The sequence below is a fragment of the Pelodiscus sinensis genome, chromosome 8, assembly GCF_049634645.1.
Source record: "Pelodiscus sinensis isolate JC-2024 chromosome 8, ASM4963464v1, whole genome shotgun sequence".
NCBI lineage: Eukaryota > Metazoa > Chordata > Testudines > Trionychidae > Pelodiscus > Pelodiscus sinensis.
In genome coordinates this window covers 45353999-45632499 of record NC_134718.1, presented here as the reverse complement: position 1 = coordinate 45632499, position 278501 = coordinate 45353999, and the positions used below count along the sequence as shown (strand labels likewise).

Here is a 278501-nt window from a genome sequence, read left to right as displayed (position 1 = left end):
AGTAAATGTCATTTGTAAAAGTCAGCTCCTGGAGGAGATTCTGGTTAAAAAGCTCAGCTCCAACACCACTTTAGAGAGGCTCTTTGTGTCTCTATGCCCAAAATGAGTTCTTCCTCTTATTTCACATGAGTCATGATGTGTCTCTCAATGCAGCACGGTGTAGATGGTGCTTGGTCCTGCCATGAGTGCAGGAGGTTGGACTTGATGATCTCTTGAGGTTCCTTCCAGTCCTATGATTAATACTGGTGGCAATCAGCTGAGAGTTGCACCATCTTTACTAATCAGCCTCTGATCAGCTGCTAAGTCTACATCTCCTCTGACTTTGGATTCCACATCTTTTTACATCAGCATTGTGCTCGTGGGCCAAACACTTCAAACTATTACCTTATCCAAGCTTGGATGTCAGGAGCATGGAGTTCAATGTAAATACAATTTCCATAAACAATGCAAACAAAACTTGTCAGCTTTGATTCATTATGCATGTTGAATACTTTACATTATTTACCAATAATGCAGCAATAAAATCTGCTTCTCCTGAATGGTATACACTATCATCCCCTCCGATCAGGCTAGCATTTGACTGCAATATGTAATTTCATGTTTATGTACTCTTTGGTGTACATCAAATGAAATATGACTAAGGATCAGGCACAGCAGATTTGAAATCCTATAGTTGTGTTTTCATAACTGCGTGGAACTGAAAGGATGTCAAATCAAGAGACAGTGGTTGGCAGAGTCCATAGCAGTAAGGTGTTGTTAGGCAATATGTCCTTGAAGTGGAACACCATTTTTTCTTGACCCCAAGCGTTTGTAAAACACCAATAAAATATAGTAATCATGTCTATACTGAAACACTGCAGCCACATTAGCCTTATTCTGTACTAACCATAGCAATGCCAAAGTGATAACAAAACTAGTTACCAAAACCCAGAGTTTTCATTTCAATGTTGTTTTACTTCAGAGCAAAATAAGAATAAAATTCCTTTAATGTAAATATTTCAGTATTGTTTCTAGAAGCTTTTTCCTCTCCTTTTTTCTGTACAATAACAGATTATAAGGAACACAGAATGATAGAACCCTGAAAAGTGAATGGATGTGTGACCCACATCAACATGGCTGGCATGTTAGGAATTGAATTGGGGTCTTCCAGAGACAAAAGCACGAGTATCTTTAGCTTGAGCTAAAGTGCCAGCTTCTTTAAGGGTATGTCTACACTACAGCCGTTTTTGAGAAAAAACTTGAGTTACATCCACATTGCAATTGTGTTCTTTCAAAAGAAAGAAAATCGAAAGAACAGAGGGGTTTTTCAGACATTGGTAATCCTCATTCTACAAGGAAGAAGCCTTTTTGTGAAAGAGCTCTTTTTGAAAAAGGCGAGTGTGGACAGGGACAAGGGAGTTCTTTCGAAGGAAGAGGAAAGAGGAAAAAGCACAGGTGCCCTGGTGGCCACTCTGACCATAGTAATCACAGGTCACATGCAAGTTAACGTCCATTCAGTGTGGATGCTATCTTTCGAAAAAGCAGATCACTTTTTCAATGCGCTTTTGCAGTGTGGATGCTCTCTTTCGGAAGAACTCTTCTGGAAAAGCTTCTTCCGAAAGAAGCCTACAGTCTAGACATAGCCTAACAGAACTCTATCTTTGGCAAATCAGGGACTTAACTCAAAAACTTATTTACTCAAAGTTCATCTCATAGTAGTTCTAGACAAGACTCCAATTATGTGATGATCATGGTACCAGGGACTGAACCACAGAACTGAAAGGTTGACTTGCCACAGCTTGAATGAGAATCAAGGGGAGGGGACCCTTGAGGAGGGGGTGGGGACCCTTGAGGGAGGGAGCCCTGGGGGCGACAACACATACGCTAACCGGCAGGTACAAATGCATTGATTTTTCTTTTAGTTTGAACATCAACATTTTTATAGAATAAGTTTACCACCCCCAAAAGCTGCTGACTTGTATTCTACAGTGACTCCACCAAGCCAGTGTGTGTTAGCTCAGAAAGAAATACATAGCCAAAAGGCAGGCAATGCCTTATCATCTCTTACTGATCCGTCACTCTTTTCACCACCTTTTTCTTCTCTGAAACATCATGTTACTGGATTCACAATGTATACTCTCAGAATACTGGTTCCACAGAACCAATGCGATATGGTGGGTACCCTGTAGTGGTGACTATAATACAGACTCAATTCTATGGATTTTGCTGGACAACTATAGAAGCTTCTTATTTATTTTAACCTTGATGCTTTTTTTCTGAAGCGGGAAGGGGGTTAAAACTGGCATGGTTCCTGGGCCAAATTCTGCCCTGGTTGACTCTTTTGCAACCTTCAGGGATGATGAATGGATGTCTGAAGGTAGAATTAGTTATATTTCTGTGAGTTTTATTTGATAATTTAATCAGGAACTCCTTAAAACCCACACCCAAGATCATCTCACCTGAGGAAGTGGGTTCTGCCCACAAATGCTAACTATACTACAGGTTGAACCTCTAAAATCTGGGATTCTCTGGTCTGGCAACATCCGTGGTTGGGCAGGACCATGGATATTGCTAGGCCAGACAGCCCTGGCTGCCCAGTTTCAGAATGCAGCCGAACTGAGCTGCTAATGCAGAACGCATCCCCAGTGGGGCTGTCACAGTGGGGAGCGCAGGCCTGGCCAAGGCTGGCAGCAAGGAGCACAGACTCAGCTGGAGCAGCGGCCAGGAATGAAGCCCTATTGAAGCTAGTGAAGTGTGAAGCGCAGCTCCAGCTGGGGCTGGTGCAATGCGAAACCCAGCCTCGGTCAGGACTGGCAAAGATCCTGTGATGATTGGCTCATTATGCATGGAGAAGGAAAATGAATATCTCTTTTGGCAGCACTGTGCAATGTTGAGATAAACTTAAAAAAATTATCTTGCAGCACCTTAGAGACTAATAAAAATGTAGATGGTATCATGAGCTTTCGTAGGCACAAGCCACTTCTTCAGATGAATGAGTTAAGTACTCCAAGTACCCAGTGCTTGGTTTTTTAGGTCATTGGGTGTGGAATCTAGCAGGCAATCCAGTTAGGGTCTTTGTTTAAACCTCTATTGCAGGTGTGAAACTTGTAAATTAAATCAAATTCTGCAGCTTCTCTCTCCAGCTGGTTTTTGACATTGCCTTGTAATAATATTGAGTGCCCAGGCAAATTAAAATGTTCCCCAACAGTTTTCTGTGTGTTACTATTTCAAATATCTGATTTGTGTCCAGTAAGCCTTTGTCCTAGAGACTGTCCAGTTTGGCCAATATATATAGAAGAGGGGCATTGCTGGCACTTGATGGCATAGATCACATTGGTGGATGTGCAGTTATATGTGCCTCTGATGTGGTGGCTTATATGGTTAGGTCCTGTGATTATGTTGTTTGTATAGATGTGTGGACAGAGTTGGCACCGGAGTTGATTGCAGAGGTGGGTTCTTGGATGAGTATGATGGAGATGTGCTGTATGGTTGCTCGAAAAAATTTGTTTGAGGTTAGGGGATTGTCTGTAGGCTAGGATTGGCCTGTCCCCCAAGGCCTGTGAGAATGAGGGGTCATTTTCCAGGATAGGTTGTAGATTGTTAATGTTGTGCTGGAGGGGTTTAAGTGGGGGCTGTAGCTGATGAACTGTGGTATTCTGTTATTTCCTTTGTTGGGCCTGTCTTGAAGAAGCTGATGCCTGGCTACTCATCTGGCTCTGTCAATCTGTTGTTTCACTATAATCTGATTATTAAGTAACTTTTCATGTAATTGAATTTATATTTTATTTCAGAAGTTGTCATTAGAAGATATAAAGCTTTGCTAAAACTATTTTACAGCTTTAACCATGATTTGGAAAATTAGCATCCTAAAGCAACAACCTCCCTCTGTTTTTGGATCATTTATTACATTTTAATGATGCAGCCTAGAGAAACTAACTGACCTTCTTGTAAATCTTCCATGACATCAGAGGATAATTGCTTTGTGTTTCTCCTTAAAGAATGTGTCAGCAGTAATCTTTCACTTTACTTGTTTATAATAGAAATAGTATTTCTGTTTTGTAGAATGCACTACATAAATTTTCCTTCTCATGACACTTACTCTTCACTCCAAATTCTGCCAGCATTCTCTTTTGAAATTTCAATTTTTAACGCCTTATGTACCAAAGTAATGAAAATCTGTTCCTGACTGAAAACTGGCAAGTTTCTTTAGAAATTAGTTATTTCAGTAAATCTAAAAAAAGCCTTTAATTTTAATGTATAAATTAAAAATTAGCAGGTACAGGTTGAACCTCTCTAGTCCGGCACCCTGAGGACCTAACTGGTGCCAAACCAGAGAATTTGCCGAAGCATGGGAAGTCAATATTGTTTAGCAGAATGACCATCACTTCCGCTGCCTACTAGGCTCTTAGAAGACACTTGGGGTACATCTAGACTACAGGTCTCTGTCCACAAAGAGCATCTAGACTACAGCCAGTTCTGTCGACAAAGCAAGCCACTTTGTTGACATGACAGTGTAGACGCAAAGGACAGTGTAGATGCAATAACACCCTCTGTCGACAGAACTCTGTCGACAAAAGGCATTATTTCTTGTAGAATGAGGTTTACTGTCGTCAACAAAACTGTGGCGTTCTGTTGACGTTCTGTCAACAGAACTCAGCAGTAGTCTAGACATACGTATAGTTTTGACGACAAAAGTCCACTTTTGTCGAAAAAACACTGTAGTCTGGACACACCCTTAGGGATAAATGAGAGCTAAAAAGCAGCTTAGAACTGACAGCCAGGACTGGTGGAGGTAAAAAACATTTATGGGACTACAGGAAATTTATGGGACTACAGGAAATTACCCATGATAAGTGGATACTTCGCTAACTAAAAATCATGCTGGACCACAAATGTTGCCAGGCCAGAGAATGTAGGACTAGAAAGGTTCAACCTGTCATATTTTCATTCAATTAGAATGCTTGAACTCAAATACAACCTTGCATTTTCAAATCAAAATTTTCAGGTTATTTTTCTATCATCTGGACTAATACCTTGGAGTGTTTTGAGGGGGGCAAGGATAAAAAGGAACAAGGGATAAATCATCTCCTACATGGGGAAAGACTTGTAAATGAAGTTGGAATCTGAGATGGTGGATAGAAAGCTGGCTAAATTGTCAGGCTCCATGGGTAGTGATCAACATCTCAGTGTCTGGTTGGTATCAAGTGGAGTACCCAAGGGTCTGTTCTGGTGCTGGTTTTGTTCAACATCTTTATTAATGATGTGGATGAGGGGATGTATTTGATGCTCAGAAAGTTTGTGGATGACACTAAGGTAGGGGGAGAGGTAAATATTCTGGAGGGTAGGGATAGGGTCCACAGAGACCTAGACAAATTGGAGGATTGGGCCAAAAGAAATCTGACGAGGTTCAACAAGGACAAGTGCAGAGCCCTGAATTTGGGACAGAAAAATCCCAAGCATTGTTACAGGCTGAGGAATGACAGGCTAAGCAACAGTTCTGCAGAAAAGGACCTGTGGATTACACTGGATGAGAAGCTGGATATGAATCAACAGCATGCCCTTGTAGGCAAGAAGGCAAATGGCATATTGGAGTGCATTGGTAGGAGCACTGCCAGCAGATCTAGGGAAGTGGTTATTCCCCTTTATTTGGCTCTGGTGAGGCCACATCTGGAGTATTGCATGTGGGCTCCCCATTACAAAAATGATGTGGATGCATTGGAGAGAGTCCAGCAAAGGGCAGTAAAAATGATTAGGAGGCAGGAACACATAATTTATGAAGAGGAGCTTGTAGACGGAGCTTGGTCCTGCCTTGAGGGTGGGGGGCTGGACTCGATGACCTCTTGAGGTCCCTTCCAGTCCTATTATTCTATGATTCTATGATTCTATGAAGAGAGGCTGAGGGATTTGGTCTTATTGGGTATGTCTAGACTACATGGCCCCGTTGACGGAGCCATGTAGATGAGTTTACTAGACATGGGAAAATGAAGCGGTGATTTAAATAATCGTCACTTCATTTACATCAAAATGGCCGATGTGCTGTGCTGATCAGCTGTTTGGTGGCACAGCGGGGCAATCTGGACGCGCTGCAGTCAACAAGGGCTGCGCCAGTAAACCTCATTTCAGCTGATTGGCACAGTGCGGCGGCCATTTTGATGTAAGTGAAGTGGCAATTATTTAAATTGACGCTTCATTTTCCTATGTCTAGTAAACTCATCTACATGGCTCTGTCGACGTAGCCAAGTAGTCTAGACATACCCACTTAGTCTACAGAAGAGAAGAGTGAGGGGGTTTGCATAGAAGCCTTCAACTTCCTGAAAGAGAGTTCCAAAGAGAATGGAGATAGACTGTTCTCAGCGGTGACTGAAGATCAATGGTCTCAAGTTGCAGCAAGAGGGTGGTGAAGTACTGGAACGGGTTAAATACGGAGGTGGTGGAATTTCCATCCCTAGGTGTTTTTAAGTCCTGGCTTGACAAAAGCCCTGGCTGGGATAATTTAGTTGGGATTGGTCCTGCTTTTAGCAGGGGGTGGGGGAGTTGGATTTGATGACCTCCTGAGGTCTCTTCCAACCCTATGATTCTATGATTTTATGATTTGCAAAGTAATGTTTCTGTGTGCTGCTAGACAACCACTACTGCCCACCTTCATATAGAGGATTTCAAGGATACCTTTCTGAGTTGCAGAAATATTAATCACACTCACTCTATTTGTGCACCTTACATAATCATATATGCCTGTCCAGAATGGATGGATTTCAAATGTTGCTGGATCAAACTGCTAGTATTTTACATACACTGTGCTCATGTGTTAATGACTTACACAGGGTATGAGGGCTTGGTAAGACTTTGGGTAGAGCTTAAATTAAACTGTATTCAGTCCTTATTCCAGCTATAGTGGCAGGCTTAGCTGCCCTGTAAAGCACTTCACTTTGGCATATGATAAGCAGGTTGCCACTTTTGCAGTCAAACGGACATTGCTTTATGGTCAGCATGCATTTAATCATTTGCAGACTGTGACTCAACAGAAATGCTCAGCCAGCCTTCCCAAAGATGTTCTTGCTATTAACGGGCATGTTTGGCCCTTTCAGTAATTTGAACATGAACACAGTGTTCATTTTTCTATATATTGCTCACACAGAGACTTTAACTAGCTTTCAAATTCACTTTTTTCCCCACACAAACTGCACAGGCATAATACAGGAAGATGAACATTGTACTCACTGTACATTTATAGAAAAAAGCCTTGGCACAGGTGAGTGCTATAATTTTTGCACTAAACAACATTTTGCACTGTTGGCTCACATTTGTTGCCTTGATATTTCATGGCATGAAAACAATAGGTAGGTTTTATAGATGATGTGTGTGACTGCAGATAGCCTGTATTGATAAATTATGCCTTGTGCACTATCTTTGTAAAATATGTGTAACAATGCTGCATGTGAAATTATCAACTCACTAGTATTATGCTGTAAAGTCTCTGACTAAAAGATATTTAAACTGGGCACGCCTGGGTGAGTTGATAAACGGGTTATTTTTCCTTGACAAAGCACAAAGGCTGACTTAAACCATGTGTGGTCCAAATTAAAAAAATAATTCATTGTATCAGAGGTTGCAAGAATAAGAAATATTGTGCATAAAAGTAACTATCAGTGGGAGGAGTATGGAGCCTTATCTTCGAGACCTTAACTTAATCTGAGTGTGCCTGTGACATTATAATCCATATTATTTTATGTAATTATGCTTATGATATGTATATTACATAACTGACATATACTTTAGTCAATATGGCTCATTTAAGGTATCATTGGAAAGGTTATGATTTACTAATTATGGTTATCCTGTTTGTATGCATGTATCTTTACTGCATCTAAAGTTAGGAATACAGACCAATGTATCTATATTTCATATATGCTACTTCGGGTGACAGGCACTGCTAACACTTCAGGTACAACAATGGACAAACTAGACAGGACTGATGCCCCACCAGTGAGGACAATGGGACTGTAAAAATGCTTGGCCTTCCTGTGGACCCTCCATACTGCCTCTGACTCATGGACACTGTGATATTACAAAGTCAGGTGACCTGGTCACCTGATACTAACCTGCATCTTGAGCTGCTGAACGGTTTCACTGGGAAGTGGGAAAATCAAAGGATTCCTGCTTTATGGAAATGCTATATAAGGCAGGGAAGAGGAGAGGAGGAAACAGTCTTGGCCACCAGTTTGCTTCTCCTCTGCTTCCCTACCCAAGGAGATATTTGAAAACACCTGGAAACAAAAGGACTAGAACTGAGGGGGGCGAGGGGAGAATGGCTGGACCCAGGCTAGAAAGACCTCTGGCCTGTGAAGGACTCTACCTGACACAATACTTAGGTGAGGAATTATTATTTGTCACCAGTTTCTTTAGTGAGTCTAGATTTTCTATAAAGAAGATCCATCAAAGGGAAAGCACTTCTAACAGATGAAACAATAGAATGAGCTATTTTAATAGCCAACCAAAGGTACTTAACTAATAAAATAATTCTATTCATTTTGGACAGCACCATGTATTTGGAGAAGTGGGGCAAAGATGCCTAGTCTAATTTCTGCCACAAGTTAAAATGGGCCGAAGGCTGCATTCATTTATGCCTGGCAACCTATGACCCTCTGTGGCAGTTTGGTGGCTATGGATCACTGTGGCACAGGGAAGCCTTGTCCACGTCCCCTTGCTCCTACACACTTGCACCAGAAGCCAGCTGTGGTGGGGCTGGATTACTGATGGCTATGATGGACCTACCCATCATTCAGAGATTCTCCTGGAAAGGAGTTTTGTTCATTGCCTTGCTTTATAATTCATTTCCTTATTTGTACCTTTTGGGGTTCACCTTGGCCACTAAGGGGTTTAACTGACATCTGCCTTGTAGTCCTCGATGTCTTGTGGCTATGCAGCTTTGGTTGAGCACTTTAACCCCATGGCCTTCCAGGATCCCACTGGCCTCAGACTAGCTTTGGCCTTCAGAATAATAAAACAGCTCAGTCTATTGTCTCATCTGCTGGAAATGCTTTCCCTATGATGAAAAATTTCAGAGGGGTAGCTGTGTTACTCTGTAACTTTAAAGACAAGTCATCCTGTGGCACCTTAGAGACTAACAAAAGTAGTTAATAGTTTTTGTTAATCTCTTAGGCCTTGTCTACACTACTGAGAAGATGAAAGCTACCACAGTCAATCTTTTCAGTGTTGAAATTAGTGGGTCCAGTAATTTGAACTGATAGGGTGCTTCCATCAGCTCTGGTAGTCCTGCTCCTCATGAGGAGTAAGGGAAGTCAATGGGACCATGTGCTCCCATTGACCTCCCATTATGTGGACAGCGCCAAAGTGCAATTTTAGATACTTTGACTCCAGTTACATAATTAATGTAGCTGGAGTTGAGTATCTTAAGTCAGCTTTTCCCTTTAATGTAGACCTGGCCTAAGGTGCCATAAGACTACTGGTTTTCCCTTTGATAGGACTCCTTTATAGAAAAGCTTGGCTGGCCTTTTGCAGATAAGCCACCGAGAGGTTTCGTTGATCAGTAGGTGCTCTTATTGGTCTGTCTTGTGGTATGACAGAATCAATACCACTGATCATGTTATCTTCATCTTCTTCATTACTCCTTGAAGGATTTTCAGATAAGAAAGGACAAGAGAATGAATTACCTAAAAAGCTGAATTCGCTGAGTAGAAGGAGTTATGAAGAACTCCTTCCCCAACATGATTGAAAAGGGCTCCAGACAGTTCTGGCTACTGCTTCTCTTATGATATAAATCATATCATGAGACTATTTTGATTTTTCAAACGTGTTCATTTACTCTCTTGTTATCTATTACAATCATGTGAATCATTGGCTTATCAGGTAACAATGTTAGCTGCACTATAAAATATGGGCTCTTCATGAACAGCTTGAGGAAAAAACTACTAGAAGCAATTGGAGTGATGGGAAAAATGCTATTCCATAAAGATGAGACACGGTGGGGTTATGTGAAAGTGGAGAAATGAGCTAACAGATTGGGGAAAAAGCAGAGATATATGCTAGTTGAGGATGGAGTGAAGGAAAGAAGATACACTCGTGATAAGGGAAGACTTAGTTTATGTTTCCAGCATCAGCTTTGATGCATATTTCTCCTTCTGCTTTATTTTCTGCTCCTACTCCACTGTTTCTGAAAGCTCAAACATGTGCTTTGACTGGAATAATAATAAAATGACCATGCTCCTTTCACCTCAGACTCATTGTTAGCCTGGGGATTCTCAGCACCACTCTAAAGAGACCATACTCTCACAATTCATTTATTTACACATTTTCTGTTGCAGGGAATGGCTTTAAATGGAAACTTTACTGGGGTTAGATGGGAGTTGATGGTGATGATGAACTAGGATGAGGGTTTTGGTCCCCTAGATATTTCTATCTGGTGGCATTACTGTATGTCACTAGAAAGTTTGCATACAGTCTAGCTACTAGAGCAAGGGTGGGCAAAATACAGCTCACAGATTCTGGCCTGTCAAACATTCAAATCCAGACCACCACAATACTCTGGGCCACCAATATCCTGTAGCACAGCTCCCTTCTTGTTGTGCCCCCACATGCCACTCAAAGTGGCCAGCTGTTGGGGCCAGCATTCATGCCTTTGTGCGGTGCACTCTTGGGGGGAGGTCTCCACACCCTGCCTCCTCTTCCAGCATAATCCTTGCAGCTCCCATTGGCTGGAAACTGTCCAATGGGAACTGCAGGGGTTGTACTTGTGGGCATGTGCAAAACATGGAGACCTTTCCCAAGGGGCTCATCATGCAGAGAAATACAAGCTGGCGCCAGCAGATGAGTGACATGTGGGGGAGTGGCAGGCAGGGATCCCACCTGTGAGTTCTGCTGTGCTGCTGGCCAGGAACTATCTATGAAAAATCACCTTCCAGACAGAACCTGCACCTGGCACCCCAGCCCAACTCCCAGTCCCAGGTCACAACCCAAACCTTCTGCACTCCTTCCTGAACTCCTGCCCCAACTCACAACCCAAACTCTCTGCATCCCCTGTTACACCTCTGTTCCTGGTCATACCTCTCTCCCAGACCCTAACACCCTCCTGCACTCCAATCCCTGTCCAGGTCACAACACCCTTTTTTCACCCAAACTCTCCCCCAGACTCCATACCCCATCCTGCACCCAAATGCCCTACCCAGCGCTCCCTCCTATACACAACTTCTGTCCCAGACCCCATATCCTCTCCATTAGTATCATAGAAAAGTGTGGCTCTTGACCACTGGACAAATTCTTGGAGTGGGCCCTCCCATCAAAAATGATTACCCACCGCTGTACTAGAGTAAAGCACTCATATACTTGGTCAGTGAAAATGGTGGTGAAAGTATTTTCTGAATATTTTTATTTTAAGGAAAATGATTATCTAAAGAAATAATGCATTTATTCAAAGGATTTTAAATGACTCTGTCTTCCATGCTACTGTAACACCAACAGGTGGAACTGAACCTAGGCTCTCTAGAGTTTAGCATGAGTGTCTACAGCTTGAGCTATAAAAACAGCTGACTCTCAACTAAGGCTGTAGAGCTCACTCATTCTTATTTCTCTCTGTAAGCAGTCTAAGTGCCACTAACTGAGGGTATGTCTACACTACAGCGCTAATTCAAACTAACTTAGTTCGAATTAGTTAATTTGAAGTAAGCTAATTCGAACTAACGCATCTAGAACTAAAAACTAGTTCGAATTAGCGTTTTGCTAATTCGAACTAGCGCGTCCACACTGATTGGACGCAGGGGCGCATTTAAGGGCAGCTGAAACCGGTTCTGGCAGGGCATCAGGTCAGTAGTTGCTTTGTGTGGCTGCTGTCTGAGGCTATCTGAGGCTCGTGCTTAAAGGGACCCCCCCTCTCCCCCGGACAGCCGGTTCTCAGCTTTTCCTGCTTGCTTGCCAACCTCGCCGAGGGACAGCAAAGCGTCGGTCTCTGTGCCCGTCTGTGTCGGTGCTTCCCTTCGGGGACGCCGCCGCAGGTGGCAACATGGAGCCAGAGCTCGCCCTGCACCTTCTGGTGCACTTTCTGGACTTGCTGCTGCAAGCCTGCCAGCAATGGCTCGAGGCTGCCTGGCACCACCTGGTGCACATCAGCCCCCTGCCTCTCCGCCTGGCCACTCTGGGGGCCATGGAGGAGCCGCGGTGGCGCCCTGGCACCGGCATGTCCCGCCGCATCTGGCGTCTGGACACCAGCAGCGACTGGTGGGACCGCATCGTCCTGGAGCGCTGGGAAGACCGACAGTGGACCCAGAACTTCAGGATGAGGAGGGACACCTTCCTGGAGCTCTGCGAATTGCTCGCCCCTGCTCTGCGCAGAAGGGACACTCGCATGAGGCCCGCCATCACCCTCCAGAAGCGGGTGGCCATCGCCCTCTGGAAGCTCTCCAAGCCAGATAGCTACCGATCCATCAGGAACCAGTTCGGTGTGGGGAGATCCACCGTCGGAGCGGTGCTCATGCAGGTATGGCACTCGTCGACCACTGCGGCGGGGGGGAAGGGGAGCTGCAAGTAGGGGATGGGCCACCCCAGGGACAAAGGGGGGGCGGGAGGAGGCGAAAGCGCACCACACCGGAGGGGTCGGTCTGTCCCGGCCGTACTACACGCTGCCAGGGGGGTTGCTTCCGGGAGTGGGGCGCGGGGCACTGCCAGGGCACGAACGCTCCCAGCCACCTGGGTGCCCCACTGATTGGCGCTTTGCTGTGTCTCTCTCCGCAGGTGGTCAAGGCCATCAACCGGGTGCTGCTCCGCAGGGTGGTCCGCCTCACCGACCCGGACACCGTCATCCGGGGATTCGGCGCCCTCAGCTTCCCCAACTGCGGGGGAGGGGGCCATCGACGGGACGCACATCCCCATCCGTGCCCCGGAACACCAGGCGTCCCGGTACGTCAACCGCAAAGGGTACTTCTCCGTGATCCTGCAGGCCGTGTGTGACCACCGGGGACAGTACATGGACATTAATGTGGGCTGGCAAAGCAAAGCACACGACGCCCAGGTGTACCGCAACTCCTTCGTGTGTCAGCGGCTGCAGGATGGGACCTTCTTCCCCGACCGCCACATCAGGGTCGGGGACGTGGACATGCCCGTCTGCCTGGTGGGGGATGCCACCTACCCACTGCAGCTGTGGCTGATGAAGCCCTACACGGGGCACCTCAATCCCTCCCGCCAGGCCTTCAATGCCAGGCTGACCAGGGCCCGCATCATGGTGGAGGGGGCCTTCGGGCGACTGAAAGCCTGCTTTCGATGCCTCCTCACCCGTCTGGACCTGGCCGAGCACAACATCCCTCCCGTGGTGGCAGCATGTTGTGTGCTCCACAATTTATGTGAGAGAAATGGGGAGGCTTTCCTGCCAGCCTGGATGGCTGAGGCTGACCGCATGGCTGGCCACTACGGTCAGCCCCGCACCGCCGCCGTCCGGGAAGCCCAGTGGGGGGCCGTCTGGATCCGGGAAGCCCTGCAGGAGAGCTTCCTGGTGGAGGAGGAGGACTGATCTCTTCCTTGCATGCCCCACTGCGGCCTTCTTCCACCCAACCCCCCTTCCCCCTCCCTACCTACTGTCAAATAAAGACACCTGTTTTTCAAACAAAAACGTCTTTTTATTTTACATAACTGGGGTGGGGGGAGGGAGGAAGAAGGGTAGGAGAGGGGAGGGGGAAACCTGGGACGAGGGAGCAGGAAGGGGAGGGAAGGGAGGAAGGGAAAGGAAAGCTCAGGGGTGGGGGTCCGGCTGCCTCTCCCGTCTCGCATCACTGCGGGTCCGGGGGCGTTGGTGGGGAATGGTTGTGGAGGGTGGGGCAGGAGGGATGGGGGGTGTGGAGGAAGCAGGAGCGGGAGCAGGAGGGGAGCTGGGGGAGCAGGGGGAGGAGGAGGAGCAGGGGGAGCAGGAGGGGGAGCAGGGGGAGCAGGAGCAGGAGGAATTGGGAAGTGGTCCAGCAGGCTCTGGAGATGGCCTCGCAGGGCACGGCCCTGCTCCTCCAGGGCCTCCAAACTCCTCCAGCACAGCCTCAGGTCCTCCTGGACCCAGTGGTCCTGGATACGGATCTGTTGCTCCAGGAACCGGAGGTGCCGCCTTTGGTAGTTCTCTTGGTTCCTGGCTCTCCTGCTGGCCTGGGCGTGGGCGGCTGCTGCAGGCGGTGTGGTGCGCCCTGCAGTCCCAGGTGCTGCGGCTGTGGTGAAACAAGAACAGTGATCAATTACCCCAGGGGCCCAGGTGTGTGAAACCCAGCTCCCCTTTGCAAGGCCAGGGCCCCTGCAGGATCCCCAGCTGCTGCTCCGTGGTGGGCAAGGCCCAGGCGCACGGTCCCGGGGCTCCCTCTCACCCCAGCTCCCCGTACACATAAGGGGAGCACGATGGTACTCACATGTGGATGCCTCCCCGGCCTCGGACGACACAGAAGAGCGGCTCTGTGGGGTGCCTCAGGGGTCCCGGGTCCTGGGCAGGCTGCCGGCAGGCTCCTGGCTCTCAGAGCCCTCCTCCTCCTCCTCCTCCTCAGTCTCTTGCAGCGGTCCCTCTGTCCCGGGGTCTATCACGTCCCGGGGGGCAGGGATGGCATGAGCCCCCAGGAGGTGGTCCAGGGCGTGAAAGTGGAGGCACGCCTCCGGGTCGGCCCCTGGCAGGCAGGCCCAGGAGTAGGACAGCCGCAAGTCCTTAATTTTCCAGCGCACCTGCTCCCGGCTGCGCTGGTGGCCCCTGGCGGCCAGGCTGTCAGCCATGCGGCCGTAGACGCCGCGTTCCTGTGGCTAGTGCGGAGATCGTGGACATTGGAGGCTTCCCCCCAAACCTCAATGAGGTCCACGATCTCCGCACTAGACCACGCAGGCGCCCGCCTCTTGCGGCCCCGGGCAGGCTCCTGGGAGCCGCCAGGCTGGTCCCGGGAAGAGGGGGAGGGCTGGGTGTCCTCGGGTGGCTGGCTCATGGGTGTCAGGTGCAGGGTGTGCTGGCACGGGTGCTGGGAGCCTTGCAACTGGCACAAACTGTGTAGCCAGCCCGTGGCCCTTTAAGGGCTCCAGGGCCGGGAGGGGGGCAGTAGAGTTTGCCTGGTGTTGGCTAGAGTGGCAACCAGGGCAAGCTGGGAAGGGCTAGCCTCCCACTAGTTCGAATTAAGGGGCTACACAGCCCTTAATTCGAACTAGTAAGTTCGAACTAGGGTTAGTCCTCGTGGAATGAGGATTACCTAGTTCGAACTAAGCGCTCCGTTAGTTAGAATTAAATTCAAACTAACGGAGCGCTAGTGTAGCGCCTATGAAAGTTAGTTCGAACTAACATCTGTTAGTTCGAACTAACTTTGTAGTGTAGACATACCCTGAGATAGTGAACCACACACAGTAGGTGTGTGGGTTACACTACCATCTCAAGAAGATCAACAGTAATTCTCATCTGAAATGTTCAGAAACAAGGTTTTAAAATCATTAGTTAAAAAAAGATTCTTAGGGAGAATTTACAGTTATCCTCTTCATTATGTTTCATGTTATTCTTTTTCTTTATTATATTTATATAGAAATCTCTTTTCCTTTGCTCATCACAAAGAGTTAAAAGCTGTAAGAGAATTTAAGAGGTTTTCAGTAATTTGGCACATCAGCTTTATCTCGGCTATTATCCAGCTGCATCAAGATATTAATGTAGTCATCTCTCTTAAGTCTCAATGAATTGTGATAAAAATGTCAAACAATTAGATTGTATTGGCCAACATAGCCCTCTTTGATTGAGTATAGATGTAGGGCATGTCCCTTGAATCATACTGATGAAGAGGCAGAAAGGCTCCTAGAACTCCACTGTAAATTTATTTCAATATGCGATACCATTTAGGTTTCCTATTACCAGTAACTGATAACTAAAATATGCTAAACAGGTGTTTTCAGGCTGAAGAAAGGTTAATATCAGTCAAGGCAAACAAAATTGATCTCTGCAGAAGTTAAAACAAACTGCCAAAGCCACAACAGATTATTAAATAATGGGTTAAGGTAAGCAGACAGTAAATAGTTTATGACTACAAACTTATAGACAGCACATACATTGCACAAATTTGACCTCTACTACCTGAGCTAAAGCATCTTCCTTAGCCATAGAGGTATTAATGTGCTCTCAGCCAGTTACCAGAGTAAGTGATATATATATATGCATTCTAGTCATTGCAATACACAGCTTATAGATAATTGGTACAGATATCTGGTTATGAACTTTTAATGCTGGATAGTATGTATTTACTGGAAGTGCAGTAAGACATCAAGGATGGAATTTTCTGATGGCCTCCTTTTTCCCCAAGCACAAAATGTATGCCAGATAGCCTGTGAAAACTATACATCACATACAGACAACTCTCTGAGCATCCACATGGAATGCATATAACCATTCAGTCTACACATAGAACATGTTCTGATACCTCAAGGGATAATGTTTCTGTATGACTTATTTAGGAGCTTACAATATGCCCCATGTTCCAAAGAGCTCTACACAAGACCCACTCATAACAGAACCATTGTTGACCTCCATTCCTTCTGATCTATGAGCTGCCTTCTTTAATAGAAACGCAGAAGGGTATGTACATATTTTAAACCAAAGACAAAAGCTCCACCCAAATATAACACTGCATTGCACACACAATTTCCTCCTTGGTAGAGAATGAGAGAAATGATGACCCACTAACCTTGTGGATAGTCAAGAAGTGATAAATGCGGAATAGCTTGACTTTTTATAATGTTTCACATGACCTTCCCATAAACAAACTGGGAAAATACAACCTCAGTGATTGTCTAGATAGTACTTAGTCCTGCAATGCTGCAGGGGTCTGGCCTAGATGACCCCTTGAAGTCCCTTCCAGTCTATGATTCCATGATTCTGTGTGACAGAGGTTAGTCATATTGCTTAATGCACTACTAGAAGGTATTTGGATAGTGCGAAGATGAAAGCTGTATTAGAATCTCTATTAAACAGAAGAACTATGGCTATGGGGACTGAAATTTCACCCTAGAAGGAGTACATCCAAATCAGGATTATTAGGAGAAGGAGAGGGGGGAATCCTGCATTATCCATGAGCATGATTCAAAATTCAGACTTCACAGGGACTTTGGGGGATTTATCCTTGAGTTACACCAGTAGTACTGAGATCCCAGAATGCTCTTAGAGCATCTCCTAAGGCAGGAATCTCAAACTCCCAGTCTCTGGGCCAGTGCAGGCCAGAGCAATCTGGTTTGGGACTCCTGGAGGGCTATGGGGCCTGTCCACTACTGACCCCCCAAGCCTTGCCCCTTTCTGCCATTGCCCTGCCTTCTTCCCATCATAGCACCATGCCTCTGAGCACACAGTTTTGGAGGCACAAGGGGGAGGCCTGGAGCCATGTGGCCTGGAGCCATGTGCCCCCTGCACTCTCCTGCTGCCACGGGGAGTGTGGGATATGTGCAACCACTGCTGCCCAGGCCACCGTGGTGATCCCCAGAGCCGCATGTTGGGGGAAAAGGGGTGCCATGACACAGAGAGGGCAGGACAATGGCAGGAAGGATTGTGGGAATGGGTGGATTTTGGGGGCTGCTAATATACAGCTTCCCCCCCCCCCAGTCCACTGGGAAACATGGGCCAGATTGTGCAATTGCTATGGCCTAGTTTGAGACTCCTGTTCTAAGGTCTAAAAAAGATGTTCTGGGCTACAGGAGCTCTATGAAACACATCTTTGAAACATTTGCTTTAAGTCAGCGACTTATTTTGTGACCTTAAAATAATACAACTAAAGGAAAACAACCACCACAAAATAAAAATACAGACCTGTGTAGAAAGGTGTTATGGTTGCAGGTTGCTACTTAATATAATTAATAACCTCACTTTAATGGTCAATTATAGAAGTGCTTATTTACAAAAGAAAATAAACACAATGTACTACTTAGCACTGCATTACAGAAGATTTCTGAAAAGTCTTTTTGTCCTTATTGACTTCTGGCCTTTCCTGATAATTTGAAATGGCAAATACCACACTTATGAACATTAAATAAAGTGATAGAATGTGACCTTCCAATTTGAGAAAAGAATGTATTCTCGGCGTTAAGCAGTGATCTCATTTTCAGTTTCACCTTGCGATTTTCTGCCCTCTTCTGCCATCACATGTCAGGCTCACATTATGCAAGATACAGGAAAAATTATTTGTGGAAAATTCAGTGAAAAATAACTTGATTTCGGAGTGTTTGACTTATTAATGCATACTACCACCAAATTAAAAATCTAACTAAAAAGACACCATTGTATTTAAAAACATTTCAGAAAGAGAACACAAAAAGGATGTAAAATCTAATTTTCAATGATATTTTATTCTACTACGGCGGAGGTTAAGGCTTATAGCTATTTGCTGGGTTCATCTTCTTCCATTCACACTGCTGAAATTACTTCCCAAGGATTTTTGCTTCTAAAGGGAATTTTTATTTTGTTGGCTTCCAGTACAATGCTACAAGGTTTTGCAAGCCTAGCACATGTATATTCTCCCTACACTGCACACGTGCAGGGCACACACACAATGAGAGAATACATTCCAGGAGAGCTGTGTTCATGCTATCATGGTGATGTTTAAGGGATATTATTTATATAGAAAATACTGGCTTTAGCCTTGGAGACTTTGCATATTTTATGCTCCAGTTGGGTTGTGTAATGTGTTATACTGCACTTTGGATTATTAAAAAAAAAAGGAAGGGGGTCAATCAATCTGAAACCAGTCCCTATACCATAAGAGCTAAGCAGCCCTTCTATAACCTGCAATACTTAACAGAAATGTTCCCATCTTCTGCCTCATTAGGCATTCTGCCCTGCTTTCTTCTCAAGCTGGGCTTTTGAAGATATTTATCAGACTCTCTCAAGTCCTCCAGATGTGTTAATACAGAGGACGACTCTGACCGGTTAGGAGCCCAGCAGACAGCCAGCAGACAGCTTTATGTGGGCCACAGCCTAATGTTTACTGTTTGGCTCCGCCTTGACTGAACAGAATGTTCTTGACATTAGTCAGAGAGACCTCATTTATGCCAATCATTCACTCAACCTCTCTCCATACTCGTGACAGGGGGAAATGGACGGCATAAATGTCTCACTGTTTGACCTCAGGAAGGAATCTGCCATTCATAGAAGAGCAACAAAAGGGGACTTCATGGCTTTTAAAGTCTGATACCTTCAAAACATTCTGATCTCTGGTTCTGTAATCCACTGCCTCCCAAGAACTACGCGTTTGAGACTTAATGCTGGAGTGGTTACAGAGCACGTCCATTCTCCTCGCCCTTACCTACTGTTGCACTTGAGAGCTATATGCTCACGTGAGGGATGTAAAATCTATCAAAATGCAGCAATGTTAAGTCTGGCTAAAGTGTTGAATTCATTTGTATGCACTTCCCCTCCCCTCTTTTCCCCCATGAGTTCCCCCCCAGTGGTCAGTCTTCACTAGAAATTGTTATTGACAGTTTAAGGAAAGGCTTCTATGCCAGATCACCTTCTCTTCTCAGTAGGTCACTTTCATGGTACAGAAGGTTGTGAATAGTTTTAGCTTGATCACACTCTTAGAACTGATGCTGGACAAGTTTTTGCTTAGTTATGCATATTCCTTGAAACTAGTTATGGGAGACTGCTGTAAGGCAAATGCATCCCATCATGCATCCTCTCCTGCACCCCAAAGCTCTGTCCCAGCCCACAATCCGCACCCAGCACCCAAACTCTCCCAGAACCTGCATCCCTTCCCCACTCAAACTCCAGTCCAAAGCCTTAGGTGAGGGGAGGAATTTGAGTGAGGGAGGGATATGGGCTTTGGAAATTCTGGGCACCACCAACATTCTGTAAACTTATTGTCCTGCTTATGAATATGAATAACTGGAATATTTTTTATGTAAAATACTTTTTGTAAGTATAACCCAGAGGCACTGAGACCACTGACAAGGGAGAGTGAAGTCTGCTGTACAGCCTCAGTTAAGAGCTTGTTTGCTTTTAGCTCATGGAGTAGAGGCTGATGGCTTTAGTCATCAAGGTCTCAGGTTCAATTATGACCTGGGTGCATTGACTTTACATACGGTATCAGTGAAAAAGTTGTAATCTACCAAATATGATTTTCCCTTTTGTATGCATTTTTCCAATTTGTTTGTACCGATTCTGCGTCAGAAATTTGGAATATTGACTGTAGATGTACTATCAATGTGTTCACGTTGGGAAAAGCCTATTACCAGCCTATCAGGAACAACAGTGAAGAAGCCAGACACTGTCCCATTGGAGAGAGACAATTGACTGCAGGAGAATTATCTTCCTTAAGCCTTGCTACACTGCAGCTGACTCATAAACGCTGGGAGTGGAGGGCATGTCATCTGAAGTTAGAAGGTTGCCACCTTAGGGAAATTCTATAAAAGCTGGGGGAGTAAACAATGATTGTCTTCAGCTAGCTTTGCACACTGCCTCCCCACCACAAGAATATGCTTGAAAACACCTGGAAACAAAAGAACTCTCTAAGGTCAGAAGTGGGAGACAACTGCTGGGGCCAGGTCAGAAGGGACAACTGTGGCCTAAGAAAGGCTTTACCTGAAATAAGAACTAGGGTGAGAAATTCTTATTTGTAACAAGTTTCTTTAGTGTATTAAGCTTAGCTTGCATGTTTGTTTATTGTACTTAGTATCCTACTTTGTTCTGTGTGAGATCTCTTGACCACTTAAATACCACCTTTTATACTTAATAAAACCATTTTATTTATTAATAATCCCAGTGCAAATATTTTTTTGGGGGGGGGGGAGGTAGCAGAGCTGAGCCGATCTCAGTGTCTGTGTTACACTGCATAGTGCTATCACTGTGTGAGTGCTGAATCAAGCCAGAGGGCCTGGCTCACCAACACAGAGTTAAGGGAGCCCCTAGGAAGCCAGGAAAGTATGCTCGGTGGGATTTCAGTACTGTTATAAGTGACAGTTACATGAGGTCTCTGTGACCAAACCTGGAACAGATCAAACACTAACTCTAATCATTTCCCTGTCTCCATCTTGCTCTGCAATGGTTAACAAGTGGGGGAATCCCTTTGCTGACTTTGGGCAGTCTCCCCTTGCTTGATACTGTTAGCAGGTCTCAACCATTATCTGCATTCTCCCCCATGTGTCACTGGGCAAATACATCCCATTACCCTAAAGGTGAGGCAAAAGCATGGCAACCCGTATGTGGCTGCCCTCAGCCTCAGGGCTGTGTGGTCCAATGACTGGCACCACTAGAATGCCTCTTGTCTGTGGGGAAGCATGGCCTAATGGACAAAGTCAATAGGCCTCCTCATGGCTGCCAGAAAGCATGGCCCAACAGCCAAAGTCAGACCCCACCCACAAAGGGAGATCATCTGGGTATGGGAATCCAGGCTTTTTCTGCTCCCTCAACTCCCAAACCAGGACCCTGGTAGTTGTGAATGGGCTTGCTACTAAGTTTGTGGAAAATCCACTTGCAGTACACAGCACTATTGCAGTACACCACCTGCTACAGGGACACTGGCTAGTCCCTCCACAGGCTACTGCCTACTGTGACTTCTGCAGCGGAAATCAGAGTGTCAGAACTCCTTAGATGATGACCATAATCGCCTTCAGATGTTTGCAGATACCTGGGTCTTGCCATCTCCTGCTCCAGCGAGGTTCATTCTTCCTCCTCCGTGGTCAGCTGAGATTGAGCTAGGCTGCTTCCTTTTGTACTGCCGTAGCAGTCAGAGCATGCCCAGTTGGGTTGAGGGGTGTGGCTTCTGCTTCTCACAGCAGTGCTTTAACCCTTCTTATCCAGTGCATGGCAAATACACTCTCTTATAGTGATCTGTACCATACCTATTTGATTGCTATGACACAGGGATGGAGAACCTCCTTAATCCAGCTCACGAGGATCAGGGTTCCCTACCCTCACAACCAAATGGCACGGTGTTGCAGCAGTAGGGAGGGGCTGACCCCCATGTATATCTGGAGCACCAGAGCCATCTCCCTGCTGCAGGAGTGGGGGAGCACCAAGCCTGGGGGCCAGATCAAGGCGTGACTGCAGTCTCTGTCTGGGGAGAAGCAGCGACTCTGTTCCAGGTACGGTAGCGAAAGGAAGCTTTGTCCCTGAACTTGCTTGCAGGCTCCAACCCCGTCACTCCCGTTGGCTGGGAATCCCAGCTAATGGGTGTGGTAGGGGGATGATGCCTGCCAGGACAGGGTAGTGCAGAGCCACTTCCGTCCCCTTGGGAGCTGTGTCAAGTAGGCACCATCATACCCTGTCTCCCCCTACACCTCCCCTTTATTCCCAGAGCCAGCATCCCCATCCCACTCCTGCACTCCCCTTCCCACCAAGACCCTTCCACACTCCCCTTACTTCCCAGACCCCCCTCCTGCTCCCTAAATCCCGGTGACACCCTGCACCCATAGCCTGATACTGCACCCTATCCCCAGCTCAGTCCCTGCACCCTCACCTTGCTCCTGTACCCTAACTTCTGTCCAGACCCTGCACCTTCACCCCCCAACCCACTCCTGTACATTGAACCCTCATTTTGACACCAACCCAGAGTCGAGGGAGGGGGAGTCACAAAATCTACTATCCTCAGGTTCCCAGAAGAATTAATTCAACCCTGGGAGGAAACCTTCAGCCTCGGCATCCCCCCTCTCCATGGGGCTGGAATGCGAGGGGCACCCTGATACCCCAAGAGTGAGATGAGCATTTCTCTCTTTTTTTTCCTGCTTATCAATTGGGGGCCACATGTGTTAAAGTTTTGTTGTTGTTGTTTCATACTTGTATGTGGCCCCCAACTGATATTTTTCTGTGGGTCAGTGGCTCCCCAACCCAAAAAGGGTTCCACCTTTGTCATAACAAAACAGGATTAAATATACGCTGAAAAATGTGGAATGCTCAAGTTGCCTGTTTCTGTATTCATGCAGCTCTTTTGAATATGTGTCATTTCAAAGATGTCTTTGGCAGAAAATATTTTTCACTGTTTGGATACTTGCAAAAAATGTCAACAGCTTTTCACATTTTGAATGGTGAGCTGGGAGCAGATTACGTTATCAAAGCTGACACTTTTCTGTCTATAAATCATTTACCTCAAGACACGTACCATGAGCATAGTGCAAGTTTTCCAATGAATGTGCAACATGTCTTATTGGTACAATACAATTCCTGAGTGTATTTTGTAGATTTAAAGTGGCTGATTCCACTCTTCACATACAAATGATGGTAGCTACTGTTTTCTGTGCTTCTGTAATGTCTGAGGTTTACTTCTGGTGCAGCTCAGGAGAGGTGGAAAGAAAAGCTCCCCTGATCCTCAGTTGCCATAACTTAGAGCAGTCTGAAGGCTACTCCTAGGCAGTGATTCCCAACCTTTTTAATACCTGGGACCGGCAAACTCATTCACAAACTTTTGGCAAATTGGTAACATTTTATTTGCACATGTGTATATTCATTATACAAATAATGAATATGCAAATATGCAAATTAAATAATACCAGTCCGCCAAAAGCCCCGGCCTCCAGTCCCCCAGTACCAGCCCTAACCCCTAGAGTCCCCTACCCCTCCACTACCCCCCAGCATCAGCCACTGATCCCAGAGTCCCCTGCACCCAACCCTCTCCATGCCAGCCCCTCATCCCTTAGAGCCCCCATCAGACCCCCTATTGCCAGCCTCCTGTTTTCAGAGCCCCACTGCACCCAACCCTTCCAGATCCTCCCCCCAGTGCCAGCCTCCAGTCTCCAGTATTAGCCCTGTCCCCAGAGCCCTCCAGTGCCAGCCCAGCCCCCATAACCCCTCCATTACCAGTCCTGTCCCTAGAACAATCCCAGTGCTAGCTCCCTGCCTCCCCAGAGCCCCCAGCACTAGTTCCACTCTGGAGACACTAGTGCCTGCCCTGCCCCCCTCACCTAGCCCTGTGCTGCCTTCCAGCCACCAGCTGAGTGCTGCTGCCTGGGTCATGGCTTCTCTAAGGCTGCTATGCCAGGCTCCTCATGGCTCTCCCATTGTGCAGTGAACCGCTTTTCTGTAGCTGGAAAGGGACCCTGCCCCTGCCCTGCCAGGCCAGACGACAGCCCAGTCCTTGACATGCACATGAGATCAGCGGTGTCAGTGGCACAAGTAATAGGTGCGAGTGCACGTTTCTGGTTGCTCAAGAGGTTCCTCCTCAGGCTGTTAACAGTTGGGGCCTAGAGGCACAGGATTACTCAGCCCGTGAACATCTAGGGCTTGTGGCACCCACCCGACAGCCAGGCGGTACTCGTCCCCCTGATACCCACTGGTTTGAGTCAGTGAGCCCGGCTCCCCATGCACAACTCCAACCGGTGCTGCCAGCTGCAGTGCCGCAGGACATTAGGTAGTGGCCAGACACGTGGTGCAGGCCAGAGCCAGCAGGGGAGACCCTGTGGGTGAAACTAGGCCCTGCCGGAGGAGGGGAGGAAATTGCAGACACCCAGTGTGGCTCCTTAGGGCCTGGTCAGTATTGATAAAGGCCAGGATGCTCATGGCCATGAAGGCTCTGCTCCCTGGTCCTGAACATGCCACTGGCAATGGAAAGGACACAGGGTAGCTGCCCGCTAAGCAGCCCTGCCACCGGGCCATGCGGCTGCTGTGGACCAGGAATCGGGGCTGGTGAGGCTGCCCCAGTAGGGACAGCCTCACTGCTGCATGGCTCCAGCTGCAGCACACGGGGCAGCCCCCAGCACCACTCACCAAGAGAGGAGAATTTTTAGTGTGTGTGCAGGTGCGTACCTTACAGGGAACTGAGCTCCTCAGCGGGCAGAGCTCATTAGCAGCTGGGGGCATGGCCTAGCACAGTGCCGCAGCCCAGCAGGCAGGGGTTTGTGGCCCACCATCAGTTTGTGGACCGGTGGTTGGGAACAGATACTCTAAGATATACTGGGAGTAACTATTCATGGTGCCAGCTGAGGATTTGCTTGTAGACTGCCTGTACTCCACCTGCTTTGGAAAGTGGAGAGGAGTGTGCAGGAGTAGGGTGATACCTTATGTCAGGGGGAGCCTTCAGCTGCCCCATTATAGCAATTTTCTGTCAGTGTGGCAGCATAAAGCAGTCAGATCAGAAACAATTAAGCTCCTTATTTTTTATACCTCTAGTTACGTAGTTTTGTCATATTTTTCTTGGACAGTTACCTACCACTCAAATTATGTTCTTGTCCTCTAATATTATCAATAAATTCAACGTGATTTTTTTCTCCTCACATTTTTTAGCTTACATAAATTTCAGCAGAGCAATTTTTTTTGTGCTCGAATATATTATGGAATGTCATTTCTGTTATAAAAGCTAATTGATAATGTGATTTGTTATGTTGCTCGGACATAATTCAGAAAGTTATTTTAAAGCCTTTGATACATGGAATAGCACTAACTGTTTAATATTTCTTGTATGAATGGATACAGCATAAGGTAAAAAATGTGGTGGCATGTAGATGAAATATTTCCAGAAGCTTTTATTCTTGTTGTTTGGTCTTGTGCCAATATCTTTGTAGTGGAAAGCTCATATTTCTAAGAGGCTTCTCCTAGAATTTATTCGTTGGATATTAGTCAGCATTTTTTTGGCATCTGAAAAAAATAATTTGGAAAAATTAAGAGCTTGCAATCAAACATTAAAGTATATTTTCTTATCTTAAAAACAAGCCTTCAAACAAAAAACAAACAAAAGCTATCAAGAGCAAATGTTTGGGTATGTCTACACTACAAAGTTAGTTCGAACTAACGGACGTTAGTTCGAACTAACTTTAATAGGCGCTACACTAGCGCTCCGCTAGTTCGAATTTGAATCGAACTAGCGGAGCGCTTAGTTCGAACTAGGTAAACCTCATTTTACGAGGATTAAGCCTAGTTCGAACTAGCTAGTTCGAATTAAGGGGTGTGTAGCCCCTTAATTCGAACTAGTGGGAGGCTAGCCCTCCCCAGCTTTCCCTGGTGGCCACTCTGGCCAACACCAGGGAAACTCTATGCCCCCCTCCCGGCCCCGGACCCCTTAAAGGGGCACGGGCTGGCTACGGTGCCCGTGCCAGGTGCAAGCCTGCCAGCACCCAGCCAGCAGACCCTGCACCTGGCACGGTACAGAGCCACCCACCCGATGTCCCCCAGCCCACCCCCTCTTCCCGGGACCAGGCTGGCGGCTCCCGGGAGCTTGCCCTGGACCACAAGAGGCGGGCACCTTCCTGGGCTAGTGCGGACATCGTGGACCTCGTCCACGATCTCCACACTAGGCACAGGAAAGTGGCCGTCTAGGGCAGGAGAGCTGCCAGCCTGGCCACCCAGGACCAGGTGTGCATGAAAATCAAGGGGGTCCACTGAGACCCCCGACCCTGAGCCCTGAGCTTACAATGGCCGTCCTGGGTCAGACCAAAGGTCCATCTAGCCCAGTAGCCTGTCTGCCGACAGCGGCCAACCCTAGGGACCCTGGAGGGGATGGACCGAAGACAGTGACCAAGCCATTTGTCTCGTGCCATCCCTCTCCAGCCTTCCACAAACTTTGGGCAGGGACACCACTCCTACCCCCTGGCTAAGACTACTCCACGGACCCAACCTCCATGACTTGATCTCACTTCCCTTTAAACTCTGTTCTAGTTGTAGCCTTCACAGCCTCCTGCAGCAAGGAGTTCCACGGTTAACTATTTGCTTTGTCAAGAACAACTGTCTCTTACTAGTTTCAAGCCTGCTACCCATTCCTTTCCTTTGGTGTCCTCTAGTCCTTCTTTATGGGAACTCAGGAAGAACTTTTCTGAATGCACCCTCTCCACCCAACCCCTGCTTTTAGAGACCTCTATCCTGTCCCCCCTCCGTCTCCTCTTTTCTAAGCTGAAAAGTCCCAGTCTCTTCAGCCTTTCTTCATCTGGGACCTGTTCCCAACCCCTGATCATGTTAGTTGCCCTCCCCTCTCCCAGCCTTTCTCTTCCCCTCTTCCACCTCCTTTTCCCAGTCTCCCCCAGTTTTGTTCAATAAAGACAGAGTCAATGTTGGAAGAAACGTTAACTTTATTTTGTACATCAATAAGAAGGGGGGCTAGGGAAGGGTAAGTGGAAGGAGGTGAGGGAGGAATGGGGTATGAGCCCCTGATGGGGAGGACTGGGCTGGCACTGCGGGCTTCTGGGGGTGGAAGCTCTCCTGCAGCCCCCCGATTGCCCTCTCTCCCCAGATGGCAGCCTGCGGCAAGTGCAGCCGGGCTGATGGCCGAATGGTGTGATGTGCCCAGTGTGGGTAGTCCGGGCAATCCAAGCCAGGACTGCTTTGCAAGCGGGGCACCCCTTAGAACTGTCTGTCCGGGGTAGGGGTCGGGACCCTTTAAGCGCAGCCCTCAGCTAGCCTGAGACAGCATCTCCATGCTCTAAGTCCTCCTCTTATGCCCTGCCGGCACTGCTTCCGGCCGTCCTTAAGCCCTGTTCAGAGTCCACTCAATGTGGACTTGCTAGTTCGAATTAGCAAAACGCTAATTCGAACTAGTTTTTAGTTCTAGACGCGTTAGTTCGAATTAGCTTAGTTCGAATTAACTAATTCGAACTAAGTTAGTTCGAACTAGCGCTGTAGTGTAGACGTACCCTTTTTGATTAAGATTATTTATAATACTTCTGAAAAACTGACGTATTTGTGTGCACCTAATAATAGGGTTGGTGTAATCTTATCAGAATGTAACTCTCTGTGACCATTTTCAGTCTGGTTAGCTCCAAGAAGTACTTTTTTCTATACAACTTGATAATGGAACTCAAAGTTAACTCAGTTTCTATACCTGCACTTGAACAGTTTGGCTGAAGAGAGTCAATTCACTCTTCATGCTGCAGGATACAGTCGCTGAGCATGCAGTAGTGCCCTTGTAGTTCTCCTATTAACCCAGTTACCACCGGGAGTTTTAAAATATACTTACCACCCTTGGGACAGTGGAATAGCTAGGACAGGAAAAGTGGGCGGGCCCCAGCTTTCAAGTGGCAGGCAAAGATAAGGGATGGGGGAGGGGAAGGGATGGAGGGTCCTGGGGGGGGGGCAGGAGGAATCTGATGCTCTGTGGAGATGGGAGGGGTGTAGGAGGGATCCAGCACCAAGGGAAGGGGCAGGAGGGATCCGGTGCTCTGGAGGAGGGCAGGGTTGGGAGGGGGCACAGGAGAGATGCAGTGTGCTGGCAAGAGGGGAGCAGGAGGAATGGGAGACCTGCCTCTCCCCAACCCCATTTATTGCTCAGCAGACACCTGGGGTGCACAGGCTGTGGGCTGCACCCATGAGGCAGAGGGGAGCCCCATCTGGGTTTGAGTTCCACCCACCTCTCCTAACCCCAGATCTGTGTCAGCCAGCCCTACCGCATCACTCTCCTGACACTGTCTTGCACTGCTGCTCCAGATCTAGCCGAGGCAGTAGCCCCATCCAGATCTGCCCATGAGGAACACCCCCTGTGGCACTAGCACTGGGGCAGGAACCCTGGGCAGCAGCATGCAGCAGTAGCAGGAGAGAAATGTGGCCATGTTGATAGACTCCTAAATGGGGTCAGAAATCCCAGCCTGGGGATTAATAGGGGCTCCTTGATGCTAAGCGGGTGGGCCACAGCCCTCTCAGGCCCACCTATAGCTACACCCCATCTTGAGTTGTTAATGCATTAAGTCCTCTCAAACTAAATATGCAATTCTGAAGATTCAATCCTTCTTTTCTCAGAGCTTCAGGTCCCTAGTTCATTCTGTTCAGGGGGCCTATGCCAGTCCTGCTCTGGCCTCTTGCTCTTTTCTGTGCCCTCCCTTCCTTACCCTGATCCCTGGGTAAGTCAGACTCATTCTTTGTTTGAGGAAAGATCTCCCTAGCCATCCTTTCCTGGGCTGTCTTGAACTCTGAAGACTTCCCTAACCCACCATTAAACAATTGGTGACACCAGAGATCCTTCCTGAGATGTCTTCTACCTCTAGTCTTTCCTTAGTCTCATTTTTCACTCTCAGGCGACATCTACACTGCATCCCTCTTGCGCAAAAGCCTATGTAAATGAAGCACAGATTAGCATATTGCCACGCTTCATTTGCATAATTAATTGAGGTTGTTTTTGCACAAGAGACTTTTGCTCAAGAGCTGTTCTTCCTGAAAAAATGAGGAAGAACGGCTCTTGCACAAGGGGGGCGGTTCTGCACAAAAAGGAGCTGTGTAGATGGCTCCTTTTTGCACAAAAGCCTCTTGCGCAAAAACAGCCCCTAATTACTTATGCAACTTTAGAGTGTGGTCACATGATTTAGACACCAGACCCCACTAACCTTAATTCATGGGCTAAGGATTATGACTTGTCACTGGCCACATCTGACCAGAAGATAGAGAAGTTACTCACTCTGTGAACTCCTTGAAACTTTTATGTGAAGTCTGGACCACTTCCCTTGTGCGATTTGTTGTTGGAAGTGTGTCTATTAGCGAAGTGTCCATAGCAATCTGTTTGGACAGCTACTCACGATGGAAAGGCAACCCTTTGCATAGGTTCTGCACATGGGTCCACCACTGCAGGGAATGTAAGGACCCATGGAGGAGGTGAGACTTGCCTGTAGATGTGGTGGCGTGCTGATGTGTACACTGAAGAAATCCAGTGCTGGAGGCATAAAAAATGCAGTCTGGTGTGCAAAACCATGTATGTGGTGGCCACCATGAGTCCCATAAGCTTGAGGAAAGTTAGGATGTGCATGGCTGGACTGGTGGTAATGATAGTAACGCTCTTATGTTGTCAAAATGGTGACTGGGGAGATAGGCTCGTGCTGTTATAGAACCTATATGAGCCCTTATGAACTCCAGGGATTGCGTGGGGCATAGTGTGGATTTTTGTACATTGATAATGAAGCCTAGCGACTGAAGAAAGGCCTGATCAGGTCTCTCATGGCCTGTTGCGAGGTGCCCTTGATAAGGCAATCATCCAGATATGGGAATACTGTGATACCATTGTGTCTGAGATGTGCCGCTGCCATTGTGGGTTTTGGAAAAGACTCTGGGGGCAGAGGAGAGTCCTGTGCAGGTGTAGGAAGGGTAGTGGAGGTATGCCTTGTTGCTCCATAAGGACAGGGGGACCATTGGCTATGATGCCTGTCATAATACTGCCAATCAGGGTACCACGGAGGATGTTGATAATGGGGTAACCCGTATGTGTGTGCACTTTCTGGGGAGGAGTATTGGGAGGAGAAAATACTTCTTGTACCTCCATGGCAGGCACTGAATTGTGATAAGGTGGGTGAACATAGCAAGCCCCGAATTGATAGTGTGGAGCGGGAGTGGTGCCGTGCCGAAGGCCCGGGCGGGAGGGCGGTTCTACTCCTCCTGTCCTAAGTGGTGTTTGTGTTTTGCACACTGGGGAATGAATGGCTGTGGGATGATGACTTGTAATCCTCTGCCATGTGCACCAGAGCCTGTGGTGGTGGCATGGATGAAGTTGTGACAATGAGGGATATGGTGTTAGCATGAGGTACTGGAGGGCAGTTGGGGCTAGCCCTATCACCTCCCAGCACTTGGGGTGGAGATTGTACAGGGGGTTCACACTGCGTTGGGGATTCTGAGTGCACTTGTGGCACCCCAGGTGCCATTAATGCTATTGGCGCCTCTGTGACATCGGGGCCCTTAGCAGGTGCCCTTTTTGATGACCGGGCAGCTGGTTTCACCGCCTGCTTGGAGTGCACTTTTGAGCCTGTAATTGAGGAGGCTCAAGATTTCTCCATGCCTGAGGTGCCTGGTTCATCCCCTTTCCTGATTCCTGGGGGGAGAGAGAGGGCTGGGGGTCTGGATCTTGACTGTGCTTTCTGAAGTAAAGGGCTGGACGGGTTGCCCTGAGGAGATTTTGTGCCCGAGCTCTTATTGCCTTCCATAAAGAGGGGGGCCAAGGGCTTTGTCAATGGACAGCAAGCAGGCTGTGAGCTCTCTTTCCTTGCAAGCTCTCGCTGTCAAACTGTGGCAAGGGACACATTTTTTTATGTACATGTGTGTCCCCCAAACAGCGTATACATTCATTGTGATCATCAGAGGCTGGCATAGAATTCCAGCATTTTCCACATCTCTTGTCTTTAAGAGAGCCTGGCACGTCTCCCCAAGGGTGACTATGCCATGCAAATTGTGTGAATCGAGCTGCCTGGTTGTTTATTAGTTGTTTTGTTCATTTGGGGGGAAGGAGGGGTTCTGGTTTGCTGTGGCTTGCTGCTGTGCAGTGGTAAATGATGCTGGCGGCTTTTTTTCTTTTTGTTTCTGTTGAAAGAAAGAAAGAAAGAAAGAAAGAAAGAAAGAAAGAAAGAAAGAAAGAAAGAAAGAAAGAAAGAAAGAAAGAAAGAAAGAAAGAAAGAAAGAAAGAAAGAAAGAAACTCTGAGTAGTTTAGAGCTATCTAAGGCATTCAGTCTTCTTGTTTGTTATGCAGAGTGCACTGAGGAGAGGGTTGAGCTCTTTCTATAGCCAAGGGTGGAGAAGAATGAACTGAGGGGAAAGTGGGCTGTGCATACTACTTCAAAGGAGGGAATTCTGCTCTCTGCTCATGCATGTGCCTCCCACCTGATCACTGTTTCACTGGTCTCTGATCCATGGCACTGGGATAAGCCTGACACCAACAGGGGAACATCCACAGGGACATCACTTGAAGAAGAAATTTAAGTTCTTGTACCAATTCAGGATACAAAGTCAGAGAACACAGAGAGTTCTATCTTGGAAGAGAACTCTTGGGTTGTGTGGCAAGGACTCAAATCTAGAGCAATGCCAAATTCATAAAACCTTACTAAAATAAATGAAAGAATAACAAATGTTATGAAACATAGGGTTACAAGACAATAATACAATTCTATGATTCCTGGTGGTAAAAAACTACATAGCCTAACATACTCTCACTTTTTTTCCTGAAGACCTGGTGGTAAGACAGAGAGGTCCAGCCCTGCCATTCAATGGATCAGACAGGTAGTGTAGTGGGTGGCTAAGCAATACTGCAAAGCGGAGCTAATAGCTTGATAGAAGGTAGAAGAAGCTGAAGAGCAAACCAATCCATGATCCCTTGCATAGTTATTTTATAGGGCCCGGGCACTGCTTAATTCAGGCTCAGTCTATCACGCCCAAATTGTATTTCCTCACCCTAATAAATCTTTGGGTACACTTATTTCTGACACATGTTCTTACATATGAACATTGCTTATATGACTCCCCAAACAGATACCTTTGGCCTTACTGGTGACTTCCTTATTTTGTGCTATTCCCTGTGATATTGATCTGTTCCAGATATAGAAAAAAGATGAAGTTACTCACCCTGCGCAATAACAATGGTTCTTCAAGATGTGTCCCCCCATGGGTACTCCACTGTTAGTGTCAGGCTTGTCCTGGTGCTGCAGATTGGAGAACTTTTAGCAGTTGTCTGCCAGACCACGCATGCGTGTTGGTTGTCTCGTGGCTTTTCACGCCATTTCTGGTTGCATGGTCCGACTCCTGCCAGTTCCTCCTTATCGTCGAAGTCTGAAAAACATAATGAGAGACTCCAAAGAGGGTAGGACAGCGTGTTGGGGAGCACCCACAGGGACACACATCTCAAAGAACCATTGTTACTGCACAGGGTGAGTAACTTCCTCCTCTTCAAGTAGCGTCCCTGTGGGTGCTCCACTGTTGATGGCTCCACAGCAGTAGCCTGTAAAAAGGAGGAAGGGTTCGGAGTCAATGTGTTGCCACCATCAAAAGGACCGCAGAGGCAATTGCTGCGTCAGTCACAAAAATGTTAGAAAGTGTGTAGTGTTTTGCAAATGTAAAGTCCAAGGACCATGTGGCTGCACAGCAAATGTCCTTGAGGGGGACTCCCTTGAGAAAAGCAGTGGAGGATGCCATTGCCCTGGTAGAATGGGCCCTGATAGTATGTGGAAGGATTTTGTTTCATAATACATAGCACCGTGTACTGCAGGAGACTATTATCTTCGATATACGTTGTGCTGATAACGGGAGACCTTTGGAACAGTCAGCTTGGAGAGAAGCACACACTGAGACTTCCGGAAGGCCCGAGTACTTTCGATGTAAAAGGTCAGTGCTCAATGGACATCCAGGGAATGCAGTCGAGCGTGCTGTTCTGAAGAATGTGGTTTTGGGTAGAATATTGGAAGGAATATGGGCTCATTTATGTGAAATTCTGAGTTAACTTTAGGTAAAAATGCTGGTTGGGGTCATAGTATGACTCCCTGAGGCGTAAAGACAGTATAGGGAGGTGTCACCGATAGGGCTGCCAACTCTCCCACCCTGCATGCTGAGGTTATTGCCAGCAAAAATATAACATTCATGGTTAGAGTGGGTAAATCACACATGGCTAAGGGTTCAAATGGTGGTTGCATTAGGTATCTAGGGCCAATTCCAGATTCCATGGGTCTGGAGGTTACTTATGGCATGGGAAGATATTGGCCAACCCCTTCATGAATCTCCTTGTGATAGGGTGCGAGAAAACCAAATAGCCATCCACAGGTTATTGAAAAGTCATGATTGCCACTAAGTGGACCCTGAGAGAAAAAAGGTCGAGGCCCAAGTATTTGAGGTGGAGAATGTAGTCCAAGATAGCTTGCACGGGTAACATGTTAGGGTCTAGTCTCCTGTCCAAGCACCAAGAACAGAACGGGCACTATTTGTGCAGGTAAGTGGTACATGAGTTAGATCTTCTGCTATGAAGAAAAACATGCCTGACAGCCTGCAAACAAGTCATTTCTCCTCTGACAGCCTGCAAACAAGTCATTTCTCCTTGTTGGAGCCAATTAGGAACCATACTGTCAACGTGAGGCGATCTGACTGAGGATGTAGCAGGTACTCGTGGTCCTGTGTCTATAGATCGAGTTGTTTGGGAAGATGAAACAGTGGATGGAGCGACATGCGGAACAGGTAATGAAACCACATTTGACGCAGCCAGAAGGGTGCCACTAATATCACTTTTACTCCGTCCATAGCTATCTTCTCCAGAACTCTTAGAATCAAAAGAATAGGAGGAAATGCGTATAGGAGATGACAACTCCAACTGAAGAAGAAAGCATCTCCCTTGGATGCCAGACTGATGCCCGCGCTTGAACAATATTGTGGGCACTTCGCATTGTACTGAGTGGCGAAGAGATCTATGGATGGATATCCCCAGCAGTTGAATAGCATGTGCAGGATGTGTGGGTGTAGCTCCCATTCATGCTGCTGGGTAAAATGCCTGCTGAGGGTTTCCACCATGGTATTGTCCTCACCAGGGAGATACGCCGCCGTAATGGCAACTTCATGTCGATTGCACCAGTTCCATAAATGTATGGCTTCCATGCACAGGGAATGGGACTGAGCCCCTCCTTGCCTGTTTTTATATTATACTATTGTCATGTTGTCCATGAGGATACGCACCACACAGCCATGTATAAGAGGAAGGAAATGTTTGCAGATATTGAAGACAGTTCTCAACTCGAGAAGATTTATATGTTGAATGTACTCCTGTGCAGACCACCGACCTTGGGTCTGTTTGTTGTGGAAATGGGCACCCCAGCCAAGTAGCGATGCATCGGTTGTGATATGCATGTTTAGTTGGGTTCAGTGGAAAGGTATCCCAGCCAACATATTGTGGGAAATGGTCCACCATGTTAATGATTCCTTGACCATACATGACACCACCACCATCCTGTGTACATCATGTTTGTGCTGCACGTATACTGTCATCATCCAATGCTGGAGGCATCAAAAATTCAGTCTTGAATGTGCTATGACAAACGTTGTAGCTGCCATGTGTCCTATGAGCTGTAGGCAGGTAAGTATGGAAACCCTTGGACTAGTGATGAGAACTTGAACAAGGTGGTGGGCAAGTATGCACATGCTGTGGAATCTGGTGGTGAGCAAGTATGCATATGCCGTGAGTGAATCGAGTCGAGCCCCTATAAATTCTATGGACTGCTGTGGTGTCATGGATGACTTAGGAACATTTATTATAAGACTGAGTGCCTCAAATAGTGCCTTGCCATGTCCATGGCATGGAGTGCTTCGTTGAAAGAAGGTATTCTGAGGAGACAATCGTCTAGGTAAGGGAATATTATGTTTCCCAGCCATCGGAGGAATGCCGCTACTACTGCCAGCATTTTTGAGAAAACCCTGGGAGCTGAAGAGAGGCCAAAAGGTAAGACCTTGTACTGGAAGTGCTCGTGTCCTACTACGAAATATAGGAATTGCCTGTGTGCTGGATGGATAGTCAAATGGAAATAGGCATCCTGTAAATTGAGGGATGCAAACCAATCCCCTTGGTCAAGTGCTGGAATAATAGTTGATAACATCACCATCTTGAATCGTTGTTTGCGGAGGTAACAATTTAGCTGATGAAGGTCCAAAATTGGCTTCCAACCCCCTGTCTTCTTTTGAGTTAGGAAATAGTGGGAGTAAAATCCTTTCCCTTTGAATTCCTCTGGTACCCTCTCCACTGCACTGATATCCAGCAGATGAGCCACCTCTTCTCTTAGAGAGGACTCATGAGAGGGGTCCCCGAAGAGGGACGGGTAGGAGGAGGGGGCAAAGTGAATGGAATTGTGTAGCCTGATGTGATCAGCTGTAGGACCAATTGGTCTGTGGTTATAGTGGCCCAACGATGTTGAAACGGCCTTAAATTATGGTGAAAGCATCTGGTGGTGATGTCTCGGCCAGTTGAAATTGGAATGGATTGCAATCCCTCGATCAATGTGTCAAACCTGCTGCCTGGTGTTTTGCTGATTGGATGGCTTGTTGGCTTGCGGCATCTGTCTCTGTTGATGCTGCCTGAGACGCTGTTGTTTGTAGTGTCTGAACTATGGTGTCGAGTAAGGGAAAGGTCTCTGGTAAGGCGTATATCACTTGCGACTGTACGGTGGCGTGTACATGCCTAGCATCCTAAGTGTTGTATGGGAATCCTTACCCACGTGTAACACCTGGTCAGTTTCTTGGCAAACAACCTGTGCCTATCAAAAGGTAGATCCTCTACCTTCACTTGAAGCTCCTTTGGCACCACTGCCATGTGGAGCCATGAGGCCCTGCTCATGACCACTGATGTGGTATCGAGGACGATGTGCAGTGCCGATCCAGAGGCCGCGTAACTGTCTTCCACAACAGCCTTGAGTACCTGACGCTTAGTGTCCGGTAAGTGTTTGAGAAGGGGAACTAATCATATAGGGTATGTCTACGCTACCCCACTAGTTCGAACTAGCAGGGTAATGTAGGCATACTGCACTTGCAAATGAAGCCCGGGATTTGAATTTCCCAGGCTTCATTTGCATAAGTGGGGCGCCGCCATTTTTTAAACCCCGCTCGTTCGAACCCCGTGCAGCGCGGCTACACGGGGCACGAACTAGGTAGTTCGAACTAGGCTTCCTAGTTCGAACTACCGTTACTCCTCGTGGAGTACTCCTCGAGGAGTAACGGTAGTTCAAACTAGGAAGCCTAGTTCGAACTACCTAGTTCGTGCCCCGTGTAGCCACGCTGCATGGGGTTCGAACGAGAGGGGTTTTAAAAATGGCGGTGCCCCGCTTATGCAAATGAAGCCCGGGAAATTCAAATTCCGGGCTTCATTTGCAAGTGCAGTATGCCTACATTACCCTCCTAGTTCGAACTAGGAGGGTAGTGTAGACATACCCATATATAGTAGCCCAATCTCTGTGACTCTGTAATGCTGAAACGCTGGCTGTTCCCTCTGGGCGGCACTGTTGCCTCCAGCCATGGCACTCGGCTGACTTCTGCGCCGCTCAGCCAGGCTGCTGCATGGGAGAAAGCAGCGCAAGCGGCTGTTTGTGGTCCGCACTCCCCATGCAGCACAGGGCCCAAACGGCCACTTGCTCCCATGAGGCAGCCTGGCTGAGTGGCGCAGAAGTCAGCCGAGCACCATGGTGGGAGGCAATAGCGCCACCCAGAGGGAACAGCCAGGAGGCGGGGCCTGGACAAGCGTGCATCTCTGACGTCAGGAAAGGGTGCTAGAATCAAAAGGAAGAAAGCGGAACAGACCCAGAGGATGCGGAGGAGACAGAGAGGAGAATGGAGGAGGCGGAGGACAGTGAGAGAGAGAGAGAGAGAGAGAGAGAGACAGCAGGAGGAGAAGAGAAACACAGAGTGAGAGGCGGGAGGGGGAGAAGAGAAAGAGAGAGAGATGGAGAGAGAGGCAGGAGGTGGACGAGAGCTGAGAGAGAGAGAGGGCGAGGCAGTAGGAGGAGAAGAGAAAGAGAGGCAGTTTGTGATGCTTGCTCCCACATGGCGGACCGGCTGAGCGGCACAGAAGACAGCCGAGCACCACGGCAAGAGGCAAAGTGGGGGCAGGGTGGTGATGTATATGCCCAGGGGGCAGGGCCTGGACAAGCATGCATCCACAATGGAGACAGAGGAGAGCGGAGAGAGTGAGAGGCAGGAGGGAGAGAAGAGAAAGAGAGAGACGGAGCGGAGAGAGAGTGAGAGGAAGGAGGAGGAGGAGAAGAGAAAGGGAGAGTGAGAGGCAGGAGAGGCAGAAGAGAAAGAGAGAGAGATGGAGAGAGAGGCAGAAGGCGGAGGAGAGCTGAGAGAGAGAGGGGGAGGCAGTAGGAGAAGGAGAGAGAGAGAGAGAGACGGAGCGAGAGACCGGAGGCTCAGGAGAGACCGATGTGGAGGAGAGACCTGAAAATCCTGTCTTATGACGGGCTAATTGGCTAGTTTAGAATAATTATCAAAATTGTGGTTGGCCAATAATGCTGCATAATTGGCCATTCTCAGTGTTAAAGTGGCCTATAAATAGATCTTCCTCCCCAAAAAGTCGAGACGCTTGCTATCCCTGTCTCCAGAGGTGTTCTTATATTGCGGCACTTTGGCTCTTTGTTGTACTGCGTTGACAACAAGGGAGTTAGGCTGTGGATGGCTAAATAAAAACTCCATGCCTTTTGCTGGTACAAAATACTTTGTGTCGGCCTTTTTATGGAGACAGGTGTTTGCCATATATCGTTGCCTACTTCTAGGATTGCCTCGTCGAGTGATAGAGCCACCTTTGATGTTTGTGAGGGTTGTAGATTTCTTAGGAGATAGTGCTGCTTTTGCTGGACTTCTGATAACTGCGCCTTTTGGCTGTTGGCAATCCTTCTAAACAGCTCCTGAAATTGGCGTAAGTCGTCCGTGGGTGAGGAGTCTCCAGGGAAGACAGCATCATCAGGTGAAGAGGAAGAGATGTCTGCAGGAGAACGGTCTTGTGGTTCATCTTTGCCCGACTGCTGTCTCTCTTCTGGCTCAGACTGATGTGTTATGGTTGGCTGGTTCCCTGTGGGTGTGGATGGTCTCACCATGGAGGGAGAGGGAAAGAGAGTTTTGTCACGGGTCGTGTGTATCCAATGATAGGATGGTGACTTGCGTGAAGTAAGGTCCCGGTGAGTGTGAGTAATGGCTGTCATGGTGACTGTGTCTCTGCCATAGTCATAGTAATGCAGGGAGTATCTGTGGTGATGGCTGTGTCTGTAAATCTCTCAGTACCTGGAGCTGTGGAAAGTGTGGGGGACCTTGGTGATCTGGATCTACCCTGTGAGCACACCCGAGAGTGTGACAGATAATGGTTCCGATGGTAGTATCTGGGAGAAGGAGAGGCACTTAGTGAGTATCAGTGAGTTCTGGATGTAAAGTGGCCTGAACGGATTGATGGAACTGGAGAGGTGGTTCAGGAGAGAACACAGCCTGTTCTGCACTTGGTGATGAGGTCGGTAACTTGTGCGTTTTCTGACGCACTTTGGCTGGTGCCGGAGAGTGTTGTGTTGGTGATGACGGCAGTGTCGATGTGTGAGTCGGTGACACCTGTGGAGTTGCATGGGATGATGGTGCCACGGTCGGGCAGTGCACCGGTGTCGGCTGGTTCATTGGTGCCGAGGTAGCTGGTGCTGCATGAGTTGGCGCCAATGTGCCCGGTGTGCGCAGTGTCATCGGCACCATGTAAGGAATCCAGTGCCAGTGCTGGTGCTATGATGAATAATATCCAGTAGAATTCAAACACAACCCCTGGAATTGATTCAGTGACAACAGGATATAACAACAAATTTGTATAAATCAACTCAAGAAAGAAGCTTCAGCCCCCATTTCCAATTTAATCTAGTGAACCAAGAGAGTTAGCTGGCTTGAAACCCTTTTCCTGCCCCCACACACTTGAAAGGTGCATCTACACGGCAAATTGTGTATTTCGAATCTATTTTGAAATAGCACATTATTTCCATAATTGTCACTGTGTGGACATGCCAAATTCCAAAATAAGCTATTTCGAGACATCCCTTAACCCTCGTACACTGAGGGTTACTGGGACACTGAAATAGCTTGCCCATTATTTTGAAAAACATTTTGAAATAATGAGCGGCTTGTGTAGATGTGGATTAGCTATGTGCAGTGTAAACGTACCCTAAGGTGTCAGCACAGATATCTAAACATGCACGACTGCCCAAATATAGTAGTTTCAAGAGTTATTTTTCTTGTTCAGAGTTAAGATTCTCTGTGCGGTACAGAGATGTTAGATGCAGCTAAGCTTTGTCCATCTTAAACAGGTACAGCTAGCACCACTATTAGAAAGTCTCTTCTGCAGTGCTGAGAACCAGTTAATGGCACTGGACCATACCCTGCTAGAATCTTTGCACAAATTCATAAAGTGACTGGCATTCCAGTGACTGGTATATTTAGAGCAAAAGCTCATTTTTGCACAGTTGGTAATTGTAGCACTGTTTTTCTAAATTGCCCAAAGTCACTACCGTCCTTGAGCCTTTACTTGAGTTTACTAATTTGCCTTGAGTCACTACTCAGTATTTAATAAGCTGTCTTTTTTTAAAAAACAAAGTAGTTAAGATTTTCTTAACTTAGTTTATGTCATTTGTATTGTTCAAGTTGAACCTCACTAGTCCAGCACACTCTGCTCCAGCAACATCCTTGGTCTGGCATGATTTTAGTTAGTCTGTTGTCTACTTGTGGCCAAGTTTCCCATGGTCCCATAACATTTGTTCACAGCCACCAACCCTTGCTCTCAGTGCTCTGTGCTGTTACTTAGCTCCAAATTACCCCTACATGTCTTCTAAGAGCCCAGCAAGCATTGGAAATGCTGATAATATTTGTTATGTTTTATTATCTACTTATTTCCTTGTGCCAATGCAAGAAAATTGTGTAACACCAATAAGTTATGAAGAGCACTGATAAGCCTTGGCAAAACATAGGTTTAATATAGGGTGTATTGGTACAGTCATACGTTATCAAGCAGCATTGCAAGCGCTGTTCCGTTTATTCATCTAGGTGAAATAAAAAGAAACTCTCACTACAATATTGACCGCCTGTGGTTTGGCAAATTATCTGATTCGGCACTGGTCAAGCCCCAAGAACTAGGGAGGTTCAACTTGTATTAAATAGTAGCTATATTAGTAGCTCTTCAGTTTTATTATTCTTTCAGGAAAGTGTAATAATGAGGCTCATCTGTGTTGCAAATAATGTATTTCTAGTTTCCTTAACCTTTTTGGGGAAGAACACTCCCAAATTCCCATTATCATGCAGAGTGAGCTCTGTTATATTAAACACCCCTTTTATTCTTTTAACTCCCCATTTTATTAACTGTCACCATAAGTGTGTATTATACACTTAAGATCTAATTTGCATTTACATTAAACGCCCATTACATCACTCTGTCTGTTTCTGGAAAACTTACACTGGATTAAATAATATTTTCACACTTTAAGATATCTTTATATTGCAAGAGTGTGTAAAGAAGTGTTAATCTGAATGAGAATCAGCCCATATTTATGTAGACTGTAACCTCATGAATTGCTTAAATATATTCTCACTTCTTCAAACAGATAGGGATGGCAAAAATGATTTGGACAAAATGAGAATCATTTCAACCCCAGTTCAAAGAAAGTTTGTGGAAAAGTCAGAAAAGCATTCAGGGTTTCAGATGCTTAACCAAATGAAGTCTTTCAACCTAAGCTTTCCTCCATCACTTTTTTCAACTGTTTGCCCACCCCTACTTTGCCTATCTTTTATTTACATGATTTATTACTTAAGCACTCAATTGTCTAGAATTTTATCTTCAGTACTGTTGATTATTTTCTAATAAAATGGACACTGCATCTCTTTGCAGTGAAATATAGAAGTTATTCATTTGCCTATGCTATTTGGGTCTCCAAATAATTATGACTTCTACCAGCTTGTGCCTTTGTACTGAGTGACTTTCTGGTTTTGTGCTATCAGGAAATTTAATCACATTATTGCACATTGCTTCAACCTGATAAAAGAGAAACAACGTGTAGTCCTGTGGCACCTTAGTCCTGGTCTACACCCTTATTTTGAAATAACAAGCTGAGTGTCCACACTCCATTATTCTGAAATAAGGTGTTGGTTATTTTGAGGTAACTTCTGCTTTTCTTGGGGAATAAGCTTATTTTGAAATAATTATTTTGCGAGTTATTATTTCAAATTTAGTGATTTAAAAGTAATTGCCTAGTGTAGAAATGCCCTTTAAGACTAACAAAAATAAATATTTGTTAGTCTCTAAAGAGCCACAGGACTACTCATTGTATTTGAAGTTACAGACTAATACAGCTACCTCTCTGAAACTGATAATAGAGAGGACATCTCCCACACCTGACTAATCATTGTGGCACTGACTAGTAACCATCCTGTACCACTGCATGAGTACCCACTTTCACTGATATTCAAGGTAGTTCATTATCCACTCAAGCAGCTACATCATATTTACTGATCTTACAGAATAGTTTTTAGTGCCATATTGTATAAAAAGGTTTTTTAAAGTTCCAGCAATCCATGTTTATGGCTGCATACCATTACCCTGCATCAACTACTTAGGTTACTTTCTCAAGAAATTTGATCAATGTTATGCATGCCCTCTGCTCTGACTATCCTTAATTAGTATAAATCACATTTCTAGGTGTTCCCTGTTGTATCCCTAATTATCGTTTCCAGTATTCTCCTCCCAACAAGACAAGCTTACAGATCTGTAGTTTCCTGGATCCAGACATTATTCTTTATCAAAGCTTTATGATATAGTATTGCTGTCAGATGGCAGAGAATTTTCAAACATACTCATTCATCTTTTTGACAGAGGTTGTTGTATGGTACTTAGGGCCAAAACATCCAATTTTGGGGAAAAATCACTTTGGAAGATTAAATATTTGCATTAGTTTAATAAATAAAAAGTATGAAATCATAAACTACTGAATAAGTTCATTACACCTTGACATTAGAAGCAGCTTAACATTCTTTCTAAACCTTTCCAACCTTGTAGCTTTTATCTTGGGTTATTATTAAAAAATATCTTTGCAATTTTCTAAATAGGTGAAGACACTTTTCTGGTCAATCATAAGTCTAGAAGCTGGTATTTCAAGAATACTTAAGTTAATGATGTAAGCTCATAAAGACACAAATAGTAAAGCGGGAAAGGATTGGTGATTTACAATTGAAAAAGATCACCTCTTTTTCAAGGCTCTTTATTATCTGTTATTGAGATAAAGGAAAATGAAATGAGTGGATGGAACCATATCTAAAAAATATCTAAAATGCCAATGAACTACAATTTGACAATAAAGAATGCAATGAAGAAAGATGTGGGTAAATTCTCTAGGTAAGGATTCAAGAGAGAAATACCTTTGTATATCTGCTATAGATCACTTGGTACTTTAGTATCAGAGGGGTAGCCGTGTTAGTCTGAATCTGCAAAAGCGACGAGGAGTCCTGTGGCACCTTATAGACTAACTGAAGTGTAGGAGCATAAGCTTTCGTGGGCAAAGACCCACTTCGTCAGATGACATGCATCTGACGAAGTGGGTCTTTGCCCACGAAAGCTTATGCTCCTACATTTCGTTTGGTACTTTAGGATACCAAACACCATACTCATGGGAAATTTAAATTCATATTAGTGCTGGTAAATGTAGCCAAACATGCACTGAAGAAACTCCTTTGTTAGGATGAAGTAAACATAAATAAAGGGAAAAAAACTTTGTTCAGAAAGTACAGACATATACAGCCGGATGACTGTGGCTCTGGCCATGAGAGGCCACCACCCCTGGACCAAGTCAGGAGCAAGGTCAAGGAGCTCCACCAGGGCTTCACAAGGGCCAGGGACCTTAGCTTTCACGCCGGGGCAGGACCCCACTGCTGCCTCTACTACCAGGAACTCCACCTAATCCTGGGGGGTGGTGCAGCACCTTCCCCATCCGTGGTGGCGGACTCGGGGCTTGAGACACCCGTCACCCTCTTGGAGCTCCCTGCTGAGGAGGAGGAGGAGAAGGAGGAGCTGCAGCAGGAGGAGGAGATGTCATTCTGAGCCTTGAGCCGGTACCTCAGGGCCTGGACGTGTCGTAAGCATCCTCTGAGGGTGGGGTTGGATCATCAGGTGAGTATTCTCAGTTTTCCACACACTCAGGGAGGAGGAGGTGGAGTAGAGGGGATGGGGTGCGATTGTTGCTCGGCCTGGACATTGTGCAGTCCATACATGTGGAAGCACATGCAGCACCAGTCTGTGCCACGCGGCCTCAGGAGGCAGCCCAGGAGTACCGCTGGGCTCCTGCTCACAGGCTCAGGGGAGGCTATGCACATGTCTAACATCTCCCATCTCCAGTTACCGCTGGAAGCAGGCTGGGCACAAGGATGCATGCACAACCCCACACAGACTGATGAGTGCTGCACACAGCACTCGGGCATGCCTGTCTGTGTGAGGCACCACTAGCTCCTGCAGACAGCACTGCCAAGTGCAGGTGTATGTGTGTGGCCCCCATTGAAGGCCAGGCTATTCTAGGCCCCTCGGATCCCAGAGTGGCAGGACACTTCCCTTGCCTACTTGTCCATGGGATGGAGCGCTCTAGATTTTAAAAATACAGAAGACTAAAGAGAAAACTTTTTGCTGAATCAGTCCTACATTTTAGCACTGATAACTTAATATAAATATTATATGCCAGGACTGCCTGGTTTAATTTTGGCATGTTTCCAAAAACCTAGTTGAAAGCAAGACAATCCATTTACAAAATGTGACTGAGTCAAATGTTTGACTAGAGAAGAAAATTTAATTTAAATGGAATAATTTTTTTTCAAAAAAGCATTTTTTTAAAAATTGATGTAGAAGTTACAAGTCATATAAAGATATCTAAGTGATAAACTTCTGGTAATTGAGAAAAATTTGCTTATATTCTTGTGTGAAAAGAAAAGATGTTTTGCATGTCATGATTTTATAATAATGTGCTACAAATCTTTAAACCTCTATCAGGGTCTAATTAACTTGGGCACAGCATGGTAGCCAGGAACAGTATCTTTTTCGTGACATTTTAATGCCTCAAAGTGAGTACAAACAATTTATCAGAGGGAACAGGCATGGCTGCCTTTCTGGGAAAAAACATTATAAAACTTTTTTGTCTGAAATTATGATCAAAGCTTTATAATTTTACTAAGGTCTAAATAATTTTGCATTCATTACTATTGGTACAAAAAGTTATAAAATTGTTTACAACTTCCATCAGTGACTGTTTAAGCATAAGGCAAATGACATCTGTCTATTTACAATTATTTCAGAATATGGTTAATTTAGTAGTTCTTCATAAAAGATGGTTTTGTATTACTAATGAAACTTATGGAAAATGAAAGCAGAACCATTTAACTATTGTGCCCCTATTTTAGATAGTGGAGGACACACAATTTATACTCTCTTGTTAGTTTAGTTATTTTATTTATTTGGAAGGCCAACACATGTTATTTCTGTTTGCTAGGGAAAATTGATTGATAATCTCAGCATATAATATCCTGGTAAAGTTTTCAGTAAGGTTCCATGGAGATAACATGGTCTCTCTGGGAGTAAAGCTTTTTTTGATGTTCAATGTTAAATTAGGAGAAAAAAGGTTAAGTAATATATGTCTGTGTCTAGACTGGCAAGTTTTTCCGCAAAATCATCTGCTTTTGCGGAAAAACTTGCCAGCTGTCTACACTGGCCGCTTGAATTTCCGGAAAAGCACTGACGATCTCATGTAAAATCATCAGTGGTTTTCTGGAAAAACTATGCTGCTCCTATTCGGGCAAAAGTCTTTTTCCGAAAGACTTCTGCGCAAAAGGGCCAGTGTAAACAACATAGTACTGTTTTCCGCAAAAAAGCCCCGAACGTGAAAAAGGCGATCAGGGCTTTTTTGCGGAAAACCGCGTCTAGATTGGCAACGGACGCTTTTCCACAAAAAGTGCTTTTGCGGAAAAGCATCCTGCCAATCTAGATGTGCTTTTCCAAAAATGCTTTTAACGGAAAACTTTTCTATTAAAAGAATTTTCGGAAAATCATGCCAGTGTAAACGTAGCCTATATGGGTATGTCTACACTACCACCCTAGTTCGAACTAGGGTGGTTAATGTAGTCAATCGAAGTTGCAAATGAAGCCCGGGATTTAAATATCCCGGGCTTTATTTGCATCTTGCTGGGCGCCACCATTTTTAAATCCCCGGTAGTTCGGACTCCGTGCCCACGGCTACACACGGCACGGAGTAGGTAATTCGAATTAGGCTTTCTAATTCGAACTATCGTTACTCCTCGTAAATTGGATTCCGTAAAATGGAGCACAATCTACAAAGTAGGATAAGATAAATGAATTATAGTGACTTGTACTTCTAAAAAATTCCAGTGTACAATAGAATACTTCTAAAGCTACTGATGTGGTAGCAATTATAGAATGTGACCAAGTCTTCTATTCTCTCCATTATCACTGTAGGACAAAGTATTTTCAGCAATATAATAAAGGCGTGACAATATCAGGAATGCTGGTAAGAGGCCTTCTCCATTTTTGGGGAGCAGTGGATCATAGGTAGAGTTCATATAGACATTTGCTATATCAATATTATTCTTTATTCTCCATGGAACTTGTGGGGAGACCCTGCAAATACTTTCTGACCATACTGCTCGTGTCCATGTACTCCTTCTTTAGCCTGGAGACCCCTGGAAATGTAAAGAACCCTCTATGAAGAAAAGAATGCTGCTGTGGAGGAACCTGTGGGTGGCCCAAGAAAAGCCAATCACTATTTATGCTATTGTAGGTGAATGCAGAAAAAGCAATGCAAAAAAAATCTTGTTTTTGTTTAACACAAAACAGTTAATTGTGAATGAGTTTTCTGGAACTTTGTGAAGGAGAGATTTGAGAACAGTGTCAATGCTATTTATAAATTATCCAAAGGACAGTTAGTCAATTAAAAAGTGCTTTTGAGTCTCATCACACAAATTTGTAATATGAAATATAGTATGTTTGCTCTTTCTAAGTAGAAGGTAAATGACAGTCATCATAAGCAGATATCTAAGATTTGTTTTTAAATACTTTAATCAGTAACAGAACAGCAAAGAGAAATAGATATTTTCAATAACACAAAGCTCTGATGAAAACTCTTGATATTTTCATGACACTTCTATAATATCAGTACATAAATATAAAATAGCTAATTATTTTAACATAGGTTGCATGCCAATTCTTATACAAAAAATACCTAACATGACTGGCTAAATGCTAGCCTTCAAGACAAGGCCAATACCACGTATACTTGTTGTGGTTCTATTTTCATAAAGAAGCCTGACATGTATTCGTTCACATAAAAATTATGTTGGGTAGCCCATATAATATACAATTGAAAGATGATGGCTGAATTGCAGGAAGATTTGACTGATTGGAAGTGAATTGGTTTTCGATTTCTTCAGTAGAAGAATTCTTAGGGTTCTCTTCCACTAGAAAACATTCAAAAATTGTTATTTACAATTATACTATTTTATAATACAGTATTTTTGTCTTCTTTGCTTACACATTCAAATCCTTTGCATTCCTGTTTTACATTGAAATGGCTGCAGCTACACACAAGGGGACAGATAGAACAGAGAGAACTCAGGCAGTACTTACAATTTTAGTCTTCTCACTCCCCCAAAACCATTACTACAATCAGAAAGCGAAGTGAGGATTTTATTGGCTTTTCACCAAGAGCAACAGAGTTATTTTATTTTACTTTTCTTTACAGCCAGAGGCTTAACCCTGACAACTTCTAACCAACATTGCAAATGGAATACAATTTATATGTCAGTAATTTATATTTATTTAAATATTTTTACCCCGCCTTTCTATTTAAAATATTCAAGCACAAAAAATACAAATATATTTACAAATTTAAAATATGAGAATTTAAAATATGAGACCTCAGAGGGACATAACCAGCTAAAAACATAGAGAGGAGGAACACACACATACAGACTCAAACATTAATAAAAACACGAGTAAAAAGGGTGGCTTTAGCCTGACGCCGGAACAACGCTAGCATTGGCGCCATGCGAATATCCCGAGGAAGAGAATTCTACAGCCTGGGAGCAAAAGCTGAGAATACCCTGTTTCGCGTAGATGTTAATCTTATCTCCACAAGTGGGGGAACACGAAGCAAAACCTCCCCAGCTGACCTCAATCCCCACGCAGGTTCATATGGGAAAAGATGCTGGATGGCTTCAGATACTCTAGAGCCAACTCATTAAGGCTTTATAGGTCATAACTAAAACTTTAAATTGTGCCTGGAAACATACGGGAAGCCAGCACAGCTGCCGAAGCACTGGCATAATGTGCTCCGTATAACTAGTGTTGGTTAAAACTCGAGCAGCCACATTCTGGACCAGTTGAAGTTTCCAAAGGCTCTTTAGAGGCAGCCCTACATAAAGTGCATTACAGTAATCCAGTCAGGATGTAACAAAAGCATGGATCACTGTGGCCAAGTCATGTTTGTTCAATAAAGGTTGCAGCTGGCAGATTAAACGAAGTTGCCCAAAGGCACTCCTGGCCACCGAAGAAATCTGATTTTCAAATGTTAAAAAAAAAAAAAAAAGGGTCCAGTAGGACTCCCAAGCTGCGTACCTGTTCTTTCAGGGGAAGAGTAACCCCGTCTAGAACAGGTGCCATGCCACATTCACGCACAGATGGCCTCCTGATCCATAGGACCTCAGTCTTATCTGGGTTCAATGTCAGCTTATTTAACTTCATCCAAACCATCACTGCTTCTAGACACCAATTTAGATCAGTCATTGCCACACCTGGTTCTAATGTCACAGGGAAATAGAGTTGGGTGTCATCTGCATATTGATGGCACCATCTTCCAAAACTCCTTATGACCTCTCTCAGCGGCTTCGTGTAGATATTAAACAGCATAGGGGACAAGATGAAACCTTGCGGGATCCCATAGCACAATTGCCACGGGGTCAAATAGCAGCCCCGAGCTCTACCTTCTGAAAATGTCCTGACAGATAGGACTGGAACCATTGCAAAACAGTGCATCCAATACCCAACTCCGCCAGGCGTCCCAGAAGGATATCATGGTCAATGGCATCAAAAGCCACTGAGAGGTCTAGGAGAATCAACAGGGATGCACTCCCCTTGTCTATCTCCCAACATAAATCGTCTACCAGGGCGACCAAGGCTGTTTCAGTTCCAAAACCAGGCCTAAAGCCAGACTGAAATGGATCTAAATAGTCTGTTTCTTCCTAGAAAGCTTGGAGTTGCAATGCCACCACCCTCTCGAGTGCCTTGCCCAAGCAGGGAATATTAGCAATTGGGCAATAGTTATTTAAGTCATGTGGGTCCAGGGAAGTCTTCTTGAGTAATGGTTTTATAACTGCCTCTTTCAAGGCAGCAGGAACCATATCAGATCTAAAAGACGCATTAATAATCCCCTGGACCCAGCCAGTTATCCCTTCCCGCCTAGATTTAATAAGCCATGAAGGGCAGGGGTCAAGTGAGCACGTGTTCAGTCGCACTCCTCCAAGCACCCTGTCCACATCCTCAGTCTGCAATAGCTGAAACTGATCCCAGAGAAAAATGACTGGATGGTGCACTCAACACATTCTGTGCACCACTTACACAGCAACCAGAGTCTAAATCCAACCGGATGTGGGTGATCTTATTAGCAAAATGCTTTGCAAACAGATAGCATTCGGGGGGCCAAAGGCTCCTCTATTTCGTCATGAGTGCCAGACTGCAACAGGCCCTGCACTAATCAAAACAATTCCACTGGACGGCATTGTGCAGACGTGATACGGGTGGAGAAGTAGCTTTGCTTTGCTGTCAGCGCTGCCACAAAGTACGCTCACAGTTCAGCTCTAACCGGCAGCCAATCAGACTCAGCTCTAGTTCTCCTCCAGCAGCATTCTAGCCGTCGCACAGACTATTTTGCTGCCATCATCTCCCTAGAAAACCAGGGAGCAAACTTGGCTCGACTGGTCCGAAGAGGTGTTCCATGTATCAACTAGGGTATCTACAGGATTATTTGCCATAATGGCTGAACATTCTCTCAGGGACCCCAGAAAACACTCCGGATCCATCAGCCTCCGAGGGCAGATCATCTTAATTGGTCCTCTGCCTCTGTGAAGGGGAAGGCCAGCAGATAGTCTAAACTTGACCAAGTAGTGATCAGTCCATGACAAAGGGAGTGTAGCCACATCCCTTATCCCAAGAACTCTATCACCCTTAGTCCAAAAAAACAAATCGAGTGTATGATCTGCAACATGTGTTGGATCAGTTATTTCTTGGGATAATCTTTGGGTGGTCATGGTATCCATAAAATCTTGGGCTGGACCAGACAGAATAGCCTTGGCATGGATATTAAAGTCCCCCAAGACCAAAAGCCTCGGCGTCCTCAATGCCACGTCCGAGACCACATTGGCCAGTTCGAGCAGAGCATCTGCCGTAGAGCGAGGTGGGCGGTACACAAGCAGCATACTCAACCTATCCTGGCCACCTAACGTCAAGTACAGACACTTGAATTTGATACTTTATTGGACCATAACCCTAGCCAGTGAGGGTATGTCTACACTACCACCCTAGTTCGAACTAGGGTGGTTAAAGTAGGCAACCAGAGTTGCAAATGAAGCCCGGGATTTGAATTTGAATTTGAAGCCCGAGGTGTACCGGTAGTTCGGAATAGGAAGCCTAATCCGAACTACCTAGTTTGTGCCGTGTGTAGCCGCGGGCACGGAGTTCAAACTAGCGGACATTTAAAAATGGTGGCGCCTGGCAATATGCAAATGAAGCCCGGGAAATTCAAATCCCGGGCTTCATTTGCAACTCCGGTTGCCTACATTAACCACCCTAGTTCGAACTAGGGTGGTAGTGTAGACATACCCTGAGATAGTATCTCGATAGACAATTGCCACTCGACCTCCCCGACCATTAAGCCGCGGTTGATGCTGTACCGAGAACCCAGCCGGGCACAATTGGGAAAGGTCGATGTCTCCTTCCACTCTCAGACAGGTCTCATTGATACAAGCCAGGTCACCCCTTCATTCAGAATTAAATCATGGATTACAGCGGTATTCTGGGATACCGACCTGGCATTCAGCAACAGCACCCTCAGGGCTGATGGCCAGGTATTAAAGGTACCAAAATGTTTAAGGCTGGGAATAGGACCGGAAAAAGGAACAGCACATAACTGTCTAAACCTCATTCCCCTTGGCTGGCTGGTCCGGATCTTACTTTCATATCTTCCCCTACCTGTCACAACTGCCACGATGCCATCTGAGCCCTCCTCCTTAGGCACCCCATCTGTTCCAAACCACGTATTGGCAGTGGGGGTGGGAAGCAGAACAAACACACACCTTCAGTTTGAGTAGCTAAAGGGAACTTCCTCTCACCAAGAACCCTCACCAGGGACTGAATAGGCCACCACACAACCAAGTGTGCTGCTCTCACCAGCACACACAAACACACACTCAATTACAATCTACCATCACAGCACACACCCTTGCCCTTGGTCTGCCCCCAAAGGGCTCCCCCAAAAGAGCAGCCCCCTTTGGATCACCCCTTCGGGGAAGCCCGGCCTCCTGGCTTTAAGGCCACCCCTGGTAATAGCTGCAGGCAACACCTGCAGCTGAAAGGTCTGAACCCTAACGGGCAGGCCTCTTACCTAGGAGCTAGGGGGTAACAGCTGTGCAGCAAGAGCTCTGCCTTCTGAGGTCTGGAGAAGCTCAGCTAACTTCTGGCTTTAAGGCCACCCCTGGTAATGCACAATTGTTACCACTTAGCTTCTTGAGAGGCCTGCCCATTAGGGCTCAGACCTTTCAGCTGCAGGTGTTGCCTGCAGAAGTTAGCTGAGCTTCTTCAGACCTCAGAAAGCAGAGCTCTTGCTGAACAGCTGTTACCATCTAGCTCCTGAGTAAGAGGCCTGCCTGTTAATAACAGACAGATAAGTCAAATACTGCCCACATGGGGCTCTCCTTCCAAACAAGAAGGTAGAAAGTTCTCTATAAATTACCCTCCACAGAGAAGAATTTTTAGTGCCTTCCACCAAGCAGGGTGAACTTATTTTTGTGTTTGTAGAGATTTTACCATGATTTATAGCCACATCATTGAAATGTATCATGTAATGTAAAATTAACGAGATCTTGTATATTTCATGTTTGTGAAGCTCTTAGTCCTACTTGTCAATCATAAATATTAAATTTTATACCAGTCAGATTTCACGGGAAATATTTCCACAATGTTGGCGAGGATTTCAGCTGATTCTGATAAAACTACCAAACAGGGAATTTTACAGAGGCAAATTATGAGTACCCAAATTAGATTTTGGTCATATTACTGTCTTGATACCTCTAACTTTTGCAAAAATTGACCCTAAACGCCAGCAAACATAGTCAGGCCTTAGCTTTAGTTCTCAGCTGTTAGACTGCATTTTTTTCCAGTAAAACATCTACTTTTAATACAATATTAATTCAATACTAAGGCCTTCTACCTGCAAACACTGATGTACGTGTTTAATTTAAAATTCATATTTAGTCTCAGTGACCATAAAGACATGGATAATGTGTTTAATTATAATGATAAACACCTACAAAATTGTTTGAAGGATTGGGGCCTTAGAGGGAAGAGTACCACCAACTTAATCATCAACCATATTGTGTTTTCCAACTCAACTTACGTACTGATTTGCTCTGACTTTAGTTTGTGTATGACTGCACACTCAAAGCAATATGACTCCACATAGTACACTATTGATAAATACAGATTGAAAATGCAAAGAACTCTATAAAGTGTGAGTCACATTCATTACTTCCAACTGAGAATTTGCATTTTTATGGATGTAATTTTATATAATAATATATTTACTTCATGCAGAGATAGTTCAGTTTACTTTATCACAAATACATATTGCATTTGTCAAATTAAACAAAATTCAGAAGTTACTGGAATCAAGTGAAGAAGTTTTCAACAAACTGCCTTCATGAAACTAAACTTCAAAAGTACCTTACTAAATTATAGGAATTTTCCAAATATCCATTCTCTACCACATATGCACTAATTAATTCTCTTGATTTTCAGAGGCTTCAGGCACCAACAGCTCTGATTGCAGTCTGTGGAAACTGCAGGTACTCAGCACCTCTGAAATTCAGGCCATTAAGTATAAACAATATAAAATGTACATTATTAGCTTAAAGAGAATGGATTTTTATCTACATAAAATTAGCATAATAGAGCAATTTATAAGGACACAGACTGTGAAGCAGAATCAACATCTTGTCCTGGATAGTCCAGAAAAGTGAAATTAAGACTTGTCTTAACATATGTTGAATTAATATGTTCCCAAAGTATATTATGGCTATCTGGCAATGAAAGCACTTTATGATTTGGTACATATTAGACGCTGTAAGGGTATGTCTACACTTGCACTCTTTTTCGAGAGAGGGATGCAAATGAAGACATTAAAAATCGCAAATGAAGCCGGGATTTAAATATCCCGTGTTTCATTTGCATATTCGTGTTATGGCGCTCTTTCAAAATAGTGCTATTTTGAAATAACAGAGGGTGTAGTGTAGACATACCCTAAGATATTAGGTTGATTTAGTTGAGATTGGTCCTGCTTTGGGCAGGGGGCTGCACTCGATGACCTCCTGAGGTCTCTTCCAGCTCTATGATTCTATGATTAGTTCATCTTCACTTGTTTGTGTTTGTATCTTTCTACAAGCTGTGACTTTTGAAGCTTTTCCCTTACCCCTACTCCATCCAAGAACTATGGATATATGTATCAACTGGAAAACGTTTTAAAAATTGTTGTAATTATATATACCTATCTCCATGGATATGTCTACACTACAAAGTTAATTTGAACTCACGGACGTTAGTTCGAATTAACTTTGATAGGCGCTACACTAGCGCTCAGCTACTTCGAACTTAATTCGAACTAGCGGAGCGCTTAGTTCGAACTAGGTAAACCTCATTCTACGAGGACTAAGCCTAGTTCGAACTTACTAGTTCGAATTAAGGGGTGTGTGTAGCCCCTTAATTCGAACTAGTGGGAGGCTAGCCCTCCCCAGCTTTCCCTGGTGGCCACTCTGGCCAACACCAGGGAAACTCTACTGCCCCCTCCCAGCCCCGGACCCCTTAAAGGGGCTCGGGCTGGCTACGATGCCCGTGCCAGGTGCAAGCCTGCCAGCACCCAGCCAGCAGACCCTACTCCTGGCACAGCTTGAGCCAGCCACCTGATGCCTCCCAGCCCCCCCCCCCCCGTTCCCGGGACCAGGCTGGCAGCTCCCGGGAGCTTGCCCGGGACCGCAAGAGGCGGGCACCCGCCTGGTCTAGTGCGGACATCGTGGACCTCGTCCATGACCTCCGCACTAGGCACACAGGAAAGCAGCCATCTAGGGCAGGAGAGCTGCCAGCCTGGCCACCCAGGAGCAGGTGTGCATGAAAATCAAGGTGGTCCACTGAGACCCCCGACCCTGAGCTTACAATGGCCGTACTGGGTCAGACCAAAGGTCCATCTAGCCCAGTAGCCTGTCTGCCGACAGCGGCCAACCCTAGGGACCCTGGAGGGCATGGACCGAAGACAGTGACCAAGCCATTTGTCTCGTGCCATCCCTCTCCAGCCTTCCACAAACTTTGGGCAGGGACACCACTCCTACCCCCTGGCTAATACCACTCCATGAACCCAACCTCCATGACTTTATCTCACTTCTCTTTAAACTCTGTTTTAGTTCTAGCTTTCACAGCCTCCTGCAGCAAGGAGTTCCACAGGCTGACTCTTTGCTTTGTGAAGAACAACTTTCTGTTACTAGTTTGAAGCCTGCTACCCATTCCTTTCCTTTGGTGTCCTCTAGTCCTTCTATTATGGGAACTAATGAAGAACTTTTCTGTATGCACCCTCTCCACCCCACTCATGCTTTTATAGACCTCTATCCTATCCCGCCTCAGTCTCCTCTTTTCTAAGCTGAAAAGTCCCAGTCTGTTTAGCCTCTCTTCATATGGGACCTGTTCCAAACCCCTCATCATTGTAGTTGCCCTCTCCTCTCTTCCCCTCTCCCACCTCCTTTTCCCAGTCTCCCCCAGTTTTGTTCAATAAAGAGAGATTCTATTTTTGAACACAATTGTCCTTTATTTTGTACATCAGGAAGGGAGGCTAGGGAAGGGTAAGTGGAAGGAGGTGAGGGAGGAATGGGGTACGAGCCCCCGATGGGGAGGACTGGGCTGGCTCTGCGGGCTTCTGGGGGTGGAAGCTCTCCTGCAACACCCCAATTGCCCCCTCTCCCCAGATGGCAGCCTGCGGCAAGTGCAGCCGGTCTGATGGCCGAGTGCTGTGATGTGCCCAGTGTGGGTACTCCGGGCAATCCAAGCCAGGACTGCTTTGCAAGCGGGGCACCCCTGAGAATTGTCTGTCCAGGGTGGGGGTCGGGTCCCTTTAAGCACAGCCCTCAGATAGCCTGAGGCAGCAGCTCCACGCTCTAAGTCCTCATCTGATGCCCTGCCGGCACTGCTTCCGGCCATTCTTAACCCCGGTTCAGGGTCCACTCTGTGTGGACATGCTAGTTCGAATTAGCAAAATGCTAATTCAAACTAGTTTTTTAGTCTGGATCCGTTAGTTCGAATTAGCTTAGTTCGAATTAACTAATTCGAACTAAGTTAGTTCGAATTAGCGCTGTAGTGTAGACATACCCCATGAGACAATTAGTGGAGGCCAAGTAAGTATATTTTTTTCAAAACCACAGTATTTATAGAATGATAGAACTGGAAGGAACCTTGAGAGTTCATCCTGTACAGTCCTTGAACTCCCAGCAGGACTAAATTCTATTGAAGTTCCTTTGTTTTAAACATTTTGCAATCTTACCTCTGGCTGTGCAATAAAAATCAGTAGAGGGAAATGTGCTATTGAATTGAGGAGCCACTTCAAGTGGCAACATTTTTCCTCTCTTGCATTGCACCAAAGAATTGTAATAGTGATTAAACTACACACACCTAATTTGTTAATATCAGAGACCAGTTTCTGTACATTATAAAAATGTGTCTATTTCTTACCTGTAGTTGGTGACTTTTCCACTTCAGTCTTATACTTTTGAAGACTACGAATGGCCTGGCCAGTTGTTTTTCCACTTTGTAACAAATCTAAAAAGATCTATTGTCATTTTTATGAACTTTTAATGAGAATTTTGAAAAACAAGAAGATACAAACTATGTTTTTTTTTTTTAAACCTGGTCTAAGTTTTTAAAAACTGACCAATGATACAGATTGCTAGGAGTTAGTTACAGTTCTGTGACTTTGCTAGTAATATTCAGGTAGTTTTCCTTTCTGTGCCTTAGCTGAACCTACAGATTGTTCTGTGGCTCTCATGATTCAAGCCCCTACTCTTAACTATAAAACTCTGATTCTTAATTTACAACCAGCAGTTTTTCTTTCCCTCACATTCACTTTACATACTTAAAAAGCAAAAAGACAAGGTTAACATTCTCCTTGAAGGCATCACAGAACATTTTCTCAAAATAATAAACTGCTCCAGGCCACTTTTCTCTCTGTTAATGGGGGACAGGTAGGGTTCTGAGCAGGGTTTTTAGAAGGAGGGATCGGAAAGTCCATATAGTCAACCAATCCCTGCTACTCGTTAGCATACAGGTCTTCATAGACACTCTCTCAGCCCTCGCTCTACAGAAGGGATAGCATAAGAATTGTGCTATTCTAAGTAAAAATTTCAAGAAGAAATATATTAATGGAAGATATGCTACAAGTACATACTTTCAGACAAGATTTCCAGCCTTTTTGCATTCTTTTGTAGGGTCGTATACCACTGGTTGGCCATAATGGATCGAACACCAGTAAGGCTTAGAAGGACTGCTGTTTCTGTTGGTCTCTCAATAGACATATGTAGATGACTAAAGAAAGTTAATAGTATAAGACAATAGAATCAATAAATATAATGTATAAAAATAACAACAACATTTCCTGAATCATTATATCTGTTATGCATCTAAACAGCACAAAAATTACTTTCATTCAATGTTCACCATACAAAACATATCAATAAATGGTGGATTGCATTTTTCTCATAAATCTTTAATTCTCAGTGTGTTGTCCTAATTTGCATTAAGTATAGGATGCTATATAAACAACTATGCTAAATTCTACTTCATCTTTGCAGGGAGTGAACACCCACCTAGCAAACTGTGCACGGGCATGTGAGTTGCAGCTCATGAAAGTTTATGCGCTAATACTCTCATAGATTTATTAGTCTTAAAAGTGCCACCAGACATCTTGTTGTTTTTGATGAAACAGATTAACATGGATACCTGTTGACTGCTTGCATTTTCCCTTCCCCTTTGCTGCCTCAACTAATTAACTAGTCACTTAGGGTATGTCTACACTACAGCACTAATTCGAACTAATTTAATTAGAATTAGTTAATTCAAAATAAGCTAATTCGAATTAGTGCATTTAGACCTAAAAACTAATTCAAATTAGCGTTTTGCTAATAAGAAGTAGCATGTCCACATTGAGTGGACCCTGAACTGAAGTTAAGGCTAGCCGGAACCAGTGCCGGCAGGGCATCAGGTTAGGACTTAAGACTGTGGAGCTGCTGTCTCAGGCTAGCGGAGGACTGTGCTTAAACGGACCCAACCCCCACCCCGGACAGACAGTTCTCAGGGTTCCCCGCTTGCTTGTCTACCTCGATGAGAGACAGCAAAGCAGTCCTGTCTTGGCGTGCCCTGAGGGCCCACACTCGGCACATCACAGCACTCGGCCATCAGTCCGGCTGCACTTGCCGCAGACTGCCATCCGGGGGGGGGGGGGGGGGGTTAATCAGGGGCTGTCAGGATCCAGGAGTCCCTGCAGGAGAGCTTCCACCCCGAGGAGCCCGCAGAGCCACCCCAGTCCTCCCCATCAGGGGCTCGTGCCCCATTCCTCCCTCACCTCCTTGCACTTACTCCTCCCTAGCCCCCCTTCCTGATGTAAAAAATAAAGGACACGTGTGTTCAAAAATAGAAACTCTCTGTATTTAACAAAACTGGGGGAGGGGAGGATTAACCTCTGGGGAGACTGGGAAAAGGAGGTGGAGAGGGGAAGAGAGGGGAGGGGGAACCTGGGAGGAGGGAGCTGGAAGGGGGAACCCAGGGGAAGAAGGAGGAGGGGAAGTATCAAACTATGGTACGCCATATCTTCAGTACGGTGTACAGATGTGATCTCCTCACCTCAAAAACGATATTTTGGCCTTGGAAAGGGTTCAGAAAAGGGCAACTAAAATGATTAGGGGTTTGGAACAGGTCCCATATAAAGAGGGGCTAAAGAGACTGGGACTTTTCAGCTTAGAAAAGAGGAGACTGAGGGGGGATATGATAGAGGTATATAAAATCATGAGTGGTGTGGAGAGGGTGAATAAAGAAAAGTTCTTTGTTAGTTCCCATAATATAAGGACTAGGGGACACCAGATGAAATTAATGGGTAGCAGGCTTAAAACTAATAAAAGAAAGTTCTTCTTCACACAGCGCATAGTTAACCTGTGGAACTCCTTGCCACAGGAGGCTGTGAAGGCTAGAACTAGAACAGAGTTTAAAGAGAAGTTAGATAAATTCAGGAGGTTGGGTCCATGGAGTGCTATTAGCCAGGGGGTAGGAATGGTGTCCCTGGCCTCTGTTTGTAGAAGGCTGGAGATGGATGGCACAAGACAAATCACTTGGTCATTGTCTTCGGTCCATCCCCTCTGGGGTATCTGGTGTTGGTTGCTGTCGGCAGACAGGCTACTGGGCTAGATGGATCTTTAGTCTGACCCAGTATGGCCGTTCTTATGTTCTTATGTTTTAAGCTCAGGGTCGGAGGTCTCACTGGACCAACTTGATTTTCATGCAAACCTGCTCCTGGGTTCGCATGTGGCCTTTGGTGGCCAGGCTGGCAGCTATCCTGCCGTAGACGGCTGCTTTCCTGTGCCTAGTGTGGAGATTGTGGACATTAGAGGCCTTCCCCCAAACCTTTATGAGGTCCATGATCTCCGCACTACACCAGGTGGGCGCCTGCCTCTTATGGCCCCGGGCAGGCTCCTGTGAGCTTCCAGCCTGGTCCTGAGAAGAAGTGGAGGGATGGGTGGCAGCGGGTGGCTGGCTCATGCTGTGCCAGGTGCAGGGTCTGCTGGCTGGGTGCTGGCAGGCTTGCAACTGGCACAAGAATTGTAGCCAGACCATGCCCCTTTAAGGGCTCTGGGGCTGGGAGGGGAGCAGAAGAGTTTCCCTGGTTTGTCCCAGAGTGGCCACCAGGGCAACCTGGGAAGGGCTAGCCTCCAACTAGTTTGAATTAAGTGGCTACACAGCCCTTAATTCGAACTAGGCGTTACTCCTCGTAGAATGAGGTTTACCTAGTTTGAATTAAGCGCTCCGCTAGTTCGATTTAAATTCAAACTAGCGGTTTGTATGTGTAGCCCATATTAAAGTTAATTCGAACTAATGGCTGCTAGTTCGAATTAACTTTGTAATGTAGACATACCCTTACATCCCTAGCTCACACATTTTAGTTACCACAAGGGAAACAAAACACAACTTTTTAACAGGAAAGACCTCCCCTATCTCCAGATATAACAAAGTGCAGACATGCATCTCATGTGAACAGAAATCACCTCGCTTCTTTTTTCCTCCTCCTGAAGGTAAGCACTACCAACAATTCAGTATGCCTGTCTTCACACAACTCAGCTGAGTCCTAAAGTCTATTCCATAGCCCCTTATGGCCTTGTCTACTTTATCTTTCCTTTAATTTACTCCATTATCTTTCCCTAAACAGTAACATGACAGGTTTCAAAGAGGTAGCCGTGTTAGTCTGTTTCATCAAAAACAAGAAGTCTGGTGGCACTTTTAAGACTAACAAATCTATGAGAGCATTAGAGCATAAACTTTCGTGAGCCAGTGCTAGGGGGAACTGGCTTAAAAGCTAGTGTCATAATCAGGAGTGCTGACCAGCACCTGGAGACTAAGGGGTTAATTATGTCTCCTGTCGCTAGCCAGGTATCTGGTCAGCCAATAGCAATGCAGGTAGGGATTTCAAACTAGGACAAAGGAATTTTTATCTTTTCCCTCCTTTGAGTCAGAGCAGTTTCTTCCAAGACTGAAGGAGATGGGAGGCCTATCTCTTTCCGAGAAAAGAATTCTTACAAGGTATAAACAGGGCAAACTTTTGACAGTCCATCAGATTTTATTGTTTTCTTGGTTTGGGAATTTGGAACTGGTGTCTGAGCATGTTAAATGTGTTTTTTTTTCTTCTCTTTTGTAACTAAAATCTTGAACCTGGGAATTCCCCTGAGTATATCAGTTAGTGTCCCTTTCCATCTAGCCACTTTATTTCGCTTGCAACTGTAGTTCTGTTTTGATAATAAAAGTTTGTTTTCTTTTTCTAAGTCACCGTTATTGGTTGATTGTTGTGTCCTGTGACTCAGTGCCTAGTTATAAGGGCAGAGTCCATTACTGTCTGTGAATCCCCTCTGGTTTTTCCCAATTCCAAGTAAAGTGGAGGTTGGGGCAGGAGGAGAGTTTTACCTTAGGGAGGAGGTTTCCCAAGTGATCTCTTCCCTGGTTTTCGTAGAAATTACTTGGGTGGTGGCAGCAGATTTCTCCAAAGTCCGGGTATTAGGATTTTGGGGGGAGGTTTTCGTATGAAATCCTGTAGAGACCAGATTTTGGGGTGCTTTTGCGGGCCCCCACTTCTGTATTTGTTGTACCAGAGTGGGGAACAGCCTTAACAGCTAGTTAACCCCAGTGCTGTCTCCGTGCTGCTGCCTGCCCCCCCTCATGCTACTGCTTCTATCAGAGGCACCAACAGGGGCTGGAGGTGGCCAAGGGAAGCTGCTCTGAAGCAGCCTCTGTTCATGACAGACCCAAGCTGGCCGTGGACAGGTGCTGCTTTGCAGCAGAAGCTCCTATCTGTGAGGATCCCAGTGGGGAGCTGGGACCACCCCCAGACACGGGCTGCTGTCAGCGGGGCAGGCAGTCCAGTTCAGTCCTGGCTCGTGCCAGGTCTCAGACCAAGCCCCGCTGCAGCTCTTCAATTTAAAAGGCAGTAGGAGCTGGGGGTTGGGGGAGGCTGCCCTGTTCCTACTGTCTTTTAAATTGCAGGGTGACAGCGTGGTTTGGTCCCAGACCTGGTACTGAGCTGGCTGCCTATTGACTAATCAAATATTCAATAAAAATTCTATTGACTACATGATTAGTAAATTAACCTCATTTTAGCATCCCTAGCGTGAGCTAACCTGAGATGCATCAAAATTAAAGACAAGGCACTTCAGGCTGCCCTGGCTGGTAAACTGGAGTGCCTGGTCTTTCTTTTACCTCCGCATGGCTCTCTTGCATTGATCACCCATCGTAAAAATGCAGATACTTTAGCAGTGTAAACAAGCCATTAGAATGGGTGCTGCAAAAGTTTGGAGACTCAGAAACCATATATATGTTCTCCTCCCTGGAGCTGGAATATATGAAATATATATGAAATATATATGAAATCACCAAACACTTGGAGATCTGGAATTTTGAATTTCTACAGTATTGGAATTGTAGTAATTCAAAAAGGGAATTTGGCTTTATATGCCAGTCTGCATTTCATGGTATAAAACAATAGTTAATGTTTTCTATGATCTATTTGGAAGATGCTGTTTATTTTTTGGGGGAACACAAAGGGTATGTCTACACTACAGCGTTATTTCAAAATATCTTATTTCGAAATAGTTAATTTGAAATAAGATATTTTGAAATAATGCGTCTACACACAAAATGCATTTCGAAATAGCATTTTGCCATTTTGAAATAGAATGTCCACACTGATTGGATGCTGAATTGCATTTAAGGCGAGATGAAACCGGTTCCGGCAGGGCCTCAGGTCAGTAGTTACTTTGTGTGGCTGCTGCCTGAGGCTATCTGAGGCTTGTGCTTAATGGGACATCCCTGGACAGCTGGATCTCAGCTTTCCCTGCTTGCTTGCCTACCTCACAGAGGGACAGCAAAGCATTTTTCTCTCTGTCTGCTTTGATTGCCCTGACTCGGTACACCACAGCACTCAGCGCCATGGAGCCAGAGCTGCCCCTGGGCACTCTGGTGCTCATTTTGGATGTCTTGCTGCAAGCCTGGCAGCAATTACTGGAGTCTGCCTTGCAGCATCTGCTGCAGCCCAACCCCCAGGCCCTCTTCCAGACCTTCCTGGGGGACGAGAAGGAGGAGGAGCATCCGCGCCCGGATGCCAGCGTGCCCCACCGCATCTGGCATCTGGACACCAGCAGCGACTGGTGGGACCACATTGTCTTGGAGCACTGGGGAGACCAACAATGGACCCAGAACTTCAGAATGAAGAAGGATACCTTCCTCGAGCTCTGTGAGTAGCTCGCCCCTGCTCTGCAGCGACAGGACATGCACATGAGGCCCGCCATTCCTCTCCAGAAGCATGTGGCCATCACCCTCTGGAAGTTCTCCATGTCAGATAGCTACTGATCTGTGGCAAACCAGTTCAGCGTGGGGAGATCCACCATTGGAGCAGTGCTCATGCAGGTATGGCAATCTCCACCCACTGTTCCTGGGGGGGAGTGGGGGTAAGGAGGTGATGGGCTGCTCCAGGGAAAAGGGGGGAGAGGTGGTGCAAGTCCCCTCCCCAGGAGGGTTTGTTCTGTCCCAGCCGCACTACAGACTCCCTGCTGTGGCCAGGATTGCAGGGGGGGTTGCTCCTGGGGAGAGGGTGTGGGGCAGTGGCAGAGAAGAAGCACTGTCAGCCACCCTGGCACCCCAGTGAGTCTCGGTTTTGTGTGTCCCTCTGCAGGTGGTCAATGAATCAATAGAGTGCTGCTCCACAGAGTCATCTGCCACACTGATGTGGACGCAGTCATCGAGGGCTTTGGCACCCTGGGATTTCCCAACTGTGGGGGGCAATCGATGGGATGTACATCCCCAGACCAGCATGCCTCCTTGTACATATACTGGAAGGGATACTTCTCGGTCATCCTGCAGGCTGTGTCTGATCACCGGGGCCACTTTGTGGACACCAATGTGGGCTGGTTCAGCAGAGCACACAACGCACGGGTCTACCACAACTCCTCTGTGTGCCAGAGGCTGCATGCCGGGACTTTCTTCCCTGACCGCCACATCAGGGTCAGGGATGTGGACATGCCTGTCTGCCTTGTGGCGGATATGGCCTACCCATTACAGCCCAGGCTCATGAAGCCCTACATGGGACACCTCAACCCCTCCTGGCAGGCCTTTAATGCCAGGCTCAGCAGGGCCCGCATCGTGTTGGAGTGTGCCTTTGGCCAGCTGAAGGCACGATTTAGATGCCCCCTCACCCGCCTGGACCTCTCTGAGTGGAATATTCCGCACATGGTGGCTGTGTGCTGCATATTCGTGCGAAAGGAAGGCGGAGGCTTTCCTGACAGCCTGGATGGCAGAGGCCGACCACTTGGCTGGCCTGTATACTCAGAACCGCACAGCTGCCAGCCGGGAGGCCCATAGGGGGGCTGTTGGTATCCCGGAGGCCCTGCGGGAGAGCTTCCAGACAGAGGAGGAGTGAAGTCTCCCTGGCGTGCCTCATTCCACCCTCATGTCATTCCACTTTCCCCTCCCTAACCCCCCTTCCTGATGTAAAATAAACACACATGTGTTGCCAAAAACAAACTCTGTTTATTGAACATAACTGGGGAGGGGGGAGGGTGGGAGAGGGAAGGAGTAAACCTGGGAGGAGGAAGCTGGAAGGGGAAGGAACGGGACAGAGAAGCTCAGGGTTGGAGGTCTTGCTGCTCCACCTGGCTCCCAGCACTGCAGGTGCGGGGGCCTTGGCGTCCCTGGGGGGAGCGGGTATGGAGGGTGGGAAGGAGGGAAGGAAGAGGCGGGAGGGGGAGCAGGAGTGGGAGGAGGAGTGATAGATGGGGTGACAGCTGGGTCTGGAGTGGCAGGAGGCACCAATTTCTGCACCAGGGTCTGCAGGTGGTCGCAGATGGCACGGCCCTGGGCAAGCAGCTCCCACCAGCTCTCCTGTCACAGCTACAGGTCTTCATGGACTCAGTGCTCCAGGATGAGGACCTGCCTTCGCAGGAGCCACAGGTGTTGATGCTGGTGGTCCTCCTGGTTCCAGGTCAGCCTGCTGAGTGCCCAGGTGCGGGAGGATGTCCTAGGCAGGGTGGTGCGCCCTGCACTCGCAGCTGCTGTGGCTGTGGAGAAACAAGAGAAGGGGTCAGTTATCCCTGGGGATACAGTGGGTGAATCCCAGCCCCCCTCTGCAAGGTGAAGATGGCAGGTCTCCGCACCATCAGAGCTGATGTACTTACACACAGGCCATGTTTGGCATGTCCTGCTATCCCCGGGAATGTGAGCTGGCCCGGGACTGCACCCATACCCCTCTGCTATATATAGTGTGGGAGTGGGGGGAGGGGAGATGTTCCCTGCCTCTGCGTAGAGGGGGCTTGTTGAGGGAGGGCATCGTGCAGTGTCCCTCCTGGGGATCAGGAGCATGTCATGTGCCTTCATACATACACACACGTGGGTAACAGGCCAGGGCCCCTGTGTGGCAGCCAACTGGGGCCATGTGCCCAGGGTGGCAGGGCACATGCACAGGCTGCTGCGTGCTTTATGGTCAGCAAGGCCCACACGCATGGTCCCTGGTCTCCCTCTCCCTCCTCCTCTCCCCATCCCGCATAAGGGAACAGTGATGGAACTCACATGTCAAGGCCTCCCTGGCCTGGGACACCGGTGACATGGCTGCTGTGATGTCTCAGGGGTCTTGGGTGAGTGCCACGCTCCCTCCCGGCTCCTGCCACTCCTGGCCATCATCCTCCTCCTCTTCCATGCCCTGCTCAGGGCCCTCTGCCTAGGGCCAGACGGAGGCATGGACGAGCTGGGCAGCTGCCCAGGGTGCCAACTGATGGGGGGAGGCGTTGCCTGGTGGCAGCTGTAAAAGGCGCGCCGCATCCCTTATAGCTGCCATCAGGTGCCGTGTGCCCAGCACCCGTAGCTCCGGCCCACCCACAGCCCCGCAGTGCCGGCCAGCAACGCCTTTCCCCCCACAGCCACGGCGCCCTACACAGCCCGGCACGTGCGCCAGCAGGGACAGCCAGGCTGGACTGGGCAGCGCTTGTGCCGTGTGCCCCAGGGGTGGGTCCCGGGCTGCGCGCCAGAGGCTGTAGCTGGGCCACGCATGCACAGTGTGCCCCAGGGGCGGGTTCCGGGCTGCGCACCAGCGGCCATAGCCAAGCTGCGCATGTGCCATGCATTCCGTAGGGGGGTAGGCCTGCGCTCCTTAAGGGGGTGGGCCCGCGCTCCCTAGGGGGGGCGGGCCCACTCCCCACCAGCAGGCCCACGCATGTGCCATGCCCCCGAGGGTGGCGTCGCACGCCCGTGCCTGGGGCGCGAGAATGCCTCGGGCCGGCCCTGCCTCAATAACCACCTGGGGGGCACGGACTGTCTGACCCCCCAGGATGCGGTCGAGGGCATCATAATAGGGGCAGGGATCTGGGTCAGCCCCTGGTTGGGAACTGCCCCTGTGGCCCTGGCATAGGCCTGCCGCAGCCCTTTGATTTTCATGCGCACCTGCTCCTGGGTGCACATGTGGCCTTTGGTGGCCAGGTTGTCAGCCACCTGCCTGTAGACGGCCGCATTCCTGCCTCTAGTGCTGAGATCATGGACACTGGAGGCCTCTCCCCAAACCTCAATCTGGTCCATGATCTCCGCAACAGACCAGGAAGGCACCCACCTTTTGAGGTCCCTGGCAGGCTCCTGGGAGCTGCCAGCCTGCTCCTGGGGAGCGGTGGAGGGCTGGGTGCCAGTGGATTGCTGGCTCATGCTAGGCCCGGGGCAGCAACTACTGGCTCTGTGCTGGCAGGCTTGCAGCTGGTACAGGCACTGTGGCCAGAATCTATCCCTTTAAGGGCTCTGGGGCTGAGGGGGGGAACAGAAGAGGTTTCCTGGATTGACCCAGAGTGGCAACCAGGGCACCCTGGGAAAGGCTGGAGGCCCCCTATTTTGAAATAAGCATCTATATAGCACTTATTTCGATTTAGCTATTTCGAATTTGGCATTATTCCTCGTGGAATGAGGTTTACCAAATTCGAAATAAGTGATCCGCTATTTCAATTTAATTTTGAAATAGCAGTTTGGCTGCGTAGACGCTAGTAAAGTTATTTCGAAATAACGGCTGTTATTTCAAAATAACTTTGCTGTGTAGACATACCCAAAATTATGTGATTTAGCCTTTAACTGAAGTTATTCTAAACTTTCAGGAAACTGTTACAGTCAGAGTGCAGCTACGCTGCAGGGCTTTACTCGAAATAAGCTATGCAAATTGAGCTAAGTCAATTGTATATCTTATTTTGAAATAGGGAGCGTCTATACAGCACTTATTTTGAAATAGAGCACTCTTCCTCCAACTTCACTTATTCCTCATATAATTAGGGTTATAGGAGTCATAAGAACATAAGAATAGCCATACTGGGTCCATCTAGCCCAAAGGTCCATCTAGCCCAGTATCCTATCTGCTGACAGTTGGCAATATCAGATGCTCCAGAGGGAGGGATCACAACAGGCAATCCCCAAGTGATCCTTCTCCTGTCACCCACCTCCAGGGAAACAGAGGCTAAGGACACCATTCCTACCCATGCTGGCTAATAGCCATTGATGAACCTAACCTCCATGAATCTATCTAGCTCTTTTTTGAACCCTGTTAAAGTTCTAGCCTTCTCCTCATACTCTGGCAAGGAGTTCCACAGGTTGACTGTACGCTGAGTGAAGAAAAACTTCCTTTTGTTTGTTTTAAACCTGCTGCCTATTAATTTCATTTGGTGACCCCTCGTTCTTTTATTGTGGGAATAAGTACATAATTTTTCCTTATTCACTTTTTCCACATCAGTCATGATTTTATAGACCTTTATCATATCTCCCCTTAGTCTTCTCTTTTCTAAGCTGAAAAGTCCAAGTCTTTTTAATCTCTCTTTATACATGGTTTTATATAGAGGCAATAAGATATTTTCTGTCTTATTCTCTATCCCTTTTTAAATGACTCCTAACATTCTATTTGCTTTTTCGACTGCAGCTGCAGACCAAGTTGATGTTTTCAGAGAACTATCCACAATGACTCCAAGATCTTTCTCTTGAGTAGTGGTAGCCAAATTAGTCCCCATCATATTGTATGTATAGTTGGGATTATGTTTTCCAATATGCATTACTTTATATTTATCAACATTAAATTTCATTTGTCATTTTGTTGCCCAATCACTTAGTTCGGAGAGATCTTTTTGAAGCTCTTCACAGTCTGGTTTGGTCTTAATTATCTTGAACAGTTTGGTATCATCTGCAACTTTTCCCACCTCACTGTTTACTCCTTTCTCTAGATCATTTATAAATAAGTTGAATATTATGGGTCACAGGACAGACTCTTGGGGGACCCCACTAGTTACCTCTCTCGCCACTCAGCAAACTTACCATTTATTCCTACCCTTCGTTTCCTGTCTTTTAACCAGTTATCAATCCAAGAAAGGACTTTCCCTCTTATACCATGACAATTTACTTTACTTAAGAGCCTTTGGTGAGTAACGTTGTCAAAGGCTTTCTGGAAATTTAAGTATACTATGTTTACTGGATCCATCTTGTCCACATGTTTGGTGACCCCCTCAAAGAACTCTAGCACATTGTTTCGCAACTTTTTTTTAAATAAAGTACCCCTTTAAAAATAAATAAATAAATAAATAAATAAATATATATATATATATGTACCCCAAGTATCCTTTTTATCTACCATTGCAACACATTTGTTTAAACAACTTAATTGTAGCTGGGCTGGCGATGAAATTTTTGGGTGTAAAAAGTACAAAAATATTAAAGCGCTGTAAAACTTTAAACTAAAAATTCAGTTTCCTCCAAATTTTAGTTGTGTTGATGTACCCTAAGGGTACTCGTATCACTGGTGGAGAAACTCTGCTCTAGCAGATTAGTAAGGCATGATTTCCCTTTACAGAAACCATGCTGAATTTCCCCCAACAAATTATATTCATCCACGTGTCCAACAATTTTATTCTTTACTATAGTTTCAACTAATTTGCCTGGCACTGACGTTAGACTTACCAGTCTGTAATTGCCAGGAGCCTTTTTTAAATACTAGCATCACATTAGCTATCTTCCAATCATTAGGTATGGAAGCCGATTTAAAGGATAGTTTACATACCACAGTTAATCGTTCCACAATTTCCCATTTGAGTTCTTTCAGAACTCTTGGGTGGATGCTATCTGGTCCCAGTGACTTGTTACTGTTAAGTTTATCAATTTGTTCCAAAACCTCCTCTAATGACACATCAATCTGGGACAGTACCTCAGATGTGTCACCTAAAAATAACAGCTCAGGTTTGGGAATCTCCCCAATATCCTCAGCTGTGAAGACTGAAGCAGAGAATTCATTTAGCTTTTCCACTATGACTTTATCATCTTTGAGTGCTCCTTTAGCATCTCAATCCAAGGGCCCCCACTGGTTGTTTAGCCAGCTTCCTGCTTCTAATGTACTTAAAAAAACATTTTACTATTATTTTTTGAGTTTTTGGCTAGCTGGAGTAAGAAGTCCTCCAGTTTGACAGTACTTTGACACTATTTTGAAATAACTGCCTGCTGTGTAGATGTGGAATAAGTCATTTCGGAATAGCACTAGTAATTTTGAAATCGTGTTGCAGTGTAGACATACACTCAGAGCCACGTTTAAGAGATGCTGGGTGACAGCAATTGGCTGGTTAATACAATAACCTATTAGGATGAGACTGCAAGGCTACGTCTACACTGGCATCCCTTCCGGAAAAGGTATGCTAATGTAGCACGTTGGAATAGGCAAATCCACGGGGGATTTAAATATCCCCCGCGGCATTTGCATTAACATGGCTTCCGCTTTTTTCCGGCTTGGGGAAAAGCCGGAGAAAAGCGCCAGTCTAGACGTTATTCTCCGGAATATAAAGCCTTTTCCGGAGGATTTCTTATTCCTACTTATTCAAGTAGGAATAAGAAATCCTCCGGAAAAGGCTTTATTCAAGTAGGAATTTAAATCAGGGAATGACTGTGTTTGGGGAATTTTTTTTTTTTTTTTGGGAAAATAAAAGCATGTTTAATTGTTTTAATGTTAAAAAAAGGAGGTTCAGGCTTAGTTATTGGATTTAAATATTTAGAGCTGTGTATGTATGTATTAGATATCTTATATTCAGGACATTTTAATTTGCAAGGTGTACAGATACTTTCAGTGAAAGTGGTGATAGTAATTGATGACTCTTTATATTGTTAGGGGGCTTTTCAATTTGTTCTCTATTAGTGGGACCTTTATCAGCTGAAGTCAAAGAGGTAGAAAACATTTTAGTCTTTCAAGAATTTGTATTAGAGATATAAAATAACTGTTTAAGCTCTGTTTAAATGTAGATGAAAGGCAGATACTGAGCAGTCCTCAAGGTTAATACCTTTAATCAGCAATAGTCAACATCTGGAAGGAAGTTAATTAGCATGCCAAAGAAATTCATTTCCAGCAAAACACCAACACAGGACTCAGTGGTAAATTATTAACTGTATAAACTTTCAGACGATTTTAAAGTGTCTTCGTATGCTAGAAAGGATGCATCTATTTAACTAGATTGATTTAAAAATCCTGATTTCATAAGACCATGGAGAAAGGTTTCTGTCCGCTGACTCAGTCTCTCCATAGCCTTTGTTTTTTGCTCAACTGTGGAGCTCTACTACAATGCAGCACCAGTGAAAGACTTGTGAAGGATCATGAAGGAAAACGGCCAAATTTCCCATTCCAAATTCAGATCTGAGTCCATTGCACTTGCTGAAGCAGAGGATACAATTTTAAATTTGCTTTCAAAGACAAAACATATGGCATTGTAACTATCTGCAGGACAAAATAAAATGTATTCTACCTTTTTAATGTATCAAGCTTTGCCAGTCGTTGTAAACTCTGATTTGACTGCATCAGATCTAAAAGTATCATCACCTGGCATTCTAGAAAAATAAAATTAGTTGTTTTAACAGCATTTACAGAATGAATATAGAAAACACGTGCCTTTCTGATGTTATTGCTTTTCTGAAAGCAGTGGTGCTGAAAGAGTTTTTGGAGTGGGGGTACTAAGATGCATTCCCCCCTTGCCCGTGTCTGCATCTCTCACCACCCTAGGGCTGGCAGCCAAGTAGGACTCTGGGTCAGCAGCATAACCCTGAGGTGCAGTGATGGTAGCCAAGCAGGACCTCGGGCTGGCAGCAGAGACTCTGGGAAGCAGTGGGTTGAGTGGCATACTCCAGGATCTCAACTGGCAGAGATGTGGGACTAATGGCCAGTACCCTTGGCGGCAAGGTTGCTAGGCTAAGGTGCCCAAAATCTGGGGGTGCAGTAGCACCTGCCCCACCCTACTTCCCATGACTATGTGCAAAAGTATTGAGTAAACCAGTTTCAATATAAACATTTATTTTTCTTCTTCCATAACTGTATATTCAACTGTTTGATAAAGAGAAGCATTTGTATAATCTCAATGTCTTTTTGTTCTGTGTTTGTACAGCACCTAGCATAATCAAGTCTGAGTTCATGAATAGGCCTCTTACATTCTATGGTTATATAAATAGTAAAAAAGTAATAATAATAAATAAATTTAGAGGACTCAGTTTTGCAACCGATTCAAATTTGGGAGAACTGATTTCAGTTGGATTTACTTGCATGAGTAAATACTACTTGAGTTACTGTTGCAAAATTTAGGCCAAGATGATTTTTATCCAGAAGGTTCCCATATAATCTTACAAAGAAATGACATGGATTTCTGCTTCATTTGTCAGTTGTCTGTCTGGAAGTAAATTAAATTTAAGTGAGAATTAAGAATATTAAAAGTATTCTGATAGACAACCAAAATGTTTTGAAAATCAAATGTGATTTTTCCAAACGTGGTCAGTTCATTTATGTTGTCAGTGAGACCAAATCAAGGAATACATAGCAGACTAATTTACTACCAATGCCTCTTCTGTACTATTTTTGAATACACGCTGAACCTAAATCAGGACTCTTTGGGTATGTCTAGACTATATGGCTCTGTTGCCAGAGCCATATAGATTAGTTTACTAGACATACTCAAATGAAGCTGTGATTTAAATAATCGCAGCTTCATTTAAATTAAAATGGCTACTGCACTGAGCCGATCAGCTGTTTGTTGGCTCAGCGTGCTAGTCTGGACGCTCTGTAGTCGACATCAAAGGGATTTGTCGACCGCCCCGGTAAACCTCATCCCACGAGGCATAACGGGGCAGTCGACATATGCCTTTGATGTTGACCGCGGAGCGTCCAGACTAGCGCGCTGAGCTGACAAACAGCTGATCGGCTCAGTGCGGCAGCCATTTTAATTTAAATGAAGTGGCGATTATTTAAATCACCGCTTCATTTGGGTATGTCTAGTAAACTAAGCTACATGGCTCTGATGACAGAGCCATGTAGTCTAGACATACCCTTTGGTCCTGCAACATCTGTCAAGAAACAATCTCCACTTACAGAAAATTTAGTGAAAGAGAATTATAATACTATGTTTGCAGAAATAGGTCAGTGGAGGCTTACAAGCACTGATATTTATCAGCTTCCATGAAAATTAGCTCTGTATCTGATTCGGCCTATGGGTAATGTTAAATTAATCAACTGTCAACCTGTGGAAAGTTGAGCATCATGTGGAAAGATTGTGCTACCTCCAATAGATCCACTGTGTATAGGGGATATTTAAGGACTTGAGGCCAGAGTTGTAAAGATACTTGAAATTAATGGGTGTTTGGTGCCTAAGTGCGTTTAAAAAGCCCACTAAGAGCCTGTCTCTATAGATGTCTAAATACCTTTAAAAATTGGGTTCAATTCTTTAAAAAGATCCCAGAGCCCTAATGGATCTGTCAGGCCTAATTCCCTATAAAATGTATACTGTACAACCTCTATCAGGAATAACTATATTTTAAAAGGAAGTGATAGCACCACATGAAAAGTGACTTAAGCACTTGGTAGCCTACGTGTTTAATTCACTTTTGAAAATGGGAGTTGGGTGCTTCTGCAAATAAAAGATTTCAGTTTTTCAACAGGCTCAGAGAAATTTAACAGATGCAGGAATAGTATTGTTTTCTTTTCCACTGAGGGTGAAAACCATCTCCACACTGGTAAAAACATATCTGAATAACTGATAAACCTATGAAAGCTTTCTAAGAAAATATTAGATATTATATCATTAGCCTCTGTTTTCTCTGCACTATGATCTATGTCCCTGGAGAAGTGCTGGAAATCACACAGTATCTCTCTCATATTATTTCTGATTCAGTTGTGCTTTCGTTAATATGTTTAGAATTACTTGTTGATAAAATAGCAGGACTATACTTTTCCTTCCACTTGAAATTTGATTCAGAATTCAAGAAGCACCATCAGTCTAAATCGGGGTGGGCAGTAATTTTTGAGGGGGGCCGCTCCAAGAATTTGGAAAGTGGTCAAGGTCTGCACTTTTGCATGATATTCATGGAGAATGTGTGGGGTTTGAGATAGAGGTTGGGTACAGAAGGGAGATTGTGGTAAGGGATTGGAGTACAGGAAGCGGTGTGGGTCTGGGAGGGAGTTTGGGTGAAGGAAGTGATTGTGATCTAGCACAGGGACTGGGTTGTGACCTTGGGCAGAAGGGGGTTGTGACCTGGGGAAGGGGACTAAGGTGCAGGGGCTTAGGTTGTGGCCTGGGGCAGGAGATTGGGGTGCAGGATCTGGGAGGAGATATGGGTGCAGGAAACAAGCCAATAGGATTGTGCTGGGGGCAGGGGCAGGGTGTGAAACCTCTGTCCTCTCCCCTGGGCTTGCAGCTGTTCAAACAAAGCCCCGCAGCAACTGCTTTTCTCAGCAACGTTGGGGGGTGGGGGTGGAGGGGCGGGCAGGCAAGCAGGGAGTCTGCCTGAGATTCCCTGCTCTGTCCACAGGCCAGATCCAGCAGCGTAGTGAGCTGGACCTGGCCTGTGGGCCATATTTTGCCCAGCACTGATCTAGATACATGAAAGGCATTTCCTTGATTTTTCAGGGGACTATATATAAGGCTACTGGAAACATACCATTTAGGCCAACATTTTCAAAAGTGACCTCTAATTTTTTATGCCCAGCTCTGAACATGTAGGCTGTATCTACACTGGCCAGTTTTTCCAGAAAATCAGCCGCTTTTCCGGAAAAACTTGCCTGCTGTCTACACTGGCCGCTTGAATTTCCGCAAAAGCACTGACTTCCTACTGTAAGAAATCAGTGCTTTTTGCGGAAATACTATGCTGCTCCCGTTTGGGCAAAAGTCCCTTTTGCGCAAAAGTTATGCGCAAAAGGGCCAATGTAGACAGCTCAGATTTGTTTTGCACAAAAAAGCCCCGATCACGAAAATTTTTTGCACAAAAGCGCATCTAGATTGGCCATGGACGCTTTTCTGCAAAAAGTGCTTTTGCGGAAAAGTGTCCGTGCCAATCTAGACGCTCTTTTCCGCAAATGCTTTTAACGGAAAAGTTTTCCGTTAAAAGCATTTGTGGAAAATCATGCCAGTCTAGAAGTTGCCGTAAGGTATTATAAACAAATAACATCTCCATCTCTAACTTAACTCAGTGCTGAGTGAGCACTCAGCAACTCTAAATATCAGATATTGGGATCCCAAAGTCCGAGGCAACTTTTGAAAATTTGACTCATAAGCTTTTAATATATGACTTTGAGAAATATGGACCCAATGTGAAGAACACAAATTTCAAGAGAAAGAAAAATATGTCTAACAATAAAAACAGTTGCGTTTCACAGTAACCTGCCCCTCATGCGAAAAATAGTGTTAGACTCTTACTGCTTAAAATCTATGAATATTCTAACAGATAGTAAACAACGGGAATCTAAACTGCTATATGTTCCATGTTCTGAATGTAGAACTTCTTGAATGAAGAGCATGACTCTTTAACTCTGTGTTAAACTGTATCCTTCAATGCATAACCCTAATATTCTCATAATTGTTTGGTGTGGAATAGAATTTTAGGATGATTTGCAAGGAACGAACACAATATTTAGTTTTTTCAGCTTTGTTATCTCACCTGGGATGTTCATGGCAATGAATCTGTTAAGTAAAATATGACACAAGAATCTTTCCATTCCATAGAACAGAAATGCACTGCAGTTACTCAGTAGCTGCTCCCACTCAGCTTGACTGTAAAAGAAAGGTATTGGACTAGGCAGTTATTTTACAGTATTTTTTTCTGGATCCATCTATATAAAATGTTTCAATGTTAATTACTCAACAAAAATTGTTTGAAAAGTAAAACAAACAGACAAACAAAGGAAGATGCAGTTATGATACAGCATTTCAAGAGAAGTGTTTGTGAACTTTAGACAATAATTTACTTTGCTAAATTGAATACTTTACCATAGCAACACAGCACCTCACAGTAAAAAAGACATCGTCTGTGCTTTTAAGATTTAAGGGACTTTTCTACAAGGGAACAAGCAGTTTATGCTATGCAATGCCCATATCTTTAGGATAAAGTATTTATTTTAATTTTCAAAAAGAATGCTCATGAACTAGCACAGATAAACTCATTAGGGAGCTATGGGGTATAGAAAGAGTTAATCATAAATTAGAAGAACTTGTAAATAAAGCTATATAACAATAATTCCATCATTAGATCTTCTTGAAATTCTAAACTACAGTGGATTCATCCTTTATTCCTGAAGCCTGTGCTACAATATTACAGAATATTACAAAAGTGAGTGTGAAAATGCTGTAGTTTTCAAATATTTGGTTTAAAAATGTTGATTTATAAACACAGTGAAGGTGAGAGTACTTCTACAATGCACAAAGAAGTGATGAGTTATCTGAATTTGTAACTTCCTATTACAGTATTTTGTCAGTGATATTGCTAATGTCAATGTTATCAATTTGTCTATGTATATGCTTTATGACTTTCTCTCAAACTCTTTGAATGTGTTCTCCAGATTTCCATTATTTTGGATTAGTAATTTTTTTCTAAAGTTCAATTTATGATAGATTTATTACAATCAAGAAGGATAGTGCTGTTTTGCTAGCAACAGAATGCCCCTATTTACTATAGCCTTGTATGTGACCAATGTGGTAACACCTATTACAGGTTTGACTTCTTCATTCTTTCATTAAATTCTTCCATCTATAAATCTATAGATATGCTTAACGTATGGGTGAGATCCTCCTATGTATTTGCGTAGCTGTAGCATAATGGGGTTCTGGTCATGACTGGAGCTTCTGGGGCTATGTTTAGACTACGGAGTTTTTCTGGGATTCCGGATATATCCCAGAAAAAACTCTGCCGCCCCCCCAGGGAATGTGTTTGCTCTTCCGACATTTTTTGTGGAAGAGCAGATGTGCTCTTTTGGAAGCCCTGTCTTCCTTGTTTCACGAGGAAGAAGGGCTCTTCTGAAAGAGGAGGTTTTTCCAAAATTAGGCCCAGTGTAGATGGGCCAAATTTCAGAAAAGCCTTCTTCCAAAAAAACAATCGGAAAAAGGTAGCCTGTGAAATACTTCTTTTAAAAAAGAGAGAAATATAGAAAAGCCATTACAAACCTTGGAACATGCATAGTGCCAGTAATTCCTTCCCACCGTGGTGTAAATTGGTCTTGGTATTTTTCTATGATTTCCTTTATTTTTTGGGAAGGACTTACTGCTTCTGTAAAATAAGGATTTCATCATTTAACATAATATCAAGTATGTAATATTGGTCTACATTTCTAATGTACAGAGGCTGGCAATATATGTTTTTTATTTCCATCAGCATTCACTCTAAAGTCTTGCATGACAGAAATCCAGTTTCCATGGCCTGTCAATTATAGGTCTTAATCCTGGCTAAAGCTAACGGTGCCAACTAAGCCAAGTGTGATGAGATATATTGTGTCTGAAAGGGATGAAAAGATAACTGAGGAGAGAAGTTAAGAATAGACTAGGTATAAAAATGAACGCTAAAGATAGTTCTTCTGTGTTAAGAGTTAATAGAATATTGCATTGCTTACACTATTTCTGCTTTAGGGGCTCAGATACTATGATGATGGAAACTGTGTAGCACCTATATAGATAAAGAAATTCAATTTCCAGAGCTCTCAGTTTAACACATTTCACAAAACTAAATCCTAAAACAAACAACCCTTCAGATTTAGTTACAGTTTAATTAGTCTTTTCCATCTTGATTATATTTTCTATGCTTATGTAATTATAATTTCCACCTATGCTGAGCTCCTCCAAAACTTCAGAATCAGTTATTTCTGCTCGGCTGTCAGAAAGAAATTAGGTACAGCAACATGGCCTAAAATCATGCTATGCTAAAGCAAAATTTTACCCATTTGTTAAAGATTAATTTTTATAATTGTATTTGGTTCAAATTTCAAATTTAAGTATATTTGCAGCATGCTGAATACATTAGTAGTGTGAATTTACTATTTAATTTTATATATAATTCTTATGGCAAAAAGCCCAACCAAGTGTTCTACAATTGGTTAATAACATAATAAAAGCATCCTGATTGGTGATCTAATTTAGATTAGTTAATAATTAAATCGTATAGTGGCTTAATATCATGTGTATCAAAGAGCTGCAAGAGACATTAAAGAGTCACTTGCAGCTTGAGAATCTCAGTCTGTTCTAGCCTATACAGCACCTGCATGGAGCTCTTCTGTAACACACAGGAATATCATACAGCACTCATGGCAGTGGCTCTCCATGAACCTCCAATGAATGCTTTAGTAGTGCTGAGGGCCTTAAGGTGACCGTTTTAATAAAAAAAATGGCAAAACAAATTTTTGTTATACGTTTTGTAGAAAAAATATGAGAAAGATTATTTCAGTAACTATTACATAAGAACATAAGAATGGCCATAACTAAATCAGATCAAAGGACCATCTAGCCCAGTAACCTGTCTGCCAACAGTGGCCAATACCCAGAAGCCCCAGAGAGGGGGATCACAACGGGTAATCCTCATGTGATCCCTCCCTGTGTAGCACTTCTGAGGGTGCATCTACACAGCCTCCTAAACTTGAAATAAGATACACAATTTGTGCTACACAAATTTCATATCTTATTTTGATTGTATTTCAAAATAACGCACTATTTTGAGACATCCCTTAACTCTCATGGAACAAGGATTACAACAATGCTGAAATAGCATGCCTGTTACTTAAAAATCTATTTTGAAATGATGTGCATGTTTAAAAGATGCAGGGTAGCTATTTCGGGATATAGCCCGAAATAGCCATGCTGTCCAGATGTACCCACAGAGTTCCATATTTTATTACTTGTATGAAGGAGGAAGAATGTAGCCTAATTTGAATTTGAATTTGAAACAGGCTTTTATTTTTATCAAAAGTTCATAAAAATAATTACAACTCTGGCAATTAAGCAACATTATAATGATGAGCTGTTGTGTCACCTCATGTCTTAAATTCATCACTTACTATAAAAATGTTCCAAATCCACAAAACTTTACTTTGTAAAATAATTTTCTAAATATATTACCTGCATCTTTTGCTTCATTATATGGATCCACAACATCTGACCTATAGCTAAGGAGGTGTAAACAATGAAATCCATCATCTTAACTGAGGCATTCTAGTTAATAGTTCCTTTTGAAAGGATACATTTCAAATTGTGTGTATCAACAGACAGGCAGTTAGGAGGTAGAACACGATTAATAGGTACCTACAATTAAATAGCAAAGATTTTTTTTTGCAATTAAAAATATTCAATAATTATATTTACATTGCACAACTTTGTGTCTGACAAAATATCCTACACTAAAATGCTGTGCTGAAGTCTGTGAATTAAGACCAAAAACCAAAACTATAAACGTATTTTGTAGAGGAGAAGTAATTCAAGTATGTTTGAAGCATCTTGCCTTGATCTAATGCTTGATAGCTTGTGTAACGACCTAGAGTCATTCACTGTCCTATGTAGTGGCACTTAGACCACTTATAGCGAGAGATAAGAAAAAGGGAGCTCTACAGCCTAATCTGAGAGGCAGTTGGCTTTATAGTTCAAGCTGTAGAAGTCCCAAGTTCAAATCCCTCCTTGTGGTGGTTACAGGGCGTGTCTACACAGCAGGGCTAAAGTTAACATAAGCTATGCAACTTGAGCTACATCAATTGTGTAGTGTAAATTGAAATAATGTATTTTGTTTTTTGGCGGTCTATGCTGCAGGAAATCCGAGGAAAAACTCTCTTCCTCCGATTTCCCTTACTCCTTATAAAATGAGGGTTATAGGAGACGAAGTAAGAAGTCCTCCAGCTAAACATTATTTTGACATTATGTTGAAATAACTGCTTGTAGTGTAGACATGGACAATGTTCTTTTGCAATAATGTCAGTTATTCCAAAATAATACTGCTGTGTAGACATACCCACACAGAACATTAATTTAAAAGAAATGGGGGTTAGTTACCTGTAACTGGACATTCTTCAACATGCATGGTCCCTATCAGTACTCCATATGTGGGTAACACATACGTACTATGAACCAGATATCAGACATTCTAAGCAACAATATCCATTGGACTGCAAATGTGCAGTAGCTCTCTCCATACTGAACCGACGCATAAAAAGCAGAGTTGACCAATATCTCTGCAGTTCCTCTTTTGACTGCAAATCTGAATCTAGAGCAGAGGCCTGAACTAACTCATAATAGCGCACTTTGCAGAGATACATGTCTTACTCAAGTAGCAAAAGTCATTGTCACTCATGGACAAGGAACAAGAGCAGGAGTCACAGTTCTTCAACCTTGGAATTCAGGGCATAGTTCCAGGCTTTACGGATGGAGTTTCTGGTACAGGGAAAAACAGATCTCCTGGTGGAGGGGAAGGGGCAACTGCCCTGCAGCTCTGTGATTCAAAAGGGCCTGGGACTCCCAGCCACCACTGCTGCTACTATGGCAGTGTCCAGAACCTGGGCCCCTTTAAATCACCACTGGAGCCCAATTCAATGCACTCGGGAAACACTGAGGCTTCCAGCCCTGCACCTTCCAGGGTACATGGAGCCAAATCCCCTCCCTGCCTTGCCCAGGGGCTCAGTGAATTTGTTGGGCTCCCTGGAGCAATAGTAATCATGCTATAAAACTCTAATTAGACTAATATAAAAGTTATGAAATATAGAACTATTAATTATTTATTTACAGGCTCTAATGAGAAAAACTGCAAATTTCAGTGGACACAGGCATTCTAAATCATGCCATGAGGCAGTAAGACAGAACTGGTGAGCCATCGGCCCACAGTGCCTCTTATACCCGCATTTGGGAGCACAAGATCTACTGCACACATATGGCCCAATGGATACTGCATGTTAGAATTTCTGCACTATGGCACACAGAATACATGTATATTCAGGTGTGAAATACACCCAGGGAAAAGCACTCAAAGAAGAACTATTAGCTCAGCAATTATTGGACAAAGATTAATAAAAAGTTCCTTATTTCAAATACTGTGGTTTTCACTCCATCTAACACTTACAGTGTGTGTAACAAAGATCCTGACAAGAACAACAAATTGCTCTATTGCTTCTCTTAACTCATGTGTCTTAGGAAAAATCCAAGGAAATAAAAAAAAATTAAAATACAACTACTCTCCAACTGTTTGTAAGAACTCTTGAGATTATGGATTTAATAGCGATGAACATCTCATTATACTTTCATGTAAAGCAATACAAATATGTCTTGCTTACCATTTTGACGTTCTTTTTCTGATCCGCTTTTGGTTTTGATTCCTTTGGAATTTTAGGATCCTTTTTTACGTCATTCTCTGTGAAAGTTCAAAAAATAAAAACTTTAAAATATAAGTGGCATTTGCTAAACTGCTGTGCAAATGCTCCTTCACTGAATTTTTGTTTAAATAGAGAATATGTGGAATGTTTTGAATGTGAATAGAAATTTAGGAATTTTGTGTCTTGTACATCAAAACTTAATGTGAAAAAATAATTAAATGTTGAGTGAATGGGCACTCTCTCTGTTCTGCTCTCTCTTCTGTTAGGGCTATTTTGTGGTGGAATTGCAGCTTCTGAAGGTGGCAGAGGGACAAAGTGCCTGTCCAACTCAAAATTTCATGCCCTGGTAGTGGTAGGATCAGCTGACTGAAAGAGGCAGTGCATAAATCACCCTCTGCGGTGCTTATTAGCCTGCCACAGCAGAATGGTATTGATTGCTTTGGCAATTTGTATAACAACAGCCCCACCATAGATTTTCCCACTCCAAATTGATTCTCAACTGACTGGAAGCTGTCTGGCATTGCCAGCTTCCACAGGGCAATTGCCATGCACTTCTCTATGGTCAGAGTGGGTCTCATTTGGGACCTTCAGGGAGTGTGAAAGCCATTCACAAACTTCAATGAAAGTGGCCTTGTACATGTGGAAGTTTTGCAACCCTGATTATCTCATACCTGCAGCACTACGTGGTCCCACCAGTCTGTGCTTGTCTCATGGCACCAAAACTGATGTTCCACTGTTTCCAGAGGATCGATTGCTGGCGGCATTTTCAATTAGCTCAACCCAAGAGCTTGCCTGTAAAGCATGCCCATGGCACCCCGAGATTGAGATTTCTTCTTTTCCTCTTCCTGCTGGAGTTTCATACTAACACTCTCAACATTCTGTACCATTAGGCACACCAAGGTAGACATCAACATCACAATACTTTGACGCACAATGGGATTCATGCTCACTTTCCTATGGTCTCTATGTGGGTAATCAGGGCCAAAAAGGGCATGAAAAGACTGTTTCCCATTGATTTCAAGCAAGAGGTGTGAGAGTAGATGAGCACATAAAAGGATGCTGACAACATGAACCCAGTACCAGGTGTTGCACAGTTTTGATCCCAACATACATCAGAAGCATAACCTAGAATGCAAAGTGGCACAGGCACTATGGGATAGCTACTCACAGTGCATCACTCTCAAAGTAAATGGCAGTGACCCTAATGAGGATGTGCTACTTCAAACTACAATGAATTCTTGTGCATAGTGGAGACATGGGTCTTAAACTTTTTGAAAATGGGTGGCAAGAAATCATCCTTAATAAGTTTAACCTTATCTCATAGTGTAGACATGGCATAAGAAACTTTTGGGAATGAAAATCTGTATCCTAGTCAAATGTATTCAAGTAAAAGAAATGAACAACATAATAAATAATTTATTTTATGATATCATTTCTGAAAACAAGGAATATAATGTAATTGTACCTGGTTCTTCTACATGTATTCGATTGTAGAGAATTTGGAGAGAAAAGTCTCTGGATACAGAACTTATTACCTCCTCTTGAAAGATACTCAGAGCTTCCAGAGGTAGTTCCATAAGTAGACTGTCTGCCAGTAATATCACACAATCACCTGAATCCACAGGTCCACCTGATATAATATAAATTAGATATTTAGTAATTCATCATAAATACATTAATTAAAATTATCTGGGAATATGGAGTTTCCTTTTCATCTCACTGCATCAAATGCTTTTAAAATCATATTCTATATATTTTAATAACATAAATAATAATATTCTGATATTTCCCTGCATCCAAAGAGAGGCTCTGCAAACTTTCTAGGATATGCATTTGTGGAGCCTAATCCTCTTTCAGAGGTGAAGGTACTCTCTTATTAACAACCATACTGTCCACTGAGCAGCGTCACATGTATTTACCATATATGCAATTTCCACCATGGGAATAATATTAGGCAGTGAACAGACTTGCTCATTCTGACATTCAAAAAGGCAAATATATTTCAGTCAGAGTACCTTTTTAAAGGAGCTGTTATCCAAAGACAACAGTATCTTTCTATATGAAAAAAATAGTTACTTATGTTATGTAACTTTTTCAAGATGCACCTTTATATCCATTGCACTTTAAGTATGTGTGCATCCAGGCTAGATTAACTTTTTGTGGGACCAGCATCAAATATATTTGTGGGCCTCCTGGCGAATGATTGTAAAAATCAAGAGATCAGCACAGAAGTAGTCTTTGACACAGCACATAACTGCACAGGTTTTATTAACAATAGCTACACAAAGTGGTTTGATCGAATAAATTATTCACATCAATACATATATATTTATATATATATATATATATATATATATATATATATATATATATATATATAATATACAAACAACTTATTTGAAACAAGATTGATATGAAGAATGATGCTATAAATAAAATGTAGGAAAGTTTTTATTAAAAAACAAAGTTTTAACTGTTTTATATCCATCCCAATTTCATACACAATTTTAATTCAACCATTGGTAGTTCATATGAGAAATGTTAAGCGTGAGGTAGTGTGAAGATTCCCTTTTAGTCAGAGTAGCACATGGCTGGTGTTTTCCTTGCTTTGGCTTTTGTTAGCTGTTTTTACTCTCTTTTAATTTATATTTTTTCTTTTATTAATTTTCATGGACACTTGTGTATTCTTCTTATTGTCAGGCTACCTCCCTGGTACCGTCGTGATAGCCAGCTCCATCTGCAACTAAAACATGTAGATATTGTTCTATTTACAGAGATGAAAAAATTCTTCAAATTTTTGGTGTGTTTGCTGCAGCAAATATTTCAGTAAACATTTCTATAAACTATAGGCTCTAGAGTTATCTGAATCCATCTCAGAGTCAGTGGATAACAGAGTAAGACTGTTAAGTTTCTCTTGAACTCTTGCAGTATCACCGCTGCAGTTTGATACTGGTAAATGCTTAGTGCAACAAAGACATTTGGAAAGGCTTTTGTAAATTATGTATCTTCATTATGGTCAGCATTTGCAGTGGTGTACGCAGAGCTTCTGATAATGTCTTGGAGGCAAGCAGCTTTAAGTGATGGTGCACCTATTCTTCACAGATCTCTTCACTGAGGTCAGCTGAACAGAATTTAATTAATCTTCTCAGAGACTTTTTACCAGCATTACTGTCAAGGTTAAAAAATGAAAATGGTTGTTTATTTCTGAATATGCACAAAATCTTCTGTTGAGATGGCAGATAAGTGAGTAAATTATAGCATAGAATGATTCAACTTTGAACTTTTCTTCCCTGGTCGCACAAAAGCTGGTCCTTCACTATCACCAGCCATACACTTTGGATGACGTTGCTGCTTTACCTGAAAGTCGGCTGTGGAACTTAAAGACATCACAGATTTATGATATTCCTCAAAATTACTGTGTTGTTCTTCCACAAACTCAGACAGTGACTTCAGCAGTGTCACAGCTATGCCTAAGTCCATTGCTTCAGACAGCAAAAGTTGACTTGTTTTGTTTACTCTTAAGAATAATACTCTAAAATGTTGTCATAAATGCAGCCTACAACTGATCCATAGTTTCAACTAATCAATTTGCCTGTGCTTGTTTTGTTCTGTTTTGTACAGTGTCTACATCAAAAGCCTGAAGCATGGATATATAACTTTTGTAGTTGCATGATAAACAGTGAAGTATATCTGCTCTAGCTGACCAACCCTGTGTCACTAAAGTGCTTTGGGAAAAGTTTTCTCTTACTTGTGTGTAGTGATGCTGTAGCCCACTCCAGCATGGAGAGAGTTACACACAAGCCAGAGAAAGCTTGTGCAACTCTGGGAAATCAGAGCACGGAGAAGCCAGCCAGCCAGTAAGGGACAGGCTGGTCCCTATAAAAGGCTGCAGGGCTGAGAGGAGCTCACTCTTGTTCTGGCCAGAAAAGGAGTAGGAGCACCTGGGCAGGGAGCTAGAGACAGAGGCTCTAGCCTTTTACTTCCCAGGCTATAGGGGCAAGTGTCCAGTGAACAGGAGCAGTACAGTAATTCCTCTTTTAACACTATAGATATGTTTCAGAAAATGATCGTGTTAAGTGAAAACGTGTTATACGGGGTCAATTTTCCCATTGAAAATCATGGAAAAGGTGGGGGTTGTGTTTCAAGCGGTGGTGTCTGTTGGGACCGGGACATAAGGTTGGGGGGAGAAAGAGGACTGGGTAATAGCGGGGGAGGGAGGAGGAGGTGTTTGGCTCTGGGGAAGGGAAGGGAAGGGAAGGGAAGGGAGGAGAGGGGAGGGGGCTTGGCTTGGGAGTATGCCCCTGTGACGGGTCTGCCAGGACCCGCACTGCATCCAGCGAAGGGGGGGGGGGTTGTCGCTGGGGAACGGTGCGGTGACCGGCGAACCCTCCGCCGCTTTGCAGGGAGGCGGGGGAAGCCCTGCGCAGCCGCCAGCCTGCAAGAAGGGGCAGAGGAGAGGGGGTAAAGTGTCTGGCGAGCGGGAGTCAGCGGGGAACAGCGCAGTGAGCAGCGAACCCTCCGCAGCTTTGCAGGGAGGCAGGGGAAGCCCCGCGCAGCTGCTGACAATGGGCCAGCTGGGGAAATCGTGTTATTCTGGGGACAGTTGTGTAATTCAAAAAACGTTCCCTAAAAAAAAAAAAACCCTGCTATTGCGAAAATGTGTTAAGCGGGCATGTGTTAAATGAGAAATTATTGTACAGGGGAGAGAAGGAGGGCAGGACAAGGCTACCACTAGAGGGTAGGGACCCAGAGTACTGGGCAGGTCTGCCCCCCCCCTTTCCCTTTGCATTGCATCTAGCTTCTACGGAGCATAGCCTATACACACTGTGGTTTGCCCCTGAGGCTAGACTTTGGGGCTTCACTTGGCTGCTCAGGCAGGTGCCAGCACTGAAGATTTTTGATACCCCCCACAAAGGGATGAGAGACTGGAGTAGTGGGCACTGCTGGAGTGATGATGGGTAAGACACTGGCCAGAAGGTGACACACTCAGTGGTCAAAGCTAATTCCCACTGTGACCAGAAGGAGGTGCCATGCCGGTGAGTCACAATCCTGTCACATGGCCTCAGATGTCTCCTCTTTCAGAAAAATCTCACAATAGACCCCAGCAATAAGTTGATTCTAAGCAAAACACATAGTTTTGGAACAAATCTAAAAAATGTAATTGTATCAATGCATGAGTGCAGTAGCAACATCATACAGATCAAGTGAGTGAGTCATGCATAGGATGTACACTGCTTTCTCACTGACTGCAATTATCTAAGCTTGCACACCAGAATAAGTGCCAGACATGTTACTAGCATCGTCGTATGTTTGACCTCTTCAGTCCTTCATATTGATATTTATTTCATGCCTTAGAGTTTCATTGATAACATTAAAGAGATGAAGACTTGTATGCAGTGTAACAGGGAAAAAATTAAATAAGAGTTCCATGGGTATGCAGTTATTCAGCACATAGCACACAGTAAATGTCAGCTGATTGGTATGGATAATATCCAGCATGGAGCCAACATTGAAGGAAAAATACTTAGCTAATTCAGCTCATCCACAATGTTCTGCTTTACCTTGTAAGCCATGAGCTTGATAAACTCTTCACAGATCAGTCTCCAATTCATCTGATGAAGTGGGTTTTACCCATGAAATCTCATGATTCTATATATTTTGGTTAGTCTCTAAGGTGCCATAGGACTACTAGTTGTTCTTAAAGTTACAGACTAACATGACTACCCCTCTGAGACTTCACAGATTGTTGATGGTAGATATGATGCTGTGTCATAACCAGCATTCCCATATTTGTTGATGTAGCAAGCCAGGAAAGAATTGAACTGTGCTAAGAGCTCTAAGCAGCAAGGAAGCTGCCAGTATTAAGACTGTCAAAGGCTTCATTAGACACTCTCAGTGCCAGACCTTGTGCTGTCAGAAATTTTATTGTTGCTATGACTTGCATCAACACTTCTGACTAGTAATTTCTTTCTTTAATATATCCATCAGTTTTATGTTTATCAAGGTTAGAGTTTTCAATAAACACATTATGTAAGTGGAAAGAGCTTGTTGGTGTTCTGTAGAACTCTCACGGTCTCCAAGTATGCCAATGTAATTTCATGAATCAAATCTTCTCTTAGTTAGTTCAAATGTGCTGTTCAGAGAAAACAATTTGCACATAAATCAGAAGATACAGAGTATATGAGCCAGGGCCTTTCAATGGTTTCACCATTTTTGAACACTTGATAGAAGGTTGTATCACAGTTTCCTAAAATTAAAAAAAAACACATTTTAATATATGCATACTCTCCAACATTTGTGATGAATATAGGCACATTTGTGAGATATTAAGACAGTAAGAAGATCATAGTGTAGTAGAAAGCAACCTAGAATGAACACTTTTAGATTTAGATAGATACAAAAAAATCCTTGTTTCTTTCAATTGTCCCACAAAATTAATAGGTAAGTCAATCCCTGCTGAAAAGAATTGGTCTTAATGACTCAATGTATTTTAAAAGAAAAGCATCAGTTAGTTATAATTACCTTGTTCTGTCCTTATGTTGTCTTGATGATATTGCTTATTTATCATAGCAATTTTGTTAGAAATCAGTGCCCATGTCTAGGCAATACTGTTGGCCGAAATCATCAACAGGTCACAGGGCAGCATCGGAGGGAGGTAATCATACTGGTGTGTTTTGCAGCAGAAGATTATTACTGTGTTCTTTATTTGGTGAAAGGATTTCATCAGAAGAAACAGCATGTTCTTCAGAACAATAGTTAGTATGGCTGGACCATCACTATATTAGTATGATTAATTACACACTAATCATTTTTACTAGCAGTATTAGTATCATCAGTGTAAGTCTGTGAGGCTATTAATGAAGTAACTGCTTATGCCAGTGTTTCCCAATTTTATTTGGCCCCGGAACCCTTATAAACTCGAAATAATTTTGCGGAACCCCTAATAGTCTAATATATGGAGCTGAAAAAGTAGACCACAGATAAGTAAGGATAATAATAAATAAATGCTAAACAAAGTAATCAGATCAACATTTAGTTTAATTGCACATATTTAAAAATAAAAAGCACATAATATTAATTATTATTATTTTTTAATAATAAAATGTTATTGTAATGGAATTTTCTCGCGGAACCCTTATTTTCACTTTGTGGAACACCATTTGGGAAACGCTGACTTAAGCAATGCATTTTTGCATTCTGATGTTCAAATTCTGTTTTCCCTTTATGGGTCCCACTTAAATGTTTTTTCATCACTATTTTCTTTATCACCTGGACTTGTTTATAGAATCCAACTCTGCACTTTACTCAATGCCTGCCATAGATTACATATATATGCTGCTGACAGTGTGATACTATGTGCCTTTCTGTAAATGACGGCAGTAGAGGGAAATAAATGAAAAGGTTTGAGTGATAAGACTTAAGGCTGAGGGTCAGAAGCGAGGGGAACCAGTACAGTGTGGGGAGGAGTCCAGACATTGGAATGCAAAAGGCTGCTTGGGTTAGTTCCCACAGTCAAGCAGAGGCTGGGGAAAAGAACAGTGGGACATGGAGGAGAGAGGAGAATTGGTCTCCAGCTGGAGCAAGGAAGGGGCAAGAGCATGCAGGGGGAGGACTGATCCCCAGCTGGAGGCAGGAGTAAGGGACATCAGCACAGTGGAGTGGGGGCCAGCATCAGTCTCTGGAGTGAAGGAGGGCCTGGGGTAAGCACAGTAGGGCTAGGGAGGGGCAAATGGGATCCCCACCCTTTGTCCATACAGAGCTGACACCTACCTTTCTCACTGGTCCTAGACAGCTCTCTTTATCTCTCTCTCACTGAGCTGCCCTCCTCTAGCAGCAGCTTCCTGTCCTCAGGGGTGGGAATAGGCGATAGGAGTAGGCTAACTGCAGTTTATTTCTGTAACTAGATTTCTAATTTCCAGTCAGCACTGCCAGGTCCACTTTTCTAATGGAATTTATAATTGAAATCTGGATATGCGGCATCAGGGTGACCAAAAAAACCAGGGGCCAGGGGGATAAAGGCAGTATCATTTTTTAAAGGGAGGGATAAGCCTTAAGGAAGTTGGAGTAGTGGGAAGCAAGTGGTGGAAGGGAGATAGGGGTGGAGGAGACAAGCTAGTGTGCATGGCCATGTCTGCTGTGCTGCCTAGGTAAGGACACTGTCAGCTGATCCCATTCCTATGGTAGGTTAGAAATTGGGGAGTCCCCAATCCCCACATGGCAGCACAGGGATCCCATTTCCTGGCACGCTGCACTTAGGTGGTGACCAGTGTTCCCTCTAATTTTTCCATCCAGGTGTGGAATGAATTTTTATGTGCACCGAGGCATGTGCAAATGTGCACTGCCAGTCAAAACAAAAAACCAAGCCGTGGGCACTTTAGTTATTAGCTGAGTGGCATCAGCTAAGCAGCCACATGTGCACAACTGACAGGTGACACTGGGGAGGATCCCTGAAATCGGTGCTCCCCCTTCCTTCCTGACCCACACCTGATGCCAGCAGTGTGTCAGTGGTTCTGGGCCTCAGTGCCCCATTCCATTGCCCCTTCCTCTACTGCTGCAGCTTCAGAGCTGAGTGGCAGCAGAGACTCCGTCACCTCCACTCCCATGCTACATCTACACTACGAGCCTCTTCCGCAAGAGGAAATGCAAATGGAGTGCTCATTTGCATATGTCACACTCTCATTTGCATTTCCTCCTCGGATCCTTTTTGCACAAGAGATTTTTGTGCAAAAAAGCGCTGGTGAGCTCCCTTCGCTATCCAGATGTGAGAGGCATGCACGGAATCCAAGCATTTTCCCTTACTCCCTGATAATCCGAGGCATAGGATGAAAAGAAAGATGCATCCTGGAGCTCACAGCTGCTGCCCTCACTTGGTGATACCTGATCAATCTGACTGCCTTCTATGACTGGCTATGAGATAACTGGCTCTGCTGACATGGGAAAGGCAGTGGATGCGATATACCCTGGACTTTAGCAAAACTTTTGATAGTCTCCCACAGTATTCTTGCCAGCAAGTTAAAGAAGTGTGGATTGGATAAATGAACTGTAAGGTGGATAGAAAGCTGGCTAAACTGTCAGGCTCAGTGGGTAGCGATCAATGGCTTGATGTCTAGTTGGTGGTCAGTATCAAGTGAAGTGCCCCAGGAGTCGGTTCTGGAACCAGTTTTGTTCAACATCTTTAAAGACCTGGATGAGGGGATGGATTTCACCTTCAGGAAATTGACATTAAGCTAGCGGGGAGAGGTAGATATGTTGGAGGGTAGGGATAGGGTTCAGAGTGACAAGGACAATTGGAGGATTGGGCCAAAAGAAATCTGATGAGGTTCAACAAAGACAAGTGCAGAGTCCTGCATTTGGGGTGGAAGAATCCCAAGGACTGATATAGGCTGGGGACCAACTGACTAAACAGCAGTTTGGCAGAAAATGATCTATGGATTACAGTGGCTGAGAAACTGAATATGAGTCAATGAGTCCTTGTAGCCAAAAAGAGTAATGACATTTTGGGGTGCATTAGAAGGAGCACTCAGCTGATTTAAAAAAGTGATTACTGCCTTTTATTTGGCACTAGTGAGACCACATCTGGAGTACTGCATCCAGTTCTGCATCCCTCCCATTACAGAAAGGATGTAGACGCATTGGAGAAAGTCCAGCAGAAGGCAATAAAAATGATTAGAAGGCTGGAGCACGTGACTTATGATGCGAGGCTGAGGGATTTGGGCTTATTTAGTCTACAGAAGAGAATACTGAGGGAGGATTTGATAGCAGCCTCCAGCTACCTCATGGGGGTTCCAAAGTGGATGGAGAGAAGCTGTTTTCAGTGATGACAAGTAACAGGATGAGGAGCAATGGTCTAGCTGTAGTATGGTGGGGTCTAGGTTAGATATTAGGAAAAACTATTTCACTAGAAGTGTCCTGAAGCACTAGAATGGGATACTAGGGAGGTGGTGGAATCTCCATCCCTAGTTTTTATGTCCCAGTTTGACAAAGCCTTGGCTGTGATGGGATTGGTCCTGTTTTTAGCATGGGTTTGGACTTGATGACCGCCTGAGGTCTCTTCCAACACTATGATTCTAAGTATCTGGACATGTACAGTAAATGGCCTAAACAACTATTTATGCTTACAAACCATTTCAGAGGGAGGGACAGGAGGGGAAAGTTGATGATTCAAAATCTGACTCTAAATATTATTTTCTATATATGACATACCTTGTAATCCAGTATATTTTGTCTCCTTATCTTTGGCTTTTGTTTTTCCTGACTCTGCAGTTGACACTGATGGACTCTGCTGTCTGAAAATAAAAATTACAACTCAAAATACTACTTATATCATGGCAAACAGATTTTCAAAGGATATCTCATTGAAATGTAGTCAATGTTGAAGGTCTACTGCCCTTAGGTTCCCTGGAAAAGGACAACCTTATATAATAATGATAATGTTAGAGCTCTGATTTTAATACTACAGGCAGTCCCCGGGTTACGTACAAGATAGGGACTGTAGGTTTGTTCTTAAGTTGAATTTGTATGTAAGTTGGAACTGGCGTCCAGATTCAGCCGCTGCTGAAACTGACCAGCGGCTGACTACAGGAAGCCCGAGGTAGAGTTGCTCTGCCCTGGGCTTCCTGGAATCAGCCACTGATCAGTTTCAACAGCGGCTGAATTTGGATGCCTGGGACAGAGCAGCTGGGGCGCTGCTGGGTAGGTCCCCGCAGCGCCGCACCTCAGCGCTGCGGGGACCAACCCGGCAGCACCCGAGCTGCTCTACCCCAGGTGTCCCCAAGTCAGCCGCTGCTGAAACTGATCAGCGGCTGATTCCAGGAAGCCCGGGGCAGAGCAACTCTGCCTCGGGGTTCCTGTAGTCAGCCGCTGGTCAGTTTCAGCAGCGGTTGACTTGGGGACGCCTGGGGCAGAGCAGCTGGGGTGCTGCCGGGTTGGTCCAGTAGCGCCGAGGAGCGGCGCTGCGGGACCAACCCCACAGCGCCCCAGCTGCTCTACCCCAGGCGTCCTCGGCGAGAAAAGCCTGGTCTGCTGGGGGGGGAGCACACTAGTTACACCACCCCCCCAGCAGACCAGGGAGACGCGGGTGGCGGGACCGCCAAGACGCGCCGCAGTCCCGCCCGCATCCTCCGCGGCTTTGCTCCGCATCGCCCTGGTCTACTGGGGGGAGGGGAGGGCCAACCAATATGTCAAACATGCTGCTTGTTGGTGAGGTGCGTTTGAGCGCGGTTATTTTGATTCCAGTGTCTTATTGGTCTATGGCATTGATTTTGGCGTGGCCAGTCGAACTGCCGGTGATGTGGTTGCCAGTGTTGTCTGGGATGAAAATAATCGTAACCCCTCCTGTATGGTGGGGTGGACATTCCAAGTGACCGCAAGGTTGTTCTAGTGTCCTTGCTAGAATGTAAAACTGAGTCAGTGTTTTCCCTGAATAGTGAGTCCTTTTCAAGTGGCAAATCCTCCACTTTGGATTGCAGCTCCTTTGGCACTCCCGCTGCCTGGAGGAATGAGGCCCTGTGCATAACTACCGCTGTGGCAGTGGTGCGGGGTGCTGTGTCTGCTACATCTATGGCAATCTGGAGACCAGTTTGAGTGGCAGCATAAACCTCCTGGACCACAGATTTAAGAAGGAGCCTCTTAGATTCAGGAAGGGCCTCCATCAGGTCGGTCAACTTTGCATAATTATCAAAATTATGATTTGATAAATGCGCGAAGTACTTAGCGATTCTACGGAGCAAAGTTGAAGAGGTGTACACATTCCTCCCAAATAAATCAAGCCTTTTTGACTCCTTATCTGATGTACTTGATTTATACTGAGGATCCCTGGCTCATTGCTGGGCTGCATCGACCACCAAAGAGTTGGGGTGAGGGTGGGAGAACTGAAATTCCAATCCTTTCAGAGGTACAAAATATTTTTATCAGCCCGCTTGTTAGTGGGAAGAATGGAGGCAGGAGTCTGCCAGAGATCACTAGCAACTTTCAAGATAGCCTCCTCTAGAGGTATGGCCAATTTGGTGGTATGGGTAGTCCGCAAATTTTTCAGAAGACTATGTTGTTTGTCCTTGATTTCGGTGAGTTGGATTTCTTGAGACACTGCCACCCTCTTGAAAAGATCCTGGAACTGTCTCAAGTTGTCTGGTGGAGAGACATCTCCAGGGATGACGGCTTCATCGAGAGAGGAGGACTGATCTGTGGGGGAGCCTTCAGGAGGATGTGACTCTGTAATGGCCTGGGGCTGTTGCTCTTGAACGAGAGGTGGTGAACGGTGTGGTGATGAGTCTCGAGCAGAGGGTGGAGGAGCAGAATGTGGGGAGTGTCTAGAAGAAGAACAGGCCATCATGGAACATGGAGGGGATGTGGGTGAACAATGACAACGACGATGATGCGGTGAGTACTCCTATGATAACGGGAGTAGTCATAAATCCTGATAATAGTAAGAAGAGCATGAAGGAGAACGCTCATAACGATGGTGTGCAGTGTAATCGTAGTGTGAGGATGATCTTCTCGAGCAAAGGGATGGAGAAGAAGAGTATGATCTCTGCATAGGTGGTGAGGGAGAGGCAGAGGAGTGATGAGAAGACACTCGAACATCTCTGGGAGGTGTCAAAAATGGAGAAGGAAGTCTGTCAGGAGAGGAATATCTCCTGGAGAGCCATGGTGATCTTCTGCTTGATGGTGGGGGAAGAGATGGTGATAGAACCAGTTAAAATACAGGAGGCAGTGAGGCCAGGGGTGGGCTGCGGATATGATGGGTCTTTGCCCGCTGTGCATTCTGGTGTTGGTCGGTGCTGTGTGTTCCGGCACCGATGACAGTGCTGACCAGCAGTGTGTTGCACTGGGATTGTGGTGAGCCCGTGCCAATGTCGGTGCCAAGCGCACCTTTGGCAAGGCCAGCGCCAGCGCTGGCATCAGTGGGTCGCGAGTCAGTGTTGGCGGTGGTCTGTCCCAGGATTCGGTCGGTGCCGTACACTCATGCTCTGAGGTCGGTGCTGTCTGCTCACATGCCAGTATTGTTGGCTCCTCTGGAGAGGAGGATGAAGTAGAAGTAGAAGCGGCATGTAATGGTGCCGACTGTGCCTGCGGTGCTGTTGGCATAGACGGTGCCGGTGACTTCGGTGCCAGGGCGATTCCGACGCTGGAGAAGTTGCAGTGGCAGGGCGAGATGCACCAGGCAAACTTCTGGGCGGTTTCAAGGCTGAATAGGCGCTTGAAACCAAAGTGCCCAAGTTAGAGCCCGAGGTAGTTCTGCCATGAGAAGTCAAAGGCAGATATCTACTTGGAGAGGGCCTGGGTCTCTTAGAAGGAGCCCTGGAGGGAGAGGAGGCACTCCGTTTCTGAGGCTGCTGTGCAGGCCGAGGTGGGGAGACTGACTCAGCGGGCTGGAGCGCCTTAGCGAAAAGGATCATGTGGAGCCTCATTTCGCGGTCATGGCGGGGCCTCACTGTAAGTTTTGAGCAATGTATGCATTTTTGCGGTACATGGCTCTCGCCCAGACAGCAGATGCACGCGGCGTGACCGTCAGATGCAGGCATGGCCTCGCGGCACAGGGAGCATTTTTTAAACCCGAGAGAGCCTGGCATTATGGATGTTAATGTTGCTTCTTCCCTTTATCTGCTCCGTTTTTTTTTATACAAGAATCAAAGTTATAATGGGGGTGGGAAGGAGAATGAAAACTTAATGGACTATGTACCAACAGGAAAAAAATCTTTTTCTTTCTTTTTCTTTTTCTTTTTCTTTTTCTTTTTTTAAACGAATGTGAACAGGTATAAGAACTATTTAAGAATGATTATAAAAGTAAACTAAAGAATTATAACTGGGTTTTTCTCACAAAAGGTTGAACCAGAAGGAGATATGATTTGCTCCGTCTGCAGCCTGAGGCAGTTGAAGAGTAACTGGTTGAGATCAGATCGCGAAGCGCAGGAGAGCGCGACTGCCACGAGACGTCCCCCTCCCCCACACATGCACAGTCTGACTATGGTTTTGAACATCTCCAGGGCAAGCCCAGTACCTAATGTGGAGCACCCAAGGAGACATCACTCGAAGAATCATAGAATACTAGGACTGGAAGGGACCTCGAGAGGTCATCGAGTCCAGTCCCCTGCCCTCATGGCAGGACCAAATACTGTCTAGACCATCCCTGATAGACATTTATCTAACCTACTCGTAAATATCTCTACAGATGGAGATTCCACAACCTCCCTGGGTAATTTATTCCAGTGTTTGACTACCCTGACAGTTAGGAAATTTTTCCTAATGTCCAACATAGCCCTCCCTTACTGCAGTTTAAGCCCATTGCTTCTTGTTCTATCCCCAGAGGCCAAGATGAACAAGTTTTCTCCCACTTCCTTATGACCCTTTTAGATATCTGAAAACTGCTATCAAGTCCCCCCTCAATCTTCTCTTTTCTAAACTAAACAAACCCAATTCCTTCAGCCTTTCCTCATAGGTCATGTTCTCTAGACCTTTAATCATTCTCGTTGCTCTTCTCTAGACCCTCTCCAATTTCTCCACATCTTTCTTGAAATGCGATGCCCAGAACTGAACACAATACTCCAACTGAGGCCTAACCAGCACAGAGTAGAGTGGAAGAATGACTTCTAGTGTCTTGCTCACAACACACCTGTTAATACATCCCAGAATCATGTTTGCTTTCTTTGCAACAGCATCACACTGCTGACTCATATTCAACTTGTGAATCCTCTTATTATAATAGAAAACAACATAAGCATTTGGTTGTGCCAGGAAAATAGATGTGCTTGAAATAGGATTGTTTCCCATAAAACCAAACAGAAAGGAGACAGATTCACCAAGTTAAAGATAGTCCTCAAAATTGATATAACTGAACAAGTGTTGAAATAGGCTGAACCAAGATGTGCCAGATAAAATAGGATGAACCTGGAATAGGACTGCTTCAATAAACCAGGGATTGGGAACCCTTTTTGGGTTGGAGGCCACCGCCCCAAGTGAGAAGCAAAACTAAAACAAACGAACAAACAAAAACCAAACAAACCTCTCTCACTGATATGGCTCCCAAGTGAGGAGTAAGACCCTAGGGGTCTACTGAGAGGCAGCCTAGTAGGGGCAGCTTAGTAGATTTTGTGTGCTTCAGCCCCACAGTGTGGCAGCGGAGTGGTTGGAACACCAGTGCGGGGGGGGGGGGGGGGGGAGGGAGAGGCTCTGAGCCTTGGGGGCCATCTCCAGGCAAGTTGGAGGCTGCATCCAGCCTCCAGGCCTGAGATTCCCCATCCCTGCAATAAACCTTGCAGAAAAGAGATAAATCAGAGAAATTTGTAGTAGTGCTCTGTTTTGGCACAGCTAAATCAATGCTTAAGGTTTGAAATTTCGAAGAAAATGTTATTGGAAACAAATTGACAATAGTCCTTTTTTGTTAAAACAGCAAATGACAAGATTTATAAGATGAAGAAAATATACTTGATAGAATTCCCATTTAAAAATGTACTAAAAATTAAATGGAAAAATTTTAACAATCCTTTTTTTATGAAATCCAGAGATTAACTTCATAAAAATAACACTGTATTTCTGAAAAACAATCATTTAAATAAAGCATGTACATTTTCCTTTTATTTTCCAACTAACTCCCTCTCAAGTTTATTGAGTTAAGGAGCTGAACAAATGCTGGGTAAATCTGCTAGTTCATAAATCTTTTAATGTTAATGTTAATATGATAAAACATTTATAAAATTCTTACCTAGAATCAGTGAAATCAAATACTGACAAAACTGGTTTCAGATATTCTTCCATGGCTTTTAAAATTTCAGAGAAATTTTTCTCATTTTCACTTATGTTTTCTGTTAAATTCTGTATACAAATTAAAAAATCATTAGAATCCTCACAAAGTTGAATGAAACAAAGATGGGAAGTACAATATGTTACTTAGTGCTAAATTGAATCATGGTAGTTTGAAACATCATACAATTAAAACAATTCCTTAAATCAGTGAATTATGTTTCAAAATTGCTCTCTCTGAATGCTTTATTAATGTCAGCATTCTTTTCTAATGCAAGAATCAGTGCAATAATGCCTGGGGATATAAAATGGGATATTTTAGGCACAAATACTTTATAATGAATAATGAGTGAATTTACTGAAAAGGAGATAGCTGGAAGAAGGTGGAGGAGGAAGAAGAGTGAAGAGAGAAATAAAGCGATGGCACAAATCAAGGAAGGAAAAGTAAGAAAGGGGAAAAATGTGAATACTAGATGGAAATGGTAGAGAAAAGTTATGGTCCCAGACGGAGAGAGATTGACGAAGAACCAAAACAAATTGAACAAAACAGATGGTGGTGAGAATAGACAAGCAAAGATGAAAGGAAGTGAAGAAAGAAATGGATAGAGAGAAGGCAGAAAGTAGATTAGAAAGAAAATAAATGGAAATAAATGAATAGTATAGAAAGGAAAAAATTAAAAACACATACAATTTTTAATTTTACACCAAAAGGTCCATTTTTATAGGCATTTCACCCCAGTCTCCTTTTGTGTGAGTATAAGCATATTTGTGTGCAAACACGTAAGGTGCAATTGTGAAGTACTAAATATACAGCTGATAAACGCTATCCTATCCATATGCAGCAGATGGGTTCTGTGAAGTAAATTCTATCATTTGCAGGCACATGACAGCATTTATTAACTTAACAGGCAAGTGTTAGCCTTTCAAGTGTCATGGTAAGTATCTGAATACATACAGTTAACATGCTCACATAGAGGCCATTGTTTTAAAATTCTGATCTTGTTTATTCTAACCTATATCATTACTCCATTTCTATTCCGTATTGGTCAAAAGGAAAAGAGTGGTGAAGGAACTAAAATAACTCACATAGCTCACCATGACAACTAAAGCTGATGATGGCTACAAACAAAACCATCAGTATTTTGCCACCTAACTTTAATCAGCATTTTTGCTGACAGGATCTGATATGGACAAGATAAAGTTCTCCTTTTAATTTTAAAATTCCTTCCTGATAACTGGCAGTATTCAAAGATTTGTTTTAAAGCAACAATAAGCATTAAATTGTTTTAAGAGCAAGGGTTTCCTTCCTTCTCATGCTTGTTATTCATCACCTAGTTACATGTCTATCATCACTTAGTCTATGTCTAGACTGCAAGCGTCTTTCGAAAGAGGCTTTATCGAAAGATACTTTCGAAAAAGCCTCTTTTGAAAAAGAGCATCTAGACTACAACCAGTACTTTTGAAAAAGCAAGCTGCTTTTTTGAAAGAGAGCACCCAAGCAGTCTGGATGCTCTCTTTCGAAAAAGCCCTGTTTGCATTCATAAACGCCTTTTTTAAAAGAGCACTTTCGAAAAAAGAGGTTCTTCCTCGTAAAATGAGGTTTACCACGGTCAAAAAAACTGCTGTGTTCTTTCTATTCAATTTTGAAAGAACTCGATGGCAGTCTAGATGCAGGGGAAGTTTTTTCAAAAAAAGCCATTTTTTTCAAAAAACCCTGTACTCTAGACATACCCTTAGTAATTAGAGGCCTGCTTTTTATGAGTAGTGACTGTAGCAATCTGCATAAAACTTGGAGAAGTGCTGGTTGCAAGAAAGAAATTCGGGAAGAGACACCATGAAGTCGGTCTGAGTATAAATGACTAGAATGCTAGCTGCAACCGCATCAAATCTGTAAATAGGTGTTTTAAAATAAACCACCATTTCAACTTTACAAGCATGGAGCCTTCTTATGTTATTAGGTAGCACATGGGACACGAAACACTGACAACTCAAAGAATTACTTAACTACCCTTTTTAAAACAACAAAATAAAAATAAAGAAAATACTGTAGTTGTTTTTCAGTGCTTTTGTTAGACTTTAAATTAAGGTTGGCATTTTAACAACATGTATTTTATGCTTGTGAAAAAATTAATTACTGTGTGTAAATACATATCTAATCTAATGAAGCCAGAATTTTAGATTTAACATAAATTTCCCATGATCTTGCAAACTAAATATAGTGAATGCATACGAAGGACCCAATCCTGTAATTACTTATGCAAGAACATTAACTTTATGCACTGTGAGCAGTCCCACTTGTAAAATTAAGCAGTAAAATTAAGCACTACATAAATCTTTATAGGAGGATGGTTCAATAGAGACCTAATGGATTTTCAGGAATGTCTAAGAGACATAAAACCAATAGAGAGGTTGGTGTGTAACTCCTATAGTTTCTTTCTAAAAAATCTTTCTTCTTTTTAATATATAAGTTTAAATTAAGAGCTCTTAATATATTTGGGAAGAAATTATTATTCTTATTTTACATCAACATTCCATCAGTCTAAATTGTTAAAGTTCAAAGCTGTTGAAGAAAAATCTGCATAATAATGACAGCATTACAAACTTCTATTTAGAGCAAAGAAAATTGGTAAGTTTCAAAGTAGAGCATACACAGGAGACACAAAGCTTATAAAAAGCTGCATTTGTAATAAATGTTAGGAATTCTAGATGAGAGCTATTTTGTACAGCTTTCTGTTATGTCTTCTGTATATATTTTAATGTCTATTTTAAACATTAATAACTTGAAACAAATATATTACCATATCAATTTTGGAAGTAGTTTCTGGCCATTGTTGAAAGTCAAACTTCTCTCCATGACATTTATTTTGTAATTCCTGTCTGAGGATAGTATTCATCATTTCCTGTTTGTAAAGACGTACTTTTTCCAACAAAATCAAGATTGTATCAGGATTCACAGGAAAACGAGAAAGTTTAGCTCGCACTAATACAAGAAAAAAGTAATTGAGAACATAAGTTCCATATAGCCACATATTTTTATAATCCACTTTGCATATTCCTGTTATATAAGGAGATAAAATATAGTATTAAATAATAGCACAGCTATTTAAGTATTATTAAAATCAAGGAAGAACAGTAATATAAGTCTATTTGAACTTGGAGACAGTGAACATAAGAACATAAGAATGGCCATATTGGGTCAGACCATCTAGCCCAGTATCGTGTCTGCTGACAGTGGCCAATACCAGATGCCCCAGAGGGAGGGAACACAACAGGGAATCATTACGTGATCCCTCTTCTGTCATCCATTTCCAGAGAAACAGAGGCTAGGGACACTAGTGATGGTGTCCTAACCTCCATGAATCTATCTAGCTCTTTTCTGAACCCGGTTAAAGTCCTAGTCTTCATCACGTCCTCTGGCAAGGAGTTCCACAGGTTGACTGTGCGCTGAGTGAAGAAAATCTTCCTTTTGTTTGTTTTAAACCTGCTGCCTATTAATTTCATTTGGTGACCCCTAGTTCTTATATTGTGAGAATAAGTAAATAACTTTTCCTTCTTCACTTCTTCCACACCAGTCATGATTTTATGGACCTCCATCATATCCCCCTTTAGTCTCCTCTTTTTTAAGCTGAAAAGTCCAAGTCTTTTTAATCTTTCTTCATATGGGACGTGTTCCAAACCCCTCATCATTTCTGTTGCCTTTTTCTGAACCTTTTCCAATGCCAATATATCTTTTTTGAGATAAGGTGACCACATCTGTACCCAGTATACAAGATGTGGGTGTACCATGGTTTTATATAGACACAATAAGATATTCTTTGTCTTAGTCTCTAACCCTTTTTTAATGATTCCTAACATTCTATTTGCTTCAGAGGGGTAGCTGAGTTAGTTTGTAACTGGAAAAACGTACACAACAAATAATCTAGTAGCACCTTAAACACTAACAAAACACAAACAAGCTTTCGTGGGTACAATCCACTTCTTCAGATGTTTGGTGTATTAAAAGTCCAGTTCCAAAATAAATAGGTGGTGGGGAGGAGGGGAAGGAAGGGAAAAATAGTGAAATAGCGTGTTCACCTTACAAGAAGCTGATAGAGAAGGTGCAAATTGTTCTTAAGTACCCATTGTTTGGCTTTAACCTGCCCAAGCACTCATTAATGGATCTCAAAGTCACCTTATTGTTTCAGGCCAATTCCACAAGCCAAATCACAGGGAAGGGTTGGAACTTAACTTCATTTACAAGTTTGGGACCTATCACAAAGTTATGAATAAGGACATTACCTGGCTAGCATGCTTCCTTCCACATCTTAATGACTTAACCAATCAAACAATGGGTACTTAAGAACAATTTGAACATTCTCTAACAGCTTCATGTAACATGAACATTCCAATTCACTATTTCCCCCCCTTCCTTCTTCCTCCTCCACCCCATTCCCTATTTATTTTGAAACTGGACTTTTAATACTCCATTCATCTGAAGAGTGGGTTGCACCCACGAAAGCTCATGATACCATCTACATGTTTTGTTAGTCTTTAAGGCTAGACTATTAGTTGTTTTAAAGTTTATTCTATTTCCCTTTTTGACTGCCTCTGTACACTGAGTAGATGTTTTCAGAAAACTATCCACAATGACTCCAAGATCTCTCTCTTGAGAAGTTGTAGCTAAATTAGTCCCCATCATATTGTATGTATAGTTGGGATTATTTTTTCCAATGTGCATTACTTTACATCAATCAACATTACATTTCATTTGCCATTTTGTTGCCCAATCACTTAGTTTGGTGAGATCTTTTTGAAGCTCTTCACAGTCTGAGCAACAGAAGGAGTATCAAGTATCTAAGCACATTCCCTGGTACTTTAAGAAAAATTATTTCCTCCCATGCTATTAAAAATGCATTTCCAATTTTTTCTTATGACATATTATACTTTAAAACACAAAAATCATGCCTGGCCTATAAAGAAGGCATAACAACAAAAAGTGTGCAATAATGATTTTTCTGATTATGATCATTTTTGTCCCTTAAAAAGAGCACAATTAGCTTAATGAAATTTGGACTAGTGATAACCATAGAAACAACATATCTGTCATGCATACAACAGCCACTGGACTTAATGGAATTTATGTGCATAAATTACCAGGTATCAAGATAAGACTATACCTCTTAGCACACACTGTCTTAAAATTATATCAGTTGCTTGACCACATGAGTTTGGTTTTCTTGTACTGAATGCAACAGTAAGACCTAACATCACCTTATTTTTAAACGGAGACACTCACATGTCGGTTGAACTGGTTTTCCTTTCTGTTGTCCGCTACTGAGTTTTTGCTTAACAATCATTGCACTATACAACATTGATCTATGGAAAGCAATAAAGATAGAATAAAATATTTGATTATTCACATATTCAGACCTTCCAGCCTTTCAAAAATAATAATTTCCCTCTAATATTACATGTTCACAGATGCCCAGATATGTATTAAGCACTTCTGAACACAGACAAGTGCCCAAATCTTACAGACGAAGTCCAAAGCTGGCAAAACAGAGACTGCCAAACACGCAGATTCACTCCAGATTGCTTTTGAGGTATGTAATCCCCAAGCATAAAGAAGCTAACAGACATTGGAAAAAAAATGGGATTGAACTGAACCGTGGAGTATCTTGTGAATTGTTCTCTCAAGGGGTATATCTACATTGTGGCACTAGCTTGAAATAAGCTACACAATTTGATCTACACAAATTGCGTAGCTTATTTCGAGATAGTATATTTTGAAATGTGGGGCTCTCTACACGGTGCCAAATTTTGAAATAGACTGCTATTCCGACAACTACCTTAAAACTCTTCGAACGAGGTTTACTGGGACATCGGAATAGCACATCCGTTACTTCAGTTGCATTTCGAAATAACAGGCATGCTGTAAAGACAGAAAATGCTATTTTGGGATATCAGACGTAACCCAAAATAGTTCCGCAATCTAGATGTACCCAAGTAGACTACAGGAGTGGCTGGCTACTATTGCTTCTCCCTTTATATTTGCAAAGATCCACATACAAGTGGCTGACCAACACCTAGCACCTAGCTCATATGATTTTGTCAGAATAGGTAAACTGATCAAAGGACAATGAGCAACACTTACTCAAAATTGTTAAAGATGTAGAGTCAGATCAATGAGCACTGCTTATCCATCCTTAAACTGGAGGTCATTTAAATTGTTGCACTAATTTGCTTGACTCGCTCCACTTTCTCAGGGTATGTTTACATAACATCTGGCAGGATGCTTCCCAGAGTGGCTAGACAGATGCTCTAGCTCAACTTGAGGTAGCATGCTAAAAATAGCACTGTGGCAACTGACAATAACTTGAACTAGCTGACTGGATATGTACCCAGAGGGGTGGAGGAGATTTTACTGGGCTGGCTAATCGAATCCATCATGGACACATTTTTGTTTATAATGTGATAATTCAACTCCATCTATCGGAATTGGAAAGCATTCTCCCAGATGCTGTATACACACATCCTTAGGGATCTGGGGATGGAGAGGGGGAAAAAATCTCCATTAGGGAGCAGAAGAAAGGTAAAAACAATCTGCTGAGCTGTAAGCAAAACCATCCAAGTGTATCTATAGAAGCTTGGGGAAAAGGTTCTTTTGTTGCTAAACCTGTTAAAAGACTTTTGCTAATCAACACATCTGGTCCTTCAATCAGAGAGTCTTATTCTTCCAACCATCTCTAGAGGGATGCAGAGTGAAACATGGAGGCTGCCAAATGGAATTTTGTGGACCACTCGAAAGATTTTGGCTCTCTTCTGTCCACCATGAGGAACAGAAAGATAGAGAATTGTGGAAAATTGACTTCAGGTTCATGTTTGAGTTTTGGTCAGTTATTTTTTCACTTACTCTAAGTGATAAAACCAAAATAATGATAAGTAAAACGTAAAAAGCAGCTGAAATAACTTGGAAAAGGAAAATAAAATTAAAAAAAAACTAATAAAATTTTATACCTGTCACTTGAATGTTGGAGAATGATTATACGGAAGATTGATGGCAATTCATTTATGATGTTAAAATGTTGAGCAAGAACACAGAGATTTCCCCATGCCTGTAATATAATTTAAAATTGACATTACTTTTCATATCTTTTTATGAACAACACTTTCAGTGCATTCATCAAGTGACTGATCTATAATACTGTAATTCAAAAACCCAAGGCACTACTGTTTGCAAAATGCACTTAGAGAAAAGAATATTTTAGCTCAGCACACAATAAATGAAGTTAAAGCAATACTTTCTGGTTAACATTAATATGACTTACTTGCCTACTATACTGCATATCAACCTAAAAACTATCAAATGTTGAAACCAATTTTTATTATGAGTAGCAAAGAAAGCGAACTACTTCAATTCAACATTTTTATTTTCTAAAAGCAATTCAAGCATTTCCATAGGAATATATACCTGGACAATTTGTATTCTTCTGTAAAAAGAACTGTATAGGTTATGATACATACATACAAATATTATACATAATAATATATTATTTGGTAGAAAGAATAACATCTTCCAGGGCAAACATTATGCCTACTAAACAAAAGAGAAGACCACAGCTCTAATCTTGTAAACACATATTATTAACATTTACTTATGTCAAAGGAAGTATTCACATGCCTAGAAAAGAACATGTATGAAAGTGTTTATAGGACCAGGGTCAAAGAAATTAAAAGAAGGAATCATAATTTTGCTTCAGAACAACTGTGTTCTACTCCATAGTACTCTTGAAAAAGTTACCTTTGAGGTAGCAGTTAGCCTCTGCTCCACATTTTTGAGAAGATTACTGGTTATGTCTCCCTTTTGTTTTAAATGATGCTGAAGATGCAACAGTGCTGCCAGCTGAGAGCTGCTAGTATCAGAAGTGGCTGCTAGCAGAATATCCTTCATCATCATAGACGATGAACAGCTCTGTAATATTTTAATATTACAGTAGTTTGTTTTCCCAAAAGTTACACACAGATAGTTATTGAAAAAGCTTGGTATATGAAAGTGAAATGACATGGCAAATACATTAACATTATTTACAATTACAATACATTGTAAAAGCTTTGGTGATAAATTATGAGGACTGGAAGATTCTTAGCTATTTATTTCCTTTCTGAAATTGATCTCTCCATCAGTTCTGATTGTTAGAATGTTCCTCTCTGCATTAAGTTGGGGATAGTTCTAATGAGTTTAAGGGAGCCTGAGCCTCCAGAACAATCTCAATTCACTTGGATTGTGTCAGAAGAGTACTTCCAAAGGGGTGCATAAATTTATTTCAGAAATTCAGTATCTAGTAACTATAAAAAGAAAGTAACTAGAAGAAGACAATTATAAGCCACCTTTCAGAAGCCCAAAAATTAGTTACTGGAAAATGGTCAAAAATGCATAGGGTATCACATATTGATGTAGATATCAATCTAACAAACCAAATGTACAGGCAAAAATTTCCAATCTGCTTTAACACGATGAATGCAGGAACTCAGGGCATCACTTGCACAATTCCAGAAATCCAGACATTTTTACGTTAGAACAGGGGTGTGCAATAATTTTTGCAGGGGTCCACTTCACAATTTTGGGAAGTGATAGCAGGCTGCCCCCAAAGGGATGGGGTCTTGAGTGGAAGGGGCAGGGCCTTGGGCAGAAGGGGGCTGTTCCCTCTAGGTCCGGCCCGCCCCTGGTGAGGGGAGGAGACTTCATATGCTCCTCCCCCCCCAGGCCCTAATTGACCTGGAGGCTGGGGAGCATGCAAAGTCTTTGCCTCCCTCTCCTGCCTTGCCAGGGGTGTGCAACACCTAGAGAGAACTGCCAGCTGGTGCACTCCCCCCGCCTCCAGGACATCAGGGCCTGGGAGCGGGGGAGACCTCAAAGTCTCTTGCCCCCGGCCCTACCCTGCCAGGGGTTCAGAGTGCCTAGAGGGAACTGCCAGCCATTTTGAAAAACTGGTGGTTACTTCTGGTGCTGCGTGCCCCTGGTTGGGGGAGGAGACTTTAGGCACTCTCCAAGCCCCCCAGGTCTCGATTGGTCTGGGGTGGGGGAATGTTAAGGTGGCTCTTGGCTGGATCAAACGGCTTGGTGGGACAGATCTGGCCTGTGGTCTCTATCTTGCCCTCCTCTGCTTTAGAGGGTAGAATTGCTCTTTTAATTGCAGCACCGCTTTCTTTCATTTTGTTTTATCATGGTATTTTATACACTGTAAAATGATAAAATAATGGCATCTTCTAGTGAAAACTTGAAGTCCATACCAGGAAAATGATCAAGGTTTTACAATAGTCATATGTCAATAATACAGTGATCACTAAAAGCAGCAAATGTATATTTAATTATTATTATTAATACCACTACCTAGCTCTTACATAGTGGGTTAGTGTCACTTGTCAAATTTACTTATGCTACTCAAAGCTCTTTTTTAATATTGTACTGGGACATAAGAAGCAGTGGTGTTACCTGATGAAGGGCCAAAAACTGGCTACTTGAAACCTGATCAAATCGTCCAATGCATTCAATAATTTCAAGGCTAGCAGCAGCCAGGCAATCGATTATGTTGTTACTGAATGCAACATTCATGCACTGAAGCAAAACTTCATTGGATTGAGAGAAGTATCTTTGGGCCAAAATCTGTTTTCTCTAAATAATAAAAATAAAAATATACTACATTAAAATATTTGTTAAATTACATAAATACATTATTGATGCATTTTTGATCAATACAATCTTGGCAGAAATGCTTGGTTTTATTTATTTTAGGGATGTAAAGTCCTGTTTACCTGGTTAACCAGTTAAACTTCAAGTGTGTGTGTGTCTCTCTTTGTGTGTGTACATATCTATCTATCTAGCTGGACATACACACACAGACTGAACCTCTCTAGTCCAGCATCCTCGGTACCTGACTGATAACAAACCAGAAAATTTGCTGAACCACCAGAGGTCTATATTTTCTAGTAACATTACCAATACTTCCATTGCTTACTAGGTTCTTACAAGACATTTAGGGATAAATTAGTGCTAAATAATAATGCAGAACACTGAGCGTCAGGGCTGTTGGCTGTAAACAAACTTTATGGGAACAAAGGAAAGTTGGTTGAACTCACGATAAGGAGACATCTGGCTAACTAAAATCATGCTGAATCACGGATGTTGCCAGATCAGACAGTGCTGGACTAGAGAGGTACAACCTGTATAGCTGGTTCTCGCTTATCATTTATGAATGAGAATAACTTCCTACTCTGACTGGCCTGTGTAATTTTTAAGTTATTTGCCAGCAACAACACCAGCTCAGCTTCTTGATCCAGTCACCTTAGGGGTATGTCTAGACTACATGGCTCTGTAACAAAAGGAAGTTACTAACCCTGTGCAGTAATAACTGTTCTTAGAGGTTTGTGTCCTCGTGGGTACTCCACTATTGGTGATGGGTGGTCCCCGGAGCCACAGTTTGGAGCTTTTCTTAGCAGCTGACAGTTGGGCTGTGCACACGCAGGAGGTGCTTTGTGCCACTGACAGTATGTTGCCTTGTGCAGCAGCCCGACCTCCCTTCAGTTCCTTATCTAAGCCTGAGTTAATAAAAAAAATTCCGAGGGGAGAAAGGGAGGGTTGTGGAGCACCCATGGGGACACATACCTGGAAGAACAGTCGTTACTGCACAGGATGAGTAACTTCCTTTTCTTCTTTGGGTGATGTCCCAGTAGTGCTCCACTGTTGGTGACTACAGAGCAGTATCCCATGAGGATGGTGAGACTGGGAGTTACTGCTTAGTGGCAGAAGATAGTACCACTGTAGACACTACTGTATCAGCCATTATTTGAGGCATGATAGTGTAATGCCGGGCAAAGGAACGGTTGGATGACCATGTGGCCACTCGGTATGTGTCCTTCAGGGAAACACTGTTCAAGAAGGCAGTTGATGTAGCAGTGGCACGAGTGGAATGTGCTCTAGATGGTGCTGGTAGATGTTTATTCCGAAGAGAGTAACAATGGAGTATACAGGCTACTATCAACTTGGAAAAGCGCTGCGTTGAAATCGGAGTGCCCTTGGAGTGGTTTGCCAGGGACAAGAAAAGACGTGGAGATTTATGGAACTGTTGTGTTCTGTTGATGTAGAAAGCTACAGCCCACCGAATGTCTAAGTCAGGGGTGGCCAACCCGCGGCTCGCGAGCTGCATGTGGCTCTTCACCGCAGAAAGTGCGGCTTGCGGTGCATACCCCGCGGCTCGTGAAGCTGCCCTTGCACCCCTACAAAGGGCTCCCAGCCCCTGGTGCTCAGATGGTAGCCTGATGTGGCCAAAAAGCTAAACCAGAGTTTTCTTTTTTTTTTTTTGCTTGACCAAACACGGTGGTTGGGGCTTTTTTTTTTTTGCTCAACTCTTTGTGTTATGTCCACCACTATTTTGGCCCTTTGCCTGTAATGGGTTGGCCACCCTAGTCTAAGTTGTAAAGGATAGCATCTCTGTGGGATGCATGAGGCTTTGGGTAGAATTTAGGAAGGACTATGGGCTCATTGATATGGAAGGAGGTGCTGACCTTGGGCACAAATGATGGGTGTGGCCTTAGAGTAACTTTGTCCTTAGCAAATATAGTATATGGTGGGCCTGCCATAAGGGCCCCTATTTCACTAACCCTCATTGCAGAGGTGATGGCCACTAAGAACAGCACCTTCCTAGTCAGGAGTGGAAGTGGACAGGTGGCCATAGGTTCAAAGGGGGGCCTTATGAGGCAGTCTAGGACTAGACTGAGCTCCTAGGAAGGTGCTTGGGTTCTGTGAGGGGGATAGAGTTTGTGGAGGCCTTTGAGAAATCTCCTCGTGATTGGGTGGGTAAACACGGATGCCCTGTAAATATGGTCATGAAATGCTGTGATTGTTTCTAAGTGTACCTTGATAGATGAAATGGAAAGGCCTTTGTTTTTCAGACAGTGTAGATAATCTAGGATCAGATGGAGAGGGGCCACACAGGGATCGACTTGTATCTATTGGCATCAGGATGTGAACCGTTTCCATTTCTACAGGTAAGTCTTTTGTGTGGATGGCCTCCTACTATAAAGGAGAACAGTTCTTGCTTGTTCTGAACATGGGAATTTGTCACTCTGAAACCATAGAGAAGCCAGGTGTGAACGTGTAGTATTTTGCCCCCATTTTGAGACAGAAGGTCACGTTGAGATGGCAGTGGGAGAGGTGACTCAACTTGCATGCGCTGAAGGTATGGGAACCAAGTCTGTCTAGAGCATGACAGGGGCTGTTAAGATGACTTGAGCCATGTCAGATCGAATTTTGCACAGGATCTTGGGGATCAGTGGAACTGGGGAAAACGTGTAGTGCAGAGGTTTGTTCCAGATGATTAGGAACACATCACCCATGGATTTCTCGCCCAATCCTGCCCGAGAACAAAATCGGTGACACATTTGGAATTATCCCTGGTTGCAAAAAGAACTATTACAGGGTAGCCACACCAACCGAAGATAGATTGTGTAACCTTGGGTGTAGTTCCCACTTGTGGTCTATGGTAAAACTGCAACTCAAAGTATCTGCCATGACATTGTTGACTCCTGTTAGGTAAGATGCTTTGAGGACAATGCCACGCTGGATACACTAGTTCCATAGGCGAATGGCCTCCGCACAAAGGGATCGAGAGCATGTGCCACCCTGCCTGTTTATGTAGAACATGGTCATTGTGTTGTCTGTTAGGATCTGTATAGTGCGGTTTGTAATGGTGGGAGCCAAGTGTCTGCATGCGTTCCTGACCGCTCGAAGTTTGAGAAGGTTGATGTGTAACATAGCTTTGTGAAGTGACCACCTTCCCTTCACTGTGTGTTGTTGCATGTGTGCTCCCATCCTATTAGTGAGGCATCTGTGGTAATTTGTACCGATGGCTCAGGCTGCAGGAAGGGAACTCCTGCGAAGAGGTTGTGGTATGAAGTCCACCACTTGAGAGAGTCTAGTACCCATGCCAGGATGGTGACTCTCTTCCCGAGAGAATGTTGGGAAGGCCTGTTGATGGAAGTGAGCCAGTGCTGCATAGTGATGGACAACATACATAGTAGCTGCCATGTGGCCCAGCAACTGGAGTCAGGTATCCACAGTAGATGACGGATTCATGGCTAGTGTAGTCACTAAATCACAGAGTACATTGAATAGTTGGTTTGGTAAGTATGCCCGTGCTGATATAGAACTGAGGTGAGCTCCAATGAATTTGATGTCTTGAGTTGGTTCACATGTTGACTTCTGTTCGTTTATGATGAGTACGAGGTAGTCAAACAGGTGTCTGGTTTTGGAGACCATCTCGTATGTCTCTGCTTGTGATCGACTCCTGATGAGGCAATCATTGAGATATGGAAAGATGATGACCCCCTGTTGCCGAAAATAGGCTGCCGCAACCACGAGTACCTTCAAGAGAATGTGGGGGGCCGAAGAAAGTCCAAAGGGGAGAACTGTATACTAACAACGGTCATCCCCAATCATGAACTGGAGGTAATGTCTATGTGAGGGACGTACCGTGACGTGGAAGTATGTGTCTTGTAGGTCAAGGGCTGCGAACCAGTCCCCTTTGTCCAGTGCTGGAATTATTGAAGCTACTGTGCCCATCTTGAAAAGCTGTTTGTGCAGGAATTTGTTTAGTTTGAGAAGATCCAAAATCGTCCTCCAAACCCATGTAGCCTTTTGGGTGAGAAGTAGGTCGAATAGAACCCTCTTCCTTTGTAGGGTTTGGGTACCCTCTCTACTGCGCCTATCCGGAGTAGGCAGTCGATTTCTTGCCTGAGAAGAGTCTTGTGAGAGGGGTCCCTGAAGAGGAATGGGGGAAGGAGAGTTGTGAGGGGAACCGAGCAAAGTATGGAGACTGTAGGGGCTGAGTGGCTTCTGCCTGCCTTGATAAGAAGTGTGCCACCTATGAGGGGGCAATGGTTGGCGACTGACCCCCTGCAATGGAGAGCACTGCCTTGGAGAGGACCAAGGCCGTCCTATTCAGGGCTTATCCGAAGATCTGGGGCCTGCAGCGTTGGGAGCATCAACATATCTTGAGCCATCTACAAGGCCTCTGGTGTAGATGGCACCTGGAGTTGGTGAGAATCTACAGCCCTGTTTGGGGTACCAGCAGAGTAGGCCGGGCAACTCCACTTGGCTTGAGCTGAGGCCCAGGAGCTTGGTTGGGGTGGAAAGTTATCTGGGGTAAGGTCTTTATTTTCCTCAGACTTGTCTTTCCCGTTACAGGACAACGGAGATCCTCCTTTCCCCATTTTCTTAGGCTTCTTCGTTGGAGCCACTGAAGGGTACCAATGCTGACTTATGTATAGTATCAGGGAAGTGCTATGCACTGAGGTTAGGGTGTTTGGCATTGAGTTGGAGCACTGCTCTGTCATTCGTGTGAGGGCAAACTCCGTAAGGAGCACTTTTAAGCAAATTTCTTGCTCTTATTTTGTCCTGGGGCTTAAGGACCTGCAAGACTTGCACTTTTCACTGATGTGATCTTCACCCAAGTACAGTAAATAACTAATGTGTGGATCACTAATGGGCAAGGTCTCTTACAATGATCACATGGCTTGAAGCCTGCCCTGTCTCAAGGCAAAGTTTCAAATGGAACTTAACAAGTCTCTATACTAACTGGGATAATTACAACTAAAGGAAAATTATGCCCAAAAGAATGTATGAAGAGTCCAACTGTAGTAGTATTGTTACTGATGGCAAGAAAAAACAGAGGGTAGGGAGAGCCAGTTTTGACTCTTATACAATGCCATGAGGCACCACTCCAGAGGGTGCCAGCACCAGTCCCCTAAGAAAGTGACAAGGAGTCCTGTGGCACCTTATAGACTAATAGATTTATTGGAGCATAAGCTTTCGTGGGCAAAAACCCACTTCGTCAGATGCATGTAGTGGAAATTCCAGGGGCAGGTATAAATATACAGGAATAAGAAAAGAGTACCAATCAAGAGTAAGGCTGGAGATAATGAGGTCAATTCAGTCAGGGAGGATGAGGCCCACTTCTAGCAGCTAATGTGGAGGTGTGAACTCCAAGAGAGGAGAAACTGCTTTTGTATTTGGCTAGCCATTCACAGTCTTTGTTTAATCCTAAATTGATGGTGTCAAATTTGCAGATGAACTGTAGCTTATCAGTTTCTCTTTTGAGCAGACCCAGAGTACTTATGAGGGAAACACTTCAGGCTCCAGTGCATGTGGCAAGCACATACATCTAAGTTGAATGGACATGAGCAATCACTCAAAGAAGAACTTCAGAATGTTTAAGAACAAGAATGTACCAAAAATGTGCCAAAGTAAAGAATATGGGATTGTACATACATAAACAAGCTAACCATTTTTTAGTCTCATTTCTCCCTTGTCCTCAAAAGGCTTTCTTCTCCTAGAATTCAAAGTTTTTACAAGATCAGGCACATTTATATTTAACTTTTTTATTTATTGTACGTTGTGTAAATTCCAGACTGTTCCAACTCATTTTTTAATACAAATTAAACCAAATGACAGCTATTTAGAGAAGAAGAGGCTAAGTAACCTGCAGCAACCAAGGAGAAGGGGAAAGCAGGTAAGAGGAAAATGTGAAGAGAGAGAAGGGGAGATGAGAAAGAAAAGGCCAATAGGTGTTGTAATTTGTATTGAAACATTATTCCTTTGGCAGCTTGTCAACCTTACTTTCTATATGCATCTATATATTTGTTATTTAAGTTAAAGCTTCAGTATTAAAATACTAATTGTCTGTAAGAGTGAATTATGTTACATTTGCTAAAAATACCTTACCCTTGAGGCTAATCAGCTCCTGGCATAGCAATCACTTCATAAAAAGGAAGCTCTCAAGTTATTTATCTAAATATCAACATAAAATACCTTTAATTCATTTGCTTTCTTCCTATGCTCATCATGTTGTTTTTTATTAATTGGAGAACTTCTACTTGTCATTTCACATTCATTGTATTCTGCTTTGGTTGTGGGAGGCTTCATGGTTTTCAATATAATTTCCTCCTACACAACAATAACAGAGAGGATTCATTAATATATCTATCCCACTAAAATGTAAGTGGATTAATTATTGTTCTGAATGTTAGGAAGAGTAAAATTCAGCTGGACAAAAGTCAGCTAATTTCAACTTTAAAAATGGAGAGAGGTTATATCTCACCACAATAATGCCTTTATAATAATAAATGAACTAGCACATTTTTTTCTGTTCTCAAGCATTCAAAAATCCTGAGTTAGGATCCCAGGTATCACAAGACTGTCTTAAATGTCACAAGATAAAAAATATATATATTTGCCTTTTAGGTTTTGAGAACTAGGGTATACATTTTCAAGTTTCTTTCTACAACTATGAGAGCTAAAACCTTACTTTTATATTTTTAAATGAAAACTGAGATTCTTGCATATTCCCTTGACTCCAGGAGCTGGGGCTTTAAGGAAGGTACCAAATATCATAAAAGATATGATAAAAATTACAAGGTAGGAATTACTGTGCTACATAGTAATGTAGTGGGCAACTAATGGTGAAAGAGTTTAAGAAAGCCTTCTCCTTCAGTCCCTGACACCAATATTTTGACAATCTGGTAAATGTTCTGCCCAATTCAGTTCTCATTAACATTTTTATTCAGGATTAGATGAGGCTCAACTCTTTTCTACCAGTGGTCGAAACACTAAAAAGATGTAAACTTGAATTTATAAAATAACATTAATTGCATTTTATATATGTTCATTCAGAATCACATTCTGCCTGGCCCATACAGACATGCATAGAAGTCTCCTTCTCAGTGCACACTGTATTTAAAAGGTAAACAAAAGTTTATACTCCTGAAGAATTTGCATATCCTCTTTTGACTGTTCCCTGTAGTCGAGATGAGCCCCTAGTGTGTGGTAGAGAGGGTTCACAAGGTCAGTTAGTGCATGGCATGCTACCGTGTTACAGATTTACGTCTCAGCCTGTCCTGCACTAACCACTTGTTTAGACAACCCATCAGGAACATACCACAAAGGAAGTGAGGAAGCCGGTCTAAGCAGAGGTGGCCAGTGACATGGGGCTATGGAACACAGGAAAGGTGTGCATCTGGGAGCTCTAGGGAAGGCAAAGCACCTTTTACTATAGGCTTTGAGCAATTTGCACTATCTATCCTTCCATTAAAAACATTAACGTAAAGACCAACATTGTAGTAAACATTTACTATCAATATATATTTAATCATATTAATTTAGAACCAAATTCATACCGTAACATTTTCATTCCAGTAAATATCTGAATTTAAGGGGTCTACTTTAACTGCAAGTAAACGCAGAGCTTTTCCAGTGAGATACAGGAACTTGGATTTGACATCAGGACATCCTACATAAAGACTCTGTAGACTTGCTAACTGAGCCAACGCAATGTGACCCACAGTACGTGCTATGTTTATCCATTCCTGGTAAAATAAAAAATATGTTAAATCAGGTCACATTTTCATACATAAAATAAATGTTCTCTAAGAGGTTATGAGCAAATCAATAATTCATAGATTTATATTGGCCTTTAGTTTGAAATATTTGGTTTTGGGGTTGCATGTGAAGCCTAATAACTAATTCTTCAACCTAATTTAACTTCCTTTTCTCTGAAAAAATAGATAGTTGGAGCTCTATTCTACCCTTTTTTGATCCTTGAAACAATAACAGAAAATGAAATAAATCTGTGTTATTGCGAATGTTGAAATACTACACATGAACCTTTTTAATCTTGCAACCTTGTGAAATAGGCTATGCTGGATTATGGAATTTTCCAGACCATGGATGTTCACCATAATGAAAGGCACTAGGGAGTAGGGATCTGGGAGGGAAGGAGGTTATAGGAACGCACATGGGGTGAGGGTGGGCCTCCAGGCCAGCGCTTTACTGCACTGCTGTTCCCCCAACTAGGGAGAGATGGAAAATGGCAGCACTTAAGGAAGAACTACAAATCTGCAATCATCGTATGGATGGTGAAAAGAGTGTATTTTAATGGGGAAAATGTTGTTCAGTGATGATACAGCTCAATTTCACTCAACATTTGCTCCTCACAATCATCCTGAAGCATTTGCCTTGGAGAGACAAAACCCTTTTGGCACAAAGAATGGCCAAGGTCAGAACAACCTAGTGAAAGTCCATACTTCAATGATGTGTGCCCCAGTATTCAAATTAACAGTATTTCTCCTGTCTAGTAGTTATTAATCACAAGAAAATGATTCCTCTAGGCTAACACAAGGATTTTTAAAAAATTTTAAATACAACATTTATAGCCGAAACATAGGAAGGATCATATGTAATTACCTGTTCCACAGAAGCACTATCAGGTGTTAACCTGACAAAGTCTTCAACAATTTGATTAAGTGATCCTTTTCTCAGTTCTTTCTTTTTTTTTTCAGCATTCACAAGATCAAGAATCTCCAAATTAATTTCCACTAAACTTAGCTTCATATTAGCAAGACGTCTCATTAATGGAATACTAGTATTTCGAATCTGAAATATAAGAAAATTGAGAGGAAGTCTATCTTTACATCACTTTGATCAATCAGTCCATCAGCACTCACAGAGAGAGCATCCGTCCTAATACAGCAGTTGCAAAGCCTGGACAATCAGGGCATTCAGGACAATCAGGTCATTCAGGGCTGCATCACTGAACAAGTAGGGGGAATGAGTCCTTCAGACACATGCTAGCCAGGCTGTCAGTGGCTCTGGATATCTAATCAGTGTAGCGCATTGTAGTCCAGAACCCCTGAACAATCTGCAAACTTCAGCCTCCCAACCACTGCAATTATAAGTGCATGTCACTATACCCAATCTACCTTTAAATTTGCAATATTAATATTTTTATTAATTTACTGGATTAAAGTTAGAATTTTAGAACTTTATAAACAACAATGTGATTGCTACTCAGATATTTTATGAAAACAATAAAGCAAGTAATGAGTGTATAACAGACAAGTAAAGCAGACAGGTGGCAAGTGGACAGGTGACAGACAATATACATACTTTATTTTAATACACAAAAATATACAGGCTATCCTGGAATTCAACACTCATGCCAAAATCATTTGCCTCACAGTAGAAGTAGGCCTTCAGGCAAGATCAGAGAACAGTGGAATTTCAGATCTGCTCATAAAAGTTTTCCCACATGTAAGAAGTCACAAGGGAAAAACCGTGATGAAACCTGAAGGAGAACTGGACAATCACTGTATCTAGGGAACTGACTGAGACACATGCATATTTTTTCAACTCAGATTTTTGTTTTATTCATGTGTCCCGCTCTATTCTGTATAAATATTTACACGATACTTATCAATTACAGAAGCTGAGCACATTCTACAAGTGCATTAAGAAATAGGACTACATATTTGTCACGTGTTTTGGAGTGAAGTATTAACACATACACACTGTGAGCACGTCTAAACTACATCCCTCTTTCGAAAGAGGGAGGTAAATTAGATATATCGAAATTGCAAATGAAGCCGGGATTTGAATTTTCCGTGCTTCATTTGCATAATCGTGTCACGGCTTTTTTGAAAAACACTATTTTGAAAGTGAAACCTCAGTCTAGATGTGGTTCTTTAAAAAAGAAAAGCCTTTTTCAACAGATCCTATACTCCTCAAAAAATGAAGTTTAAGATCTTTAGAAAAATGATCTTTAGAAAAAGGCTTTTCTTTTCGAAAGAACCATTTCTAGATTGCAGTTTTCAAAAGAGGGATGTAGTCTAGACATAGCCTATCTCACTCACTCTCAGTTGCTTTGTATTCATTAGAGAAGATAAGGTCAATGGACCTTGCACTTGGAGTAGAAAGTGCTGAGGTTTGTAATGCTTTCTAGTTCATATCCGTGTCTTACTAAGGGGTTTATCCCACTGCGCATTCATAGTATTAGGATGTGACTCACTTTTGATTAGTTAGATAACTGTACAATGGTTATGGGCTATCGGAGAAGGTAGAGCTGGGGGAGGCAAGCCTCTGGCCTAACCCCTAGACATGACCCTTTTGCTGAGGCCCTGTCTGCATGGGAACCAAGCCCTCCCCATTCCACCACCATGGGGAGGTTGGGCAACACGCTGCGCGTGCCCCACCACCACTCCAGAGACTACATGCCCCAGTCTCTCCGGCCTCAGGAAGGGCAGCATGCATCCTGAGCCTCCTCAGCCCCAAAGCACAGGGAGTGGGGAGGTTGTGCAACCCCAGCCGCCCAAATCCCGGAGTACAGGGAGGGGAAGCGGTGAGGATCTCCAGCTTCCCTGGCCTTGGAGCATGGAGAGGGCAGGTGGCATGAATGCCTACAGTAGGTGCCTACAGAATGCCTACAGTAGGTGCCTAGGATACCAGATGCCCATGACAATGGTCTTTCCTTATCCTGTATATTTCTGATTCAGCTAGACATCATCTCTATATCGTGACAGACTACAGAAGGATATATTTCTCACCTCATAACTTATTGTATGCTAGGGATATATTTCCTAATACCCAACACAATGAGGTATTCCCTATCTTGCTATTTCACAGCTAGATGATCTAGACAATTCAAGCAGAGTAAGCTTCCACAGCAGGGAAGCACATTTCTTCTTGGCACTGTCTTTAGCCAGGCAAGTGCTTTAACCAAGTAACTGCTAGCTGTGGTGTCTGTTATAGTTCATCATTTAGGCAGACTACAGGTTGAACCTCTCTAGTCTGGAACTGTCTGGTCTGGCAACATCTGTGATCCAGCATGATTTTAGTTAGCAGGATGCCCACTTACCATGGGTATGGCTAAGTTTGCCATGGTCCCATAAAGTCTGTGTACAGTCATCAGTCCTGGCTTCTTGGTATTCTGTGCTGTTATTTAGCTCTATTTAAATGTCTGATAAGAACCCAGTAAAAAGTGGATGTGTTGGTAATGCTGCTAGATATTACTGACCACCTGTGGTTTGGCAAATTCTCTAGTTTGGCACTGATCAAGTCCCAAGGATGCTGGACTAGAGAGGTTCAACCTGTAGTAAGCAGCAGAAATGTGTCTATGGGCTAAAAACAACTTGGACAAGTGAAAATAACCATTCTTCAAAAATATGGCATCTGTTCCATTTTTAGAAGTGCCAGCAAAAAAGTGCACAACTGATTTTAGGAATATGCCAGACTTCTGAGCTAAATATTTACTCTGAGCGAAAGATCAATTCTGCTCTCAGTTATACATGTGCAATGCTATACTCTGTATAAACAAACTATGTGGCACAAAGAAGTGTCAATGTGCCTCACAGCTAGAGTGCCATGCAATAACTTGCTGTGAACTCTTCATTAGAGTTGCGCAGAAGTAAACTTAGTATTTTGTGTCTCATTTCACAATGAAAAGGAAGTGACAAACTGAAGATTTGGTATTTAATAGGAAAACTTGGTTTCGTGTATTCTTCTGGTAAAAGGCTTTTAAATATCAATCAAAATCAGGCATACTATTTGGATAGGGTAAATATTATAATCCTTTTGAACTACCTGAATTCATTTTTACCTAACAAATTAGAAAGGGTGTGTGTATGTGGGGAGGAGATTATCTATAGTGGAGGAAGCTGAAGGAAGTTTGGTTTGGGCTTTTTGCCCCTGCCTGGAGTCTACTGTAACTTTTGGCAGCTATACGTAGTTCCCAGAGATCTGCTAGCTAGGATCCCTGGCTTGCACTGGGGCCTGCAGGGAGGGAGGTGCAGGAGCTACCTATGACTGCTTTATGGCCATTACATTGTGTTTCTAACTGGTAGTTATGACCACCCCTACTCACATTGTGAGTACTCAGGTGGCACAAAGGAAGCAGAGTGGGCTGAAGAATCTGGCCCATGATATTTAGAGTATTTGAAATAAATGGAAAATTCAGTTTCATATATAAAATGTTTTCTGCCTTATATAAAGTATAAAATAAAGTATTTTAATTTTGTGACAAATTTATCCTGTGCTTCTTCAAAATTTTCAATGCAACTTTTTTATTTTCATTATCTAACATCATTTACTGAACTCTGGTGAACTGATTTACAGTCTGATCAAAAAATGTCTGTACAAATTCCTTATAGTTTTCTTTGTCCAAGTTATGATTTTTCATTGTAATGTCACATTTTTTCTTTTGAAAGGTGTGACTGAAACCATGGTTAATCTTTTAGAATTCCTATTAGTTGACATTCCTAATTTGCCTTTGCTTCTTCACATTTACTATATTTTATTATGCAGGGTTTCAAATTTCTGATTGATTTATAATCAAGGTTTGTGAGAATTATGTCAAATTTAGATAGTTCTGTTTCTCATTTATTTCTTTAGTATCTGAAAAAATACTGGAATTAAATGCGGAAAAAATAAGTAGGAAATTAGCTTTCTTCTAAAGAAATAATATATTTGCAATGCTAATATTTAATTTCTTAATTTTTACAAAGAATTCTTATTGATGTAAAATATTTACAACAGGATTCCCAGGAAACAGGACTGGCAGTGGTCCTTAGTGAACAGGGAAGTGGAATGGGAGTTGGGAGAGCTAGATTCAATTCTCAGCTTTGCCTGGAATCATATCTGTTGTATGATCTTGGACAAGTCATCTCATCTCTCTGTCTCCTTTTCCCTTTCTTTCTCTTTTATGTCTTGGTTATTTAGAATCTAAACTCCTTTGGGTAGAGATTGTCTCTGACATTGACCCTAACCGCCACAATGGAGCACCATCTCAGTTGGGGAATATAGGAACTGCTTTAATACAATTAATAATACAAGTTGCACCTCTCAAATCTGGGATTCTCTCGTCTATCTGTAGCCTGGTATAACAACGGATGTTCCTGGATGAGAGAGCTCTGGGACAGGAGGGCCAGTAGCTGGGAGCCCAGTGCAACCCTGCCAGTCTACTAGCAGCTGGGCTGCAACCGGCTGGGAGGAGAGTGACTGGGGCTGTCTGCTGCTCAGCAGTGTGGCCCGGACCACAGCAGCCCAAAAGGGGAAGTCTGGCTGGGCTGTGTCAGCCTGGGAGGCTGCGGGGTTACAGCAGCCTGGGCAGCAGCAGCAACAGAATGATTGGGGCTGCCTGCCATCCAGCATTGGGGCCGGGGCTGTGGCCGCGGCATCCCAGGAGGGGAAGCCAGACACGGCAGCCCAGCAGAATCAGTGCCGCTCGGGCCACATGTTTCATGGAAGTGGGGCTGGGGCTACGGCAACCTGATGGGACAACCTGCCATTTGGCAGTGGGCCTGGAGCTGCCTGGCTGGCCAGCAACAGAGCTGAGTCTGGGGCTGGCCTGCAGACAGCCCAGCCATGCTGAAGGAGCTGACAGTGGGGAGGGTCAGCAGGCTGAAGGGCTGGTATCAGGGGACCGCTCCTTGTCCAGCAAATTCCCTCATCCAGGACTGGTCAAGTCCTGAGGGTGCTGGACAAGAGAGGTCCAACCTGTAATCCTAATTGAACAGATTTTGCATACAATAAAAGTATCCCATTTACCTCGTGACCTGGAAGCAAGCTCCAGATATTGTTAAACACTTCTTCTCCTTCATATACCGCTCTCTGAGCTAACTTGAATGCATCTAGATAGTTACTATGCTTTTCTTCTTCATCTTCCATATGTGTTGCAATTGTTCTATAAAAAGCAACATGGAGTTATACAACAGTATTAGTAGAAAAGATTATTTTTTGTAAAATGCTATACATATTCAAAATGCTCAATGAACAACTAACTTTCATTGTTTGTGTATGTGAGACTCAGATACAAAATGTAAATATTTAAACATTTATTTTTTAAAGGCTTGTTTCTTGGACCTGTCCAGCAACATAAAGGGGACATAAAGCTGCCCTAAATGGACAGCTGGAGAGCCTTCTGCCAGAAGGTATACCCCAGTGGCATAAGGCTGACATAGCTGGCTTTATGCTACCCGTTTTTCCACTCTCTGAATATGGGGTGTCCTGGTGAAAGCTAGAAGTTGGAGCACACTGTGCTCTGGAATCTCTGGCCATAACAAAAGTCACTTGGGAACTGTTCACGAGACATAAAATAATAGAATCCCGTGGCTACTTTAACTTATGATAAGGGCTGGATCTGCAATCAAATTGACCCTAGAACAGAAAGGGAGATAGAAGGCGGCTTAGAATCCTTGTTTCTTTATTCTGACCTCAAAGGTAATGCAGATAATCATAAATCATGTGAGAATAGCTATTACATGCATAGGAACAATAATTCCTGATTTTACAGATAACTTGTTGATATATTCCATCAAGGATGATTATGTGAATCCAAAATCGATATGAACATAAGTAGTATTATGAACTCTCGTGTAAATTTCTCCAGACAACTGAACTCTAATTCTAAATCAGACACCTGATTAATTTTTTAACTATGGTATAATAAACATTTCCAGCAAATTTGTAAGTTTACCTGTGAATATTTGCACGTTCGAGCAGGATTTCAGCACTGTGATCTTTATAGCCATAGAGAAGGAAGTTCTCCTCAATTTGAATTAATTCGTCATATGATTCCTGTAGCATACTTGATAACTGAGAGGACACAGTACTAACCTTCATGAAATCTTGGACATATTTTATTTGAATAAGCGTTTTCCTATGGAGAATAATAGAGTGCACACTATAGCATGCGGTAAAAACTCTGAGAAACTGCCCAAGTACTAATTTTTGTCCAAAAACTGCTGTATTTTTTTTTCTTTCTATTTCCTTTTCCATTGTAATGTTTGTGATGGATCTGGAGGATGAACCTTTCTATAAACTTACTATACTCTAACAATTAGATATGGTTTTAAATAGAATACACAAAGCCTTGTTTTTCAGAAATAATATTTCAACACCATCTGAGTAATGCCATGGTGCCAGTTATTAGATGCATATTTATTTCAGACCTTTACCCAAGTTTAAGTATCCATTTAAAAGGGAGCTAAACTGAGAAGTCCATAATCAGCTAAACTAAAAACTAATGTACTGATACTGTAATCATAAGAAAAATGAGACAACTACACACAAATAGTAAAATGAAAACACACAGCCCTTAGTCTGATGTATGTATGTATAGTTCTAGTTAGGAACTATATAAAAATAATGCATTGTTGAGAAGAGGTGGGAATGCAAATTTTGTTAGAACCATGTTAGTGTTATAAACAAAGCAGTAATATGCCCAATCATATGCAGCCATAATTAACACATGTGAACAGGGGGAAAAAAAGTTTATCTGGGTTAGTAGAACAGCAGATCTCTCTGTGTAAGCCAAGTTTTTCAGTGTAAGCAGTGAGGCTATATTACCGTATTTTCGGGCGTATAAGGCGACTGGGCGTATAAGACGACCCCCTAATTTTCTAGTTAAAAGATACGGCGAGTATAAGACGAAAACCTATAAGACTACCCCCCCTTAAGAGGCCAACCGGCAGTGCCCCAGCGCCCCTCCGCCTCCCCGGCTTTGCTCCCGGTGTCCCTGGTCTGCTGGAGACGGTCCCCAGCAGACCAGGGGCACCGGGAGCAAAGCCGAAGCGGCGGCGGGGTGCCGCGCTTCTGAGGCTTTGCTCTGGCAAAGCCTCAGAGGCGCGGGACCCCGCCACGGCTGCGGCTTTGCTCCCAGTGTCCCTGGTCTGCTGGAGATGGTCCCCAGCAGACCAGAGGCACCGGGAGCAAAGCCGCAGCAGCGGTGGGGTCCCGCACCTCTGAGCCTTTGCCAGAGCAAAGCCTCAGAAGCGCGGCACCCCGCCGCTGCTTCGGCTTTGCTCCCGGTGCCTCTGGTCTGCTGGGGACCGTCTCCAGCAGACCAGGGACACCGGGAGCAAAGCCTCTGAGGACGCCGGCAGCGGGTCAGCCGCGGCGCGTCTGGGCTGCCCCGCTGCCGGCTTCCCCCGCGGCTTCACAAAGCCGCGGGAGGGGCTCGGGCAGTGGGACAGCCCAGGCGCGCCTGGGCTGCCCGAGCCCCTCCGCGGCTTTGCAAAGCCTCGGGGGAAGCTGGCAGAGGAGCATCACAGGCGCGCCTGGGCTGCCCCGCTGCCGGAGCCCCTCCGCGTCTTTGCTCCGCGTCTTCCTGGTCTGCAGACCAGGGAGACGCGGAGCAGCTTTTCTCGCCCCGGAGTACACAGGCGGCGGGACCACGAGGTCCCGCAGTCTGTGTCCTCCGGGGCGAGAAAAGCCCCGTTCGTACCTACAAGTCGGGGACTGCCTGTATACCTGGCGTATAAGACAACCCCCGATTTTGGGGGGATGTTTTTTAGCATAAAAAGTCGTCTTATACGCCGGAAAATACGGTAATACAAAATCCAATTTCATCTTGGCCATATCAGTACAGCATAGCTAAGAAAAAGGAAATCCAGTGTACGAATGATACATTAGTACATTTAAAGTGCAATTTTTCCAGTTTGATAGAACTGGGATTATAGGCATGCAGGATCATTGCCCCAGCTGTTAAAAAATCTCAGACTTTGGAAGGGGAAGGGATAGTTAGCAATAGTATATGTGGAGGAGTCTGCATGGCTTTCTCTGGCTTGACATGAGTCCTGCTAAGAAGCTGGGCCATTAAGTCTGATTCTAGCAAGCATGCAGGCGAGCCTCAGGCTGAAGCAAATATGTGGAAATACAGCCTTTTCTCCTCAGTCATTGGGTAAAGACTTGACTATAAACTGCCAAGCATGATCAAAATTTCCAGAATTATTATGATGTGGCTTATAGAAATAGGGAGGGACACAATGGGCACACCCTGTATTTTATGAAAGTGCTAACTGCAAAAGGGGTAAACAATCTAAGATAATGGGGTAAATTAAAGATTGAACAAATAATGTTAAGTAAAGTGAGTAGCGTATCTAAGGGTGTTGGAATAAAGAAGTGTGTATGGCTGGAACACCACATGGCAACAAAGTGTGAAGTGAGTCTTGCTTGTATAAAGGATGCTTTAGCACACATGTGCTTTGGGAGGGAGGAACAGAATGGACCCACAAATTCTATTCACATAACCATAAGTTTTGGGGCCTGTTCATCCACATCACACAGTCTAGGATGTCTCATCGCAAGGGAAGGAACGAGATCATGACCTCCTGTCCGGGGATTGTTGGGGATCGAGGATGAACTATAAGTGAATTTGCACTGCCACTTTTCACAAAGCAATTGTGATAGTCTTACCATGAAATACAATTCATTACTCAAGAAAAAAAAAATTGCCATCTGGCATCTGAGCCTTTTAGGTGCATATGTTTCACATTTTCTAGCTTTCCTCTGCAACTGTGAGGACTACAAATACAATTTTTAGAAAAGGTGAAAGCAGACATTGTGATGCAGACTCTTGTTTCTAGAGAGGCTTTAAGAAAAATAATGCAAATCTTATAATAAAAATCACTAAAGGTGGCAAGACTGGAGTAAGGGAAATGGACAATAGAACCTGGGTCTCACCATACAATATTCTTTCTTTACCACAACTGGTTATAATTTCGGCAGCCATGGGGAGGGGTTAGGAGGGGAAGCTGGAGGGGGAGCAGCTGGCGTGGGAGCAGCCACCAGGCAGTCAACGACTGTGAGGAAGGCTGTGCAGATGAATCAGCCCTGCTTCAGCAGCTCTCACCAGGTGCTGCAACGCAGCTGGGGGTTTTGCAGCCTCCAGGGGCTGTGCGCCCTGGATTGGCGCTCTACGTGCACCCATGTGCACAAGCTGCTGCGCGATCCCCAGACTGAAAAGGTTGAGTGAGGAGCATGCAGCAGCCCCTGGCTACTCGCTGCCTCCACCCATATGTGTCTAGGGAAAGAAATGGCACTCTCCTAAGGGGCCTTTCCTGGCTTTGGATAATGCCCAGGAGACATCCTGGGAGGGGGATACCAGCTGCAGGGCGAGCATGGCCTTCTGGTTAGCAGGCATGGAGTTGGTGCTGGCCTTGTCCGTCTCCTTCTCCTTCTCCTCCTCCACACTGGTTTTACCCCCTGGGAAGGTGATAACGGGCATCTCCAGCTCAGAGTCCACAATGAAGAAGCAGGGATGGGACTGCCCCCCCGCCCCAGGATGCGATGGAGCTGCCCATAGTAGGGGCAGGACCTGAGCTCCCAGGCCTTCCTGTAGGCCTGGTTCAGTTCTTTGACTTCTATGTGTACCTGCTCCTGGGTATGCATGTGGCCCAGGCTTTTGGCCGTTCAGACATAAATGTCTGCATTCCTGTGTCTGCTGCGGAGATCCCACTGGTTTTCTTCCTCACCCCAGATCTCAAGAAGACCCAGGATCTCTACACCAAATGAGGATGGTGTTCCCCTCTTTTGGCCCCGGGCAGGGTCCTGGCAGCTTCCTGAGGCAGTGCTGGCAGCTGTGGGAGGCTTGGCTGGAGCAGTGGGCTTGGCCAGAGCAGCAGGGAAGGCTCTGCAGAGTCCTGCTGTGTGGCATGATGCAAGCAGGGCCTGCTTCGTGCCACAAGCTCTTTCTCTTTTGCCTGCAGCTTTAAAGGCTATAGAGTTCTGATGAGTGTGGACGGAGTGGCCAGGAGGACACCTGTGGGATTTTCCAGAGGCCACTAATTTCGAAATAACTCTAGCTGCCTTGTCTGCACATGCCCTATTCTGAAATAGCTATTTTGGAATAGGTGTTAATTCCTTGTAGAATGAGGGTTATAGAATCCAGAATAAGATGCCTGTTATTTCAAAATTATTTTGAAATAGTGGGCTTGCTGTGTAGAGCTTGCATATTTATTTTGGAATAGCATTCATTATTCTGGAATAACGCTGCTGTGTAGACATGCCCTTAGAGTCTAACAAATACACACACACACGTGCACACACACTCACGCACATGCACACATATAGTATTATGAGCTTTTGTGGGCAAAACCCACAGTGGGTTTTGCCCACGAAGGCTCGTGATATAAATATATATAGTGTATTTATTTGTTAGTCTCTAAGGTGCAACAGAACTACTCATTTTTAAAGTTACAAACTAACATGTCTACCCCTCTAAGACATATATAGCTAATATTATACTCCCCCCCCCAAAAGCAAATACTACAAACACACGCATTACTATATCTTTATCAAATATTACCTGGCTTCAAGGGATGTAATTATAAAACCCAATTCAGACTTTCTGTTAGGTCTTTCTTCTAATGTAGATCTGAACACCTTCACAGTTTTTTGCAAAATGTTACGTGCCTGCAAATAACAGTATAATTTATGTAACTGTCTTTTTATATGTCTATATATGTTAACCATTATTTTAGAACACACAATTGTAAAGAAAATCTTTTGTTATATTTTCCTCATATTCTCCAAGATGATCAAGCTTAACATGATTAGAGGTGCCAAAATGTAGCACTTCACAACTTGAGAAAAACTATTATGGAACAATTTGAAGAACTGCTCAATTTTTAAGCAGTTAGCATGTAACTGAGCATGTAGAGGTATCAGGGCGACTTGTAAAAGAAAATATTTTTTCCTGTTTCCCATGAATAACAAAAAAACAAAACCAATAATAGTATTTAAAACACTATCTCCTAAATGTTAATGTCTGGAAGCTGTTGACTCAAAGGTCAAATTATTTCTGCTTAGCATTTAACTTCATGAAATACATGGTAAATAGTAAATGGATTTTAAAAAGTACTTAAGTACTGTATGAATTGCAATACATGTCTTCCTGAATTTTTAAAAAAAAGCAACACAAGAGAAAGCACCTTTTGAGATTTAGGAGTATAGCTTCCATTTCGCTAGATGAACTTCTATTTTTGGTAATGTAAACAGACATATGCATCATAGGCTACGTCTACACTACAAGTTTTGCTGGAAGAGGCAATGCAAATGAAGCGCGGATTAGCGTTTTCTCACGCTTCATTTGCATACTCTCTTCCGACCTGTTTTTGTGCTAGGGGTTTTTGTACAAAAATAAGCAGTGTGAACATTTCCTTTTTGCGCAAAAAGGAAACTTCTACACTGCTTGTTTTTGTGCAAAAACGCCTAGCACAAAAACAGGTCGGAAGAGAGTATGCAAATGAAGTGCGAGAAAACGCTAATCCGCGCTTCATTTGCATTGCCTCTTCCAGCAAAACTTGTAGTGTAGATGTAGCCATATAGAAAAGAATATAGCCAGCTGAAATTGCAATTGCAACTTACAATATAGATGCATACAAATCATTTTGTCAAACTGTAACTCACTGGTGTTGTTTATAATTCTGACATAAATGTAAAACACCTTTCTTCAATATAACCTTCTCCTCCTTATATGATTTCTATCCCACTGCAAAGGCTTTCTAAGTATGAAAACTAAATAATCGGGAATAAGTTATATACACTAATTTAGTTGGAAAGATAGACTATTTCCAGTGCACAAACAGTGAGCTTATCTTCTGCTAAAACCACTAAACATTGCTTGTCTGCTTCTGCCAGGAAATTAGTAAAAAGAGACAAACTGGAAGTGTGAAATGTGTATCAGTGTATATATACAAAGCAGTTGAATACCCCGCTGGCTTTTATCAGCTGAGCTGGGCTCAACAAGCTTGAGCTATGGGGCTAGTTAAATGCAGTGCAGATATTCAGGCTCAGGCTGTAGCCAAGCCTGAACACATACACTGAAATGAAACAGTGCCATAGCCCAACCCCTGTAAGCCTGAGTCTGATGGGGCCAGCCAAAAGTGTTAAAAGGTACTTTAAACATACCCTCAGGGAACAGCAACTATATATGCACTAAATTTTATTATATTAATTAAATAAGTCATAAGGCTACATAATACAATTTAAAAATATAAATTATAGCTGCATATTGTACTGGGAAAGGGAACAATATTTATTTTATTTTCTTACCTCTCTCTCTTTCCCTTCCTTATCTTCATCTAGAATTGCCTGTGTGAGACTCAGAGTACTATTGTACCAAAACTGTTCATTTCCTCCTATTAATTGTGCCTTCTCTAGAAGTGCCTTAGCTTGCCCATGATTCTTTTCCAGATTAGCCAATACAGCAAGAAGGTACAAACATCTTGAGGCAGCATGTGTGTCATTCATTTCCTAGGGGGAAAAAAAGATATTTCAGGTATATTTTAAAGCAGAGATTTCACCCTCTCCCATTAACTGAGATAGGTACTGAAGCACAAAATCAGTGACAATTCTGTGCATGTGTCTGGCAGAATTTGCTCTTTAGCATTCATAGAATCATAGAACTGGAAGAGACCTCAGAAGGTCATCAAGTCCAGCCCCCTGTTCTAGGCAGGACCAATTCCAACTAAATCAACCCGGCCAGGGCTTTGTCAAGCCGAGACTTAAACACCTCTAGGGATGGAGAGTCCACTACTTCCCTAGGTAACCCATTCCAGTGCTTCACCACCATCCTAGTGAAATAGTTTTTCCTAATATCCAGCCTGGACCTCTCCCACCACAACTTGAGACCATTGCTCCTTGTTCTGCCATCTGTCACTACTGAGAACAGCCTCTCTCCATCCTCTTTGGAACCTCCCTTCAGGAAGTTGAAGGCTGCTATCAAATCCCCCCTCACTCTTCGCTTCTGCAGACTAAACAGACCCAAGTCCCTCAGCCTCTCCTCATAAGTCATATGCTCCAGCCCCCTAATCATTTTGGTTGCCCTCCGCTGGACCCTCTCCAATGCGTCCACATCCTTTTTGTAGTGGGGGGCCCAGAACTGGACACAATACTCCAGATGCGGCCTCACCAAAGCCGAATAAAGGGGAATCATGACATCTCTGGATCTGCTGGCAATGCTCCTCTTAATTCAACCTAATATGCCATTAGCCTTCTTGGCTACAAGAGCACACTGTTGACTCATATCTAGCTTCTCATCCACTGTAACCCCCAGGTCCTTTTCTGCAGAACTACTACTTAACCGGTTGGTCCCCAGCTTGTAACTATGCTTGGGATTCTTCCATCCCAAGTGCAGGACTCTACACTTGTCCTTGTTGAACCTCATCAGATTTCTTGTGGCCAAATCCTCCAATTTCTCTAAGTCATTCTGTACCCTATCTCTGCCCTTAAGCGTATCTACCTCTCCCCCCAGCTTAGTGTCATCCGCAAACTTGCTGAGGGTGCAATCCATCCCCTCATCCAGATCATTAATAAAGATATTGAACAAAACCGGTCCTAGAACCGAACCTTGGGGCACTCTGCTAGAAACCAACCGCCATCCTGACATCGAGCCATTGATCACAACCCGCTGGGCCCGGCCTTCTAGCCATCTTTCTAGCCATCTTACCGTCCATTTATCCAATCCACAATCCCTTAACTTGCTGGCAAGACTATTGTGGGAGACCATATCAAAAGCCTTGCTAAAGTCAAGGTATATAACATCCACTGACTTCCCCATGTCCACCGAGCCAGTTACCTCATCATAGAAGCTAATCAGATTGGTCAGGCACGACTTGCCCTTTGTGAATCCATGCTGACTATTCCTAATCACTTTCCTCTCATCCAAGTGCCTCAATATGGATTCCTTAAGAATCCCTTCCATGATTTTTCCAGGAACCGAGGTAAGACTGACCGGCCTATAGTTCCCTGGATCATCCTTCTTCCCTTTTTTGAAGATGGGCAATACATTTGCCTTTTTCCAGTCATCTTGTTCCACGAGAAGTAACGGTAGTTCGAATTAGAAATCCTAATTCGAACTACCTACTCCGTGCCGCGTGTAGCCGCGGGCACAGAGTCCGCACTAACGGGGATTTAAAAACGGCAGCGCCCGGCAAGATGCAAATGAAGCCCGGGATATTTAAATCCCGGGCTTCATTTGCAACTTCGATTGCCTACATTAGCCACTCTAGTTCGAACTAGGGTGGCAGTGTAGACATACCCTGAGGTAGTATGTGAGGCAGGAGAAATGTGATCACAGAGAAACATTTCAGTGGGCCAGATTTTCAGCTGGTCTTGGTCAGCTCAATAAAGCCCAACTGACTTAGATGAGTTATGAAATGGATACTTCACAGTATAAAATTTGTTATATCATTTTTTTTCCATTTAGTGAATTTTGTTCCATGCCTAATACTAATTCATGCTGTGGCAGAGCTCTGACATTGCCTCAGGGGTCCTGTGCTTCTAGGCAGTTAGTCTTTGCCTTAGAGGTTTGCTGTGATCCTCAACACAGCCTCTCTCCCTTTTCAAAGGGTCACAGTCTATTGAGCCACCTACACCATAGGTCAGTCAACGGATTTGGGGTGAAACCTCAAAGTGAAACCCCTCCTTAGTTCCAATCTTCCCTCTTGTCTCAATAGTGGTGTGGAGCGGGTTGGGGGGAATTCGGGCTCACCCTCTGCTCCAAGTTCTGGCTCAGGTACACTAATGGCAGTGGCAACTGGTAGTGTTTCCTCCACCATCAGGGCTGCAGTCCTTCCATGAGCCACTTCCCCAAACAACCCCTCTCATCACCTTCCTCCTGGTACCTGAAAAAAGCACCTTCCTCCTGGTACCTGTGAAAGAGCACATTATTCTGCTCTTCCAGAGCATGCTTCCTCACTCCCAGTCCTTGGCTTCCTTTCTGAAGGGAAGCCTTAAAAACTAGCCCCAAAAGGTGGGTGCAGATGTTCTGATTAGACAGTCTCTGTCCAACTTCTGGCAAGCTGTTAATTGTCTCTAGGATCCTCCTGATTGCTCTGCACCAGCCCCTACCTTTGTCATTCAAGGAATAGAAAACTATTTATCCAGTGACCACTATATTTACCTTCTATCAAACTACTGTAGCCAAATGGCCTGGGTCTGTCACATATCCCTCCCTCCTGCTCAACAACAAGGGTTTGGCACCTTGGGATGTCAGATTGCATACATGATAAATCATCAGCATTGCCATGGTGGCTCCCCACTCTGTTGCACACAGAACTGGAAAGGCTGGAGGAATAAAAACCATCTGGTCATCTTTGAGTTCTTCTCCTTGGTCCACTGCATCATTGGAGAGGGACATGGTCCATCATGAGGACAAATCTGTGCTGAGCAAATAGTACTGCACTGCTTCCATGGCCCATTTAATGGCAAGACACTCTCTCATCCACTGTGTATATTTGTTCCCGAATGCCCTTTGCCATGTCAGACCATCTAACCGGATCAGGATCATGGGCCTTCACTAAATACATTAGGGGACTTGCCTGTGTGGCAAAATGGGGGATGAATTGCAGATAATACTCCCTTAGTCCTAGGAATGCCAAAACTTGCTTCTTGTGTCTCGATTGGGGGTAATGTTGTGGTTTCAGCAGACCTTTTCCCACCATGTAATGAAGATATCTAGCCTCCATGTACCCTATGGTGCATTTGGCAGAGTTCGCCATTAGGCCAACTCGTTTGAAAATATAGATATTTTCTTCAGGTAGCTTTCCAAGTCTGGGGAATGGATAATCACATCATCCAGGTAGGCACCAGCATAACTGGCATGGGGACATAAGAGCATGTCCATGAGGCACTGAAAAATATCTGGGGCCCCAAAGAGTCCAAAAGGAAGGACCGTATATTGGAAAAGATCCTCTGATGAAGAGAATGCCATTTCCTTCTTCATGTCTTTGGCCACGGGGATCTGCCAGTACCCTGTTGTCAGGTCTAGGGTTGTCAAGTACCACTCATTGCCTAGACGGTCCACTAGTTTGTCTATGCAGAGGATGGGACTGAACTGAACTGGGATATTTCGTTTAGTTGACAGAAATCATTGAAGAACTGTGTGATACCATCAGTTTTGGGCACCAACAATATCAGGATGGACCACTGACTTTGGGAATCTTCAATTATTCCTATCACCAGCCTTTTTTCCACTTCTGCTTTTATTTCTTCCCTTTTGGCTGCTGGTACTTGGTAGGGCTTCATTGTTACTCCTGCCCCAGGGTTTGTGATGATGTGATGATATGCCTCAGACGTCCAACCCACTTTGGTTCTGGACGATCATCTAGGATATCTCCTTCTTCTAGTTAAATCAGGAAATAACTTCACCTCACCTGTACAGCGGGTTTGTTCACTGGGGGCAGGTTTCCTCGGACAGTGGTACAGGCCTCCCAAGATTTCCCAGGGTTTCAGAAGGTTGTTATGGTATATTTGCTCTTGTTTCCAGCATCCTGGTTGCTGCACTTTGTAATTTACCTCCCCTATGGGTTCAATTATTTTGTAGGGTCCTTGCAATTTACTATTTACTGTGGACACTGGTACCATTACTTAATCTCCGGGTTGGAACCACCGAACACCAAACTTTGGCTTGATGATTGTAGTAAGCTTGCTGGGCTTCTTGGGAATCCTCTAGATGTTCCCTCACTTGGGAGTGATCCAGAGCATTCGGTTCTTCATTTGTAACACATGCTCGATTACGTTCTTCTCCTCACTAGGTTCCTCCTCCCAAATTTCCTTCTGTATGTCCAAGAAACCCCAGGGGTGATGTTCATGAAATAGTTTGAAGGGGGAGAATCCAGTGGATGTCTGGAGAACCTCAAGAAAAGTGAACATGAAGCAAGGTAACAGAGCGTCCCAATCTTTCCCATTTTTGCTTAACATATCTCTTTACCATGGCCTTGAGGGTCTGGTGAATCTTTCTACCAGGACAACAATCTGTAGATGGTAAAGCTAGATATACAGGGCCTGAACATGGAACAGGGAATACAGGTTCATTAGCTTGGACATGAACGGGATCCCCGAGTCTGTTGGGGATTTCTTTTGGTAGCCTTACCCATGCAAGATTGTCATTAATTCTTTGGCAATAGTCTTGAACACTGTTTCATAGAGGGATAACTTCTAGATACCTGGTTGCATAATCTAGGATAATGACCACATACTGGTGGCCTCAGGCCATCTTCTCTAATGATCCCACCAGGTCCATGGACATACATTGAAACAGAACCTCAAAGATCCGCAGGAGTACCAAAGGGGCTCTTAGATGGGGATGAAGGATGTGCAATTGACTTGGAGTACAGGAGGCGGAGTACTGCTGGACATCTTCATGTACCCCCTGGCAGAAGAATCGGCACAAGATTCATATCTGGGTTTTCTTCACCCCCAGATGTCCTCCAAAAAGGTTTAAGATTGCCCTCCAGTGTTTTTGGGGTACTAGGAACTGGTGTACTTCTCGCTTCTGCATGTATATGACCCGGTATAGGAGGTCCTTCTTGATTATAAAGTACAACCCTGGACCTCGAGCTTTTCCCACTATGGTTACCCCATCAAGGCCACTTCCTTCCTTACATTCTCATACCTGGGGTCTTTTACTTAGTCTTAACCAAAAGTCATCCCCCAGGACTTACCAGCCCTAACTCTAAGGGCTCTACTTCTGCCGTCCTGGCTGGCTCTATGGGGTTGGAGTTGGAACTGATTTCTGAACCCTCTGGCGCCTCAGGGTCCTCCCCTTCCATAGCCTGTATCGGTCCACCTTTATATGCGGCCCTCTGTGCCTGCAGCAAGATTCAGGCATCCAGAGCCTTGGCCTTAACTTCTTTCCTCTTGGTCTTCCTGCCTCTCCCAGGGGCAGGGAATAGCTCCTGGGATACTTCTGCAAACAATGGAGGAGACCATTTTTCTGTGGGGCCTCCCTCAGTTCAGGGAGCTCTCTCCTTCCACCCCTCCAGTGGGGGTAAGCTTCCAAACTCAGGGAAATCTCTTCTGATGAGCATAAGATATGGGAGGTATGGGACCTCTCCTGCTTTCACCCTAGTGATGTTTCCCAGAATTTCTATTTTCACTGATATGATGGGGTAATAGTTAACAGTCCTACAGACACAGATAACCCCATGTACATTTAGCCTGCATTACCTGGCTGGACTTTACTATTTACTTGAGATCAGAATGATAATGCTCCTGGAATCCACAAGCATCATAATTTCTACCCCATCTACTTTTACTGGCCTTGTATAATTACTTGGGATGACTGTAACCCTTGCCAGGTTGAGTAGGAAGCATAGGTCACACCAATCCCCAATATTACACTGTATGGGCTCTTCGAGGTTCTTGGCATTGAGCCACTACGTGGCACAACTTCCCACACTCATAACACCTATAGTTGCTTCTCCTGTTCTGTGGATTAGGAGGTTTAGCTTTGGGGTCCCCTTAACTACTACCGTTCTTGGGTTCCCAGCTGGTTTTTGGCCCCCATCTTCTTCTGCTTAGTGCTCTTCAAGTGTTTGGATACCTGAACTCCTGGAGTTGGTGTAGGTTGCCTGCCCCCCCTACAGGGCCTTCCTTGGGCAGGCGGATCAACTTACTGACCACCAATTGTCTCTCCATCAATGCAATTATTTCATCGTAGGAGTTGCAGAGGCAGCACCTGTGAGTGCAAGCAGCACACGCTGTGCAGAGCTGCCTGGTCCTTGTGCCTAGAGGTCAGACATGGTGGCTGTTTCACGAAGCCAGAGTGGGCAGGCAGTGAGCTTGCCTCAGCCCCTCTGTGCCACTGATTGGGAGCCACCTGAAGTAAACACCACCCAGCTAGAGCCCATACCCCAAGCCCCCTCTGACACCTCAACCCCCCCACTCTAGGTCAGAACCCCCTCTGACATCCTAAATCCCTTTCATATCCCATAGGATATGTCTACACTACAAAGTTAATTCGAACTAACAGACGTTAGTTCGAATTAACTTTGATAGGCGCTACACATACAAACCGCTAGTTCAAACTTAATTCGAACTAGCGGAGTGCTTAATTAGAACTAGGTAAACCTCATTCTACAAGGACTAATGCCTAGTTCGAATTAACTAGTTCGAATTAAGGGCTGTGTAGCCACTTAATTCGAACTAGTGGGAGGCTAGCCTTCCCCAGCTTGCCCTGGTGGCCACTCTGGGCACCACCAGGGAAACTCGTCTGCCCCCCTCCTGGCCCCGGACCTCTTAAAGGGGCACGGGCTGGCTACGGTGCTCGTGCCAGATGCAAGCATGCCAGCACCCAGCCAGCAGACCCTGCACCTGGCACAGCACGAACCAGCCACCCGCTGCCACCCAGCCCCACCTCTTCCCGGGGCCAGGCTGGCGGCTCCCAGGAGCCTGCTCGGGGCCGCAAGAGGCGGGCGCCCGCCTGGTCTAGTGCAGAGATCATGGACCTCATCCATGACCGCCACACTAGGCACAGGAAAGTGGCCATCGAGGGCAGGATAGCTGCCAGCCTGGCCACCCAGGAGCAGGTTTGCATGAAAATCAAGGTGGTCCAGTGAGACCCCCGACCCTGAGCCCTGAGCTTACAATGGCCGTTCTGGGTCAGACCAAAGGTCCATCTAGCCCAGTAGCCTGTCTGCCGACAGCAGCCAACACCTGCTACCCCAGAGGGAATGGACCGAAGACAATGACCAAGCCATTTGACTTGTGCCATCCATCTCTAGCCTTCCAAAACAGAGGCCAGGGACACCATTTCTATCCCCTGGCTAATATCACTCCATGGACCCAGCCTCCATGACTTTATCTAACTTCTCTTTAAACTCTGTTCTAGTTCTAGTCTTCACAGCCTCCTGCAGCAAGGAGTTCCACAGGTTGACTCTTTGCTTTGTGAAGAAGAACTTTCTGTTATTAGTTTGAAGCCTGCTACCCATTCATTTCATTTGGTGTCCTCTAGTCCTTCTATTATGGGAACTAATGAAGAACATTTCTTTATGCACCCTCTCCACACCACTCGTGCTTTTATAGACCTCTATCATATCCCCCCTCAGTCTCCTCTTTTCTAAGCTGAGAAGTCCCAGTCTCTTTAGCCTCTCTTGATATGGGACCTGTTCCAAACCCCTGATCATTTTAATTGCCCTCCCCTCTCCCACCCTCTCTCTTCCCCACACCCACCTCCTTTTCCCAGTCCCACCGAGTTTTGTTCAATAAAGAGAGTTTCTATTTTTGAACACACGTGTCCTTTATTTTGTACATCAGGAAGGGGGGCTAGGGAGGGGTAAGTGGAAGGAGATAAGGGAGGAATGGGGTACGAGCCCCCGATGGGGAGGACTGGGGTGGCTCTGTGGGCTCCTCAGGGTGGAAGCTCTCCTGCACCCCCCCGATTGAACCCCCCCCGGATGGCAGCCTGCAGCAAGTAATGTGCCGAGTGTGGGCATTCAGGGCACTCCAAGCCAGGACTGCTTTGCTGTCCCTCATCAAGTTAGACAAGCGAGCGGGGAACCCCTGAGAACTGTCTGTCCGGGGTGGGGGTCGGGTCCCTTTAAGCACAGCCCTCAGCTAGCGTGAGACAGAAACTCTATGCTCTAAATCCTAATCTGATGCCCTGCCGGCACTGCTTCTGGCCATCCTTAACCTTGGTTCAGGATCCACTCAATGTAGAAATGCTAGTTTGAATTAGCAAAATGCTAATTCGAACTAGTTTTTAGGTCTAGATGCACTAGTTCGAATTAGCTTAGTTCGAATTAACTAATTCGAATTAAGTTAGTTCGAATTAATGCTGTAGTGTAGACATACCCATATCCAAACCCTGAGCCCCTTCCCATATCCTCTCCTGGAGCCTGCACCTCAAACCTCTCCTAAACACTAGCCCCCTGTCCCATCCCTGTCCCCAACCCAGACCCATGCTCGCAGCCAGAGCCCTTACCTCCACCCCCACCTCAGCTTCTTGCCCCAGGCAGGAGCCCCTGCCTGTACTCCAAACCTGTCATTCCAAGCCCCACCACAGAACCTACATCTCCTCTTGCATCCTGAAACCCTCATTTCTGGCCCTTTCTGGGAATCTAGGGGAGACCCTGAGCCTCTACTGCCCCCCTCTACAGGGCTGAGTATGGCCCTCGACTGATTTTTTTCTGTGGGTCAATGGCCTATGATAAAAAAAAGTTCCCCACCCTTCAGAGAGTAAGAGTTAAAGTTGTTTGGGTGCCATAACACTGAATTTCCATACTTTCAAATGTTTGGTTTTCTTTTAAGTACAAGACCTAGGTTTCTAATGAACACAGAGTTTTTAAAAGTAACTTCAGAATTCTTTTAGGGATTCTGCAGCTTTAAGTATATGATATATACTCTCAGTTTCACAAGGTTTATACGTTTAAACTCAGAGATAATTTTCCAACCTTTGGACAGTGTTTTTGTATTTTGACTACCATTAACATCAGTGACATTTTAATTACACTACACATTTTGCCAAACTGTAATAATAATTTTGTTTTTACAGGTTTGAATTATTTCTTACCTACCTGTGTTGCACTATATGCCTCTGAGAGTAGTAATCTCGCTGGTTGGTACAAGTCTAACTGAATTAGTACATCAGCTTTGTCAATCCACAAGTATGGGAAAGAAAGCCCACTGAGCCCTTTTCTAGTTACTGCATCTAACGCCAAAATCTGAAAACAAATAAATGTTAAATTGCTACATTATTTCAGGAAACTATATTGAATCCAAATTAATTTTGAAAATCCTACTCAAAAGTATACCTCTTAGTTCATTTCTGACTATTTCATAACCTAGAAATTAGAAATTAAACTATAGGGCCATGTCCACACTAGAAAAGTATTTCAAAATTATTAAATTTGACTTAACTCCTGAATTAACAAAATGGAATTAGTATGTCCACACTACAGGGAAGCACTGAAATTAGTCCGAGGCAGGCTGTTAATGTGAATGTGCTACCTTGAAATTAGAGCCCCAGAAAGCACTGGGAATAATTAGTTTGAATTACTCAGGGGAGTAATTATTTCAAAGTAGCAGCACCAGAGCATCCATACTATCGTTATTTTGAAAAAACTATTTTGGAATTAGTGTTACTCCTGATGAAAAGCAGGAGTACAGATTTTGAATTCTGTAGCTTGTTATTTCAAAATAACGGGCTTAGCAGTATGGATGTTTCGCTTATATATTTGACCGTGGGAGGTTATTTTTAAAGTCTTAGGCTACGTCTACACTGGCCCCTTCTTCGGAAGGGGCATGCTAATTTTGAAAGTGGGAATAGGGAAATCCACGGGGATTTAAATATCCCCCGCGGGATTTAAATAAACATGGCCGCCGCTTTTTTCCGGCTTTGGGAAAAGCCGGAAAAAAGTGTCTAGACTGGCCCAATCCTCCGGAATAAAGCCCTGTTCTGGAGGATCTCTTATTCCTACTTTGAAGGAATAAGAGATCCTCCGGAATAGGGATTTATTCCGGAGGATCGGGCCAGTCTAGACACTTTTTTCCGGCTTTTCCCAAAGCCGGAAAAAAGCGGCGGCCATGTTTATTTAAATCCCGCGGGGAATATTTAAATCCCCCGCGGATTTTCCTATTCCCACTTTCAAAATTAGTATGCCCCTTCCGAAGAAGGGGCCAGTGTAGACGTAGCCTTAGTGTAGACCAGGACCTGGAGAAAACATGTTTAGTGGGGCATCTGGACTTCACAGAACATAACTATAATGTACATAACAAATATATAAGGTAAATGCAATATTATAAGAAGAGGTTACTCACCTTCGGTGCAGTAACGATGGTTCTTCGAGGTGTGTCCCCATGGGTGCTCCACGTCTGGTGTCGGGCTGGTCCCGGCGCCGCGAATCGGAGCTTGCCATAGCTGTAATCGACCGGGTCGCGCATGCGCGAGTAGCGTTCACGCCTTTGAACAGCCGCGCGCGACCCGGTCTCCGCCAGTTCCTCTCACCGCCATCTGAAAAAGATAATAAAGAAGATTCCGTAGCGGGGAGGAGGGCGGGTCGTGGAGCACCCACGGGGACACACCTCTAAGAACCATCGTTACTGCACCGAAGGTGAGTAACCTCTTCTTCTTCTTCGGGTAGTCCCCGTGGGTGCTCCATGTCTGGTGACTCCGGAGCAGTAATCCACTAAACGTGGGCTACGGAATCACTAGTATTGTGGCTTGGCAACACCGCTGAGGCTAGGGCCGAATCAGAAGCCAAGCGCTGCACTATTGCGTAATGCCTTGCGAACGTCGTGTTGGAAGACCATGTAGCAGCACGACATATGTCGCGTAAGGGTACTCCTCTGACAAAGGCCGTTGACGTAGCCATCGCTCGTGTCAAATGGGCTCTAGGGTGCGATAGAAGCGGTTTCTTAGCCATGCTGTAGCAGGTAGTAATACAAGAAACGATGATCTTCGAGATACGTTGGGCAGATAAGGCTTGACCTTTAGAGTGTCCCAGGGTGGAGACAATCAGACGATCCGTTTTCCTAAAACCACGGGTTCTATCTAAATAGAAGGCTAGAGCCCTGCGGACGTCTAGTGTGCAAAAGAGCGTCCCGTCTTGACGTGTGAGGTTTTGGGTAAAAGCATGTCAGAACGATCGGTTCATTGATGTGAAACTCGGTACAGACCTTCGGTAGAAAAGCTGGGTGTGATCTCAATGTTACAGCCTCCTTAGAAAAAACTGTATATGGGGGCGATGACATCAGTGCTGCGAGCTCACTCACCCTACGTGCCGACGTTATAGCGAGGAAAAAAAGTACTTTCATTGTGAGGTGAGGCAACGGAGCGGTTGCTAGAGGTTCAAACGGGGTTTTTGTTAGAACGTCGAGGACCAAGTCAAGACTCCACGCAGGTGGCGGGGGCCTAACTGGTGGATTGAGGTTAACGAGGCCTTTAAAGAATCTTGCCACTATAGGATGGGAAAAAACTGACTTCCCTTCGATGGGCATGTAGAAGGCCGCAATTGCCGCTGCATGAACTCTAAGCGATGATATGGATAGCCCATCCGTCTGCAGCTGGAGAATATAGTCCAATATGACATTAAGTGGTGAAAGAAAGGGGTCGAGGTCTTTAGGAGCGCACCAACGAGTGAATCTCGACCATTTTGAGAGATAGGTCTTTCTAGTCGATTCTTTCCTACTATAGAGCAAGATGCGCTTTACCTGGTCCGAGCAAAGCATCTCGGATGTGCTGAACCATCTATCATCCAGGCTGTTAGGTGAAGGGTGTCCAGCCTCGGATGGAGAAGAGAGCCCTTCTGTTGCGACAGTAAGTCCGGTAGATGAGGGAATCGGTACGGTATCCGAGTCGAGAGCTGCAGGAGGGTCGAATACCACGGTTGCCTGGGCCAAGCCGGGGCTATGATCAGCACTCGTGCCCTGTCCATGACAACCTTCTCTAGCACCCTGGGAATGAGCACAACAGGAGGGAATGCATATAACCGTGATGTTCCCCAGTGAAGAAGAAACGCATCTCCCAGAGAGTGCATGCCCACTCCCGCTCTGGAGCAGTAAGCTCTGCATTTCGCGTTGGTCCTTGTGGCAAAGAGGTCTATGTCCGGTTGACCCCAGCGGTGAAAAAGGGGCCTGAGGACGTCCGTATGAATTTCCCACTCGTGGTCCTGGTAAAAATGTCTGCTTAGAGCATCTGCGATAGTGTTTTCTGCACCGGGTAAGTATGCAGCGACGAGAGAAATGTCGTTTCGAGTGCACCACTTCCACATTCGAACTGCCTCTGCACAAAGGGATCTGGAGCGAGCACCGCAGCGAGATCGTGACTGACTACAGCGCGAAAATTCGTCATAGTAACGGCCATGATAATGTGAGCCATGCCGAGCAGAGTGTGCAGGTGATGAGTGCTTAGATGCTCTAGCGCTGCCATGTCTATCATGGTACAAATGCTGTGATGAGTACGTGGAGTGTCTGGAAGGAGACTGAGACCTAGAGCGCCTGTGATGCGAACAACTACGCTCCCTATGGTGGTGATGATGAGAAGACACCCTGCGATTGTAACTCTTCCTACGACCCAAAGTGTGAGGAGATGCCTCCGGAGAGGGTGAGAGAGAAAGCACCCGAGCATCTGAGTTGGATGGTGCCCTAGAAACCTGAGGTGGGAGCTGTTCCTGAGAGGAAGGCTGCAGGGTTGTAGATTCAATAGAATGTGAAGAGGCAGGCATTTGGTCTGCAGGCTGCCCTCCCGGTGCGCACGGTGCTGAGGACAGCTCCCTGCGAGGAGAACTGCGTGAGGAGGCTGGAGTGGTCGGCACCGGGAGCGTGGGTGCCAACGGAGCTGGCCCTTTAAGGGGCTCCTGCGGTGCCGGCTGCGGCCGCGGCTTTGACATGCCGGGCGGCTTTTTTCCTGCCGGTGCACAGGCTGCCCTGGAACCAGAGGCACCCGGCTTTCCTCCTGCGCTGCCCCGCGACTGTGGGGCTATTGGCAGGGACTTTGCGGGAGAGGCTCTCTTCCTGCTCGGAGAAGGTGCATTTGGGGAAGGAGCCCTCCGCTTCTCCAGAGTAGGGTCCGAGGCAGAGGATCCTGCCGTAGTAGAAGGCATCAATGCCTTATCGAATAAAATTTCTTTCAGCCGCCTTTCCCGCTCCTTACGAGCTCTGGATGTGAGTTTGGCACAGTGCCCACACTTTTGGGGAATATGTGCCTCCCCGAGGCAGTGGACACAGGCAGAGTGGCCGTCCGAGAGCGGCATAGAGTCCCTGCACACAGAACATTTCTTGAAGCCGGGAGAGCCCGGCATTTTAAAGGACTGAGAGGGCTTGTCCCGCGCTCCTCTCTGCGAGTGATATTCTGTTCCCGTTTCCTTGTTGGTTTTATTTTCTCTGTATATTTTGTATATCTCTATTTATTTATTTTATTTTATTTATTTATTATTACTTTTTTTTTTTTTTGAAGTAAGCCGGCGGGACTAAGGCTGCGGCGAAAGTGACCAGAGCCGCGGTTTGAACCGCCGGTTTTAAGATTAATTACATCCGGTTACTTAGTTTTTCCTTTTGTTTAAATGGCAGTGTTAATTAATAATATTTTTTTTTCACGTTTCTCTGAGGTAGAGAGAAGACAAGTAGAGCTCCGTCCGCGACCAGGGGCGGATGAGAGGAACTGGCGGAGACCGGGTCACGCGCGGCTGTTCAAAGGCGCGAACGCTACTCGCGCATGCGCGACCCGGTCGATTACAGCTATGGCAAGCTCCGATTCGCGGCGCCGGGACCAGCCCGACACCAAACGTGGAGCACCCACGGGGACTACCCGAAGAAGAACTGACTTTTCAGTAATGAAAAAAAATTATATTTTGTACTGTCCAGAAATAAAACTAAGACGGGAGGAACAGATTTATTTTGTCCAGAACTAACAGAAAGACAAGGGAAAAATATCAGAGTAGCATCTGTATTAGTCTGTAACTTTAAAAAAATAAGTAGTACTGTACTTGTCAGAGACTAACAAAAATATATATCTGGTATTACGAGCTTTTGTGGGCAAATCCCACTTCTTCAGATGAGAGAAAAAGAAGGGAGGGGAGAGGGAAAAAAACCCTGTCAATTGTAGAGCCAGTGCTAATGAGGCTAACTGAGTGGGCTCTCTCTCATACTTGGGTTTTGATGTCATTTGGCTGTTGAGTATAATGGTCCATCCAGTTCATGTCTTTGGGTGTGTCTAGACTACAGGGTTTTGTCAACAAAAGTGGACTTTTGTCCACAAAACCATACCTGCGTCTACACTGCCGCTGAGTTCTGTCGATATAACGTTGACAGAACTCAGCAGTTTTGTCGATGGCCGTAAACCTCATTCTACGAGGAATAACGCCTTTTGTTGACAGAGTTCTGTCAACAGCAGGCATTATTGCATTTACGCTGTCCTTTTCATCTACACTGTCATGTCGACAAAGAGGCATGCTTTGTTGACAGAACTGGATGTAGTCTAGTTGCTCTTTGTCGACAGAAGTTTTGTTGACAGTATCTGTCGACAAAAGCTCTGTCGACAAAAGCCTGTAGTCTAGACATACCCTAAGGCTACGTCTACACTGGCCCCTTTTCCGAAAGGGGCATGTTAATTTCACAGGTCGTAATAGAGAAATCCGCGGGGGATTTAAATATCCCCCGCGGCATTTAAATAAAAATGTCCACCGCTTTTTTCCGGCTTTTAGAAAAGCCGGAAAAGAGCGTCTACACTGGCCCCGATCCTCCGGAAAAAAGCCCTTTTCCAGAGGATCTTATTCCTACTTCAAAGGGATTTCCCCCGCGGATTTCCCTATTACGACCTGTGAAATTAACATGCCCCTTTCGGAAAAGGGGCCAGTGTAGACGAGCCCTAAGTGTTTTGTGTAAGTTAAATGAGCGAATTGAAGAGGAAGTCATTAGTAAGGTGGAAGAATTCGTGGGAGCACAGGAAGGGAGAGCATAGAGGAAGACAATGATGTAATACGGGGAAAAGGGGGAATAAAATGCAAATGAAAAGGAAAGTGGAGGAAAACAATAATAAAACATGGGATTATCTTGTAAAACTAAAATTAAGGGAGAGGATAATTAGATTGTAAGGGGTCTCTTCAATGCTGTTTTCACAAGAAGTGAAAACAGTATCCAGAGACATCAGTGGAGAGAAAACAAGGAAAAGAAAAGTCATACTGCTTGTCAGTCTTTGCTATTGAGCTGTGCTAGCCCTAGAGAACCAATGTCAATGCCAGATAATGGAAAGATCAGTACTGAATGGCTTTAATACAGCTCCCATTCTTCTTGCTCTGCATGAGTTCTTGATGATGAGCAACTTCAACTCATTATGCTGGTAATGTACGTCAGAGGAACCTTAGTCACATAAATTTTATAGAACATCTAAAGTTCAAGATATATAGTTCTTAGAGTTTAAAACTTTTTAAATGAAGGTAATGACAAACTGATTGAAGTAATTAATACATCATAATGTGTCTACAAAAACACAGTGAAAATACAAACTTTGTTCAATATGGTATGTATGAAACTGAACCTTTTCCTTCGCAGTAAATGAGTTCTTATATCCACTGTTACATGACTTAGTACATTTAGATAATCCACTTCTTTCCTCCTCCTTAGGTTGCATAATTTTCCCTTTTTTTAATGCAATTTCTTGTCTATACCTAATTGCAGTGAAAGAAGAGGGAAGGAAATTAAAAATACTGTTTAAAATATCTTTAATCTAAAGTATTATACTACACATTTATGACAGCAATTCTGTAAATATGTGTGAATTGCTTCATATACAATGTTGTGCTGTGACACAAATATATCAGATGTCATCCTAGGAGATAGTATTTTAAAATAAAATTATTATCATTCTAACTTTATAATGTGCTGCAAAGTTTCCAAGTTATCAATTATAAACAGTCAACTTTGGAAAAGCTACCCAAAGTGCATTGCAATAAAAACACATACTTTGCCTGTTCCACTTCATTAATATATGTTTCTCCAACTGCGTTCTCATGATATAAGGATGCCTGGTTCAATTTTATATCAGAACATACCAGGGAGATTCTGTGAAAATAAGATTAGTGTGCATAGTGATCACAAAAAAAGAAGATATTGGCTGATAAAAATAAACTTTCCAGAAGAGTGTATTTTGATGTTTTGAGAAAGCTTTTACCATCTAACACATTAGATCCCTAACAGATTTTGGGCTTTTAAACAGAAGCTCAATAATATGTGGGAAGCTGAGAATGTTGGTCATCTGAAAATGTAGCCCTTAGAAAGAGAACTGTTGTTTTAAATGTGAATAAAGCAGTTAGAGAGAGAGATACACAACTAACTCAGTGCTTTACGTGGGTGCAAGCAGGAATGCTCGGGCCTCAAACTATGTTAAACTATTTAACTGGTATATCTCTTAAAAAAAAAGTAGGTTGTTTCCTAATTCCATGGAGTTAAAAGACTTTAAAATGCTTTTCATTTGGAGATTTGCCTAACCCTGTATACCATGGATGGAGAACCTATGTGCTGTGGTCTGGATCCGGCCCCCAATTTCCTTTGATTTAGCTTGAGTCCTGAGCCTTGGCACCCTCCCCATGGGTCTAGAGAGAGGAACCCTGCACCACAAGTTGCATGAGCAGTTGGGGGCCACATCAGTGAAGGGCTTTGGGTTTTTTTCGTGTGTGGTCCCTGACTGATTTTTCTGTGGGTCACTGGTCCTCAACCCAAAAAAGTTCCTTTCCCCTGCTGTAGACACTTAGGCTAGGTCTACACTGGCGGGTTCTTGTGCAAGAATGTCAGTTTTTTCTCAGAGCGTCCACACTGCCCACCTGCTCTTGTGCAATAAGATTTACAGTAAACCATGGTAGGAGAGGGCTTCTTGCGCAAGAGCTATGCTCTTTTCTAACAGGTGTAAGCTCTCTTGCGCAAGAGCTCTTGTGCAAGAGGGCAGTGTGGACGCACCCTAGGGGTTTCTTGTGCAAGAAAGCCCAATGGCTAAAATGGCCATAAGAGCTTTCTTGCGCAAGAGAGGATCCACACTGCCATGGATGCTGTTGCGCAAAAGCACATCTCGCACATGGCAGTGTGGATGCTCTCTTGTGCAAGAGTTCTTGCACAAGAAGCCGCCAGTGTAGACATAGCCTTAGTTTGGGCCATAGTACTTAACAATATAGGTTCTGTTATAAAAAACAAACCTTAATGAATATTATTAATACACATAAAATTTATAAAAAGCACAAATCATTTTTAAAATTGTGAACAAGATAAAACAATGTCAATCATAAAAGGGATGTAAATGATAATCATTGTAAAAATGGAGAGGGCTGATATGACTTTTCATAAACATCTCCCATTTAGTGAAAACAAGTAACTTATACAAACCTAAGATGGTAGAGATCAGATAGACTTTTACTTTCCACAACATCATGAGCAATAACCTCAGCCAGTTGAAAGATGGGAAGAGTCATGTGGTTGCAAGAAATTTTCTGCAGCTCTTTAGCCAAAAGATCCATAAAATATAAAGTGTAGGTCTAAAAATAAAAATCAAAGAATAAATTATGTTCTAATTGTTGGTATTTTAAAAGAGGAGGTTACTTACCTCAATAGTCAGGGCTTGACAAACGGCGGCGAAAGCCACTTGCCAGCTCTACACTGCGCATGTGCAAGAGCCGCATTGTGCATACACATGCCGCCAGTAAACAGGGCGTGCGGCGGAAATCTACTCGCCATAGGCGAGTAGATTCTATAGTTTGTCGAGCCTTGTCAATAGTAGCTGATGTTCTTTGAGATGAGTGTCCCTGTAGGTGCTCCACATTAGGTTGGTCGGTGCACTGCTGCCAAGCCTCAGAATGGAGATTTGTGTGGCAGTGTCCCTGGGGCCACTCACGCGCACACCAGCAGCTGTGCACTGTTTGGCTGGAGGCATTGCACATTCACGAGCCCCCGCTCCCGCTCCTCAGTTCCTTCTATACCCCAAAATGATGGCTTGAGAAGGCCAGGATCCCGAAGTAGAGGGGAGGAAGGGAAGGGCGGTAGAGCGCCCACGGGGACACTCATCTTGAAGAATGTCAGTTACTATTGAGGTAAGTAACCTCCTCTTCGAGACAGAGAGATGTCCCCGTGGGTGCTCCACATTAGGTGCCTACAAAGCAATTTCCCTTTAGAGAGGTAGGGACTTCAGATCTGGCAGAAAAGTGGTGCAAAGCACCGCCTTAGCTAGTTTTAGGATGGAAAAAAGTCCCTGCGTAAGTGCAGTGTGCTTTGCAACTGTGTGGTCGGAGGACCACGTGACAACTGCATGGATGTCTCTTATAGGTACTTTATGGAAGAATTCTATCGAGGTAGCCATGACTTTGGTTGAATGTACCCGTATGGAGTACTCTCTGGAGGCAGCATGTATGACTGTGTACAGCAAAGCTTGATGCAATCTGAGATCCAATGGGAGAGTCTCTGTGATGAGACAGCCCTACCCTTATTACGCTTTGCTATAGAACAAATAGTCTGGGAGATGCTCGAAATGGTCTTGTTTCCTGCAGATAAAAAGAGAGTTCTCTGCACAGGTCAAGAGTATGCATTTTCATCTCAAAAGAGTTGGTGTTTGGGGAAGAAGGTGGGAAGGTGTATTGTCTGGTTGATGTGGAAGTATAAGTGTACTTTCAGGAGGAATTTGGGATGGTTATGTAACATGACCCTGTCTTTAAAAAAGGTCGTGTATGGGAGATCCCCCATTAGGGCTGTGATCTCTCCTAGCCATCTGGCTGAAGTAATAGCTATGAGGAAAAACAGCTATTAATAATAAGAGTAATAATGAGGTGGTCACCATTAGTTCGACAGGTGGTCTAGTTAGAGCATTCAATACTAAATGTAGGTCTCCTGGTTGCATTGGTGGACTGTATCTGAATAAAGTGCCCGCAGGACCTTTATGAAACTCTTGGTGGGTGGATGAGCAAATATGGATGAGTCGTCTACCTTAGAGTGGAATGTAGTAATAGCCTCAAGGTGAACTTTAATGGAGCTTATTGCGAGGACCACTTGTTTAAAGTGCAGAAAATAGTGGAGCATCTTCTCAACTTGTAAGCTGGTAAGGAAACAGCTGGTGAGGAAGTACACCACATTGAGAATCTTTTCCATTTCTGAAGGGAAGTCTTATGGGTGCTCTGCACCCTACTGTGTAGAAGGACAGTTCGTACTTGCTATGAGCAGGTGAACTCTAGGTCACAGAACCATCGAGAAGCCATGACCTCAGATGTAGTGAGAGGAGGTTCAGATGGCCATCACTGGAGCCTGGGTGAAGAAGGAGAGCCCTCACACAAGGTAAGTGGATCAGTGGGGCACAGGATATCACCACTAGGCAGGAAAAAAACATGGTTGTCATAGTCATGCCAGTGCTATAAGTATGAGATGAGCCCCGTCCTTCCTTGTCCAGTGAACTACTCTGTTCAATAGGAGTATAGAAGGAAACGCGTAGACTAGGTGAGATGTCCATGAGATGAGAAAGGCATCTCCCATTGATTTCTTTCCTAATTTTGCCCTGGAGTAGAATAGGGGGCAATGGCTGTTAGACTGCATGGAAAACAGGTCTATGGTGGGGTGACCCCATAGGCGGAAGATGTCCATCAATACATGCAGGTTCATTTGACACTCGTGTTGGACCAGGAGGGGTCTTCTGGGTGCATCTGCGTGAAAGATACACTGTGATGATAATTGTATTGTGTTTCAGGCACCAATTCCAAAGTGCTATGGCCTCTGTGAAAAGTGTTCAAGATCGGGCTCTGCGGTGACTATTTATGTAAAACATTGCTGCGACATTGTCTATGTACAATCTGACATATCTGTTGATGACAAATGGGAGGAATTTGATGCATGCATTCCTGACTGCTCGCAGTTCTACGACATTTATTTGCAAGTCCTTGTCGGTGCTGGACTGCGAGCCCTGGCAGGTATTATATTGTAAGTGGGTGTCCCATCCTCTATGAAATGCATCTGTCATCATGGAGACAGATGGCTCTGGTGGGTGAAATGGGACTCCGGAACCAAGGTTCCATGGACTCAGTCACCAGCATAAGGAGTCCTTTGCTATCTCTGGAAAGGGTAGGGATTTGGATAGCAGATGGACATTGAGTTTGTTCACCTGTCCCTGCCAGCTCTGTAAACATCTCATGTGCTGATGCACATGCTTACTATGAAGTTGCACGTTGCCATGTGCCCCACTAGCTGAAGGCGTTCGAGTGCTGTTGTGTGGCAGCTAGATTGTAAGGTATTTTCAGGGGTTACAATTTTTTAGAAATGGTCTGTAAGCAGGGATGTGGTGGCCATTGTCAAATGGAGGCATGCTCCTATAATCTGTATTTTTGTGTAGGAGAGAGCATCAATTTGGTTTCATTCACCTGAAGGCCCAGGTGTCGGAATAGGTGACTGACAGAGAACGGCAGGAATCATTAGGTGAGCGTGATTTGAGGAGGCAGTCATCTAGGTAAGGAAATATGATAACTCTTTGTTTCTTCAGATACACTGTGACAACCACCAGTGCCTTCAAGAAGATCCTCAGGGCCATAGAGAGTCTGAATGGAAGCACTTTGGATTGGTAGTATTGGGAATCTAGAATTAAATGAAGAAAACAAATTGCCTGCAAGTTGGGTGTATGGCAACATGAATGTATGCATCTTGCAAGTCGAGGGAGGAGAACCAATCATCCTGTTTCAATGCCAGTAATATGGTAGCACGCTTTATGATCTTGAATTTTGTTTCTGAACAAATTTATTGAGGGCTCAAAGGTCTAGAATGGGCCTCCAGCCCTCTGACCTTTTTTCAGTCAAGAAGTAATGGGAGTACAACTACAGGCAGTCCCCGGGTTACGTACAAGATAGGGACCATAGGTTTGTTCTTAAGTTGAATTTGTATGTAAGTCGGAACTGGTACATATTGTAGGGGAAACTCTAGCCAAACATTTCTCCAGAGCTCAGTTTTACTCTCCCACACCTCACTTCCCTCAGTCCTTTATTCTCAAGCTGAGGTGTCTGCTGAGAAAAGCCGCTCCGCGTCTCCCTGGTCTGCTGGGTGGGGTGCTAGCTTCGTGTCTCCCTGGTCTGCTAGGGGGAAAAGCAGCTAGTGCGGGGTTGCCTCACCCCGTTTGTAAGTAGGGATCCGATGTAAGTCGGATCCAGGTAACCCGGGGACTGCCTGTACTTCTAAATCCTGCTGGAAAGGGATAACAAGTGGAGTTCCGCAAGGGTCTGTTTTGGGACCCGTACTGTTCAATATCTTCATCAATGATGTAGATATTGGCATAGAGAGTACGCTTATTAAGTTTGCAGATGATACCAAACTGGGTGGGGTTGCAACTTCTTTGGAGGATAGGGACATAATTCAAAATGACCTTAGCAAGTTAGAGAAATGGTCAGAGGTAAACAGGATGAAGTTTAATAAAGAGAAATGCAAAGTGCTCCACTTAGTCAGGAACAATCAGTTCCATACATACAAGATGGGAAGTGACTGTCTAGGAAGGAGCATGGCGGAAAGGGATCTAGGGGTCATAGTGGACCACAAGTTGAATATGAGTCAACAGTGTGATGCTGTTGCAAAAAAAGCAAATATGATTCTAGGTTGTATCAACAGGTGTGTTGTAAGCAAAACTTGTGAAGTCATTCTGCCACTCTACTCTGCACTAGTTAGGCCTCAGCTGGAGTACTGTGTCCAGTTTTGGGCACCACATTTCAAGAAAGATGTGGAGAAATTGGAAAGGGTACAGAGAAGAGCGACAAGAATGATTAAAGTTCTAGAGAACATGACCTATGAAGCCAGGCTTCATGAACTGGGCTTGTTTAGTTTGGAAAAAAGAAGATTAAGGGGGGACATGATAACGGTTTTCAAATATCTAAAAGGGTGTCACAAGGAGGAAGGAGAAAATTTGTTCCTCTTGGTTTCTGAGGACAGGACAAGGAGTAATGGGCTTAAAGTGCAGCAAGGGAGGTTTAGATTGGACATTAGGAAAAAATTCCTAACTGTCAGGGTGGTCAAATATTGGAATAAATTGCCAAGGGAGGTGGTGGAATCTCCCTCTCTGGAGATATTTAAGAACAGGTTAGATAGACATCTGTCAGGGATGGTGTAGACGGAGCTTGGTCCTGCCTTGAGGGCGGGGGGCTGGACTCGATGACCTCTCGAGGTCCCTTCCAGTCCTATAATTCTATGATTCTACTTGCCCCTAAACTGTGTGGGGACTGGTTCAATCGCCCCTATGTGTAAGAGGTGCTCTACTTATTGCTGAAGAAGGATCTTGTGATAGTTGCCCCTAAAAAGGGACAGAGAAGGGGAGAGGGTGCAAACTAGGCATGGACACAAAGGGAATAAGGTAATGTTTTCCAATTATCTGCAGGAGCCATCTATCAGAGGTTATACATTGCCAGTTGTTGAAGAAGGGCAACAATCGATGCTGGAAGAGATTTGCTTTAATCGATGATGTTGGAATATGCGAGAGGCTCTCCAGACCCTCCATCTGATGATCAAGTTTGCTTCCTGGACTGCTGTGACTGTTGGGAATTGGTAGAGGAAGGGTTGGTTTCTCCCTCTGCCTTTGTTCTGTTGCTGTTGGTCTTGTCTATTGTAGTGTTGTGTAGATGGGGGGTATCGAGGTCTTGGTAGGGCTGATACCTATATTGCCTTCTTCTAGGTACTTGGTTGTGGATCCCCAAAGACTGAAGTGTCACTCTGGAATCTTTCATGGAGTGGAGAATTTTGTTGGTGTTAGCTGCAAACAACTTCTGGCCATCGAAAGACAGATCTTCTACTGTAGATTCATCTCCCTGGGGAATGAAGTGGAGCTAAACCATGATGCCCTCTTCATTACTACCACCGTGCTATAGATTGTACAGTTGTGTCAGCAGCGTCTAAGGTGGCCTGTAATGTTCATTTTGCAATCGTGTGATTTCTGTGATCATATTTGCTCAATAAAACTGTGTAATTCGAAATGCAAAATTGTAAAGAAGGCGGCGTATATATCTCACACCAGAATGCATAGAGCCTTTTGCTATCATGGTGCAATGGGGTAGACCGGTATTGTTGCTGCTTCCACTATGAGAGAATTTGTTGCTGGGTGAGAAAAAAATTCAGAATCCTTGGGTGGGACACAGTATTTTTTAGTGGTTGTCTTCGCCAAAATTAAAGAAATTGATGCCGGAGTTTGCCATACCATCTTTTCCGGTTGCATTATTGCTGGATTAATTGGCAATGGTGTTTATAATGGTATTACTGACTAATAAGTCTCTGTGTTGAGTGTAATGCCCAACAGGTGCCGTTGGTGCCATAGTGGGAGGCACAGAGGCTATCTGAGGCACTGAATCGTGCCGAGGGCAGTTTTGCCACATCAAGCGCCTCTGTGGTGGCAGCTGAAGCGCCTGTTAAGGTGATCGGTGCTGCACTCTCATGCTGCGTTGGCAAGATTGTATCATTGCCGGATGGTGCTGCAGCTAATGAGGCAGGCAACTTGAAGCCTGTCACTTCAGAGTGCGATTTAGCACATGTGCACTGTTCGTCTCCATTGGGGGCTCCAAAGACACCAACAGCATCATAAGTGCTGCGGCATGGTGCCGGCACTTCTCTTAGCACCACTGTGAGGGAGACGGCTGCTTCGGTGCCGTAGCCCCTTGAAGTGCTGAGGAGGCTCGCTTCTTTTTTTCCTGCAGGCTTTATGGATCCCGGCTGCTTAAGTTCCTTGGGGTGTTGACCCAGACCAGAGGTTGGTCTAAGTGAGTTTTCCAGTAAAAATAACTGAAGCTGGAAGTCTCTGTCTTTCTGTGCCCACGATTTTAGCTTTGCACAATGAGGGCATTTCTGAATATTTTGCTGCTCTCCTAGGCAGTGGACACATTGTGAGACCATCCGATAGCAGGAGAGGCTCTATACATGAAGTGCAGTGCTTAAACCACGGTGAGCCAGGCATACCTGTAGAAGCAGTCAGAGACTGCAGGAAGGGATTAACTGGGAGAAAAAGAAAAAAAACCCTTTATACTAATCTAGATTTTTTAAAACTAACGAAGTAATTGACTAATTAAGTATTTAATCTCACTAACTGATTAACTACTATGATTAATTTTACTGGTTTTAAGAAGAATAGTCATCTAGACGTGAAGAAGCTAGAGAGCATTGCTGAGTCTGTCTGTAGTTGGAGGCAGTAGAGAAGGAACTGAGGAGTGGTGGGGGGGCTCACACAGGCGCAATGCCTGCAGCCTAACAGCGCGTGACTGCTGGTGTGCATGTGCATGGCCCCAGGGACAGTGTTCCAAAATCTCTGCTCTGAGGCTGTGTGGTGGCGCACCCACGAAGACATCTCTCAAAGAATTATTAGTTTTTTCTTCAACTGGAGAAGCTAAAACAAAAAATCCTTCCATAAATATTATCCTCCATACATTCCCTGTGCAGCTCTCTGGTTAGTGCTTTAAAAGACAAAAGGAAAATTAAAGAAAATAGTCAGAACTTAGCAGACAATCACTAACTTGCCTTTCTTTCTCCACAAAAAGCCGATGTCAGAAAGATCCATAGGAAGCAGTACCTGAATGAAACTTTAAACCCATCTGTGGGCAAAGAAGGACTGAGGAATGAGAGTTATGTGGTGATGAGTTGCACAAGAAAGCAAACTTATGCTTCCTCCTGGTACTGAAGATGATTTTTTTAAGTTGTGACCTGTAATGAACCAGAGCTAAAAGATGCAGGGAGTAGGTCACTGGTTACCACTAGTATGATGGAGAGATTACTTCTGCTCTGCAGTAACTACAGTTCTTCACTGTATCACTGTGAGAACTCCACTTCAGGTAAGCCCAGTGCCTATTTGACTCATGCAAGCACCCGATACATCATTGTGACCCACACTGAGGCTACAAGGGGTTGTGTAGGTGGGCTATTCTCAGTTCCTCCTCTATAGCAAAGTCTCATAACAGCAGTGGGGAGGGAAGGAAGCGAAGTGCTCAAAGGGACATGCATCTTGAAGAATTTTAGTTACTGCACAAGATGAATAATATTCTAAGTTCCCTGTAAGCTGTGTGGCCACAAAGCTTCCCATTAAGCCCTTTCAGGGGCTCAGGGTTACCTCTTCCTAAAACCTGAAGCTACCATGGCCAGAGGGAAGGTGTCCCTTTCCAGTGGCCACAGCAGGGAGCTGCTGCAGCAGGGGCAGTTCTGTATTGGGGACGGTAGGGAAGTGGCTAGCATAGTAGGTCTAGGTCTTAGTTGGGGGGCCACAGGACTCTGTGCATTGCCTTCACCCTGCAGTTGAGATCAGCACACATCGTGCGCTGCAGAGCCTCATGTCCCTCCACCCCCGGAACCAGACATGTTGGCTGCTTCTGGGGTGCAGCATGATGCCCAAGGGCAGGCAGGAAACAGGCAGACTGCTTTAGTGCTGATGAGCCTGAGACCCATCTCTGTACCCCACACAGAGCTCCCCATCTCAGAGCCATCTCTTGCACCCCAATCTCTTCATCCCTAACCCCACCGCATAGTCCACACCCTCTGTCCAGAGCCTGCACTCTCTCCTGCACCAAAATCCCCATGTCTGAGCCCCTCTTGCTTCCCAAACTCCTTATTCCTAGTCCCACTCCAAAGTCCACATTCCCAGTCTAGAGTATGTACCCCCTCCTGCACCCTAACCCCCAGCCCATAGCCTGTACTTTCTCCTGGACTGAAACCTCCAGGCCTGAGCCCCTTTCCAAACCTTGCATCTCAAACCCCTCATTTCTGGGTCCATCCCAGAGCTCTCACCCCATCCTGCACCCTATATCCCTGCCTCAATCCACACCTCCCTCATGTATTCCAAGTCCTTTGCCTCCAGCCTGGCATCCCCTCCTGCACCCTGAATGCCTCATCCCTAAACCTGTCCAGAGCTCACACCCCCTGATGGGGCCCTCACATTTCTGCACTCCAACTTTTATCTCAGGCCTGATCCCCACGATACTCAGAATCCTTTGACCACACCCATGCCACATGAATTTTGCGCTTTGCACCAATATAAAGGTGATGCATTGCACATCACCTCCACACAGGTGGACATAAAACAGTTATTCTGCTCAGGGGTGGGAAAAATGAGAGGGAACACTAGTTACTTCTGCTTCTTTAAGAAATCTCCCTGTGAATGCACCACTGCAGGTGATTCCCAAGCAATACCCCCAAAAGGAAGTGCAAGGTTCAGAGCAGAGTCCAAAGGAGAGAACTGCAGTGCTGACAGCAGGCACCAATGACTAGAAAAGATAAGCAAGAGGACCAAGTTGCTGCTCTAGAGTTGTCAGCAATCAATACATACTTATGTCAGGCTATAAAAGCAGAAAGTTCTCTAGTGGAATGTGCTATCATTCTTGTAGGGGACTGAAGCTGAGCTTGGCCATAACAGATCTTAATACATCCAGGTATCCACTTTAATAACCTCGATTTTAAAATAACCAAGCTCTTATTTCTGTCCACAATGGAGACAAATGGTCAAAGAGATCTTCTAAAGATAATGGTCCTATCTAAGTAAAAAGCTAAAGCTCTTCTACCATCTAGGGCAGAGGTGAGTAGTGGAGAGGAACATAAAGGGGGGCACCAGCTAACGGGGGAATCTAACCTCCACATGACCCAACATATGACTCATTTCTGCCCCGCTCTCCACTTTGGGACCCCTGTGCTCTCCCCGTCCTTTCCCTATCCCACAATACCTGGCATGGAGGGGGAGGGGGGAACATGCTCTGTCTTCCTGCTGTGCCACCATTTCTACTCCCTCTGAGGATCCCTTAGTGAACTCTCCCAGGCAGCCTCTGATATGCTTCCTGCCTGGAGTCCAAGACAGACAATAAAGCTGGAGGCTGCTGAGATCAGGAAAGTGAAGCAGCTGGAAGGGGAGAGGGTTTGGCCTGGTCTCTTCCTTTTTGTCTCTAGCTACTGGCCCTTTGCCCCCAACCCCAGTGTTTGAGGAGGGGCATGTGACCCTTTCTGACTCTGCAAGTTGTTGCCATGATTCATGGAATGGAACATGGTTTCTTGACAAGTCTGATGTGGTTTTGGAGAAAAAATGGGAAAATAATACGTGATAATACAAGATTCCCAGGACATCTTACCAGTGGTGCTGAAACCATTTTTGGGCTGGATGTGCAGAGCTGCACTCCCTGTCATCCCATCCCCCCTGCTTCTGGAGCTGTTGAGATGAGTTGCCAACTCTTTTGGAATGGATGGATCAGACTATTGCTACAAATGGTGTCTGATCTGTCCAATCTAGGAGGTTGGCAACCCTCACCACCCCAAGCTGGCACCACAAATGGAAGCAGCTACAGAGCCCTGGTCTGGCGGTGGGATCCTAGGGCTGGTGGGCCAGTGGGACCCGAGGCCTGGTGGAGCCCAGAGGTGTGGGACCTCACTCACCTTGCCCAACTGACAAGCCTAGCAGGCAACAGGACCCCAAGGGCTGGTGGAGTCCATAGGAAGTAGGACCTTACCCACTTGTCCAAAGGACATGAAGGAATTTTAACTACAGATCGTTTACTTAATATTTGATTAAAAGAAACACAGAACTAAACAAAAAAATCAAATGGCACAAAATCTAACACCATGTAAAGTTTAACATAATGTTAGAACACCAACAAAGTAAAAAGAATTGTGTTAGCCCTTTTGAGCCTTTTCAGAATATGGTAATTATGGAATTGGAAATTGTATTTTCATAATATAAAAGGAGACAAGAGAAAGAGAAAAATCTTTTTAAAAACTGTCTGCAAAGAGCACTGACTATATACATACAAAAACTAATGTCTGGGACTGGTCTCAGTGTTTATTTTCCTAAAGTAGAACAATGATTTTCAAAGTTTACTTACAGGTACCAGAATATTATCCCGGTTAATAACATAACAGCTTGTTTCTTGTTTAAAAGCATCTCTAACTTCATCAGGACAGTCATAGGTAGCCCATTCCTCCACACTCACTGGTAATGCTTCAACTGGTCCTTTTCGTTTAGGCTTCTCCTAAAAGAGAAATGTATTTTTCTATAGGCAGTACAAATTTACTTAAACATAACTTTCAAAGAGAGAAAAAGATAGATACCAGTTTGGCCTCCTTTTGGGCTTGGTCTTTTTTATGGGTGCTTGACTGTGGATTTTGGAAAGCAGCACGTGGTGGATTTTGCCCAAAGAAATGTAAATAAGAGGATAAAAAGAGAAGAAAAATTATCAGTAAACTGAAATCTTCTGCAGATCCCACATTCTTAACTTTGCATATCTAGTACATGGACTCAGAAGTTCTCTCTCACAGACATGAATGACCCTCAGACAGGGGCACTGTAATACCAATTTCTATAATGTTACACTTGAAAAACTAATCTCAGAAACATCATTTAGTGAAGTAAAGCTATATAAAAATTTTCCATAAAGAGGAGTGCTTTACTTGTTTTGCATCCTTTTTGCCTTTATCTTTCTTAGGTGTGGCTGACTGTGCATTCTGGGAAGCAGTAGATGGTGAGGATTTTGGTAATGTTTTTATAATAGATCCTGCTGCAGACAATGAAACCTAGACAAAAAAGAATTACAATTATTTTATTTTAAAGTACTGTCCTTAGCTACTCAAAACAGAATCACACTCCATTATGGTGATTTAAGCCCACTCTCCCGGAGACAGAAAATTTCAAGGGCTCCTAGAATCTTCACATTATATTTCTATAAGTGTTTATGGAGGCATTAGTCACCATAGCAACTTAAACAGCTCAAGTATTATTGTTGAACACAGTTATTCAGTTGGGGTATGGAAAGTGACAGTCTTTGACATAAATATCTAGATAATTTAGGACTTTACAACCACCATGAACTGGGAACCTGTGTTCATGTGAAAGACAGGTATAATATGTTTCTCCAGGTCTACCCTATTGCAAAAGTGTAGTGTAGCATATGATATACTACATTAACTCTTGTATGAAGTATAATTAGGATAGTAATTTGGTACAGGTTGAAACTCCATAGTCTGGACTTCCCTATTCTGGCAACACCCATGATCCAGCAACACCTCTGGTCTGATATCATCAAGATGTCAAGTATTGCCAGACAAGGGAGTCAAGAGGAGCAGCGGCACTGCCAGGCAGAACATGGAGATCTGGGAGCTGTTGGGGGAGCGCAAAGCATACCGTCACCCCCTGTGGCAGCAGAACCTTGGGGCAAAAGCAGGCCCCCAGATGGCAGCAGAGGCCCTGCCATGGGGCAGCAGAGCCCAGTGTGGCCATGGAAAAAGTGGAGCTCTTAGTCCACTTACCTCCCCTGGTCTGGCAAATTCCCTGATCTGGGATCAGTCAGGTCCTAAGGGTGCCAGACCAGGGAGGTTCAACTTGTAGGATGTTTGAGCAATAATTTCGGTTAGAGGTGATCAATATCCCATATGAATATGTGGACTAAAATGAGCACACTGGCTATACGTTCCTATCAAGATCTCACACTGGGTCTTTACCATGTGTTTTTTTAAAGGCATCTGTTTCATGGTTTTATTTAAGCTTTCAGAAATTACTCCATTGCCTAACAGATAGATATTAAAGAGTCTTAAGATAGTGACTAAAGAGCCTTAAGATTCTACAGTTTCACCTGGAAATGAGAATAAGCATCCCAAAACAGTTCAAAAGACTTCAAAATACTTCAACATGCGCTTATCACTCATCTTCAATCAAATCTGCTCTATTTTTAATCCCAAACAGGCCTCACATCACACATGCTAACAAGCTTTCCTGCATCTCCTTATAAACTACTTACTTTTAATCATAATATGCCTTATATAGAAAGTTTGAAGCTCACAATAATGCCAATCTATAACAAAAATAGTCAGAATGAAGTTCACAAGCCACAAATGGACTCTTTAATTTGTCTCAGGCAGTTCTTTTTCTGAGCAATTACCAGCATTTGTAATCACCGGAAAAACAATATTATAACCTGGAACATAATGATTTGGATACCAGCTTCACTTTGCAGATCTCTTACACTACTCAGGTGGCACTTACGGTGGCATATGGCATATACTGAGATCAAAGTACATTTCAAAGATTTAAATACATTTTAACAAAATTAACATGCACTAATAGTCCTTATGTTTGCTCTAAATGTCCCTAGAAATTAGGCAATCACATCAATGAGAAAACACAACATTTAATGAGGTTCATTTAATTTGCTCTGAAATGCTGCAGAACAGCCGGATGTGATTAATTTCAAGAATTAACAATTCTCAGTGAATGTTAGTGTTATGGTTTCATTACAAAATTTAATTGATAGTTAAATAAACCATATGAATTGAGTTAAGTCAAACAATTCCTTTAAGTTAAAAGACATACGCCTTGAAACAATATAAGCCAGTGTTTCTGAAAGAGTTCCGTGAAATCGCTTTCAGAAACACATTAACTGGTCGCCCCAGTTTGTTTATTTACTGGCGCCACGGCCACGGAGCCTCACGGCCCCCTTTGGCTCCGTTTCATCTTTTGCAGCCAAGGGGAGCTGCGGGAAGCAGCATCCGCTTCCCACATCTCACCTTGGCTGCAAAGGATGAAATGGAGCCAAAGGGAGCCGTCAGGCTCCGTGGCCGTGGCGCCAGTAAACAAACAAACTGGGGCGACCAGTTAATGTGTTTCTGAAAGCGATTTTGTGGAACACTGTCAGCAACACTGATCTAAGCCACTACCTATCTGTAATTACTGTTCTACAGCAATAGTATTGTGAATACTGTAAATCACCAATTGTAATTCTTATTTTACCTTAACAATTTAAACGGTAAAGTTTAGAAACCATTGGGAAAAAGTGGATCTCTAAACTCCAAAGAATATATATAACAATAGAAAATAATGGTTTTAACTGAGCACTGCCTCTCTCTCATATAGTTGTTGGAAGAACTTGAACTACACAGAGGTCCTCTCTTGTTTCTTGTGAAAATATTTTAGTTTAAAGCTTAGAAATTGTAAAACTATATCTTCATAATACTGTAAAATTGGATAAATTATAGTAAAACAGTTACAATAACAAAATACTGTCTTACTATATATTCATACATTTATATATTAGATATATTAAATGTGATTGGTATATGTGACCTCACCTGCCAGATACGAATGATGTAAGCATAAGCCATCAAACAGTTTTGCTGATGAAAAGGTGAACTATGGCCAGAAATTATAGCCATTAAAGTATGCGCTCTAAACAACATTTCCAACTGCCTTATGTTTCTTAAATCTTCATTAGCAGTTTGGGTAACTGTAACATTTACTCCAAAGTCTACCTTTAGCTTTGCTGGAGATGGTATTTCTTGTTTAATGTTTTTCTCTGTTAAAAACACAACAAAAGCAATGTCAATGGTCTGACATTGAATATTTCAAGTCTTATTTAAAGTTGAATTTCTGAGGTGGAAATGAAAAGGAATCTACCGAAAGCAAGATGACATTATTTTAAAAAAAATAGAAATCCTACTTCCCAAAAATGACCTGATAATGGTAGACTAATATTACTGCCAGCATAGTTTCAATTATGATTAAAGACATAACAATGTACTTAAATGAACTCTAAGCAATGACAAAGCAAAGAAGATCATCCTCATCTATGTGTGTGTTGTTAAAGCAGTCCATAGGGTGGATATTTTAATCTTTTGTTCTAATCTTCTGGCTCTTTAAAAAATGTTGCTCTATTGTTGGATCTGAGATTTTAACAAAAATATCTATATTCCCCTGCAGTGGTGGGGACAATTTTAGTAATTTCATAATTTGATCATCTTCTCCTTGTTCTATATTTTCAAAATTTAAAATGGATACAACCTGTTACATGGTTTTTGAGAATATTTTGCATCTATTTTTGTTAGCCTATTTCATTTCTTCTTTGATTTGTTTAAAGGCCTGATACACAGGTCTCTAAAATTACTGACTTCACTAAGTTTTGAAGCAGGCCTTAAGTCAGGGATGGGGAACCTTTTTTGGGTCAGGGGCTGCCGACCCATAAAAAAATCAGTTGGGGTCCTCACACAAGTGAGAAGCAAAGTGAGAAGCCTATGACTGAGAAGGAAACAGACACTCCTCACATTCCCCTCACACACCAGAGTCTAGGGGTCCCAGGCTAGTAGATTTTGTATGATCCAGCCCCGTGGGTGAGTGTCAGGGGAGCTGGAGTGCCAGTGCAGCCTCCCAAGTGTGGGGATCCCTAAGCCTCAGGGGCCACATCCGCCCCCTGGGCATGAGGTTCCCCACCTCTGCCTTAAGTGAAGGAACTCAGGCTTTTATTTTGACTTCCTTTTAAGCCTTTTTCCAGATGAAGAAACATGCACTACATAAGGGTATGTCTACACTCCCACCCTAGTTCGAATGAGGGTGGCTAATGTAGGTATTCAAACTTGCAAATGAAGCCCAGGATTTAAATATCCTGGGCTTTATTTGCATGTTCCCGGGTGCCGCCATTTTTAAATGCCTCGTAGTTCGAACTACCTGCCCGCGGCTATCGGCAGCACGGACTAGGTAGTTCGAATTAAAGCTCCTAATTCGAACTACCGTTATTCCTCCTGCAAGGATCGGGGTCCAGGGGGGCTGGATAGGAGGAGGGGGGCTGGAGGAAGGGGGCAGAAAGCAAAGCTAGTGGGGGGGGGCGGTGCAGTCACTGGCCGCAGCTGGAGTTCAACAGGCCGCGCACCCGGCAGGCACTTCCTTTAGTTGCTAGTAGAAGCCGGGTGGGGGGAGTGGCTGGGAGCTGCTCCCCCCGCCTGTCTTCTGCACGCAACCAGAGGCTCCCTGCTGGGAGGCGGGGCCCTGATTGGCGCTGGGAGCCTCTGGTTGGGTGCAGAAGCTGGGTGGGAGGAGTGGCCGGGAGTCCCAGCCACTCCCCCTCCCCCACCCCACCCCGTCCAGCTTTTGCATGCAACCACAGAGCTCCCAGCATCAATCGCAGCCCCACCTCCCAATCGCTCCCCCGGCCCTGCCACACTTCCGTCCGGCACCCAGCCGGAAATTCAGAAAATACCGGACATTGCACATGTCCGGTATTTTCTGAATTTTGCTATTGGACAAAGGGTGCAAATACTGGACTGGCCAATAGAAAACCGGACACTTGGCAACCCTACAGATGAGCCACCCCAATCTACAGAGCAGCCCCAGCCCCAGCCCCACCCCCTCTTGGAGCAGGAGGCAGAGCCTATAGTAGGGAAAGGAGGGTGTTAACCCCTTAGCTTCCGGGAGCTGCATGACTAGGCCAGGCAGGGGAAGTCCCAAGGATGCGGTGCACAGCACAAGGCCAAGCCGCCTGCTCTGCTTGCCCAGCCCCTATGCCATGCTGCACGGTGACCACAGGGTTTGAGCTGCAGCGCAGACTCCCCGCTGGGTGTGTGGGTGCTTCACTTGAGCCACAGACCACCTAGGAGACAGCCATACACCACCCAGAATCATCCTGCGTACCACTTATGGTGTGTGTGACGTACATTGCTGACCCTTGATCTCAAAGGTAGAAAAATTCATGTACTAAAATTATTTTGAAGGATAAGTACATCAATTACATACCTTCTTCCTCAAAAGGTCCTATGTCAAGTTTCATATGTAGCAAGATATCTATTGCCCAGTCCAGATGTTTAATAACACCATTAAGAGGAAACTGATTGCAGTATAGCCATTCTGCAAATTCCATTAGATAGTCAACTTTCTGCCACTCACTTTCTTGTTTCTATAGAAAAGACAGTATGATTTAGGTCATATATTTTAGTCAGGCCTGCTGATGGTGGGGAGCAAGGGGACAAATGGGCAATTGCCCTGGGGCCTGGATAAAGAGGGCAAAGGGTGGCTGGAGCACTGGGATCCTTTCAACTGCCATGGAAGTACTGCTCTGCATGGCTCTAATGGCCCGGGGGGGGGGGGGGGAGGGGTTTACCCGCGGTCTGGACGGTGCTAAATGTTGACTGCTTTCATCTTTTACCCCTGCCAGTTCCAGGGTTGCGGAGCCGACTCCTCCTTGCCCTGGGGCCCACAGAGGCTGTCAGCCCTGCTCATTGTAGTTTGTAACATCAAATTACTGATATTAAGATCTATATAGATTTATCATTAGTTTTCTGAAAGCAAAACATTAATTTTAAATACGTAGCAAAAAATTAATTTACACTACCTAATCAGTGAAAATGTCTAACAGAGATGGTAAAAAACCCAGTGTTAGTTAAATTTCTTTTCTTTTATTAAAGTTTCCATCAGTTAGGGTATGTCTACACTAGAAAGTTAGTTCGAACTAACGGACGTTAGTTCGAACTAACTTTCCTATGCGCTACACTAGCGCTTCGCTAGTTCGAATTTGAATCGAACTAGCGGAGCGCTTAGTTCGAACTAGGTAAACCTCATTTTACGAGGACTAACGCCTAGTTCGAACTAGCTAGTTCGAACTAAGGGCTGTGTAGCCCTTTAGTTCGAACTAGTGGGAGGCTAGCCCTCCCCAGGTTTCCCTGGTGGCCACTCTGGCCAACACCAGGGAAACTCTATGCCCCCCTCCCGGCCCCGGACCCCTTAAAGGGGCACGGGCTGGCTACGGTGCCCGTGCCAGGTGCAAGCCTGCCAGCACCCAGCCAGCAGACCCTGCACCTGGCACGGCACAGAGCCACCCACCCGATGCCCCCCAGCCCACCCCCTCTTGCCGGGACCAGGCTGGCGGCTCCCGGGAGCTTGCCCTGGACCGCAAGAGGCGGGCACCTTCCTGGGCTAGTGCGGACATCGTGGACCTCGTCCACGACCTCCGCACTAGGCACAGGAAAGTGGCCGGCTAGGGCAGGAGAGCTGCCAGCCTGGCCACCCAGGACCAGGTGTGCATGAAAATCAAGGGGGTCCACTGAGACCCCCGACCCTGAGCCCTGAGCTTACAATGGCCGTCCTGGGTCAGACCAAAGGTCCATCTAGCCCAGTAGCCTGTCTGCCGACAGCGGCCAACCCTAGGGACCCTGGAGGGGATGGACCGAAGACAATGACCAAGCCATTTGTCTCGTGCCATCCCTCTCCAGCCTTCCACAAACTTTGGGCAGGGACACCACTCCTACCCTCTGGCTAATAGGACTCCATGGACCCAACCTCCATGACTTGATCTCACTTCCCTTTCAACTCTGTTCTAGTTGTAGCCTTCACAGCCTCCTGCAGCAAGGAGTTCCACAGGTTAACTATTTGCTTTGGGAAGAAGAACAACTTTCTCTTACTAGTTTCAAGCCTGCTACCCAGTCCTTTCCTTTGGTGTCCTCTAGTCCTTCTTTATGGGAACTCATGAAGAACTTTTCTGAATGCACCCTCTCCACCCAACCCCTGCTTTTAGAGACCTCTATCCTGTCCCCCCTCCGTCTCCTCTTTTCTAAGCTGAACAGTCCCAGTCTCTGTAGCCTCTCTTCATCTGGGACCTGTTCCCAACCCCTGATCATGTTAGTTGCCCTCCCCTCTCCCAGCCTTTCTCTTCCCCTCTCCCACCTCCTTTTCCCAGTCTCCCCCAGTTTTTTTCAATAAAGACAGAGTCAATGTTGGAAGAAACGTTATCTTTATTTTGTACATCAATAAGAAGGGGGGCTAGGGAAGGGCAAGTGGAAGGAGGTGAGGGAGGAATGGGGTACGAGCCCCCGATGGGGAGGACTGGGCTGGCTCTGCGGGCTTCTGGGGGTGGAAGCTCTCCTGCAGCCCCCCAATTACTCCCTCTCCCCAGATGGCAGCCTGCGGCAAGTGCAGCCGGGCTGATGGCCGAGTGGTGTGATGTGCCCAGTGTGGGCACTCAGGGCACTCCAAGCCAGAACTTCTTTGCAAGCGGGGCACCCCTTAGAACTGTGTGTCCGGGGTGGGGGTTGGGACCCTTTAAGCGCAGCCCTCGGCTAGCCTGAGACAGTATCTCCATGCTCTAAGTCCTCCTTTTATGCCCTGCCGGCACTGCTTCCGGCCATCATTAAGCCCTGTTCAGAGTCCACTCAATGTGGACTTACTAGTTCGAACTAGCAAAACGCTAGTTCGAACTAGTTTTTAGTTCTAGATGCGTTAGTTCGAACTAGCTTAGTTCGAATTAACTAATTCGAACTAAGTTAGTTCGAACTAGTGCTGTAGTGTAGACGTACCCTTAGTTACTGTTCAGCTTTTTCCTCTTTGAAAGAGATCAGGCAGCAGTTCAAATGTGTTGACACAGATTTCCAAGACTTAAGCTACATCCACTTGATTTTCCACCAGAAAAGTAATTTAAAAGTTGTGAAAAATAACCTGCACTAAATTAACAAATTTACAAAATAATTTGAAAACATTTATTCTTTCTATTAAATTGAACTATTTTAAACTATGATGAAAAACAATGCTAAATGAACATGCAGGTAATGACAAAGAGTAATCCTGTGGCACCTTACAGACTGGGGATGTTAAGAAGTGTGTAATTCATTAAACATGTAGTTGACAAAAATGTTGTTGATTACATGATTAATCAATAAGGGTTAGCAGTGAAAGCACTCAGTCCCTGCTCACACCGGGTCCCAGGCCCAACCCTGCTGTGGCTCTGCATTATTAAGGGACTGGGGAGCCAGCTCGCAGGCATGCTGCCTCAGTTCCGGCTCACGCCGGGTCCCAGCATAACCTCCCGATGCAGTTCTGCACTGTTAGTGGAGTGGGTAGCTGGTGCACAGAGAAGCTGGCTCAGTCCCAGCTTGCGTCATGTCCCAGCACCAACCCCACTGTGGCTCTGCATTATTAGGGGACTAGGGAGCCCGTGCGCAGGCAGGCTGGCTCAGTGCCAGCTTGTGCCGCGTCTCAGCATAACCCCTGCTGTGGCTCTGCATTGCTAGTGGACTGAGCTCACCAGAGCTGCAGCAGGGGTTTGTGCTAGTACCTGGTGCTAGCTGGGACTGAGCCAGCCTGCCTATGCATCAGCTCCTCAGTCTAGGGATATAAGTGAGTAGTCAGCTAGTTGACTAACCGATAAGCCTAGGCTTACTTGCTTCCTGACCCCTGCCTTGCTACCTCTGTACCAGAGGCAGTGGGGTTCAGGGGGAGGAAAGCAGGAGCTGGGGATGTGGGGAGACAGGTTAAAATACATTCCCCCCAGCACCATCTCCACACTGCTGCCTTACCCACACCATGCTGCTGCCTCTATGGGTATGTCTACACTACCACCCTAGTTCGAACTAGGGTGGTAATGTAGGCAACCGGAGTTGCAAATGAAGCCCGGGATTTGAATTTCCCGGGCTTCATTTGCATATTGCCGGGCGCCGCCATTTTTAAATGTCCGCTAGTGCAGACTCCGTGCCCCGCGGCTACACGCGGCACGGACTAGGTAGTTCGGATTAGGCTTCCTATTCCGAACTACCGTTACTCGTTCCGAGGAGTAACGGTAGTTCGGAATAGGAAGCCTAATCCGAACTACCTAGTCCATGCCGCGTGTAGCCGCGGGGCACGGAGTCTGCACTAGTGGACATTTAAAAATGGCGGCGCCCGGCAATATGCAAATGAAGCCCGGGAAATTCAAATCCCGGGCTTCATTTGCAACTCCGGTTGCCTACATTACCACCCTAGTTCGAACTAGGGTGGTAGTGTAGACATACCCTATGAGAGGTAGCAGTGTGGGGAGAGGGACCAGGGGAGGCTGCCATGAAGCAGCCTTATCTGCAACCAGCCCAGCTAGGCAGGCAGCCCGGCTCAGTCCCAGCTCATGCTGGGTCCAGGTCCAAACCCTGCTGAGGCTTAGCAGTAGGCGGTAGGACCTGGGTGGCCTGCACCCTCCCTCCCCCCGACTCCTACTGCCTTTTAAATTACAGAGCCACAGTGAGGTTTTCATCCCAGAACTGGCATGAGCCGGGACTGAACCGGACTGACTAATCAAGGAGTTGATAAAAATTCTATTAACTACTCGATTAATAAATTAGCCTCATTTTAACATCCCTATACCAGTCCACTAATAATGCAGAGATGCAGTGGGGGGGACGTAATGCTGGGATTTGGCACAAGCTAGGACTGAAGCAGCCTGCCTGTCTGCTGGCTACCCAGTCCACTAATAATTCAGAGTTGCAGTGAGAAGCCCAGGATTGAACAGTCTGTCGCCCCATCCCATTAAAAATATATACTTGTAGTGCTGAGGGGGAAAGGGGGATCCGTGTAGCCAGTAATGATAATTGATAAGCACCTGCTTATTGGTAAATCGTTTAGTTGACTACACTATTACATCCCTATTACAGACTAACAAAAATATATAGTATCATGAACTTTCTTGGGCAAAACCCACTTCATCAGCTGAGCACCATCAGATGTTGCTAATGGTTTACACTTATATGTAATTCTAGAACATGGGTGGGCAAAATCAGACCCAAGGGCCAGATCCGGGTCACCAAGCATTTCTCTCAGGCCCGCGCAGCTGTTTAGCAGAGCATGCATACTTATAGCTGGCAGCAAGTGTTCAGCTGTCCCTCCCCCACCTTACTCCATCCTGCAGCTGAGCTGCTCCCAGAATTCTCCTGCTAGCTGTGCAGAGTGGGGAGAGGGTGTGGAAGGGGGAGAGGAGTGCTGAAGTCAGGATGTTCCCTTGCCCTTGCCCCCTCCCCCCCCCCATCTCTGCAGAGCAGTGGTCAGGGAAAGGGAAACACACAGCCGAGCTGCTCCAATCTGAAGCATGAATGGTAAGTGACTCAGATGAGTAAAGAGTGGGGGAGAGCAAAGACAACAGAGCAGGACAAATTTCCATTAAAGAGACAGCACATCTCTCAGAAACTTATCCAGCAGCAGCCAGTACTCACACACTCTGTCACTTTCACACACTCCCAGTCTGTGCCTTACACACACAATCACTGTTAAAGACACACTCACTCAAGTCTGTCTCTCACACACAAAGGATCTCTTGCACTCACTCTCTGTAGCCCTCAGACTCACCCCTTCTGCCAGTGCCCCCTCCCCTTCTGGGAAGCCTGGAGCCGATCCACGACCCGTACTAAAATTCATGAAGTTGCCCCCCTGGAATATTATTGCCCACCCCTGTTCTAGAATGATGGAGACATTCAAAGAAACAAAGTTACGTAAAAAAAAAATCTTCTGGATTGGTATTAAGTCTGGTTCTGACCAGGATATTGCCAGTGGTAGTGTCACAATGCCTTTGGCCACAGTTTTGGCAACATCTATGCATACTTTTCCAATGAATGTTTGATCCACTTTGCTACAAATGATTTAGCTCTGGAGGGTGGGCAATACAGGTATTCCTGAATAGGTTTTTACTTCTACTAAGGTTACGTGGCTTGTGAGCTTCGCATACTCTCTCATCAACAGCCTCATCCAAATCTATGGAAGTCAAGTGGAATCTTCCTAATAACTTCAAAAGATTTTGGATTAGTCCTTAAATGATGATCTGCAGAAGCAGGTTGATGCAGAATTATCTTTTAGGATATGTATTTGATTATCTTTACATGGTATGCATTTTATTCATGTAAGATGCTCACTTTTTCCATTTATACACACAATTCAAGTGGTGTTTTTTGAGAACTGTCCTTTCAAAGTTTAAATTAACTAAAGACAAACTTTGTATTACTTGCTTTATGCAAGGATGTCTGAATACCTCTTAGATTACTGCTTCACAAACTACCTTTAAAAATATAGGCACATACCTGCATACTTTCAAACTATGCACTTAAAATATATTCTCTTAAGAATCTATTAAAATTAACAACATAGAAACCTGTAAAGCTTCAATAGCATTGTGATAACAGGTTAACTGCCCAACAATGCCTTTGGAGATTGGTGCCAGACGATGCCACATATGGGATAAATAGTTCTCACTTTCATCCTTGAATTTCTGAATGTCCATTGTAAAGTTACGTCCAAGTCTTGCCTTCACTATTACCATATGTTTGAAAATTAGACTAAAAAAAAAGGTTTAGAAATTAATCAGTTTCTTGCCTGTAAAATTATGCACTGAATCCAATGATGCATTACAGTTGTGAAGGTAACTGCATTTCATTACTCATCTTTCTTTTATAGTTAAATCAAATTACCTGCTCCTCTGGATATTTGAAAAATTTAATGTTAGAAAATAAGTTAGACCCTAATCCTGCAAAGATGCACATAAGTAAGCTTTTGCACTGTAACAAGATCCTTAGATAATAGTGGGATTATACACAGGGGAGCGCCTTAACTTTTATTATTAAGCTCAGGGCTTAAGTCTTTACACATTTCTAAGCGTTTGCAGGATCAGAGCTTTAGCTTGCTTATATTCTAATTTTAGAGTTTTAGCCCAAATAGATTTAGATCTTGGGAAAGTTCAAATTCCTCCACTCTTCTCTCATTCATCTAACATGAAATAGACATTCAGACACGTGAAACTGTAGCTTTGTCCCAAACAACACATATAGACATAAATGTTGCCATGGATTTTAATGCAAAACAAACTGAATAATAACTAATAACTCAAATATAATTTTACTAATGTATTAGCCAAACAATGTTCTTCAACCAGACAGCATATGTGCTGATATTCAACAAGCTTGGTCATTAAATAAAATAAAGGATAAATATAATGTTTTAATATAGATTTGACTTAAATAATTAAATAAGCTATATGAGGAGTCAACCCCTTACAAAACAGGTTTAGCTGACTCCACTGTAACCAATAAAGAGACCTGACCCCAAAGTCAGATACAAAAGACATAAGAACTTAACAGAGGAATATGAAATGTACCTCTGATAGGACACTATCTTCACTGGTTAAGTTACAGTGGTTTTTTGTCAACACTATCTTCAGGGTTTTACTTAGAGAAGTAACATATCAATGATATAAAATACACAGGTGTCATGAATATGAGTCAGGTCAAAGAAATAATAAAAAGGGGAGCTGAAGAGGTTAAAACATGCATGGAGCTCTCATTGAAAAATGCAAGGATAACAGCCTCTGGGGAAAATTTCATTTTTATATTATTGTTTTATTACAGAGATCAAAAAGAGCACAAAATCTAAATTAGAGGTATACATTCAGATAGAGGGAAGAATGAGCTGCCTGAGACCTTATTATCTTTAGCTCAACTTCATTTCAATGGGTAATTTGAACTGTAACTCATCAAATCTAAAAAGCTTTTCTCACAACTTCTTGCTTTTAACGTCTGGTCTTCAGATAGTAATTAGAAGAGAAGGAAACAGACCAAAGTAAGATCCATAATCGAATAATTACAAAAGGTTATAGAGTACCTACTAGGAGGTATTTTTTAGTGATGAGCTACACAAACATTATAAGCATTTTAATGATAAGAAGCAGTCAAAGATCAATTATTTCTTTGATACTCAAAAGCCATGTCAAGAAGCAGAAAAAAGTTACAATGTTCTCTTCTGTTATAAAAATTATCAACAAAAAGGCAAGTTCTTTATTAATGTAAATATATATTCAAATAGCATCCATATTTTATTTCTCAAGAGTGAGGACGCTTAAAATGTCTCAATAAAAAAAGAGATCAATGAACTTACAGTCTATGTTTAGTCCGAGGCAGAACTTGAATAGCTTCATCTAACACTTTTAGCCCTGTCTCCCAATCACTTTTATCAGCATACATGTGAAATAATAACCCATACAGGGATGTTCTTAATGTAAGATCCTCTTCAGTACCTTTGAAATACATTCAAATTATATTTTTAAATTGTGAGAATAGTGCAACAATCTCGCAGAAATACGAGAGCTATTCATTTTTGCAAGGTAAAAATTAAATACATACCTGGGAGAAAATGACCTTCTAATGATTCACTACTTTGAAAATCCTTTGTAGGCCACTGATGAAGCTGCAACATATTTTTTGTTCCCTAAAAAGACAAAGAAAACAATTAGTGCTCATGTTTTTGTTCATACACCTCTTCAAGCTCTGATACTGTTTTCTATGCATAGCTAAGATAAATTCTATTATAATAGCTAAAATATTAATATGCTAGCAGTAATAATTATTAATTGGGAGTGTGATTATGTCAGTTAATAAGCAATGGAAGTTGAAAACTACAACTATTCTCCTCCAAAACAATGTTTCTAATGGCATGGTGTATTACACATTTGCACTGATTAATACAATGAGCTACATCATACATTCCCACATAATAATGTTGCTTGAGGTAACTAGATGTTGCCAGTCCTGTCTTGGTTTACTTGGCTTGGGTTATGTAACTGGATCACCAAAAATATCATACAATTAAGGGATTTTGGGATGGAATTTTTTAAATCTTGTTTCTAATGTGGCCAACCCCAAAGATAAAATTACATAAGCACCTGGCTCTTTCCACATGCAAATCCTCAGTTATGGTTTTGCTGGTGTACAGACCTCAAATTACATAGGGGCTATATTAGTAAATTCTCTAGTTATTATTTGATTATTATCCTCAAGGACATCTGATCAGGTATGGATAGACCAACATGCCTTCCTAGAAGTGATGGAATCTCCAGATTTCATATTGAGAGTTAAGGAGAACTCCAACATAGCCTATAGTAAATAGGATACTGGTTTTAAAAATGTCCTTAGCATTATTGGCCCTTATATCATCCTCAAATTTTGTTTTGATTCTGATACCACTCACCTTTTCAGAGTGGTACACATCTTAACTCATTTGTCAACAGTGCCTTTGCAATGTTGGATCACCCTCCACCTGACATATGTCTTAGGAACACAGGATTTACTACACTGAATTGGTACACACAAGTCATTAGTATACACCATTTTCTGTCTCTGATAGTAGCCAGTACACTGTGCTTCAAAGAAATCCTGAACATCTATAGACTGACCTGCCTAAAGAATCACAGAATATTAGGGTTGGAAGAGACTTCAGGAGGTCACCTAATCCAATCCCTTACTACAAGCATGACCAAACCTAACTAAATCATTGCAGCCAGGGCTTTGTCAAGCCTGACCTTAAAAATTTCTATGACTGGAGATTCTGGAACCTCTAGATAAACTATGCCGGTGCTGCATTAACAGATGTGTTGTGAGCAAGACACGAGAAGTCATTCTTCCGCTCTACTCTGCGCTGGTTAGGCCTCAGTTGGAGTATTCTGTCCAGTTCTGGGCACCGCATTTCAAGAAAGATGTAGAGAAATTGGAGAGGGTCCAGAGAAGAGCAACGAGAATGATTAAAGGTCTAGAGAACATGACCTATGAGGGAAGGCTGAAGGAATTGGGTTTGTTTAGTTTAGAAAAGAGAAGATTGAGGGGGGACATGATAGCAGTTTTCAGATATCTAAAAGGGTGTCATAAAGAGGAGGGAGAAAACTTGTTCATCTTGGCCTCTGGGGATAGAACAAGAAGCAATAGGCTTAAACTGCAGCAAGGGAGGTTTAGGTTGGGCATTAGGAAAAAGTTCCTAACTGTCAAGGTGGTCAAACACTGGAATAAATTGCCCAGGGAGGTTGTGGAATCTCCATCTGTGGAGATATTTAAGAGTAGGTTAGATAAATGTCTATCAGGGATGGTCTAGACAGTATTTGGTCCTGCCATGAGGGAAGGGGACTGGACTCGATGACCTTTCGAGGTCCCTTCCATTCCTAGTATTCTATGATTCACCACCACCCTCTTAGTGAAATAGAAATAGATATAGATAGTCCTAATATCTAACGAAGACCTCCCTCAAGGCAATAATAGCCTAGCTCCATAAACTCCTTTTCAGGTAGTTGAAGGCTGCTATTAAATCCCCCCTAATTCTTCTCTTCTGCAGACTAAATAAACCCAGGTCTCTCAACATCACTACTAATGAAGTCCAATTTGGTGTTAGCCTTCTTGGCAACTAGGGCACACTGATGACTTGTATCCAGCTTCTTACCTATGACAATCCCTGCATCTTTTGCTACAGAACTGCCACCTAGCCAGTTAGTCCCCATTCTAAGTGCAGGGCATAGTTTATCTAGGGTTTCCATTCTAAGTGCAGGACTCTTCACTTGTCCTTGTTGAAACTCATCAGATTTCTTTTGGCTCAGTCCTCCAATTTGTCCAATCCTCCACCCTCCAGCATATTTACATCTCCCCACCCAGCCTTGTGATATCCAGAAACTTACTGAGGCTGCAACCTATCTCATTATCCTTCTCATTAATGAAGAGGTAGAAAAAAACCAGCACCAGGACTAACCCCTGGGGAACTCCACTTGATACCGGCTACCAACTAGACATCGAGCCGTTGATCACTATCTGTTGAGCCTAACGATATAGCCAGTTTTCTATCCACCTTATAGTCCACTCATCCAAGCCAGACTTCTTTAACTTGCTGACAAGAATATTATGGAAGACCATATCAAAAGTTTTGCTAAAATCAAGGTATATCACATACACTACTATTAGAGCAATTAACCACTATCACTCAGTGCTGGTATAAACTCTGAAGCATGAGGATTATAACCTTTCTAAAAATCAGATTTTGTTCTGTCTAATGCAAGAGTATGAATGTGCTTATGATCCACATGTCTAAATGTTTTTTATGACTCTTGTTAAGGTTTTAGCCCAAATTATATCCTTTTGCAATGAGTTCCATAAGTTAATTATGCATCATATAAAACAGCATTTTCACTTATCTCTTTCAAATATGTTGTTCAGTAAGGAAATAACCAGACCTTAGCAGTAAGTGTCTAGTGGCAGTAACTACCTAATCCATAAGCCATCAAAATTCTTTTAACTTTACAACATTTCACAGTATGATACTTTCAAGTACAGAGTAACACTCATCATTTTGTCTTCTAATCTCTATGAATCAGCAGACCAGCCATTGTTTTTAATTACTAATAATTTATATGCTACTTGGAGGAGGAAATAAAATTCATCTTTCTATTCTTTATTGTGCACTCTGTAGCTACGGGTACACCTACACTGCACAGTTATTCCGGGATACCGGAGTCATCCCAAAATAGCTACTCCGTGTCTACACAAGCTCCCCATTATTTCAAAATATTTTTTTTAAATTACGGGCACACTATTTCACCATCCCGGTAAAACTCAATGCACAAGAGTTAAAAGATAGCTTGAAATGGTGCGAAATAAGCTATTTCAAAAAATAAGCTATTTCAAAAAAGATTTGCGTAGCACAAATTGCATACCTTATTTCGAGTTTAGGATGCTGTTTTTACATGATCTAAGATACAGACTGAGACTGAAATGGTACATTCTTGTATTACTGAGCCTGAATGCAAAAAGATATGAACAAGATCATAAGGGCCTGATGTAAAACCCATTGAAGTGAATGAAAAGACATCAATGGGAGATGTATTAGTTTTCTAAAGAGAGAATTCTAAAAACTCCAGGTGCTTTTGAAGTACAAAAAGAATAGAAAAATGTCCAATAAATAAATGAAAAAAACTTAGAAAAACAAAGAATAGTCTTGCAGCACCTTAGAGACTAAGACGACTAATAAGTCTCTAAGGTGTTACAAGACCATTTGTTGTTTTTTAAGTTTTTCCAGTTAGACTAACTTGGCTACCCTTCTGAAGCAGTAAATAAATGGTTATGTTTCAACATGACAGTGTACACATATCAGGAGATGATCAGTGGTCCCTTCTGGCCTTAAACTTCATGACTATCAGATTTGAAGAAAATTCATGTGATACCATCTATTACAGTGGTCCCCAACCTTTAGATGCTCTCGGGCGCCCGGGGCTGGGACCACTCATGCGCCGGGTGCCTGGGGGGTGGGGCCGCGTGTCCGGGGGCACGCCAGGGGATGGGGATGCCCTTGCATCCGGCGCCGCCGCCGGCATGTGCCCCAGGGCCGGGGCTGGGGCTGCCCGAGAGCCTTGTGCCGTAGGCCTGGGGCCGGCGCCGCTGCCCGAGCCGTGCGCCTGGGGCCGGCACCGGTGCCACTTGAGCGCCGCGCATCTGAGCGCCCGCATATGCCCCGGGAGGTTCACGGGGGGCAGGGCCGGCCTAGGTTGTCGGCGGGCGCACACAAATGCCCCGGCGGGTGCCATGGCACCCGCGGGCACCACGTTAGGGACCACTGATCTATTATGCGGTAAGTATTTTGTATCTGCCTACCTCTTAGATAGTATTTACAAAAGTGCCTATTTCTACAAAGTGTAAGGAGTTTTACTGAAAAGATTTAAAATTATTTTATTTTATTTTTGACTCAACAACCCTTCATTTATAGTTTTCCCCTAAAAACTGTTTAACAATTTACTGTTTCACCTGCATATCTGAGGGAGAAAAGTATGACTGAATTGAGAAAAGACTGTCATTCAAGGTGTGAAGAAAGCATGTGAAAAAAACCCACCTTTCAGGCAAGTGGAAGATAAATCAGATATTTTGTAATTACAAGGAACCTCCATTTGAATATGTCCTGTGGAACAAGAGCAATAACACCTACTATCATCACCAATCTGTAAATGACTGACTGATTTTTCCCATATTTTCTTATACTAATATTTTTTCTTAATACTATTTTGAAAGCTTCAGAGTGGGACAGCTCAAAGTTTTAAGTTGTAGCAAATCTTTCTGAAGACAACAATTCCAGCTGAGAAGTTATTGATGAAGTGAGTTAGTTGAAAATGTAAGTGCTCATAAAAGGTGCTACACTGATAGACTTGGAGTCTTCTCCCTTTGCTCAGGAATGAAAATCCTGAAATAAATATCCACAGTTTGAAAGTAAAACTAAATTATGCTTCAAAATCACAACCGATCAGTAAATACTAATAAAATATTGCCATTTAAAGACAGTCTTACCTGCTTATTTTTATCTGCTTTAATGATGTTTTTGAGAATGGTTTCTGTGGGCTCTTTAAGCTGTTCTCTGTCTGATGGAGAACCTATAAAAGGTAAACATGCATTCCAGAAGTATCTAGCTGCCAGCATTACAAGGGCACAGTTTCCTGTTTCACCTGCATATCTGAGAGAGAAAAGCATGACTGAACTGAGAAAAGACTGTCATTCAAGCTAAATTGCATCTTGTAGTCTATGTCTGCTGAGAATAAACATGAGACCACACAACTCAATTTTCTTTGTGTCCTAATCAGAATATATATATGTCCCCCTGAGGTGAGAGACTTTTGAATTTTCCCACTATAGAAAGCTCTTTCATTTTGAACATATTCATTGCCCATACTCACTAGGGTGACCAGACCTTGTTTTTAAAAGGTAGTCCTGTATCTTAGCCCAACTGCAGGTGTCTGCCCATTTTTAAGAAAAAGTCAAAACTGTCCTGTATTTTCTCTCATCCCCATCAGTACTGGTGGGTCCAGCTGCTGGCTGGATTCCTGTTAGCCAGCTGCCTGCCCATCAGTAGGCATGGAGGGTGGGGCAGTGGCCAACAATGGGGATAGGCATGCAAGGCTGGTAGTGAGGCAGTGCTGCAGCCACTCCCCTCGCTTGTATGTAAGCACAGCCCCTGCTGCGTGTCAGCTCTTGGCCAGAAAAGCCTCACACCTTGTCCCATTTTTGGCCAATACTTGACGCATTTTATGTTGGCCTCTCTTACTGCCCTCTCCCTGCTTTGTCCCTTCACACCCCAAACCCTGTTTTCTCCTCCATATTCCCCCTAGTGAGGCACATCCTGCTCCCAGCACTGTGCAAGGATCCAGCCTCTGGTCAGAGTGTTCAGTTCAGCAACAGCCTGGCCAGCAGATTCCTTCCTTCTCCCACTGCTTCTGGCTGGACCAGTGCCCTGGGAAAGCCCAAGACCCTCTGGCCTAGTGCGCTGGACAGGAGGCACCAAGCCTTACATGTGTCAAAGCTTCACACAGCATTGGCATGGGGAAGCCTCTCCCTACCTAGGCTAAGCTCTAGAGTCAGGGGGAAGGTAGTGGGGAACGAGATTTTAGCCTGTTCATGCTCTGACCCTGCAGGCTCTATAGCAGCCCCCCAGACAGAGCTTAGCACCATCTTCACCTGTCCATTGGCCTGGGTCCTGCCCTCAAGGAGCACAGGGCTGCTCTGTTCCCTAGGCACTCTCACTTGCTGAGACCTCTCTCTAGCTGGGTTGATGCTCCTGTAGTCAAATTCCTGGGCCCTGATACGCAATGTAGCTTTAGGACTTAATCCCTTCTTGCCTGCACTATAGCCAGAGAATGGAAGGCAGCTGGGTCATGTCAATGGCTAGCAGCAGCTTGAAGGGTTAGCTGACTTTCCACACTGTGTGGGCAGGAAGAGACAAGCTGCTTCCAGCCACTGGTGCTAGGGATAGGGGAAAAGAGCCCTGCAAAGACAAAGGTCAGGTCATCCCAGCTCCTTCCTTGACTCCCTGGAGGCCAGAAACAGTTTCCATCCCTTCTCTCCCACACCACACTGAAAAGCTGCTCCTGGCCACATTCTGGTATGAACCCTGGCAAAAATCTGGCTCTGCATGCCCCTGTACCACAATGTGTTGCCTTGGAAAAATGTGGCACCAGGAGAAGTGGGTCTGTTCTGTGTGTCCAACCAGGCACGGTGTGAGGAGAGAGCCCTGTAAAGAAGGTCAGTGAGTCATCCTCCCATGTGAGAGAGGTATACAAGACTGTGTTATATTTAATTGTTCTGGTTGGGCCTCCCTGGTGCGGAACCATCAGGACCTGAGTGATCCTGAACCAGGGAGTTTTTGGATCAGGGGAGGTCAAGGTTCCTCTCTAAGCCAACAGCCCCACTCCTGGGTGCCAGCCCCAGCCACTGCGCTCTGTTCCCAACCCTGGCCAAGATTGCACTCCTTGCCACCAGCCCCACTGCTGCCAGGTATGGATGGGGCTGTGCTCCCAGCTGCATTGGCCCTGCTGCTGCCAGCCCCAGACTTGACTGCACTCTCAGCCATGCTGGCCCCAATGCTGCCAAACCTAACCAGGGCTACTCCTGGTCTCTGGCCCTCTGCCACTGGCTGGGGCTGCATTTCTGACCCTGGCTGCCCCTACTCCCAGCCAGGATCGCTGATCCAGCAATACCCGTGGTCCTGCCCAGGGCTGACTCAGAGGGCCACAGACCCACCAGCACTCCCCAGGGCCAGCCTGGGGGTGGAGGGATGAGCCATACAGGCTGCCTGCCAGTGCTCCCCAGGATTGGCCCAGAGATAGTGAGGGCCACACAGTGACTAGCAGCTGCTCCTCTGGCACCATGTCTTTCAAGGCAACACATGGGGGGTGGCGGGTGGGCATGCAGTCACATGTCTCTCTTTCCCACCTGCAGATTTCTGCTAGGGTTAACACCAGAAGGCCAGAGTGTCGGCTGTTGTCAGCTAGTATTTTTCCACTAAGGTACTTACGGTCCCCCACGTGGTCATTTCACAGTATAACTTCCTTCTTCTAGACATCTCCCTTTCCATTTTATGAGAAACTATCAAATTCCAGGCATATCCCATTGTCCTGGCACAAACAACCCCTGACCTTGCTTTAAGTTAGGATAAGAAGAAGTTGCATACCAAAGTTGGTGGTCCTATGTGTTACTGTTTAGGAGGAGTTTTTGAATAAATGGACCCACATACAGAAAGATACACATTTCTAAAATAGATAGATACCAGAAATTAAAGCTGCATTAAATTATTCTGCTGCACCTCATCAAATACAACGTACCTAGCACTTTGAACAAAAGCTTTTGATGCTGCTAAGCGCAAATGCTTTTTTCCAGCCAAATTTTCCATTATACTCCTCCCTTGTATACAAGCAGCGGTGCTTAACATTTCTTGTCTTGCTGTGTAATCATCCCTGCATAAAAACAAATCATTCAAGATGTGTTATCATATATACAGTAGCCCAATGTCAGTGACTCTGTAACGGGGTAACATCGTCTGTTGCCTCTGGGTGGCACTGTTGCCTCTGTAACGTCCTTCACCTCCGCAGTGGCGCTTAGCTGACTTCTGCGTCGCTCATCCGGGCCGCTGCATGGGAGCAAGTGGTGCAAATGGTCGTTTGGGCTCCTCGGTCTCCATGCAGCATGGGGGTGCTCCATGGGGACCGCGGAGCTCAAACAGCCGCTTGCACCGCTTGCTACCGCACGGCAGCCCAGCTGAGTGGCACAGAACTCAGCCAAACACCACGGCAGGAGGCAAAGGGGGGCGAGACGGTGATGTACATAGCCAAGAAGTGGGTCCTGGATGAGCGTGCATCCTCGATGGAGAACAGCGAGGAGGTGGAGGAGAGCGGAGGACACAGAGAGGAGGGCGGAATAGAGCAGAGAGAGAGAGTGAGAGGCAGGAGGAGGAGGAGAGGAGTAAGAGAGAGTGAGAGGCAGGAGAGGGAGAAGAGAAAGAGAGAGCCGGAGACAGAGGCAGCAGGTGGAGGAGAGCTGAGAGAGAGGGCGGTGGGAGGCAGTAGGAGGAGGAGAGACAGAGAGAGATGGAGCAAGAGACCAGCAGAGGCTAAGGAGAGAAGACCAAGATAGAAAGGGAATAGGATGTGAAGGAAAGACCCAAAAATCCCGTTTTATGACAGGCTATTGGCTAGTAATCTTATAGTCTGAGAATGCTATAAGACTGGCTGCTATGTGTACAATCCATTGGTTGCTATGTGTACAATCTTTGTCTTTTACAAAATGGCGGTGTTACAGACTTTGTACTTAAAAGTGTACAGGCAGTCCCCGAGTTACGCGGATCCGACTTATGTCGGATCCGCAGTTACGAACGGGGCTCTTCCTCTCCCTGGTCTCCAGCAGACCAGGGAGAGGAAGCAAAGCGGCGGAACACGTGGACAGCGGACAGGGTTGTCCACTGCCCACGTGCTCCGCGGCTTGGCTCTGCTTTGCTCTGTTTTGCCCCCCGTCCCCCTGGTCTGCAGACCGGGGGGGGGGGGGCGCAAAGCAGAGCCAAGCCGCGGAGCAGCGGCCAGCCCAGAGGACGGGGGGGGGGGGCAAAGGAGAGACCAGGGGGGACCTGCAGACCAGGAGGACGGGGGGGGGGGGCAAAGGAGAGCCAAGCCGTGGAGCAGCAGCCAGCTGACAGCCCAGACGCGTCTGGGCTGTCCGCTGCCCGCGTGTTCCGCCGCTTTGCTCCCCATCCCCCTGGTCTGCAGACCAGGGGGATGGGGAGCAAAGCAGAGCAAAGCCACGGAGCCCGAGGGCAGCAGGACAGCCAAGGCGTGTCTAGGCTGTCCCGCTGCCCCCGTGCTCCGCGGCTTTGCTCCGGACACCTGTGGTACAGCAGCTGGGGCGCCGCCAGTTGGTCCCGTAGCGCCGCTCTGGGCGCTACTGGACCAACCGGGCAGCACCCCAGCTGCTCTGCCCCAGGCGTCCTGATTCAGCCACTGCTGGTCAGTTTCAGCAGCGGCTGAATCAGGACGCCTGGGGCAGAGCAGCTTAGGTGCTGCTGGGTTGGTCCAGTAGCGCCGAGGAGCGGCGGCGCTACTGTACCAACCCAGCAGCACCCCAGCTGCTCTGCCCCAGGCGTCCCCAAGTCAGCCACTGCTGAAACTGACCAGTGGCTGACTACAGGAAGCCCCTGCCCCGGGCTTCCTGGAATCAGCCGCTGATCAGTTTCAGCAGCAGCTGACTTGGGGATGCCTGGGGTTCTTAAGTTGAATCTGTATGTAAGTCGGAACTGGCGTCCAGATTCAGCCGCTGTTGAAACTGATCCGTTTCAGCAGCGGCTGAATCTGGACGCCAGTTCCGACTTACATACAGATTCAACTTAAGAACAAACCTACAGTCCCTATCTTGTACGTAACCCGGGGACTGCCTGTATATTCAGGTTCTAGAAAATCCAAAAATGAAATATGATTTTTATAATCAGATACCAAATTACTAAACTAATATGCTGTGTAGCTTCACTTACTCTATACTTTTTATACTCTACCTTTCTGGTTCTTAAGGGTACATCTACACAGAAAGGCAAAAGTCAAATTAAGATACACAACTTCAACTATGTCAATTGCATAGCTGAAGTTGAAATAGCTTAATTCAGCTATAAGGTTTACAGGAGTTGTGAAGCCATGGAACGTGGGGTCCATCAGCTGCAGAGCTCCAGTCCCGGTGCTCAGGGTCTGGCAGTGGTCACAGAGCTGTAGCCCTGGCCGTAGCTGTGGAGCTCCAACCCCCATGGCAGCCAGGGAGCTCCAGCCTAGGGAGCCATGACTAGGCAGGTAGCAGAGACGTCAGGCTGGAGCCAGGAGCAGCAGTTCAGCATGGGTGATGTTGGGAGTGACCTCCCTGGTACAGCAAATCCCCTTTTTGGGAGTGGACAGGTCCCAAGGGTGCTAGATGAGGGAAGTCCAACATGTATTTAATGTTGAGGAGACTGAACTCTCTTGGAAAAAGATACCTGAGAGAACATACATCTCCAAAGAAGAGAAAACAATGACCGGCTTTAAAGCTGCAAAAGACTTCTTAAATCTTTTGCTTGGAGGAAATGCTGCTAAGGATTTTAAGTTTAAGTCACTCCTGTTTTACCATTCTGAAAACCAAGAGTCTTTAAGAGTATAATGAAAGCTTTTCTACCTGTTGTGTGGAAGTTGAAATACAAGGTTTGGGTATCTTCGGCAATTTTTAAAGACTGGGTCTTTCTCCATTTTGTGCATGAAGTTAAACTTCATTGTGCCAAAAATGATGTTCCCTTCAAATGTTGCTTGTGTTAGACAACAGACCAAGGCACCTCATTTCCCTAGATGATTTTTATCCTGACATCAAGGTGGTATTTCCACCTCCTAACACAACCTCCTTGTTGCAGCCAATGGACCAAAGATTTATAAGTCATTTGAGGCTTACTACAGCTATAGAACCTTTGTCCAGGCAATTAAGTTGCATACAGGAAAGATGCTTCTACCCTTAAAGATTTCAGGCGTAGTTACAACCTTTATGTTGCAGAAAGAACTCGGGGAAGTATTGGCATGAAGTCACAGAGACCAATACGAATGGTGTTTGGCAAAAACTTTGTCCTCAGTTTGTTAATGATTTTAAGGGGTTTGAGGAGACTCTGAAGAATGTCACTGAAAATATAACTGAGAAAGGAACTTGACCTTGAACTGAAGGTGGATGATATAGAAGAATTGTTGGACTCACTGCAGAAGTTCTCTCCAAAAATGACCTTGTGTAATTGGAAGCAGGAGGTCTGCAGAAGCAGAGGTTGCAAAGATGTTGGCTGAGATACTCACACCCAAAAGTTTCATAACTAAAAAAAATTTCTGAGGCCTTCAGGATGATTGAGGGGGCAATGGCAGTGCTTGAGCAGCAAGACCCCAACTCCTCAAGATTTACCTCAGTTTCCTTTAGTAAGGCATTTGATATGGTCTTACATGGCCTTCTTATCAATCAACTGAGCAAATACAACTTCAATGGGGATACTATGAGGTAGGTGCAAAACTGGCTGCATAGCCATTCTCAGAGAGTAGTTATTAGTTCACAGTCATGCTGGAAGGGCATAACAAGTAGGGTTCTGCAGGAGTCTCTTTAGGGACCGGTTCTGTTCAATATCTTCATCAACAATTTAGATAAGCGTTTCCCAAACTATGGGCCGCGGCCCATTACCGGTCCGCGGGAAAAAAATACCAGGCCTCAGCGTGGCTGCCAGGGTGTTCTGGGCTCTCAGAGTGCCCGTGCAGCATCGGGTACCCCAAGCCCTATCCCGGGCTGGGTGGAGGATGCAGCCAGGTGAAACAGTGAAAATGTATTCATTTTTTTTATATGCGTTTATATTTTTGGGCTGCAAAAAACTACTGAAAAAAAATTGGTTCCAATTAAAGTAAAAAGTTTAGGAAACCCTGGTCTAGCCAGCTTTCTATCCTTCGTACAGTCCATTTATCCAATCCATATTCCCTTAACTTGTTGGCATGAATATTGTGGGTGACCGTATCAAAAGCTTTGCTAAAGCTGGCGCTGGGGGCTTTGGGAGGACCAGAAACAACTTATTTGCATATTCATCATTTGCTTAATAAATATGCAAATATGCACATGAACGTTACCGGTCCTCCAAAAGCTCATGAATGGATTTACTGGTCCCAGTGTCAAAAAGTTTGGGAACCCCTGATTTATATTAATGGCCTTTTATGATGGGACAAGCAGCAATGGGCTTAAGCTGCAGCAGGAGGTTTAGATTGGACATAGGAAAAATATCCTAACTATCATGGTGGTTAAACACTGGAATAAATTGCTTAGGGAAGTTGTGGAATCTCCACACTGGAGATATTTAAGAGCAGTTTAGACAGACATCTATCACGCATCATCTAGACGGTGCTTGGTCCTGCCACAAGGGCAGGAGACTGGATTTGATGATCTCTCGAGGTCCCCTCCAGTTCTAGTGTTCTATGATTCTAGACCTGTCAGAAATGCCCTCGTATGTTACAAGGAAATTTACCTTGAGAAAAAGAAGGTAACTATCCAGACTTCTTTTCAAACATTTTTTTGGAAAAGTGCCCCAAAGGAACCAGTGCCATCAGTGGGGCCAACAGCCATCATGGGCCCTGGGACAAGGTGTAGGGGAACCCTGAATCTGTGCCCCCCAGGAGGAATGAAGCCTTGGCTGGAAGGGATGAGGCCTTAGGCAGTCAGCCCTTAACGTAGCCTAGACCATGGTGTGCTCCCATAGCCTTCAGAGCCATGAGGAATGGTACTCTAGTGGCAATCCAAAGGGACCTGTGGCTCCAGCTGATGCTGCTACCGTTGAAGCAGCACCAGCAGCTCGGAGCTCAAGGCCCCTTTGAATCTCCAGGTCTCGCGGCAATTGCCACTTTTGTTGTCTCCCCACCCCCGTCAGTGGGTCTGAGTGCCATCAACCTCCTCATCCGCTTCTAATTAAACCTGCCTTTCATCAAGCACCAACATTCAGATTAGACAATTTTACTGTTTTTCTATTTTGTTTAATTACTGGTATTGTAACAATACTGTTTTCTATTTTTCCATTGCAAATATATAACATTCTTTCTATGGGAAAATGTGTTCTAAGTTCCTACATATGAACTTTTGAAACACAAACCATTTGTAATCTGAGGACTTCCTGTATATGTTTCTTGAGGTCCCTTCTAGTCCTAGGAGTCTATAAAACACTGAAATTGGTTAGTGATAAAGTTAGCTACCAACTGTAAACAGAATTATGTACAAGGCTTCAGAGAAGTCCACTTCTGATCTTCTCCCTCCCTATGAATTTATTCAGGATGGAGTGGAATGAAGGAGAGGTCAGTTTCAGGAAAGAATGAAATCAGGTAAAAATGCTCCATTCTGAGATGTTTGGCTATCAAAGCTTTGAGAGAAAAATGGTAATATATGCATTTTTTGCAGGAAAAAAAATCTGTTGTATCTATATTATTCAAACTTTTAAAAAGCAAACAGTATGAACAGGTGAGAATAAAAATAAAACATTTTGAAGTAAACTTATTTTTATTGCATTGCCTAATCCACCTGGCCTAGTACCTAAAGTTTAGATAAAAAACTATCATGTAATAATGATTATAACCACTAGATGTCACAAGTGTTCTACAGTTTACTTTTATACTTTAAAAAAAGCAAATTTAAAGCCCTATTTTACTCTAATGTTCTTTACCTTGCACAAAATGAAAAATGAGTATTGCATTCATTTATAAAGGAAAAAGCATGATAAACCTGGACTAAAGTTATGTGTCAAAGATGAAAATATTTTATCCATTAATTGTTTTATGAACTAAAAGGCTTTCAGAGAGCTGGGTCTTTCTTTATGATATTCAAGCACCTTACATATTTAAATATCTCATTTAGCTGAAAGTTTTGAAAAAAATGTAGAAAGTCTATTTCCTAGTAAATGGATGCAGAGCAGAAATAGCACATGTTTTTCCAGTTAAGGTCAGATTTAATCTTTCTATCCAGAATTACTTTTTTACTTGACAGGATAAAAACGATGTTATTAAATGGGTTATTTTCATCAATTTTTGGTCAAATCACATTTCCCTTTTTGGGCTGCACATACAGATCTGAAGATCTGCCATTGTGGAGAATAGGACTTGATCAGCAGATCCTCAATTTAGTGTGTGGAAGTTGTCATAATTCCAGATATAAAGCCAGTTTTTAGACAACTCTTTTTTAACACTCTCATCATACCTAGGAACTGCAAAATAAATGACAAATAAAAGAATCAAGGTTTAAGTCATGGGCCTGATGCATGACTGCAGAGGAGAATAAAGGAACATAAAGAGCCCATCTCCAGAACCCATGTCTAGAAAGCATAGTTGCCACTGGGCTACTCCTCCTCCTTTTCTCCTCATAGAAGCAGGCAGGGAATGGATGAGCAGAGAGGGGCAGTTTGGGCACTACTCTCAAACTGCATCATCCATATATCAAACCCAGTGCAGTCAAAGACACCATCCTGCATCACTAGAAGAATTTAGCACTGATTATCTTCTTCCTGGAATGAAGAGAAAGCAGGCACAAGACTCTGAATGTTAGAGGCCCCAGTTTAGGTAAGCACTTAAGCACATGTAAAACTTTAAGCAAGTGATTCACTTCAATAGGCCTTTAACATGTATTTACATGTTTTCCTGAACTGAGTCAAGGACTCAATCTGCTTCCTGCATTGAACCTTCCTCAGGCTGCATCCAGCCCTCAATGCTCAGTGCTGGGGGTGCTAATCACAACAGAATGAGTACAGGAGGGAAGAATCAGCTTTTACTCTCAAATATATTTTTTCCTCTTTAAACAAGTTTCTTTCTTTATGTCACAAAAATGTACCTATCTTACTGAATGCTTTGAAGTTATTTTATGTTATAAAGGAAAATCCTATTCACTTACATTTCATGTTTCTTCGTATCTGTACCATACAGAACTGCATCATCTAATTGCAAGGCTCTTTGGGAACAAGTCATCACTATTTCATGGTCATGTGATGCATATGCAAAATGTGTAAGTCTTGTCAATGTCTGCAGTTCTACTAATGGATCTGGCCAGTTGCATTCTAATGTCATTTTCACCAACTGCAAATAATAGCAAAAGAAATATGTTTGCTAATGTTGTCATTTTGATTGTCAATTGCTTTTCATACACAGCATGCAAGGATACTAAATATTTTATATGGGCCACCTACCAATTTTGAAAAGACACAAAGAAAACAACATATATAAAGGTATGATTGCATAATTCTTTTCCTGTTAACACTGCCCCACATATAATAAGACTCTCATGATCAGTATATATGACAAGCCCTGATTCACAGAGCCACCATCCTTTTTCATTCAAATTCTCTCTATGCCCATGAACAGAACTTTCTAAAAATGTATATATAGTATTCTAAAGTTAAAAAAGAGGTTACTTACTGTGTGCAGTAACTGGTGTTCTTCAAGATGGATGTCCCTGTGAGCACTCCACTGTAGGTGTCTCAGCACCCCAGCGCCTATAAATTGGAACTTTTTAGCCTGTGCACATGCCCTGGGTGCCTGTGCCCTGGGTGACTATGCACATGCATGGTGCTGTCTCACAGCATAGCGAGTATGCCAACGTGCATGCATCATCAAACATCCCCACTTCCTTCTTTACCGCAGAGAGATGTTAAGATTCCAGAGCAGAAGGAAGGAGGGAGGGCAGCGGAACGCCCACAGTGACACCCATCTCAAAGAACACCAGTTACTGCACAGGGTGAGTGACCTCTTTTTTCTTCTTTGAGGTGTGTCCCTGTGGGTGCTCACTGTAAGAAACTATGGAGCAGTACCCTGAGAATTTGAAAGAAGGGGCTTCGTATATATATTGTGAGGAGCAGATAGAACTGCCACTCCAAATGTAGTGTGTAGTTAGGTATACTTATCTAAGGCATAATGTTTTGTGAAGATATGCATTGAAGATCATGTTGCAGTCATACAAATATCAGTGATAGGGACATTCTGAAGGAAAACTGTAGAGGCAGTGACTGTTCTGGTGGAGTGAGCTCGTATTTGATCTGGGAGTGGTACTTTGTTGATCGAGTAGCACATCTTGGATGCAGCAGACAACCCATTTAGAAAGTCTTTGTTTGGAAATGGTTTGACCCTTGGAGTGATTTGCTAAGGATAGGAACAGTTTAGGAGAACTGTTTAGTCTAAATTGCTTTCTTCTTTCTACGTAGAAGGCAATCGTGTGACTGGCATCTAAGAAATGGAGAAGAGTGGCATTGGCATCTGGATGAGGCTTCTGGTAGAAAACAGGTAAGTATATTGGAATTGAGAAACCACTTTGGGTAGAAATTTCAGGTGAAGTCTGAGCACCTCCTTGCCCTTATAAAATACTGTAAAAAGAGGGTAGGTCATAAGCATGGTGAGCTTGCTAACTCTTCTCACCATGGTGAGGGCAATGAAGAAAACCACTTTCATTGAGAGATGAAAGCGAACAAGTCACCATTGGTTCAAAGGGGTGACCTGTCAAGGTTGTAAGACGAGGTTCATTTCCCAAGAAGGTGGTGTTTGCCTAATCAGAGGGAACACATTGTTGAGTCCTTTCAAGAACCTTTTCATAGTCAGATGAGCAAAGACTCTGTGTCCCTCTATCTGTGAATGCTTGCTTAAAACTGCAGCCAAGTGAACTTTAACTGAGGAGTTTGAGGCACCCTGCTTCTTCAAGGAAAGCAGGTAATCTAGCATCTTTGGTAGAGGTGTTGAGAGCGGTGATAATGAATTATATGTGGTCCATAGAATGAAAGGTTGCCACTTTTGAGCATAATTTTTTCTTGTGCTCAACTTGTGACTATTCATGATTAACTGCTAGACCTTCTGAGAAGGTGGAATTGGACGCGATTAGCTCTGAAGAAGCCAGGCTTTGAGATATAACCTCTGAATGTTTGGATGTAAGATTCAGCCCTTGTCCTGTGACAGAAGGTCTGGGTCTTGTGGGAGATGAAGTGGAGGAGCTATGACCACCTGTGATAGGAAAGGGAACCAGATTTGTATGGGCCATATGGATGCGCTAATATCACTTGGGTCCTGTCTTGCTTTATTTGCTGAATGACTTTGTTGAACAGTGGTACTGATGGAAAAGCATACATGAGTTTGCCCACCCAGTTGAATAACAGGGTGTCACATAGGGCATTCTTGCCCAGGCCTGCCCTGGAACAGTAATTGGAGCATTTCACATTGTGAAATGGGGCAAACAAGTCTATTTCTAGAAAGTCCCACTTCTAGAATATGGTAAGTAAGTTTTGTGGTGAATCCCACACTCGCACTTCTGAAGAAAGTTTCTGCTCAGGTGGTCTGCCATCACATTTTGCTTTCCTGGGAGATACAGTGCCGAAATAAATGTTCATGTGATGTTTGATGCATTAGTGTCACAGAGCTGTGACCTCTCTGCAAAGATGATAAGACCTGGCCCTTCCTTCCCAGTTTATATAAAACATGCAAGCCATGTTGTCCCTAAGGAGCCTTACTGATTCATTGCAAATCAGAGAGAGGAAATATTTGCATTCCTGTCTGGCTGCTGAGAGCTCCAGAATGTTGATGTGGAGTGCTGCCTCCAGTGGAGACCATCTTCCCTGAATGTTATAGTCCTCAAGGTGGGCTTCCCATACTTCCAGAGAAGTGTCTGTTATTGTGATGGAAGGGAGGGATCCATTGGAATGGTACTTCCATGCAAAAGCTGTGGGGCTACAACCTCCAATGTAGAAACTCTTTTACCTTTTTTGGAGGTCCCAGGATCTTGTGCAGACAGGGCCGTCCTGAGTCATTCATGCACCCTGGGCCTCAGGAGTGTGGAGCATGCACGGCTCTGCCCCCGGGCACGCGGCGCATGCATGGTCCCACCCCCACCCAGCCCCTCAGCCCAGTGTGGCACCTCTTACAATGGGGCGCCCCGGGCGGTAGCCGGGTCAGCCCGTAGCTTGGGCCGGCTCTGTGTGCAGATGATGCAAGTGTTCAGCCATGCTTAAAGGCAACACATATGCAACATCATTGGAGGCTAGGGCAAATGTTACCATATAGGCTGTAGCCAAAATGTAGCGGAGCAGTTCTAGGCATTGCCTGGACAACATTGTAGGGCTATACGGTTTGAGCTAACACAGCTAATGACGGGAAGCATTGATGCAGAAGCCTGGCGTGTACATGGATGCAATCCAACATTACACCTACGAATTCCAGTTCCTAAGTAGAAGTCAGATGGGACTTTTGTACCTTTATTTACACAGGCCCAGAGTGCTGAATAAGTTAATAGCCCTTGCTGTGAATTCTGTTGTTAGTTGAGCTGTGGGAGCTACTATGAGGCAGTTATCCAGGTATGGGAAGATTATCATTCCTAATCTTCGGAAGTGAGCTATTGATACTGCCATGAAAATATCCTTGGGACTGAGGTGAGCCCGAAAAGGACACAATATTAGTAGTGACAGTCTTTTAAGCTGAATCTGAGAAACTTCCTGGGTGACAGATGGATTGTAATGTGAAAGTAAGTATCTTGTAGGTCAAAGGATGATATCCAGTTTCCTTTTTCTAAAGATGGAATTATCTTTGCCAGCATTACCATGGTAAAGCGTTGCTTCTTTAGGTATCTGTTCAGTCTGCGTAGGTCCAAGATGGGTCTCCAAACTCCTGATTTTTTCAGTTAAGAAGTATCAGGAATAAAACCGCTTTCTCCTTTGGGGAGCTGGCACTGGTTCTGTTGCTCCCATTACAAGAAGCCTGTCTGTCTCCCTGTCTCCTGTTGCAGGAGAGTCCTGTGAGAGGGTTCCCTGAAGAGGTACAGTGTGTGTGTGTGTGGGGGAGGGGGGTTGTGTTGAACTGAAGGAGATTAAAGGAATGATATAATCTTTGGAGATTAGCCCATTTGTTGGATGTTATGTGCAAACAGACTTGATGGAATGGATGCAGACTGTAATGATGCTGGCCATGTAGCAAAATAGATGTCGAACCTTTGACCAATGCCTAAAAATGCCTCTCTCATGGTTAGAGGCTGGGATGCAGTGGACTGATCTTGAGGATGTCTTCTCTTCTGCTGCCTCTGGTGGCACCTCTCTGTTGGGAGGTATAAGCGGATGTTCTAGCCTGAGGAGTATAAAAGCAGCTCTGCTTCTTCTTGGGCTTTGGGACATACATGCCTAAAGTCTTCAATGTAGCCCTAGAAACTTTCAGAATGTGTAGGCATGTGTCTGTAGAGATGGAGAATAGGGTTTTCCCTTCAAAAGGAGGATCCTCAACTGTATTTTGCACTTTCTTAGGAAACCCGGAAAAGTGTAACTCAGAGGCCCTGCACATCACAATACCATCGCCAAAGAATGAGATGCTGTGTCAGCCAAATCTAGGAAGGCCTGCAATGCCATCTTGGCTATGAGTGACCTCTCCAAGATTAGATTTGAAAGGGATCTTGTACTTCTCTGAGACGTGCTCAATAAAAGTTTTCATTCTGTCAAAAAGGTTGTATCTGTATCTTTATAGAAGGGCCAAATAATTAGCAACCTTAAATTTGAAGGATGTGGTTGAGTAAGCTTTGCATCCCAATATATCCAGCCTCTTCCAGTCCTTGTCATAGGGTGTTGACTTAAAGTCGATCTGTTTGCCCCTTGTGTGCACTTCTTCCACCATGAGGGAGTTGGGTGTTAGATGTGTAAATAGGAACTCGGCACATATTTCTTACTAGCTGAAGTTACCCGGTGTTGCTCGGGAAACCAGAGGAACAAAATGTAGAAAAACATTATCTTTTTTTGAATGGTAGAAAAGTTGCACTGATTTCTATAGGGATTAAAATATAAGTCCGTGTCATTCCCCCGAGGGGAGGAGGGTGCAACCCCGGGTGGAGACCACCCTTGCCCCCCGCCATGGGCTTCATTTCTCACTCATTCCCTGCAGGATTGTCCAGCCCCAATTCCTTCATCCCCCTTCAATCCTGCCCTCCCTCCACTCATCCCCAATGGTCCAGCCCCCCTGGACCAGCCCACCTCCCAACAATCCAGCCCCCCAATCCTTCCCTACCCCCCACTCACTCCCAACGGTCCAGCCCCTCCCCCCCATTAATTTCCTCCCCCACTAGATCTCACCTCCGGGTCCCCGAAGTGCCTCCTTCCAGACATTTTTTCAAAGTAGCAGTTGAGCAGTAACACCAGCCCAGCCCCCTCCACCTAGAGGGAGCCCCGGCAGCAATCCGCCCCACCCACTGGTCAGCCCCTGGTTCCCAAGCCAATCGCAATATTGAAGAGGGGCCTCCATATGCTTCCAGCAATGGTGGGGAAGCCGCTTCTCCCCGCACTGCCAAGCTCCGTTCAGCCCCGGGGAGAGGCGCCGGTTTCTCATCTCTTCCCTCCCACAGTACCTTACAACCTTCTCCTGGAGGAAAGGTTATCCCATGGAAAGTTTGTGGTAGGTCTTATAGTGTCCAAGTTATTAGACCACAAACATACAAACATTCTCCTTTATATATTAGATCCGCCCTTTTGGATAATGGAGATATAGAGGCTGGAATCTGCCTTTATATCTAGCTGATGATCCTAGCTGGGTCCAAGATGACCTCGTTTATGGGGAGGGCTATCTTGGATGAGGCACAGATGTGAAAGCTATCTGTGTTTATTCTGGACTTCAGGAACTTCCAGCGAATCCACATCCCTGTTGAATAAGTCCTGGAAGGACTTGAAGTCATCCCCAGTTGTTGGTGGAGGCATGATTCATTCATTGGGAGAGGATGAAGACAAGTGAGTTGGTGGGAGAGGGAGATCCTCCTGGATCTCCTCCAGGTCCTCTATATCCTCCTGGGTGATATCAGACTTCACTGATACGTAGGTTTTGGAATAATCTATCGTTGCATCGTGTATAATATTAAACACACAGTGTTCAATACACAAACAAAACTTTAATAACTATAGCCAAAGAAAAAATGTGGAATGTAATCTACAGAATTAGAATTGGGAAAGAAAGGTTATTTATGATTATAGCTCTTGAAGAACACTGTTGGCATACTCCTGTACTCCCTTTATTGACTCAGAACTTTCTAAAAAGGAAGGCATCTACTGGGAGTTGGTGCTGAAGGCCAAGCACAAGAACTGAGGTTTCCAACTGTATTTTTAGTTCTTTCACTTACTGAAACATGTATTACTGTAGTGCCAAATAAGAGGAATCAGATTTTTTAAATGGTGCATTTAACATTATATTCTCTTTCTTAAACTAATGGAATTAACATTTGAACTTTTAGCTGGGCCTGAGAATCTGTGGTACAATTTGCTCAAATTATTTTTATTGGTATGCAACATTTCTGCAAATAGCAAGGATATTTATATATAGACTAAATTATCTCTCTAGATAGTAGGATCTTCTTAACATATAGATCAGGTAACCTAAATGTCCTGGTATTTGAGTAAAGTTTAGTGAAAATTACTGAATTGGGTGCTGGATTGGTACATGGAAAATTTAGAAATTTAGTCAGGATTGGGGGGGCGGGGGGAAGAGAGCACTGCGGAATCATTTTAGTTTGTGAAACTGCATTTGGGAATTCATCCATCAATACCAAGATCTCATGTACTCTGCAGGGACTTATGCTTACTGAGAATCCTATCTTTAGAGACAGTTGATACAACAAGCTGCTAAAGATTTAAATAATTTCAACAGATTCATAAATAGTAAATTTCAACTTCCCCAAAAAGATTACAAATATATGGGAAAATATACACCACTCCTTTCAAAAACCTCAAAACAGTAGGATATAAAAATATTAAACACACCTGTGTAACAGATATGGCAGCAGCTGTTCAGTAACAACAACCATAATGTAATTACATTTAACATCTTTGTAGGTGAAAAAATGCAAAAGAAACCCACCAGAACAATATTTATTTTAAAAAAATGAGGGAGCTAGCAAAACATAAATTAAAAGAAGAAGTCACAAGAGTTAAATGCCTGCAAACTTCAGGGACATTATTTTAAAAACACCATAATACAGATTCAAAACAACTGTTTATCCCCAAACAAAAAGCAAAACAATAAGTACCAAAAAAATTGCAACTATAGTTAAAAAAACACATTAATACTCCAGGTAGCTAGAGGCATAAAAGCTTCCTTTAAAAATATGAACTCAAATTGGGAAAATGTCCCATGGGGAAAATAAATACAAGTATAACCTCTGAACGTCAAGTGTAACAGTATATAAGGCAAGTGAAGGAAAAAACTGTGAGTAACTAGCTATTAGCAATAAAAAATAATAGCAATTATTATTTTAAGTACAACTCTTGGTGGGTGATTGAGCACTCAAAAAAGATAAGGCCACTGGAGAGAAGACAAAATAATTTTTACATCAGTATTCCCTGCAGAATATATTCTATATCTACACCATTCTTTCTAGGTAACAAATCCAAAGAACTGAGATGTCAATAGAGGAGTTTTTGGAACAAAGTGATAAATTAAAGAGCAGTAAGTCCCCAGGACAAGATGATATTTACCCCAGAGTTCTGAATTCTACTAACATAACTACTTACTATGGTACATAACTATCACTTAAATCAGCCACTGTACCAAATGATAGGAGATAGCTAATGTAATTCCAATTTTTTAAATAAAGTCCCACAATTACAGGCTGGTAAGCCTAACTTCAGTACCCCACAAACCGAATAAAACTATAACAAAGAACAAAATTAATTGACACCAATAAACATGTAATGTTGGGATAGAGTCAACATGGCTTTTGTAAAGGAAAATCATGCCTCACCAGCCTAGTAGAATGTTTTAAGGGAGGCATGTGGACAAGGGTGATCCAGTGGATATAGTGTACTTGAAATTTCAGAAAACCATTGACCTCTGCACCAAAAGCTCTTAAACAAACTAAATAGTCTTGGGTTAAGAGGGAAGATCCTCTGATGGATCATTACTGGTCATGACAGGAAACAAAGGGTAGGAATAAATGGATAGTTTTCCCAATGGAGAGTGGTAAACATAAGAGTCTCTCAAGATTCTATACTGGTACCTGTGCTGTTCAACATATTCATAAAATGATTTTAAAAAAGGGATGAATGGTAAGGCGAAAAAATTTGTAAATGATGAAAAACTTCTCAAGATAGTTAAGTCCAAAGATGACTGTAATTACTCACAAAGGAATCTGAAAAATTAAAAACGTAATCCAGTGATAAGTTAAAAAGTAATACCCAATGAAAAAGTAATCCCAACTACACCTAGGTTAAAAACTAGGTAAATTCATGCAGGATATCTCCATAAACAGGCATTAGCCAAAATGGTCAGTCCACAACCCCATGTTTCAGGTTTCAATTGCCAAAAGCTAGGATTAGACAACAGGTGGTAGATTATTCAAAATTGCCCTGTTCCATTCATTACCTCTGAAGCATCTGGCAATGGCCACAGTCAGAAGACAGGATACCGGGCTAAATGGACCATAGGTCTGACACAATAGGGCCATGCTTATGTTCTTAATTTCTTACAGTATTCCTGAAAGACTTTATTATTGTACTAAGTTTATATATTATTATAGACTGTGATTATGTGTAACCTCTCTGGGGGAAGATGTGAGATTGGGAGTTCAAGTAACTATACTGAAAATGTGCCAGACCGTATGGCCTTTTGCGACAATAAGTGTTAAGTGGATTTCCTAGGCAATCCCTATGGCAAGGATAATGCAAATTCACTAACACTCATTATGCAGAAACCCAGCCTTTTGAAACTATGCCCTGAGAAGAGGTATTGTCTGTCAATTATGTATTACAGAAAGCCATGATTAAAGGTCTAAGCTGTATAAAAAATGGCTGATGTGCCCAGTTTTGATTCTGGTTCTAAAACTTATAACCACAAGAAAACCCACCTGTGCCTTTTGAAGGCCTGAAACCTACGAGAATATGAGGTTCGAACTGAGGGCAATATCTTGTAAACTTTTTAGCAGTATTTTCGTATTAAACATCTGTTAAATTGTTAAGCTGAGTTGAAGTGCCAGAAGTGTGGTCCAATGTTGAATGCACCTTTAAAAGAATCTGACAGCTCCCAGAACAATTTAGTAAAATAGAAGGGGGAATCTTGCATTCCCACTGTTCTTACTATACCCATTTTGTGGTTGAATATTGAAATTTAATTTTCAGGGATGTCAATTTACTAATTGTTATTATCATTATGTCGACTTTAAAAAAAATAAAAACGGTATAGTTCCCCAACAGAAATAATTTTGTATCCAACTAAACAAAACTCAGATTACAGAAACATACCAGCAATATTTACAGTATGTAGATCTGCATATTATCAAAAGTAAAAACTTAGTAAAATAAAGCTAAATACCTGAGACAAACTGAGAACAGTAAAGTCCATGAGACCCAAGCCATTACATGAGTACATTTCCAAAGCCACAAGAACTTTTGTGATTGGGTTTTGTCCATCATCATTCTGAGAAGCAAGAAATGTCACATTTATTCCAAACTTCAAAGATGTATAAACATTATAAAATAAAAAATTCAGTAAAGCATATATTTTATCTATTTTTGGTTACATATATGTAGAACTCTGATTTGCATTCAAGGGTCATTTAACTACTGCAAAAACTGCTCACCTACTGTTTTTATTGTGTTACTAAAAATGTCAATTTTGAAAATTTTAACTAATTTCATTTCATTCATATCATCTATCAGATCAAAACTCCAACAGTTTCAGTAAAGAGATTAGCAACTATACAATGAATATGTTATAAAATTCTAATTAAGAGAGTAATTTCTTCATCCCATGCAAAAAAAAAATAGATGTGTTTGTAATGTGATAATGTAGCAACCAAATTTTATTTTCCATGTTGTCTTCCAAAAATGTACATATTCTCATGTTTTCTATATTAATGTACTCATTTTTCGCATAAGACTTCACAGAATCTATACCTCATCATCTGTTCCAAGTTTATGCCCAATTTGCTGCTGTAGTAACTGTTTTGCTTTCACCCAGGTAGCAATGATATGTTGTCGAACAACTATAGGTACCAGTTCACTAGGTATGTTTCCATTTGTCAAATTCAGGGCAAATTCACAAACCTAAAATCCAAGTAAAAAAAACAAAAAAATTAGGACATGAATCTATGGATACCTCATGCTCCAGCAGTTCTTATGAATACAATGCATTCCGCAGAGTGTGTGGTCAATCTGTCTAACATTTCTGATAAAACTGAGTTAAAGGATAAATGTCTCAATTCTCCAGCTGAATTATGCTCAGTAAAGAACTTGAGTGCATGACACAACTTGACACAAGTGCTGAAGGATCCGACCAGGGGCCATGCACAGCTTGACCTGCTCACAAACAGGGAGGAACTAATAGAGGAAGTAGAGGTGGGTGACAACCTGGGAAGTAGTGATCATTGGATGGTAGATTTCAGATCCTGACCAAAGGAAGAAAAGAGTGTAGTAAAATACACATCCTGGACTTCAGAAAAGCAGATTTTGACTCCCTCAGAGATCTGATGGGCAGAATAGCATGGGATGCTAACATGAAGGGGAAAGGAGTCCAGGACAGCTGGCAGTATTTTAAAGAAGCCTTATTGAAGGCACAGAAAGAAACCATCCTGACGCGTAGCAAGAGAGGCAAACATGGTAGGAGACCGGATTGGCTTACAGGGGAAATCCTTGGTGAATTTAAGCACAAAAAGGAAGCTTACAAAAAGTGGAAACTTGGACAAATAGCCAGGGAGGAGTTTAAATGTATAGCTCGAGAATGCCGGGGGGTTATCAGGAAGGCGAAAGTGCAAATGGAATTGCGACTGGCTAAGGATGTAAAGGATAACAAGAAAGGTTTCTACAGGCATGTTAACAAGAAGAAGGCGATCAGAGAGGGTGTGCAGCCCCTAATAGATGAAGGAGATAACCTAGGGTGTGTCTAGACTACAGAGTTGTGTCGACAAAAGTGGACTTTTGTCAACAAAACTATACCTGCATCTACACTACTGCTGAGTTCTGTCGACATAACGTCGACAGAACTCAGCAGTTTTGTCGATGCTGGTAAACCTCATTTTACGAGGCATAACGCCTTCTGTCGACAGAGTTTCTGTCGACAGAAGGTGTTATTGCATGTAAACTGTCCTTTGCGTATACGCTACCATGTCGACAAAGCAGCTTGCTTTGTCGACAGAACTGAATGTAGTGTAGACGCTCTTTGTCGACAGAAGTTTTGTTGACAGTATCTGTCGACAAAACTTCTGTCGACAAAAGACTGTAGTCTAGACATACCCCTAGTGACAGATGATGTAGGGAAAGCTGAAGTACTCAATGCGTTCTGTATTCATGGACAAGGTCGGCTCCTGGACTTCTGCGCTAAGTGATGCAAGATGGGATGAAGAAGGACAGCCCGGGGTGAAAAAGAACAGATTAGGAACTACTTAGAAAAGCTAAACGTACACAAATCCATGGGTCCGGACTTAATGCATCCGAGGGTACTGAGGGAGTTGGCAACTGTCATTGAGGAGCCTTTGGCCATTATCTTTGAAAAGTCGTGGAGATCGGGAGAAATCCCGGATGATTGGAAAAAGGCAAATGTAGTGTCCATCTTCAAAAAAGGGAAGAAGGACGATCCAGGGAACTATAGGCCGGTCAGTCTTACCTCGGTTCCTGGAAAAATCATGGAAGGGATCCTTAGGGAATCCATATTGAGGCACTTGGATGAGAGGGAAGTGATTAGGAATAGTCAGCATGGATTCACAAAGGGCAAGTCATGCCTGACCAATCTGATTAGCTTCTATGATGAGGTAACTGGCTCGGTGGACATGGGCAAGTCAGTGGATGTTATATACCTTAACTTTAGCAAGGCTTTTGATATGGTCTCCCACAATATTCTTGCCAGCAAGTTAAGGGAATGTGGATTGGATAAATGGACAGTAAGATGGCTAGAAAGATGGCTAGAAGGCCAGGCCCAGCGGGTAGTGATCAATGGCTCGATGTCAGGATGGTGGTCGGTTTCTAGCAGAGTGCCCCAAGGTTCGGTTCTAGGACCGGTTTTGTTCAATATCTTTATTAATGACCTGGATGAGGGGATGGATTGCACCCTCAGCAAGTTTGCAGATGACACTAAGCTAGGAGGAGAGGTAGATACGCTGGAGGGCAGAGATAGGGTCCCGAGTAACTTAGACAAATTGGAGGATTGGGCCACAAGCAATCTGATGAGGTTCAACAAGGACAAGTGTACAGTCCTGCACTTGGGATGGAAGAATCCCAAGCATAGTTACAAGCTGGGGACCAACCGGCTAAGTAGTAGTTCTGCAGAAAAGGACCTGGGGGTTACAGTGAATGAGAAGCTGGATATGAGTCAACAGTGTGCCCTTGTAGCCAAGAAGGCTAATGGCATATTAGGTTGCATTAAGAGGAGCATTGCCAGCAGATCCTGAGATGTCATCATTCCCCTTTATTCGGCTTTGGTGAGGCCACGTCTGGAGTATTGTGTCCAGTTCTGGGCCCCCACTACAAAAGGATGTGGACGCATTGGAGAGAGTCTAGTGGAGGGCAACCAAAATGATTAGGAGGCTGGAGCATATGACCTATGAGGAGAGGCTGAGGGAGTTGGGTCTGTTTAGTCTGGAGAAGTGAAGAGTGAGGGGGGATATGATAGCAGCCTTCAACTTCCTGAAGGGAGGTTCCAAAGAGGATGGAGAAAGGCTGTTCTCAGTAGTGACAGATGGCAGAACAAGGAGCAATGGTCTCAAGTTGTGGTGGGAGAGGTCCAGGTTGGATATTAGGAAAAACTATTTCACTAGGAGGGTAGTGAAGCACTGGAATGGGTTACCTAGGGAAGTAGTGGAGTCTCCATCCCTAGAGGTGTTTAAGTCCCGGCTTGACAAAGCCCTGGCCGGGTTGATTTAGATGGGATTGGTCCTGCCTAGAGCAGGGGGCTGGACTTGATGACCTTCTGATGTCTCTTCCAGTTCTATGATTCCATGATAAGGGGATGGTTTGAGAACATGATCTTGGTAACTAATTGACCATTCATTATCAGTGGGAAATAGGTCAATGCAGGGATGACAGGAGTTACTATAGAGAACTTTCTTGGTGTCTGGCTGGTGAGTCTTGCCCACATGCTCAGGGTTTAGCTGATCGCCATATTTGGGGTCGGGAAGGAATTTTCCTCCAGGGTAGATTGGCAGAGACCCTGGAGATTTTTTGCCTTCCTCTGTAGCATGGGGCACAGATCACAGCTGGAGGATTCTCTGCATCTTGGGGCCTTCAAAGTATTTGAAGGCTTCAATATCTGAGACATAGGTGAGAGGATTATTCTAAGAGGGGTGAGTGAGATTCTGTGGCCTGCACTGTGCAGGGGGTCAGACTAGATGATCATAATGGTCCCTTCTGACCTTAAAGTCTATGAGTCTATGTCTGTGTGTGCATATGGTGGGGAGAATTAACCCCACCCCCAATAATGAGGTTTGATAGGAAACAGAGTAATTAGAACTTTGTACCTCTAAGGCTGCTTTAATATCAGGGAATCCATTTGGATCCACTGAAAAAGGTTGGACAATGTTTGTTTTTTCAATCCCCCTTATTGAAGCCCTTTTACTTTTGTCTGTTGCTGCATCTATCTTTTTCTTCTCATCAATCTTCAAAACCGGAATCCAACAAAGAATTAGGCCTCGAGCCAAAGCATTACATAACATCACCAAAACAACAGTATTTCTGAAAAAAAAAGAAAAATAAAAAGACTAAATGTAAGACACATGGCTTGGGCCTAGGGCAAAATAAAGCTGGCACAAAAAGATGATTAACATGTCTCTAAATTCTAAGTTTCCCTAGGAAAACAAATTTATGATACCCTCTACATGTTTTGTTAGTCTTTAAGGTGTTACTAGACTATTTGTTGTTCTTTAAGTTTTTTCTTGTTACAGACTAACTCCGCTACCACTCTGAAGCCTAAGATAAATTTAGCTTTCATGTTTTTCATAATATTTTTTCTTACGTGTTCTATATTAAGATCTGCCATTGCCTTCAGTAAAATACTCTATTCATATTGATACATAAAATACTCTATTCAAATTGATACATAAAAACTATGTATCAATTTGAGATATTTATTATTCCTCTACCCTCACTTGTTTCAATAAGGGTACATCTACACAGCAACATTATTTCAAAATAACTAACATTAATTCGAAATAACTTAATCCACGTCTTCATAGCAGGCAGTTATTTTGAAATAATGTTGAAATACTGTCAAGCTGGAGGACTTCCTATTCAGGTTATGTCTAGACTGCAAGCCTCTTTTGAAAGAGCCTTTTTCAAAAAAGAGCATCTAGACTACAACCAGTACTTTCGAAAAAGCAAGCCACTTTTTTGAAAGAGAGCACCCAGGCGGTCTGGACGCTCTCGTTTGAAAAAACACAGCTTGCATTACATAGCACCTTTTTTCGAAAGAGCACTTTCAAAAAAAGGCATTCTTCTTCGTAAAACGAGGTTTTTCAGCAATCGAAAAAACTGCCACTTTTTTCTATTTACTTTCGAAAGAACACAGCAGCAGTCTAGACGCAGGGGACATTTTTTCAAAAAAGGCCACTTTTTTCGAAATAATTCTGTAGTCTAGACACACCCTCTGACTCCTGTAACCCTCATTGTACAAAGAGTAAGAGAAGTCGGAAGAAGAGTGCTGCTATTTTGAAATAAGTCTGTAGACATTCACTATTTCGATATAAGCTATGCAGTTGACATGGTTCAATTTGCGTTGCTTATTTCGAGTTAAGCCCTGCTGTGTAGATGCACCCTAAGGATATGTTTACACTACAGTGTTAATTTGAGTTAACTTAATTCAAAATGGTTAATTCAAATTAAGCTAATTTGAATTAACACATCTACACACAAAATCTATTTCGAAATAGCGTTTTGCTATTTTGAAATAGCGTGTCCACACTGAGTGGACCCTGAACCGAAGTTAAGGCTGGCTGGAACCAGTGTCAGCAGGGCATCATGTTAAGACTTGGTGTGTGGGGCTGCTGCCTGAGGCTAACTGAGCTTCGTGCTTAAAAGGACCCTACCCCCACCCTGGACAGACAGTTCTCAGGGTTCCCCGCTTGCTTGTCTACCTCCAGGAGGGACAGCAAAGTAGTCCTGTCTTGGAGTGCCCGCACTTGGGACACCACAGCACGTGGCCACATGGAGCCAGAGCTGACCCTGGACATGCCAGTGTGTCTCGTGGGGTCGTTGCCATCAGCCTGGCTGCACTTGCTGCAGGCTGCCAACGGGGGCGGGTCTATTGGGGGGGCTGTCAGGAGCCAGGAGGCCCTGCGGGAGAGCGTCCACCCCGAGGAGCCCTCAGAGCCACCCCAGTCCTCCTTACCAGGGGCTCATGCCCCATTCCTCTCTCACGTCCTTCCACTTATTCCTCCCTAGTCCCCCTTCCTGATGTCAAATAAAAGACACATATGTTCAAAAATAGAAACTGGGTTTATTGAACAAAACTGGAGGAGGGATGAACCTCTGGGGAGACTGAGAAAAGGAGGTGGGAGAGGTGAAGAGAGAGGGTGGGAGAGGGGAGGGGGAAACCTGGGAGGAGGGATCTGGAAGGGGGAAGCAAGGGGAAGAAGGGGGAGGGGAAGCTCAGGGCCCAGGGTTGGGGGGTCTTGCTAGACCAACTTGATTTTCATGCAAACCTGCTCCTGGGTTTGCATGTGGCCTTCGGTGGCCAGGCTGGCATCTATCCTGCCATAGACGACTGCATTCCTCCATCTAGTGCGAAGCTCATGGAAGTTGGGGGCATCCTCCCCAAACCTGAATAAGGTCCATGATCTCCGCCCTGGACCAGGGAGGCGCCCGCTTACTCCAGCCCCTGTCAGGCTCCTGGGAGCTGGCAGACTGCTCTTGGGGAACGGTAGAGGGCTAGCTGCCAGTGGCTTGCTGGCTTATGTTTTGGGGCCACTGGGTCAGGGGCCTCGGTGGCTACTGCTGGCTCAGGACTGGCAGGCTTGGAGTTGGCACAGGCACTGTGGCCAGGGTCTGCCCCTTTAATGGCTCCGGGTCTGGGGGAGAGGAGATTAAGTTTTCCTGGTTGTGGCCAGAGTGGCTACCAGGGCTCCCTGGGAAGGGCTGGAGGCTCCCTATTTTGAATTAAGTGTCTACACAGCACTTAATTCGAAATGGCTATTTCGAATTTGGCATTACTCCTTGTAGAATGAGGTTTACCAAATTCGAATTTGGTACCTGGAAGCATTTTTTGGGGGGGAAAACCCATTTTTGAAAAAAAAAAAAAAACGCGTAAGCCTCATTTTTTGAGGAAGAGCGGTTTTTTCGACAAAGGGTTTTCTTTCTAATACCAATGCATCCAGAGTACTTTCACTTTCAAAAGATCCTCTTTCGAAAGTGAGATTGGAAGATCCTCTTTCAAAAATACCCAAAGTTCAAACGTGCCGATATTGTATAAACCTTTAATTGCTAAATTTATCACTCCCATTCTTGAGTTTTCAGTTTCAGCAGCAAGATGCGTTTCTTTGTACCAGAACTTGTCATCCCTGAATTGGAACCAATTACTGTGTATTTTTCCTTTTACTTTCACTCCCTCCCCCCTTTAAATTTTACAAAGTTCTCATACTAGTAGAAAATAATAGATCAGATTCACTTGTATTATTAAACATTTACAATTAATAGAATTTATTACATTTGAGAGAAATGGCCATCAAGTGAATACACTTCAGAGCATTCTGCTTTGTCAAGACAGCATGTCAAGTATAGGTTTCCTTTTGATTAGTCACAGAAAATGCAGCTACTGCAGGTTCCCATGTAGCTACTCCAAACTAAAAATACCATATCAGCTTTGAATAGTCACTTTTTAATAGGGTTTAATAAGGTAGAGTGAATGATAGAATGGGGGACTTCATTTTTAAACCAACAAACCCCTATACCATCTCAAATATCCATGCATAAATCAAAGCAGCACTTAGTCCCAATCAAATAAAACACTAACAACATTTCTTGAGTGCTACTGGAATATGACACAATGAAAAAATGATTTATGATATTAGTGAAAAAAAATCAAATTTATTTTTAGCTTCACAAAAGACATAATAGGAAAGAGTGAAGTCATAATCAAACTCAACCATCATATTTACCCACTGTGTCCAGTATTCTTCATTGCAATGAGAAGACTCTGCAGGGACTCAACAATCTCTCGCTGTCTTCCTGAAGCTATAAGATGTTTATTGTGATTTAATATATACACCACTGCATTGTGAACCATCCAGGCCTCATTTAACTCTTCTCCCATTTCTGCAGCCCGCAGAAAGTTTTCCATAGCATATTGGGATAAGTGGTCTATCCAGGTACTATAAAATTAATATTAAGAAACTATTATTCCAAAACTAAAAAAATAAAATGAATATATTCTACAAGCTAGAACTTACAAGCACTCTTGCTTGATCCATTTTTTTAAACATAGCATTTGTATAGAATTTTCTAGTTGTTTGTTTTTTAAATAAGAAATAGACGGGGGGAGTAGGGAAGAAGGAAAATCAACATAAAGAACATCAGTCTCCAGAGTGCTATCCAAAATAATGCAAATACTGTGTTACATAATCTAAGTCTGAAGTTTTATCCCCAGGGCACCTTATAAATTGTACATGAGTCCACATCTCAGTCCCAGAGCTCATTACGAACTTCAGGTTAAAATTATAATTGCAAATAGATTTTTAGTGTCCATTTAATTTTCCAGCACATCCCTAGCTTATCTAACTGACTATCTGGACAGTTAGGTTAAAGTGCACGTGATGGGCTCCCAGAAGCCCGTGATGATGGGCTCCCAGAAGCCCGTGATACGGGCTCCCTGAATTCCGCACTAAGTGCGGCGGGACCCCGGCCATTCTGCCAGCAAGGGGGCAGGGCGACGTGGAGCCAGAGAGGAGCAGCCGGCACCTGCTGGGGCTGTGCTGCCAACAGACAACTGTGGCACACGAGGGCGGGGCCCCGCCACAAGCCCGCAACGCCTCTGCGCAGAGGGACGCAGAGGGGGCGGGGCAACATCCCAGTGTGTCCGGCAGTGGGTCATTTGAAAAGGCCCCCGGGGGAAGGCAGCGGGGCGGCTCAGAGGGCAGGAACTGCTGAACGCTTTGATGGGGGTGCTTTACTCCGTCCTGGTGGAGAAGTGGTCAGTGTTCCCCAGGAGTCCGGTATCGCGACGAAGGGACTGGAGGAGGCAGTGGACCGGTAAGCGTCCGGGAAGAACCCAGAGGGGTCATGGTGCAGGAGGGGGATAGGAAGCAGCCTGGGGCAGAGTGCTTTTGGCGCCCGTGGGCTGACACGCTTTGGGGTGGAACCCCGTCAGCCAGGTAGGAGTCAAACACCCTGAACCCTTAGGGCACCGGGCTGGGACCCGGTGGAGAGAGAGGGCCTGGGTCCCCCTAAATCCCCTCCTCCCACACACTGCACTCTAGTCGTATACGGAGCACTGTCGGCCAATTGGCCTCGAGGGCAGATACTATCACTATTGTGTCCCAAGAAGGGGTGGCCTTAGGGGCCAAGAGACCCCAGTGATTTCCCCCTCTTCCCCAGACTTTTAAGACAGTGGGCTCGCTGGGCCCCATCCTCCTGCAGGAGAGTGGGAGCTCGCACCTGTAAACCCGCCACAGTGCACAAAAGGGCACCCCAATACTGTGCATCTGTCAAGAATTCATAGATTTTTATGACCCAATGGACCATTATGATAATCTATTTTGATCTTCTACATAATACAAATCATAGAATCCATCCAGCAATTTTTTCATTGGGTCCATAACTACTGTTCTTTCTATAAAGCAGGCTCATAATTATTGTTCTCCATAGGTCAAGCACATGAATGGAAGCACATCCCACTCTCAGATGTCATACATAGCTAAGAAAAGCATTCTCTCACTGTTTCTAGTGTCACTAGTTCTGGGGACAGTGGGGTGAAATAGCTTATGGCAGCTTCCTATAACGTCTCTGCATGTATCTGGAACTGTTAATGACATATTTGTTCCACATGACTCACATATTTAAATTGCCTCCCCTCCTCCCTCCGCCATATAGTTGATTGAAATGAGAAGTAAAGGAACTGATGCAAAATTAGCTTGAAACCAGAGAACTGCAGAAAGGAATAGTTCAAAATGACTTGATAATATGGAGAAGACTGTCAAGAATTGTACAGCAGTGCAATTAGCAAGTAGTTTGGAACATACAACAGCATGTTTCTAAAAATTCTTTGCATAGTTGACTACAAATTACAGTATAAATACAAGTATCCTCAAAACAACAAAAGGAGAGGGATAGATGAATTTAATGTGGAGATAGCTGATGTATAAAAGCAGTTTCTGACACTTATTGCCTCTGACATAGAAAAGGACCTAAGGCTACTTTGGGACATGGTTCCCCACATCAAACACTCTAATGCACAACGGGCTCTACCTATAGTCAAATGCTCACTACTTTCCAGTTGTAATCTTGTGGCACCAAGCAGCATACACTTCTAAAAGTATGATAACTTTTTGTCCTGGCGGAAGCACTACCTAATCACAGAAGCTTTAAGTTCAAATCATGATGAAATTGAATACTGGTGGAAGTATCAGCACCTTTAATGCATATGCCTTTAATTATCTCTTTTTAGGCCCTTCTTTAATGAAAGCTTTTCTTGAGAGAATATTGAAATAAAGAAAACCAGAAGATACCCTACTGATTCTAATAAGGACCTACCTCATCCTTTAACGTCTATGCTAATTTATCTTCACCCAGAGGGTCCCAGATTGGTGAGTTAATCTGACCTTCCTCCTGCAAACCTGATACACACTGCGAAGTAGTATTTTCAATGGTAGGAGTTCACAATGTCATGTCCCATACATCAAATATATTTTTTATTTAACAAATGCATGTCCCTATGCCTTCTTAAATACCTCCAGCTGTTTTGGAAGTCTATTGCCAAGTCTACACTAGACCTGTCAGCTTGGCTTAAGGTACACAACTCCGGCTACATAGATTACATAGCTGGAGTTGGCTACTGTAAGATGAGCTTGGCAATATTCCTACAACAGGAGGCTGATGGGAGCAAACACTCCTATCAGCTTCCCTTACTTCTAGCAAGAGGGAGTATTGGAGATGGCGGGGGCATCCTCTGAATTTGATTTAGTGAGTCTTAGCTAGAATCACTAAATCAAACGCCAGAAGATTGATTGGGGCAATGTCAATCTTCCACGGAGTGAAGATGTGGCCTGGTTCATTTTTAATTAAGATAAGATTTTTCCAAGTGCTTCAAGGTAATGCAGTAATAAAACAAATCTTTTAACTATAAAATCAGTTTTAAGGATATACACTCCAACTATGAATCTAGAAGAAGCATAAGCCAGAAAGCAAAGGGATGAAGGAACTGTGGGTTAGCTACACATCATGCATTGCTCTCAAAGTCAATGGCCATTAGCCTACTGGGGATATGCTATTTGAACTGTGTGGAATGCTTGCGCAAAGTGGGGACATGCACCTTAGACTTGACAAAATCAGGTGCTAAAAAAATCAGTCTTAATAAATTCGATCTTATCTCTTTGTATAGACAAGGCCAAAGATACTCAGCAGGAATCCAAAATTTCTGCAGAAAATTATAATTTTGTACGGTCAATGTGTCAGTCCAAGTTTATTTTTAAAAGCAAACAGAAACTGAGCTATACATTTAAAAAAACAGGAAGTTTGTCTAAATGCCCTAAGACATATATCCAGCATGACCCCCAAGCATGAAGTCTCTGAAAATTAAAAAACGCATCTGGTGAAACTGATGATCAGAAGAAAACCTCTTGCCTAACCTTCAAAAAGTGCTTACTTAACAAGTTTTTGAGTGACATGTTATTGTAATACTGTGACGGGATTAACCTGTCCCGCACTGAGGAGGAGGGAGAGGAGCCCGCTTATTGGGTAGAGCACGTCCCTCCCCCACAGCCCTACAGGGCATGCTCGAGGTGCAGCCTCACTATAAAAGACTGCCGGGCTGCTCAGTTGGGGCAGACCGCCGGGGAGGAAGGAGCTCTGGCCCAAGCTGCAGGCCCGCCGCCGGACCTGCCGCCAGATTCAGAGCCGGAGGGACCGCCGCTATTACTACTACAATCTCCGGGGCGAGCACGCCCCCAACGCTGACGCCGGGGGGCTGCCCGCCCCGCTGCAGGAGACATCCCCTGCGCTGCTGCCCCAGAGACGGGACCAGCTGACGCTGACGCCGCCGCCAACCCAGCTTCGCCAGGTGGGACCTCCGTCGGCCACAAGGCTGGGATAGGAAGCAACCCAGGGCAAGGGGCAGGGAACGCCCGGTGGGCTCAGAATGTTTCGGGGAGGACCCCCCACCCCACTGAACCAGTGGTGGGAACCACCCACCACCATAAGGGCCCTGGGTTGGGGTCCGGTGGAGAGGGAGGACCCGGACCTCCCTACCCCAACCCCTCAGGGTGTGGACTAGGCCTCAGGGCCTGCTGTGACTGTGGCCTAGGCCTCTGGGCCTGTTGCGGAGGCTGGACTAGGCCTCAGGGCCTGCTGCGAGTGTTGGACTAGGCCTCAGGGCCTGCCGTGACTGTGGACTAGGCCTCCGGGCCTGCCGTGACTGTGGACTAGGCCTCAGGGCCTGTTGCGGCTACTAGACTAGGCCTCCGGGCCGGTGGCTAGCGCTTTAATCACGGGGAAAAGGGAAAGGGGCGGAGAGGACCCCGCCACAAATACTAATGGATAAATAGGGAAGGAAAGTTTGAGTTAGTGGGACAATTTTGGGGAACACTTGGAGGAACGCCTCAAGGTCTCCTTGAGGACTCTTCACATCTGGACGCATCTTCATTCCCACCGGCAGACGGAAGCCTGGCCATCGGAAGCCTGCCCGGTGTCACTCGAGAGCCACACTCAACTTCGGTAACTATCGAGGGTGGGGGTGTTTTACTAACCTGTTGTGGATATTTGTAAGTGTTTTAGACTAAGTGAAGTTTAACTTTAAGTGAAAGCTCTCTTGTGTTGTCCTGTTTGTACCATCCATTTATCGGTCAGACGACCGTGTCTCCCCTGAATTATTTCCTGACACCACCTAGCAAAGAGTAAAAGTTAACGAGAGTTTTGGGTTGAAAGAACCCTAGGTAACAGTAGGTATTCCACAAGGAAACCAACTCAGAAATGGTTTCTTAAAATCTTTCCCTTTAATACCTTACTCTTTTCCCACTAGAATCCGTGCCTTTGAACCAATGTATAACAATGCCTTGGATAACAATGGGTTTTATTTTAACAAGTAACAACTTCTGAAAATATCTTCATGGTGTGATAATCAAACAGAATTTGCCAAGCACCCCAGAGTTAGTAATAGATTAAAGAAAAACACCTGTATGTCATCCATTCTGGATCCTGTTCAGGAAGTTTGGAAATATATCCTGTGGGATGCTGGCTTGTGTCTTCAGGAAGGACAGCATGATCATTCAGCTGAATACCTTCTAGTCTTAACAAATGAATAGTCGCCTAGAAATATATATATAAAAATTTTCATATATTATCAATACACAAAACTGCAATTTCATCAAATCTTATCACATTGAAAACAGACTGGCTTCTACTCAAGTCAGTCTCCATTCTACAAAAAAGTATTAGCACCACAATTTTGTCAAATACCTTGCAGGATATAGCAATTTATCAAAAAACACATTAAATACTGTTTTTCTAATTCCTTAGATCCTACAGAATGAATTTAACATAATCCCTGTAAAAAATACTTTATCTAAGTGAAATTTTAAAGCTTTGGGCAATTGTCAAACATTTGAAATAAAATCACTAAAACACATCGGTACTGACAGAGAAAACATTAGTATACTTTGAATGTAAACTTTTTAGATAGGAGCATCACATAACTTTTTTTTTAAGTTTCTATGCAAACACATCGGTTATTGTTTACAATCTCTACTAACTGACATATCATTCCTGGAGCTGAATGTATACCGGTGCTATAAATAAAGCCAAGGATGGAAAAGACAAAGAATGAATATGACAGCTGTACAATTTACTAACCTCTGCATTAATGAATCTTATTTCTGCTAATGTTCTGAGTAAATCTCTTTCAAAAGAGAATGATTTAATGGGCCAGGATGATTCCATTTGTACGCTGCCACCTCGATTATCATCCATCACAATTGTACTAGCTTTCTTCTTTTGTACTAAGAAAAAGAAAACCTCACTTATTATTGTTGGTATGTAAATCCGAAAGATTTTTTTACTGTACTTCTAAATAAGAAAAATGCCTAATTAAAATCTATAAAAGAGATAGAAATGAATTCAGATTTAAAATTGCTGCCTTCAAAATTCATATTTATTACAGCTTACAGCAACTGAAAATACTTCTCTTCAGGCAGTGCCAGGAGACAAGTATGTAAATCAGTTACATGGACGGCAGTGTGAGCCGGACAGCATAAAGCAGTCAGGAAATGACACTATTACAGAGTCTTCACTAGTCACACCAAACACCTTTCTCGTATTTCTGGATTGTCTAATATGTAGTTATAACCACAGAAAGCACAGTGGACCAAAACAGCTTGTTTGTGTTTTCACTTCTTGCTTCAACAATTGGGTGATGTAGGTTAGACATCTTTAGGTGCTGACACATTATAGTTTATTAATTTTTCAGATTGGTTAACATTAGGGTTGCTAACTTTTTGGTTGTGGAAAACTGAACATCTTTGCTCTGCCACTGTGCTGTCCCTTCTCCGAAGCCCCACTCCCACTTACTCCATGCCCCATTCCTCTGTCACTCACTGTCCCCACCCTGCACTCATTCACACCAAACTGAGGCAGGGGTTTAGGTGTGGGAGGGGATAGGACTCCAGGTTGTGGTGAGGTTCAATTTAGGAGAATGCTCTGGGCTGGAGCAAGGGAATGGGATGCAGAAGAAGTTGAGGGCTCCATGCTTGGTCAAAGAGTTCAGAGTATGGAAAGAATGAGGGCTCCAGATGAGGGTGTAAATCTGGGGTGGATCTGGGAATGAGAAGTTTGGGGTACAGGAGGGGTGTCCCAGGATGAGGGAATCAGTGTGGGAAGGGGCTCAGGGATAGGGCATGAAATTGGAGTACAGGGGGTGAAGGCTCTGGGTAGCACTTACCTCTGGCTTTTAGCGGGCGAGGTGGCTAAGGGGCTCTGTGAGATGTCCCCGTTCACAGGCATGAATCCCACCAGAGCACCCACTGGCCACAGTTTTTGACCAATGTGAATGACAGAGACAGTATTTGTGGCAGGGGCAAAGAGCAGAGCCCCTATGGCTGTCCCTCCGAAACAACCATATCCTCCACTTCCTAGGAATCACGTGGAGTCAGGTAGGGAGCCTGCCAGCCATGCACCAACCAGACTTTACACTCCAGTTAGTGCTGCTGACTGGTGCCACCAGGATCCCTTTTCAGTCAGGTCTTCTGATTAAAAACTGGACAGTTGGCAACTCTAGTTAACATGCAATGTTATGTTTTATAAGCACTACAAATGAGATGTTGCTCAGTTTGTGCGTTGTGAACATTTCAAGATTTGCTCCAATCAGAGTGGATATATTTGAATTTTCACATTGTTTCACAGGTATCACGTCCTGGCAATGGAAGAGAAAACCTCAAATGGTATTAAAATAAAGGAGGGGAATGATGATTGGTCAACTTCATAGGAATCAAAAGAAAACAATTTCTCTTTTCCCTTGGATTAAAGTGGTCCTTCCTAGTTTTATAATCTATGCAGTATTCAGTAACCCATAAATGTCAAGGGGTGAATCAGTGAGAAGCAGGGGCAATCACTTCATACCAGGACCAGTTTAAATCAGCTTTATACTTTTAAGTGTGAGTTGGTAAAGTTGAAGAATTGTGACCAATTTCTAATGTGACAAGGTCAGTTCAGAGGGCTATTACAGAGTGGGAAAAATGCAGCCCAAAAAGGGTAAAAGGCCTGCTAGTTATGGGTGGAAGACTGCAGGACAATTAGGAGGATCTGAGAGGGACCTGGCCCAGGCAGATTGGGGCCAGCTGACTCCACTTGAGGCCTGCTGGAGGCCTTTAAAAGCCTCCCCAGGGAGAAAGTGGGGGAGAGATTGAGAGGAGAGAAGGAAAGGCAGAAAGAGAGAGAGAGAGAGAGGGTACGTCTACAATCAAAGTTAATTCAAAATAACAGCCATTATTTCGAATTAACTTTCAAAGCTTCGCCACAGGCAAACCGCTATTTTGAAATAAATTCGAAATAGTGAAGCACTTATTTCAAATTTGGTAAACCTCATTCTAAGAGGAATACTGCCAAATTCAAAATAGCTAAATCGAAATAAGCGCTGTGTAGATACTTATTTCGAAATAGGGGGCCTCCAGTGCTTCCCATGGTGCCCTTGGCTGTGTCCAGACTCAGGGGTTTTTTCGAAAAAAGTAGCCTTTTTTCGAAAAAACATCACCTGCATCTAGACTGCAGCTGCGTTCTTTCGAAATTAAATCGAAAGAACGCGGCTTTTCTTTCGACGGCAGTAAACCTCATTTCACGAGGAAGAACGCCTTTTTTCGAAAGTGCTCTTTCGAAAAAAGGCGTTCTTGAATGCCAACAGGGCTTTTTAAAAAGAGAGCATCCAGACTCACTTGCTGCTTTCTTTCGAAAAAGCGGCTTGCTTTTTCTAAAGTACTGCTTGCAGTCTAGATGCTCTTTTTCAAAAGAGGCTTTTTCGAAAGATACTTTCGAAAAAGCCTCTTTCGAAAGAGGCTTGCAGTCTAGACATAGCCCTTGTGGCTACTCTGGGCCAAACCAAGAAAACTCCTCTGCTTCCCTCACCCAACCCCGGAGCCCTTGAAAGGGTAGACTCAGTTTGGCCACAGGGCCTGTGCCAGCTCTAGGCTTGCCAGCCCAGAGCCCGCAAGCGCTGCTCCTGACCCAGTTGCCAGCATGAGCCAGCCAGCCAGTACCAGCCAGCCCTCCACCGCTCCCCAGGAGCAGTCTGGCAGCTCCCAGGAGCCTGCCGGGGTCTGCAAAAAGGCGGGTGCCTTCCTGGTCCAGTGCGGAGACCATGGACCTGATTGAGGTTTGGGGGGAGGCCTCCAATGTCCATGATCTCCGCACTAGATGGAGGAACGCGGCCATCTACAGATGGATGGCTGACAGCCTGGCCACCAAAGGCCACATGCGCAACCAGGAGCAGGTGCGCATGAAAATTAAGGAGCTGAGGCAGGCCTATGCCAAGCCACAGGGAGCAGCTCCCAACCAGGGGCTGACCCAGACTCCTTCCCCTACTTTGAGGCCCTGGACCGCATCTTGGGGGGCCGGATGGTCCATGTCCCCCAGGTGGTCATCGACCCTGGGGCAGAGGGCCCTGAGCAGGGCACGGAGGAGGAGGATAACGGCCAGGAGTCACAGGAGCCTGGAGGGAGCAGGGCACCCACCCTGAACCCCCGAGGCATCACAGCAGCAATATCACTGCTGTCTCCCGAGGTCGGTGAGGGCTCAACATGTGAGTGCCATCACTGTCCCCTTATGTGAGGAAGAGGGAGCCCAGGGACCGTGCGTGTGGGCCTTGCTGAGCAGGGATCACGCAGCAACCTGTGCGTGTACTGTGCCAGCTGGGGCATGTGGCCCCGGCTAACTGCCACACAGGGGCCCTGGCCTGTTACCCACACACTTGTATGTATGTATGAAGGCACATGACATGCTCCGTACCCCGGGGAGGGACACTATACAATGCCTTCCCTCTATCAGCCCCCTCTACGCAGAGGGCACATCCTCCCCCCCACACCCACACTATGTACAGCACAGGGGCATGGGTACAGTCCCGGGCCAGCTCACACTTCCAGGGATACCAGGACATGAAGGTGAGGAGACCTGCTGTCTTCACCTTGCAGAGGGGGGCTGAGCTCACCCACTGTGTCCCCAGGGATAACTGACCACCTCTTTGGTTTCTCCACAGCTGCACCAGCTGTGATTACAGGGTGCACCACTCCGCCAGGACATCCTCCCGCACCCGGGCCCGCAGGCTCACCCGGAACCAGGAGGGATACCAGCAGCAGCACCTGGGGTTACTGCAGAGGCAGGTCCACAGCCAGGAGCACTGGGTGCAGGAAGACCTCCAGTTGTGGCAGGAAAACTTGCAGGAGCTCCGTGACCAGGGCCGTGCCATCTGCCACCACCTGCAGACCATGGTGCAGAGATTGCTGCCTGTTGCTGCTCCGGCCCCTGTAGCCACCCCAGATATCACTCCTCCTCCCCCTCCTACTTCTTCTTTCCTTCCGTCCCCCCCCTCCATAGAATCATAAAATACTAGGACTGGAAGGGACCTCGAGAGGTCATCGAGTCCAGTCCCCTTCCCTCATGGCAGGACCAAATACTGTCTAGACCATCCCTGATAGACATTTATCTAACCTACTCTTAAATATCTCCACAGATGGAGATTCCACAACCTCCTTGGGCAATTTATTCCAGTGTTTGACCACCTTGACAGTTAGGAACTTTTTCCTAATGTCCAATCTAAACCTCCCTTGCTGCAGTTTAAGCCCATTGCTTCTTGTTCTATCCTCAGAGGCCAAGATGAATAAGTTTTCTCCCTCTTCTTTATGACACCTTTTTAGATATCTGAAAACTGCTATCATGTCCCCCCTTAATCTTCTCTTTTCTAAACTAAACAAACCCAATTCCTTCAGCCTTTCCTCATAGGTCATGTTCTCTAGACCTTTAATCATTCTCGTTGCTCTTCTCTGGACCCTCTCAAATTTTTCCACATCTTTCTTGAAATGCGGTGCCCAGAACTGGTCATAATACTCCAATTGAGGCCTAACCAGCGCAGAGTAGAGCGGAAGAATGACTTCGCGTGTGTTGCTCACAACACACCTGTTAATACATCCCAGAATCATGTTCGCTTTCTTTGCAACAGCATCACACTGCTGACTCCTATTTAACTTGTGGTCCACCATAACCCCTAGATTCCTTTCTGCCGTACTCATTCCCAGGCCGTCGCTTCCCATTCTGTATGTGTATGCCGTACTCCTTCCCATACCTGCTCCCCCACAGGGACGCCGAGGCTCCTGCACCCGCAGTGCTAGGAGACAGGAGGGCCGGCAAGACCCCCAACCCTGAGCTTCTCCTCCCCCTTCCTCCCCTTGCCTCCCCCTTCCAGCTCCCTCCTCCCAGGTTTCCCCCTCCTCTCTCCCACCTTCATTTCTCCTGACCCCAGTTATGGTCAATAAAGAGGGGTTTTTTTGGCAGTAAGTGTTTTTGACATCAGGAGGGGGAGTTAGGGAGGGGAAAGTGGAAGGAGGTGAGGGTGGAATAAGGCACAAGGCCCCAGTGGGGCACGCCAGGGAGACTTCACTCCTCTTCTATCTGGAAGCTCTTCCGCAGGGCCTCCCGGATACCAGTAGCCCCCCCCCCCTCCGATGGGCTTCCCGGCTGGCAGCCGTGAGGGGCTGCGTGTACAGGCCAGCCAAGTGGTTGGCCTCTGCCATCCAGCCTAGCAGGAACGCCTCCCCCTTCTGCTCACACAAATTGTGCAGCACACAGCACGCCGCCACCACATGCAGAATATTCTTCTTGGAGAGGTCGAGTCGGGTGAAGCGGCATCAAAATCGGGCCTTCAGCCAGCCTAAAGCCCCCTCCACCACAATGCAGGCCCTGCTGAGCCTGGCATTAAAGGCCTGCCGGGAGGGATTGAGGTGTCCCGTGTAGGGCTTCATGAGCCAGGGTTGTAGTGGGTAGGTTACATCTCCCACCAGGAAGACAGGCATGTCCACGTCCCCGTCCCTGATGTGGCAGCCAGGGAAGAAGGTCCCAGTGTGCAGCCTCTGGCACACGGAGGAGTTGCAGTAAACCCGTGCGTCGTGTGCTTTGCCGACCAGCCCATGTTAATGTCCACGAACTGGCCCCGGTGGTCAGACACAGCCTGCAGGATGACCGAGAAGTATCCTTTCTGGGAGGCCTGGTGTTCCGGGGCACGGATGGGGATATGCATCCCGTCGACTGTCCCTTCCCCCCTGCAGTTGGGGAAGCCCAGAGCACCAAACCCCTCGATGACCGTGTCCACATCAGTGGGGCGGATGACTCTGCAGAGCAGCACTCTATTGATGGCCTTGACCATTTGCAGAGTGACACACAAACCACCGAGAGTCACTGGGGTGCCAGGGTGACTGAGAGCGCTCCTTCCCCGCTACTGCCCCGTGCCCCTACCCCAGAAGCAACACCCCCTGCAATCCTGGCCACCGCAGGCAGTCTGTAGTGTGGCTGGGACAGAACAAACCCTCCAGTAGAGGGGACTTGCACCCCTCTTTTCCCTAGGGCAGCCCATCCACTCCTCGCACCTCCTCTCCCCCGCTACAGTGACCGGAGACTGCCACACCTGCATGAGCACTGCTCCGATGGTGGATCTCCCCATGCCAAACTGGTTTGCCATGGATAGGTAGCTATCCAGCATGGAGAGCTTCCAGAGGGTGATGGCCACATGCTTCTGGAGGGGAATGGTGGGCCTCATGTGCGTGTCCCGTCACCGCAGAGCAGGGGCAAGCCACTCACAGAGCTCGAGGAAGGTGTCCTTCTTCCTCCTGAAGTTCTGGGTCCACTGTTGGTCTCCCCAGCACTCCAGGATGATGTGATCCCACCAGTCACTGCTGGTGTCCAGACGCCAGATGCAGCGTGGCACACTGGCATCCGGCCGCTGCTCCTCCAAGGCCCCCAAGGGAGTCCGTAAGAGGACCTGGGGGCTGGGCTGCCGCAGAAGCTGCCACGCAGTCTCCAGCACTTGCTGCCAGGCTTGCAGCAAGACATTCAAAATAAGCACCAGAGTCTTTTTGGTGCCAAGTGTTGTGGTGTCCCGAGTCAGGGCAACCAAAGTAATCAAAGAAAAAAAATGCTTTGCTGTCCCTCAGCAAAGTAGGCAAGCAAGCAGGAAAACCTGAGAATCGGCTGACCAGGGGGGCCCCTTTAAGCACAAGCCTCAGATAGCCTCAGACACCAGCAACGCAAAACAACTACTGACCTGATGCCCTGCTGGAACTGGTTTCAGCTGGCCTTAAATGCGATTCAGTGTCCAATTAGCATGGATGCACTATTTCAAAATAGCAAAACACTATTTCGAAATGCATTTTGTATGTAGACACATTATTTCAAAATAAGATATTTAGAAATAATGCTGTAGTGTAGACATACCCAGAGAGACAGAGAGCAAGCACGCAAGTGTTAGAGACATATGAAGTACCAACTATATTACAGCTAGAGACAGCAGGGGTGTGGAGTCTCAGAAGGACTGGCTGGGCTCCCTACCCTAGAAACCAGCTATAAACCCATACTCTGGCAAAGAGGGGAAGGCAGTCGACCCAAACACCAGCCAAGGAATGAGGGGCCCTTGCCACACCAGATAAAAAGAGACCATCCTCTTTGGTGATTATTCTCAACAATAAAATATTCTTATTTCAGACTAACTCAGTACTTATTTCTTGGGATGCTGTTTACCAGAAACACAAGACCAGCATGTTACATTCCTGCATTAAAATAACAGAACTCCAAGAAAATAAATTCCAGTTTACAGGCTATGTTATACCGTTTGTGTAAAAGACACAAATTATTTGAATGTACATGTATAAAACAATTCTAATCCATATACAAACCTCCCAACTGAACAACAATCAGCTTTAACTAAATATTCTACGAACAATTAAATGAATAATAAAACCATATACATTTCATTTATATCCTGGAAAACATGCTTCATAACCTACTACTTGCCTAACAACTGATTAATTTTACCAAATATTACTCTTTTACAGCACTGCTAACTGTGTAACAAACAAGTTATTCCACCAAGTTCTCTACAAGTGCATCTACACTGCACCCAAAGCTCGAAATAAGCTATGCAATTTGAGTTATGTAAATTGTGTAGCTCATTTCAAGTTAATTTCAAAATAGCTTATTTTAAAATTTCGAAATAGAGCTCTATTCCAAAATGCCCCTTACTCCCTGTGGAACGAGGTTTATAGAGACGTCGGAATAGTGAGCCCATTATATTTTGCAATAACAGGCTTTCTCCAAAGACATGGAATAGCTAATTCGAGATATTTCCAGGATCCTGAAATAGTTCTGCAGTGTAGACGTAGCCAATGGGTAATAACTGGCATAATTCCGTAGATTACCTGGCACTGTAACAGTTATTTGATCAAACTGTATAAAATATTTTACCAATTATTCCTATGTTACTTCCTTTTTCTAAAATTTACCTCTATAACTTTAATTAGAATCTGTAGATTTACTGATGAAAACTCCCATACAAGGCCTAAGTATTAATTTATTATTATTAAGCTTAACTGTATATTTGTATTTTTACCTATAATTATCCCCCTGAAACACAAACAAACATTAAAGAAAGGATAAACATGAATTTGGACGAAGTAGGGTGACCCTTTTCCAATTGCCCTGACTTCATGTTGTAGCACAAGAAATAGTGCTTCCCTAATATTTTAATGGTGCTCCGGGATAAACCTTGTTTGGGAGTATAAAAGCAGGTTTCTAAATGTACATGTGGCATGAGGAGGAAAGTGCACATTGAGACCCTGTGATCCTGTTTTTAGTTCAATTATTAGAAATAACAAATGATCTTACTGTAACATAAATTGTCTTGATTTTAACATAATGTAACATTGGAGATTTAACAAGAATAAGGAACAGCTGTGCAAATAAAATGTGCTTGGTTCAGAATGTTCAAACTGCACTTTTATTATATCCTAAAAACGTAAGAAACATTACTGATGGCATTAATTTGTAAAAAGGACATGGCTGTTCAACTAATTTTAAAAGATTACATGTCTGAAAATTGCCATTAACACACCTGCATGGATCTATATAAAATACATTCCTCAAATAGGACTGCTTTGTGCCAAGCTTCTCTATTATGCATTCCTAATAAAATTACTCATGCTCAAACAGCTTTTCAATTAAAAATCAAATGGGTTAGAAATGAAAACTTTTAAAGTATATACTACACTTAATTAAGGTATACAGTTGCCATTGCTGGAGTTCTATCTGAAATTTGAGAGAAATAGACTATCTGTTTTTTTAAATACACAATTGTCCACATAATGGAAAAATAACCAGGATTAAAAATTCACTTTTAAAAGGACATCATTGATTTGAAAAGAAAAGAATTGAAAGATACTTGGTAAGTCTTCCCAGACAAATCTATGAATTTTACCATCACATTTACCTATTTTAAAAAAAAAAAATCTGCTTCTCTTCTTTGTTTGTGAAAGAGACATCTACTAACAATGAAACAGACTACTAGTAATAGTGGATAAAAAGCTACTGGTATTATCATCTAATGGAATTATTCTTTTGGTCTCAGTGGCAGAGGTCTGCAATTTTATGCTGAATGTTCCAAGATTCAGTACTGCTGAAACCCCATGCATGGGGTGATCATGTACATAAACTGATATCATAGCACAGAATAAATATATTGAAAAAAAGAGAAGGTGCGTCAGTGACAGGAACACCAGGAGTTACAGTAATAGTAGATAAAGCATTATCTGATAGAAATTCCAATTTTTAAATTGTTGATGTGAAGTGATAAATTGTTTAATAATCAAATCATCCCTCTAGGGTTAAAACAAATGTAAAATATCAGCAATTGATTGACAGTGTATAACACAGAGTGACATTTAAAAATATTTTTAAAACATCAATTAAGCAAAGTAGTAATGCAAGTAATGAGTTGACTTACATTTTTTAGATTGTGGTACCTTCCTCACCTGAGTATCATCATACAAGAGACAGAATCTGCATGCTGCCCGGCACACATCCCATACTCCTTGTTTCCGTGCAACTTTTGCCAAATCTGCCCAAAGACTTATTCTATTGTAAAAATAATCACATATGAAAACTCTTTAAGAGATTTATTTTTTAAATGCTAGATTCAGCCTGAAATTTCAGGTTAATTAATAATATCCTACATTATAATATAGACTTAAAAACCAGGTAAAAATTATTTCATTATTACTAAATTTAGGGTCAATTTTATTACTACAGGTTGTACCTCCCTTAATTGGGATTCTCTAGGTACAGGACCACAGAGCCCAGGTATAAGGAGTTTGGACAGCAGGGCAGGAGTGGCCGGGGGGGGGGGGGGGGAGCCCTGTTTTGGGCGAGATAATGGAGGAGCAAATGATGCAGCAGGAAGTTCTGTCTCTTGTCCTGGGAAGCAGCGGGGGGAAAGAGGGAGCTCTGGCCCCATGAGGCAGTGGCAGCTGTGGCACTTCAGCCCCGGCTGCGGAGCTCAGGGGCTGGCAGTGGCAGCCGTGGAGCTCTGACCCTGGCCGCAGAGCTCAGGGGAGGCGGCCCTGGCCACACAGGTCTGGCCCCATCGGCAGCCATCGAGCCCCTGCATGCCACGGCCACTCAGGCAGCAGGGGGTCTGGGCTGGAGCTTTAGCCAGGGCAGTAGGGGCCATGTTCGGAGGAACCTCCCCGGATCCAGCAAATCTCCTTCAGGACTGGTCAGGTCCTGAGGGTATCAGATGAGGGAGGTACAACCAGTAATAAAGATAACTTATAAAGCTTACAGCATTTAGCATCAACTGCAGGAGGAGGATGCCAGTTACTGAAGATTACTTATATATTGGAATCAAGGGATAAAGCTGTTATTGCGAATTATATCAGTATATAAGATAAATAACCATAACAAAGTTTAATGGCTATGGCCACATTGTGAGTATATGCTTCTGATCCCCTGTTTAAAGTAAGTACAGCTACACTGAATCTGAACCAGAGTGCTCCACTCCATATAGGACTAAGCCTCAAATAACATCAGAGTCATAATAGCAAAGTTTTCTTCTTTGGTAACAGCAACACACCATCTTTAAAATGGAAAATAATGATCCTCTATTCCTTCTTTGCAGTAATTACCTCTCCTTGTCATTTCCATGTCCTAATCGTTTCAAATGTCCTTCAGCTTTCTCCACACTTTTAGTATGATGTTGTGCTTTTGCACAGAGATAACTTATTTGGCTTCTACATTTACCTGAAGAAACTTAATGGAGAAAAACGAATGAAAGCAAATTTTGAAACTTTACAATGTATGCTTTTCATCACAACAGTAATAACTTCATTCATAAGTAGATCCTTATACATTTTAAAATACACATACAATAATTTTAAAAATACAAAAGTTATTTTGTACTAACAATTTTGTTTGAAATTAGTATAAACAAAATATTCTAATTAGCAAAAACAGTTTGATTCAGGGCAACCTAATTAAAAGAGAAATATATCTATATTGAAGACTTCCTGTAGGGACATACGTTTTCATGTGTGAATTTTGTGTGCTAACTGGAATTTAATAAAGTAATATAGATGGCATCAGTGAAAAGTACACAAATTCATAATTAAATTTGTGAAACATTTGAAGTTTTGCTTTTTTAGTTCTCAAGACCTTTCTTCGAAATGTAGGCCACAATTCTGCACTAATAGCTACAGTAAAGTACTCCAGCTGTATAACTATGAATTTTCAGCAAGAATTTTACAATAACTTTGACTTTGGAACAGGCTTTTTAGTGTTAAAGCTGAGAACAATTCCCCAAAACATTTGTTTTAGAGAGGACCAATGCAGCTACTATCAAAGCAACTATGAAGGGAAAGTGAGTCATTAAAATGTGGGGCTGGAAGGAAGCTTGGGATGCTATGAAGCCTAGCCTCCTGAGCTGAATCAGAACCAAGCAAACCCAGACCATCACTGAAACACTGCTGTTAATATGTCCAAGCATGAAATCAGCCTTTTTCCCAACTGCATCACACGTTGCTGACTCATATTCAATTTGTGAGCTATTATTTATCCCCAGATCCTTTTTAGCAAGACTACCTCCTAGCTAGTCACTCCCAATTTTGTAATTGGAGATTTGATTTTTCCTTCCTTGGTGAAGTACTTTGTTCTTATCTTTATGAAATTCTTACTATTGAATTCAGACCAACCCTTCATTTTGTCCAGATTGTTTGGAATTCCAAAATTCTGTCCTCCAAAGTGCTTACAACCCTTCCTAGATTATGTCATCTGCAGATTTTATACGTATATTCTCACCTCTATCATCCAAATCATTAATGAAAATATTGAATAGTACTTGACCAAGGACTGACCCCTGCCCATGTGAAATGCCTGCCCAGTTTGACAATCAACCATTGATAACTACTCTTTGCAGAGGAGACTGATGAGGAAGCCACATGACTCTCCTCTACCAAGATTCTTTCCCACAACACCCCTATATTAGTGGAGAACCAGGACAACTTCACTTTATACCAGCCCAACCTCTGCCCACTCCTGTGCTGCCCCTTCCTCTGGCACCAGCAACAGGGCTTGGCATACTCATCAGCAGCAGTGGGGACCAGAGAAATGGATTGATGCAGTTGCAGACTGCTCCACTCCTCCAGCTGCTGGCTGTGTTGCTAGCTTCTTGCCAATGAGTGCAGGGGTTGGTCCCTCCACTGAGTGATGCCGCTGGCAGCTTTTTTTGAGGGAGCAGAGCAAGGTAGAGCTGTGTTGCTTTGCTTCCACCCTTTCCCCACACTGTTGCAGGGGCTTACTCCTGCTACTGATGCCAAGCCCTCACCAAGTCCCACAGGCTGCTCAGGGGCTCTAAGTTGTACCCGCATCTTTTAGTCATTTCATCTAGACTACATAGTTTTTTTAATGAGCATATCATATAGGACTGTATCAAAAGTCTTACCAAAATCAAGATACTGTGTCAACTGCTTTCCCTCAGCTAGTATGGCAGGGAAATAACACTTATTTCAAAATAATTATTTCAACATAGCAGTAGTGTGGACGCTCCACTGCTTCTGGTAATTCGAAATACCCCAACGTCATTCAGAATAATTATTCCCCAGTGCTTCCTAGGGGTCTAAGTCAAGTTAGCACGTCTCCATTAAGGAAGCCTGCTTTCAACTAATTTTGAGGCTTTCCTGTAGTGTGGACATGCTATTTCAAATAGTTATTTTGGGAGCTTTTATTTTGAAATAAGTTATTTTGAAATAATTTCCTAGTGTAAACATGCCCTGGGTGCTTACAAACTGATTGTTTAATAATTTGTTCCAGTATCTCTTTAGGCATTGAAGTTAGGCTCCCTGGTTTATAATTCCTCTACTACTCATTGTTCCCTTTTTAAGGCACATTCTATGTCTTCCCTTCTCTAATCCTCTGGGACGTCATTTGTCCTCCAGTAGTTCTCAAAGATCATTGCCAATTGTTCAAAGATTGGCTTCAGCTAATTCCTGAAGTACCTGATTTCATCAAGGCCTACTGACTTGAACACATCCATTGTATCTAAATATTCTTTATTCTGTTCTTTCCCTAGTTTGGCTTGCATTCCTTCCCCCTTATTAATATTGTGTTTAATATGGTTACTGAGTAATTGAAAAAAGTCAAATGCCCATTAAATTTTAATATTAAGCATCACCTATAGGTATTTACTTTTTCTAATAATAGCCCACAAACAATTTACATAATCTATAAAAATTAACACTAACAATGAGTATTTGAATAGATATTCAAAGTTCAGTTTGTTAACATCAAATACAAGTTGTTTTGTTTTTTTGGTGGGGTAGGCATGATAAAGATAGAAGTCTTTGCAGGCACAAAAATATCTGACAGATAACTGAAATGAGAGTGACAGAGACAAGACACAAAGAAGGGATGAGTTGAGCCCCTAGGTGCAAAATAGTCTAGCAATATAAACACATCAAACTGAGATTTTTTCTGCAGTATAATGTCAAGGCAGAAATGCTTCGTATATGTGGCTGTCCTGAAAATCTGATGAGGCAGGATACAGACTTTAGTAGAACTATCATCACTGAGATAACCCAGACTGAATAAGCTTTAATTTGATCCTTGAGCAGCTTGCCAAGTAACAACAATGAATGCATAAGCATAAATATTTCTGACATTTAAAAAACAAACACATTAAATATTAGTGTTGAATCAAACAAAAAGCGAAAAGGGCTATAACCTTAATGTCTTTATAAATAGTCTTTCAGTATAATGTTTCCAATGAATCATACCTTCCTCGTTACTTCGGTAACTGTAAGTTAACTGGCAATAATTATACTAATATCATGTAAGCAGAATTTGTAAACCGTACACAAGTAGCATGATGTCCTCTGGATGTGTGGATACAAATCCCATTAAAATTACTGATGAGTAAATACATACACTAAAAAGACAACAAAGTGTTCTTAAAATGCTGATGAAAGCACAGTCATGTAAATATTCTTCATTCTGTATTCTAAATATGGATAATTTATACTACTAAAAAATCATCTACAGGAATCAAATTCAATGTATTGTTGAGCTAGAGATGCATTTATATTTGTTAATTTAAAAAAAATATTTAGTTTAGTTATTTGTTATCAAGAGATTAGTCTCAGTTCTATTGAAAGCTTTAAGAGCGAAAGTAAAACTTTTGGAAACAATATCTTGAAAAAGTTTATTTTAGTCAATCAGTCTATGCTGATATTTTGTAAAATGATCCTAATTATTCAGATTATCCACAGTTGAAGGCTAGCATATGAATGTAAGAGAAATTCTCAAGTAAACCTAAAATTGAAAAATCAAACAAATTTTATATTAGCTGGAAATCTAAGATGAATTATGTTTTAAGTCTCTTCACAGTACATGCATGCTGCAGTTCAATGAAAGATAATATTTACTTCAATTAAAGCTGATGTCTAATTTATACAAAAAAATGATTAACTGTTAACTGAAAAGCTTTTAACTTGCCAAGTGCACAGATCAAGGATCTACATTTCCCTTACTAGAGTTAATGATCTAAAATAACCTGAAAGAAGCTATCTGAAGGAAACTGAGGTGCTACAGGAAGTAGGATTAGTGACTATGTAAATGCTCTCTTCCATGTCATTACTTAATCAAAGCTTAATTCTACTGTTCATATAATAATAATCTGGGATGAACATTCTGGTTTGGCTGAAAAGAGTTTACTATAGGATTGTGTGTGAGGGACTCAATGTTGTCCCAGTCACGTATTTCATCAGCAAGGAATCACCAAAGCACAGAGACTCCCTCTCCCATGGACATGATCTTTACACTATGGCAAAGGAGGGGAATCTTCAAAAGGCTGCTTAAACTGATGTTAAATTAAATAAATAAATTAATGGAGATTGCCTATCTCCTAAAACAGACCTTGAAAGGTCATCAAGTCCAGTCCCCTGCCTTCACAGCAGGACCAAATACCATCCCTGACAAATTTTTGCCCCAAATCCCTAAATGGCCTCTGCAAGGATTGAATTCATAACCCTGGGATTAGCAGGCCAATGCTCAAACCACTGAGCTATTCCCCCCGCTGGAACAGAAGGTAAGCAGTGGCAGGAGAAGCAGTTAGTAGCCTGTCAGGAGACTACCATTTTGCTTTGCCTGGAGATGAGGCACGTGAGGTAAGGCTGTTCCGGTAAGGCTGCCCCAGCTGGAACAGCCTCACCTTGTGTGCCCTGGCTCTAGCTGGAGTAAAGCAGCAGCCACACGAGGCACATGCAGCTGCGGCTATATTCCAGCTGGAGCCAGGGCTGCCTATGGTGCTATTTTTAGTACTGAGATCCCACAGGTACCGGGTTTGTGGTACTAAAAATAGCACTGCAGATGGCCTCTGCTCCAGTCCCGGCATGCGGTCCCACCCTGGGAGCAGTTGGGGCCATGGCTGCAGGAGCTTCTGGGGCCAAGACCATGGTACTAAAACTAACACCGTGGCCCCAGCACTAGCCCCCGCAAACTGCTTTCCATTTCAAAGGTAGAAAGTTAGGGAAGAGGCAGGGGGAGAACTAAGGGGAAAGGGGATGAGGAGAGGAAATAATTTGTGCTGAGGGGAGAGGAAAGGGTCAGGGCAGGAAAAGAAAGGGGCAGGCACCCAGGGGCAGGGTGGAGGAGAGACAAATGCCAGGGGGCCAAGAGGAGACAATGAGGAAACGGGCAGGAGTGGAGAGGGGAGGGAAGGTATTAGTGGAGGTGGAAGAAGAGAGAGGACGGGGTGACGCTGGAAGAGGAAAGGGGAGTGACAATGGGGGCAAGAGGGAGGAAGAGGAGAGGGGAGGAGCGGGTGCCAGGAGAAGAAGGGTTGAAAGGAGGAGAGGGCATGAGGAAGTCATGTGTGAGGGCACAGAGGGGCATGAGGAGAACTAGGGCAGAGTGTGGTGAGAGGGTGGGCACCAAGGAGAAAGCGGGCAAGGAGGGAAGGGACAGTGAAGGAAGGGGGAGGCACCAGGAAGGTGCAGGTGCCAGGGGTATTGTGGAAGGGTAGACACATGGAGGGGAGGGATGGGAACCAGATGAGAGAGGCTGGGCAGGTGAGTAGAGGGAGGTGTTAGGAGAGGGAATGGGGAGGGGTAGCTACAGATGATCTGAGTGAGGCTAGAGGAGGAGTGGGCACAGGGGGAAGAGAAGGGTGGGGGCAGGGGTCAAGGAGGATGGGGAGGAGGGCAGGTCCCCAAAGGGCTAAGAGGAGTGAGAAGAGCAGGAGCAGAGGAGGGTGAGGGGTGGGGGCAGCAGCAAGTACCAGGGGAACAGATGGGATGAGGGGAGGGTGGGAGACAAGGCAGCAGAGGGAAAAGGGAGAGGTTTATCAGATATTTATTAATAACTTGGGTGCCACAGTGGAACACATCTGAACAAGCACACATGAACTCAATACTGATGCACAAGACAAAACTCACTCCGTTCATGGGAGTAAAATCTTAACAGGAACACTAGAGACCAGTGCTTCTCAAATTAGGGGTTCTAACCTATAAGGGAGCTGCATGTTTATTTTAGAGGTGGCATGATAGTTCCATCATTACTTCTGTGCTGCCTTCAGAGGCGGGCAGTTGGAGAGCAGTGGCTGTTGGCTGCTCACCCACCTTTGAAGGTAACAATCTACCCACAGCAGCACAATAGTTAACCATGCCTCCCTTACTTCTGCACTGCTGCCTTCAGAGCAGGGTGGCTGCTGAATGAAGGCCCAGCTATACAGTCAGCAGTGCAGAAGTAAGAGTGGCCATGCCATCCTTACTTCTGCTTTACTGCTGGTAGCGATTTGGACAGCAGCCACCCCTCTCTAGCCACCCAGCTCTGAAGGAAGTGCCATTGCCTGCAGCAGGGCAGAAGGAAGGATAGCAGTACCATAGTCTTTCATACAATAACCTTGCTACCCATCCCCAACAACTCATTTTTGGGTTAGGCCCCTACAACTACAAAATCTCAAAATTTCAGATTTAAATAGCTGAAATCATAAAATTTATGATTTTTTATAATCCTCTGACCAAGAAATTGACCAAAATGGTGAATACTAGTGGGAAGGGGGTAGGTTTAGAAGATAAAATTAAAAAAAGAACAAATTAAAAATCACTTAGGAAAGTTAGATGTCTGCAAGTCACCAGGGCTTGATGAAATGCATCCTAGAATACTCAAGGAGCTGATAGAGGAGGTATCTGTGCCTTTAACTATCATCTTAGAAAAATCAAGGAAAATAGAAGAGATTCCAGAAGACTGGAAAAGGGAAAATATAGTGCCCATCTATAAAAGAACAACCCAGGAAACTACAGACCAATCAGTTTAATCTCTGTGCCAGGAAAGATAATGGAGCAAGTAATTAAGGAATTCATCTGCAAACACCTGGAAGATAATAAGGTGATAGGTAACAGCCAGCATGGATTTGTAAAGAATAAATCATGTCAAACCAATCTGATAGCTTTCTTTGATAGGATAACAAGTCTTGTGGATAAGGGAGAAACAGTGGTTGTGGTATACCTAGACTTCAGTAAGGCACCTGATACGGTCTCACATGATATTCTTATTAATAAACTAAGCAAATAAAACATAGATGGGACTATTATAAGGTGGGTGCATAACTGATTGCATAACCATTCTCAGAGAGTATTTATTAACAGTCGCAATCACGCTGGAAGGGCATAACAAGTGGGGTTCTGCACAGGTCTGTTTTGGGACCATTTCTATTCAATATCTTCATCAACAATTTAGATATTGGCATAGACAGTATGCTTATTAAGTTTGCAGATTATATGAAGCTGGAGGGGTTGCAACTGCTTTGGAGGATAGGGTCATAATTTAAAATGATCTGGACAAATTGGAGAAATGGTCTGAGGTAAATAGGATGAAGTTTAATAAGGACAAATGCAAAGTACTCCACTTAGGAAGGAACAATCTGTTTCACACATAGAGAATGGGAAGTAATTGTCTAGGAAAGAGTACTGTAGAAAGGGATCTAGGGGTCATAGTGGACCACAAGCTAAATATGAGTCTACACTGTGATGCTGTTGCAAAAAAAGCAAATATGATTCTGGGATGCATTATAGGAGTGATGTGAGCAAGACACGAGAAGTCATTCTTCCACTCTACTCTGCACTGAGTAGGCCTCAATTGGAGTATTGTGTCCAGTTCTGGGCACCACATTTCAAGAAGGATGTGAAGAAATTGGAGAAGGTCCAGAGAAGAGCAACAAGAATGATTACAGGTCTAGAGAACATGACCTATGAAGGAAGACTGAAAGAAATGGGCTTGTTTAGTTTGGAAAGGAGAAGACAGAGGGGACATGATAGCAGTTTTCGGGTATCTAAAAGGGTGTCACAAGGAGGAGAGAGAAAAATTGTACTGTTTGGCCTCTGAGGATAGGACAAGAAGCAATGGGCTTAAACTGCAGCAAGGGAGGTTTAGGTTGGACATTAGGAAAAACTTAGAAAAACTTCTAACTATCAGGGTGGTTAAATACTGGAATAAATTGGCTAAGGAGACTGTGGAATCTCCATCTTTGGAGATATTTAAGAGCAGGTTAGACAGACATATATCAGGGATGGTGTAGATGGTACTGGGTCCTGCCATGAGGGCAGGGGACTGGACTCGATAACCTCTTGAGGTCCCTTCCAGTGTTCTATGATTCTATGGGTCATGAATTTGGGAGGCCCTAGATATAGTCTTCTAAACACTGTCATTGGCCCCTGTGGTCAAATTATTTTTCAGGCTGGCTTAAAAAAAAAAAAAAAAAAAAAAATCAGAGACAGACAAATGTTATGCCTATTTTAATCACAGCAAACATACCATACCTTTAGCTTCATTTTCACTGTCAAGGACTATTTGAAATGCATCCGGAGCTAGTGCAAGACCTGCATTGACCAAAAGAGATCGCTTTTTCCTCACACTGTCTTTCTGCTTTCCTTTTTTAGCCTACATAAAGAAAAGGATGAACTGTTATGGATACATTCACATCTCTATTAAAAATAGGTGTATTTTCATTAAATTGGTGTTTAGAGATCTCATATTAAATTAGCAACAACATTGGTCACGGGCTTATGTACCACAGAAATTGCATTACAGTCTCAGAGGATATGTCTATACTGCAGAGGTTTTCCCGGAAAAACGACCATTTTTCCGGAAAAACTACACTTACGTCCACACTACAAGTGCGTTCTTTTGACAGAAAGTCGAAAGAATGCAGGGATTGTTCTGACAGCGGTAAATCTCTTTTTACAAGGAAGAAGCCTTTTCCTGGACGGGGAAAAGGCCTCCAGGAAAATGCTCAGGTGCCTTAATAGCTACTCTTTCCAGAGTAATCACAACTTAAATGCGAGATAGTGTCCAATCAATGTGACACTATCTTAGAAAAAGCAGATACCTTTTTTGATGAGCTTTTGCTGTGTTGATGCTCTCTTTCTAAAGAAGTTTTTCCGGAAGATTTCTTCTGGAAAAGTGTCTTCTGAAAGAAGCCTGCAGTCTAGACATAGCCAGAAACACTTATGTACTCTTTCACCATATTATTATTGGATAGACTAACTCTGAAACTTTGGTCCTTGACAGGAACACTCTGAGGGTAACTTAAAGTATATGCAGATAGCTACATTTTAATGTTGCACACATTCATGGCTGAATTTTACTAATTAATTTTTAATGTATGAACTATCACTATTATACAACCTCAAAAATAAAATGGTTCATTTAACGAAAATTACAAAACAGTCTGAGAATATGTAACATATCAAACAAATATCATAATCACAATCATATCAGTTGTCCATTTCACAGCATGATGAGGAGCAAATGCAAATTAGTTCTTCAGAAACAGGTAGAATCATAGAATCATAGAGCTGGAAGAGACCTCAGGAGGTCATCACGTCCAGCCCCCTGCACAAGGTAGGACCAATCCCAACTAAATCCACCTAGCCAGGGCTTTGTCAAGCCAAGACTTAAAAACCTCTAGGGATGGAGATTCCACCACCTCCCTAGGGAACCCATCCCAGTGCTTCACCACCCCCCTAGTGAAAGTTTTCCCTAATACCCAACCTAGATCTCCCCCACTGTAACTTGAGGCCATTGCTCCTTGTACTGCCATCCGTGTCTACCATGAACAGCTTTTCTCCATCCTCTTTGGAACCTCCCTTCAGGAAGTTGAAGGCTGCTATCAAATCCCCCCTCACTCTTCGCTTCTGCACACTAAACAAACCCAAATCCCTCAGTCTCTCCTCATAGGTCATGTGCTCCAGGCCCCTAATCATTTTGGTTGCCCTCTGCTGGGCCCTCTCCAATGAGTCCAGATCCTTTCTATACTGGGGGGCCCAGAACTGGACATAATACTCCAGATGCGGCTCTGGTGAGACCAAATAAAGGGGAATAATCACTTCTCTAGATCTGCTGGCAATGCTCTTCCTAATGCAACCTAACATGACATTAGCCTTCTTGGCTACAAGGGCACACTGTTGACTCATACCCAGCTTCTCATCCACTGTAATCCCCAGGTCGTTTTCTGCCGAACTGCTACTTAGCCAGTCAGTCTCCAGCCTGTAATAGTGCTTGGGATTCTTCCGTCCCAAGTGCAGGACTCTGAACTTGTCCTTGTTGAAGCTCATCAGATTTCTTTTGTCCCAATCCTCTAAACTGTTTAGGTCACTCTGGACCCTATCCCGGCCTTCAGTGTATTTACCCCCCTAGCTTAAGTGTCTGAGAATGCAGCCAGAAAATTATGTGGGTTTGATGGTCTGCAGGAATTGCAGCGTCGTTGCTTGCCGGGGAAAGTAGATGTTTAGGACAGTATGGTCATTCAGGAAACCGGTATAATTTCAGCTAGAAATCTTCACATTTCTTTCTTTCTCTCTCTCTCTCTCTCTCTCTCTCTCTCTCTCTCTCTCTCTCTCAAACTTTTCGTGCAGGATGACAGAGTGACATCATCATGTCACTCTGTGTCCTGCCTGCACCCTCCCTTCCTTCCTTCCCTTTCTGCAGTGCTCAGTTGTTACGAGGGGCCTGAGAGGCCTTGGAGCGGCCACCTTTCCTGTCCCCCAGAAGCAGTGGGAGAGTATGGGGCCTGCGAGGCCTTGGAGCAGCCTTCCTACTCTCCTTTGCACAGGGGGAGAGCACAGGGCCTGTGAGATCTCAGAAAGCCCCCCCCCCCCACCCTCTGGCAGGAGGGAGAGAGCACAGGGCCTGCCAGGCGTTGGAGAGGCTCCCCTCTCCATAGTGGCCAGGGGAAGAGAGCTGGGCCCACCGCATCCGGGAAGGGGGGGATCACAGCCAGGAGCTGGGGGGATGACAGAAAGGGCCTGGGGTAGCACAGCCAGGGGGGTGGTGGGAAGGGAGAAAGGGCTCTGGTTGGTGCAGCTTGAGGTGGGGAAAGGGGCCCGGGATGTTGCAGCAGCAGCCCAGCCCTCCCTAGAGGCTGGCAGGAGAACAGCAGTTGCCTACCCCCCACGAGAGTGGGGTTGGTGAGCACAATGAGCAGGAGGCACAGCCCCCAATAACATTAAATTATTATTTTCATCTTCTCTTCAGTAGCTGTGCACACTCATACATTAATAGACCAGTTCCTATATACACAGGTGATCTCTGTAGTCTTTAAAGACTATGCCCATGTACCTATCCCATGTTGATTTGGCCCTTCAAAAGTAAACTCTCCACTTTCATCTTGTCTCTACAAAGTATGCTTTTCAGATTCTTCCTTGTGAAACTAGCCTTGAAATTGTAACCCTATATACACTGGTTGCTAGAGTTGGAACCTTGTCATTCATGTAACCTAAAGATCACATTTGTAGCCTAACTGTAGCTGCCTAGCACTGACTTCTAGTGACAGCGACAACTAAGGATCTCTGAATTTCTGTGAAGACCCCAAATCAAGTTTTGGTTGCAGGAAGCAATGCCTCCACAGTTGATGCTGCAAAGACTGGTGCAGGTTTTCTCCCAGCCAACCAGCACCTGAGCAAGCAGATCACCATCAGTGGCAGCTCAGTAAAATTAAAAGCAACACAGGCTAATGGATGAAGCAATATACTCCTGTATTCTACCCACAACTTTGACATTGATTCTCAGTGCGGCTTTAGGAAGGTCACTTAACTTCTCTGTGTCTTCATTTCTCTAACTGTAAAACAGGTAAAAATTACCTGTCCCACTGGAGGTAGTGGTGGTTAGTCAGCTGATGTTTGTACAACAGAACATAATGCTAATATTCACCAAAATCCATACAAACCCTCTCGGGGCTAGATTCTAAAGCTACAGCCCTTCCGTTTATTTAGATAACTGCCACTTGAAATACAATTTTAAAATCTGAAAACGGTGTAGAGACCAGCTATAAGCTACTGGCCTCCAATTTTGCAGCACAAAGATATAAATGGTGAAGAAGCTTAATATTCGTTTATATAAAATCATTTAAAATGTAGGGTATAACCCTTGTATGTGTCTCTGTGGAAATTGATATAGACCCATTTGTAAATAACTCCAAGAAGTATAAACAGAAAGCACTGTAAAAGTGTAAAATGCTTGCATCATCCAATTTATAAGGATAAATTAATTTTCACATTATTAAGGCTTTACGTTTTCTCTTACTTTTTAGTTACTAAGGAACAACAGACTACTTATAAGGTCTAGAGAGAAACAAAATGTTGAATATAAAAATGAGAAATATTTTAGGAAGTCAACAGCAGTGACTACACAAATGGTTTTCTACTTTGGCCCGAAACTTTTGTTTTTGCTGGTGCGTAACACACTACATTATTTGGGGCATATCACAGCTGAATTATCTGAGATGATATAAGAAAAGTTGGGAGTCCTGAAACTTCACTATACTGGTTCAAATCATACCTAAAATACAACAGTTCACTAGCGCTGACAACTATATGCCAACACAAAGGAATTTGAAATGCAGCATTCCTTAGTGTACTAGCCTATCTATTTCACATGAGTCTTCTTAGTATAAACGTGGAATGGAATATTATCAGTGTGCTGATACAGGAGTATATTTTCCCCATGAACCCTGAAAGCTCAGTCTTTACATACATGAGTAATCTCTGCCTGCATCAGAACTGTGGCTCTCTCCTTTCAGTATTGTCAGTAAAGATTAACATTAAGTTATTTATTAAATAACTTTGCAAGAAATTACTCAAAAGACCAAAACTTAATTACCTTAGAAATCTAGTATTTGAATATACACAACTCTCAAAATATAATTATAAGAGAATATTTCCTTTATAGAGAAATATAAGCAAACTTTATATTGCTACCTATGAAATTGTTCTTTATTACTACCTGTTCAATCATCATAATTGCTTGATCCTCTAGGCGCTCAGGTGATTTATACAACATAGTGCATAAGTGAAGACGATGAAAAGCCATTTTAAGATGTTCCTGGTATTGCCCATTATTATCTAGATATATTGCCTTCTGAAAATGTTCCATGGCAGCCTCTATTCTATCTTCATCTTCTTCAATATGAGCAATTTCCATATGAACTTGGCAACGTAGCAAAACCAACAAGCTAGGAAATCAGACAATTTTATAGGTAAGTTTTTAAATCAGGATGAAATAAAGCTATATAGTCATAAAATTATTAAAAAAAGGTCTGAAAAAATTAATGTATGAAAAAGATTCTTTCACTCAACTTATGTGTTCTTTCATGTTTCATGTCATATCATCATACCAAAGTGACTAGCATGACTATTTATTACATTTTGCTTTTCTTAGTCCTGACGAGGCAACACAGCCAAGAAAGAACTGCATAATTTTGCCATTGAGTTGCTTCTTGTGTATCACTCTTACAGTTGTTCACAAAGAGCCAGATTTTCAGAAGTTTCCATTTAGCCAGCTAAATGACATGGCTATATTTTAGTGTGTCATAACATACGGTGTGTGGCTATGCAGTTTTTTAACATTAAGCATGTCATTAAGCACATTCCTGAATTAGGGTTGGGACAAGAAACCTCTAAGGGAAATGTCACAACTGTTACAAAAAAGGGTTCTAGCAATACTGTACATGGCATGCCTCCTTTTGACTAATGAATCAATGACCCAGTGTGGTGTTAGAGGACACTAGGCTGCAGAATGTGCTATGTTTTGTCTGAAATATAACAGTGAAGCTCTGACCTAGAATCATAGAATTATAGGACTGGAAGGGACCTCGAGAGGTCATCGAGTCCAGCCCCCCGCCCTCAAGGCAGGACCAAGCTCAGTCTACACCATCCCTGACAGATGTCTATCTAACCTGTTCTTAAATATCTCCAGAGAGGGAGATTCCACCACCTCCCTTGGCAATTTATTCCAATATTTGATCACCCTGACAGTTAGGAATTTTTTCCTAATGTCCAATCTAAACCTCCCTTGCTGCACTTTAAGCCCATTACTCCTTGTTCTGTCCTCAGAAACCAAGAGGAACAAATTTTCTCCTTCCTCCTTGTGACATCCTTTTAGATATTTGAAAACCGCTATCATGTTCCCCCTTAATCTTCTTTTTTCCAAACTAAACAAGCCCAGTTCATGAAGCCTGGCTTCATAGGTCATGTTCTCTAGACCTTTAATCATTCTTGTCGCTCTTCTCTGTACCCTTTCCAATTTCTCCACATCTTTCTTGAAATGTGGCGCCCAGAACTGGACACAGTACTCCAGCTGAGGCCTAACTAGTGCAGAGTAGAGCGGCAGAATGACTTCACAAGTTTTGCTTACAACACACCTGTTGATACAACCTAGAATTATATTTGCTTTTTTTGCAACAGCATCACACTGTTGACTCATATTCAACTTGTGGTCCACTATGACCCCTAGATCCCTTTCCGCCATGCTCCTTCCTAGACAGTCGCTTCCCATCTTGTATGTATGGAACTGATTGTTCCTTCCTAAGTGGAGCACTTTGCATTTCTCTTTATTAAACTTCATCCTGTTTACTTCTGACCATTTCTCTAACTTGCTAAGGTCATTTTGAATTATGTCCCTATCCTCCAAAGAAGTTGCAACCCAACCCAGTTTGGTATCATCTGCAAACTTAATAAACGTACTCTCTATCCCAATATCTACATCATTGATGAAGATATTGAACAGTACGGGTCCCAAAACAGATCCTTGCGGAACTCCACTTGTTATCCCTTTCCAGCAGGATTTAGCACCGTTAACAACAACAACCTCTTGGAAGACAGTTTCTAACCTTCATATAACTGTTGTTTGACATCTGTTACATATGTCCATTTCACTAGAGGTATGCATGTGTCCAACACACAAAGATTTTTTTCCTTCAGCAGTATCTGTTGGGATATAGCGAGCACTCTACTACCTCATACTATTACAAAAGAACGGAGCAACCCTTGGATCCTCCTCTGTTACTTCTTACCAGACAGACTCTGATAAAGTGGGAAAAGGTAGTGGGTCATTGAATGGTGGGTGGGTCACAGACATACAACACGTCTCAAAGAACAATGGTTACAAGCAGGTTTAACGGGCTTTTTTTTGACTGTACGGCTGTGTCTACATTGGCAAGATTTTGCGCAAAAGCACCTGCTTTTGCACAAAACCTTGCCACCTGTCTACACTGGCCGTGAATATTTGTGCAAGAACACTGACGTTGTAATGTACAAAATCAGTGCTTCTTGCGCAAATACTCTGACGCTCCCGCTCAGGGATAAGCCCTCTTGTGCAAGTATTCTTGCGCAAGAGGCCAGTATAGACAGGCAATGTTAATTCCTTGCGCAAGAGATGGCTAAAATGGCCATCGGAGCTTTCTTGTGCAAGAGAGCATTTACACTGGCACGGATGCTTTTGCGCAAAAGCACATGCCAGTGTAGACGCTCTCTTGCGCAAATTCTTTTAACGGAAAAACTTTTCCATTAAAAGTATTTGCGCAAAATTATGCCAGTGTAGATGCAGCCTACATGTCTAGTCTATTGCAAATTAATCACAAGCAATTTAAACTTGTTCCAAGTAGTTCCAGGTTGGTCTTGGTGTCTATGTGAACAGAGACTGGAGAATCACATATGTATAATTTATTATATAAATATATTGGCCAAACTGGAAAGTCTCACGACAAAGGATAAATGGACATAAATAAGACATCAGAAACAGTAACATACATAAACCTGTAGAGGAACATATTAACCTGCATGGTCACTCAAACATGGATTTAAAAGTAGCCATTTTTCCACAAAGGAATTTCACTAACCAATTACAAAGAGAGTCTGCAGAATTGGAATTCATCTAAAAATCTGACACTGTAACCCTGGGCTTGAATAAAGACATTAACTGGTCGGTGCATTACAAAGCCAATTTCTTCTGCCATTAACATCTAGATAGATAGATAGATAGATAGATAGATAGATAGATAGATAGATAGATAGATAGATAGATAGATAGATAGATAGATAGATAGATAGATAGATAGATAGATAGATGTTTCTGTTATTTCCATTCCAATGTATCTGATCGAGTGGGTTTTACCCACGAAAGCTCATGATTCTATATATTTTGATTAGCCTCTAAGGTGCCACAGGACTACTTATTATTTCCCATTCTGTATGTGTGCAACTAATTGTTCCATTCTAAGTAAAGTACTTTGCATTGTTCTTATTGAATTTCATCCTATTTTCCTTAGGCCATTTCTCCAGATTGTCCACATCATTCTGAATTATAATCCTGTTCTCCAAACACTTGCAACCCCTATCCAGCTTGGTATCATCCCCACATTTTATAAGAGTACTGGCAATCCACACACCTAATAAGTGTGGTGTACTATCTCGTGTAGTGGTCCTAGAGCCAATGGGAGTTGCAAGTCTCCATGACTATGGAACCTTTAGATAAACAAACCAGAACAGCCCATTAGCAGCTCTCTCAAATCATTAATGAAGATACTGAACAGAACCAGAACTGATTCCTGCAGAACCTCCTCACTCATTATGCCCTTCCAGCATGACTGTGAACGGTTGATAACTACTCTCTGGGAATGGTTATCCAAACAGTTATGTATCCATCTTACAGTAGCTCCATGTAGGTTGTATTTTCCTAGTTTGTTAATAAGGCACGGTTTCCTTCCAGAGGGGATGCCCGCTTGCCTACTAGGAGGGTTTGAGTACTGGCACTGGCCCTAAGGTAAACTGAGTTTGAGACCACCCCTCTTCTAAAATATTTACAGAATGTGTTCTAGTTACCCTTTATGTCTCCAGCTACTCTGAGCTTGTTTTGTGCCTTGGCCCTTCTAATTTTGTCCCTGCATACTTGTGTTGTTAATATTCATATTTTTAATTTGACCTACTTTCTACTTTTTGAAGGACTCTTTTTTAATTTTTAGATCATTCAAGATCTCCTAGTTATGTCAGGGTCCTCTCTTGCCATCCTTCCTATCTTTCTTATACAGTGGAATAGTTTTCTCTTTTGCCCTTAAAAATGTCTTTCTGAAAAAAACCCTGCCAACTGTCCAACAGTTTTTCCTCGTAGGCCTAGTCTACACTAGACTTGGAAGGTCAGCTTAAGGTACACAACTCCAGCTACATAGCTTGGCACCGTCCCCACTGCAGGAGGCCAAAGGGAGCAAATGCGCTTGTTGGCTTCCCTTACACCTCACAACTGCAAGGAGTACAGATGCTGGCTGGAGCTGCCCTCAGTGGTTTTTTTACGGGTCTATACTAAACCCACTAAATCAAATGCAAGAACATCAATCTCCGGCGTGGCAAGTGAAAACCTACTCTTCAACTTTCCCTATGGGATCTTACTTACCAACCCCCTGAGTTTGCTAAAGCCTGTCTTCTTTGGTACTGGTTATGGAGAACTTATCTTTTGACTCATTCAAATCAGGTGAGCACTCCTCACAGATGCAGATCTGTCTGTCTCTGAGCAAGAAGGCTTCAAATGGTGATCAGCACACTAACTCTGTTAAGTGAAACTTGAATCTTGCAGCCCTTTCTTGGAACTCTTAACAAATAACCCCTAGACATTTAAGACAGTTGACATGTGGTCACTCACAGGCACTGATTTGCTGCAAGGGTGACAAGACTTGCTGTCTGGAGACTAAGGCAAACGATCAAAACTAAAACTTAATTCTAAATCTAACTTGAAAATTGTGAAAAATCTTCAGACTACTCTAGAATTATAATAAACACATACTATGTTCAAGAAGGAGGGAAAGACTTGCAAAGGCAAGAAACACCAATTCTAACAACTGATATGAGAAGTAAGAAAGAACTGGTGGCTAAGGTCAGGGACACACTTCCTGTTCTACCTGTGCTTATTGCCACAAGGCAACAATATTCACTTACTCTACCCCAACTGGTACTGCAGAGGAAAGAAAGACTCAGACAATAGTGAATAGGATGCATGCACCCCTATGATGGAACGTACATATGCAAAGACTTACTGTAAACTGTGCAGCATTTTTCCCAAATGCAGGGATGTCCATGTCAGAAATCCAGGCCATACGCCAATATATTTAGTCACACTATGATAATACACTTTCTTCATGTAATTTCAATTGGATACATTATTCCTCATATCCTGTCTTAAACTGCAGTGTTTCTGTATGCCATTAATCATTTATGAGGATTCATGAAAGAGAATGCTGCATTTTAGAGGTAGATAGGGTAAGATACAGATTATCCATAGAGCACTGCGCAATCGTATCCACAAACATGAGCTGTAGATAATAACATCCATATGTACAAATACAGATATCTGCAGATATAAAATGGATATCTGCAAATATGCTGTGTTCTAGATAAAAAATGTGTTTTTGCATCCGCATCCATAGCTGCAAAAATGAGCTACGAATATCTGAATCCATATCCGCGAATGTGGATACCCACAGATCTAGGGTACGTCTAAACTACATTCCTCTTTCGAAAGAGGGATGTAAATTAGACATATTGAAATTGCAAACGAAACCGGGATTTGAATTTCCCGTGCTTCATTAGCATAATTGCATCATGACGTTTTTTCGAAAAACTCTATTTCGAAAGTGAAACCGCAGTCTAGACGCGGTTCTTTTGAAAAGAAAAGCTTTTTTCGAAAGATCCTGTAGTCCTAAAAAAATTACCAAATGAAGCGTGGGAAATTCAAATCCCAGCTTCATTTGCAATTCTAATATGTCTAATTTACATCCCTCTTTCGAAAGAGGGATGTAGTTTAGACTTTGCCCTAAACAGGATATTAACAGATTTGCAGGGCTTAGTTATCCAAATAGTTTCGTTTATTATTATCTGTGGTAAAGTTTTCAAGGCATCTGAGATCTACATAAGGGAAGGTAAATAAAGCAATTTACCTGTCAATTTTTTCTAAGATTTCAGCAACAGATATTAATGGTTTTCGCACATGTTGATGCAAATTGTGTTGTAACAGTGGCAGGCAAAGATTCCACTGTGTAGCACAAACCACCTGAATAACACTGGGGTCTCCCAGTCGAACTGCACGTTGCAATGCTTGTTCAAGTCTTCTTATCACTTTCAGCTGAGACTGTAAATAAAAATGTACTTCACATTGATTATATATACTAATAAAACAAATGCTAAATAATACTGTAAAACTGTGATTTTAGGTTGTTTCCAACAGAAAACAATCTCTGTAGTTTTTGATTTATGAAACTTTCACAGAACTCACATGTAGCCCATATTTTATGCAGGTACATTAAATCTTTTTTTTTAAAGTCACATTTTGACTGATAAAGAATGCCATTTTACACACTTTACTATTTAACAGCTATTGCCACTCTCAGATATGATCCTGTCTGTCTCTCCCTGTTGCCTTTGGGTATGTCTACACTGCACTCCTCTTTCAAGAGAGGAATGCAAATACAGAGGAATGAAATTGCAAATGAAGCGTGGATTTGAATTTTCCTTGCTTCATTTGCATAATCTCGTCCAGGCACTATTTCGAAATAACCTATTTCGATAAAAGAAACGCTGTCTAGACGCGGTTATTTTGAAAGAAAACCTTTCTTTTGAAATTACCCTTAAACCTCATTTTATAAGGAGTAAGGGTAATTTCAAAACAAGGGCTTTCTTTCGAAATAACCACATCTAGACAGCGTTTCTTTTTTTGAAATAGGGTATTTTGAAATAGCGTCTGGACATGATTATGCAAATGAATCACGGGAAATTCAAATCTGCGCTTCATTTGCAATTTTGTTCCTCCGCATTTGCATTCCTCTCTTAAAGAGGAATGCAGAGTAGGCATACCTTATGATAACAAAAATCCATGACTGCAGATTATTTTTGAGTTCTGAGAATTTAGTACATTTATCAGCTGCTCAGGTTCTAACCTGGTGTAGGAGAAAGACAGAAAAAAACATAAGTTAAGTTTTCCAAAGGAATCAATGTTGGCTTAACTCTGCTCCTAATCTAATCAATGGCAAAACTCCCATTGATTTCAATAGGAAACCAACACAGAGTTCTTTGAAAATCCCAGTTTACATATACAAGGCTCTTTAGCAAAAATTCACAAGCTCTTAGCTTTTGGTAGAGTTTTAACACAGTAAAAGTTAAAAACGAATGTAGTGATTTACATTTTGTTTTTATGGATACTTCTTAAATATAACTTAATTTCTATTATATTTATTCAAATAATAATAGTACTGATATGTCTTATCTAATTATCAATAAATGAAATAAGTGATTAATATTTTAGGTCCCAAACACTTTATGCAGAAGCAACTTTACCCAAATTACTAGTTTCACTGTATTCAATGTGACTACTCATCAGAAGAATTATTCCTTCATACAAGTATTTGCAAAATCTGGTCCTTGATGTGTGTGCAAATAACTTCTATAGGCATGATGTCCCCTCTTTTTGCCATTGACTGCAACACACCTTTAAACGGGGGTGAATTTGGTTTGTTGGCTGAATAATGGGAGCAGTATGGAGAGATTAAATTACTGCAAAAGGAGACAAGAAGCCAGCATAGTGACATTGACTCATCCCTTGTGAAATGAATGGACAGAAGGGCTTACAGGTGCAGCCTGTATGGTGATCCCCCTTTTACATGGAGCAGGCAGAATCAGCACCCACCCTTCCCTCTGGATGGTGAAGTAACAGGTTTGGTCAAGAGCTGCTGGGGCATTGCACTAGCTTTTTAGGAGGTCTAGGAAGGATTTTTTCCCTTATAATCAAATTGATCTAGGTGGAGCTGGTTTTTTTTGCCTTCTTCACAGTTGCTTTAGAAAGGACTTTGTTGATGTGTGGCATGAAGGAAGTTAAGCTATATATCACAACTTGGTATGCAAGTGTGGGACAGATGAGCAATGTAGGTATTTCAAAGAAAAGATATAGTGACCAAATACACAGCTTGATAAATTACTTGCAAATTAGGTGTTGGTTAAGCAAATGGAATGGGGAAGATTGGGGGCTCCTATGAATGGTACAGCAGGGACCCAATCATCCTCTCCCCTCCTTAATGGGATGGGGAATAGTAAGGTCCCAGCAATGGGTTGGCTAGGGGACCTAGATGGAAAAAGAGAAGATTGCTGGTGGAAGTCCCCTGGGAAGTTACTGAACGAACAGAGGTAACCTCCACTGTACGCTTTTATATGCCATGTAGTTCTAGATATCTGATAGAGTTGCAGCATGATTAAAACTTTATCACGTCTCTGTCCTTCTTTTGGTATAGCCAAACAATATGATTCTGTCTTGTGGAACAGTATGGTATGACCCTGTTCTACCAAACTGTAAATACCATGGCAGAACAGAGGATTCTCTTTATTTTGTTCAGACCCAACAAAAAGATAATATATTAACATTAATGGAGAAAATTGAAAATGAACTGTTTTTTCTTACAAAGTGGCATAAGATTGAGCCATAGCTAATGTACAACTTGGGAAAATTTAACAGAAAGTTAATGTTTATCTTTTTTATACAAATTAGTACTAATTAAAAAGCATACCTCAACAACACCTTTAGTATAGGTTGCAATTTTAGTGCCAAGTTTTTGGACTTCATATTCACATTCCAAGCATTCTATTTCAATCACTTTTCCTGGCTCCTAGTAAATACAAATATAGAAATATAAATTTGTAAAATAAATAAAAGTATTTATATTTAGACCCATATCTTGCAAACATATGTGCTAGTAAAGTCCTTTGTTGTCCCACTGAATGAAGAACTGGAACCACTGGAGTAAATGTTATCACAGATATGAACTAAAATGATAGCATCACAGCTTTTAATTACATTTTATTTAAAGTCCCTGTCCTCCATTCATATGTACGGCAGATTTTGAAAGAAGCTGGAACAAGATATGGAAATAAAAGCACAAAGGAAATTTACCAGCGATCATATCTAGTCCTTCAAGATTCACAAGAGGATGTGATAGCTAGGAGAATTCAACCCATTTGTTTGTAAAGTATAGAAAAAAGGGTAAACAACTAGAAACTCCAAAGATTGTATTGATTAAAATGGACAGATACCTTCAATTCTTTCTCCATCAGTTTACATCTTAAGAGTACTGGTATTGAATTTTATTTTGAAAAGTTTTATTTTCCTAGCATTGTGGTTTTACTTTTATAGTTTAAATTAAATATTTTAACTGATAGCCTGTTCGGTTTCATTTAAAACATAAAATTATCAAGAGTAAGCTACAAGGGTCAGGAATGATGGGTGATGGCTTCTGTATTGGTATGGGACAAAATTATCTGATTTTATATTCTAGATGGGATCCAATACATTTGTTGGTATTTGATGCAGATGTCTGTTTCTGAAAAGTGCACAAATTAAAATCTATATGAAAAATTATTCCAATAGGAATAATAATACAGTAGATCAGGAATTCTCTAACAAAATGGAATTTCAATAGAAAATACTGATTCGTCAAAAATAGAATGTTTTACAGAAATCTCTCTTATTCAACAAACTTTCATTTGATCTTTTTCCTCCCAATGCCCCAAGCACATTTTACACTCCAGCTCCTAGACCTAATCTACTTTCCCAACCAGGATCATCTTCACACACTAGATTTCTGTTTCCAATATACTTTTCCAGTCTATCTCAACAATGCCCTAGGCTTTGGGGGGATAAATCAGATGCTTTCCTCTGCACTGTCTCAGGGTATGTCTACACTACAATGTTAGTTCGAACTAACAGACGTTAGTTCGAACTAACATTCATAGGCGCTACACTAGCGCTCCGCTAGTTCGAATTTAAATCGAACTAGCGGAGCGCTTAGTTCGAACTAGGAAAACCTCATTTTACGAGGATTAAGCCTAGTTCGAACTAGCTAGTTCGAATTAAGGGGTGTTTAGCCCCTTAATTCGAACTAGTGGGAGGCTAGCCCTCCCCAGCTTTCCCTGGTGGCCACTCTGGCCAACACCAGGGAAACATGTATGCCCCCCTCCCGGCCCCGGACCCCTTAAAGGGGCACGGGCTGGCTACGGTGCCCGTGTCAGGTGCAAGCCTGCCAGCACCCAGCCAGCAGACCCTGCACCTGGCACGGCACAGAGCCACCCTCCCGATGTCCCCCAGCCCACCCCCTCTTCCCGGGACCAGGCTGGCGGCTCCCGGGAGCTTGCCCGGGACCGCAAGAGGTGGGCACCTTCCTGGGCTAGTGCGGACATCGTGGACCTTGTCCACAATCTCCGCACTAGGCACAGGAAAGTGGCCGGCTAGGGCAGGAGAGCTGCCAGCCTGGCCACCCAGGACCAGGTGTGCATGAAAATCAAGGGGGTCCACTGAGACCCCTGACCCTGAGCTCTGAGATTACAATGGCTGTCCTGGGTCAGACCAAAGGTCCATCTAGCCCAACCCTAGGGACCCTGGAGGGGATGGACCAAAGACAGTGACCAAGCCATTTGTCTCGTGCCATCCCTCTCCAGCCTTCCACAATCCTTGGGCAGGGACACCACTCCTACCCCCTGGCTAATACCACTCATGGACCCAACCTCCATGACTTGATCTCACGTCCCTTTATACTCTGTTCTAGTTGTAGCCTTCACAGCCTCCTGCAGCAAGGAGTTCCACAGGTTAACTATTTGCTTTGTCAAGAACAACTGTCTCTTACTAGTTTCAAGCCTGCTACCCATTCCTTTCCTTTGGTGTCCTCTAGTCCTTCTTTATGGGAACTCAGGAAGAACTTTTCTGAATGCACCCTCTCCACCCAACCCCTGCTTTTAGAGACCTCTATCCTGTCCCCCCTCCGACTCCTCTATTCTAAGCTGAGAAGTCCCAGTCTCTGTAGCCTCTCTTCATCTGGGACCTGTTCCCAACCCCTGATCATGTTAGTTGCCCTCCCCTCTCCCAGCCTTTCTCTTCCCCTCTCCCACCTCCTTTTCCCAGTCTCCCCCAGTTTTGGTCAATAAAGACAGATTCCATTTTTTACCACAATTGTCCTTTATTTTGTACATCAAGAAAAGGGGCTAGGGAAGGGTAAGTGGAAGGAGGTGAGGGGGGAATGGGGTACGAGCCCCCGATGGGGAGGACTTGGCTGGCTCTGCGGGCTTCTGGGGGTGGAAGCTCTCCTGCAGCCCCCCCAATTGCCCCCTCTCCCCAGATGGCAGCCTGCGGCAAGTGCAGCTGGGCTGATGGCCGAGTGCTGTGATGTGCCCAGTGTGGGCACTCCAAGCCAGGACTGGTTTTCAAGCGGGGCACCCCTGAGAACTGTCTGTCCAGGGTGGGGGTCGGGTCCCTTTAAGCGCAGCCCTCGGCTAGCCTGAGACAGCATCTCCACGCTCTAAGTCCTCCTCTGATGCCCTGCCGGCACTGCTTCCGGCCATCCTTAAGCCCTGTTCAGGGTCCACTCAATGTGGACATTCTAGTTCAAATTAGCAAAACGCTAATTCGAACTAGTTTTTAGTTCTAGACGCGTTAGTTCGAATTAGCTTAGTTCGAATTAACTAATTCGAACTAAGTTAGTTCGAATTAGCGCTGTAGTATAGACGTACCCTCAGTGATTATCAGGCTCTCTACTCTCAGATCTAGTGCAGTCCCATTCTGGTCCAGAGCAGCCAGAAGCATCCAGTACATGGAAAGTCCATTTTTGCCCCATATCTCAGACTGTGCATATATGAACCATGATTTTTCAAAGTCTTAAAACTTAACCAGATTTTGGAAGATTTTCATGGGGGAGTTAAAAGACATATCACTGACAGCATCTCCTGCTGCTGTATTTCAAGCCTCTATTCCAAAGCATAGGATTGGGGGATAAGAGCTTTCCAACTTTTATTTTTCTTATCCTCATTCCAGGAAATGGCCAAACTATTTTGGTTGAAACTAAAGAATAATAAAAAAAATGAAACAAAAAACCTCCACAACGCCAACCCTCCTTCCCCAAAAAACCGATCAGCTTTTAGAAGACAACTAACATGGAAAATTTCAGCCTGTGCGGTTAAAGTTTGTCAAAGAGACAAGCAACCAACAAAAGGGTTTTAAAATGGAACTTATCACACAACCTTAATCATATTGGGTGCTACCAGTGCCACCCTATATACACATACACACACTCTGTGGAGTGGGATATATTTTCTGAATCTGTATGTACCCTTCTTCCATACTCTATAATGCCTGAGAACTTTCCTACATGCTGTGGCAAACAAGGGAACCAAAAGAATAAACACGAGATCCCCTTCAGCCAGTCTGGGGGTGAGATTGAAGAGTAACAAACACCCACCCAAACCCACAGATATAGTGAAAGCAAGCAGAATATACACACAATACTTTAGTCCAATCTCCTAGGAATATGCTTTCTTTGCCACCATAATCTAACTACTAGGCTACGTCTAGACTAAATCAGAATAACAACAATTAAAAGAATAAAATGTCAGGAGAAGAGACTTGGGGAAGGAATAGGACTTAACCTCTCAAATTCAGAATCAGTGATTAGGAACAAATACCCTCAAAATGAGCCACAACTGTGGGAGGGGACAGCAAGAGCAGCTAGTTTCACAGCCCATCAATTATGTGTGTTCATAATTGAAGGAACAACCCTATGATCTTCCAGTATCTAAAAAAGAGAATAACCTGAGGTATGTATTTGGCAAGACCCTCTTGAACCACTCTTTAATCTAACCATAACCAACAGCCTAACCTTTTCAAAGATGAATGCCCAACTTCTCTTTCAGTAGGACCTGCTGTATACTGAGGTTGATTACACAACATTTTATTCAAAAAGAATAATGTCCATATTAAGTAATGCATCATTGCTTTCACATCTTACACACTGATGGCTGAGAAAATCTTCCATAGATGGATTGGCTAAATCTTTTGTAAAACTACAGACATCACTTGGGGAGAGAGACAGTCTTCCCATATGAAGAATTTTGGCGTTATCCCCATTTAAGACATTCTACAGAAGACAGTTTCAAATTATAGAGAAGAATCTGAATTTAACATTTTATTTACCAAAATTATTCTTTTGACTGTTTTACTGAGTTAAACTCTTTTTCTTAATCTTTCATCTCTTATCTGATTTAGGGAAAGAAAATGTATGCAAGTAACTCCTAGTCATATTAATGAAGGTTAACTATATCAGTACCTAAATGTGGGAATAGGTCTTGATGCATGCATAATTATTTTGAAGCACAGTGAAATAAAAGTATTGTAATAGTGTAATCCTAACACTTACTTCAATCCCAGCTCTCTTTAAATCATGTATGCAATCAAATGCAAGTTGGGTACAGTTTAACTTCAAAGAAAGACGAGCCAATTCTAAAAGCAAAGGAATTCTGCAAAAATAATAAAGTCATTAAAAGGTCATTTGTCTCATCCAATTAATTTGATATAATTGCTTGATTAAGGTGATAAATCCCACTTAGATTTCTCAAATGTATCTAAATTAATACTGCAGGGCATTGCAATTTACTACGAGGACTATACATAATCAATACAGAAAATAGTAAATTAATTAAAAGCAGGCTAACTGATCAATACTAAAATGTAATTGCTTATGGGAAATTGAGAATGTTTAATGGGATCTTGCAGGGATTGGTTTCCAACTCAACACTACTCCTCATCACCCCCACTAATCTAGAGGAAAATATAAAATAATTGCTGATCAAGTTTGTAGATAACACAAAGCCTGACAAGGTGGCAAATAATAAGATCAAATCATTGATACTGAGTGATCCAAGTCAGCTGGTAAACTTGGTGTAATCAAAGTCATGCATTTTACTACTGCCAAACACAAGGTCATACATTTTGAAATAATGAACCAAAGTTTTATTTACAGGAAGGAGACTGTATGCTAGAAAATTGTGCTCTAGAAACCCAAAGGAGGACTGAAAGATAACCAAATGAGCATGAGCTTCCACTGAAAATTATGGCTAAAATAGCTAAAATAATACTTGGATCTATTAATAGGAGATTATATTACCACTATAGAACATTGACTCATTATTCCAGTAGTAGTATCATCAATGTGATGTCTGTACTTCAAGAAATCATGTTCAGAAAAGAGCTACAGAATAATATGGGTCTGGAACATTGTATTAAAATGTGCTCAATTTATTTATTTTATCAAAAGACAAGAGAAGCTTACCTACACAGGGAGAATATATTTGATACTAGAAGGCTGTTTAATTTGCACAATGGGACCTTGATCCCCCCCGTTAAACATCTAAGTGCCACTGTAAATAATGATGATGAAGTATTTCACAAAGATCAATAAAAGTTCTGTCAAGGACTTCAATGGGAATAAAATCAATCTCTTCATGTGTTTTCAGAGGGCTATGACTAATAAAACTTACTTTTCATCAAGTACTGAAACTGAAGAATCCTCACCATACTGTTTCAAAAGTTCAAACACAGTATTCAGACTTGTTGTGGCTTCTATCGGAAATTCATTTGTATCCAATTGTCTGCAAGTATATTAGACAGTTATTTATTCAGATAAATAAATATTTCAAAAATTCTTCTATAACACTAGGGGTATGTCTAGACTACAAAAACAAACAAACCAAACTCCTGAGACAGCAAGTAATGGAGCCTGGGTTAAATGACTCAGGTTTAGGTGGCTTATGCTGCAAAGCTAAATATATCAGTGTAGACTTTCAGGCTTCCATTCTCACTGGGTCTCAAAGTTTGGGCCTCAATCCAAGCCTGAATGTCTACACTGATAAATTTAGTCCCACAGGGCAAGTCTTGTGAGCCCAAGACAATTGACCAAGTCTCTGAGGCTCACTTCTGAGAAGGGGTTGATGTATAGGTAATAAAGTGATAGGGAATAGCCAGCATGGGTTTGTGAAGAACAAGTCATGCCAAACTAATCTGATAGCTTTCTTTGATAAGATAACGAGCCTTGTGGATAAGGGAGAAGCGGTGGATGTCATATACCTAGACTTTAGTAAGGCATTTGATACGGTCTCGCATGATATTCTTATTGATAAACTAGGCAAATATAACTTAGATAGGGCCACGATAAGGTGGGTGCATAATTGTCTGGATAACCGTAGTCAGAGAGTGGTTGTTAACGGTTCTAAATCCTGCTGGAAAGGGATAACAAGTGGAGTTCCTCAAGGGTCTGTTTTGGGACCCGTACTGTTCAATATCTTCATCAATGATGTAGATATTGGGATAGAGAGTACGCTTATTAAGTTTGCAGATGATACCTAACTGGGTGGGGTTGCGACTTCTTTGGAGGATAGGGACATAATTCAGAATGACCTTAGCAAGTTAGAGAAATGGTCGGAGGTAAACAGGATGAGGTTTAATAGAGAGAAATGCAAAGTGCTCCACTTAGGAAGGAACAATCAGTTCCATACATACAAGATGGGAAGCGACTGTCTAGGAAGGAGCATGGCGGAAAGGGATCTAGGGGTCATAGTGGACCACAAGTTGAATATGAGTCAACAGTGTGATGCTGTTGCAAAAAAAGCAAATATGATTCTAGGTTGTATTAACAGGTGTGTTGTAAGCAAAACTCGTGAAGTCATTCTGCCGCTCTACTCTGCACTAGTTAGGCCTCAGCTGGAGTACTGTGTCCAGTTCTGGGCGCCACATTTCAAGAAAGATGTGGAGAAATTGGAAAGGGTACAGAGAAGAGCGACAAGAATGATTAAAGGTTTAGAGAACATGACCTATGAAGCCAGGCTTCATGAACTTGGCTTGTTTAGTTTGGAAAAAAGAAGATTAAGGGGGGACATGATAGCGGCTTTCAAATATCTAAAAGGGTGTCACAAGGAGGAAGGAGAAAATTTGTTCCTCTTGGTTTCTGAGGACAGGACAAGGAGTAATGGGCTTAAAGTGCAGCAGGGGAGGTTTAGATTGGACATTAGGAAAAAATTCCTAACTGTCAGGGTGGTCAAATATTGGAATAAATTGCCAAGGGAGGTGGTGGAATCTCCCTCTCTGGAGATATTTAAGAACAGGTTAGATAGACATCTGTCAGGGATGGTGTAGACGGAGCTTGATCCTGCCTTGAGGGCAGGGGGCTGGACTCGATGACCTCTCGAGGTCCCTTCCAGTCCTATGATTCTATGATTCTATGATTCTATAGGCATATTGTATTTCTCCTAACCACAGTAATGTTTCTACCTCATCATTTAGCAGGATGTACTGCTGCTCACTGTAACTGAATTATTAAAAATGAAAGTAAACAGCAACATGGGAAGAAAATAACTAAGGATTTCCAAGGAAGAACACCCCATATAAGAAAATATCCACATGAACAGCATGTGCTTGGATATCTTGAATAATCTAGCCAGTAAAGTCTGGAAAATGTTTTGAATCCCAAGCAAGAATAACATTTCAGAGTGAGAGAAATGTTAGAGATGGAGGATAAAACACAACATATGGGCAAATTTTGCTCTTATTTACATAAGCAAAAATTATTCCAGAATTACCTCTATTCACATAAGAACAGAATTTTCCCTTAAATGAATGGCTCTTTAAGTGACTAACTTTTGGAGGTTGTATTTGGCAGTTACCCAGAGAAAGCAAAGTCCAGATGCCTATGCTTTGTTCTCCTTTTTTAAATTTTTTAAAAGCTGCAGGCGAAAATTTCTCCTTTTATGACATGTCCCCTACATTTAATGTGAGCTCCTCAATTCTCTCATTTAAGATTTATGAACAGTATTCAGCTGCATTTATGTGATGATGGCTTTAAAACATCTTTAAATTCTCTCAATTCTAGGGCCTCAGATTGTCCAAATTTTATAGGGAGATCTGATATTTTGGACTTTGTCTTACAAAGGCTACTATTATTCCCTACCCCCATCCTGATTTTTCACACTTGCTATCTGGTCACTCTAAACCTCACATTGTCCTAATGGACCATATCATCTCTTTCCCTTCTGATAAGGGCTTGAGAGGGATGGTATTGGAAGAGAGCTGGTTTTTCCACATCACTGAGATTTTTAGGATTTCTTTAGGCAAGAAGATTCCTCTAGTAATCAGCTAAGCTGGCTTTACAAGATGCTTTGTGCTGCCAGAGCAAGAACAAGGTTCTGGCCTTACATATTTATTATTAGAGATAAAAATTCAAGGAGACACATGGATTCCAATACTTACGATTTTATTGTTTGAATTTTATAAATAACTGACAAACTGACGGAGCTTTGTATGTCTTCCTCTATCTGGGAAGTATTCATTAGTTTGTGATGTACCTATACAATTGTACAAAATAATTCAGCATTTTAATAAACCACATAGGAACAGATCTTCAGCTGGTGTAAAATAACAAAGGTTCATAGACTACATTTTCCCTTTCATAGACTTTTAAGGCTAGAAGAAACCATTGTGATAATGGCCTGACCTTTTAAATAACAGGCAAGAGTATTTTACCTTTAAGGCCTATACCAATTTATGCCACCTGAGGATTTGGCCCATTAAGTGAAACCCATACTATTAGTATTTAATTTAAAGTACTAACTAAAGCATTTATTTAACAGCTGTGACTCTGAAACAATTTCCTCAAATTACTGTTGATAACACTCTACCACGACTGTCACAGAACTGTATATAATTAACCACAGCACACCAATTCACCTGATTGGTTCAGATTTATCCTGACTTACTGCCTGTAGTACTCATCTTCCACATGCCCACAAATATGACCTCAACTTCTTTCACATCTCCCACTATAGGCACTGGCTTCCTAAATGCCGCCAATCAGCAATTCATGGTGTTCCCAGAGCACTGGAAGAGCAGGAGTTGGTCAGTGGAGCCACGAGGAGGTGGGGAGAAGGGCAGATGAAGGAGTCTGGCATCGGAGGGTGCTCCAGCCCACTACATTTTTCCCTGTAGGTGTTCGAACCTCAGAGCACCCATGCAGTCAGTGCCTATGCCTCACCCTGACACCCCAGTGCTCCCAACCATCTCATCTTTTGCTCGTTCCTATTTGTGAGTAAATCTTGGCTTCCCTTCACCCCAATACACTTGGTTATTTTAAAAGCTCTTCCATCTATGCATTAATTTCCTTCAATCTCATTATCCCTTCCCAATGCTTCTCCACCTCAAGAATTCTGTTTAGCTCCTGCAAAGTATTTTTCCTCATGTAATGTTATTGAAAATGTCATCAACCAGCTAACCTCCCATTTTACTGCTTGCCCATCTTTGCCTCCATTTTACCGCTTCATTAATATCACAGCTGTAATATTGTACATTAATATCACAGCTGTATCCCATACAGTCTCTCTCAATTCAGATAGTAAAGACCAGACAATCAGTAAAGCACTCTTTTGGAACAGTGGTCACATGGAAAGGAGAGAAAAATTGCTGATCATAAGAACAGCCATACTGGGTCAGGGCAATGATCCATTTAGTCCAGTATCCTGTCTTCCAATAGTGGAACAGTGGCTAATTCCAGATTTTTCACAGGGAATGAGCAAAACAGGGCAATTATCAGCTGATCCTTCCCCTCTTGACCTGTCTCAGCACTTGGCAGTCAGAGAGTTAGGAGATCCACAGGATGGGGTTGCATCCCTTGACCATGGGGGAGAGAAAAAGGAACGGAAAGGGATATAGTAGGTGAGAGTGAGGGAGTAAGCCTTCCTAGGTACAAGAAATGAAAGCCGGCCTACGTTGATAGAAGTGGAAATGAAAGGAAGGAAAAGCAGGTTTCAGATCAAATATGTATACAATATTAATATATTAAAATATAAAAATATTAAGATCACAAAGCCAAACATCCAATGCTACAAACCCACTCGCACACAGTTTTTGGTAGGTAATCTCCTAGGGTGTCTCTAGACTACAGGGTTTTGTCGACAAAAGACGCCTTTGGTCGACAAAACTATACTTGCATCTACACTACTGCTGAGTTCTGTCAACATAATGTTGACAGAATTCAGCAGTTTTGTCGATGGTGGTAAACCTCATTCTACGAGGAATAATGCCTTTTGTCGACAGACTTCTGTCGACAGAAGGTGTTATTGCATCTACATTGTCCTTTGCGTCTACACTCTCATGTCGACAAAGCGGCTTGCTTTGTCAACAGAACTGGATGTAGTCTAGATGCTCTTTGCCGACAGAAGCTTTTTCGACAGTATCTGTCAACAATGCCTTTGTTGACAAAAGCCCGTAGTCTAGAGATACCTCTAGTAGTTCAGGGAGAAAAAAAGAAAAAGCAAATTCTATTACATGTAGCTGTAACACTATTCAATGTATATATCAGTATGAGGACTATAAACTTTAGAATGGCAGCATAGATCTCTCCCAGCTGAGCTATAATAGCTATGAGAAGAAGAAGCATGCCAAGCCTCTAAAGATTACATATGCATTTCTAGACCCATAAAACAGACCAGATAGTCAAGAACATGAATCTGGAAGATTCCTTCTGAGAGCTTTTGTGCCTAAATGGATGAGATTTGGATCTGCTATTTTAAAGATTTGGGGTTCCAATTATTAATATCAATTTTTGGACATCAGTTAAGAGCTCATAGACTTCTGGTTCACATACAGTGCACCTGGTCCTAAGCCAAAGAATATTTTGAAGATGAAGATCCATCTATGGCACACTGAAGTGAGATCCTGGGGAACATACTCTGGGCAGGTGTAATGTCATATGATTTAAGCAACAAGTCTCTAGTAAGCTCTGTTACGCAGAACACAGATTGCAAGTGGCAATTTTTGACAAATGGAGACTTGGCCAAATTTAAATAGATTTTAATGGACACCATAAGAGAGACTTTTGTGACCCCACAAATAACCCCTAGCCAAATATAAGTTCTGTTGCAAGCCATGGAAATGTTACAGTTTCCCAAGAAACGTTTGGAAAAATGTGTACAATGAGAAATATTAAATTCGTAATAAAGAATTGTCTTATAGACTCATCTTCATTGATTTCTCAAGTACTTTGCTGCTCTAGAATTTTTGACTTTTAAAACAGGACTTTTGTATATTAAAATATTTTAACTTAAGTTACCTTATTTATGAGCTAATAATTGTAAACTGAGCTACTTAACAAATTGGATGAAGAGTTTATTAATCCAGGTTATGCTTACAAAGTTATTAATATGGAATGTCCTAAAATTTTATAATTAGCGGTAGCTATCTCTTTGATATTGTTTATATGACTAATAATCTGGTGTAAAACTCCACTGATATTATTCCAGTGCCTAAATATCAAAATGAATAATTATGCAAATTATTTTTATTGCTGATATTTCACTTTGCCATACATTAGTTCTATGTTGCTTTATCTTGAATTAGTTGTTATTTCAGTTATAATCAAGCTTTTGACATTTTTGATAAACGGAAAAGAGAAATTCAGTAATAAAATTTACCAGAAACTGCATTCTGGGATATTTTGTGAGCTTTGTTTTGTGATAAGCCACTTTCAAAGTCACATTTATACACTACAGTTTTGTACTGAAATCCTTTATTCATGATGTAAGCAGAATTCTAATTTCACAGTGTGTTTTGCTAATTCAGAAAACAAATTCTGATCCTTAATTTTACACGTGCGCGCGCACACACACACACACACACACACACACACACAGATATATCAGTTCTGTTGCAAACCATGGAAATGTTACAGCTCCCCAAGACATGTTTGGAAAAAGTGTGTAATGGGAAATGTAAATTACCATTAGAGTAAATATGTGTTGGTATTTATCTGGAACATTATTTTTAATGAATGCTGCTGCTGTGGATGAAAAATCCACTGCTTCTTTCATTTTTGAAGCATCCAAAAAGCACTCAAGTAGCTCTCTGCAAGTCAAACAAAAATATATTAAACACGTAATAATACTTTTTTATTATCAACAGAAAATTTTACTTATTTACATTCTCTCAGGAGAGTTTGTAAATTCATACTTGTCTCAGAAGACCTGCATGTTCCCCTTTACAGTTCTATGTAAATGAATGATACTAAAAGGCATTAATTCCTAAACAGGCTCGGTAGTAAGGGGGTAGAGAACAAATGGGACTCGGCAACTTTAAAAAGCCTGGGGTTCCAGGCTGCTGCTACAGTGGCAGCAGCAGCTGCTAGAGCCCTGCTAAGCATGCTACAGGTGGTGCTGAAAGGCCAGCTGGAGGAGGCTATCCCTATACCCGGGCCTTCTGCACAAGGCCCCACCCCTTCTGTGGCATGGAGACAAGGCCCATTCCCATCTTGTTCAGGGGCACGGCGAGTCTGTCAGTTTCCCTGTTCCCAAACATGAGGTTAAACTATAGACCTTCTAGCTCCAAGCCCCTTTCTTCATCTGGAATACCTTGTATCTTTTATCTTCTTTTTAATGCAGTGTTTTCAAAATCACACTTTCAAAATTTTCTCACAAGTAAGCAGATTTGAGGGTTTTTTAAAATATTTTTCAGTCAAAGAATTAAACAAAAAAATCAGAAATTGTGAAATCAAATGAAACAAGGTGGTATAACATTTCAGTGGGCTGTATTCTAAGATTTCTTTTTCTCTTCCTGATGATAGGATTGGACTCCCAAATAGGAATACCAACCCTTCAGGACTGTCCTTGGGTCTCCATGAATAAAAGGTTAATCTTTTATTCGAGATTATATCATGTAATGAAACCTCCAGGAACATGCCCAACTAAAAGTGGCAACCCTACAAGTTTATTTATACTGTGAGTAATGGTACTTAATACTGCATTTTCTTTTAATTAAAATGTTAGTTTTAAGGAATATCAATGTAGCAAGTATTAAATGATTTCAAAATTAGCTAACAGGTCTCAAAAACTGTAAGAAGAAAAATTATAATAAAAGGGATACCTCTAGTTTTGGAGGCTCATTGATATTCTTTACCAGGAGGGACTGGAAAGCCTGCAATCTCCTGCTCATATTTATAAGCTCAATTACAATCAAAGGAGGGGGCTTATTTTGAAACATATTTACAAAAATAATTTTGTAGGCTTGTTGGATAATGCTCAGAGATCTATTCATTCAACGTATCCAGGGGACATCAGAGATAAAAAGCTTTTAGTTTCCTTCTTAAGAAAGGTTCTCAAAGTAGCCAAAATGACCTCACGTTCTCCACACTTAAATACAGGTTTAGTTATGCAAGCAGGCTTCTTATTTTGTGCTTATCGCTCACACCTCTGTTGTGAACCTCCACACTTTATGGAGTAGAACATAACAGTTCAGTTGTGTCCTTTCAGGATCACAGAACAGGAAACCAGAATTACCCTTTACACAATATTACCAAGAGCCAAACTAATAAAGGCATGATGAAAGCATAGCTAATGTAAATATAAAGTGTGTGGAGACCTGTAGCCAAGTAACTTAACCATTTCTCAGTTCTGCCTAAGCAAGAACAAAAAATCCCATCTAAAATATCTCCATGATCTTATTTAAATTTTTGTTACCCTTCTCCCTGAATTTACAATTTCCTGCATTTCAATTATTAATTCTTCTTCATGCTACTGGGCCAACTAAACTAGTGTCATGTTTCGACACCTCATTAAAATGCTGATCCAGCAAAACAGATGTACAATTTTAAGATCATGATTAATTTAATTGACTTCAAGAAGAGTAAGGCTAAAAGGCTGAAAAATATGTACATGTTAAATATATTTATACATAAAGATCTATTTGCCTCATCTGTAATGTAAAAAAAAAATAGAATACCTGGACAACAGTTAGAATATTGAACTCCAGCTAGCTAACGTCAAAAAGTACAAGGCTATGGAAAATTATACTACAGAAAAATACATTGTTTTCTCACACTTTTTCTAGTTTTTATATTTAAAAAAGCAATAAATCAATGTTGATTTCTTCCTGTCACCAGCCTGCAAACACCATTTATCATGATCTAAAGCAGCAATACAGTAGGACAAGCTTTACTGTACTTCCAAAAAATAAACACTAAATTTAAAGAAACAGCCTCTCTCAAGATAGATATATGCTATTGTGAAGTTTGTGATGAAAATCAGAAAACTTTGTTTCGAGAATTTGGATTAAACTGCTGCTCCTTTTGAGTTTTTATTCTAATATAGAGCTCAATTATAGCTTCGAGTCAAGCCCAGAGTAGGGACAATATGTTGTTTCATTGCTTGATGTGTGGTCCAGGAGGGAGGCAGGCAGATTTATGACTCAATCACAATCTCTTCTTTCTCCTCACTACTCCAGTGAGTGAGTATATCATGCCTGGTATATATCCTCATGCTACTATGCTGACACAGCTATGCTAGCTGGGATATTAAGGAGGGGCTGAAGCTGTGGTTCCTCCCAATTCCTCCCTCTTTCTTCCTAAGCACTAGGGATGTGAAATAATAACTGGTTATCCAGTTAACCAGTAAGCATCAACCTACTCTACAAGCAATATGGACATTTTAAATGTCCTTAATATATTTGCAGCTATAAAAAGGAGATTATAATAAACTATATGGAACTTTTTTTATTATAAGTATCAATCGTTCTAACCTTGTATTCGTTACTCTAATTTCTGAACGAATAAGACATACAGGAAAAACCTAGAGGTTATATAAATATGAAATAAAGTCAACTTGTTTAAATATGAGCTATGTCACTAGGAACCTTTTCAGGGTGCCTAAATTACTATTCAGTTCTCCCAATGCTATATAACTTAAAATCTAGATCCACAGACAATAGTTAATTACCTGAAATTAACTAGTGATATGGTTGAATACCACAATAAACTCCTCTTCTATTGTCAGGAAGGATCAAAACTGAAATATTAAATCAAACATGGTATCTGAAGTTCTTTCCCTTCCCTTATTTTTGATCTCCTGTTTTGGAGAAGAGGGTTGCTACAGAAATCGTGGAAGCCAAGACAGCATGGCTAATGTTCATTCCAAAGGCCATGTTAACAAAGCATCCTCATCAACAGTTAGCTTTAGAAAATTAGAATGAGACCTATTTCTTTTATTCTTTGGGATATGAGGCCTGTGGCTTTGTTTCAAATTAGTAAGAAAGCTTCTTTAAGATAGTATGGAAGGAAAATGTCACTAAAACTCACTAATAAAAAAATAACATCTTAAACGGAATCAGATTACTTTGATTAGAATTTTTTTCTAATATATACTACAGTAATGTATGCACGAATTATAAATGGCAAAATTAGTTCACATATTTTACAGGGATGAAATGTGCTGTCTGAGAATGAAGAATAATGCTTATACAGAAGGATGTCTCAAAAACATTGAATTTCAGAAAGCATATTACCAAATGATGCATAACTGATGAAATAGATGGAAAAAAACCCCATATGCCACAACTGACTGAGTATTCATTTGTGTGCCTTTTACTCTAAAATTGAGAATTTAGTATACATTATTCAAGTGTCACTCACTAAACACATTTATTGCATGAAATTTCATGTTGATGTACATTAAACAGGAGAAAAAGTTAATAAGAAAATTAACCTTTCACAAATTCATTTGACATTTCATATGTTTATGTGAGAGAAAGGGAGCCCCCCTGGCTACTGTCCAGATAGCACTTCAGGGCCTTCTTAGTTGTATAGCCACAGACTGCACCATTCTTCCATCACAGATATGATGCCTCAGGCAGAAATGACTAAAGACTGACAGTAACAGAGCTTCGCTCCAAGAGTAATTCCACAACTCTCTTACATACAGGAATTTTTATTTATTTTGACCACATGAAACAAAAAAACCTGTTGCAGAGACAGGGAATATAACTTTGCAAATCTTGTGACATGCCAAATACATTGATATCACTACCGTTTTAACTAGGGATGATTAACTAGGGATAGTCAAGTAGTCAACTACCCGATAAGAGGTAGCAACGGGGGGGGGGGGGGGGGGGGGGGCGGGGAGGAAATGGTGCACCATCTCCAAGATGGGTAGGAGGAGCAGGGAAGGCAAAGCTGTAAGGTTCCAGGGACGGCACGAGCTGAGACTGTTCAGTCCCAGCTTGTACCGCCCCGGGAACTAATTCGGGTGGAGCTCTGCACTTTAAATGTAGTAAGAGCCCAGCGGGGTCTTACTATATTTAAAGTGCAGAGCCACAGAGCTCACGCTGCCACATGGAGCTATCCCCACTGCAACTCTGCACTTTAAATGTAGTAAGAGACCGCAGAAGCGCTCCCCCTTTATCAACTAGTCAATGCAAATTCCATCAACTACTTGATTAGTCAATTAACCGATAGTTGATGTCCCTAATTTTAACCACAATGCAAATATCAAACTGTAGTTTCTTTCATACTCAAAATAATGGTTTTATTAAAGAACAGTGAATGTGTCTGATCCTGCAGTCTTCTCACTGCTAATTTTCACTGTCTTGATATAATCTAGTTACTGATCTATGTACAAAGTATGAAATTCTGCTCTATGATTTACAAGTTGCAGCATACTCACAATATATTTATAATAATATTTAATATGCCAGTGATCAAAAATAAACTCAAATGGGAGCTACGTGCACAAAAGGACTACAGGACCCTGGTCCTAAAATAACAGCTCAGACTTACATCATGAGTTCTGCTCGCCATTGCTTGTCTTGTTCTTCAGCTTGATTTAATGCTGTTACAATCTGAGATAGGCTGGGAATAAGAAGGTAGCGGAACCCAGGCTTAAGATATGGCCTCACAATCTGCCAGTAAAGGACTGATGAATTATATATTAAAAAATAATATCTGAAAAACAAGAAAAAGGATTTTACAACCTGAGATAAACACATACTTTTTAAAAAGTATTGTAGATTTTAAACAACAGAAGTAGCTACTGGGTCTTTCTATTGTTTGTACAGCACCTACCATCTTGATTGAGCACTGTAGGCACTTCAGGAATATAAAATATATCGATGTGAGCTAACATTGTGCTCTATTTCCCACCAGCAGTTATAAAATGGAGCAACATAAGCAGCCATATACATCGCATTAAAATGTGTTTATATTCATCTTGTGTCCTTAACACTGTCCTACTATTATTTTTCATATGGTGAAGCACTATTTTTGTTACAGAAAAGAAGTAGAAATGAGACAGAGATATGCGCCACAAAAGGATCTGCATTACCCAACGCCCCACAAAAATGAAATTATGAGAAGCAATTATCTTAAAAAACCTAGATCAGTAAAAGTGTTGAAATTTGGAACTGTAATCCCTATCAGATAATTTTACCTTGGATCGTGTATTGCAAAGTCTAATGCTTTCATTAGGTACATTACAAACTTCTCAAAATTTTCCTAAAAAATAACAAAGAATTGTTAAAGCTTGTCATACACAGGCCTTTATTAATCAGTGCAATATTACCAACCATTTTCAGTCTATTTTGAAATTATTAGCACTACAGATGGGGCTACCAGAACCATTTAATATTAAATTTATTTAATTCTTTCTATTAATAAAGACTCTACATCAGCTACTTATAACATTGCCAAAACTTAATGATTTAAGCTGAATTTTTTGCTGACAGAGGTTTGGAAAATTTAAACTAAAATGGCTGTCATTTCCAAAGCCTACGACAGCCTGTATACCATGTTCACCACTTTTAAATGTTACACAAAATATGCCTTGTTAGGTATCTTTGGTAAACTCATAATCTGCTGAATATTAACATTCTATTGAGATATGCATAACAACACTGTGTAAAATTATAAATTTTACTGCATGATTATTACTGAAATATATTGTAACTAGAAGATTTTCCTGGTGTTGCTCTGGATTTTTATTCACTTTTTATTATTCTTCATTCAAATTATTGCTCTGGCGTAGGGCTGAGGATGAGGGGTTCTGTATGCAGCCAGGTAATAGCGTCCATTCAGTGTCCCCAAAGTTGTCACACACAAGTTACTATTATGGATGGTAAAAAATATTCTGAAAAAGTTTCATCTGAAAATGATAATTAACTGAATCAAAATGCTTCAGCAAATCTCTTATAGATTTGTCAAAACTACAGCTGAAACACAGGGATACGTGCCAGTTTTCCACAGTTCCCATGTTTAGTAGGAAAAATGCCAACTTTGACAGCCTTGGCTAGAGCCAGGGCTTTGGGGGCTAGCAAGGTCCCTGCTTTGCAGCAGCAATCTTTGGGAACCCAAACGGAGTCAGTACTCTCAAGACTGCTAGGCTTCCTGCTCCATGGCAGGGATCATGCCATTCTCTAGAACCCCAGCTGGAGCCAGAATGCTGAGGGTTGTTGGGCTTCCCTCTTTGGATCAAGAGGTTTGCCAAAATCCAGAGTCTCAGCAGGAGCGAGCACTCCAGGGGATGCCAGGGTCTCACTCTATGGCAGCAGTCCTGGGAACTCTGGCTGGAGCCTATGATGATTTCCAGCTCCATGGTACAGGCCCTGGAAGCCTATATAGCCCTGAGAGCTCCCACTGGGGGGACAAGCAACCCTGAGAGTTCCAACTCAGAGAAACTGACATTTTTGTCAGTTTCATAGCTGCTATTCAGTAAATTGCAAGAATGTCAGTTTCAAATATGTGTTTGCAAACACTGTTTTAGTGTTACTAAACCAAAATGTTTGGGTTATTTCCAGTTTGCAGAGAACTTTTGGTAAATACACTTTTGTTCTAATTTGGAACAAAAAAATATGAAAGTCCAAAATTTCTGGTGAACCAAAATCTCCAAATTTCAGCCCGCACTCCTTCTCACCCTTGCATAGAGAGAGAGAGAGAGAGAGAGAGAATTTAACATTAAACTATGAACATTCTTAAAACTAGATGTTACCATAATGTTAAAATCCACAATATTTTCTCACCAAATTATCTGTGGAGAGTGGGGTGTACAACTGGCCTTGGCACAGGTATGCTCTACCCATAAACTGGTTTACTGGATGTCTTCCTTTAAAATACATCTGTAGACAGTCACTGCTAATTTCCTGATATCCCAACTAGAGCAAAATATTATTTAATTTTTTTTAAGTGAACAATGCAATAAATAATGGGTCAAGAATGGTCAACTTTTTAAAGTGTGTGTTTAGTGAGATAGCAGTATGTAAATTCATAGTCCATTTACAAATGGAAAGTAAGGCCAGCAGAAGCAATTTCAATACATCAAGATTTTTAACCAATCCTCCTCCACCCCCCCCCCCCCCCCCCCACCAAAAACACCACTATGGAAAAAGGCAATTTCTTACACCACAGATCTGGTTTCTGGGTTTATTCAGAGTCACAAAGTAATTTACTATAGTACAAAAATATTTATGTTTTTTATATTTAACACTGTATTGCACATTATTAACACAACTGTTAATTGAAAGGTCAATTCTGAATTGTATAAACATAACCAGGGGCAGAATTTAGCCTACAAAATCTTTTTTTCTGGAAATGATGCATGACACCTAAATAATGCTCATCAGTTTCCAAATATCAGGTACAATGTATATGGATGGCAGCTGGTTAAAAGAAATAAAAACCTTTTACTTATAAACTACATACTAAAAGTGTCGTTATGCCATCCACACTGCTCCAGCCGGGGAACAGGGTTGAGGGCTCATCCTGCCTGCCCACCTAGCACTCACACCAGGGAGTAGGGTCAGGGTGCAGAGGCTTAGCCTAATCTGCTGGGTACTAATCAGGGAGTAGATTGGGGAGTTTGCTCTGCTCCAGCTCCTCTCCCAGCACTCCAGTCAGAGAGCAGGGCCAAGGGTGCTTTGGAACCTCATATGTCACCTTTCAATGCAGAATCATGTCTAAAAATATTTCAAAGTTATAAAAACCTGAATCCTATTTTATATGACACTCAGACAGCAGCAACCGTCTCATAATTAGAATGTTTTCTAAGTTTCTGCATGATAACAACAATACATCAGCAATTCCTCGTCCATCTTGTCCAAACAGCTCACACTAGCAACCTCAGAACAAAAAGAAACAATGATCACAAAACTACTAATATCTCTCTCAATGGTCTACTTCTCTTACTCTTATGCTAATCAGAGGCTTCAGAAAGTACAACTTGCAGATTGATGAAGTTTTCAAAACTGCTGACTTTGGGAAGAACATTGGGCATAAGCCAAACAACATATCTAAGCAATTGTTCTGTAAAGTGAGAAAATTGAAGCATAACAAAGTTCAGAATCTGTATTTCCAGGAGACCTGACAATATCATTAAATATTAATTTGCTGAAGCACTGTTATAGTATAATCTAGACAGTTGTTTTTATCTATTACAGATAATTAGCCAACTTAGAAAATGTAATTACCTGTAATGCTTGTTCTGCACACAAGACATATAAATCAGAGCTAAAGCTCTCTGATGAATCAAGTGCAGATTTCCCTTGATTGTCTGATTTGATCAACTTGTAAGCATTCTTCAAAGCTTGAGTATCTATTAATAAAAATAGCATATGAAAGGTGACAAATAGTATTCTTTGTTTTATGCTAGAGTGCACAGACACTTAACAGTATTATTTCAAGTGATCAACTCAACTGCAAGACTACTTATTTTTCCTCAAAGTAAAGAATTGTGTATTTTCATGGAAAGGTTATCAAAGGAATTGTGTAAAGCTAAGCACCTGCCGGATAGGAGTTTTAATGAATCTCTTGCAGTTTTAAATTAAAAACAAAACAAAACAAGAAAACAAGAAAACAAGGGACATTTAAGACCTGTTCAGTAACTCCTTGAAGTTAATGAGAATCTGCCTATTAACTTCATTGCACTTTAGATCTGGTTCTTAAAGCAGTTATTTTAAATAAATTGTTTTGAACTAAATAATGTAACTAAAAAGAGTGCTGTATTATTGTATTTACTTCTTTTTATGTCCTTTTAACAAAAACATTCAAAGCATTCAGAGAAAAATACTTTCTCTACCATTTTGTATATATAAAACCAAGAACTGGTAAATGAAAGCTCATGATACCACCTACAGGCAGTCCCCGGGTTACGTACAAGATAGGGACTGTAGGTTTGTTCTTAAGTTGAATTTGTATGTAAGTCGGAACTGGTACATATTGTAGGGGAAACTCTAGCCAAACATTTCTCCAGAGCTCAGTTTTATTCTCCCACACCTCACTTCCCTTAGTCCTTTATTCTCAAGCTGAGGTGTCTGCTGAGAAAAGCCGCTCCACGTCTCCCTGGTCTGCTGGGAGGGGTGCTAGCTTTGCGTCTCCCTGGTCTGCTGGGGGGAAGCAGCTAGTGCGGGGTTGCCTCACCTCGTTTGTAAGTAGGGATCTGATGTAAGTCAGATCCATGTAACCCGGGGACTGCCTGTATATGTTTTGTTAGTCTATAAAGTGCTACCAGACCATTTGTTGTTTTTCACTGTAGTGAAAGAACTTTGCTAGCCCTCTTTTATTTAAAAAGATACCGAGTAACTTTTCTATACATTATGCAACCATTTACCTTGGTGGTCCTGAGCTGCAGACAGCTGCTGTCTGATCACTAAATCCATGTTCTCAGTTACAAAGCCTTGAGCAAGTCTGCGCTGAACAAATCTGTGTTTGTGGTATGAATGCAATAAACACAATCGTTTCAAATAAACACTAGTTATACAGATACTTGAATTAATCAAATCAGATTTTAAAAAACCCCTAAATTTATTTTTGTTTCATAGTTATTACAGGTTGGACCTCCCTGATCCGGCACCCTGACTGATCCAGATAAGGGATTTTGCTGGACCCGGAGAGGTCATATCTGCCCCCTCCACCGCTGGTCTCCCCCCAGCCCTGGACTGATCGCTGCCCTCCTGGCCGCCACCCCCCATGCCACCAGTCCCTTTCTCCGCCCCTTTTCCCTGCTATGCCCGAGCCCAGCTCCCTATTCGTTGGGCCCTTGGCCGCTCTGGACAGCCCCGCTGGGTTGTGCCTGGCAGCCCAGTTGCAGGGAGCCCAGCCGCCAGCCCTCCACTGGGACTCTCTGGTCCTGGAACATCCGTGGCCCGTTGCCGGGCCGGGAATCCGGGTTTACAGAAGTTCAGCCAGTCCTGTGCTATTAAACCTCCACTCGTCAACCCAGAAGGTCTATTGCATCACAAATGCGGACGGAGGGAGGGGTGTTGAATTATCTACGGAGCGGAGCGCGGCTGATCTCACTTTCTAGGGACGCTGGGAAACCAGCAAAATAAACGGCAGACAGTTTAGACCCTTGCCTTTGAGTGGAACGCGCACAAGGGGGGGGGCACCTAGAGTGCGTGGGGCTCCCACTAGTGCCGGACCGGGGGGGGGGGGAGGGGGACACGATAAAGGCAAGAACACACGGAAACGTAAAGTCCTGCCAAGGCGTCTCCACGCCGCCATCCCAACACCGCCCCGTCGGAGACCGACTCCACTCGCTAACCCTGCTCTCCCCCCGCCTCCTGCCCCACTCCCACCTCCCCGCCGCTCCGGGGCACCGCACCAGTCACTATCAGCAAGCGGCGCCCTCCATCCCCTGCTGGGCAACCCTCCACGCTCACTGCCCGGCGTCTCCTAGCAACGCACCAACACGCGTCGCTTCCCGCTACGGGCTCCTGCCCGGGACACGCTTCCCTCCCCAGCCGGAGCTTTCCCAGCCGCACTGTGGGAAGGGAGTTCTAACGCCTGCCCTCTGCCCAGAGGGGGAAGGAGGCGGTGCGCCGCTCCGCTAAGAGCCGGCTGCGCCCTCCCAGCCGCCTTACTGTGCGGCTGCGGCGGCCCGAACCCAGCCTCGGCCGCAAGAGGGGCTGGCCGCAGCCCCGTTCTGGCCTCGCTTCTCCTCGTGTAGGCCCCCCCGGGCTGCCCCCCATCTACCGCGGGAAGGGGATAGGAGGGGAGGCGGAATGGGCCGCGGCGATCCTGGCTTGGCCCCTGTCCAGCCGCAGCTGCCCGGTTGCAGCAGCCCGGGCGTGGCCACGTAAATTAGCTCCTGCAATCCTCAGCCCCCTGCCTCCGACAAACTCCACATACCCCTGCCCTGAGCCTCTCGTACATCCCAAACCTGACTCCTGCATCCCCCCCCCCACACTTCCAGCCCTCTGCCCTGCTTCCAACATCCCCCCCACACACCCCCTAGTCCCCTGCCCTGAGCTCTTCATACACTCCAGCCCTGACTTCTGCACCTCTCTATGCCATAACTCCTGCACCCCAACCCCACCCCACACTTAAATTTCTTACAGGTACAGTTGTATTGCATCCCCATGCCCTAAGCCCCGGGTTATGATAAGACAGTATGGCTGTGTCTAGATGGGCAAGTTTTTCTGCAAAAGCAGCTGCTTTTGCGGAGAAACTTGCCAGCTGTCTACACTGGCAGCTTGAATTTCTGCAAGAACACTGACTTCCTACTGTCTGAAATCAGTGCTTCTTGCGGAAATACTATGCTGCTCCCATTCGGGCAAAAGTCCTTTTGCGCAAAGCTTTTGTGCAAAAGGGCCAATGTAGACAGCTCCGACTTGTTTTGCGCAAAAAAGCCCCGATCGCGAAAATGGCGATCGGGGCTTTTTTGCAGAAAAGCAGTCTAGATTGGCATGGACGCTTTTCCGCAAAAAGTGCTTATGTGGAAAAGCGTCTGTGCCAAACAGTTTCTTGCCATTTTAACCAGAAAGGACACTCTCTCAATGACTTAACCACCTGCATTCTGCTACAAAGACCTTTTACGTCTGCACTTGAAAGGGAATCCTCTGAACTGTCATTCATGTTAAAATTCGACACTCTCCAAAAAGGAATGAACAAACACTCAAGCTATTTTACCCATTACCAAGATAGCTTCCCCAATTATCACCTCTAATACCATTAACTCACAAACATCCCACTCTCCCCACCTCTAATATCATCAATTCACAGACACTTACCTTCCTTCCTTCCCTCCCCCCCCCCCCCCTGTATCCCACTCCTGTTCTGAAATGTAATTTGTCCTTTTCATATGTGTTCATTTTTTTTAATTGTATCCTTTGGTATATATGGTTGTGACTATTTTCTTCCACTATTTGATCTGAGGAAGTGGGTCTGGCCCACAAAAGCTCATCATCTAATAAACCATCTTGTTAGTCTTTAAAGCGCTACATTGTCCTGCATTTTGCTGTGCCAATCTAGATGCTCTTTTCTGCAGATGCTTTTAACGGAAAACTTTTCCGTTAAAAGCATTTCCGCAAAATCATGCCAGTCTAGACATAGCCTATCTGTAAGAAATGTAAGTAACTTTCACCACTGTCTCTTGTTCTGGTGAGCCCAAGTTGGGAACAGGCCAGTCACTAGGAATGGAAGTGTCCAGGGAACTGGCACCAGCAATAGGAGGGACTAGGATTCAGCCACCTAGCTCCCATGGCAACCACTGCCAGGAGCGTAGCGCTGAATCCACCCACATTCCAAGCACCATCTTCCCCAAACACTGCTTCCTGCTCTGCTGTTCAGGGGAGTGTTTGTGATGGCCTTGTGAATCCCATCTCTTTATCCACACTTAGGCTGCATCTAGATTGGCATGATTTTGCTCAAATACTTTTAATGGAAAAGTTTTTCCATTAAAAGTATTTGCGCAAGAGAGCATCTATACTGGCATGTGCCGTTGTGCAAAAGATTTGTTTTTGCACAAAAGCATCCGTGCTAGTGTAGACGCTCTCTTGAGCAAGAAAGCTCCGATGGCCATTTTAGCAATCGGGCTTTCTTGCGCAAGAAATTAACGTGGCTGTCTACACTGTCCCTTTTGTGCAAGAATACTTGCACAAGAGGGCTTATCCCTGAGCGGGAGCGTCGGAGTATTTGCGCAAGAACCACTGATTTTGTACATTACATAGTCAGTGTTCTTGCGCAAATACTCGCAGCCAGTGTAGAAAGGCAGCAAAATCATGCCACTCTAGACGCACCCTTACAGAAATGAGACAAACAAAAGGGACCAGAGGAAAAAAGTATTAAGGATTAAGGCTGTAGACATTAACTGGCAGAATATAATGTTTTAAAGTCACAACAGAAGAAGCTTCCAGGAAAGCAAACAATTTAGTAACAAGGATCGCCACAAAAGGATGTGATTAGGGATGTTAAATTTAGATTAACTGGCAAATCGAATAAATCAATGCAGTTTGCATCGACTATTCGGTTAGTTGATAAGCAGGCCTCTGGCTTTGAGTCTTGCAACTTCAAAGGTGAAAGCACTGTGGTGAGCATGGGGTCAGCAGGGAACTCAAGCAGTCCCCCGCTGACCCTGTGCTCCCCATGGCGTTTCAAAGCAGCAGTGCTGCATGGAACCTGGGGTCAGCTGGAGGGGGGAAGCAACTAGTCCACTAGTGTGTCGACTATCCGATAAGCATTTACTTATCGGATAGTCAACTGGTTGACTAGTCATTCACATCCCTAGATGTGATGTGCTATAAAACATCACAGTGACTGAAATCTTTTATTATAGAAAACAATTAATAGCGGTAGATGGGATGACAGGGTTATAAAAACACAATAAGGAGCAGTACTTATCCATGCAGACAATTCAGTTAAGAAATGATAAATGAAAAATTCTCTTTGTGTGTCCTTCAAGAAGAACCCCGCTCTTGCAAGTGTGGAACCCTGCTTGTGTTGTAGCAAAGACATTCTTCTTATATGAATATGCCTGTAACACACCCTTTCATTAAGAAACTGTGTATAGATTTACTTTTGAACAGCAATTAGTTAACAGAACAGTGGATTGATAGTTTTATACTGATAAGAGCAATGGCAAGAAATGTGAGCATCACTGATGTGCATCTCTGCCTTTAGTACCTTTGCTATCTTTTGAAATAAAAAAGAGATACCACACAGTGTCCACAGGCTGAATTTTGCTTCAGCTACACCAGACTAACATGGCTACATTTCTATTACTATTCCACAGGCTGAATGGCATGGCAAAAGATGTAATGGCAAAAGATACTAGATCAGTGCAGACAACAGCCATTGGGTCTTTTGAATTTTGTTTTATTTTATCTAGACTCCTTTCACAGTACATCAGTCAAATGTATTTCTATTCTTCAGAGAACAGCAGTACAGAAAAAAAGATGTAACCAGAAACAAATTGGTTAGGGTAGACCTTTAATGACCCTGCTTATATCAATTCAAATACTTTCAAAATGAAATGTTTGGCTACGCCTAGTTCCAAAATATTGTTCAGCCATGCCAGAACTGATCTATAGAGCTCAGAAGCCACAGTGAGAAAAATAATATACATTTATAGATTCAGAGATTCATCTTCTATCCTAAGTCTCTCAGGCTAGATAGCAATTCTGCAATGGCAGCATGTTCCAACCTCTGGGATCGTAAAAGGAGCATTTAATATTGTTCAAAAGTGCAACAGCACTGATACACTATGAAAGGAATTGTATTCAGACCTTCTCAATACCACTCTAATACAATAATGTTCAGTATGAAAGGCTATTTGGGTGAAAAGTGATAAAACAAAGTGAGAATAACATTATGTGGCAGACAACAGACTGGGACCAGGTAACTAAATACTTTACATGTGTATGTGGAAGTGAAGACTAGGACCCTGGTCTTTCAGCTCAAGAAGCATGGTCTTCTACCACTTACATTTCAAAGAATCCTAAACAAATGCTAGAAATCTATCCTCATCCCTCCTGTTTGTCAAGGAGGCAAAATTGCACACATATAGTGCATCACAGGACAACCTGAAAAATTCAGCAGGATAGCTGAGAAAGTCTTCTGTCTCTTCTGCACAAAAAGTGTTAATGTGTCTATTGCATACATAAATGTGTACGTACCAAAAGAGGGGGCTGCAACTCAACTGGCATCCTGAGATAAGATAATACAGTGATGAAAGAAAATCCTTTAGCCGAGCTTTACAAAATGATCAAATAGAGCAATAAATTAGACTGATTAATTTATCCAAAATTGGAGGAAATAGTGCATGTAGTGAAAATGCAGGCTTGTACATTCCCTTCAAAGGATTGCTAGTTAACATCTCTCTGGCTTTCCACATAACTAAACCAATGTCACTTCTACAGGGGCTGTATATGCAAAGTGACTGCAAAAGACCAAAGTGATTCTCTAATGCAGAGCCTATGAAAGTGCGACAAAGTTTTACCAACTCTTTTAGGATCCCAGTACTCCAGTCAAGGCATGCAGATGTCCAAAATTGCACACACTACATATAGAAAAGGCATGGTGTTGATGTGATTTTGTATTGTTTGATAACTGCATTTCAATAACCTCTGAAAATATGACAAGTCTCAAAATAAATGGTAAGTATGAAAGTGAGTCTTGAGGTATCCAGAAATAAAATGTAACTATTCCATAACTGCATGCCCAGTGAGCAAAATACTTGAATGTTACAATTACAGATGAACCTTAGCCAACAGGTATCAACTCTTCTCCTTTATGAGTCACTTGACTAGTCACTTAAATATATAAGCAGGGGTGAAGAATCTTTCTGGGGTCAGGGGCCACTGACCCACAGAAAAATCACTTGGGGGCCACACACAAATGAGAAGCAAAAAAACAACCCATACCCTCACTGATGTTGCCCCTGACTGAGAAGAAGAAAGACACTCCCCATATTCCCCTCTCACTCAAGAGCCTAAATGGGCCCAGCCTATTAGACGGGGTGGCGAGGTGGCTGGAGTGCCAGCGCAGGCTCCTCCATGCTGGGAGGGGAGCCCTGAGCTTCAGGGGCCAGATCCAGGCAAGCCAAGGGCCACATCTGGCCCCCAGGCCTTTGGTTCCTCATCCTGGACTAAAGGCTGAACAAGAACACTGCATCTGAATCCACTTGAACATGGATGAGTAGAGTTTGAATGCAATTCTAACACCAGAATTTCCCAATTCAATCTTATCTCTATTTAGAGTATCTTCAACATGCTCCTGAAATGGTACTGACCTGAAGAAAATCTTAGTACCAAATTTTGTAATATATATTAATGTCAATGTATTTTGTAATATATATTACTGTCAATGTATTTTTATCAATTGACATAATGCACTTTTCAAAAGCTTTAGATCTATATATAATAAAAATTAAAGTATATTTCAAGATACGCAAATAAAATTATGTTATAAAAGATAAGATCCACATCCACAATGACAACAGCGTCAGTGTAGACGCTATCTTTTGAAAAAGCAGATCGATTTTTGATGTGCTTTCACACTGTGGACGCTCTCTTTCGAAAGAAGTTTTTTCGGAAGATCTCTTCCAGAAAAGCTTCTTCCAAAAGAAGCCTGCAGTCTAGACATATCCCCAGTCCCCGCATGCCTCCTTAATAATTCCAGCCCTTCACAGCTGCCTGGTTGGGGGAGGACAGTAAGGACAGAAATGCTGGAGCTCTTGTTTACTCAGGAGCTCCAGCAGGAGGAGCTTTTCCCCTCCTGCTGGGTCTCCTGCATGCCTCTCCCGAATGCAGGAGAGGGACCAGAAGTGTCCAGCCCACACTGCAGGAGAGGCCACGGGAAGTTTTAAAAACAGTCCCAGGGACCCCCTGCAGCATTTCACTGCTGCTGGACCCCTCCCTTCTGCAACGGACTGATTAAATTGTTTGGTGGTCTGGATCCAGCCCACAGGCCTGAGGTTCTCCTCCTCTCCCTCCTCCCCCTCCCGGCATAAATCAACCACATATTAACAGGGTCAGGAAAGAAAGTTCTACTATGGGCAAGTTATTCCATATTCCAGTTCTTCATTATGGGGATCCTTTCGCCTTTCAGTTAAGGAGATAAGATCCCATTCCCACTGAAAACAATAGGAACCTTTCTTTTGACTTCATTGGAAGATGGATCAGATCCCTTTTGAATCACTGGATTGATCCATAAAGCAATTATTTCTAATTATAAGAATTTCCCGGGTCAATAATGCTCCAATTTGCAATAGCAACTAGCTGTCCTCATGCATGGCAAATTAATGACTCTTTAATTACTTTTTCTGTGGGGGCTTATTTTTTTAAATCAGGTGTACAATGACAGCATACAACTTAGCTTTGCTCATTTAGCAAAGAAGCTTCTGTGACAAATTTCCCATATGTTCTTTCCTTTCTCAAGGGAGCATCTCAAGGGAGCATATGACAGTTGGGCTGCATGCATATACAGATGCATCATGCCACAAATCATGCGATTCATGTACAATACTGATGAGATCATACCTAACATACTGCATTGATTTCTGGGCTCCACAGTAACAGAAACATATTGATCTATTTAAGGAAATGCAAAGAAGAGCATCAGAATATTAAATATGTTGGACAGATTAACTTAAAGAAAGTGGAAGTTTCTGTCATGGAGACTGTATTTTATGAATCTGACCCTTTATATTATTAACAAAGTGACCATGAATAGACAACAATTCCTATTCATTTTGATATAATTCACAACTGTTTGATGGATATTCTATGAACTTATTTGGACCTAAGGATTTTCATGAAATTTTCTTAGGGTACGTCTACATTTGCTCCCTAGTTCGGACTAGGGATGCAAATGTAGGTGACCGAAATTGCTAATGAAGTGGGGATTTAAATATCCCGTGCTTCATTAGCAAGATCTTGCCCTGTGCGCAAGTCTGAATCACAGCTGATTCGAACCAGGAAGTGCGCGTTGGGACACAGTAGTTCGAATCAAAGCCTTTGATGAGGAGTAACGTTAGCTCGAACCAAGGGCTTTGGTTCGGACTACCATGTCCCAGCGCGCACTTCCTGGTTCAAATCAGCTATTATTCGGATTAGCGTGCCGGGAGAGATCTTGCTAATGAAGCGCAAGATATTTAAATCCCCACTTCATTAGCAATTTCGGTTGCCTACATTTGCATCCCTAGTCCAAACTAGGGAGCAAATGTAGACATACCCATAGAGAGCAATTCTGTGAGCAATCCATGCTTGGAATTTGGTTTGTGGGCTTGGTCATTTGGTCACATGACATGCTCTTTGTTTCCTAGATTGGATAACTGAACCTTTATAAACAGGAGAAATGTCTGAAGAAATAACTGGGCTATTGAATCTCTCAGATAAAGTAAGGCAGCACTTTAGGGAATGAAAGATACAGAATCATAGAAATGAAAGACTGAAAGAGACCTCAAAAGATCATCTAGTCCAGCTCCCTCCTAGCCCACTTATAACTAGATCATTCTTGACAGGTGATTGTACAGTCCATTCCTATAAATCTTAAGTGATAAGGATTCAGCAACCTCCCTTCATAACCTATTTGAATACAAAACTATCCTAACAGAAAAGTAATCTAATATCTGACATAAATCTCCACAGCAGATTAATGTCCTGCTTCAATAGACATGAAGAACAATTGATCACCCTCCTCTTTATAATAGACCTTAAAATATTTGAAAACCATCAGATCATTCCCTTGTTTTCTTTTCTGAAGACTAAGGCTACATCTAGACTGCATTGCTATTCTGAGATACCGGAAGTATCCTGAAATAGCAATGCCATGTCTTTAAAAGCATCCGCTATTTCAAAAATAGCGGGCACGCTATTCCAATGTCCCTGTTGACCCTCATGGAATGAGGGTAAGGGATTTGTCAGAATAGTACCTTATTTTGAAATTTGTCACTGTATAGACAGCGCCAAATTTCAAAGTAAGCTCTTTCTATTTAGACTCAAAAAAGCTATGCAATTTGTGTAGCACAAATTGCATAACTAATACCGACAGAAGGGTGCTGTATAGACACATCCTAAATATGCCCATCTTTTTTAACTTTACCTCATAAGTCAGATTTTCTAAACTTTTAATTAATTGAATTTAATTATTTATTTTGCTCATTGGGGATTCTCTCTAGTTTGTTTCCATCTTTTCTTAAGTGTAGTGCCCTGAATTTGACACAGCATTCCTGTTGAAGATTCACCAGTGTTGAGTAAAGTGAGGACCAGTACCTGCTCTGTCTTAATTATGGCATTCCTGTTAGTACACCTTAGAATGATAAGCCTGCCAACAGCTAAGGGAAAGGGTGCAGCTATCCCACTGCCCAGCTAATTAAAAGGGTCTGTGGCTTCCAGCCACCACAACTGCTACAGTGATAACGGCAGCAGCCGAAGCCCCGGGCCCTTTAAACTGCTGCTGGAGCAGCAGGCAATGCTGAAGGGCTGGCTGGGGAAGACTAGCTCTTCTAGGCCAACCCCTTCCAAGGACCTGGAGCTGCCACCTCCATCTTGCTCAGAGCCTGTGAAGTCTTTTGGGTACCCAGTAGACTGGCCTGTTCTGAAGCTGCATCACATTGTTGGATCACATTCCATTTATGATGAACTGAAATCTCAAGATTATTTTCAGTAATACTACCACCTAGCCAGCTCTTCCCTATTTTGTATTTGTACTTTTGAATTTTGCTTCCTAAATATAGTACTTTTAACATGTTTTTAATTAATTTCATATTGTTGATTTCAGACCAATTCTCAATTTTTATCAAAATCATTTTAAATCCTAATCCTGTTCTCCAAAATTTTTGTAACCCCATCCACTGTGATGTCTTCCACAAATTATATAAGCATACTCACTAATGAACATCTTGAATAGTAGTGGACTTAAGACAGACCTCTTCAGGACCTCATAAGATACACCCTGTGACGGACCGGGCCGGGTCTGGTCACAGCTGAGGGCATCTGCTCAGGGCGAATTGCTCAAATTTGGGGCTCTCTATAGCCTCCAGACTGGAGACCCTCCCAAACAGGTCACAAACCAGTCCCACAGAGAGCTTCAGCTGCCTGCTCGGCCAGCCAGAAGCCTCACGAGCAAAACCCCTCCCACACCCCAGCAATATCCGTGCCCCAGATGGCCCCGGGCCTCATACACAGGTGAGGGGTTTTAGAGCCCAGTCTCACCTTCCCCAAACAAGTTCTGTTCAGTTCCAAGAAACCAGCCACAGATCCTAGGTCAATATACACTCTGAATATTACCCACAGATCACGCTGAGCCAATCCTTTAGAATATAAACGCTAAGGCTGTGTTTAGACTGGCATGATTTTCCACAAATGCTTTGAGCGGAAAAGTTTTTCCGTTCAAAGCATTTGCAGAAAAGAGCATCTAGATTGGCATGGATGCTTTTGTGCAAAAGCACTTTTTGTGGAAAAAAGTGCCACTCTAGACGCGGTTTTGTGCAAGAAAGCCCCGATCGCCATTTTCGCCATTGGGGTTTTTTTGTGCAAAACAGTTTTTAGCTGTCTACAGTGCCTCTCTTGCACAAATACATTTGCGCAAGAGGGCTTTTTCCCGAACGGGAGCAGCATAGTATTTGCGCGAGCACACTGACAATCTTACATTAGATCATCAGTGTTCTTATGCAAATTCAAGCAGCCAGTGTAGACAGCTGGCAAGTTTTTCCGCAAAAGCACTTGCTTTTGCGGAAAAATTTGCCAGTCTAGACGTAGCCTCAGGGTTTATTACTACAAGACAGAAAAGCCTGAGAGGAAGGTTGTTAAAGTATCATACATTACATGCATCAAATCTCCCAGTTCTTGATGCAGGCTTGCAGCAGAGATGTTCTAACTGCTGGCTTGAAAGTCTTAGGTGTACATCCTATGTCAGGATGGGTCCACAGTTCTTTCTGGCCTCTCGATCCCTGCACTCTTGCCCAGTCTGGGATGAAGAGCTGAGCTGAGCACCAAGATGGAGTCGGCCACATGGCATATTTATACCCCCTCCTGGCTTCTTCGAAGCTGGAGAGAGTCACATGGTCTCTGACCAGGCACCTAGATTCCTTCATAGGTGGGTCTCTGGTACTTAAGAGACCTATTGTCCCTGGAGCCTTGCTAATTAGCATGCCTATAGGCTGAGCCCATTGCTCAACTACATACAGAAAAACTTCCAGTCTCCATACAGAGTACATATTCATAACTCCGCACACAGACATTATACAGATATATGAAGAGCATATACAGAATCAGTAGAAAGTAAGCTTTTGTTTGACACCTCACATGGCCCCCTTTTATACCACTTTTGGGGCCAACACCCTCCCATGGGTGCAGCAGAGATATGGCTGCTTCCCTCAAAATCCAGTAACGTGACACACCCTCCCAATCTGACAACAAACTACTGAAAACTTCTTGAGTACAGTTTCTCAATCATTTGTGCACCACGCATGTAGTAACTTCATCTAAACCACATTTCCCTAACTGTATCTAACTGCTTCCCTCCCATTCACTAGGTCAGTAGCTCTGGCAAAGAAAATAGCAGGAGATAGGCAGCCAAGGAAATTTTAGGACACCACATTGTGGCTGATACCTATGCTGTGGCACCCCCTTAGTCCTTGATTCTGCTTGCCTGCAACAGAAGGGACATTCTCCTCTATTATTGTAGACCAGCTAGTCATCTCCCAGGCTAAAGAGCTGTGCTTAAGACTTCAATTTGTAGATTTGCTTCCCTGTTCCAATTAGAATGCTCTGACTTCACAAGCAAAACTGAATGACTACAGCCCAAATGTAATTATTGTAAAGAACTATGCATCCAGGCTTTCATAATGTCCAAATAATAAATTATTTCTTTCCATCTGAGCCACCATGTTTGATTTTTATTACAGTAAGTCCAACAGATGTGAAATATTACATTTTCCTCCAGGCAGCTATGTAGGTCACTCTCTGCCCTTATTTACCCGTTGTAAATTAAGCACAAACGAAGTGACATAACCAATTTACAGTGGTGAAAATGAGAACAGAATCTAATCCACCATTTTCACATGTTGTCAAACATAATCATTATAGCTAAGGCTGCTATTGTGCCCAAAGCAGCAATATTGTTGTAAATACACAGAATTTTTTTGGGGAAAAGACAATATTGTGTTTATTGAGACAATAACATGAAAATCAGCGTGTATATTCACACACATACCAGTTCTGCTGGTATTATTGACATTGTTATAGCTACCAGTCTGTAGCTCAGACCAATATAGTGGCTAATTAGATTTGGCCCAAGTGGAGGAGCCAGGTTCTTTCAGTCATGATCCAATGCTCTGGGACTTTTCAAGATGAACTAAAGAACCACAGCAAATCCTTATAGTAGTTCTTTCCCATTCAAGCCTATGGATTTTGCACCATCGTATTGCAATCAGTTACTCCTTAATGAGTGCTTATCCTAAAATTGTTTCCATTGTCATCCTTCAGCATCATCCTAAAAAGCTCCCTTTGGGAGTTGCCACGCTCTGGATTTGGTAGAATTTGTTATCTTGTTCTCAAGGAGTGCTTGTCTTACAGGGGAACCAACAGGATTGCTGGGCCTCTGGGCAATGTGGGGTGAGGGAGGTGGGTATAGCTCTGCACTCCCAGAAAGGGTGGGGCCTCAGGCAAAAGGGACAGGCCTGGGGCAAGGCACTGCATGCCCTCCCTTTGCTGGTCCTCAGAGCCAGCTGGGAGTGCAGCTCAGGACTCTGGAGCATGCCACGTGGCAATCTGGTGATGATTCTAAAGGGCCTTGGGATAAACGCCCCATTTGCCACCCTGTTGGTGGGACTGCTCTCTTAGCATCAGGATTGTCAGTCTGCCCCTCATTAGGCATCAGGTATAATGGACGTTTTTGATAGTCTTGGGGTACCTCTTAGTCACACTTTTCCCTTGGCCACTGGATCCGGTGATGGTCTTCACGCACATATCTGTTTTTATGCATGCATTCCACTTTCACACAAATAAGAATGACACAGCTTCTTTGTAACAAACAATAGTACAATACATTCTGAGAATCTGACATAATCATTATAGAAATATCTATAATATAGAAAAAGAAAATAAAATATCCTAAAAGTAAAGATGACAATATAAGTCACAAATTCTTTTGGTCTTTTTCTGCCTCAACATCAGAGTAAGCACTGGCAGCTTACTCAATACATATCTACCAACAGCACTAGGTCATTCCTTCCTGCTAGTCAAAAAGGGTGGCTAGCAAGGTTCTACATATAAAACTAAACTATATTATCCAAAACATTTGACTTCCGCATTACACATATAACACTTATGAAACATACAAACATCATATTTTGTCTACAATTTGACATTAGAACCTTGTATTTTCTATTAAAACTCTATAGTACCTAAATTCAGATGAACTTAGCTCACAATTAAACAATACAAATGTTCACAAAATATACTGAATTTTATAAGAAATACAGTTTAGTAGTATTTCCATATAACTTCCATTTGTTTTATTGGCAATAATAACCTTATGAAAAGTTGAGCAAAATAACTTATTTTTACAGTGAGATAAGTACTCTATTGAAATGCTCCAAGCAAGAGGCTAGTCACACAAGACGTATCTTGCAAATATTTTACTACAACTACACAATCTATTAGGTGCTATTGCTTACTTGTACATATAAATTTATATATAAAAAAGCCCACTTGAAAAGAAACATACTCTTCTGAGGTCAGTATTTTCTCCTTTGACATTGATTTCCAGTTTTTCAGCATTATACCTTCCCACTCTAAAATAAATAACTACAAACTGTCTGCTTCTGTGTATTTTGAGAAGTGTGTCTCCAGTGATTAGTCTACTATAAATTTGAGAGAGTTTGTCTGATTGTGTACATCTGTGTGTCTGCCTGTTCCCTCGCACTCGTCCCCTGATGCATCCCTCCCCAAGCTATGCTTGCTGCAGCTGCAGTGGCGATGGAGAGGCCAGGGGCAGATGACGATTTTGTGGGGCCCAGAGCAGCACAATTTCGTGCCCCCCCCTTTTGACACAGCATATGTGCGGGGCTTCTTGAAGCGTGGGGCCTGGGGCAGCTGCCCCGCTCACCCTGCCCTATATCCGCCCCTGGGAGAAGCTCTTCTTACCTGGACCCAAACTATTGCAGTGTGAGAGAACTGGGGTAGTCCTCCCTCCCCAGGGTAGCCTGCATACTGAACCCCTCATCCCTGACCCCAACCCAGAGCAATGACTTAAGTGAAGTATGTACATTTTCATTTTATTTTCCAAAAAACAAAAATTAATTGATTTAAGGACCCCAGCAACTCCGGGTAAATTTAATATACAATAAATAATGTCTGGGCCCACACAGTGAGTAATTGAGTTAAAACAAAAATGTTGAATAACTCCTCAATAAATCAGCACCTTCTGTGCCATGCACTGACTGAGGCCAGGATCCTGTGGAACAATAGTATATGATGACCATGTAAGTAATGGCTCCTAATAGTCTACCAAATACGTATGTGCTACTGGGTAATTTTTCAAAGGATCTTTTGGTATATGCTGCAAAGAACTGGATTAATTCATTACGGATTCTCTTAAAACTGGCCGGGGGGGGGGGGGTAATTTTCAAAGATAGGGGTAGCTAGTTCAGAGTTTCTCAAAATTTGATCCCTCCTCTGACCGCCCCAGCTGTATGGTGTTCTGAAATTGACTGAACAGAATGCTTTATGGGTGGTTCCTGTTGTCTGCTACTGTTGTCTCTAGGTCTGTGTATTTGCAGTAATAGTATCCTGAGAACCAAGCCATGTTATCCTAGTAGAGCAACCCTGTCTGTCTACCTGTGACTTGAGAGCTCCAGTGGCTATAATACAACTTCCAATAGGCCTTGCTTTTTCTCAATGTACGTGATTTTTTGAGCATCACTACTACATATTTTGTCATTTACAGATCCTTTTATTTATCTGACTGTTTCCCGTGGAAATACATTTTAGCATTGTGCGTGCAAGAATTACATCTCATATGCATCATACAAATCCTTATAGGGTATAGATGAGATTCCACTACCTTTAATCACATTGGGTAGTCCTTTATTCTACAAATAGTTCCTTTGAAATCAGTGGAGCTACTTGTGGAATAAAGCACCATTAAGCATGGGTAACAGTAGCCTTTTGTAAGCAAATATTAACTGCAATCTTCCCACAACAATCGCCATCACCTACAAAAGCTAAATAAACTGCTCAGTGTTACCTATTTATTATGCCTTTTTTTAAAAAAGTCCGTTAACCAGTGACATATTTTAACTGTCATCTTTATGAAATGTTAGATTTTTTTGTACAAAAGGCATGCTTCACTGACAGTTTCACATCACAAAAGATCAACTATGAATTATGAAGATAAATACTAAATTTTAAAACATACTTCAATTTAAAAAGTGAAGTTCTCAGCATTCTGCAGAAAATACATGAACTACAAGATTACTTCAGTCGCCTTGATTTTGCTGATGACAGTGTTTTCTAAAAGATCAGTGAATAACTTTAGTTGCAAAACCCTTAGGGAATGCCAACATTCACACATGGTTGCATGTGGTTACATGTGGTTACTAACAATTCCAGCTCTGATTTGACAGACAATACCTTTAAAAAAACCCCACTGATTAATTAATGACACCATGATGGATAGGAGTAGTTCTGGCCGGCATTCGGTGACTAAGTTCTGGCCAGCATTCGGTTAAACTCAGGTAGCTACCAAGGGTCTTGGCAGAGGGCCAGAAGAACGAATGGGATACAGTGCTGAAATGTTAATTGGATATAGATATCTGGTCTGCTCTTTCTTTGTGTGAATTCTAAGTTAAGGGCTGCAGGGAGCAGATGCAGTACTCAGAATTACCATGCCTATAAGAAATATCGGACATGGGAGTGAACTGGGCCTTGAAGTACAGACCAGCACAGATCATGAGTAGAGGGAAAAGGTGTATTTAGTCACGATCAGGGCATTTTTCTTTGTGTTGGTTGTTTGGTTAAATTTCTCTGTGTGAATGTATACTTTCCCTTCCCCTTTCACTACTTAAGGCTACGTCTAGACTTGCTTTCACTTTCGAAAGATATGCAAATCTAGCGGTAATTTGCATATCTTCTTCCAATTGCTTTTTGGAAAGTTTTTTTCGAAAAAGCAAGCAGTTTAGATGCGGTTCTTTCGAAAAAGACCCCTTTTTTTGAAAGAATCTATAAACCTCAATTTTTGAGAAAGGTTCTTTCGAAAAAAGGGGAGAGGGGTTTGAAAGAACCGCATCTAAACTGCTTGCTTTTTTGAAAAAAACTCTTTTGAAAAAGTGATCCGAACAAGATAGGCAAATTACCGCTGAATTTGCATATCTTCTTTTGAAAGTGAAAGCAAGTCAAGACGTACCCTAAGAGTGTACCCAGAGATGTTCTCTGTGTTTTAGTTTGTTCTACACAGTTGCTCTCTAATACCTAGCAATCAAGTATGGTTTATCAAGTATATCTTTTTGTTTTGTTAGTAAAGTCACCTTTTTTAAGGTGATGATTTGATTCTTGTGTCCCAGAAGCAAACAGGAGGTCTCTGTGTGTGTGTGCGCGAGTGTGTGTGTGTGTAACAGCCTAAGACTAAGGGTACATCTAAACTAAATCCCTTTTTTGATAAAGGGATGTAAATTAAACGTATCAAAATTGTAAATGAAGACAGGATTTGAATTTCCTGTGCTTCATTTACATAATGGTGGCCACGGCTTTTTTTTGAAAAGCTGCTTTTCCAAAAATAAACTGCGGTCAAGATGGAAATTGTTCAACAGAAATGCCCCGTTTCAGAAGATCTTGTAAACCTTATTTTTTGAGGGTTACAGGATCGTTAAAAATGGGGCATTTCTGCTGAATGATCCTCGTCTTCAGCGCAGGTTTTTTTTCAAAAAGCAGCTTTTCAGAAAAAAAAAGCCGGGGCCGCCATTATGTAAATGAAGCACAGGAAATTCAAATTCTGGCTTCATTTAAAATTTCGATACGTCTAATTTACATCCCTTTATCGAAAAAGAAATGTAGTTTAGATGTACCCTAAGAGGTCAGCTACCAGAGACTGCAGTTTGTTTTCTCTTTGTTTTTTAAGCTCTCCAGGAATCGCTCACATCTCCTGTTGTGAAACCCCTGAATGTCAATCATGGTCTCTCGAACCCCTCACTACACTGGTTCTCATGCTGGAGTGTCTGAAGGCACCTAATCCAGGACACAGCTTTTATTTATTATGTGTTGTGCTGACTACTCCTACCCAACTGGGACTCATACATATTGATGAAGGTTTCAGCCCTTCTTTCTTTTGTGTATGTCTATACTCCCACTAAACTTGGGGAACCCAATTTTCATAGGCTAACTTGTTAGTTCCCATTATATGTAACATGTACATCACTCAGGCTAATTCTCCACTTACCAGAGGATCAGTACTCTGGTGCTCAATCTTTGACTGCAGCAGTGGGGGGTTCGGCAGGCTGGAATCCAGGCCGAGTTGGGGGTGAGTTGGTGCGTTCCTTGAGGGCCAGAGAAGCATTGTCTAGGCAGATGCATGGCCACAAAGTTGCAGCTTACAGAGAACTGTGGTGGGGACATATGTCCCATCAAGTGTTCCCTCTAAGCTGTGGGACAGCATAGCTTCACGGGTGATTAATCAGCCCTGCCCAGTCAGTCATCCCTGTAAATACCTTACAATCCAGCCTCCACGCAACAGCTCTCGAATGCCTCCCATTCATCACCAACAGGCACATCATATGGTACATCGACAATGTCACAGCAATGTTTTACATAAATCGGCATGGCGGAGCCCGATCTCGAGCACTTTGCACAGTGGCAATAGCATTTTGGAACTGGTGCCTGAAATACAATACAATTATCACCACAGTGCATCCTTCAGGGGCCCTGAATACAACAGCAGATGCATTCAGCAGAGCCCTCCAACACGAGTAGCAAATGAACCCGCACATATTGACAGTCATGTTCCACCTGTGGTGTCACCTACCATAGACCTGTTTGCCACACAGTCTAACAGTTAATGCCCCCTATTCTGTTCCAGAGCATGAATAGGCAAAGGATCAATGGGAGATGCCTTCCCCATTGCATGGACATCTCACCTATTCTACTCGTTTCCTCCTATACCCCTATTGAACAGAGTAGTTCACAAGATAAGGAGGGACAGAGGCTCATCTCATACTTACAGCACCGGCATGGCTATGACAACCATGGTTTTTCCTGCTTAGTGGTGAAGTCCTGTGCCCCACTGATCCACTTACCTTTCATGAGGGATCTCCTTCACCCAGGCTTTTATAACAGCCATCCAAACCTCCTCTCACTACTATGGAAGGTGTGGCCCCTCAATGGTTCTCTGACCTAGAGTTGAGCTGCTCACAGCAAGTATGAACTGTCCTTCTACACAGTAGAGTGCAGAGCACCCGCAAGACTTACCTTCAGAAATGGAAAAGATTCTCAAAGTGGTGTGCTTGTCACCAACTGGTTCCTTCAACATCCTTCTTACCTACCATCCTCCACTATCTTCTGCATCTTAAACAAGCGGTCCTCGCAATAAGCTCCATTAAAGTTCACCTTGTGGCTATTACTACATTCCACTCTGAGGTAGATATTTGCTCATCCACTCACAAAGATGTTCTTAAGGGGCCTGCAGGCACTTTATCCAGATATCAGTCCACCAATGCAACTGGGATACCTGTGTTTAGTATTGAATATTCTAACTAGACTGCCTGTTGAACTAATGGTGACCACCTCATTATTATACTTGCCCATGAAAACTGTTTTTCCTCGTACCCATTACCTCAGCCAGATGGCTAGGAGAGATCACAGATCCTCCATATATGACCTTTTTTACAGACAAGGTCACGTAATGTATCCATCCAAAATTCCTCCCCAAAGTACAATCATCTTTCCACATCAACCAGACAATACACCTTCCCATCTTCTTCCCCAAACCACACGCCAACTCTTTCGAGATGAAAATGCATACTCTTGATCTGTGCAGAGCACACTCTTTTTATCTGCAGTGAACAAGACCATTGCAAGCATCTCCCAGACTATTTGTTTCTATAGCAAACCGCAATAAGGGCTGAGCTGTCCCATCACAGAGACTCTCCCATTGGATCTCAGATTGCATCAAGCTTTGCTGCACACAGTCAGACGTGCGGCCTCCCAAGGATACACTCAACCAGAGCCATGGCTACCTCGATTACATTCCTCCGTAAAGTACCCATAAGAGACATCTGTGCAGTTGCCACATGGTCCTCTGACCACACAGTTGCAAAGCACTACGCACTTACGCAGAGACTTTTCCAACTTGAAACTAGCTAAGGCAATTCTTTCACTGCTTTTCTGCCAGATCCAAAGTCCCTACGTCCCTAAAGGGAAATTGCTGTGTAGTCACCTAATGTGACAGAGATATCTCTCTCTCAAAGAGGAGGTTACTCACCTTGATAGTAACTAACTTCCTTTGAGATGAGTGTTCCCTTGAGTGCTCTACAACCCTCCCTTCCTCCCCTTACTTCGGGATTCTGGCCTTCTCAAGCCATTGTTTTGGGGTAGAGAAGGAACTGAGGAGT

General features: G+C 43.5%; 1 protein-coding gene across 11 annotated transcripts; it reads right to left on the bottom strand.

The window, feature by feature from the left end:
* Positions 1-46150: 46150 nt before the first annotated feature.
* On the bottom strand, positions 46151-259969 carry CFAP46 (cilia and flagella associated protein 46). Of its 11 annotated transcripts, none has more exons than XM_075935219.1 (61): positions 259862-259969; positions 258786-258877; positions 257647-257771; positions 256204-256335; positions 254619-254683; positions 253970-254134; positions 249150-249273; positions 245629-245723; positions 242868-242978; positions 241748-241847; positions 237080-237178; positions 234467-234657; positions 228490-228718; positions 224028-224148; positions 215847-215970; positions 214667-214797; positions 204997-205142; positions 204320-204453; positions 199095-199307; positions 195465-195678; positions 191914-192063; positions 191330-191434; positions 181929-182110; positions 174824-174955; positions 172020-172182; positions 167061-167145; positions 166816-166954; positions 165041-165224; positions 158908-159067; positions 156477-156700; positions 153807-153929; positions 153468-153512; positions 153242-153388; positions 142797-142945; positions 141387-141485; positions 140962-141091; positions 134504-134650; positions 125259-125459; positions 123511-123617; positions 118900-119082; positions 117972-118107; positions 112839-113027; positions 111773-111961; positions 110409-110543; positions 104037-104216; positions 102345-102515; positions 101561-101658; positions 99840-99919; positions 97363-97544; positions 94527-94636; positions 89030-89112; positions 80292-80456; positions 78788-78864; positions 76718-76778; positions 76596-76631; positions 74658-74760; positions 73159-73271; positions 68991-69072; positions 55856-55992; positions 55144-55230; positions 46151-46565 (listed from the first exon to the last, which is right to left on the bottom strand). In XM_075935219.1, the coding sequence occupies exons 2-61, from the start codon at positions 258832-258834 to the stop codon at positions 46429-46431; spliced, it is 7974 nt and encodes a 2657-aa protein (XP_075791334.1). In that variant the 5' UTR covers positions 258835-258877; positions 259862-259969; the 3' UTR covers positions 46151-46428. The 11 variants fall into 11 exon arrangements, 10 of the variants coding, with proteins under 10 accessions (XP_075791334.1, XP_075791333.1, XP_075791340.1 ...); XM_075935218.1 differs by having other exon boundaries at positions 259779-259915; XM_075935225.1 differs by having other exon boundaries at positions 156657-156700; positions 259779-259915.
* Between the last annotated feature and the right edge of the window lie 18532 nt (positions 259970-278501).

Coding starts and splice junctions, on each gene's coding strand:
- CFAP46 (XM_075935219.1), bottom strand. CDS start 258,834: ATGGATTTAGTGATCAGACAGCAGCTGTCTGCAGCTCAGGACCACCAA. Junction 172,183..174,823: donor GCTTTTGTTCAAAGTGCTAG/GTACGTTGTATT, acceptor TTTCTCTCTCAG/ATATGCAGGTGAAACAGGAA. Junction 142,946..153,241: donor GGGATAATATTCTGGTACCT/GTAAGTAAACTT, acceptor TTTTATTTTTAG/ACCTACACTTTATATTTTAT.